The sequence below is a fragment of the Ammospiza caudacuta genome, chromosome 6 (assembly GCF_027887145.1).
Source record: "Ammospiza caudacuta isolate bAmmCau1 chromosome 6, bAmmCau1.pri, whole genome shotgun sequence".
NCBI classification, from domain to species: domain Eukaryota; kingdom Metazoa; phylum Chordata; class Aves; order Passeriformes; family Passerellidae; genus Ammospiza; species Ammospiza caudacuta.
The window spans coordinates 26,880,046-27,165,553 of record NC_080598.1 but is presented as its reverse complement, the minus strand read 5'-3'; the positions used below and the strand labels follow the sequence as shown (position 1 = coordinate 27,165,553).

At 41.0% G+C, this 285,508-nt stretch overlaps 8 protein-coding genes across 19 annotated transcripts in view; 3 read left to right on the top strand and 5 right to left on the bottom strand.

Moving 5' to 3' along the window:
* Nucleotides 1-7,147, bottom strand: part of ARFGAP2 (ADP ribosylation factor GTPase activating protein 2) — a 9,533-nt gene extending 2,386 nt beyond the window's left edge. Inside the window, exons 1-11 of one of the 2 annotated variants that reach the window (XM_058806763.1) lie at nucleotides 7,001-7,147; nucleotides 6,638-6,756; nucleotides 5,670-5,742; nucleotides 5,031-5,162; nucleotides 4,861-4,941; nucleotides 3,957-4,059; nucleotides 3,318-3,374; nucleotides 2,723-2,767; nucleotides 1,582-1,634; nucleotides 1,106-1,242; nucleotides 424-555 (exon numbers count right to left, since the gene is read on the bottom strand). In XM_058806763.1, coding sequence (XP_058662746.1) covers nucleotides 424-555; nucleotides 1,106-1,242; nucleotides 1,582-1,634; nucleotides 2,723-2,767; nucleotides 3,318-3,374; nucleotides 3,957-4,059; nucleotides 4,861-4,941; nucleotides 5,031-5,162; nucleotides 5,670-5,742; nucleotides 6,638-6,756; nucleotides 7,001-7,072 — 1,004 coding nt within the window. In that variant the 5' untranslated portion in view covers nucleotides 7,073-7,147. The remainder of the gene's footprint in view (nucleotides 1-423; nucleotides 556-1,105; nucleotides 1,243-1,581; nucleotides 1,635-2,722; nucleotides 2,768-3,317; nucleotides 3,375-3,956; nucleotides 4,060-4,860; nucleotides 4,942-5,030; nucleotides 5,163-5,669; nucleotides 5,743-6,637; nucleotides 6,757-7,000) is intronic. The other variant, XM_058806764.1, reaches the window with a different exon arrangement.
* A 7,665-nt stretch (nucleotides 7,148-14,812) lies between these two features.
* On the bottom strand, nucleotides 14,813-39,168 carry PACSIN3 (protein kinase C and casein kinase substrate in neurons 3). Of its 3 annotated transcripts, none has more exons than XM_058807967.1 (12): nucleotides 39,080-39,168; nucleotides 26,910-26,995; nucleotides 25,333-25,433; nucleotides 24,745-24,901; nucleotides 23,743-23,978; nucleotides 23,192-23,347; nucleotides 22,469-22,644; nucleotides 21,604-21,724; nucleotides 21,010-21,140; nucleotides 20,293-20,358; nucleotides 19,626-19,786; nucleotides 14,813-18,078 (listed from the first exon to the last, which is right to left on the bottom strand). In XM_058807967.1, the coding sequence occupies exons 3-12, from the start codon at nucleotides 25,384-25,386 to the stop codon at nucleotides 17,963-17,965; spliced, it is 1,374 nt and encodes a 457-aa protein (XP_058663950.1). In that variant the 5' UTR covers nucleotides 25,387-25,433; nucleotides 26,910-26,995; nucleotides 39,080-39,168; the 3' UTR covers nucleotides 14,813-17,962. The 3 variants fall into 3 exon arrangements, with proteins under 3 accessions (XP_058663950.1, XP_058663951.1, XP_058663952.1); XM_058807968.1 differs by lacking the exon at nucleotides 39,080-39,168 and adding an exon at nucleotides 38,788-38,839; XM_058807969.1 differs by lacking the exon at nucleotides 20,293-20,358.
* Nucleotides 39,169-43,063: 3,895 nt separating this feature from the next.
* DDB2 (damage specific DNA binding protein 2) lies at nucleotides 43,064-56,567 on the top strand. The gene is made up of 11 exons (XM_058807966.1): nucleotides 43,064-43,221; nucleotides 44,114-44,297; nucleotides 46,876-47,006; nucleotides 47,631-47,822; nucleotides 50,292-50,458; nucleotides 51,494-51,593; nucleotides 52,980-53,157; nucleotides 53,857-54,002; nucleotides 54,267-54,431; nucleotides 54,737-54,782; nucleotides 55,243-56,567. The coding sequence occupies exons 2-11, from the start codon at nucleotides 44,126-44,128 to the stop codon at nucleotides 55,335-55,337; spliced, it is 1,392 nt and encodes a 463-aa protein (XP_058663949.1). The 5' UTR covers nucleotides 43,064-43,221; nucleotides 44,114-44,125; the 3' UTR covers nucleotides 55,338-56,567.
* Nucleotides 56,568-56,743: 176 nt separating this feature from the next.
* On the bottom strand, nucleotides 56,744-65,999 carry ACP2 (acid phosphatase 2, lysosomal). 2 transcript variants are annotated; one of them, XM_058807846.1, is made up of 11 exons: nucleotides 65,904-65,999; nucleotides 65,717-65,812; nucleotides 65,554-65,640; nucleotides 63,029-63,181; nucleotides 62,592-62,690; nucleotides 62,347-62,436; nucleotides 59,972-60,104; nucleotides 59,808-59,896; nucleotides 59,090-59,196; nucleotides 58,698-58,873; nucleotides 56,744-58,615 (listed from the first exon to the last, which is right to left on the bottom strand). In XM_058807846.1, the coding sequence occupies exons 1-11, from the start codon at nucleotides 65,997-65,999 to the stop codon at nucleotides 58,479-58,481; spliced, it is 1,263 nt and encodes a 420-aa protein (XP_058663829.1). In that variant the 3' UTR covers nucleotides 56,744-58,478. The 2 variants fall into 2 exon arrangements, with proteins under 2 accessions (XP_058663829.1, XP_058663831.1); XM_058807848.1 differs by lacking the exons at nucleotides 65,554-65,640; nucleotides 65,717-65,812; nucleotides 65,904-65,999 and adding an exon at nucleotides 65,271-65,503.
* Nucleotides 66,000-66,053: 54 nt separating this feature from the next.
* On the top strand, nucleotides 66,054-96,946 carry NR1H3 (nuclear receptor subfamily 1 group H member 3). 7 transcript variants are annotated; one of them, XM_058807850.1, is made up of 10 exons: nucleotides 67,399-67,498; nucleotides 68,347-68,515; nucleotides 83,980-84,223; nucleotides 86,959-87,225; nucleotides 90,887-91,095; nucleotides 91,335-91,514; nucleotides 91,938-92,037; nucleotides 93,581-93,694; nucleotides 94,516-94,610; nucleotides 95,007-96,946. In XM_058807850.1, the coding sequence occupies exons 3-10, from the start codon at nucleotides 84,106-84,108 to the stop codon at nucleotides 95,151-95,153; spliced, it is 1,230 nt and encodes a 409-aa protein (XP_058663833.1). In that variant the 5' UTR covers nucleotides 67,399-67,498; nucleotides 68,347-68,515; nucleotides 83,980-84,105; the 3' UTR covers nucleotides 95,154-96,946. The 7 variants fall into 7 exon arrangements, with proteins under 7 accessions (XP_058663835.1, XP_058663832.1, XP_058663833.1 ...); XM_058807851.1 differs by lacking the exon at nucleotides 67,399-67,498 and adding an exon at nucleotides 67,743-68,162; XM_058807852.1 differs by lacking the exons at nucleotides 67,399-67,498; nucleotides 68,347-68,515 and adding an exon at nucleotides 66,054-66,239.
* On the top strand, nucleotides 68,114-167,681 carry MADD (MAP kinase activating death domain). The gene is made up of 36 exons (XM_058807845.1): nucleotides 68,114-68,162; nucleotides 113,039-113,230; nucleotides 115,728-116,342; nucleotides 118,947-119,250; nucleotides 119,610-119,741; nucleotides 120,982-121,095; nucleotides 121,774-121,854; nucleotides 123,821-123,999; nucleotides 124,575-124,810; nucleotides 125,072-125,228; nucleotides 126,188-126,291; nucleotides 127,148-127,341; nucleotides 127,978-128,258; nucleotides 128,899-129,038; nucleotides 130,251-130,352; nucleotides 132,253-132,312; nucleotides 132,769-132,871; nucleotides 133,905-134,091; nucleotides 134,257-134,407; nucleotides 136,798-137,004; nucleotides 141,806-141,859; nucleotides 144,898-144,995; nucleotides 145,336-145,419; nucleotides 145,851-146,009; nucleotides 147,464-147,572; nucleotides 148,118-148,180; nucleotides 148,564-148,684; nucleotides 149,812-149,917; nucleotides 150,964-151,074; nucleotides 151,964-152,071; nucleotides 152,162-152,326; nucleotides 153,440-153,512; nucleotides 154,436-154,542; nucleotides 159,833-159,902; nucleotides 164,724-164,770; nucleotides 166,213-167,681. The coding sequence occupies exons 2-36, from the start codon at nucleotides 113,169-113,171 to the stop codon at nucleotides 166,318-166,320; spliced, it is 4,992 nt and encodes a 1,663-aa protein (XP_058663828.1). The 5' UTR covers nucleotides 68,114-68,162; nucleotides 113,039-113,168; the 3' UTR covers nucleotides 166,321-167,681.
* Nucleotides 167,682-178,668: 10,987 nt separating this feature from the next.
* MYBPC3 (myosin binding protein C3) lies at nucleotides 178,669-237,993 on the bottom strand. Of its 2 annotated transcripts, XM_058806460.1 has the most exons (33): nucleotides 237,898-237,993; nucleotides 228,810-229,076; nucleotides 226,768-226,863; nucleotides 226,455-226,541; nucleotides 226,165-226,313; nucleotides 225,129-225,246; nucleotides 223,758-223,806; nucleotides 222,510-222,554; nucleotides 220,194-220,250; nucleotides 219,546-219,548; nucleotides 215,417-215,440; nucleotides 214,503-214,669; nucleotides 213,608-213,740; nucleotides 213,372-213,374; nucleotides 212,847-212,971; nucleotides 212,158-212,263; nucleotides 208,010-208,176; nucleotides 207,486-207,651; nucleotides 206,471-206,577; nucleotides 206,121-206,150; nucleotides 205,818-205,954; nucleotides 204,249-204,326; nucleotides 203,019-203,178; nucleotides 200,907-201,011; nucleotides 197,614-197,802; nucleotides 195,470-195,604; nucleotides 194,102-194,269; nucleotides 192,743-192,831; nucleotides 187,600-187,795; nucleotides 183,026-183,165; nucleotides 182,106-182,265; nucleotides 181,401-181,537; nucleotides 178,669-178,908 (listed from the first exon to the last, which is right to left on the bottom strand). In XM_058806460.1, the coding sequence occupies exons 1-33, from the start codon at nucleotides 237,920-237,922 to the stop codon at nucleotides 178,669-178,671; spliced, it is 3,858 nt and encodes a 1,285-aa protein (XP_058662443.1). In that variant the 5' UTR covers nucleotides 237,923-237,993. The 2 variants fall into 2 exon arrangements, with proteins under 2 accessions (XP_058662443.1, XP_058662442.1); XM_058806459.1 differs by lacking the exon at nucleotides 222,510-222,554.
* An 8,586-nt stretch (nucleotides 237,994-246,579) lies between these two features.
* Nucleotides 246,580-266,228, bottom strand: SPI1 (Spi-1 proto-oncogene). Its single transcript, XM_058807079.1, has 5 exons — nucleotides 265,920-266,228; nucleotides 259,390-259,483; nucleotides 252,062-252,249; nucleotides 248,129-248,276; nucleotides 246,580-247,456 (listed from the first exon to the last, which is right to left on the bottom strand). Exons 1-5 carry the CDS (start codon nucleotides 265,962-265,964, stop codon nucleotides 247,140-247,142), a joined length of 792 nt encoding a protein of 263 aa, XP_058663062.1. The 5' UTR covers nucleotides 265,965-266,228; the 3' UTR covers nucleotides 246,580-247,139.
* Nucleotides 266,229-285,508: the final 19,280 nt, after the last annotated feature.

Genomic DNA, 285,508 nt, shown 5'->3' with positions numbered 1-285,508 from the left:
GTCCCTACAACCAGTCTGCCTCAAAGCTGAATCTGGCCTTCACAGGCAGGGCAGGTAACATAAGTTTTGAGGGAGAATTGGGGGATGTCAGCCTCCTTCACCACTTATCTATGCTCCTTCAGAAGTCTTGAGCTACCTTCTTAAAGGAAGGATCCTGCAGGGGGACACCTGTCAAGCAGCAGGGCTCTAGTGCTAGACACTGACAGGCCACACATATCTGTGGAGAAGCCCAAAGAGAACTAGAACCTTTGAACTGAGTCCCTATTCCTTCTGGGGCCCAAAGCCTTTTCAGAGAACAGCATATGAGCACTTTAACTCATCTCCTTATCTATTACAAGAGCAAACTACTGACTTCAAGAAACTTTTCCAGAGCGGGGTACTTCCAAGACACCTATCTATACTATGCCATCTACAGCCAAGTACCTTCTGGATACCAATCCCATGCCCAGCCTCTCTGCTTGTTCACGTTTCTTCCCTTCGAGGTTCTGGAGTTTCTTCTCTTCCTTCTTCCGATCAAGCTGCAGTTCCTGATAAGCCAGTCGCATTGAGGTGACTCTAAGGGAAAGAGCCATGGTTGGTGCCAGCTCATTACCCTCCCTCGCAGCCCATGTTGTAGAAGAACAAGTGATTAAGTAACCCCAACCACCCTTCAAAACAGCCACTTTTCACAGCAGCTCAGCCAAAAATCCTTGCACAAAAGCTACTGCTCGTTTTGCCATCTCCCTCTGCTGGGGTTCAAGTCTTCTTTGGTGAACCATGATTTCCTTACTGTAAGCATCACAGTGTCTGTCTTCTCCCCACCCCTGCATCCAGAATGATCCATCCAGTTCAGCCTTTGGCATTTTCAGTTCCGTCCAAAGGTGAACGGAAACACACAATACAGAAGTACCTGCTCCCTGCGCTCGTCCAGGAATGCTAATTTGAATAAAATATAGCAGTATAACCTGTGCCCTGCTGCAAGGTCCATACTGGCATACAGCTACTGCTCTTCCTCTCATGCACTATGTTCTCTAGTCACATTTGGTGGTCCTGGGATGAACAGCATTAACGTCACACTACTTCTGCCTTAGGTATGGAAGGTACCCATCCCAAACAAGGCACTTACATGGACTCCTCGGCTTGTTTCCTGGACTCCACTGCCTGCTGCTCCCTCAGCTGTTCTGCCACCTGGGCTTGCCGCTCAATCTCACTGAAGCTCTGGCTGCTGACTTTCTGGGCTCCAAGACCTTTTTTTGCACCCAGCTTAAAAACAAGAACAAAATCCTGTGAATTCTTCATCCTAGATTGTTCATTGTAGAAGAAAACCTGAATCCTACTTCTTGCTGCACCAGTGAGGCTTTCAGTCTCCCTGTCATCCAAGAGTTAATCCATCAGTGGCCAGCACTTAGAAATCAACCACATATGCTTCAGACCACAACCAGTAACGATAATTTTTTTGCAGTAATATACAGGCTGCTTAAGGTCTCCTTTCCCCAAAGCAGATCTCTGCAGCTTTGTTAAGCAGAAAGCAAGAATCAGGGAAAGGACAGCAGAAATGCAAGACATGCTTGACCTCCCCTCCATAAAAGAGCTCAGACATACCCCTTTCTTGGCAGCTCCCGGCTTCTTCTTTCCAATGAGGGAGGATTTAAGTTCTGCAAAAGGAGGGAAGCAGCAAATAAGCAGATGGGAATTAATTTAAGAGGCCAAAATTAGACAGCAACCCACATGAACATCCACCACAGTTCAGCTGCAGTAGCGTCCAGGGCACACCATGCATCTTCACATCAAAAGCCTGGGTGATTTCACCCAGGCAAGAAAGATGCACGTAGAAGCTCCACCAGTTGCAGGCTGGTAGCCTAAAGAAGCATGTCCATTTCTGGAGCAACTTATAATTAAATTAAGAACTGTGAATATTTCCTCTGAGTGTCACACAGCAGATATCAGGGTAGTTAGAGAAAGAGTAGGTTTATCTCATACACAAATTCAAGAAAATGCAGCTTCAGAGGCATGTGAAGGTCAGAGTCTCACCAATGCCTTAGGGACAAAGCAGCAAGAACTCTCAAGTTGTGTTTACATGAACATACAAAAACAAATGGACCTAAAGTGCAGCAAGCTGTAAAAGCAACAGGTTCCCCAACACCTTGCACTTGTCACTCTTGAGGGCATGCCACACTTGTAAAACCAGACAAGGGCCAGCCAAGCAACAGATGTCTGGGGAAGTCTAAGAACAAAGCAGAGAGGGACTGCCCAAAGCATTTTCCAGCTTCCTAGAGGTAAGTTCAAAATCTTTTACTGTCCTTTTTAGGCTTTTATTTTGTGTGCGTGTATGTGTCTCCTGACTTTCTACAGCCACATGACTTTTGTTAGCCCATAAATTATTCTTGACACATTTTCTTTTATATTTTCTAGTCTTATTATAAGTCTTTTTAAAAAAGGGGATTCAAAACATTCACACTATCTGAAACTGTTTTCCACTTGCTGTTCCTAACACTTGAATCGAGGTTGTTTGGGTTTATGTTTGGAGATTTTTATATTTCAGGAAACATTTAACAGAAATGTTAATACAGTCTCTTTACAGATACAACATATCTGGTTTAGATCTCAATACAACAATATAAGCTTTGTCTTGTTCTCTCTCTGTAAGCACAGGAAGCTAAAGTTAGAATTGAAGGCAGAATCTCAGGAGGGGCAAGCAGAGCTGTCACAAGCAGCCAGCGCAGGCCAGCTGTTAGCCAGTTACCTCCAGCAGGAGCGGCCCCTTGTGCTGACAGATACATGGACATGTCTGAGGAAGAGACGTAAAACATGGGGAATGAACAGACACTTGAGGACACAGGCTTTCCACCCAGAATGAACCCACTGTGGGCTAGGAGCACACTCTCAATAAGGGAAGAAGCTCCAGCTAGATGTTCTGTGTGCAGTCAGGATAGTAATGGCAGGGGAGAATGAGATACAAATCCCTATTATTTTGAAAACTAAAAATTCATTTGCCTCCAAAGGTTCTGTGGGGAAACAAATAAAAAAAAAAACAGCCACGTGCCCCTGATCACCCAAGTCCTAGATATGCAAGTGGCAAGATTTGTCCAAAGCTCAAAACCAGGAAAACATGCTTTTGGGAAAGCAACAGCTTTGAACTCAATTATCCAAATGAGGAGGAAACCTCCAGAAAACTGTGACTTGGTTTTGGGCTTCAGGAACATCCTAAGTACTGGCTCAACAGGGAGATAAGCTTCTTTAGGCATTCTGGAAACTGGCTCGTTGTTTCCAACTTCACTGAGCTTACTACTGAGCAGTGGGTATAAGAGCAAGACTGATCTGAGAGTGAAGAGTCTTACCTAGAGGAGCCTTAGGAGATGTGCTCAACAAGTCAATAGATGGACCTTGGCTGGGATCTGCGGGCACAAAACCAGAAGAGAACATTCAGCAGATTGATTCTCAACCCTTTTCTTTCCAGTATGTTCACAGCTGCACTACATCTCTCCTAGCTCCTCTCCAGCCACATATAAATCCAGTTACAGCTTGAAATATGCAATTTCCCAAGCAAAACAACTTTGTCTCCACAGAGCAAATTATTCCTTCTGCAGTGCTCTTAATACAGTACAAGAAAGCAAACACTCTGCAGGGAAATATACAAAGCTGTTACAAATTACAGTTATGCCCCCCAGGCTCTTGGTTTCCTTGTCCTTCACCCTAGAAATTTTTCTGTCCTATGTCATTTTCAGACCCAGCAAATTCAAGGGGTAGAGAAGAATGTTTAGACAAGTAACGTCTGAAGGCGGGGAACTGAGCCCAAACGGAGCAGTGTTTTTAGAAGTCTCCACTAATTTAACTAAACATCATAAGAGTCGGCAGAACTTCCACTCCTTCAGGCCTGAACCAAAGGATAAGTTCAGCCCTTCCAACAGTGGTACAGACCTGTATTCTCCTGGAAATGAAGGCAGGTTCTTGGAAAAATTATTCAGTAAAGAACTCACTTGAAACTTCACTGCCTTCTGGTGACTTTGCTGCTTTTTCCATCTCTGGAGAAGACTGTGCAGGATTCTGGCTAGCATCTGCTACATCCCAGGTACTGGAAGACTGCAAGGAGATACTCATTCTAGTTACTTCCAGAAGATGAATGAACCAAACAATCCTGAATTTACTACAGGTTTAGTGACCTGTACTCAATTTTAGGCCAAAGGAAACTTATTCCAAACTTCAGACTATGCCTTCCTTGAACATAACATATGGACAAGTCCACATTCCCTTAGCAGGGACAAAAATGAAAACAACAAAAAGGAAGCTAAGCTGAATGTAAGGCCAGGAGGAATGACAGAATCATTTGACAAGCTGGCTAATGTGAGGATTTCCCAGGTGAAAGGAAACAAGTTTAAATCTGGGAGAAAGTATGAATGAGTTTTCCTGGAAAAAATTCACCTCCACTTCAACTGTCTCTATTTGCCATACAGCCAATTCTGGCATTACCTGAGAAAGTCTGCCTGGCATGATGCAGTTGCCCAAATCCAGTTTACCAGGGTCTATGCACTGAAAAGTTTCTTCTAAACCAGAAGTTCTAAGTAATAGCTTTGCTAGTCCTTGCTTTAACTGTACAAAGAAACTAAGCATTAACACAGCACACAGAGCATCTTCCAGGGCATAGGTGGTAGCTTTGAGTTCTTGAAACTAAAGATGGTCTCAAAAACAAAGGACATGGATATTACAGGGATTGTTCAGATCTGTGACTATGTCCCAGGCAGATGACTGAATCTGACTTCCTCCACATTACTACTGATTAATTATACAATTTAGAGTCTTCCAAGCTAAGTGGGACCGCTCCTGGCTGAACAGCTGGCTATTGGAGAGCTATTAAGGCTGCCTGGTTTAGCCAGCTCTTCTCACCTGTGTGTGCTCCATGAAGAAATCAGCATCACTCTTCTCAGGGGAGTGCCCAGGGGCTCCACTCAGTCCATCTATAAGCAACTAAAGAGAGGAGAGGGTAACAAGAAAGTATCCTCCAAGAGTCAGCATCTGGCACTACCCATGTAGCACTCCAGAGCTGTCAGACCTACCTCAGTGCCGTACTTGGCCATGGCAGCACTTGCCAGCTGCCGGATCTTCTCCCTGTACATCTGGGCAGCTCGACTGTTATATTTAGCATTGGCATCTGTGGTGGTACAGCCGTGCTGACGGAAGAAAGCAGTCTGAAAAGAGAGGAATATTCAGTCTCCTGACTGCTAGATCATACTCAAGCAAGCACTAGACAAACTCAACAGAAAAAGAAAACTTCCCAGACACAGAGAATGAAAATCTGAGAACACAGCATAAACTAACCATTCATTGATCAGCTTTCTACAAGAAATCTCACTCCAGGGGCATATGAAAATCATCCTCCTTCTCTACAGAGAGATGATTCTGAGTCACAAAGCTGAGCATGAGCTTTCAAACTGATCAGTGTTGTTAACTTCTATCATTTAAGAAGGCTATGCCTCTCATTTAAATGAGGTGCAAAAAAATGAGACATCTGAAAACAACGCATGCAAAGGTCACAGTCTGATGTCCAAGCACACTTGACAAATTCCCCCCTTCATTACACATTTCAGGTCAGACTAGTACCAAGAAAGCCACACAAAGGAAAAAAAAACCCAAGAAACAGAGGATGTGGATTAGCAAGAGGGAAAGCAAGCAAAATGCCTACAGAGGCTCCTCACCGCGTTGGCATTACTGCCCACTTGCATACACCTCAGCTGGAACCAGTTCCAGTTAGAATCCAACTCTGTGGACCTGTGTGAGAACCAATTATTTCTATTAATAAAGACCAGGCAAACCAAATGCAAAACTGTGCTCTGGCCTAAAATGGTGAGATATCTCACTACTATTCCAAAGTGCAGGAGGCAAAAGTGGAAAGAACATCTCAGGAATTTCTTTGCTCCTCCAAAAAATTAATTTCAACTTTTAAAGTGAGGAAAAAGATCAGCTTTTATCCAAATTTTGAGGATCTCTCCCTTGTACTGCTTGTTTAGAGGGCAGAGCTTGAGCTAGGAAAGCACAGCCAAGAACTTTCGTTCTACATGTGATCTCACCACAACATGAAAGACTCATATTCAGCCCGTCCGTCAGGTTAGGCCAAAACACGTGACAAAGCAACCGAGACTACGTCCAAGTAAAGCTAAGGGACACAGAGTATCTCATACCAGATACTCAACTTCTCTCCTAACAAGTAAAGGTCACAGTTCTCTTAACTTAAAACACTAATTTTTGCAAGTACTGAAAATAAGAAGTAGGCTGAAAAGCCAACACCATCTTCCCCATTAGGCTGATACCAAAAAGATTAAACAATATTCCTCCTTTTGCCTTACTCAGCATAACGAAAAATTATGTACACCACTCTGCTGCCTTACTGGCGAGATTCAAGCACCACACTCGCGTCTCTCTTCCTAAAATGCCAGTCCAAATAGCGTTTCTGCAAGGGTAGCGAAAGCAACATGTCGACGTTCCACTTGAGGTGCTTTGGAAACTCCATTTTGGAAGTGCTGAGTGACCCAGAACCTCCCGCACGCAAGCCTCGTAACCCCCGAGGAGATGGCTCGGGATAAGGCTTCCCTCCCGATCCCGGCGTGCCCCCACGCGGGGCGGGGTGGCTGCTCCAGGCGAGCCGGCGGCAGCGCTCCCCACGCACCTGATGAAGCTGAGGTGTACGCCCAGGGACCTGTGGACGCCGGAGCAGTCGATGCACAGGAAGACCCCGTAGGTGATACTGGCCCAGCTCGGGTTCTTGGCGCCGCAGTCGAAGCACGACTAAAGCGAAGGCAGAGGGACAGCCAGGTTGAAGCGACGGCTCTGCCGCTCCGCCACCCCCTGCCACAGCTCGGCGGCCGCGGCCGCTCTGCCCGGGCGCTCCCCAAGGGCCCCTGCCCGGCCGCCCCAACAGCCGCCGCAGCGCGGCCCAGAGCCCAACGCGGCCCAGTCGGAGCGCAGGTCGCGGCCCCAGAGCAACAGCCCGGCACAGACGGTCCGGCAGATCCCGGCCACTCCCCGCTACCTTGTTGGCCGGCGCTGCCCGAAGCCGCTTGAAGAGGGTCTGGATCTCCGTCTTGCTCGGCTCCGCCGCCATGATCTCTCCTTCCCAGACACCCCCGCGGCGACGGCAGCCGGCCGGGCCCAATCGGCGCCGCGGCCGCGGTAGAGCCGTGCCAGGCCGGCCCCCCCGGCGCGTCCGTGGGTGTGAAGGGCGAGAGGAGAGCGAGGTCCCTCCTTCCCTCCGCTCCCGGGGTGTGGGGCAGCGCCAGCTCCGGGTCCCCCCAGCCGCTGCGCCAGCTGGCGGCTGCACGCCTCGTGGCGATCATGGCATCGCTCTGCGCACATATTGGGCTTTGCCCGCCCCGAGAGCCCCGTGAGCTCGGAGCGCTTTCGGCAGTCCCAGCGCTGCCGGGGAGCCCTGCTGGCTGTGCCCCAGGACTGTGCTTTGGGGGCCGCTGCGGGCCCGGACCGAGACAGGGGAGCTTTAGAATAGCAACGGGGCCGTGCCTGCCGTGGGTCATCTCCGAGCGTCCGCAGCATCACCTGCTCCGGCAGCCAGCCTCAGGGCACCGAGCACAACGAACGGGGATTTGGAAATGATTTACAGAACCGCAGAATGTCCTGAGTTGGAAGGCACCCACATAGATCACCGAGTCCAACTCCTGGCCCTGCACAGGATATCCCTAAGAGTCATGCCATGTGCCTGAGAACATTGTAATAACACTTCTTGAGCTCTGCCAAGCTTGTGCTGTGACCACTTCCCTGGGCAGCCTGTTCCAGTGTCCAAACACCCTCTGGGTGAGGAACTCTTTTCTCATATCAAACCTAAGTCTCCACTGACAACTCTAGGCCTGATAGTGGTCATTAAAGAGAAGGGATCAGTACCTGCCCCTATGCTTCCCCTTGTGAGGATATTGAAGACCATGATGAGGGATGAGGTCCCTTCAGTTTCCTCCAGGCTGAAAGACCAAGTGACTTCATCCACACCTGGTATGGCTTCCCCTTCAGGCTCTTCTCCATCTTCATAGCCCTGATTTAATCAGGGGAGACTTCTCGAGAAGCTCTTACTTGGCTATGCAGTAATCAAGGAATCATGAGCCAGTAATCAAGGTAGGGGAGTTGTTACTTCAGAGCAAAAATTATGTCAGGGCCCTTAATACTGCTGTGTTACCTGCCTAGAAACAGTAGAGTATTGGCTAGAAAGTCATTCAGTTATAATGTAAGAAAAATAGAAAAAATATGGTTGTGCTGTGAGCTAGAAGTGCATATAGTCCACTTCATGTTTTAGCAAAAAAAGAAAAAAAAAAACAACAAGTGACTGCAGAGCAATGAGAGGTTCAGGAGGATGAGAACAACAACAAAAGTTAATCAGTAGCATGGTACTACAGAGATGGAATGCATTGGGATTTCTTTACCTCTGAAAAGAGGTTGCTCTGCAGCACCATCTTGACACGAAAAGAAACTCCTAAATGTACTAATATCTGGACAAGACAACTTTTAGTTTAAACTTAAAGGCTTTCTTCACTCATTTCCACAGACGTTAAGGTAGACAATAGAATTCCTGGCAATGGGAACCTAGGACCCATGATCTTAGGAAGATACATAAAGTATTGGGACATAGAGATGCAATCAGGAGCAACAGAGTTTTTAAGGGGGAAAAAAAAAGCCCTGCAGAAAAACCCTTGCAGGTTTAGCAGGGTCTTGTGTTCTGGGAATCAGCAAAGCTTCAACTGTATGGTCACAGTGAGACCTGATATGGTAGGCACATGCAGTAAGATGAGAGGCTTGTGGCTGACACATCTGATTGAAGCTGCTCTGAGATGAGTTTCTGAGCTGGATAGTGAAGCCTGATCTAGCCTGACAGAGCTCATTCTTGGCAGCTGTCTTCAGTACTCCCTGGTTTCTGTTGCTTTTATTCTGCTACCTTAATGGTGCCTGTATGCCATTTCTGGGATTACACACACATGTGCTGGGGAAGCAATGCAGGTAAAAGTAACTGATAGCATTTTCCTCACAGCTATTTTTAAACAAGCTGAGTTCCCTGATGCCATTCATGGTGCAGCTGTCCTGGCAGTCATACCAGGAGAGCTGATGTAAGGGCTGGCTGCACACCAGGACAAGGAAAACTGTGAGGGGCTGTTCCTGAGGCCAGCAGCCAGGGCCCATTCCCACAGTACCTGACCACAGAGAGCTGGGCGGGCCTGGCATAGCCTGGATTTCACCAAGAATTGAGATAGCTGGCCAAGCTCATGGTGATGAGGTAGCTTGCAGTCAAACTTCAGGATCAGGCCCAGTGATTGCCAGGTGTGTCTGTGGTGATAAGGCAAGGCAAGCCTGAGGTCAGGCTGATGAACCAGCCTACAGGTTAAGATCACCAAAGCACAGCTAGAGACTGCTACTGCTCTAACGTAGCTCAGACAGGGCCTGGGAACTCTGGGCTGAGCTTAAATGCAAACACACCCTCCCCAAACCCCATGGGCAGGGGCTTTGGGCAGAGCTGCAGGGGAGGCTGCTCGGGACAGTGAAGGTCTGTCAGTGCATTCAGGGCCCTGACCAGTGAAGCTATGCAAGGGCAGGAGAGGGAGTCTCTGGTGCCAGGTTGTGTAAGCTGCAGCTTGTGTAAAGGAGGAAGTTCACATGAGGGAGTGCATTGGGAGTGTTTGTGTTCATGTTGGCTGGAGCTGCCTCAACCTGAGTTGCTTGCTCCTGCCCTGTCATCATCAGTTATGTGGCGCTGCTCCCCTCCTCTGCTTGTTTCTTTCTTGTGTTTGGGAATGGGATGGGATCAGTCAGCAGGCGATGAGCAATTGTATTGTGCATCACTTGTTTTTCTTGGGTTTAATTCCTTTTTTCCTGTTATTATTATATTTTACTTTATTTCATTCAATAAACTGTTCTTATCTCCACCCACCAATTTTATCTTTTTCCAATTCTCACCATCCCAGTGGGTGGTGTGGGGTGGGTGGAATGAGCTGTGTGATGCTTGGATGCAGGGTTAAATCATGACAGAGAGAAATGGCACATGCTCAGGAGGAGCTAAGCAGCCTCAGAGGCCAGTAGGTCAGTGTCACACTTTGTCTCCTGGTCTGTGCCAGGAGACCTGGGGAGATACAGTGCCAGCTCCTCTCCTCCATGGAGGAAGCGCAGTTTCTGTTCACTGCATTGTGCCCTCAGAATGCTTGCTACAGCAGGGTTGCTTCAGCTTCTCTACCTCAGCAGGGTCTCTTGCAGGCCTTCAAATCCATGCTGGTTGCTCCAGATTCTGGCAAGGCTGCTGATCCTGTCCATCAGTTTTGCATAAAAGCAGCAGGGAGAGCATGCTGCTGGTCTGAGAAATAATCAGTATTTTGTTGCCTTTGTCAGTACAGGAAAGACCTCCTGCTGCTGACTGTTCCCTGTGAATGAGTGCTGTCACTGCACTGTTCTTGCTATTTCCTGCATCTGTTTTTTTTTTGCATCTGATGTGCCTTAGTGCTGAATTTCTGAGCTCCAAGCTGGCAGCCTGTTCTTTGGCTCTCAGCTTCCCTATCCATCTACATCCCAACTGACATCTACCTCTTTCCTCCTGACTTCTGTGACACCAGACCCTGATGTAGCCTTCTAATCAGAGATCCCCTTCTGTTATCCACCTCTGCCAATAAAAGATAGTTCCCAGCATTATCCAAGGCAGCAAAAGAAAGCAAAGGATGATGACCAGGCATGATCTTGGGAGTCTGCCATACCACCAGGGACACATTTTCATACAGAAGTCTGGTAATCTGAGGGCACGAGGTTACTGTGAAAGAGCTGGAGAGATTCAGGAGGGAAGTGCTGTGACAGGGATAGAACATGCCCTGAACTTTCAGGCCTGACCCAAAGGTAAGAAGTGCTTCTCTGTGAGTCTGTCCAAAAGCAGGGTGGTAGAGGGAAAAAGGGACCCTGCTCTTTTCTCACTGCCCAGCAAAGAACCTGGGTGATAGAACTGTGCAGGAGAGACATGAGGTGGCTGAGTCCTCCTCTCCTATTCAGACCCATTGGCCTCTCACACTTTTGTTGAATGAGAAGTTTTGGGAAAGGAGCTGGCAAATTCAGTAAACAACTACCCAAAAAATAACAGGGAGATGTAGTTTCCTGTAGTTCACATTGTTGGGTGGTGGGGTACCGGAAATCTACAATGATGCCTTGGGCAAAGAAGCAATTCCTTACACATATATTTTTTTCAATTTTTTTTCAATTTTTTTTCCTCCTCTTTTACTAAGCAGTTCACAGACACTAACTAATCCATGTGATTTCCCTTGGGGATAGCCAGTAACTCTGGGAGAAATCTCTGCTCAGTGTTTCAGGGCAGCCTGGCTATTTTCAGTAGTGGAAGGATCAAACACAGCCACAAATGGAGGAGAGGAAAATTGAGTAGAAAGCATTCTCCTCACTACAACAAGGGACAGGTTCTCAGCAGGTATGCTCCTTCCCAGCTGAAAGGGACAATGTGTAAGAGGATGCTCCTAATTATCTGTGGTTTCAGGGATCATATGGAAAACTTCTCCTTGGGTTAGGTTAGATTTCTGTCAAGTCAGCTGAGTGCCCTGCCATGTATTCACTTGGATTGATGCAAGGGAAGCAGCTGGCTGAGGGTTGTGGCTGACCAGGCTGTCAGTGTGCTGGACTGGGTGTAATTAGTAGCTGCCTCCCTAGGAAAAAGTATAGCACCAAGGCAGGCAGTCATGTCACTCACTGGCTCCATGCAATGCTACTAGCAAGATCTAGGATAAGGAGCTAATACAGTATGTGTACAGTGAATAAAGTTCACAACTTACACAATTTTACTGCAGTCTTGCAAATGTTGAGGTTTGGAGAAAAGCCAGCAAAGGTTGAAGGAACGCATAATTTAAGGAACACAACAGATGGGTAATAGTGAGAAGTGTAGTCATGGATGGCTTGCTATGATTTGGGGTTGTGTTGCAGCCAAAAGGCTGGTCCTGCTGCACGTGCTGTCCCTTGCACCCACTCTGGGAAGGGGCAGCTGTGGGTTGAGTTGTGTACCGAGCCCTGCTCAAACAGTGATTGTCATTGCACTGCCGAGCTCCTCTTGGGCTTGTGCAAGTGCTGAATAAGTAAGGCAAGGGCTAGGAAGTCTTGAAAAGGAGAAGAGAGGACTGTCCCTTTCTGCTGTGCCAGACAGCCTTGCTGGGCTGCCAGAAAGGCTGCTGCAGTTTGATGGAAAGGGTGATGGGAGTGTAGGGCCAGGGCAGGAGTGTGCTGCTCCTGAGTAGTTGTTAAGTGAATGTCTGTGTGTATATACATGAGTATCTTCAGGCTTTTGTTACTCCATTTCCAATATTACAATTAAATGTTGATTTGCAAATGTTTGGTAATATTACCTCTGGCCTGGCAGGTGCTTTTGACCTGGGAAGCTTTAGATATGCCCCAAAGTAGGGGTATGCTAGCTGATGTGGCCTGGGGTTTCCTGGATCTGAGGACTAGTTTTAGATCTTGCTGTGGTGGTCTGTTTGGAGATGTTACAGGTGTCCCTGCTGGAAGCAGGATGTTTGGCAGGGGACAATCACTCAAGTGATGGAAGAACACACACATCACACCACATGGAAGTAAGGTGAAAAACTGAGAAATGAGTAGACCCTGAGCTCTCTTCTTTCAAGGGCAGTTGACAGCACAGGCACTAACTTGCCTGAGGTCAGAACCAGCAGGGCTGTCCACCCGTCAGACATGACTCTTCCAAATTTTCCAGTAGGTGTGTAATCTCTCTTCCCTGCAGATCAGCCCACTCAGGAATTTTCTAAATAAACTGAATCCCTTTAGTACAGGGACTAGCTGCCTGCAGCCCCTACAAGCATTGGGAGTGTGCCTTAGGCACAAGACTGACCCATGAAAGAAAGGCAAGCAGAGCTGACCAGAAGACAAGGTAATAAGCAAGGCAAAATGAGAAAGCTCTTTTGAAAACAAAGGATTTTCAGAGTGGAATCACCACTGTCTAACAGGTCACCAGGACTGAAGGATTTGGGTGCAGGGGGAGTAGGTAGCAGTACTTCAGCTCCATAGGTGGCTGCAAGGTGTAGAGGGGATGCAGAGCCACTGGTGAAACAAACATCCATAGAATTATGGATGCAGCATTCCTTAGGAACTGTCTGGCACTGTCTGTGGTGAAGCCCTGAAGAGAGTCTGAGAGAAAGGACTACTGTGGTTACAGCTGGGGGCAGTGACTGTTTCAGTGTCAGCCTTCTGCTGGATGCAGGAACAATAGATTCAGGAAGGAGGTAAAGTCAAAGGGGGAGAGTGGAGGACCTGGAAGAAGACTTCCAGCTCCTTGGACAGAAGGGAAATGCAGGAAGGAAGGGACCACAGGATGTGTAATTAGTACCCAGTGAAAGTGCTGAAGCTGAAGAGGAGAGCTTATGGATCCCCACACTAAGGGGGAAGAAGTGTTGAGCACCACTACACTGCCTGTTGAGCTGTCTCAAGCTGCAGCTCTAATTGCCTTAAGCTGACAAACCAGAAACCTCTGCAAGGGTTCAGGGTTACTGAATGATGGAAAGCAGGACATGGCCACAAAATAGATGTGCTGGAAGCAGCTGAGGTGATTTGGCCTGAAATTTAGTTTGGAAAAGTTCCCTGGAGCCATGTTGCTTAGTCAAGATGTTCTAAAGATAACTAACCAGTTTCTTCCAGTTACAGAACCTACTTCACCCCCCCTTCCCCTCCCTTTCAGTAAGGATTTGTTGATCATCTCATATTAATCCTCTTTGATCTGCTAAGAACCTAGGTAGCTTGGTAAAGTGTCACTCCCTTGCAGCTCTGAGTTTTTCAGCTCCTTGTAGCCTGGACCTGGGCAGGGCTTTATCACATGGTTACAAGTTTTTTTTGTTTTGGGCTTTTTTTTTTGTTTGTTTGTTTGTTTGGTTTGGTTTGTTTGTTTTGTTGCACGGTCCCTTTGAAGACACTTTGCCTTGTATCATGCCATCTTATTATTCTTGTTTATTTTGCACAACCTTTGCTGCCAGCCTGCAGTGGGTATTTTCCAACCACATTTCCATGGGTGAGGATGGGGTTTGTGGCACTGGCTTTGTCTCACGTTCAGCCCCATGATCTGTCAGCAGCTGGTCTCACTGCAGTTACCCTAGAAATAGTTACCTATGGGTCTGAGTGGAGTGTTCAAGCCCATTTAAACTGCAACACCAGCTTCCTTGGCAAGCAGAAGGGATTTCAGCAGCCTGCTGTCCCTAAGCATAATGCCAGCAGCTCACAAATGCAGCCAAGGCAGCTCCAGTTCACGCAGAGCCTGCACTGCAGTCGGGGGAGCCTGCAGGAGACAACAGAGCTGGGCTGCACAGCCTCACAGCTGTGGCCTTGGGCTGGACCTGCAAACAGAGCAGAGCAGAGGCAGTGCAGGACATTTTAACAGCACTGACGGGTCTCTGTGCAGGATTGCCACATACTTGCACCTGCCTCGGTGCTTAGTGCCAAGCAAAACAGCCACAAGGACACAGGGGATGGGAAGTGGGATGGAAAGTAAACTAAAGCAGAAATGGCCCCAAGCTCCAGGCAGGGCTGTGGGAGTGCCACCCAGAGCTGGAGGCTAACCATAACTCAGCTGCCATCCCACTGCACAGCTGGCCTGTGGGCTCTGTGACCCAGATTTTGCCTACAGGGCAAAACCTTTACTGGGTTAGGTGAGCTCAGCTGCCACTTTGGGGAAATGGGTGTGATCTGTCATAGATAATCTTTAACTTCCTCTTCCTAAACATTCATCAACAGGAAATTCAAGCTTTGCATGATAGTTCCAAAATTCTTTTCCAGGAAGATGCCAGAACCAAATGAATTATCTGCTAACCACAGGTGTATGTGCTTTCCACAAGGAATGGCTTTATTAAAAAATAAGATATGACTAGATAATTATTCACTGTGTTGCCCATCAGGCACAGAGGTGCATTTGTATTTTTTTTTTACAAAAACCATGGGGGAAGAACAGGCTTCACTGGCCTTCTGGAATTCAGGCACAGCAATTAGTTTCTGTGTACATGTCTCTGTTCACACACAAAACTTTTGGCATGGCATGGAAGTTTCAACTAGAACCTTTGTGGCTAACAAAACCTCATTTGCTTCTGTGGAAAACCAAGTATCCAGGTAGAGCTATTACTTTAATAAAAGATCATTAGATGTGGGTTGGTTTGGGGTTGTTTTTTAATCCTTCCCTCCAGCTAGATCTTTACTTCACAGGCTCTCTTTTACTAATCCAGATGGTTTTGGGTAGCCAGGACTAAGTGTCATGCCTGTTTCTGAGCTATAGTCCAACCAAGCAATTTTTCATTCTCAATGTATTGTCTGCTGTCCATTACTTCAGCTCTTGGCAGGAATTTCTGATGTGCAAACAGTCCTTAGAGAACTTGTTCACATAAGATACAATATGTCACAATTTCTGGAAACCTTCAAGCAGTCCACTATAATCAGGTGGCCATGTTTTCCTAGGACAAACAAGTCTGTTCAGACTTTGTCCTGTGGAATTTCAGGTTGTTTGTACTGTAATCAGAGGTTCTGTTCACTGGATATTTCTGTCCTTTAGCATGTTATGGCCACACCTACCTCCATCCCTAATTACAGCCTGACTAGAACTCAAATAGAGTTAGAAGTAAATTTTCAATGTCATCCTCTGTAGCTCCCTTCTACCATTTTTTGACCTTACATGAAAGTCTAGCATTAGTGTTTGAAATATGCAGGTTAATCAGGGAAACTTCAGTATTGTTTACAGGACATCTCAGGTCACTTTATTGCTGTTTTAATCTCAGCTCTCTTAGAAGCCTGGCAGGCTCTCTTCACATTCACGTGTGCTAAGACAAAGGAGCAAAAAATCATTCCAGTGTGGGTCAGCAAGTGGAACACTTGCAATTACTGCACAACACTAATTATTTTTTTACCCGGGACACAGAACTGAGAGCAGACTGGATCTTTAAATAAATCCAAGTGCTTATACACCAACATGTCCAATTACATGGCATAAGCTTAGAGGCATCTTCAGATACTGAACCTAGGCTAACTAAATTCATAGCTAAATCCAGGCATTTTTAATGTGTTGTTTAGCTATTTAATTGCCTTTTGGAAATACTTTCTCTTTTATTGAAAAATGACATAATAGACTCTGAGCAAAATGCTTTAGCCTTTTTCTTTTAGGTTGCCTCTTCCCCATCCATGAAGTACATTGCTAGGGATATTTCAAGCAAAACTTTCCAACTGTAAGTTTCTGTGGTCTCCCATTTCTTTGTCCATGGCAAACTACATTCAAGGCATGCAGTATGCTGTAAAAGGGTTATTTCTGTTGTCAGCCAGGCAATGAGATATTTGTGATACTTTAATCTTCATAAATTAAGTGTTTGAATGCCCATCCTCTCCTCTGTTTCAGTCTACATTTTGGTTTACTAGCTGCTGTTAACACAATACTGGCCATTTAATCTTGATGTTCACCCATGACTTAAGCCTTTCTTATGTGTAGCACCCTTTTTCCAAACAGCTCTGAAGCAGTTCACTCCAAGTGGTTGGTGGAGGCTCATCTGAGTTCTGTGAGTCTGACTGAGCCAGGTCACTCACACATGCTAGGCCAGAATAAGAATGTCACTACAGAAGGTTACTACAAACTCAAAATGCATTTCAGCAGCAGTTTCAGGCAGATGTACTAAGTAAGCCATTTTTAAGCAACTGCTTGTTTGCCTTTGTTTCTCTGGCAATGGGAGATTTTCCAGTTTTTTGTTCCCTCAAGCTCTTGGGTTAATCAGTCCCTATGTTGGAATATACAGAGCACTAGGATCAGGTCTTCCCAGCAGCCTCACAGGCTTTCAAAGGCATGAGGACAGGTGAGATAAAGATGTTGGATACATCCTCCCTGCTGAATGGCACTTAACTGGGCATAAGTGCACTTGCAGCAATTCAGGACAAAAAGGGGAGTTCCCCCTCTATAGGTAATTTGTGCTAGCCAGCAGGCAACTTCCACAGTGCAACCCTCATCACAGTGCAGGGGTCTTTGGCAAAGCAGGGAGTGCACTTCTAGCCCTGTGTAAGCCAAGAAGATATTGGAAAGGAAAAAAAGAGGGTCTCTGCTGTGCACTAAGTGCTCTTGAAGAGACGCATAGCCAAAATAATCTAGATGCATTAGAAACCCCAACATACACAAGTCAATTTAGGAATCCTAAGCAGAACAGCATTGGAACGTGGCTGTCATTTTAAAACCAGCCTTCATGTGTCAAAGACCATTCTAGTTCAGGGAGCATTCAGTCAGCTCCAACTTGCTGCACAACAGGTCTGTTCAGAACTCATTAGCCTGAACAGCCACACCATGCAAGACAGAAGCTTCTTTCTCGTGTACCTCAGCTATACTATCATTCCTTCCTGGGGTTATCCCAATAAAAATGAGCGCAGTGAAAAGGGATGTTCAGGTTGTAGCTGTGCAATTTTAACAGCTGTCTTGTCAGGGAAGCCAACAAGCTTGCAAGTGGGGGATACTGAAAACTTATAAAATATATGGGAGAATAGAGACCTTTCTGCCAGTCAGCTTGATGGAGCTAAAAAGGGGAAACAATAGAAGAAGTTCCTTATTACACTGCATATCAAAAATTCATTGAACGGGAAGCCTGGAGGCAGGGCAGACCTCAACACCCAATGCACTATGGATGCATGTGCACTGAAGTCAAGGAAGTATGCTTTCTCTCTTTTATAGAGCTCCATGAAAACACCTCCTTTCACTCAGTGCAAGTCAAAAGGGTCTGTTTCTTTCTGCACTCCTACACTACTGTAGTGCTCAGAAAAGTCTTTATTCATCCTTGTTTATTTTTTAGAAAATCCCTACAGATCTAGATGTTTAAATGAAGCATTAGTTACATGGAATATGTGCCTTTAAAGTCCAGAAGCTGCTGGATATACTGCAAAGGTGGGTTGGGGCCAGGAGTGACCCAGTGACCTCTGCAGGAGATGCTGGTATGGCTGTGAGGCACTGGTGGGGCAGCAGCAATCATGATCCAACCTTCTCAACATAATTGGCAGGATAGAGTCCAACTTGACCAGTGAGAAGTCGGCCTTTGCACCAGCCCTGCTCATCTTCCTCACTAATCTTCATTAGTTCTTCACCTAAAAGTAAGAACAGTCATTAGGAGGCAGCCTTGAGAAAGGTAGCATGGCATTTACCCACCTAAGATGACTTTATAAAAAACAAGACTATTGGTCTCAATCATCACACTCTTCTCCCCTTATCATAATGCAGTTTAATCAAAGCCAGAATCACTGATCTCTTCAGTATTTATACTCAGTACTATTACCTTGGCCAAGGAACTTAAACAGACCTTCACTTCTATTCAGCATCAGAAATCTTTTGGCCCTATAGTTCTGCCTGCTTTTCTCTCCCTAAGGAACATGCTTATAAACCAGAGTTATCAGACAGATCTGAGACATTTTTTTTTCTTAGTGGCTCCTCTGATAGGCAAGTGGGGAGGAAATTCAAGAAGCTGCTAAGCTCTGGCTGGTAGGACCCAAAATGTCTATTCCATGATGGAGTATTTGGTTTGGCCAGTAAGGCATGAGATCAACGGATTTCTCAGACTAGGAAAGACCTTTAACATTCCCACATCAACTTTGGGAGGGGCAGAAAGATCCCCTCCTCAACCAATAGAAGGTCATACTTCTGCCAGAGAGGGAGGTCAGACTGCATCAATGGGCACATCCCACATTGGCAGAGTCTCAGAAAGTCACTGCTGTTCCTTAATGGTATGTGTTGCTCAGAGCTGACTCAAAAAGGAGATGACTACAGCTAACAAGTCATACCCCATTTCATCTGCTGAGTGGAAAGAAAGAACAAAGTCAAGTTCTAGAGCACCCATATTGCAGGATATTTTAAAGCAACAAATTAATGTTAGAAAGTTTACTAGTATGGTAACACTGCAGCACAGATTTGCCTCAGGCACAAGGCTCTGCTATGGAAGGACTTCAGTGACTTCCAGTGGGTGTGTTTTGGAGAGCTACAGCACAGAGATACCATGTAAAACTCAAAACAAGCAAGATCACAGACACTCCCAAGATCATAATGTCCACTTGAAGATGAGAGGAGGGCACATGAAAACTTAAATTTAACTAAAGGAAGAAAAGGGGACAGGTCTGTTTGCTCCAGCGCTCAATCCTCTGCTGCAGGCCAGGATCTCCATTCATGATACCCATTTTGAGCAACAGTTGGCATAGCTGTTTTTTGCCAGCTGACCTCTGCCTTCAGTAGTACATGTCAGTCATGTGAGCTTCTCCCAAAATATCTATCTTCTCATTATTTAAAAAGACAATCCAGAACAGCCAGGTAATTTTTATATCAATGGTGCAAGGGAGAAACATTTAATAAAGGTTCAAGACACAATTCAGAATAAATGCCCTAAGAAGACGCAGGGGTCTGTTCTCCCTGCACTCTGACCAAGGCCTAGGCAGTCTCTTGCCATGTGGCCTCACTACCTTGTGGTCTAGAAAAAGCTGGATTTCCCACTGTATCATGCACCTCGAAGGACCTGGCAGTGGTCAGACCAAGGGAAGAATAAAGGTCAGTTTTCAAGTGGACATCCAATTCTTACAGAGTGTTGCAATCATTCATTGAGCCCAAGTGAGGACAGGGGAAGGTTAGTAAGAGATTGGTGCTTCTGTACCTGCTTTAAAGCTCAGCTCATCAGCCTCCTGTCCCGTGTAATCATAGAGTGCTCGTACCCGTACACCTGGTACCTTCAGGTCTTCCTCATGCCCGTTGGCATCCAGGCACTTCTTGGGAGTGTCCTCATCTGACCACTCTGAAATGTCTTCCTTCCCTCCGCTGTGTGTGGAAGGTGAGAGGGGACAAGATGGTTGTTAGTGGATTGATCTTTCACCAACCTCCTCCTGAATCATGCACCACCCTGACTCCCCCTGAGACTGCTACAGGACAGGGTGCAAGAGGCCCAAAAGTCAAGCAAGGGCAAACAGGGAAGAGAGATCCCAGGACATAATAGATTTTGTTGAGAGCACCCTAGCATTAGAACCCTGAGGGCCAGGAGGATAACTCACTGTCAAAGTATTTTTACACACACACACTGTTCATGACCTCCTCCTAGTCTAGCAGACCTTCTTATACAAGGAAGGCCAGTCCTAACTGGACAGCGCAGCTGCATCCAGAATTGTTCCAGCCAAGAATAAGACAGAGAGGAAAAGCTGTGTTTTGCATCCTCACGAGATGTCTGGAATTATGTTTTCCAAGTCAGGGACAAGAGCAGAGAGGAAGAGCAGGAGAGGACAGACACCTGGAACCCAAAAAACCCTGCAGAGGCTATGTTCCATACTAACTTCACATGGGTTGGTGCCTTCAGGGTGTCATAGAAGAGACTGTTCTGCTCCTCTTGATAGGAAAACCTGTAGATTGGCAAATAGGGCCCTTGAATCCAGTTAACTGTGAAATACAGCAGTGGCCTTGAAAAATCTCTATATCCCCATTCTTCTCTGCTCAGTTCACTTCTCTGCTCAGCCAGAGTCTACCTTTTAAATCAGGACAGCTACTGTAACAGTAGTTTGAGTCTGTTTTGCTTCTCCCTATTCTCCAGGCTTGCCTCCTGGCAAGGGAAGCAGCTATACTCAAACTTGTCAGGTACTGCTCAGCACCATACCAGGGAAAAACAATAAGAATTTGTTACCTTCATTTAGGAAACCACACAACCCCCAACTTTTCTCACCCTGTCTGGGAGGAAGAACTGGGGAAATGCATGCCAGAATCAGACAGCACTAGCCAGACTGGGCTAAATCTTTTCACTAGAAGGATCTTTACCAGGAAAGCATTTTGTGCGGCAGAATGTGCTAGACCAAAAATCCCAACAAAACAAACCCAAAACCAAACAGCTGCCCTAAACAGCATTTTCTACATGGCCTTTTCCAGAGTGCCACAGGTAAGGCCATGGGCAAGAGACAGGAAATTAAAGAAGAGATTACTCTTATCAACCCAACTCATTCACGACCCTAGGCAGGACTGTACTTTTCCTAACATGATGTATCCCAGAATTCAGCCTTTACCTTGTCTGCAGAGGGGTCTGTGAGACAACACCATCTCGTGCAGGCAAAATGCTGGTCAGTGTGACATCATCAGCCATCTTGCCACTCTTCTCCTTCTTGGTGATTTGCCTCTGTGTTTCAAGGGACCATTCCTGTCCAGGGAAAACCAGTAATACCATCAAAGCCACTCAGATAGAAACACTCTGCATCTTTTCTACCCAATACAGAACAACAGAAGACCAGGTTGTACTTCAGTAGCAGCTGAAGTGGTCAGCTCAACAGCCTTGCTGGTATAGCAGGCTCATTTCTGTTGAATCCCAAGGTGCAACATGAGAGGCTGTGAGAAAATCATCCCAGAGAGCTGTCCCACGGTCCTGAGCACCACCTCCTGTTCTCTGACCCTGCAGTTGGATGGCTGGAGTATAGCTTGGCAGCCTGTGTGTGCCCCTTTGGGCAGCAGACAGCTTGCAACACAACAATTTCAGAAGAGCCCAACATCCTGAGCCTACTGAGCAAAGACATGGTCTTTCCAACACAAGACTAGCAATGGCCAGTTTCAGCTGAGCAGCTAATTGTTTGGAAATAGCATTACCAGAGTCTAGAATGCCACCCCACCTCAAACTGAGGCCAATTCATCGCCATGCCCGGTCCATGAGTGTTGCGCCACCACTTCAGGTCCTCCTGGTTGTCTGCAGCCATGATGACTTGGTGGAGATCCCGATACAATGCATGAAAGCTGCAACCAGAACAGACAGAACCACCAGTAATCATGCACAATTACATAGCATCCTCAATCCCACAGGACTGAGCACCACCTATTCAGCCCTAGGAAAACACAGCCTCCCTTTCTGGAGAGTCAGCCTGGCAAACGGGACGGGCTTGTTTGGTGTGGCAGTGCCTAACAAGTGCCAGCAGAGCTCATTAAGTGAGCACTGAAATAACTTGGCACACTCTCACACATGGACAGGGAGGTGGCTCAGATTTGTTGTCTATACCATAGAAGGGGCAGAGAAAATTTTTGGCAGCGCCTGTTACCCCTGTGTAATGTCTGCTTAGGGCAACTCGTGGGCATTACTTCACAAAAGGTCTCTCTACTAAGGGCAAAATAGGAATGGAATAACCCTCAACACCAGACGGCAACAGAGTTACTACATTCCTTAGCCTGGGATTACATACATAGCTACATGAAGCTTTTCATAGGATAGAAGTACACACACAGGACAGTACTGGAGACTAGTGAAAAAAGGAAGGGTTCAAAGGCAGAAAATCCTCTCTGGGGAGCATGGTGCTGCCTACAATCACAGACCCCAGCACTGGTCACCCTACAGAGACCAAATGCCAATTCTAATATACACTTCAAAGGGGAAGAAGTGAGATCTGCCTGATGCAAGCAGCTTCTAGACACCCCAGAACTGGCACCCCTCACCAGAGCCTAAGCACTCCAGGCTGGCAGGATTCCCCTCTGCATGGGGGCCAGTACCTTTCACTGGTGGAGAGGTTGAGATGCTGGTGCAGATTCAGAAGCATCTCCTTGAAGAAGCACAATCGCTTGCGCTCTGCCTCCTGACAGCCCTCAAACACTTGCTCCATGTCCTCCATGTAGCGGGGATTGTAGCGATTCAATTCTTCCAGCATCTTCTCATACTGATCCTTGCACTGTAGCAGGAACACAGCAATGGTGAGATGTGTTGCCCCCATGGCAAAGAAGTAACAACCCTCTCTACTCTGGCTTGGGAATGGTAAGATTTTTCTCCCCTGCACTGTGGAAAAAATACACCAAAGAATTAAGAAATCCCACAGCTGATGTGCCAGTCCATTGCTCTCCTAATCTTCTTGGAAGTTCTCTGTTTTTCCTTACTACTCTCTTTCATACAGGACCTTCCACACATTCCCTCTTGTGGAGAGACAACTCAGGTATTTTTGGTAGCCACGTCTTCAGCTCTACAGGTTCCACTCCCTGCACCAAATCCCCTACACTTTTTTCCTTTTTTATTTAAATTCATGTATAAATTAGGATCTTGCATAACTCCAAAGACCAAGATCTTAGTTACTGAAGTCTCAGTCTAGCTCACTAAAACCTCAGATGATGGGATTTCACATCTTAGAGGCTTCAGCTGAGTAATTTCATGGAGGGACATTGCCGCCAATGCTTTTCCTTGAAAGGAGTGTCCTTGTGAGCCCCATCCATAGAACACACACACACCTTCTCAGCCTCCTGAGTGCACTTCTCTACACGCTCCTGCAACTTGCGCATCTGCTCCTGTGAGACAGACGAGTCTGCCTTGGCATGGTTCTCCCTTGTATGGGCCGTTTTCTCCTCCTTCCGGGCTGCATGATAGTTTTTCTTAGAAGTCTCCACCTGCAGGAGAAGGGATGCAGAAAAAGCTGTGATCCTGCACACAGTGATCCTCCAATACTCAGAGGAGGCATGTTAACATTTGTTAGAGTCTGCAGCAACCTAACAGGAATGCCAGTTCAACATTTAGTAAACAATGCTTCAGTGGGAAGTGGTACCTTCAAATGATCTCTTTTTCAGTGCTCACCTGCTGTGCAGGAATACAGAACCTGTTAAGTTCTTCCCATATGGTAAGGAAGTTATAAAACCACAAGAACAGAAGATCCTTGAGATATCCATTCTTCTCTGGGAATTGTCTGCTACTCTGACTAACCTAGTTTGTTTGCCCAGTGGCTCTTGAAATCAGGCAGCCAGCTCAACTACCCTTATCTCTTTTTCCACATTCACACTTTGCTTACATCTTTCATCTTCTTCACCCAGGGCTTCTGGGCTTTGCGGAACCCATCCTCTGCATCCTTTGTTTCCTTGAAGCCTCCAATTATCTGCTTGTGGTAGGCCTCCTTCTGCCAGGCCTTGATCTTATCGGAATCTTCACCAGCCAGGTGGTTCCGGACAGCCAAGTGAATTTCACTCAGTTTGTCTGCAGCTGTCAGGAAGGCATGCCAGGCCTTTTCCAGAGTACCATACTGCGGACCTGCAGGAACAAGCACCAGAGAGACTCTTATACCTACTGCCCCCAGAACGGAATGCAAAATCTCTTCCTCTTACATCTACCAGTATGGAGTCACTTCCCCATCCAACAAGTCAGCACTGACTGGTCTCCACATTTCCACCAGGCAGCATCTGGACTGGCTGTTAGAGCTGGATGAGGTGGGCATTTCTTTGGGCAGCTTCAACTGTCCCAGACAGTGCCTGCTAGGAGAAGGGCTCTGTAGAAAAAAATCTCTTCCCAAATCTGGCTTAGGCTTCAGAGCAGAGAGCAGCATTAATTAATGACTGAGGCTACGCTTCTGCTCCACAGACCAGCAGGTCCTTTGGGACAGCTGTCCCATTGTCTCCTGTTACTTTGTGAGACACTATCAGTTTGAACACACTGCCACTAAATCACAGCATTAGTAGTTATTCTAAGACTGGAAGAGAAGACAGCTAAGACATCCTTAATGGGGGTATCTCCAAATTGATTTAAGACATGGACTGCCCAAGGACTTGCCAAACTAAGCACAAAGTTTTTTTATTTTTAATAACCATGCACATGGCAAGAGAACACATCTCCAAGTGAACCAGAGGACTGACTCAAAAATAGGCAAATATACAAAAAAGACACCCAACAAAGTTACCCCCCTTCCGGAGGAAAGCAAGCCGGTCCCTCAAGGAAGCAATGTCACCTCAGTAAAAGATAGCACTCAAAGAGGGGAATGCAATGACTGCTTCCTGTTCCCAGTCTGATATGCCAACTTTACCTCTCTCCACATTGGTCCTCCACTTACGGGACCATTCTGTGAGCTGCTGGGCATAGTTCTTCTCTATCTTGGCTCGCTCCTGGAAGCAGGAGATAAGGTCATTGCAGAGCCGGTAGCCATCATCCACACGTTTCACTGTCCGCTTGTAGTTCCCAGCCTGCAATGTCACACAGCATTATCCTTTAGACCACACTGACTTTCACATTGCTACAGTACATACAAGAGCAGGTCCATCATTGCACAGGGAGGGAACATGGGTCCTTCTGAAGCATCTGGGCTCAGACCCTCCTCTGGCTGTCTCAGGCAGACACAGCACTGGAGGGAAGAAGCTGAGATGCTTTGCTTGCTTCTCTCACAGCTCAGATCAATGTCAGCTGAACAAGGAACTCTCATTCCACAGTATCTATGGAAGAAAGACTCACTACTCCCTGCAGTAACACACAGCATGGCACTGAACCTTCCCACAGCTCCTCCCTTCCACTCCTCAAGGGCAACATGTCACCACAGACCTGGAACTCAACCCAATTCCACCAGTGGGTGGTAAGATGACACTCCTACCTCCCTCACATTCCAATTATCCTTCCTTACCTCCCAGAAACTGCCCCCAGGAGCTTCCCCGCCAGCATCATCTTCTGATGACATCACCCTTTTTTTCTTGCAGCAGAGAATGTTTGCAGATTTCAGTTAACCTGAGAAGAGAGAAAAGTGATTTCCATCATAGCACTGGCTGAGCCTTTGCAGACAGCATAGTTCTCCATGGCTCTTGGAGCTGGAGGAGCCCAACTTGCTGCCCTTCAGTCAAGTAGTGTCATCAGTGCCACTCTAGCTGCAGATGGCAAGGTCCAGCAAAGATGCCCAGGGCTGAACTGGCCTCCTCCCTCCCTGCAGACAAGAGGCCTCCTTGGCAGGCCTGTAACACATTGGGAAAGTTGTGGAAGACAATCTTGCCAGCCTTGGCTGTGCAGATATCAGACATGCTCATGAATCCAACACTCTTCAGCAGCACCAAATACTTCGGCAGAGATTCTGTTCTTAACCGAAGCCCTGGAGAGGGTAACAGAAGCTGAGGTAGCTAAAGCTATTTAAAATCTGCCTTGAAAAACTTTTAAATAAAGTCTTGTGTCAATGGAGATGACTCCAGCTTCCCAGTATGACTCAGGATTACAGGATTACAACTGACTGGGGAAAACAAGGTTAAGCAGTCAGCAGCCAGGCATGTCTTGAATGGGGAGGAGCCCTATAAGCTGCCCACCAGCTGAACTGGGCTTGAGCAGAAGTACAGAAATGTGCTGGGGCATACCCAGCCAAACGGCAGCACAGCACAGTTACCCATCAGCACTGCTTCCCTAGAAACATCCCTGCACAGCTGCTCTCTTCATAGAAACATCCCTGCACAGCTGCTCTCTTCACTACACTCACTGCATTAGGCTCAACATCTAGATTGGAAGGTAAAAGGTTCCTGTCATTCTCTGCTGTGTTAAAACTTCTGCCCATTCCCCTGTGCTAGCCTGCACTGCCAGTTTGTTCCTGATGTGGTATGGAGCCATGAATTCCTTGGGGAGAGGTTCAGGGTTGTTCTTGTGCAAGAGTGAGAGAAGGAGTAACAGGACCCAAGCGCAGTCACTTGCTGACAAACCCAGTTCTTTTCAGATGAGCCCAGGTTAATGCAGCATGCATGGCCTTTGCTGCCACTTCTCCTCTTGCACATTCCTAGTTATAAAAAGCTTCCCTCACACCCCAGAGAGGTATCTGCTCATTCTGCCAGCCCACAGAGCACACAGCAGAGAAGAAGATCAGGTCAAGAGTCCACATCTCCCACCTCACGCAAATCCTTCTTGGTGGCGTGAGCTGCACAGTGAAGCACCCCAACCCAGACTTCAGGAATTTCCCACATTTGCCCAGTGTCATCCCATGGAGTGTGCCAGAAGTGTATTAGTGCTGTTCCATTAGCCTTCTTCAGAAAGCTGGAAATGCTGAATTCCAGTCACTGAAACAAGTTGTTAAATGGGATATGACATCCAGGTACACAAACCTTGAAAAATTAATTCCTCCACCATGCCATCAGCTGTCCCTGTCCTCCCTCCCCACATTTGTCATCTGACTGCAAAGCCATCTTACAACCTCCAGGGCATGGAACTCTACTCCTGGCCTCAGTAACTACATACCTGAAAGCTGAAAGCGAGACGCTGCCGCAGAGGAGCAGTGGGAAGCTGGCAAGTGTGCCTCAAGCTCTTCAGACTCTGAAAAAAGACTGGAGGAGACAGAGATGGACACAGTCAGACACTCCTTTGCAGGGATAATGCCTGTTCTGATGCACACAAAGGGGTGTCCCTTTTCTACCAGCTACTTAGGAGGGGCACCCTCTGATATAGCAGCTGCACCCACTGTGCCTCCCGAGATGCCATGTTCCAGCACGTAGCAGAGATGCCAAATCCTTGTGTCACAAGATCTAGCCCCAGAGAGAGTTAAAATAGAAACACTGGGGTGGCTGACAGCACTGTGCAGGAAAGGTAGCATCACAACAGCTGAGCACAGGGAATGGCTTGGGCCAGAAAGACCTAAAATAAGCACCCAGGCACCCCACATGGGGCCTTGCTCCCCCTCACTGGACAGTGTCCAGTTTAGCAAACCCCACTGCCTGCATGCCCTTGCTGCATACACTTTTACACAAAGCTGCCTTTGGAACAAAGAGAGAAGGACACACATACCTTCTCCAGTCTCTTCTACTAAAGATGAAGATTTATACACAAGTCAAAGAACTTGATAACTCTACATAAAGAAAAAAAGAAAAAGCCACCAAAAGCCACCAAAATGCATATTCTGATCTACAGTTCCTTTAGTACAAGAGCATCTAGCACTGCACTGGTAGAATGTGGCCCTCTAGCAGGAGGGCTCTTTTGTCCCTTGCTTCTGTAAGCTGTTCCCATCTCATTCTCAGAAATACTTTATTTTGCTATATGGTACAGGTAATAGTCATCAGCCTTCCACAGAGCAAAGAGAAGTACAAGGTCTGCAGAAGCTAAGAAAAGCCAGGGCAGAACAAGATATTTTTGTTTATCTCACATTTACATCCCTGGAGATTTACCTCAATCTAAAAAGTTTACTTATTTAAAAAAAAAAAAAAAAAAAAAAACAGACAAAAATAACAAAAAACCTCAACTACAGACAAACAAAAAAAAATCCCTTCTCAGTCATCAGCATGCACTCAGCTGAGGCTAGAAGGTTAGGGCAGCTGAGAGTAGAAACTGCAAAACATGGAAGTGGGATCTTTAGCCAGATGGTAAGACCATTATTGAGAGGAAATGAAAGAAGGTAGGGAAACAGAAGGAAAGAAAGAAAAGCAAATTGGGTTTTTGCAAACTATTGACTTTTGGTGAGGAAGGGGAAGGCAAGAGGTTGAGGGGGAATACGGTTATGGCTTCCCTGTAGTCCCTGAAAAAAAACAGACTAAACATTCCTAAAATTGCTATGATTAAAAAAAAACTTTGTGAAGGTATGTAAAAGTGTATTTAAAACCAATCCTTTCTTTCTTTCTCTTGATGAAGACAGATCAATGATACATGACACATGAACACTGTATCACTTTTTCCACGCTACTCCCCTATCCCCACTTTATCAGGAAGCAATGAATGATAAACATGCCTTCCATCTCTTCTTTCCTATTCAGGCTGACTACATGGCACCGTAATTTGGGGAGTAAATGTGGAAAGCTGTTGTATGGCAGTATGTTTGTTCATTTGAGGGACAGTCAGGCTAAGCAAACATCCCAAACTCTGAATCCATTCTTTCTGCAGTTTCCCTGTTAGAATTTGAGTCACATCTGCTTGCTTTCTCAGGAGACACAAACTCAAAATAAGCATATTCACTATCACTAACAGGCTCTGAAATATAATAGTAGCTGTGCTGGATCAGACTAAGGTTTATCATGGCCTCATAGCCTTTTTAGACAGCAGCCAAAAGGAGATACCTTCCCTCACTTTGACAACAGAGCAAGCATACATGATGCCTCCCTGCATGCTCTCCAAGCCTCTAACCACTTGCTGACAGGAACTTCCCTGAGCTGGATGTGCCACCTATGAATGAGCATTTAACAGATTTCTCTTCCATTAATTTCTTCAACCTACTTTTGAATTCATATGATTTTGCAGCATCTGTAATATCATGTGCCAAAGCATGCCACAGCTTAAGGCTTTACTGTAGTCATCAGCACAGTAGCTGGGGGGAAAATACAATGAAGTGATATTTCTACAGACTAATCTCCATGACTGAGTAAGCAGTCAGTTGAGTACATATTTCCATAGCAGTTGTAAAGCCTTTATAAAAATCCAGAAAAATCCAGCTTGGTAGAAGCAAAAAGGTCAAAGAACAAGAAGGACCCTTTCCTGCTGGCTTTTTCTGGACTTTACATATTTCATGAGCCCATGTCAGTCAGCAGATCAAATTGGATCTGCATGCAGATATAGGGAAGGTACTTAGTACTGCACAGAGGGGCTGAAAAGAACAGCTGCTGCTGTCACCCTGAGTGAGCCCTGGATGAGCAAGTAGATTGCCAGTCCACCCCTTCATGCCAATCTATTCCTGAAACACCACATGGTGTGAGCCACTAAGTGTTTGAGACCAGGGAAAACCCAAGTTTGATGGGAAAAGTAAATATATGTGCCAAAGCCTAGACATTGTTTTACAGCAAAGATGACAGGGATATCTCATGGACAGCGTGATTTAGCAAGAGCCACCAAATGATTCAGGAGGGCTGGCAGGGCCTGTACAGTATGAGCAACGTAGCTGGAGTTATATTGGATCGACTACAGTTTTGGAGTCTTGTTTGTGGGCCAGTACCACACACACGACTCCTCCTGATGCCACTGCCACCTATGCTAAGAGGAGGCTATCTAGCAAATCATATTTGCAGGGCAAAGGAATGTTTATGCCTACCTTCCCACCTTTGTTTATCAGCTCTCAGAGTTAAGAGCTACTTAAGACCTCACAGCAGCTCCTGCAAGATAAGGTCTCTGAAGAAGAGGGAAAGAGTGACTACATTGTCATTAATTTCACACCTCCAGAGGATTAATGGATAAAGGCATCACAGACACCACTACAACCAGCAACATCAGGCAAATCGAACCATGCAAATGACAGCTACAACTATTTCTGCTTGCTGTGTTAGAAAAGATACCTCCCTTCTTCTCCCACATACCTGCTCTCACTTAGGAGCCAACATAATTATTAGGCCACACCTGCTTTCAACCCCCCATTAAGTTATCAAAAAAATGCTTCTTGTTCTTTAGCTGCAGAAAGATGGAATGGCTCATGACTGTCTCACTGGTACTGAGCTCCACTCCAGAAAATACCTGAGGGCTCATTGTGATAGAGCTGTTTCTACCTTTAAACCATGTTGTTATTCTCACTCGTGATCTAGTCAGGGACACGTCTCAGACCACAGATCCCTGCCCTCAGACCAAGGTCTCAGGCTAAAACATTCCCTTTCAAAAACATGTGAAATCCATTATGCATTGTAGGGTGTACCCTGTTGCTTCATGCTTTCACAGCATCTGTGCAACAGGGTCCTGATCCACAAAGAAAACTTGTAGATCCAAAAGTAATAATAGCTGTTGTCCATTGAAAGCTTTCCCTCAGGCAGGTAAACCACAGAAATTCTCTTCCATCTATACCACATTCCAGTACTTCCAGCCTCCAAATGCCCAAGGCACCACTTCTATGCATTGCTTGACTGCCTCCTGAGAGTCCTTATGAGCAGCTGTTTTCCTGAGTTCCCCAAGATCAAACCTCTGAACTCTCCAAGGGATCAAAGGGCTGCAGTCCTGCAGGAATTCATCCACACAAACAAAGCTTGTATATTGCACCAGACAAGGCCTTCTGCTCAACTCCCCTTTCCCAACTACAACAGCAAATGCTGGATACAGACACATGTAGGAACAAACTGAGTAACATTTATCTAGTAAGTGAGGCTTTGGTGAAGACACGTTTTTATTGTGGATCAATTTCTATATAGGTGCTAATGCCAAGCTAAGCAAAAGTTGTAATCAGTAATAGGTTGCTACTAACCAATTTCCACCTCAAGACAACAACCACCAGAAAGCAGGAATTTGATATTTTCTGCAACCAATTTGTTTGATTCCCTGGTCATTCTTCTGTACAGCACCACAAGGCATTATTTTCCCTCCAAAAACACTGGCACTCTAGTATAGGTTGCAGATGAACGTTTCAATCTGAACAATCCAACTACACAAAATGGCAGCCCCTCCTTCCCTTACAGCATGAAATCCCTTTTTTTTTTTCCCTTCCAACTTGTCAGAATGAAACTAGAGAGCTGAAGCCAGGAGGTTCCACGTCACTCCAGCAGCGTAACAAACGCGATTGCTGTTGGTACAGCAGAGCTAGGAAGGTCCCCAACAGAGAGAATGAAATGGGGCATGGGACAGGATGTCCTTTCCAGACTCCCCAGCTCTGGAACTGCACATCCAGTAGCTCTGCACCAGTAACTGGGATGGTGTCCAGTAATGTCCTCTCCACTGCCATTATGTAGACAGTCTGGCATTTATAGGCATACACTCACCTTTCTGAAGAGGGGACAGTTCTTGTCCACGGCTAGAAAGAATGCCAAGTAACACAAAGATCCCCCAAAAATTCCCTTAGAGGTATTTATCTTATTGCAGTGTCACGCCCTCAGCAGTCACCTGACTGGGAAAGGGACTAAGCCAGTGTTTCCCAGCCTCTCCCTAAGGACTGAAGCCTGCCAGAGCTGTCTAATACAGTTTCAAGCAAGATTTCAGCTCATTTCTCCAGCCAGGGAAAGGTCAGAGAGACAGCAGTCAGAACAGTAACTACACACAGAGGTCACTTACAGAAGCCCATCTCCCAGCCCATGATTCTCTGGAGATCATGTGGCTGTCCACTAGCAAAATTCTCAATGATTATACCAAAATACTAAAACACAGCCAAGATTGAAGAGCTGACCCCCTGAGTCCAGACCACAGCTTCTTTAGCTTAGTCTTCACATTCAGATCAAGTTAATGTACTGATGACAGGCATTCCCCATGTGCCACCCCAAGCTGTTTTCAAAGTGCTCATGCAGAACTCAATCCTTTCTACTGTTAGCTATTCCCTGTCAGCAGCCAAGGCTACAGGACAGGCTTCTACTAATACACTGCTGCTGATCTAGGGGTTAAGATTCCTGGCTGACATAGCTTTACCAGACAGAAACTGTTTTACCAAGAAAAAATTTAAAATCTGCTTTTATTTCCAATATGATGTAGAAGATCTTTAATATTACAGGAACACAGATCTATTCTGGTTAACATGACAGTATGAGACAATGTTAATGAAGGAATGTAGTGGGCTATCAAGGTAAATGTCACATTTTTTTCCCCAGTTGTTCTTTTTATTAAAAAAAATATCAATCTCAAATACAGAGCTGAAGGAGGGAAAAAGCCAGCAGCGAACCATTGTGTACCATACTCAAACAGGGCAATAGGCTATGTTAATTTTTATTCCAAATGGTTGCTGGTATAACTTAAACATGTATGTTGTGTCTATATATTTAGCAGCTGCAGGTGACAGCTTAGTAAGAAGCCACACATACAAGTTACCAGGAACAGCACTACCCTAGCTGCTTTCTTAGACCTGTTAACAGCATCATTCCTGTTCACTCCTTAGTCACAGCATGCCCACTTTCCAGCTCTCACACTCCCTCTCTTATCACTCTCTCAGGGCAATGGTTTAACCCAGGCAGATATGGAGAACCTGTAATTGCTGCTGTCCCACTCCCTGGCCTCTTCACTTGTTTGATTCTACGCTGGATATTTCCCACCCTGCTGCATCAGTCTCTGCAAGCAAACACCAAACACATGCACCTCCCTTTTCTTCAGATAGGACCCCAAACTACTGGAAGTTCTTTCTTCCTAAATCACTGATAAACAGGTGTTTAAAGCTCTAGTAAGAGCTAGTATATCCCTCCTCAGCAGTCTCAATCCACACTGAATGCAAACATTTTCCAGGATTTAATCTACATCTTATCTGCTAATATTCTTTTCTGCATTTATTAACTGGCAAGATCAATAGCCCATTCTGTAACACAGTTGCCTGGAACTTTAAGTAAAGATAAGTTATTGCAGTAGCAGGTTGGACCAGTCTATCCTCTCCAACTAGGCTTGGAATAAGAAGTTTGGTTTGTTTGGATCTTTACATGAACAACACTTATCCAAACAGAATAAAATGCCCTGAACTCATCTAACCCTGAGTAAAGAAGGCAGAAGCAATAGGAAGTGGTGAGCAAGGGTGTTTCCTGTGGTTGTGGATGGGGAGTGGGTAGGGGGACGAACTCCAGTAAGTTCCTGCCACTGGAATATTCTCCTGTGATTGAATCACCTTGCAATGCCAAGAGCAGGGATCAAGTTTACATGAATGCATTAGAAGTCCTAAGGAAGCAGATTGCACTCAATGCAATCAAACTTTGTGGGAGCCACAAGCCAGTTGGCTCCATTCTAACAATGAGCTTCTGGTGGTTTCTTGCCTCACTAGACTGCACAGCAGTCAGAAATCTCCAGCCTTCTCTCCTACCTTCTCCCACTTGGAAGCCACAGTGAGTTTTTAACTCATTTGTAGTTCTGGAGCCTTCTGGGTTTCCTTTACCAACAGTTGTATTTTCCACTGGCTGCTTTTTGAAAAAGGGGAATGGGAAATAAGAGTTGGAAGAAATTTGTCCTTCAGACCAAATGTGTGACAATCATGGTAAATTATTTCAAAGTACTGCATTTCTTTATCTATGGCTGCATCAAATAGGTTTCTGGTTTTACATGGTAAAAGCTGATTTACTAGAACTGCTTATTATGTGAATACTTTCCTTCCAAATATTCATATAATGGAGAAAAAAACATTGAAGATCATCCTCAAGGCATTTCTGAAGTTCATCCAGTTCCCTGAAGAGTTTTGGGTTCCAAAGTGTCAGTAGAAGGGAGTGCAACCAACTCCTTGATTTGAGAGCTGAGTAAGATAAAACTGAGTGCCAGGGCATCTCTCATGGTAAAGAAGAATGAGGTTAAAGCATCCTACCCATTGCTTCTGTTCCAGGTGTCACCAGTTCCTCCACTTTGACAGCAAGGCTCTTTTTTCACCAGAGCTAGGTTTATTCTGCAGGAAAATCTAAACTGCATAAAAACAACTGCAACTTAAGGCAGATTTCAATACCATAAGAACTGGAAGGACTGCAGAATAGCTTTTACACAGAGTCATTTTGCATTTTTTATGGGACCAGATGTGAAAAGAATGCATCTTTTGCTCTGTGGACTGAGGAGAACTTATATTCCCTTTGTAGCATCTCCTGGTTCAAGAAGAGTTTGGCAGATCAGCCACTTGGGAGGCACTCCACTTCCAAACATATTCATACACCTTTCTGACAGATTTCCCAGAGATACAGGTAACAAGGTTGAAGTAGGAAAGCCATAAGGAACTGGCCTGCTCTGTGGAGATTCATACTTCATTGACTATTAGAATGGTTTGGCTTGGAATGGACCACAAAGATCATCTAGTTCCATGCCCATCTTCATGGGCTTGGATGCCACCCATTAGACCAGGTTGTTCAAAACTCCATCCAACCTGGCCTTGAACACTACCAGGGATGGGGCATCCACAACTTCTCTGGGCAACCTGTTCTAGCAACACTTTAAGAATTTCTTCATAACATCTAATCTAAATCTCTCCTCTAGTTTAAAAGCATTCCCCCTTGTCTGATCACCATCTGCCCATGGAAAAAGTTGGTCTCCCTCCTTATATAAGCTCCTTTTAAGTACTGAAAGGCTGAAATTCTTCTACTGAAAGGCCACAAATACTTCACACATTCTTCTTGAAGTTCATTGCCCTGCATGTCATGGAGCAGCTTTTATCTACTTTCATAGTATCTGCACAGAATCTGCTCCTTAGTATCAGTAGTGCCTCTTAAAATAAGTTTTTGGATCTCAGGCTGAAAAACAGAACTGTTAACACTTCAGAAGAGAACTATTAACACTTCATATCCTAAATTTTATTCAGAATACTTTAGGAGAACACGGGCAAACAGGGCAGGCAGCCCAAAGTACACACGTGACAGGATAGATTTTAATGTTCAGCATCACTGGAATGTTAGTTGCTTTCTCAGTCCACTGCCCAAAGGAATGATTTCAGTTTCTGGTCCTCAAGATTCACCCTGACATGTGAGGAAAGAACACTGGAAGGCTTTTTAAAAAAACCACAAGCACAACAAAGCAATCCAGTGGGCTTTATTCCCCTGCAAGGCTTCCTGAAGCAGCTCAAAACCCTAGCTGTTTGCTTGCATTGGAGTAGAAGCCTGCTGGAGTCAACAGCAAGGTTTCCCATGGGTTACCATAGCTCACCAGTCCTTGTCCAAGGCAGAGCTGACTGAAAACATCAAGAAGCAGAAGTAAATACTTTCAATCATTCAAGGGGTCAAATGTGCTACATCTTCTCTCAATCATCCATGAAAGCTTCTTGCCCTTGTCAGAAAAAGCAAGGCCACTTCAGAGCTCTGCACAGCAGTACTGCAGCTGGTGCAGCTCAGCACCCTCAGGAGTGGGAGAGGTTTGGCTCAGCAGCAGGGGTACTGTACTGAGGGATGGCAGGAAGTTACTACCAACAGCAAATCACCTGTAGGTGACTGAAAGGACTATGTCCCTGAGAGCCCAGGAGGCAAGTACTGTGTCTTCCTGCAAACAGGAGAGACAGTTTGGGCGAGCTCACAGTAGGGACAGGACTGAGGAGGCTGAAGACTTGCCAGCACTGTTACTTATGGCTTGCCTGCAGCAATTCTAACTCCTCTAGCCTGGAAAAACTTAGTTGCAATAAAGAGAGTCCTACCACAGTCACCTATTAAGAGAGCATAAAATCCCATACAAACCTAATGCCTCTGGATCCAGGCCCCCGGTACCATGGAGATCTCTCACATGCCTTTTCAACAAACTACAGCGCCCAGTGACAATCACTAGATTTAACACACAAATTCCAACTATCCCAAGTCTGAAAGGCTCATTCCCATCATCCCATTCACAGCAAGGAGAAACCAGTGAAGGCCCAAATGTGATTAGGATGCCAGTCACATTTACTGCCTTACAGCAGTGCCCAGCTACTGGAGACTAATGTACCATTATTGAAACAAAGCTGGATGATTACAGCAGAGGATGCACCAGGTTCTTTGTACAACATTTTCCTTTGTGCTGCTGGAAAAACTTGTGCCCAAACAGTCAAGAATGCATTTTGATGTTAACTTACAGCCATCACCATGCTGCAGGGTAGTGGCAAAAAGCAACCACTTGAACAGCTTCTTAACTGCTTCAAGGATGCCAAGCTCTTTTTTAATTCTTCAAAGAGCAAAATGCTAAATTCTTTGTGAAAACTTCCAGATACAGCAGTCACTGTTTTCTGACCCATCCACTGAAGTCTTAGACTAAATATTAAGGGTTTTTTAAAATCTATCTGTCACAGTTGCCTCTCACAGAGTACCCTCTACACCCATTGCACTGAGTAACTAGTGATAAAACAGCTTGTCTGATCACAAAGTCTGTTTTAAAAAGATAAGAGCTCCTTAAAGGGCTTAAACAGCTCTTGTATTGTTCAGGCATTTCCCCATGAACTCTCAAGAGCAGCCCAAATTTACAGATCACTGATCAGCTGATGGCAAAAATAGAGGCAGTTATTAATGCTCTCTGATCAAGAGTATAGCTTTTTCCACTCAGGCTATAAGCAGATACTTTTAGCTTTTGTTCAATCCCTGGATGCTAGCCATGACACAGACCAAACAGTTCAAACAACAACTGAATAATCACCGGCCCTTAAGATGGCCAGAATAAAGAATATACAGTGTTTGCCCTGCTTGCTGATATCATGAGTTCTGACAGAAGCTCACATCACCCCGTTGTGGTGGTAAAGGCATTCTTACATCTTTGCATCTCCTAAGAAGTCCCATTATTGTATTACTGTATATATATTTTTGTATTACATATTCATATTATGTATGTATATATACATTACCTAATATATATGTATATATAATTGTATTATTGATATATATATGCATGCGTGTAAATATACATTGATTCTCCGATACATATTTTTCTTTTTCTTGTAAATTTATGAGCATCCAGGGAAAGCCCAGAAGATTCAGGCTAGGTCTTGTAAAATCCACAAAAACCTAAAATGACTAAAACCACCAATCATTATCCTGTGAAGAAATTAATTTGGGTCCATAAAATTTTCAGGCTTTTATGACTTGGTTACACACATGGTCTGCCAGTGACCTGCAGCATTTTGGTGCAGTCCAGCCACACACAAGCCTATTCACTTGTTGACATTTGATAATAGAGTTTCAGGTGGGCAGTTGTTCTCGCCCAAACACATAGGTGATACACTCAGGTTACTGTTTTTTTTTCAGCTTGAGAAGACAGTCTTCACCTGAACAAGTGCAGGCAAGCCAGAGAAGCTCAAACACACAGATCAGAAGAAAAAAATTAAAAAGCCAGTAAAGCAATACAATGGACCAGGCACAAAACAGGGAAGACAGCAGGCAGCTGATCAAGCTCACACATTCATTCTGTTCCAAGCTGTAACTCAAAGGACAATCTAGTAAATATTTTAGGGAACTTCTAGAGAAATACCATTAATTACACAAAACACTATCAAAGCAGACTCCATCTCACACAAAGCACGTTGTGGACTTCAGGGAAAGGTGAATCCTTACATGAAAGAATGTGCCCAGTTACACAACTCATGGGCAGAAGCTCCACTTTGACTCCACCCAAAGACCAGCTCACACCTGGAGCATGGAGTATCGGGACCCTGTCATTTTAGCCCACACACTGCAGTTGTGCATTCTGCTCTCATTCCTTCCCGAGAATGACTTGAGTCACCCACTGTAAGGCTTAGTGACACTTCAACGTCAGGGTGGAGTGGGAGGCTCTGCTTGGGTTCTGTACTGCAATCAATTACCCTCGTATCAGAAATTCCTTTGTGCGAATTAGACCGGCAGCTGATTTGAAGGAGAGAGAAGTTCACTTCCAGTTTCAGGAAACAGGGAGCACCAGTTCTATAAGGTGGGTCAAAGAGTGAACAAAAAGGCCAGACTACTTCCTAGGGCCAGGAACAAGTGTCTGGCGGTGGTCAGCTAACCTCACCCGCCCCACCAAGCCTGAGCCTTCTTGCATACCTGAAGAACTGAAGCAAGGAAAGAACACATAGTTGGCACAGGAAGTGGTGGAACAGGTTAATGCGTTTGGGCTACGCTAGCTTCACTTATCGATAGCTTTGCAGAGACCGTGGAACCCTCCTCCCATGCCCAGCGACAAATCAGACTGTCTTCTCAAGCGCTGGATATTCAGGCCCACTAATACCCTCCCTGTTTATCAGCTTTCTCCTGCCCTAGGCTGGAGAGGACACGGTAACCCCAGCAACCTGCCAGGGGTCCGGTGACACAGCCACAGGCAGCACCCCTGGTGCCTGTCCCTCGCCCTCCCCTCCCTGCTGTCGGCAGCCAGGAGAGAGGAAGAGGACGAACAAGGACAGAACTGTCCCGTCTGCCGAACTTCTCCATTCAGCTGCCCCGAGTGCGGCTCACAGATCGCCAACAGGGACACCGGAGACAAGGGACTGCAGCCCCGCTAGCATGGGCCCCGGCACGGCCCCTTTCCCAGGGGGTCCTGGGAAGCCGCTTTATCCCCACTCTGCACAGCGCTGCCAGCGCCCGCGGCTCCGGTTTCAGAGTGGGAAGCGGCTCTGCGCGGATCCGGCACAAAGAGGCCCCTGTCCCCGCGGCGGAGCGGAGGCGCGGGCTCCAGAGGGAGGGGGAGCCTCGGCAGCCCCCAGTGACGGGGCGGCGACAGCGGGCCGGCCCCGGGAGGCCGGCGGCGGGGCACCCGGCGAAGATTAGGAAAGCAAAGGGAGCGAAACTCTGGCAAGAGCTTCTCCAGCCCCTCGCGAACAACCCGCCGGGACTGCAGCCCTGCCGCACTTCCCAGCCCCGCGCGCCGCCGCTCCCGCACCTACCGGGGGTCTCCGCTGCACCTCCAGACGAACCGCACCGAGCCGCCTCCCAGTCCCCTCCTGCCCACAGCCAGCGCCCAGCCGGGTACCGCCTCCCCCACCCGCCCCCTTTCCATGAGGAAACTTTTCCCTCACAGTTGCCAGCGCGTCCCGAGACGCGCTGCCCACCGCGGGAAGGCGGCGCCGGGACCAGGACGGGCTCCGCCGCCAGGACCCCCGGCACCCCACGGGGCACAGGACCGAAAGGCGCCGGGCCCGGGAGAGCGGAGCCCACAGCCGTGACCCAGCCGCTTACCTCGCAGGCGGCGTGGCACGGCGGCACGCTCAGCAGGCAGCGGCCACTTGGGGGAGGGAGCGGTTGAGCCCTCCCCCTATTTCAACCGCGGGACTTGGGGGTCCCGCCCCGCCTCCAGTAGCGCCCGCGGGGCGGGCCCAGGCTCCGGGTGCTCCGATGGCAGCGGCGGGGCAGCTTCGGCGCAGCTCCCGCCTCCCCGCCCCCGCCCCCGCCGCCCGGCCCTTGATCCAATTAACGGGAGTGGGCTCTGCCCAGGCAGGTGGGGTCGGAGGAGGGTGCCGAGAGGGCAGCGCCGGTTCTTGTCGTCGTTCCACCCTGCCTCCACACTGGGAAGGGCCTGCAGCCGTGGGGTGAGGAGGGGACTGAGGGAAGTCTCCCTGGCCGGGATCCCCCTCGTGGCGGGGGCGGGAGGGAAGCAGCTCTGGGAGCTGCCCTGAGTTCGGCTCCTGTCCGTGAGTTCGTTCATCTATGTGCTGTACCGGCCAGCTGACCTGCAGGGCCCGGAGCCGCCCTGGTGTTGGGGGAGGAGGGTCCCCAAGGCTGGCTTCCACCCAAGTGAAGTGCTGTGGTCTCGCTTGTGAGAGTGCCGTGGGTCACTCTCCCTGGACTTAGAGGGTGGCATCACCTCAGTTCGCCTTGGCATCCGTCTTTCTCTTTTAGCTCGATATTGCTAACTGTTTTCAGTCGTTCTCCCATTCCTCTGATAACCTCTATCTGAATAATCCGGACCTCATCTTTAAGTCCCCGAGTGCAATTTCTCCTGAGGCCGGGCTTGTACAAGGAGCACTATGTGAGACCTTGCTGGCCCGCCTCCTCTTGACTGCTTCCAAGTGCCTTGGGACACAGTTCCAAGGCCCAACTGTGGGTTTGTAGTGATGTTTATTCAATTGGTCGAAAAAGGAAATACTGAAGAGACTTACAGAAGGAAGAAAGACCATGCCATTAATCTTCCACTTCTCTGGAGTACTTGGGCATTTTTACAAGTGCCCTAGATTTCATAAGAGCCAGAAAATAACTGTGCTGATGCCCTTCACATACAGTGAAATTCTGTGTTAGAAAGTGGATATTAGAAACCATTCCACTTGATTTCTTTCTTCTAAGACCAATCCTCTGTTCACTTTTACCAGCATAGGGTCCCTGGAAGGTGGACACCTGACAGGTCATTGCTTATCATGGGTGTCACTATGAGTATCCTTTTAAAAACTGAAGAAAGATGCTTGTCTTGTCCTCGAAGTTAATAACAGTTGAGAGTATAAACAACAACATTGTCTTTTACTAAAACAAAGCTGAACCCTATTCTTTGGCATAGATACTCCCTAATTCAATTAAGATCTGTTTTTTATTTCCATTATCAAATTAATGTACATTAATGAAGGTCAAAAAAGGTAAACTCCTGTCATCCATTAATAGTCTATATTCAGTGTTTGCCCTGTGTTATGTTTGCATACCGATTTCTATATCGATATCCCATGTCCATCTAAGATAAGTGTGTCTAAGACAGATGCTGTCCATGTGGGACTTGGCCACCACCAATACTGATTGCAAGGTGAGAGTATTAAATAGCATAGCTGTTGCAATCCTGTCTTCCAAGGCTGGAATGGCTTTGAGAAGATAGGGTACTTGGGTAAATGAGGCCATAATGATAGTGATCTTTTTGTTCATTTTCCTCTTATGGGCAGCTTAGTAATGGTCATGAAAGAGAAAGAGGTCAAACAGCATATTTACTCCTTCATCTCTAGGATTTTATATTTTGTTTTACTTTGTCATGGAATATAGACTTGTTTTCATATGCATGGCAAATTCTGGTTGCTCTAATGATATATACATCAGTAAATATAATTTATATATTTGTATATGATTATACATTTGTATATAATTGTATATTTAGTTAAAGTAGCCAAAATTATTCATGCTTTAGACAAAGATCCTGGAAACCGGGAGGCAGAACACCTAATGGTATTACTAATACCACTAAGCTGATCTTAATTACAGTATAGCTTTACCAGACCCAGTGACAAGACAACTTAATTCTGTGAGAGAGAACCATGTCCCATAACTGAGGTAGAGCCTCAACATAATTGTACATCTGAGAAAAGACATAATAAAAATAAGCCTAATATCCTGCCCTTGCAGAATTCTACTCCTCTGACTTTGTTGCATACTGCAGTTCTAAGAGACTGTAAACACATGAAAGAATATTTTTTTCATATTAGTCTTTCTCTTGCTTGCTCAGACTACCATCCAGACACTGAGCTGTGGGACATAGGGCAGTGGCATTTTTTCTGTGCATGAATTGTGTACTGTCGGCTGTTCTTGCCCTTAGCGGATAGTAATTACAAAAATATCCCATAATTCTCTAGAGAGAAATCAGACTTGCTGTTAGTCATTGACACAAACACTCTGTTTAGCAAGTGACCTCATCGTGAGTACTGTGTGCAGTTCTGGGACTCAAAATTTGAGAATGGTGTTGAAGTCCTCAACTGTATCCAGAGTTTGGCTTTCCTAGGTTGGGAGAAAGTAGGCTGAGGGGTGACCTTATGGCTCCCCACAGCTTCCTGAGAAGGGTAAGTGGAGTGGGAGATACTGATCTTTTCTCCTGGGATCCAGTGATAGGATGCATGCGAGTGGTTTAAAGCTGCACTAGGGGAGGCTTAGACTCTACATTAGGAAGCATTTCTTTACAGAGAGGGTAGTCAAACACCAGAGCAGTCTTCCTAGAAAGGTGGCTAATGCCCCAAGCTGTCAGTTTTTAAGAGGCATTTCGGCAATGCCCTTAATACCAGGCTTTGACTAGGTCAGCCCTGAACCTGTCAGGCAGTTGGACTAGATAGTCACTGTAGGTCCCTTCCATAGGCAATAGACTTTTCAACTCTTTTCTATTCCATTCCATTTCTAAAAAATGCTAACTGTGATAGCTCCAGGATGGAGATCTGTAGGTTACACTTTTTTTTGCCAATGGGTACAGTTCTAAAACAAATGCTGTGTATTACAAAAGTGCCTGATGAGACTTTAAGATGTGCTAATTGGTTTGATGTATATGTCCAAAACCAGATTGTATTAGTGATTATCATTTTTGTGTATGGCATTCTGATACAGCAACTAATACAACTTTGTTACTGTTCAGGGAAAGAGCATAGAGACTATTTGTTCTTTTTCTGGAGAGTTTTTCTGTGCATTTTCTATTATGTGAGAAAATCCATAGGTAACTGTTGTTATAGCTCAAAAAATAGTAGCATTTGAAATCAAACCCTACAGAACGCATGACTATGTACAGCTGCTTTAGAAGCTGTGTTCATAGCCTCCTGTGTGGATGACTGTACCTTAATTACTCAGCACAGTTACTGGCAGGCCTGAAGCCAGGGACCTTACTGCTCCAGAGGTGAGGAATAAGGTTCCCTATGGTACATGGCCCGCAGTCAGTAGCTCCTTTGCGGGTGCGGGGAGAAGTGCTGGTACCTCCCTCTGTGTTGGTAGAGCTCTTCCTTTCCTGTTCTTGTCAGCTTCGTCATGTAGCATCTGGTACTCTACGAGCTACTCTCGACAAGACTGTTACCAGCTTTTGAAACGCCTTTTCTTGTTCGTGGTGCTGATACTATTGTTGGTGTTGTGTTCCAACACCAGGTGAATTTTCTTGTGGAAATGCTATTTTGAAATTTTTTTTGATTGCTGTGTTTGGGGTCCTTACCAAACAGCTTTAATAGGACAATTTGATCCTCTACAAACCAATGAGGGGCATATGATTTTACGTGCTGCACCAAATAAACAAGAGGCAGACAAAGACGGATCGCGCGTTTCAGGCTGGCTTGGCCCTCGCAGCCGGAGGAGCTCTCGCTGGTCTCTCGCTCCCGGGAGCCGGAGGTGCTGCTCATGCTGAGGGCCGGGGAGGCCGGCAGGGGCGGTGGAGGCAGGCAGGGACTAGGCAAGCACACCGAGTCCTCCCCGAGCTACCCCGTCGAAGGCGCTGCCCCTCTGCGGCGAAGGGTGGCGGGGGCCGCCAAGGCCGGCGAACTCGGTGCCGCTCCGGGGGCAGGGCTGAAGCCGCTGCCCCCCGTTCCCGCCCCGGTTATGAAACCGCGGGGGAGGGGCCAGTGCCGGCCGCCGGCCGCGGCGGCGCCGGGCGAGCGGAGGCCGCGGGAGCGCAGGTGAGAGCGGGGTGGGCTTTCCGCCCAGGCCGCGGGGCACCGGACCGCGCCTGGGGCTGCGGGGCGGCTCCGCGCCAGGCCCGGAGCTGCCGGAAGGGCAAGAGCCTGCGCCGTGCCCGCCGAGCTATATTTAACACGGGCCGATATCCGTGACGGCCATTCAGGAATTCTAAATAAGCTCAGCGAGAGCACAGGCTCAGCCTAGGGATGCTCTGCGGGAAGGCGCTGCCGCTGCGGAGGGCGTTCGGCGCACGGCGCGCTGGCTGCAGAGCAGGCCGTGGAAGGCCCGTGCTTTTCCTCAGGGGCCTGCTGGTGTTTTGGCCGGCATAACCCGGAACGCGAGCGGCTGAATCCCACCGCCGTCAGAAGAGCAGTTCCGGTGTGGTTGCCAGGCCGTGCAGGAGCCCAATCTAAATACCAGATGGTGGTTGTGAGGAAAAGTGGCCATTATGCAGGAAGTACCTTCTGAGCCCGCTTGTTGCAAGGCCAGTCAGCCCTGGCCATCGTCACAAAAATTCTGACCTTTTGCTTAGCTGAATCTAAAGAGCTCAGTGTGAGTTACCAGAGAAACAGGGTATTATGTGGTTTCACAGATGTACTTTATGCACATCTTTGGGTTTTGGGCTTAAAAGTCTGGTAGAGACACATCTGTCAAAACATAACCTAGTGCTTTAGGATACGTTAATTTTCATATGTGAGCAAAGAAGATTTTATTGAACATTTTTCTCTTCAGTAGAGAACAACAAAAAGCTAGTGTCATCCCAATGAAAGAGGATACAGGTCTAATCACTACCTTCAGACTAACTGGGATATGTTCCATTCCAGTTTTTCTCTCTGTCCTCTGGTTAGAAGTGTATGACAGTCTTACCTTGCATGCTTTGTTTGCCTTCAGTGGTGAGACAGAATGGCTCCAGTGAACCAGCCAAAGGACAAGAAGCGTGAGAGGGCATGTCAGCATTGGCCAGAGGAGGCAAAATCAGCTGGGAAGAAGAAACGGGACTATGGAGAACGAGGGAATGAGAAACAAGAAAAGAAGTTGTTTGTGAGAAAAACATCTAAACCCTCAGGGAAAATCGGTAACATTTCTTCAGGTTCTTATTCTTTCTCCCTACCAGTTTAACAGCAAATAACAGGCATTGACTAGTTGAAGAGGAAGAATGCCAAGAAGCATGTTCAGACATGAGTGTTCAGATGGGGTTAGATGTTGAAGTAATAGGCAGACTTGTGTTGGGGTAGTACATCCTCCAAGTTTTTGTCTAGTGAGTGTGTGTGCATGCATGGATGTTTAAGTTTTGGGACTCTATACCCCTTGATAAAGGCCCAAAGCACTGAAGATGCTGTTACAGCTCATTTGAGGGTGGTCAAGTTTTATGGAATTCCTGTATTACAAGATCTCTGCTTTAGTGTTGGACAGACCAGTCTTGGTAATACATTCTTACTGTCATGCAATTCTGAATGCAGTTGTTAGTTTTAAGGCTGGTGTCCCACAGCATGCAGTCTGAACTGGTATTTGAACCCCATTCTTTTCCTGTTCTAAGTTTTGCTACAGTAAGTAAGGAATACTTTCTACCTCTGTTCAGATTATAAAGGACAGAATTTCCTCTAATTACTTCTGCTCATGTGCATTTTTTTCCTTTAGTGACTAACTTACAAAAAAGACCAAATCTTAATGATTTTTGATGTCATGTGGAGTTGTGATTAATTTCTAATATACTGGAAAGTTTAATGCTTTGCATTTATTGAGGAAGTTGTCTAGACTTTATCTACAGCAACTTCATAAAATCATTTAGGTTCAAAAAGACCTTTAAGATCATAGAATCCAACTGTTAACACAGCACTGCCAAATCCACCACTAAACCATGTCCTTAAATGCCACATCTGCACATTTTTAAAAATATCATTAGGAATGGGGACTCATCCACTTCCCTGGGAAGCCTGTTCCAATCGTTGACAACTTTCAGTGAAGAAATGTTTCATGATAGCCAATCTAAACCTCTTCTGGTGTAACTAAAGACCCTTTTCTCCTTTCTATCACTTGTTACTTGGGAGAAGAATCCAAGTCCCCTCTTGCTACAGCCTCTTTGCAGGTGGTTGTAGAGAGCAATATGGTCTCCCCTCAGCCTCCTTTTCTCAGATAAAATCTTTAATTCCATCAGTGATTTAGGAGATCACTAGGGTTACTGCCATGTGGAGATACTATGTGTTTTCTGTACAATTTTGGCTTAAGGATCCAGAAATTACTGAAGTGTTTTTCCAAAGTCAGAGATTCAGGGATTTTATGACTTTGCACATTTCCATTGTGTGGTCTGTAAGTCCAAACTTGGAGAAGTTAGCAGGGTGAACAGTGACTGTGGAGGCAAAATGCTCTGTTTGAAAGGAGTTTTGTCTATAATTGTAAATAGTTAAAGCATCTTCTGTAGTTAATTTAGCTATGTGATTTTACTGTAACTTCATGACCTGATTTTTGTATTTGGTAAGCATCTGCCATTCCTGTAAGATACTTCAGAAAAATGAGGCTAATAATATTTTTCCCTTAACCCTTTCTTAAAATGATTAAGACCTTTGTATTTGAGCTTTCCCGTTCTTCTGTCACCCCTGAAGAAGGAACTGTGGATACCAATTCTTCAGTGCAAAAAAAGCAATTAGAATAGAAATACTTATGTAACTATTTCAATAAGTGTGACAAGTGTTCTCACTATGTGAACAAAGAAGTGTGCTTTTCTCCATTATTGCATTGAAGAAAGATTTAATTAGGTTCTAATCATACAGGATGATCCACGTGTTTTCTGTCTTCTGTGTTTATTTTTTTTAAGTGTCCTTAAATGAAAATAGCATTTGTGTTTCTTAAGAAATGCATTTGACATTTAGTTTGCCTGGGACAGCCCATTGTTGTGGGGATGATTAGATCACAGACATGGAACGGAATAGATCTAATTTTTACGTAAAGGCCCCTCAAGACAAAGATTTGGAACACGAACAAAATCTAGAAACAAGCTGTGCTCTCAGCAAAAATCACTCACAACAGAAAGGTTTTCAGGCAGTGAGGCATCAGCAAGTCTATTATCAAAAATAAAACTGGCAGCACTGTAAGCAGACTGTATGGGCTACAGTGTGAGCAGACAGAAAGTTCTGATTCACAGCAGGCTTTTCAGGAACTGTGTGGGAGCTCATGTTGCCGTACTTGGGAAATTTTCAGGCGTTCCTGCTGATCACACATGTGACTTTTCTTTTGCTGTATGCAGGTTCTTACCACCTCCCGTGGCATATTTCCAAGTAGCTGGGTCTTTGGATAGCAGCATTGCATTTTGGATATGGAGCATTGAAATTGTATGTTGTCCAAGAGGTGCACCACCCACCTGTGGCATTGCTTTAGTCCTTTCCTGTTATCTTGGATAAATCTATGGGAAAGGGAAGGAAGGTTTAACAAGAGGAAGTACACAGAAATCTCTGGTGGCCTGTGGGATGCACTGGACTCCATAATTGCAGAAGCTGCTACACCCTAGATGTGTAAGAATTATTTAGAAGCTTTTATCTTGTGGCTGAAGCTTTTCATGGATGTAGCAGAAAATGCAGATGTCTTCCTATATTGTTTATATTGAATGAGCATGACAGGTGTTGCTAATCAGTAGGTTTTACTCTTTTCCTCACTGGCAGGTTGCAGTGGAGGTGGGATTGTGATGAGAAACAAGAGAGTCCTTTCCTCTCAGCTGGAGCGGCGATGCAGCATTGTTCATTATGTCTACCAGAAAATGCTGGGAGGCTCCATTCAGGCACAGCTCAGGCAGGTGAGGAGTGTATCCTTCAGGACCTGTTGGACATCTCAGCTCCCTACATCAAAAGATCTTCAGCACAAGCAGAGGAACTTTAAGGAGCCTAAAAAGTTCCCCACATACACAGTTTGTGGCTCCAAGTCTGGTGCACCCTTATGTTTCTTAATCCTGTAAAATGGAAGAGCTGAAATGGCTTTCCCTTTTGGTTGACTCAGCCCTGCCAGTTTTTATCCTCTGTTAATTCTGTGCTTCCTTGAATCATATTTAAACTTGTCCACTCTCCCTGTTGACTTATTGCACAGTGATACTTTTGCATGCTGATCTGACTCTTGCCATATCGTTCTTGTATCCACTCTACTTTGCCAGTCTTGTCAGGTTAAGTGTTGATTTTTTCCCTCTTCACAGGCATAGTTTTCAAGTCCATAATGTTTTACTGTTTTGTAGAGCCAAATACCTTTCATTTGAAAATTAATTCTTCCTGTAACATCTGTAGGTGGGAAGCACTTGGGCGAGCTTTGTTGGTAAGATTATGTGTGAACATATTAACATTAATGACAATTAGAAATTGTTAGCATTCCTCATTCAGAGAATCTCAGGGATGCTTTAAAAAGTCATAATTCTCTTTATCTTTTGTAACAGAGATTGGAGCTGGCTTTTCTGCGTTCTCTTTCCTCATACTGCCTCTTTCGAAGAGCAAGTCCCTTTGACAGGAGAGTGACATGTCTGGAATGGCACCCAACACACCCCAGTACGCTAGCTGTTGGTTCCAAAGGTGGAGACATCATCCTTTGGGATTGTGAAGTACTTGCTAAAACCTGCTTCATAAAGGGGGTAAGCCTCTGGATGTGAGGAATGGGTGGGAGAGAAAACTGGAGTACTATGAAATACTGCAGATAAAAACTGAGGTTTGTTGTGAGAAGCACATAAGGGTCTTGGGTTTCAGAGTACCTAGTTATGGGTGGGACTGAGATAAAACAGCATGTCTGTTCCCAAGTCCCAGACTGTTTTAGCACTGGGGAGAACTGAGGTGTGGTGATTAAGTTCGTAATGAAGCAGCACTTGGTCTGTGCTCAGTGGAAAATACAGCAACTGGCAAAACCAAGGGATGCCAGAAACAAGTAGGCAGAGAGGGTCTGTCTGGTTTAGGTCTCGATCTTTCTCTGCTCACCTTTTATTGTGGCAGATGAAGAAACATCTTTGGGGAGAAACAAGGTGCCTTCATCTCAACAGGAAAACTAAGATAGAATGAATGGTGTGTGCATCTGGCATACCCCCTCACTGCTGTATTCAGCCATTTCCATTCCAACAGGGGATCAAAGACTTTGTACCTTTTATCACCCTTCTAAGTTAAGATAGATACACATTGAGAGGTCTGTCCTCCAGAATTTCCAGAGTCACCTTTCTCTTTTTGTAAATAGTGTGGTGCCAGACAGCAAGGGAGTACCTTGCCTGGGGACTGAAGGAATTGCAGATTTGTCCTCCAGGAGGGCAGCTCCTGGTTTAGACAACCATCATGTTAGAGGCATGGTTGTCTTTCCTGCTTAGAGGACTGTGGTGTGTTTCACTGTTAAAGACATAGCAGTGCCTGCAGACTTACAGAACACACTTTTCTCCTTCCCCATCACTCAGTGGATTTTTCTTTTGTTCATCCCCTTCCTTGTAGATGGGAGCTGGAGGGGCCATCACAGCAATGAAGTTTAACCCTTTTAACCCTAGTCAGCTGTACACTGCGTCAGTTGCCGGCACTACCACTCTGCAGGATTTTAATGGCCATACTGTCCGGGTCTTCACCAGCACCGAGGACTGGGAGTAAGAATACAGTAATGCTTTGGGCCTCTGTGTCCTGCTGGCAGAAAGCACTACAGAGAGCAAGAGAAACAGACAGAGATGTGTTTGTCTCTAATATGTGAGAACTGGGCTTCCTCTTCCCCATATACATGTCTTTTATCCTCTGAATTTCAGGGAGGCTCATTCTTTTTATTTTTCCTTGAAATGGGGTAGTGGGGAGGAAAGAGCTTTTCACTAATGGGGAGGGACTCTTTGATGCTGCTTACTTCCTGTTGTACATGAGTGAGTGGGGATCCAGTGGATTTCCTTACTTGTGTGTTCTTAACATATCAGAAAGCTCTGTGCCCTGGGACTGTCTAACCTCTTCATCTGCTAGCAGTGCTGCTTGATGTCAGGTGGTTTTTACAGGACAATTCATAGTTCTCTCCATGCTTCTCCACAAATACCACTGACTTCAAGCAGTGCCTGCCATTAGGGTCACGCCTGTTCATCCACAAAGCTTCTGGTGCTTGTCTAAAGTACCAAAATTAATAGTCTGGGTTCCTTCAGTAGTGAGTGAAAAGAGCAGATGAATTGCTAAAAGCAGCTGTCAGAATTATTTTCTCAAGACTGTTGTTTTTTCTGTGGACTCATGAGGAAGCCTGAGATCTTCAATTAGTTACTTGAGTTCTGTGCTTGAAGGTAAGTGAGAGAATTTGAGTTAGCTTTCACTTTACTTTCCCCCACCTAATTCTTTCTGAGTGCAGCTTTCATGGTTACTTTTTAATTTGTCTGTTCACCTGCAAGTTTGCAATAGGGCAGAAGGTGAACCCAAGTCATGCTGGGATGACTGGTGGGGTGAGCAAGGAGAGATAAACTGCTTCCTGAGACCTAAGTAGTTGTTCTGTGAGCAGCAGAGGAGTGCACTTGAGTAGCAAAGAGTTTGGGGACTCCCAGGTAGCGCTCTTTTCTTCTGTCTTTGTGTAGGGTTTCCACTTTTCCTCAGTAGACCAGCTAGAAGAAAACAACAACAATAACAATACAATATAACAGAACACAACATTCCTGCCATGGGGTTAGCATAAGTAAGATTGGCACTTGGCTTTTGCTGCTTGTTGGTACCTTGAGAAAGACCAGATACAGCACTAGAAGCAGCCTAGGGAGCTCATCAGTGTAGTCTCTGTAAGAAAATCTTGGTGCTGGGCTATGAGATTTTACATGGTTTATGCATGGAATGGTGCTGGTGTTGCTTGTGATCTCTTAAGCATGGTCTGAGCGGGGTAGTTCACTGCAGGTTAGTCCTGCCTCCATAACAGAAGCAGCAGTCCTTGCTGCTAATGAGGTTTACAGCCCAAACTTTGAAGGCTCGGATTTGAAACAGGTTAGAAAAAAAGAGTTATTGTGTATGTGCTCTGCCAGAAGGCAGTGCTTGTACCTAGAGAAACTGACAGTGTGTACAAGGATGTGACTGTTGAATTAAGATTTTCATTTTCACTCTAACTTTGATGTCTCTTGGCTTTGTGTGTATTTCAGAAAGGGCCAGGAGATTCTCTCGGAGACATCAAGTTCAGTCCTTATGAGGCAGAGAAGCTTTATGTGGCATCAGGTGATGGCACCCTAAGTCTGCAGGATCTTGAGGGCAGAGCGGTGCAGGTGATCTCTCGTGCCCTGGACTGTGGCCATGAGCATCATAATGTTTGGTGAGAAGAGGGCACTGCAAGGTTAATTCTCTGTTCCTTGGGGTTAATGCTGTGTTGCTTCTTCATCTCTGCCAGTGTTAGGAGACTCTTGGTGTGAATTGGTCCCATGGGGGAGCTTGGAGACAGGGGGTTGCTAGGCAGCCACAGGGCACGTAGGCTTTTATATTAGCTGAGTGTGCTGCCCACATCTTTGCATGTTACTTTCTGGTGATGCCATCTCCTATCTTGCAGATACTGATGGCTTTTCACTTGATGAAGTGTGAGGTGAGAAGAGCAGGGTAACTTCCTTCTCTTCATTGTTGTCAGTAGTCTGTTTTGTCAGTGGCAGCTCAGGTACCGTAAGGAAAGCCACGCCACATTCCTGCACAATCTGAGTTTCAGTTCATTGAGTTTACTCTGTGGCCTTTTTGCAGACTCCAGGCTCATCATGTTAATTTCCATGGTCTTGAATTCTTAGAATAATGTATCTTGCAAGTGAAGCTTTTGCAACCCGTTCCCAAAGGACCCCAGTTCTATTCTCACTGCCCTTCTCCTGGGAGAGCTGGCATTAAGACGTATGTCTTGATCAGATAAGTTTGTATTTAGTTTTGTTTCCTGGAGCATGAAGTTGATGTGCAACTCTTCAGTCCAAAGCTTCTGTCTTTACTGCTGCTTCAGTGTTTTGTGGAAAATGTAATTTTAAAGCTGTTTCTCCACATTTGTCAAAGTCCCAAGGATGTTCTGATCTTTCCCAAGGTATTTTCATGTGCAGGCACCAAGTGGTTCTTCAGCCTCAATTATGTTCCACTGTTGGAGTGTGTTACACTACAGCTAATAAGCACTTCACAAGGACTTTGAAGTTGTTTCACATTCAGTCACAGACAAAACACTGCTGATAAGCTGTCCTTCTTCCCGATACTCAGACTCATACCACCAGGCGGGAGATTACAGTTACAATCTGTTGCAGTCTCCCTTGTCAGGGAGGAGATGTGAACCAGAACTCCACTGCCTTCAGTTTCTTGTAGGAACAGCACTGATTTGTGTCTTTCCCTCTAGTTGCTGGTACTGCAGTGTGGACGTTTCTGCAAGCTGGAATACCGTGGTGACAGGTGATAATGTGGGCAATGTGGTCCTGCTCAGCACTTCTGGTGAAGAGGTTTGTATGGCTCCATGCAGCATCTCCTTACAGGAATCTTCATGCTCATGTGCTTTTCTACTCTACAGGGACTCTGCAAAGAGGAGCAAACTGACTTGCAGCTCAGGAGATGAGTTCACTTATTGTCTGGGTGGTGAGAAATCCTCCACTTCTGCCACCCAGTAGATATTTTACCTTGTTTAGTATAATGGTAATAATTTCTAAACAAGGAATTATTACCTGTCATGTGCTGCCCCTTCCTTAAGAGTATTTGCTACTAGCCAGAGTAATTATAGGGTAACCTGAAGATGTGAGCACCCTCTGCCAACAACCTTAACACTTCCAGAAACTTAGTGCCCTGATGGGAGTAATTTAGGAGGCACTGCTTTGCTGTGCACCCTTCCATGACCTGAGGGTAGGCACGGAGCAGTAATGCAGTGAATGTTGGGATGGAAATTGCACTCCTGCCGTTGGACACGAGAGGGCAGGCAGAGGCGCAGACTGTGAGTCTGGAATGTGGTGAAAGAGGGGAGAGTACTTGGAGTGGGCCCTGCTTCGAGTCCCTGCTGTAGTGTCACACTGGCACTGCCCTCTCTGCTGCATGTAAGGGTAATGTCTGTAAAGGTTTGCCACCCAATGATCTGTGGCCAGAGGCAGCTGTGCAAAGCAGTGGGCAGAGTCAGGAGTGCTCCAAGTGACTTGTCCATATTCAGTGTCAGTTGCTGACTTACTTTTTTCTCCCCTTGAAAGAACGTGACAGTCTTCTCTGCAGTAGGGAGATATCCATTATTCTAGAGAGGATAGGCCAGCTTCAGCCCTTAGATGAAAGATAACCTTTTGGCTTTGTATAGAAATTTATTCATGGCCACTTTGTGTTTTGTTGTTGTTGTTAATTGAAATATTTGTCCTACCTTCATGTTTCTTTGGTGACATGTTTCTAGAAGCCAGTTATATCTTCTCTCACTTTTTTTACTTAAATGAAGGTTTTTTTGCTTTTCCACACAAAGCAGTTCCTTCCATCTTGTTATCTTGGCAGCAGATTTTCTCTACATGTTCCAGTTTGTTTAAATCTTTCTGCAAGTGAAAGTCTGGCACTGCTTAAGGCCTTCCAGATGTGATCTTGCTTTGTACAGTGGCACTAATATTTCCCTCCATGAAGGCCTGGGCTTGTGTTTTCTCTTGGCTGTAATAAATTGTCAGATCAAAGTTTTTCTAGAATGAAATAGTTACTTCCCAAGGTCATTCTTTTCCTTTCTTGTTTCCAGTGAATACACTCTTGGTGAATTGTAGAAGATTTGTTACTCTGTAAATGTGAGACCTCTTTACTTGGCACTAGTAGATTATAATTTCATTTCTTTACTCCAGATCTTGGTTATTTTGTTCTACATGATTTTCTGTTTGCTGCAGATCTGGAAGCTGAAATTGCACAAGAAGAAAGTGACTCATGTAGAGTTTAACTCCCGATGTGAGTGGATGTTTGCCACAGCATCTGTGGATCAGACAGTCAAAATCTGGGACCTCAGAAACATCAAAAACAAAACAAACTTTCTTCATCTGCTTCCACATGAGAAACCTGTCAATGCAGGTGAGTTAAGGATTTCATTTCATGTTCCATTGCACTGGATTTCTGCAGAGCTGAGCCACTCGGCTCAGCTTTTATTGTGGTGGCAGTATTAGGTTTTACTCAGATTCCAGGTTGCATGGTAATTAAAGCAAGGAAGCTGTTGGGAATGTGTGGCCAGAGGCAGGGAGGTGGCTGGGGCAGCTGCAGCACCTTGTTAAGACTTGCCATACAAACTGTCACACTGTACCTTAGAAGTGAGTTTGAAAGGAGCAGTGGATGAGATTAGAAAACTGAATTTATTGGGGCAATCCCTTTAACAAGAGAAGAGAATGGAACTCAAACCTCTTTTTCTTGGGTGCAACTTTACCAGTTGATGGAAGTCCAGACTGCACGTATCCATCTCATTATTCCACTGTCTTTCCATTTTGAATGAGCAAGTTCCTTTCTTTGCAATGTTTCCTCCTGTGGTTCTGAAATGAGAAAAAATTTTCTTCTTAGGTAACCCAGCATGGTAGGTTTCAGCTTTCTTTTTGTCAGAGTTTTGAGTTTGTTTGAGACAGGTAGTATGTCTTGTCAGAGTCTTACCTATTGGGACACACAGCCATATTCACATCTCAGTTAAAGAAGTAGTGATGGATTTTCAGTCAGTGAAATGTGACACATTTCTTGTCAGTCACAGCATTCTGATCTTTAGTTTGCCTTATTGTCCCACTTTCCTAGCTTACTTCAGCCCAACACATGGTGCCAAGCTTCTGAGCACAGACCAGCACAATGAAATCAGGGTTTACTCATCTTCAGACTGGACCAAGCCACAGCATCTGATTCCACATCCACATAGGCAGTTTCAGCACCTCACACCTATTAAGGTGAGTTAAGTCTAAGAGGAGCACCATGCTTGATGCTAGCAGCCATCTGCAAATCAAAAATGGTCTGATTTCTGGTCAAGATACTACACTGGTGGGTGGATATTTACACTGCTGCAGCTCCCAGTGGAGCAGTGTTCCTCAAGCTGTGGGTGGGGTATAATAAGAGTTGCTGCCAGTGTCAGTTGTCTGGATTGTGTCAGTGCTGAGCTCTGTCCCTTTCCCTAAGCTCTCCATGACTCCTGACTCTCCATGTTTCCTGACCAGGCGACGTGGCATCCTCGCTATGAGCTCATAGTGGTAGGTCGCTACCCAGACCCCAAGTTCCCCGGGTACACGCTGAACGAGCTGCGCACCGTGGATGTGTTCGATGGAAACACCGGCGACATGGTGTGTCAGCTCTACGATCCAAACGCTTCGGGGATCATCTCGGTGAGCTGAGCGCTGCAGCTGAAAGGGCTGTCAGTGACACTGCTGTCTCTGGGAAGGAGGCATGGCTTAGGGACTAGGACAGTATCCAGGTTACTTGTGACAGACTCAGGCTGCCATGGGATATGGCTGCCAGCTAAAACTGCTGACTCAAGCAGGGCTAGCCCATGGTCCTTTGTGGGGTTTTTGTGATACTCTTAGGGAACACTTTTTTCCAGATGGTTTGTTGCGGTTATATAAGCTGCCGTGCTCTTACGACTGTTACATAAGCAGTGATGCTCTTACAGACTCTGTGTTTTCATTTTCAGCTCAATAAATTTAACCCTATGGGAGACACACTGGCTTCTGGCATGGGTAAGTGAAGAGAACCTGGGGCACTAAATGTGTGGGTTGTAGTCCCAGGAAAGGGCTGGCTTGTTTTTCCATGCCATTCATGAAGCAGTAGAAGAAAACAATGGAGGGGGAAAAGCCTTTTCCTGCTAGGCTGTACCATTTCCCTTTGTTTAATTTATCTTATTTCCTAGGCTGCAGAGCCAAGTTTAGTCAGCTTTTCACAGGCTGGGATTAAGTTAGCTGGCTATAGATTTAGGTCTTAGACCTGTGACAGATGACACTAGAAATTATGTATATTTCTTAGATCAGATTTCCATGGCTATGTGGATACAGCATCTGCAGTAACTATTTTTGCATCCTCTGTACTTTGGAAATACCTTAGAAAAAGTCTTTTTGAATTTCTGGCATTTAAGTGACATAGCCTAAGATATTATGATTGATGCAGAGTTTCTGATATACAGTATTTAATTTTTCTTCTCAGGCTTTAATATTCTGATCTGGAACCAGGAGGAGATGGCAGCCAAGAAGCATGAACTTCTCTTGAAAGCCATGACAAACGAGGAGATTGAACCATGAGAGAATAGGGGATTGAAAGCTGGAGTTCATCCAGACATGGAGGGCAGAGGCAGGCAAACCCTGACACTAGCAAACCCAAAAGCTAAGTTAATGTCTGGGGAGCTGCAGGAGATGAAAACAAAAAGCAGTGATTCTAAACCACAGGGAAGGAAGTAAAAATAGATGGATCTAGAGAACTGCTTTAGTATTTTGATCCTTTCTGAATCCCAGCATACAAATTGTTGGCAATGGGAGTATTAAGCTGTGGAATTAGACTTTGTCCTTCCTCCTCGGATCTGATGTTGCTTCCCTGATCCTCTTGGCCTCCCTTTCTAGAAAGTTATGTCAGTACTTGGTTCCTCCAAGTGGAGTTACTACTCATTTTCTGAGGCACTAGGAGAACTTCAAAGATGTTCCCAGATCTTGCTCAAGTTACTGCTTTCAGCCTACCATATCTGTTTGTCATCACTTGTCACAGGTTCCCATTTCCTGTAGTCTGCAGTGGAGCAGCTTATGACAGGGTCCCCAGCTTGTTCTAGTCCAACCAAGCTGAGAAACCATTTGCTAATAGGATTGACATCCTGAAAAGATAGAATGTTCACAGGGGTGAATTCATGGATAGCTTGGGTATCCTAGGAAACACCAAGCTTTCCCATATGCAAGCTTGGAAAATGTGTTGGTCAAAACATCAGGCTTAGCCTGTTCTTTGCTTGCAGCTGAACCACAAAGAATGGGATGCCAGAGGTCTCTATCATTGATTGCAAGGACAGTATGGAGCTGGGCACCTACTGATTCTGTAGTTTCTATTTTCAGAGTTCTAAGCTGTTTCCTGCCAATGATTAGGCATTTTTTTAACCTATGCCTATGTGCTTCAGAATGTTTGGTAAGAGTGTTATAAAACAAATGAGGGATTTCTTCCAAATACCCCTGCTCAGAGCCAAATCTCAAGACTGTTGTTAAAGGGTTAAGTTTTGCTTTTTCTACTTTGTTTACAAGGCTGCTGCTGTCTCAGAGGTTGATGGGATGGGCTCCAGGCCTGTGCAGGCTCTTCACATTCACGTTTATAGTTTTGCAATATTAATAAAATTTTATACTAAACTAAAATTCTTTGATAGAGTGGCTGCTTTGAGGATACTGCTGAACTGCTCTTGTAGGGGAGAAGTTTGAAACCTTTCTACAGGAGGGCTAGGAGACATAGTACTGGGTCTGCAGCAGACCCCTCCAAGTTAGACAGGATGCATCATAAGCTGTATCCCTGAATAGCTGCTGCAATCAAAACCAGTTTATGTCAAATCTCCCTGTGCGATGTGTGGGATTGTGAAACAGGGAATTCCTTTAGGGGGGTATGCTGCAGTAAATTCTGTCTGCTTTCCAACACTGAGCACAGTGGTGCTAACCCTGTGAACTCCTAGAGAAGAGGAGAAGAGTTCAGTGAGAAATTGATTTTAATAATGAAATGTATTGGAACAAGTACAGAAAGTCATTCACAGTCAAAATGTCTAAATCATCATAAAAATCTTTTCTGTGTATGTGCAAAATTTGGTGCCTTTAAAAATAACAGGTCTGGTCCTTCTAAATGTACTTTCTATTACCTCTTTCTTGTGCCTGTTCTCACAGGCAGTAGCTTTTTCCTTCTGACTGTCTTGCTGTGCAGGAGACCTAGTCTGTATCTTCCGAGGACAAAAAGGTGAGGAAGATGCTGAGAACAGCAAGCTGCTTCTGCTGATTTAGGGTTCCCATGCTGGCAGACGCTGATTACGGTGTGGAGAAAAGTCCCCACGGTACTCCTTAGGGGGAACAAAAGGAAATGTTTGTAACCTAAGAACTGGCTTCTGCATCCAAGAGGGGAAGGGAACTGCACCAGAAAGGGAAGTAAAAGTAGGAAGTGAATGTGCAGTTTCACCACGTGAAGAGCCTGTGTTTCTGGTGCCTGCTGCAGTCTCTTATTTTCTGCCAAAAACTACAAGGCAGGTAGTGAGCACTTGGTGTGAAGGTCTCTGCAGCAGCTGCAGTGTGCAGAGAGGCCAGGCTGGAGAAAGAATCACACTTTGGACAAAATGCCCAAGTGTGTCAAAGGAATCCATACTGGCCTGCCAATTCTGATCCTTAATGTTTGTTGTCCATCTAGTAGAGAAGATAGGAAGAAAAACTACAGAACTTGGCATTTAATCTAGTCTTACAGCTCTGCTACATCTCTTAATTACAGCATAAAAACATTCTGCTAGTAAAGCATATTCCTTGGGCTGAAATCTGGACTGCCTGAAGTACTGGGTGCTCCCTTTAATAGGTCCTTGAAGTTCACATGTGGGAAGTAAAATTTAAACTTGGGATCTTTAGACAGAAACCAAGTTTCTTATCTAGAGGGACTTTCCTTTCTAGAGCAACATTGCACAAGAAATTGAGTGTGGGTTTGCTTCAGTCACAGGAATTGCTCTCTCTCATGAGAGAGCCTTTTTGGGTTTACTCTTGATTCTACTCTGAGCCAAATCCCAGGACTGACTGAAAACTGCTAGGTTTTCAGGCTTGTCCTGATTTCAGTACAGTCCTCTCTTGACCCACAATGTGAAGAGGGGAAAAAAACCCCCAGTTGCCAGCAGCAACTACTTGACAGCAACCTCAAGAAACACTTTACATTTCTCCCATCATCTGCAGAAGTTCCCTCTGCAAGGACAGTAGATGAGTCTTGGTGCATTGTTGGTGAGCTGTACCCTCAGCTCAAGTTCAGCCTTTCTACCATCAGCAGCTCTATGATGTGAGGGAAAAGCACTCAAAGTGGGTTGACCCTGAAGAGAAATGCAACTGGATGTGGCAGCTGCTGCACGCCCAAGCTTCTCTGCGACAGTCATGGTGAGTGGTAACGTTTACAGTCACTTGAAAGGAGGAAAACTTGAAACTGGCCATGTTGGGAACTCCAGACTGGGTAAGCTGTATGAGGACCAGAGCACCACAAAGTTAAGGTGTCATTTCCTTAGAGTAGCTCAGTTCTTTTTCTCAGTTATTTCTAAAGGATGTCACCTTTAGAAAGTATCTAGAAATCAAGTCCAGTTCTGTTCTGGGAAGTAAAGGCCAAAATAGAAGAATGCTGAGTAACTGAAGGTGCCCAATCATCCTTAGGGGCAACACAGCTCCTTCCTACTGCCTGGGAAGGAGTTGAAGCAACTGTCAGGCCTGCTCTTCTCCTTCATTGGAGACGTGCCGGTAGCCAGGGGGCTGAGACTGTATGCGAAAGAGTACAGTCAAGAGGAGAATAATAAGGAGAAGGAGAATGGATCCACACACAGCCAAACCCACAAAGAGTTCTGTAAGGGAGAAAATAAGTGGTCAGCATGGTATCATCCAGACTTTCCCCTTCTGCCACACTCTGGTCAAGCCTGGGCTCACCTGTGTCATGCATGCTGCTTGATACCTTGCATTCCTGCTCCCAGTCCTGGGGCACAACAGGATCTGTGAGTTCCAAGAATCTTTGCAATGGGCATTTATGCTGACAGCCAGGGATTGTCAGTGGGAAGGGTTCCTTCCCACTCTCATTCCGGTAAAACATCTCCACGGAGAAGTTACTGAAAATGAAACAGAGCAAGGTTTTTTTTTTTCTCTAGTTGAAGTCATCCCTTCCCAAAAACTAAGTGTGTACACCCTTTCCTTTATTCTGGTGCTAAGTTTTCCTCATGAGTCTTCCACTAGGAGCAAGATTGCATGCCCCAGGAGTGGAGTCTAGCCTAAGTGTCTAACCCTCAAGGTGAAATCACAGCAGATGTCTTTACTGCAGCCCTCACCCATCATCCTCTTGGTACAGTTCAAATAAATGACATGAGGCGTATGGTGCTTGGATCTTGTTGTAGACATCTAGAGCCGTCTGCAGTGCCACAAGTGTGGTGTCATGCTGAGAAAGAGGGAAAAAAACCAAATCAGTCACCCTTAGGGATGTGTCAGGGCAGCTCAGACCATACTAGTAATGGAGAAGGCAGTGCAGAGGGGACGTCACCTTTGTAACTTCCATCTGGAAATGGGAGAAGAACTGTACTGCTAGAACAGTAGTGTGTGATGGTGCCAGAGAAGGGGAGGAAGTGAAACAGCCATATATATACTGCACTGTTTTTCTGAGAATTAATCTCTAGAGAGCAATTTGGAAGAAATGCTTGGCCTTTCAGGCAGTACGCTGCTGGAAAGGAGACAACTGTATGCACACTTCTGAAACATCATATTTGAGTAGCATCAACCCATCTAGCAAATAAAGAGTGTCTCCTTAAAGTTTGCCAGTCTTGTTCATGAGCCTGAGCTAACAGGAATAAGGACACATCGGGAATTTTCCTCAGGGATCCCAGAAGAATGATGCCAAATACTGCATCTCTCACCCAGTCAGTGGCAAAGATGCATGTCCTGATCACTGCACGGGGGCTGTAGGGATGCTAGAAAGGGTTAAAACTATCACCAAACCCCAATCCCCTGTAGGCAGGAGGAGATGGCTAAAAGCCAGCCCCAGCTTCAACTTACTGCTGAATAGACAAGTAGTTTTAGGTTCTGATGGGCAGAAGCATTTGCTGCTTTGGTTAGATTTTTCCTTATGTGATCCAGCAGGACTCCTGAGGAATGAGAACAGCTGGTAAGAGGCAAAAGCCAGACAGAGCAGCACAAGGCTCCCTCCCTGGTGCACTCACCGCCTTGCAGACGAGCTTTTTCTACCCGATTGTGGATCCCAAACAGAAATTCAAAACCAAAGTCTTTTAGTTCCTTCAAGTGAGTCATGACTTCTGGAGTCACCCATCCAGGCAAATCCATTTTATGTGCTTGCTAGAAAGAGAAACAATATTCATATGCAGGTAGCACAGGTCACAGATTAAACAGAGAAGGGGAGGGTGTCTAGAGACCTGCCCATACTGCTGCTACTTTCCTACACTATTTTAAATATGCAATATAATATGCCCCTTTCCTATTTGTGCTTCTGACCTCACACTGCTATGCTGGATACAAAGAATATATGTGGGTTTTGGTGTTATTCCAGAAAATAGTAATGAGAAGAATAAAGATTGCAACCTAAAAGCTACATTTCTGTGAAAGCACAGCTGGAATGCAAGGTTATGTTGTAATTGATACAATAATCTTAGGGCATTAACTTTATATGTGGCTAATTCTGCCCTACAGATGGCATGCAGTCAAAGAAAAAAAAAACAGATAAGTGAGTGAACACAAACTCAGGGTTTCTGATGTAGCTGCACCTGTTTCCCTGGAGGCTCTGAGGACCACTGAAAGACACTAGACAAAGTTAGCAAGTGCTCTGTGGACAGAACAGTGGGATGCACCACTGAAAAAGCCGTGTACTCAAACCCAGGAGCCCGAGAACTGGGAACCAAGAGAAGAACTTGCTTTGCAGCCAACCTATTACATGAAAGGATCAGCTGTAATGGCAGAGAAACAGCAGTTGTGGTTTCCCAGCATTAATGAGAACAATTTTCTTTGCCGCATCCCATTGGATTTCCGGAAGTTGAGGCTGAATATCCTTAAGGGCACATTCTGTCTGAGTGGTTCAGAGAAATTTCATCAGCAGCTTGGATATTTAGTTAGTTCTTCATTAATTTACAAAGAGAATCACCGGTAAGTTCAGCTATTTCTTGGACTTTTTTATTGTCTCCATCCAGATAGCAGAATGACTCTACTGGCAGAGGTGAGAAAAACAATCCTCTTCAGGGCACATTTTGCATGACTTACTAAAAAGGAGGAAGACCAAAGAAGCTGAAAAAACCAATCAGCCTGAGGGTACAGTTCTGAGTGAGAAACACTCTTTCCTTAACAACATTCTGGTTTTGCTTTGGGACTGTGGGCTGTTCTCAAAGTTCTTGGGGATTATAGTGGCTGTCACCTGGCCTTCCAGGCCCAATCTGGAAGTGACTCTTGAAAATGAAGATCTGAAATTCCTGATTTCTCTGATCAAAGGATATTTTTTTACCAATACATGTTGATTCACTGTGATTGTTACAAGATAGGAGATGAGATTTGTGATACAAAGGGCAGATTCACATAGGACAATGCAGCTTTGGATTGGAATATTCTCAGCTTGTAGCAACCCAAGCTGCTACTTTACATAGAAAAGTGCAATTCCCTGCTGATTTATTTTTTTACACCCCCAAAATAGTGCACATCACTGTATACCACTGCCAGCAAGCGAAGCAGTCTTGCACACTCATAGAATTAGTGTGACACAGTGTCAAAATGCTTTGGTTTACTGTGTCCATAATTCAATAATTCACTAGTTTGACATGAAAGATCATGCTGTACAGTTATACACTGAGAAACTTGTGTGTAACAACTTTAAGTATCCTGGATATGTGACCTTTAGTTTAGCGTTACCACAGCACAGCTAACCTAATTTCTGATTCTGTTCAAGTCTTCATGAGATGTGTTTTCAACAGAAATCGACTCAAATACTGAGTTTGGTGCCCGCATCCCAAATGGTAAAGGGTAACATCTGTCTCTAGAGTCTTTCTCTGACAAAGGAAAATATGTCAAAAACAGATGTTAGTGAACCCCGCTTAACTTAGGATAGCATTATTTTCTTTTAGATATGGCATTAAAATAAGCACAGAAAGAAAAGTGATTGATTTAAAAAACCAGAGAGGTAGAGGTATCACCAGCAATAGTCCTAATTAAGGTCTCAACTTAAAAAATACATTTAATGTTTCTTCAGTTTGCAGAGATCTCACTTCTACTGTATTTGACTTGGGCTTGTCAACAGACAATCTAAAGATTTCAGACTGCAGTCATTTTCTAGCGACTTTCAAGAAAGGTAGGGCTTTTTCTGACTCTGGCATGATACATATCTGAGCTACAGAGTGGGAGGTTTTATAGGGTGCAAAAACACATAATTCTTGGCACATGCCTCTAGTGAGTGGGAGCTGTTATTATTCTGAAATTAGAACATTACTTCTAATTGCAGGGTGAAAAGTTGTTTCATGGGATTTTGTAAAATAATTTCCACCAAATCCAGTGAATCCTAAAGACCAGATTCCAGTGGGTGTAAGATGATGGCCAGACTTACTTCACAGAACAGTGTGTCATACACACTCCATATACTCTCGAGAGAGATATCCCGGATCCCAGTCTCCTTTGCCACCATCTCCAGGAATTGCTGTACGTTGGACAAAAGAGAAAAGGTCTTCAATTTTCTAATATCATACTGTATTATATGCACTGGTATCCCTTCCCTTTTCTCAGAGCTCTGATTATACGGAGGTGATAGCTACAAGCCTAGAACCACCTTATCTCACATAAACAATCACTTACCCAATTCTCTTTGGTCTTATTTATGTATTCTGCTGAGTGCCGTGTTTCAGTCTGTAGCTGTTCATACCGTGGACAAGGGGTCAAAGGGAACTTCAGTAGCTGGGCAGAGACAAGAGCAGCCAGGTCACCAAGAATGCTGGAGTACAGAATTTGCAGTAAACATGCACAGCTGTAATGAAACCCTGACTGCATCTATAAAAAGCCTCAAGTACTGTCTGCTGACATACTCCCGATCATGTGTGGTCTGCTTAGGTGTTGCACCTGACATGTTGAGTGAACCCAGCCCCTGAATTCTCTCATCTTCTTCTGAAAATACGAAAACCTCTGCAAGGTAGGTCCCAGGAGAAGTTCAAGACAATCTGAATCAAGACTATAGCAAATATTTTTGGACGCTACACTACTTGAGTAATCAATACATGTCTTTGAGACGAACTTACCCTTTCGTCAGACTCAGGGACTGTGTGCACAGGGATAGGCTGCCAGGAGATGTTAGGGTTGAACATCTCTTGTCCTCCTGGAGGATAGAGGCCTGCCAGATTGGCCTCTGCACTCATCAGTGTCCGATCACAGTCTGTGCTGCGGATGAAGATCTGCCAGGACAGGGACAGTGCACCATTACTAATGCTCCTGCAAGTGGTGATGCTCAGGCACAGCATGATGCACTCGCCCAGGAACACTGCCAAGTGCCCTGCAGCTGCTCACGGACAACAGGGGAACAGGAGTCAAAGGGACTGAGCCTGCTGATGTTGGCCTGGACAAAACTGTAAGGACACACACAAAGACAATCTGCTAATACTGGAGCTGTCTGGTCTGGATCAATGGGATACCCAGGTGCAGTGTGCAGAGGTTAGAGACAGAAAGGAGTCTTGAGTCTGAGGAAGGTTCGGAGGAAGACAAAGATGCAGAAAACTATGGGTACAGATAGGAAATGTGCTATATTTGCAGAGCAGGACTGAGGCAAACTCCTGCATTCTGCTGTCAGTTCTAGGAATGACTGACTGTGCTCAGGAAAAGAAACGGCTTCTTCAACCCCCAGTTTTTCCATCTGAGAAAAAAAGACAAAAGTCATCTGACTAAGAGGAGAGTAAACAAAAACAGGGAGGGCTGGGATTTTATCTGATCATTGTGGGCTCCTGGGATTAATGGGCCAAGACTTGACCATTCTAGAGCTCAGAAGAGAGAGTTCTGAGCCAGAAAAAAGGAGAAATGAGAAAAATACAGCAATGTTCAGAAGGTCAACATGGCAAAACTTTAGTATTCTGGAATCTATGTACTGAAAACAGTTAAGGGGAAATAGAGAAACCAGTGATAAAATAAGAGGACCAACAGGAAATCATAAACGAACATCCCAGGAAACAGCATGTTTGATCCGAAACAAGAACAAAAAGCCTGAAGAATGAAATATAATGTAAAGATAGCGATTTTTTAAAGTGTTAGGACAGAATCATAAAATATATACATACTCTTCACACTCTCATGTGAAGTGTGATCTCAGAAACTTTACAGTCACAAGAAAAAAACCCAACTGGTCTTTTCTCTGACATCACTGTCTTTGTTTTACCTCTTAACAGTGGCTTGAAAAAACTGACCCTGTACTCATTAGAAAGGTTTGCTTTTATCCTTAGTAAGATATGAGATATTTTAAAAGATAAGGACTTAATTCTAGAAGTATCATAAAAACCCCAAGCAATTAAGCCCTGAGTGTACATGCTTTCTTCAGCACCTTTTGCCAGGCTCCAGCTTGTCGCTGAGTCAGGTGACAGACAGTCATATGGTGTCACCCAGAGGCAACACTTCTTAAAAGGGAGGTTGCTCAACTTGAGTAAGGGTTCAGGCTTGGTTAGCAGAACAGCTTTTGTTTGCACATCTTGGTTTGTTTTTCTTTCTCAAGCAAGAGAAGGAAAAGAGTTCCAACTTGCAGAAGGTGTATAAGAGTGAAGTATGTTTGGAAAGGAAATACTGAGGATAGTTAAAGGATCTCTGTTTGAGACAATGCTGGAAGTTTTGTTGATGAAGTAAATGTCAAAGAAGGGCTGTAATCTTAACTGTGACAAGCTGGGTTCTTACTGGGAAGCCCTAGAAGGGGGAAAACAAGGAAAAGTGTATGGGGATTCTTAGTTTGCCCCCTCTGTACTATCAGCTAATTGAGCTCAGATAAAATAACTGAAGTGGTGCAGAGCCTGTAGTGGGACAAGAGGTCTTGGCTGCCTGCTGTCCATCTGAACCAGCCTCTCATCTGGACATCTGTTCATGTTTCGATTGACTTAGTACCAGTTGATTATTGGTAGAGGTACTTGGGAGGATTTTTTATTTCCTTACTTTTTTTAATCTTTTATAATTTTGTCTGCGCTTAGTACATGGTTCCACAAGGGCTCTGTGACTTTTTCCAAAAGAAACCTACCAGTTTCTTAAGAACTATTATTAAGTGTGAGGACATCCTAATGAGAGAGAGGGGAATGAATAGCTCTGGGCAACTGTCAATACTTTACAGCTGAAAGGAAATGAGAAGGTCATTGCTGGCCAGTAACTACTACTAACATCTACAGGCTCTGGTAAGATTGTACCTCAAGTGAACTGGGGAGGGCAGGGCCAACACGGGCTGCATTCTTGTGAGCTGTTGTAACAGTTAAAGAAAATCTCATAAGCTCGAGTAAGAAACAAATACCAGCTACAACAAACATTGCTGTTTAGTTCCCTGAATTTCAGAGTGAGCGGCTCGAACAGTCCCACAACTCTGGTTGGATTTGCCTTCGTACCCCGCGGCCAGACTCAGCACAGAGCCTGGGCCCTTCTTCCTCTTGCAGTGGGAACGGGCTAAGGAACGAAAGTACTTGGAGACGAGTCCCGGCGCCGGCGTTTCCTTTCCCAAAGGAGCCACCCGCAGCCCCAGCCCGCGCGGCGCCCCGGGTCCACCGTGGGGCGGCCGAGAGCGCCGCTCCCCGAGCCGGGGACTGGCACTGACCTCCTGCCGCCGGTACGTGTCGCTGAGGAAGTCGCGGTAGCGCCGGCGCAGGGCCTGGCCCAGCTCCCACTGCTGCCGCATCCCCACCTGCAACGACACCGGGCGTCACCGGCGGTCCGGACCCCGGCCCGGCCCCCGCCGCCCGCTCCGCCTCGCACCGCACCTGCGTGAGCTGCCCGAATCCCTGGGGCCAGGCGCTCTCCTGGTACGGGTCCCGCGGGAAGGCCTTGATGGGCGAGCGGTCTCCGTGCCGGTACACCTGCGGGCGGCACCGCGTCACCTCGGCCCGGCCCGGCCATCCCGGCCCGGCTCGGCACCCCCGTGTCCCCGTGTCCCCCCGTCCCCCTCACCAGCGTCACGAAGCGGAGGCTGCGGGCCCGGGCGGGCGGCGGCTGCAGGCACAGCGCCAGGAGCAGCAGGACGGCGCCGCCCCACCCGCCCGCCATGGCGCTCGCACACCGCCCGGAACCGAGCGCCGCCGGCCGCCGGCCCGCGCGGACGGCGTTTCGCAGCGCACAGCCCCGGCCGCGCTCTCGGTGCTGCGCCCGCCCCCGAGGAGGAGGATCCCAGCGGCGGGACAGCCCCGCTCAGCCCCCTGAGCATCGGGCTCGCCGGGCCGGCGGCGCTGAGTTCTGCTGTCAGCCCTGCGGGGGCTTCGTCCTGGGCTGCAGCCGCGGAGGCGCTCGGTAGGAGCGGCGGGAATGAAGGCGGTGTCACCCCCGCCGCAGCTTCGCTCTAGGACGCGAGTTTTCGCAGTGCTCTGACGCCGTGCGTGTGCTCCTGGGTAAACTCGTGGGCAGAAGTAGGGAAGGCGGCCTGGCGCGCACTGCCCGGCAGCCGCGGCTCGCTAATCGTCGCATCCCTCCGGTCAGCCTGAGGATGCCCGTGTGAAATGGAAAGCTGCTGCTGCTCCTTGGCAAAGAGGCTGGCCAGCGTTGGCAGCTTTTGCCCAGTTTTGGTTTTTGTTCTTTACGAGACTTGGTCGAATTAGACGTGTGTGAGATGAAACCCGGCTTCTGCTGCCGCCTGTGCAACCACTGGATCGTTGGTCGAGGATCTCGTAGGTGCCGTGTAGAGGGAAAAATCATAGGCAGTTAAACGAATTTACTGCTACTTAGTGCTTGCCTGCACGCAGAAGTGTATAGAGGGCGGTGAATGAAGTTCTCAGCTTTCTTTTCTAAGGAAAAAAGGAAACATGGCTCTCGCTTTTGCAAAGAAGTCTTGGAGTCATGAAGCACAGCGGCTCATAACGCAGTTCTTTGGTACCTGTTTATTTGCTTAAAACTTTCCGTAGTTCGCAGCGTTAGAAAGTTGTGTGTAAGGTCTCAGTGAGGGTGCCAATTGTTTGTGAAGCAGGGGGGTTATTTCAGGGCAGGGTTGGTGCAATACACGAGGCTCAGCTGGACGGAATAACGTGTTTAATTTGCTCATGCTCGAATGCTTAGTGAATTTAAACTGAATTCTATTTCCTATCGCTAGGACAGCACGAAGCCGCGTTCTTTTTTTTTATTCTGTTTGCCCATACGGCACCACTGAGGAAGTTCTTGGTGAATGCTGGAAGGAAAAGGTTCTCTGCGGAGGTGGAACGCGCGCTGTTCCTGCGGCACCTGCTTTGGGATAGTTCTGTTGTTGCAGCTGGTTTTGCTCCGCTGCTGAGGGCGGGCGGGCGCGGCGCGGGAGGGGCTCCGGGCCCCCGTGCGGTCCCACGGCCCGGGAATCACCCGCGTCCGGAGCCTTCGCGTCCCGCGGGAGCCGCGGGGGCGGAGCGGGGCGGGCGGCGCCTGCACGTGACCCGGGCCCGCGTGACATCACGGCAGCTCCGCCGCGGCGCCGGGAAGAGCGCCGGGAGCAGCGCCGGGCCGGGCCGCCCCTCCCGCCCGCGGCTCGGGCACCTGCGCCACGGGGGGCGGCGGCCGCGCATCGCCGGGAGCCGCGGCCCGCGCCGGTAACTTTTCGCGCTGGCTCTGGGGGCGGTGGCGTCTCCTTCTCGCCGCCCGCGGGGCCGTGACTCACGGCGGGGGACGTGGACGCACTGTCCCGCCCCGCGGCCTGCGCCGGCCCGAGCGCCGCAGCGTTCCCTGCGACCCAGAGCCGGCGGCGCAGCGCCGCCCGCCCGCGTCCTGCTGCCGGCCGGGCCGGGCCCGGTGGCGCTGGAAGGTGCTGGAAGGAAGGGGGACGGCGGCGGCCCATCCCGCTGAAGCACCCGTGGTCTGGCGGGGTGCGGGCCCGGCGGACGGGAGGGAAGCGGTCGCTCTCTCGGCCTGGGTCCGGAGCGCCGGCCATAATGCGCGGTGTCTGCCGGCGGGGACTGAGCGGTCGCGCTGTCAGAGAGAGCCCCTTTGCTGAGGGGGTCGGAGGCGTCTGGGGAGCGGTGTCAGTTTCTCGTGGCTGCTGTCGTGCGTCTGAAGAGCCCGGGTTTCTGTCTGCTGTCTCCGGACGTGCTGTCAGGAGATGTTTACTTGCTTTGTGGTAACTTGTTAGCTTTCCACTCTGCTCAGCTTGAAGTTCTCTGTGTCATTCACCTGTTGCATCCTGTCAACCCAGGTCTTGAGTTTTCTAGGACAGAAACTTGTCTGTACGGCTGTTAGTTTGCATGGTGCTGTTGAAAGGTAACTTTGCTTACATTAGTGGTTACTCTTCATTGTGCTGTTTCCCTGACGCTTATGCTGCTGAAGTCCACAGATCTGTCAAGACGGGATTTCATTATGGGCTGGAAGCAAACTTTGGATCACTGGTGAAAGAGAAATGCTCTGTCTTCTGAAAATTCTTTCCCTTCTTTTCTTTTTCCTAAAGGGGCAGCTGGGCTCTTCCCTGCAAGGCTTTTTTTGAGGGAGTCTCCAACACTGAGTCACGTTTCTGACTAACAGTTTGGATCACTGCGTGTCAGACAGTTTCTGGCTATGACTGCAGGTTATGTTTGTCTGTAGGGAAGAGTCCTCTTGGATCTGCTTCGTGTTCCAAGGTACATGGAGTTGATCTGCTGTTCGTGACTGTCAGAGAGAGGGCTATACCTGAGCACAGACAAAAGAAAACAGAAAGCCTGTTTTTTATTTCCTTTACTGAGTGATGGGGCTTGATTTTTTAATTGAGTCTGAATCAAGACATAACCCCCTTGCTGAAGTAGAAAAACATTCCTTATATTTTAACTATAGAAACAAAAACTGCTTGAAAAGTTCAGCCAGTTGTTGCTGAGCTCTACCCTTCTATCATTTGGGTTGTGGAAGGAAGGCATTGGATGTGGTACACATTGTGCAAGGACCAGGTGGAGATTGGCCTTGGTACACTTCTTTGTCACTGCACCTGTGGCATTTTGACCCGAAGATACCGCTGCTGCAAGGCTTGTAAGCGCTGACAGGCTGTGTGGCTTCCTGCTGTGACCCCTTCTCGGAATCTAGCACTTGCAGTGATACTTTCTCATACATGAATATGCCCATGCATTCTTTTTCATACAGGAAGGCCAGCATTTGCAGGAGAAAAACCAGGGTGAAAATACTTAACAACTTTCTCCCAGACCCCCAAAATAAAAGGGGGAGGGAATAAACCTAAACCAGCCTGAGGGAGGATAGAAAATGGGTCATTTTGGAGCTGCATGGGAGTTCCGTAGCTTCCAGAGGAAAGTTGCAACTATTCGTGTTGTGAAGGGATGCAGGGAGAAGTACCACAGCAGGATCTATGTCTATATAAATTGCCTAATCTAAAAAAATATGGACAGGAAACTTTATCACAGAATTAGTGTGTCCTGGCTGCGTGCCTGGGGTTGCTCTCGCTTGCTGTTTCCAGTTACTGCTGCTGCAGCTCCCTGTGCCTTGTCAGCATGTTTTCCTTACCAGCTGGCTGTGCAGGGAGGCAGGGGGAGGCTATGCAGGACTGGCGTGCAGCCCTACAAATACAGAGCAGGAGTTTGCTGCCTTGTCCCTGTCTTACACCTGCAGGAAGAGTCGTGTTTCCACTGTGGTAAAGTGCATTTGATTGCTATGACTCTCTTTTCCTTTCTCTTGGGTTGCTTCTCGCAACTCGGCAGGCTTGTTCTGAGGCAAACAGAAGGAATGTTGCTGTTTGAATGTTAGCTCAAGTGGTGATGGTCTCACATCTTGGAAGTATGTCTCTTGTAATTAGATCTGGCCTGTGATTGTATGGCTGTCAAGACTGACAGTTTTCAAAATTTCAAGTTTTGAATTTAAAAATCTTTAACTCTTGCTGTTTTTCAGAAGTTGTGATTCTATCTGTCTAAGGAAGAGTATAGAATATAATGTGCTTTGTCTTGGGTGCATTGGAGGATGATCCTGCTTTCTGCTCGGGAAGCAGCTGCTGTGAAAGTCTCATTGTTGCAGATGTGTGGGCCTTTGCATGTTGAATAGGAAAGCTTATCAGATTGTTTGTCATTCTCCCTCTTTTCCCTCCCCCACCAAGTAATGAGATTCACACACCTGACAGCCTTGGAGAAAAGTCAGTCTTCCAGAACTGTCATAGGTGTTCCTGCCCATTGCTGTGGGGCTTGAACCTGCCTGATTTTTTAGGTCCATTCGAAACCATTTCATGATTCTGTACAAAGATACCTTGTTTCATTGGGGGAGAATATTCTGCTGATCTTCTGTAGGATGTGTTGACTCGTTTTTCTTACAGCATAATAACTCAGGAAAGCAGAGTCACATTCTCTTGGCTGTGGAAACTCTCGGTGTGAAGGAACTTAATCTTAGGAGGGAATTCAGGGGAGTGCTTCCTTCTGATAGGTACAGGTCTGCATTAAGGCTTATGAACAGCTTGAACTTGGTCATTAGATCATACTTCTGCCAATATACAAGTACTGTTTGACTTAACATTTTCGTTGTAGTTATTTCAGGTTTGAGAGATGTGTTTAATATTGTTAAATGAAAAGAGGCTGTCCATGTTCAGTCAGACCTTAAAAGTATATCAGTTAAAAATGGAACAATGGCTTCCTTTAGCATTCCTGTGTCAATTTTGTTCTGTGACTTCCTGTGACCAAATACTTTTTTTCCCATATTTGGAACATAGACAATTTTTTTTCTTGTGTTCCTGCTGAAAGGGAGACACCCCTAAAGCTAGTGTAACTTGTACTTTTATATTTAGAGATCTCAAAACTAGATTTCCTGTAAAGCAAAATTACTTGCTTAATGAAGTGTCAAAAAGAAAATTTTACAGTGATTTACATAATTTTGGTGTAATATTATAAACCACTTTGAAGTATGCACTGTCAAACTCTTAACAATCTTATTTGGGGAGGACAAAGGTTAACTAAGGTAGTGCACAGAGGAGAGCAGAGCGTTGCAGATCTTCCCAGTAGGTTTAAGGAGGGAAAAAAATGAATGTTTATTTAGTGGGAAGTTGGTGAAGAAATGAAGAGAAAATGCTAGAGAATGAGAAATCTAACGCTTGTTTTGAGCAGACCAAAACTAGTGCCTATAAGGATTAAGTAGGAGAACTATCTTGTGGGATGTGAGAATTGAAGCAATTTAAAAGCCATGTTGCAGAGTCAGGTTATATTGTGTACTCATAGAAACCTCTCTGAGATGTAAATAAGGTGTTAGGTGAGTATCAGACTGATTGCTAAAGCACATGACTGACAAGAGAGTAGGTGTCTCCTGGCATATAAGACTTTCTGGTTTGTTTTAAGATTTAAAAAATATTGGCAAATATGCTCACAAAATTTCTTGAAACCAATAGTGCATGGAAGCCTATCCTCTCCCTCTCCCCCTCCAGGGATCGGGGCAGTGTTGGCCCACTGGTCCTCCTGCAGCTGTGAGGCAAACAAAGTCGATTGGTTCAAATCAAGGCTTCCCACTTGCTGATAGAAATCATGATTAAAGTTCGTGATTTAAATAATTCATTTAAAGTTTGTTTTGCATTTGGTAATTTCTTAAAAGGCAGCTTTAGTCTAATCAGTTAGGCTCATCTAGTACTGCTTCTTGCCAAACAGGACGATACAGTGTATCTGCATACATCTGTTTATGCTATTATATCACAGAAAATGTTTACATTACAAAATGGCCAGTTGTAATTACTGTGTGAATTTCTTTCCTCATGAATTGTACAAAACTGCATTTGAATAAAAAGGTCAAATCAAATAGGCACTTTTTTATGCTTATGCTATAATCACACAAATAATGTGCTGGATACATAAGAGAAAATATCCTTGCTGGAATGTGCTATTAAATAATAGGAATTCTGTCAGGGTAGTGTTATCTGTACTTAACAGAATTAACTGGTTAGTTTTGTTAATTGTCTCTTTCCAGATCTTAGAATGAGCATTACTCATCTTTCCTTGTCTTGTTTTCACTTGGAGATTGTTAGAGAGAAGTACCTTCCACCCATTTTATACTGCCTGCACCACCTTTGAGTGAACTGAACTAATTTAATAAGTGGATTGAAGAAACTAATCTCTCTGCCTTTTTAAGAAAGAATTGTTGTGTACTGACTCTGCATGACTTTCTGGAGTTTAGAGTTAGACTTTTAAAACATTCTCCAGTAGCCATGTCCTGCTTGAATAGGGCCTGCGTGTGTTTAAATGGTTGTTTTAGATTTCGTCATAATTTGCCATTGACTTAGAAAATAAATTAACAAGTGTAATCTTGAAAACTGTGTGTAAAACCAACTCAAAGGAAAATGTTTAGAATTTAAGTATTCTCATCTAGAGCTCTTATGAAATGAGGGTGAACAGGTAGGCTTCTGTAACAGCTCTGTAGTATGTCTTGGTTGCTACAGACATACCTGCAGAAATGTGCCAGCCCCCAAAGGACTCCTCATGCCTTGCCAGAGATTTTTGCTGGAGACCTCACAGCCAGAGAGGTCCATGTAGTGGCACTTTGCACGTCTGCCAGCAGAAGCTCACATGCAGCTTTGTGTGGGCACATGAGCTTGCACTGAACAGCCTTTGGGACTTGCTGCTGTGGTGCATGCCGTGACATGCAGGCACACATGCACACTCAGAGTCCTGTGGGCAGCCCTCAGCAGTGTGCATTGGCTTGCATGAGAAGTGCCACCGAGGCAGGGCAGCTCAGCTCAGCCAGCTGCAAGCTTCAAGAGTACAGGAGAGGCTGTTACCTGGCCCTCAAAAACAACTTTGTAATTCCAGTCTTCTGATTGACTGCTTCCCACCTTTGGCCGTTGTGTGCAGGAAAGAAATAATATGTTGATTTCTGTGAAAGGGTTAGGAAGAAGTTCAAAAGGTGGCTTTTGTGTTTGCAGCTGGTGAGATGGACATTCTCAGGCATCTGCATTTCTGGACAGGAACCCAGGTAAGGATATGATAAGTAAGGATGTGATTTAAGGTCCATATAGCATGAGGACAGGCAAGGTTGCACTATTGCGCCTTCAAGGAAGGTGTCAGAACCCCTTCCTTAGCAAAAGAAGAGGGAACTTCTGTTGTGAGGAGTGTTTTAAAATGAGAAATAAAAATTTAAAATGTAAGATACAGAATAACTATAGATCATACAAGGTAGCCTCTGTTATCAGTATGTGTCTGAAAAGCAAGGACATAACTTCCTGGCCTGTATGAGACTAAAGAAAAATTTTTCCTTGGTCTGCAGAAAGCTCCCAAGCTGCTGTTTGTTCCTGTAGAAATTGAACAGGATTGGAGAAAGGAGAAGCCTTTGCCTGAAGAAAACGTTAATTTTCTCCCTATCGGTTGTACTTGGAGGGCATTTTCTAAAGAGCTGCTTTTAAGCTGCTGACTAGGGGGTGAGGGTTGAAGAAAAAAAACAAGAAGAGACTGCAGATTTCTTTCTCCCTTGTTTCAGTATCATCTTCCACTGCTACTCCCTGATACTTGCTCTGGGTGGTGCCTTTAGCAGTGTCCCCAAATCAGTGGACCATCCACACCCTTCTTCCTTGACACAAGGATCAAAATAAGAAATGGAGCCACTTGTTGACTTAGTCCCATTGCCTACTCCCACACACTTGTACACATGCTGCAATTTGCAGCCTTGATCATGGATTTACACTTATTTCTGAGAAGTCAGGGTTATAGGAGTGCTCTGATAGGATAACACATGCTGGCTTCCTGCAGACTCTGCAGGGGCATAGTCTTTGCAGGATTGCTGGCTTCTTAGTTGTCCTTGGGTCACAGAGCTCCCTTCTTGTGGCAGGGTTGTGCCAAAGTTGGGAATAGACTGCAGTCCTTGCAGCAGGATGGTTGTGACAAACTCAGATGGTCTGATGGTTCCCTTCTTTTGCATTTTTCTGTTCAAACCTTTGTGCAGACTTTCAGTCTGTTCTGAGCTGTTATTGGGGCAATAGGAAAACATTGGTCTGTTAGCACCTCTGGTTCTGTGTACCTTGGTAGGGCACTTTGTGCATGGATGAGGGTGAGGCCTCCTGAGCACTTGGAGACAACCTGTGAGCAGAGTGGGTGGCTCTGCTTTCCCATCTGGTGGGTGTGCCGGCAGCGCAGCCATTTCACTGGCTGGGATTTCAGCTGTGGATTCTGTCCGGCTCTGGACTGGTTTTGAGCTGAGTATTTGTGGTGATGTCAGGCAGTGTGAGAAGGGAACATGACTTGGCAGGACAAAGTCTGCAGAAAGTTCAGCTCCACATTTGGCCAAAAGCCTCGAAGGCAATGAGATTGACACACACATTCTGCTACACAGCCTGTCACACGCCCTCTCACATGCTCCCTTCCTGTCACACAGATCTCTTTATCTCACTTTCAGACCTTTAACCCTTTCCTCCTAGCTTCTCCTTGGTGGGTTTATAAAACTCAGAGAAGTCCTCCTTCTTTTGTTGATACTGTACCTTGTAAGGGTTCAGTTGCAATGACCCCCAAAGCAGAAATAGCCTATACAGGCCAGAATCCAGAAGAGTAGTCAAAAGCAGGGCAAGTTTACTTCGCAGCAAAGCTCTTAATAGTCCTTTATTCTGACCTGCCCCCCCTCTGCCAGTCTTCACTGTGTTTCTTGGCAGCTCTTCTGATCTCCTTCATTGCCGTGCTGCAGTTTTCTGGCTGATCTATGTTTGGATATGTACATCTGCAACCCTGCCTCTCTCCTCCTGCTCTTCTAAGAGCAGTATTACCAAAACCCAACAAAATAAATCCCTGATGATGCTTGAGTTGGGAATAGACTACCAGTCAAGCTTACTCTGAAGCAGTTTAAAACTCTGTTACAGTATCCCTCTGATGTGTTCTTTGTATGGGTATTTCAGCAGTACTGTAATTTCTTTCTGACCTCTGTGCTACATCTAGGGATGATCCTTCTATGAATGGGAATTGGTGCTTTTCCCCTACTGCCCTGAAGGGAATCTTAATGAGTTTCCTGCCTGTTTTGCAATCCAGTACTGTATTTCTGGTTTGCCTGTGAGCATTAGTATTTGTTTTGATTGGTGCTTTTGGATGGAATGGTGTTTGGATACAAAGTGTTATATAGAGACTTTATTAAGAGGTTCTTTCCCAGAAGCAATCTTGTATCAGTTATGGTGATGTGCAGTATGCTGATGGAAGTACTCCTGGGGTGGGAGGAAAGGAGGAAGTCAGTAAAATGAGCAAACAGTTGTACTCTAAGCAGCCTTCCCCTTCTGTTCTTTCCTCTTTTGCTTCTCTTCTTCATGTCCTCTCATTTCATAGCTGGTAGAGGATGGAGAGGACCAGTTTGAAAGAGAATGTAGTCTGGACAAGGGATAGGAGTTGAGAGCTTTTAAGTTCTGTTTTTGTTTATCTTTTTGGCTTTGCCATGATGTATGCTATGGCTTTAGGTGTCTTTTGTCATCTTGTTATCCTGATAAAGTGGTGCAGCTGCTTATTTTTTGCTTTTGTCTGTCTTAGTAACTCAGTGCAGTTAGTGGACTGTGCCATGTTCCTGCTCAGAGGAGTCAACAGCAGTTTGAGTTTCTGTGTTGAAGAGATGCACTGAGACAGCCTGGGGAGCTGAGGAGATTTCCCTTGATAAAAAGTGCTTGGCTAGAATAGGCATGGATCATGAAATACTGTTCTCTTACTGCATAGTTGAGATGAAATAATTTTTTAAGGAAACAGATCAAAAACCCCAGTATGTTGTGGTATTATTTATCACTACCATTTTCTATCTGCAGAAAAAAGGCCTGCAGTACTCTTTTCTAGACATAATCTTATTGGTCCTCTTATTCCTTATGGACTAGGTTTAGCCTTTTCCCCTGGCATTTCCACTACCAGGATGTTATTTTGGGTATTCTTTTTTTTTGTTCTTTTTTTTTGTTTGTTTGTTTGTTTGTTTTAAGTTCTGATCTCTTGCTTCAGATTGGAAAGAGCATTGGGCTGATTTCTCAGATCTGCTGTGAATCAGACTCATGTTTCCCTGAAGCTGGGCTATAACGTCTGCGGGACTGAGGGTCATAAAGGAGGATGCATGGTAGAGTTTTTGTTCTGTAATATGGTGCTCCCAGAAAAGTCCACAATTATTAAAGAGAGAGGCTTCTCTAATTTTTCCCACTCCCTTCCAACTTCTAGTCAAACCCCATTTAAAAAACCCCAGCTTTTTGGACCTAGTTGGTTGTTTTCATTGCTTCTGATCTCGGTGACACTGTTACTTCTTGCCTCTTTTAAACTCTGTTCTCTGGGAGGACAAAGGAAGCCCTGGGTTATAAAACTGCTGCTTCAAAGAATGCCTGAGTGTTATGTTTTGCATAGCTATGTATAATTGTGCAGAGCAGGATATTGATGGCTGAATAAATATAGAGACGGCATCCAGAAAGATACTGAGTCTGTGGTCCTGTTTTCCATGATGTCATGCAGTGACATTTATAAAGAAACAGAGGTGGTGGGGTCAGATTGCATTTTTGGCCTTCAAGTAGGATGTGATGAGCTATTGCTGCATGAAGGGTGTGTAAGAACTGGTCAGCAGCAGGATTAATGAGCTACAGACACCTCAACTTTAATTTTCCAAACTGAAGGGGGATTTTGTTAGCAGATCATTTTATAGTAAGAAGTTTTATTGGTTTATTGGTTGCTTGAACACTTTTTACGTTTGGGTTTTTTTTGTTGTTTTGGTGGTGTGTTTGGTTGTTGTTGTGTTTTTTGTTTTGTGGGGGTTTTTTTGTTTGTTTGTTTTTTTTTGTTGTTGTTGTTGTTGATGTGTGTATCTGGTGTTGTGGTTAGAAATGTGAAGGAATGACACTATTAGCATTACAGGGACCCTAGAAAGAAAAACAGGCATGTAAACCAAAACCACTTTTGCATAGGTACATGTGCAAGGGGAAAGAAGACTTACTGCTAGAATAGGTACATTTGCTTGGAGAAATTGAGTGCTACTGGCAAAAGAATGTTGTTTCCAATTTAGAGTGAGTTTCCATAGGAAAATTGCTATTACAGTTGATGCTGACACATTCTGTGGACAAGGACCCAGGCTGGATTTCCTCCCTTCTGCTTCCCCAGAAGCAGCACAGAGCTGCCCTTTGCTGGCAGGAGGGGGCAGCTGGTCTGAGTGTTTCATCCTCCTGGGAGGAGCACAGATGGAATTTTTCCTGTAGGAAGCCCCTATCAGAGACTCAGTCATGCTTCCTGCCATCTGAAGGTCGGTGCTGATAGTGGTGTTGAGCTGTCAGTGAGCCGGACTCGTGGCCAGGCCCAGGGGATTATTGCAGTTCAGCTACAAACAGCAAGTTCTGCTCATGTTCATCCCTGTGAGTGCTGCAGAAGTTGGTGTCCCTCTAAAGCGACTCTGCTTTGTCCCCTCTCCCTGTTGAGAAACTGGCTACACAGCTCATCTGGCCAGACAGAACTGAGGAGGGATGGCTTGTCGTTTTACTGGATGCATGGAGGGGAGGATGGAGGGATGCTGCTGCTGTCACATCTTCCTTGCTGTAAGCCTGTGCATGCCCTGGTTTTGGCCATTCCTGAGGTGGTTATACTCTAGGTTAGCCAGAAGCTTGAAAGCTGAGGTGACAGTAGAAAGCCTAGAAGGCGTTAGAGATTTTTTTTTAGTCCAGATCAGGGTTGTGTTGTTTTCCAGAGTTCAAAGGAACTTGTGTCAATGGCCTTTTAAAGGAATTTCATGGCAGCAAGGTGGCTACATCACTCCTGATATGACTTGTTATTCATCTCCAGTTCATTAACCAGGGAAAAGTCTTATCTTCTTACCATAATCCCTTCCTCCCTCTCCTTGTTTCCCTCCCCTCTCTCTCTTCCCTTACTTCTTCTTCTCACTCTTCCCCTATCCACTTGCCTGCCTCTTTCTGTCTCGCGTTGTCAGAGGGAGTGATATTTCCTTGCAAACAGGAAGAGAGGCAGGAGCAGCACTGTGTGCAGTGTGAATGAACTCCAATAACCTCGTCCCCTTTCTCCTCCACTCAGTTGCAGAACCAAGGACATCTGGCAACTGGGAGAGAGGGAGGGAGGAAAAATAAAGGCACAGTCCATTTCAGGATCTTACCCACCCTGAAAGTAGTCACATGTATGCTCTCTTTTCCTCTTGCTCCTTGTGTTGACATGGCTCTTTTTAATCAGACAGAAACCAAGAGTTGAAGGGAAGGGCAAACCCAAAACCTCAGCCTTTGCCAGGCAAGGTATAATGAGAGGCAGGTGAGAGAGCAGGGAGCACCTGCTTCTGGCTGAGGCTTGTGAGCAGGAGAGCTGACTTGCAAAACAATTGCTGTTGGGGGTGAGCTTTGCAGGGCCTGTAGTTCCCTGGGAACTGGAGTCAGCGCATTCCGTCATCATCTGATTTAAAATTTGGGAAGCTATATTTCTAAAATGAGGGAGTCCACAGGTTCTTCAGGAAAGAAACAAATACTGTACTCTGCAGATTGTGGACAAAGGAGCAGGTTTGGTTTTTTGGACTTTTTATGTGGAGCAAAGCAGAAATACTTTGGGCTTATTCTGCCCTTTTTTATTGCATTGTGTTTGGTCATACAGTTGTGCCTTAAGATTCTAATTCACTTTGTTAACCCATTTATTCACTTATTTCAGTCCTACATTCCTTCTTGCCTTATGTAGGGTGAAACTGGCTTGGAACTCCTGTTGCTACCATTGTTTATTTATAATAGACACTTCATCCACAGAATAGCTAAGTCATATTAAGTTCAGATTCATAAATGTCCATAGAACGCTTTGTATTTTGGTTGTAGTTATAAGGTCTAATCCTAGAAGGAAAGTTATGGAGACTTCCAGTCTCTCAGAACTCAGCTTTAGGGTGTTTTTCTGTAATAGCCAGACTTTTCCCTTCTCAGTGTTCTTTTAGACATATTGTCTTTCAGAGTAACACCTTTCTTCTCTTCCCAGTGCTCTTTCAACCAAGCGACATACATTTGTTTATTTTAGTCTTTTCAGTTGTTAGTCACTTCTGCTGTTGTTCTCTGAACTTTGTGGTGGTTTCTATGCCTGACCTGGGTAGGAGACAGCGTGCCTTTTGTTGAGACCAAACGAAACCCAGTGAGAGCTGGATGCTGCAGTGAGCCCACTTCAAAGGGAGAGACAAATGCCTGGGCAGAGACCATGCCAGGAATCAGCAAAATGATGGGTAACAAAGGAGTTGGTCAGCAGCAGGAGTAAAACCCAAAGTAAGGTGGGGGACAGGGGGAGGGAGGCAGGCTTTGGAAGTGAGCTAGGGAGGGAGAGGTGGCAATTAAGACCCTTAATTTGAGGGCAAGAGACCGGAATGCAGCTGCGCAGCTGGGAGTGACTTGTAGGCTCTTCTGCATAATTGTCAATGGCGGCAACAACTTAAAAGGCTTACAAAGCAGTGCTGCAGTCTTGGACAGCTGCTCATGGTCAGCTGAAGCTTAGCTGGACAGCAAATGAAAGCAATCAGGAGGCTGTAGCTTTTCTTTATCAGCTTCGGAAGCTCACAAACTCTGATGGTGGCTCGCAAACTCTTTCCTGCTTGTGGTTGCCTTTATGCTTCTGGGAGATCAAAATGGATAATGTGATTCCAAACTCTGTCCCTGTAGTTCTCTGAGAGAGGGATTTACAGCAGGGCCACTGAGCTAGTCTGTTCCCTGAGAGTTGCAGAACTTTTTTCCATTCTTTGTAGACATACTGTTCATAGTCATACTGTCAAAGTCATTCTTTACAGTGTCCTGTTGCACTGCTTTTCACATTTTGCATTTCTGTGATTTCTCTCCCACTGTCAATCTGAAGTTACTATTTTTTCACGTGAGTTTTGACAGTTTTCACATGTAGTATTACTTCATTTTCAAAGCGACAGATTCATTTTCTGTCTTGAAAGGTACAAGGTGTCTTTTTCAACTTTTTCCTAATTGAAACGTGTCATATGTATACTTTTGCCTCACTCATAGACCTCCTATCTGTTTCAGCATTTTTTGAGAAATGTGACGATGTAGAGGGAAGGAAGAAGAATGGGCCAACATGAGCTGGGAATAATCTTTGTTTCTCTGAAGCAGCTACAAGGTAGTACCAAGATCCAGTGGAAGATTTGTGAAAATACTCTGGCTGCTACACCAGGCCCAGTATAGGAAAAGCATTAGGTCACAAGATATGGTTACTTGTAAGAAAGGATTGGAACAGTGGTGTCTCTCAAGGGGCTTAGTTCTCTGCTGGTGCTGTAGTGTCCTGTGAAATCTCAGTCTAACTGGTGTTTTCTTGGCCATTTAGATCTGCAGCCAGCATTTGATAGCCAGTGTAGCATTATCACTGTGTGAGTTGTGCATTTAGGTTTCAGCAGAGGTCATTATGCACTGCCGTGGGCCAGCTTTCAGAGATAAATGCTAGCAGCCAAAGTGAATCTATACTGCATGTCAGAGCACACCTAGAAGCCAAAATGCCAAATTATATCCCTGCTTTAGTTACCTCTGAAAGATAGCCCTTCCTGTCAGTTCTGTTTGTTCACCAACAGCCTATTAAGGCCTGTGCAGAGAGGTGCTGTCCTGTTGACACACAGTGAGCACAGTCATGTTAGCATATGTGTACAAACATGAGGTCTCTTCCTCATGATGCTGATATGCTGCAGAGTGCTTGTGATTCATTACAGAACTGAAACATAGCTATATATGTTTGCCTTGGCAGAAACTGTAATTGTAATTTACAGGGCCAGGACTGCAATGAGTAAATCCTGTTTTGAAACATCGCAGAGACTTGAACAAACTTTCTAAAAAGCTACTCTTTCATGTGTTACATATGAACAGTGAGCTTCTTCAGAGATGTGCTTGCATCTGGTCTGGTTCCTGATCCTTAAACTTGTCACAGAAAGTGCCAAACTAAGAATACCAGGGAGAGGACAGCATTCTTTAGCAGAAGGCTCACACTGACTGCATTTGGCTCATTTGGTTTCTATATATTCTGTGCTGCTCAGTGATATCTCCTTTACTGTCCTCAGTGATCTGTAGCTTAGTCTGTTGATGATGGGTCAGATCAAAGTCTTCCAGAAGAATGCGTAAGTGCTTCAGCTGGCTTAGAAGAAGACTCAGCTGAGGGAATGGGATGAGATTGTTGCTGGAGGAAGTGATGAATGTTTCTGACATTTAGCATGAAGTACAAGAGCCAGGGATGCCATCTTTAGTCTCTGAAAAAGCAGTACTTTGTTGTAGGAATGCTGACCTGGAGACCATCAGTATCTGAGTTGTTCTGTTTTCTCAGAAAAGAAGGGGAGATGGAAGAAATGGAGTAGGGTGAAGCTGATGGCAACACATTTCAGAAGTGTTTAGTGTTATATTTGAGACATGGGTGGCAAGGGCTAGCAGAAATTTGTTTCCCTCAGCCTTTCATCTCCACATGTTTCTTCACTGGAGTATGTCTGCTCATCATGTTACTCTCTTCAAGATGCTGCATTTGAGAGAAGCAATTGCTTCATCATTTGTCACATGGCCGGTCCTGGTTTCTGTAACTGAAGGAGTTGAGACAGACAGTGGGAGGCAGCACAGCTGACTGTGTCAAGAAGACAGTGTTCTCTCTTGCAGTTAGGGCTTGCATCACCTTTCTGCATTTTTGGTTGAAGTGGCGGTGCAGATTGGAAGGTGTGAATCTCTAATAACATCATTATTAGTACAAAACTTAGCAAGATTTTTAGTCATATAAAAACAATCCTCATGCATTTCTGTGAAAACTAAGCCTCAGACCTTGTCACATAGCTTCTCACTTGTGTGCATGTGAGGAAGATGCTCAGTAGGCTTCTTTACCTAGCACCAGCGTCCTGTTATTCACTGTTAGGTCAGTTTTTCAGCCTGCAAGTGTTATTATTGCACCTACAAAAGGATAAATGCTCTGTCTTAGGAGCAGAGAAGACAAGTAACCTTTTCTATCTGGTCCATTCTGTTTTGGGGAGGTTGGAGGCTAGTGCATGAAGCAGAAACACATTGGGTAGTTCTACAGTGCAGAAAGTGGCTTCTCTGTTGCTGTGTCCTGAATGTGCGCATGGATTTATATTCCCCTCTTGGTAGCTTTCAGTCTCTCAGACACTCCTCTTTGGTCTCCAGATGTCTTGCTGACAGCAAGTTTCAATCTTGCAATGTCAGTCATTGTGTAGATCACACAGTTCTGAAATCCCATTAGACTGTACCCTTCTGTTGTTTTCTGGAATAAGTTTCAGTTGAGGCAGGGCTGCACTAAGAATGGGTCACTGTACTGGAGGCCTGGGCCTGAGCACTGTTACTCAGTCCCTTGGATGGGTGACCAAACCCTTCCTTTGAAAAATTGCTGCAGTAGTGCTGCTGGTGATTCATTCTGCACAATAATTAATCTTTGAGTGAGTCTTTTGCGTGGTTTAAAGGAATGTGGAGATGCAGAGGCTTACTCTTAGCTTTCTTGTTTCATGCCCAAACATGTCCAGAGATATGTGTCAGCATTGGTGAGGAGCTTACATAGGACTAGGAATACAAATTGGGTTTGGATTTATTGCTGTAAAGTTCCCATCTCCATCTGGTGCTCTATGCTGCTTCCACAAGGTTTTCAGATTCTGCAAGATTTACTGGGGAGACTTTTTTTAAGAAGTTGATTGTGGTAGCCACAGGGTTCCTTTGAGGACCATGAGTTTCTTCAAATTGCTTGCAAATCACATCGGTTAGGTTGTACTATCCCATAGTAGGACTTCCTTCTGTCTGTAGGTTTAAGTTTCATATTTGCTGTCACTGCTTTTATCCTAGATAGTCTGTTTCTCCAGCTGCCTTAGGAAAGGGAGCTCTGAGTTCCTGATGCAGTCTGAGGCTATGTTTGCAGATGTCACATGAATGAATGTGCCCTGTGGGTTTTAACACCTGCATCCACAGTGTAATTGGAGATAACAGGATCTCAGCAGGCATGACAATGTGACTTGCTTTTATACTTGATGCCTGTTTCGGAGTTCTGGGAGGTGTTTCATTTTTAGAAACATTGCTTTCATCTTTGTTTTTGACATTCTGAGAAAAGTTGTGTGGTCTGGTCCAAATACCCAGGAGGAAAGAAGGGACCTGGGACAGTGGTTTTCTGCCTCTTTGTGGTGAGCACTTGAGTGTGTGAGGCATGCCCCTGCTTGCCTGATGCTCTTGTATCTAAACTGCTTCAGAGCTTTCTGTCACCTCCTGTCTTTCAGGGACTGATAGGCTTCCAGTCCTGAACTCAATCATTCAAACAGGCCTTTCACGTAGTTGCTTTTTAAATCAGTTAATCTCTTTAGCTTGCATTTGTAAATCACTAAGTTAAGATCAAGTGACGTTCAATCAGCTTAGGGGTGTTTACATTAGCAATTTACACGAGTTTCACTGAATCTTTGCAATCTACTGAGTAGGCTCCTTTCTGTGCAGGTGGGGCTTTTTGGAGAAAGTGGTTGGATTTGCTTTCCAGTTTCAGGTTCTGTAGTGGAGTTAGGGCTCTACTAACTGTAATGAAGATGCTTTTCAGTATGGTTTCTAGGTTCCACAAAAGGGTGTCCTCAGAAGGCTCGTGGTGAATCCATTTCCTGAGGACGGCATCATGGCCGTTTCCCATAGGGGGATGCTGACTTTCAGTTTCTTACTGTAGGTGAAGGGAGGATTTGTTATCCTTATCTTTGATGTATCATTGACCTTTGTCAGTCTTCAGCTACGGATACTAAGAGGGAAATTCAATGTTTTGTAGTCTGCTAAATAGTTGTATGAAAAATCTCTTTTCCAATTTTCTATATGCTCTGCAATGCATGCACCAAAATTCAGGGCAGCTGGCAGCACTGAGCTATTTGTTACTGGAAACTTTAACAAAGGCCACTGGTTATAATGTCAGGAATTTCCTTCTTACACACTTGGAGAGATCAGGGATGAAGTGCACTCATAGTGTTGGCAGTAATGAAGACTTGCCTTGCTTTGATAAATCTGTTGGCAATGAAATAATAGCTTTGCACCTGGATATGCTAGTCTTGTACCTTTTCCCACAGTTTGTTTAAATATTGTGTTTTAAGAGTGGAAACATTGATAAAACAAAGCTAATTACAGAAATGAAATCTTGAAGCTTGCTTGTGATACAACTTGTAATAGGTTTTGGAAGTTAATAGTCTCAAATAGTTGAACTCTTGCCTCTTTTGCATCTATTTGTTTTTTCCACAGGTACTTCCTGACTTTCAGCAGTAGAGAGAAACTAAGGACTTTGAAGATAGATGCCTGTGGCCCCTTGCTTGGCAGAAACAATGCTGCAGCGATGAGATTATAGTGAGCCCTTCATGTGTGGCTTCCATGGGTCCCACTCAACTCAGCACACAGGATCATGGGAAGAGGGTGGCAAGTGTATTTGAAATGGAGGAGGAAGGGCTTGCACTCTTCCCGGGCTCAGAGAACCCCCCTGAGCATGCAGGTATGCAAAGATTCTCACTAAATCTATGCATGATAAAGACTATCCATTCTTTCAGCTGTAAGCAGAATTGCTACTTAGCAAAATTTTAGGACAATTTCTACTGTGCTTGAGGCACTCAGAGATGATGTCTAAGAATAGAGTCAGTTATTGATAGCTGAAGACTGGGTTTATCTAAGTGATAAACGTGTTGAATATTTTGCTTATTTGACCTTCTAGAGACTAGGTCCATGGCAGTAAGATAAAGATTTTTTGGGCTTACCAAAAGCTGCTGAACAATAAAGCTTTACTACAGGTGACAATCCAACAAGGGTAGGTGGTGCAAAGAAGTGATAGGGTTTTACAAGTTGGTGCAATGGGAAGACAGTAGGAGTTTCTCCATGTATTTCTTAGGTTAACTGAGGATGAAGAGTATCAGACATAGAACTGATGTAGTTAAAGCTGCTGCTGATAGCCACAATCCTACACTTTCAAACTGTAAGAAGACTGTATTATATATCTGGGCAGGTAACACGAAAAAAAGGAAAGCATAAGTGCATAGGATCATCTTCTTAATGAAAATATGACAAATTAATGTGTTTACTCAGCAGTGAGGCAATGGGCAATCTTGATATAAAACAAAGAGAGAATCTGAACATTGAATGAGGATTCCTCAGTGGAGTAGAAACAAAGAGAGTAGTTAAAAGTTGATATGAGATTGTCCAATAAAAGTCCTTAAAATGGGTCTGAGGACTTGAAAAGAAAGCAATTGATAGATTAATTCCTTATGAAAATGTAAGGAAAAAAGACACAAAATGTGGAAAATATTTATTAAATAGGGAATCCACAGAGGAAGGAGGGCCCTAATGAGCGTTAAAAGTTCAGAAGTGGCATTCATGCTTTCTGTATACATCTTACATTATTTCTGTGTTATCTTTGACTACAGAAAATAACAATCATCTATGTAACTAAAATAATTCATGCTCAGAGATGGAAAATAATTTGCATAGATCAAAGAATAAACCTATCTGTCTCAATAAAGCAGTCATAGAAAAGGTAATAAGAAATTTATGTAATGTTTTTAGAGAAAGCTAAGAAATCCAAAAGAGGGACAGATTTATCTGTGGAAGTCATTGGAGTACTCTGCTGTTCCTCAGAAGCATATGAATGTCACTTGAGGCTTCAGCAAAGTTGTTACACTAGTTAGTCTGCCATTACATGTGTTTATACTAAGTAATCTGAAATAACTGTAGGCATTGCATAATTTTTACTTGGTAGTGTGTGAAGAGAAATATAGTTGAACAAGAGAGGAGAATATCAGAAATTTAACCTTTCTGATGACATTTTCTTGCTGTCTAATCTACAATGAGAAGTGCAGGCCAAATTGAGTGACCTCCAGGCCTCTGTAAAGTCAGTGGTATTGAAAATCAACACCAAGATACTTATGGCTGGAAACTTGTATTGAGGAACACAAATAATAATGCCTGAGAGTGACCTAAAACTGGTTACCATTTCAGGAACTTGAGCAGAATAGTAAATATAAACACAAGTAAGGAAGTATTGGAAGAGTAAGTACAAAAATAAGACGTACAATTATAACCGTGATGCTGGTCAAGAAATGCAGTAGCCTTTTTCTTCAAACTAAGTAGTAACTCCAGTGTAAAGGCTTTCCAGGCATATCTAAACATCATCTGGAGATTTATCAAGACATGCTGGTTGCAATCTTTATAACAGCTGCCATGATTCAATAATATCTGACACTCAGAAAAATACCTGCACTATGAGCTGTGTAGAATATCAGATGTCAGCATAGCTAGAATTAAATGGAAGGAAAAGAGAGAGGGCTAATAGAGGGGGAATGCACATGTAATATTGGCAAGCATTCGACTGGAGTGCTTAAGGTAAGATGTGTTGGAGCAGACCAAAGATGTTTTCAAAATGCAGAGCCACTAAGATTAAAATCTCTCAGAATGATATAGGAAGAGTTGGGAGCTGCTGCACAAAACCAGCTGAAATGTGAAGCAGTAGTGAAGGTCCCATGTTTGAGATAGAACAACAAGTTTTAGTAAAGGAACTGTCACTATGAGAGTATTTCAGCTTTAGGAGTGGGGAGTGCCCTTCTTGAAGAAGAGATGCTGGCTTCAGGATTCCAAAGGCTCACAGAGCTTGTGAAGTGCACTGCTTGTGTGCTTATTGCAGCTAACTCCGCAAGCTGCTGTGTTCTGTTTCAACAGTTTCCCCAAGTGTTCAGTTACAGGGATTGGCTGCTCAGTCTGTTTTTTGTAGGGTCACAGTTTCAGTACTGGCTTTCTGTCACTACTGAGTTGAGGAGACATTTTTCCTTATTCTTGTCCCTATGTATGGCAGAAAATAGAAGCAAGAGAACTTGAGGTGAGTTCTGAAGAAATTTACTTTTTGCACAGTTTTGGATTTCACCTCAACTTTTTTATAGGTCTTTCTCACATTAGTAACGTAACTGTAATTGGAAAGTGCAGAACACTTGGCCTCAGCGTGTTTTGGCTCTTTCACTCTGTTTTGGAGAGGAACAAGCGTGAAGCGATATATTTGTTTATATAGTTGAGGTGAAACCTTGTGGATTATGTCAGTAAATTTGCCGCAGAAGACTTGTTTGCCCAGAAGGAGTGTGTGTGGCTGGTAGATAATGGGTTTGAGTGAGGATGTTGGGGCACGCTTCCTTCATGTCTGTGAGTTTACTTGTTTTTTTTTTTTTTTCCCCTCGCTACCGTTCATTTTGATAGAAAATCCCCCCTTGAAGCGGAAGAAGGGCCCAGCCCCTAAGATGCTGGGAAACGAAGTGTGCAGCGTGTGTGGGGACAAGGCCTCCGGCTTCCACTACAACGTGCTGAGCTGCGAAGGCTGCAAGGGCTTCTTCCGCCGCAGCGTCATCAAGGGCGCGCAGTACGCCTGCAAGAACGGCGGCAAGTGCGAGATGGACATGTACATGCGCCGCAAGTGCCAGGAGTGCCGGCTGCGCAAGTGCCAGGAGGCCGGCATGCGGGAGCAGTGTGAGCACTGGGGCTGGGGATGGCACAGCCGGGCTCTGGGGACCGGGGCTGTAAGGCAGGGGGCAGTGCCAGTGCTTGGGGAGGGGGGACGTGGAAGCTGTGCAGGCTGAACGTTGGAATGTGTGTGGGAAGTCACTGAGAGTTCAATAAGGATCACTTGGGGAGGCGAGGCTGTTAGTGGAACTCTAACACCCGGCCCTGCTTTGTTCCTTGTAAGAACTTGTGGAATATACCAGCAGAGGAAAGACTCACACGTTCATCAGGGTGCTGTAAAGTGTGTCAGGCACGTCAGGCTTGTGACCAGGACTGTTAAGATTGGTCACCATGCTCCTTGAACAACAGGCACTTTTCTTTGCTTCCTGCTGTGAGCCTGCAAAAGAGGTCAAGGGCAGCACCACAGTACTGCAGCTGTGTTTGTGCATGAGCTAATCTCATTGCTCCCTTTGGTGATCTCTGCTATTTTTCTCACGCTAGCCATAAGGATGCTGTTTCTAAATACTCACCAACATTTCTGCTTGCATATCAGGAACAGCCCTCTTTGGCCAAGGTATCCAGGTTTCATCCCTTTGCTGGTCAAGACTGACTGAATGAATGCTCAATTAAAGTTAGATCTGTGTGAAGTCTTCTTTTTTGACAGTCAGCACCCAGAACAGCTAGGAATAGTGGATGTTTCAGAAGCAAAAAATAATTTTGCAAAAATTAAGTCCCAATGAGCTAGGAGACTTGCTGTTCAGTTTTTCAGCATGAAACACAGCACATCATATACCTTTGTCTCACTGGTTTGTATCAGCATTATGTATGTTGTCTTTACCCCATTTCCCCATTCCCAAGAGATACGAAACAGATGTGTTTGAAAAGCAATGCAATCAGACCACTTGTTCACTTTGCTTCTCTTTTGTTGCAGGTAGATACAAAGAGCCTCAGTATGTTTCTGCATTTAGTAATTGTTTTGTGTTGAAGACTGCTCAGGAAAATTAGGTCAAATGGAATCTTGGTGTTATTATCAAGAACTTAGCAATTCTTGTTGATGCTGTAATCCCCACTGCAAATTTGCCTTATTAGTTTTGACAGAAACGAAGGGCTTTTCCCTCCAGCTGTTTCACTTACAAGGTCATTCCAGAACTTCCCCCCTAGTAATTGCTGGAAACATTCTTCTAATTCCCAGACTGAAGTTATTCATGGCCAGTTTATTGTTCTTAAGCCAGTGTGAACCATGAGGTTAAATAATTCCTTCCTGACAAGCTGAGTAAGTTAGATTGCTTTGAATTTAGCATGGTGTAGGAGCTTGCACATAGGCAGTTTTTAAGATTAATTAATAGCCAAGTAACACGTTACCAGATAAAATTCTTTTATGCATTGGAGTCCCAAGATGAGGGACTGTCATCACTTGGATCAATTACTTCCCTTCTTAAACTGATGCTGTAAGTAGCATTCTCTAATCCTATAGATCATCCTTATTTTGGTAATTGTATTAAATGCCTTTGCTGTTAGAATTGTAAATTTTGTGCATGGTGCATGTACTTGTGCACACATCCTCCCTATTTGAAGTCAGGGATAAAGGTTGCTGTTCTTTGTCAATCTTTCCAATCCCAAGAATGCTGTCTTACAGCAGCTCTCCAGTTCTTGTCTTTGTTTAATGTGATTCTGTTAAGAAGTGCAGTTATATACCTGTTCAATTTTAGGGCCTCCTGCTTTTCTGTGTAGCAGATATAGAATCATCAAGGTTGGAAGAGGTCTTTTAAGATCACTAAGTCCAAATGTCTACCCAGCACTACCACTGTAACCCTTAAACCACTAAACCATATCACTGAGCACAGATTCAGGTACCCTTTAAACACCTCCAGGGATGGTGACTCCATCACCTCCCAGGGCAACTTGCTCTAATGCATGCCCTAACAAGGAAAATTTTTTTAATACCTAATCTAAATCTCCTCTGTCTCAATTTAAGGCCATTTCTTCTTGTCCTCTCACTGTGGGCATGGCAGGGGGAGCTAACCCCCCCACCTCATTACAACCTCTTTTTTTTTCTGTGTTATCTGTGCATAAAAAAAAATGGCCAGAGAATATTTCGGCACTTTTAAAGTCTTATTTGTAAAGTCAAACTTCATTTATCTTTGTTCTTAAAGATATAGAGGGAGTTTTTTTTTTTTCCCAATCAGTTCCTTTTCTGGTTTCCTTCCCTCCAGAGTGTCAGTCACAGCACGGAGCCTGGCGCTGTCAGAGCCTTGCTGGGGCTGTGCTCGGTCCCACTGTCCATGTCACCGACAGAGGTGTTAAACAGCACCAACCCCTGGGGAACAGCACTCCTCACTGGTCTCCACCTGGACGTTGAGCCATGGGCCACAGCTCTTCGAATGTGACCATCCAACCAATCTTTTATCCTCCAAGTTATCTATCTGTCAAATCTGTGCTATTCCAGTTTAGAGACAGGGATGCATCACTCCAGACCTTGGAGGAGGCGATCCTTGAATATTAACCAGCTTTCCTGGGCCCCTCTTCCCTCCAGCACTTTATCTAATACTACTCTACTGAGCAGATTCCTGAAGAGTCCAGAGTCTGCTCTCCTGAAATTCAGGCCAGCCAACTTGCTGTGCACCCTCTCTCTGTGATGCCAATATGATCACAGCTGTGCAGGTGTGTGCATGTTTTTAACTCCTCTTATTTGTTCCCTGTGCTGTGTGCGTTTGCATAGAGGCATTTGAGTTTGGCTTCTGATGAACCTGACTGAATGGATGGAGTGGCAGGAATTCCATTGTGCTGCCCTTCAGGTGCTCTCCTGCTGACATGCATACCCTCTCCAGGCTCTGGGCATCTCTTGCTGGCCCTGGCATCAAACTGGTTTGGGAGAGGAAAGGGATGGGTTGAGGTTCCTGTCCCTAGGCAGATTTAGTTTAAATCCCTCTTTGCTGTTTGACAAGCCTAGGAGAAAAAATGTGATTCTCTTTCTCTGACAGAGGGACCCCATCAGCCCTCAGTAGAGCAGATGCCTTTGAGTTCTGTTCCTTACCATGTTACATCCAACTAACATCTGCCCTTTGACTTAACAACTGAAGGAGACTTGTAACACTTTTCCTGAAGGACCTGGGGTTGGTCCTCAGTACATTTATGCCAAGTTACTCTTCCATTATTCATCTTGAGGTATCTTACTGCTCTAGTTTGCTGCAGATGGCCTGTATAGCAAATGACCCTTTCACTGTCAAACTCTACCCAGGACTGAGTCTGACCTTTGAAGAGAGTGAAATGATACAAGCTGTTAAATTAACAATATTGAAAAAAGACATAACAGTAGGATAATATAAAATAGGGTGGACACACTGCCATATGAAGGGAGCATCTGTTGTAACATGACACTTTAGGGAATTGCTTTATGGGGAAAGTCACTGTTGTTTTTCTGAGATCTGCAGGGCATCATGAGGGGAGCTTATGCCTTTTGTGAACACTTTATATAGCAGTATGATTAGAAGAAAGGCAATGAAACAACTTTAAGGAGGGAATAGAGAGAAAAACAAATAAGTATCACTGTTGGCTCTGTTGTGTACACTCTACTATGCCCAGTACAGACAGCTCTGATCTCTGCCTCTACATCCACAGCACGTTACCTTGTGTTTAGTGTGGTTTCCACTGTGTTCCTATGATTGATCATGAGCTATTCCTGCTTCAGATGTTCTGTCTGAAGAACAGATCCGACTGAAGAAACTGAAGAAGCAGGAAGATGACCAGGCTCGGACAGTTGTGGTGCGTCCAAACCCTCCAAATCCACCAAGCCCTTCCCACAAACTGACGCCAGAACAGCTGAGCATGATAAAAAAGCTCGTGGCCGCTCAGCAGCAGTGCAACCAGCGCTCCTTCACAGACAGGCTCAAAGTGACGGTAAGAACTCTACCAGTGTACCCAAAATAAGGAAAAGTGAAGTTTGGGGAGTTGCATTTTAGGTAAAAAATTTGGCAGAACAGAGTTGCTTTAGACACGGCATCTGTGGGCTAAAGCTCTGTAAAGAATAGGAAAAGATATTCTGAAGTTGTTGTTTTCTTTCCTTGTTCTCTTCACCTTATCTTTCATCTTTGGCTCCATCTTTCACAAATATATGCTGTCTCTTCCCATTCCTGCAGCCATGGCCCCAGATTCCTGATCCAAATAACCGTGAAGCAAGGCAGCAGCGTTTTGCTCACTTCACAGAACTTGCAATTATCTCTGTGCAAGAGATCGTGGACTTTGCCAAGCAATTACCTGGCTTCCTGGAACTCACCAGGGAAGATCAGATTGCTTTACTGAAGACATCTACCATAGAGGTGAGGGTTTGACTCCACCCCAGATCATAGCAGCAGAGATGAAAGTATTTGGAGTTATCCACCCAGAGAACTAGTTCTATCCCTTTTTTGAGGATGGCATACTGAGGGATCTGAGCTGTGGGACCAGCAGTGTGATGTTATACTGGCAAGAGGCCTGGTTATGTACTGCAGTGCCTGGTTATACAGGAAGGGAATGAGGCAAGTGCCTTGGTAGTGGTAAGCAGGAATTTCCCGTTTCCCAGAAGCAAGGCACCACAGACTTTGTCTTGGAATTTTTAAGCACTCTGACAAACTGGAGTGGTTTTGTTTGGTGTTTGTTTTGTTTTGTTTTTCTTTCAAAGATACTTCAACAGTCAGCAATGTATTGATGTTGTAGCATTTCTTCCTGCTTTCAAAGCAAGTATATCTTATTCCTGTCCACAGGTGATGTTGTTGGAGACATCTCGGCGCTACAATCCGGAGATTGAGAGCATCACCTTTCTTAAAGACCTGAGCTATAATCGGGATGACTTCGCCAAAGCAGGTGGTGCATTAGACAGGTGTTTCTTCCTCCCTGCTGTCTTGTCTTGTGTTCTTACATGTTTTCCTTTTTAATGTGGGCAGCTGGAAGTAGTTTGTGGTGAGAGGTTTAGAACAGGACCAAACCAATAGCCTCACAAACGATATTTTTTTTTTGCTTTTAATGTACCAGTTCATGTTATGTATTTTTCTACATGTCAGTTTGCTTGGGAAAATCTGGACTCTTAAAGCATTAAAATATTGCCACCTAGGACTGGCAGTTGGTGTGAAATTCCTTGCTTGTAGAAATGTGACATGGTGGTGGATCTGTATCAGATCATACCAATCTAAACCACAGTCTTTTCTCCTTTGCAAGTGTGTCACTTGCTAATCTGGATGGATGCTTGGAGTGCTGACATTACTGTGATTACATTTCAGTTCATACAATGTTTGTGCACTGAGGATCCCCAGAGACTGCTCTAGACACTTCATCATCCTATTATATGGTAGCTTGTGATGCTGTGATCTCTGAAGTGTATTTTTCCAGGAGCTATGAGTGTTTGTAATTTCAGATGCAGTAACAAGAAGTGTGTATCTTCAGCATTTCTGAAAACAAGACTTTAGCCTGTGCTTCAGCTGATTTTTTAAAATTTTATTCCTTGACTAGCTATTTAACCATTTGAGATGGCCTGTATATACAACTAGCCATTTAACCACTTGAGATGGCCTGTATATACAACTTTTCTTTATGACACACTTCCTGGTAGCCTTTTCTTCGGGTTATTAGAAGGGCAAAAAGCAGGAATCCAGAATTATTCCCTCCACTTTGTTCTTCCTTGTCTGATGCATTTGTAATGCAGGAAATTAGAAACTTGGATGCTGTTTTGGAGGAAAGGCCTGAAGTTTTCAGTATGATTACATAGCACAAAGAGACCTGATTTGTCAGTGGTCTCTATTACGGCAATAAATATCAGTGCATTTCTGTCTGCATTTATCAAATGAGGTGATCGGAAGCCTAGGTCAGACTCTGCCTCAGGTCTCCCAGTTCTTTGAGCTGAAGGAAATGGCATAGTTCAGAGTTCTTGGAACCGCATATTTTCAGCTCATATATGCTTTAGATGAGCCTGAAGAGCGGAATTAAAGGTTTATTTGAAAGCATGAAGGCTACTGGTGTGAAGGAGGTGATGCTGTGAGAGTGGACTGTACAAATGTTGTGCTTGTGACCTTCTGATGTTTTGATGGACTTGTCTGATAGCTGATGTTGTGTTCCTTTAGCTGTTGCCCAGTAATGTGCTGTGGGGCATTTAAGGCTTTAGGAAAGCCCAGAAATAGTTTCATTTGACAGATATATTTTGACTCCTCAGCCACTGTTGTTGGTGCTCACCAGTAGTGGATGTAAAGCGAGGATTCATTAAAGCATAATGTAAGGTTTTTTCCCTGCCTGTCTCTCCTTCCCACTCTCTGGTGTAGAGCAGTGGATTTCTGGCAGCCTTTTCCATGAAAGGGAGGGGGAGAGAGAGGGGAGACAATTGTTACTGCCTCACCTTGTTCTCTTCTGTTTGTTGCAGGTCTGCAGTTTGAGTTCATTAACCCCATCTTTGAGTTCTCAAAGGGAATGAATGAGCTACAGCTTAATGATGCTGAATATGCACTTTTAATTGCCATCAATATTTTCTCTGCAGGTAAAAAGCCAGGAACATCTGAAAAGCTACAGTAGTGAGTCAGAGAGCAAAGGAAGTAGAGTGAAGGGATGTTACATGCAGAAAAGGAGTAATTGAGCATGTATAGAGTCTAGTGATAAAGGGAGAATATTATTCATTATATTCTGAATTGTCTAGTGCCACTTGCAGAGGAAATTTAATTCCTCACTACTGGAAAAGTGTGCAGAAAAGCCAGCCAGTATTTATCTTCCTCATTTAGAAATTGCTATTTTACTGCCCCCTTCATGTCCTTGACACCTCTCTGGTGTGATGCAGGTCCCACAGCATGAGTGACATCTAGTGGGCAAGCAAACATACTCTGGAAAAGAGGCAGTATCACTCCCGGCCAGGACTGGGATTTGCCAAGAAGCCACCTCTACTCTTCTGTCTTGTGACCTGATTAATGACTGTTTTTCTTTGTTCCTGTTTCCTAACTGGCTCAACTCTTGGAGAGACTTTCCCATTTGCTTTTGAATAGGTGGCTTCACATATTTTCTGGGACAAGAACCTGAGACCAACCAGTACTGTGTAAATGTGTTTGGTCTCTCCACCTCTATAGGAGTTGGATTGGACTCCCCATGTGCAGTGGACATCACTGAGAACAAGAACGGTTACAGGCAACTGCCACAGCTACCACAGTTTCATGGATATATCTCCCAGCTGTGCTGGGTGAATGTGAGATGAAGTTTTGGGAAGACACCATAGGAGGAAGTGGGGTTAGACAGAGATGTTAAATCCAGTGAAGCTGCCAGTGGCAATCTGCTTATGTCTACTCTGCTTACTTCTAACCTGCTTTTTGGCAGACCGACCGAATGTGCAGGACCAGTCCCTGGTGGAGAGGCTGCAGCACACCTATGTGGAAGCACTTCATTCTTACATTTGCATCAACAGACCAAATGTAAGTGCCTGACCAGAACATCTCCAGGGATGATGCAAGCAGATGTATTTATGCAGGCAGAGTTCCGGCAGTATTGGCTCTAATAGGTCTCTTGCTGCCTGTACTGTCAGACTTGACTCTTCTGGGCTCTTTGATAGCACCTGTAAATGCAGGGTTTGTGAGCTGTCACAATCTGCTGTCCGGTATCATGTTTTATAGTTTAGGCAGCATGGAAAGTCTGGAGTTTTTGGGACATGATGTACTTCTTGTCTTCTTTCATACTGCATCCTCCTGAAGAATGCTGGGTCTAGAGGAAGTAGGGATTGTGATTACAGTGTAATGTAATCGGTAGTGGTAATTTTTTGTTTTTAACAAAGTTTAGGTGAATTTACTAACAGCTGTCATTTGGCCCTGCAGGACCGTTTGATGTTTCCACGGATGTTAATGAAGCTGGTCAGTCTTCGGACGCTGAGCAGTGTCCACTCTGAACAGGTGTTTGCCCTTCGGCTGCAGGATAAGAAACTCCCACCCCTGCTCTCAGAAATCTGGGATGTGCATGAGTGACTGCATGCTCCCAGGGCGCTGACATGCTGACATAATGCCATCTCCCAGCCTTTGCTAACGAGAAGCCAGCCTCCCCTCTCCAAAGCACTGAACCCTGGGCTGGGCATGCAGGGAGTGATGAGCCTGGGGTTTCAGTGTTGTCATGAGACTATGCAGGAGGCAGCTGGGCTAGATCAGATGGAGGGGTTGGTTTCGATGTAGTGCCCGTACCCCAAAGTAATAACATGAAACATTCGAAAACGGTAGAAATGAAGACCTTTCCCCCTGTCCCTCAACTCCTTTTTCTTCAGTCTTTCTCTTCTCTAAGCATATGCTGAGGGTTTGCCCCATTAATCCTCTTCTTGCTGATTATGAAAATGAATTTGCAGAAACTTGCCAAAAGCTCTCTGTTGAGAGTAACCCAGCTCAAAAGGCTTCTGCAGGGTCCCCAGTGTACCTGGATCTGAGGAGCTCAGGGAAGTCAGTGTGGATGTTCTAGGGGTTTCACTGGGTTTCCTATAAATAAAATCTCTTGAATGTGCTGCCCTTTACAATGATTCCAAGAGAAGTAGCTTTTATTTCTTTATTATGAGACTACATCTCTAGAGCTGCCCTTTATTCTGGCCCTCCTTTGGAAAAAGGATTCCTGTAATGTGTAGTGCCCTTTGTCTAACAAGGAGGTCCTCTGGGTAGGGAACATTGTGTATCAAAAAGATGTCAGGCATAAAGTAGTGGATTTTTTTTAATGTAATGCATCATGGTTTTATCTCATGGCGGTTCTCAGCTCAATTTACCTTTGATTTGCTAACAGCTGGACAACTTTAGTTCAAAACAAATCAGGGCATAGATTTTATCTTTAGGGGTGGAATAGAAGGAAGATAAGTGGGTAGGCCTCATACCTAGGTAAGGTGGGTGTGGTGGAAGGATCTCAAAAACTTCCAAGAATCTGGAGCATGTGGTATGTGTTCCAAGGTGGGTGTGAAGATGTATTGACCAAGGAGAGAGGACACACTGCATTTAGTGAAATATGTGGGCATTGCACAAGCTGTGGGCTGCACAACTCTCAGATCACAGGCTGCAGGAATATTGGGTGTAATCAGATCCACTTGCATCGTCTTCCTTTTGCCAAAGTCTTTCCAAAGTACTTGCTCAAGGTTTCAGTGGTGATCACGGGATATGGAGGTTCCTCCTGTATGAGGAGTGCCAGCTCCTTCAGAAGGACACTTGGGTCTTGTATCCTTTCTTCACTTTGGGCATTGTGAGATCCACACTGGATTTATGGCCCAAGTTTTAAGTATCCACATCCATAAGTATTCTAGGATTTACAGCAATATTTTGTCTGGCAGAATAGAAATATACTGTTTTAAACATGTTCCTTATTTTCCAAGAAAAAACATCTTATGGCTGATCTCAGAGATGTAACCTTAAATATCCTGGTAGCTTGGTCTCATGACTCTTCTCTGTCATAGGGGTCTATGTTTGCTTGCCCGGTGAGCATCCCAAGAGCATAGTTTCACATGGCTCGGGGTTTTTTTGTCTGTCTGTTTTTTGGTTTGTTTGTTGTTTTTTTTGGCTGTGTATCTGAGCGCTATGCCCGTGGTGAGGGTATCGTGTCCATTTTGCACTTGAGGTTGGTCCCCTGCCACTGGCCTTCACTCTGCACCTTTGTAAAGCACTTGTAACAATCTGTAAAATAATCTGTTGTTTTTTATAACTCATTGCAATTGCAAAAATTCTTGTTTAAATCTGTATTTTTAACTAATCTGTTTGAGAAATGTTAATGTTTATATAAAAGAATAAAGCCTAATACAGGATTTTGACATTCTCTGATGTGTTGTCATGAGACTGGAAGAGGGTGGAATAAGTTCTTGTTGTAACAAGCTCAAAGCTGATAAGAAATTATGAGTATATGTGTTGGGGGAGAAACAAGAAGTGGTGAGAAAGAAATGGCAGTGCAACCCCAGGCAGTTTGTTTTGGCCTTCAGTTATGAGATTTGTAGCTCAGTATGTGCCTTGCTGTATGTCAGAGCTGGCAAATAGGTGAAGTGGATTAAGTGTGTGTCATAAAGACCATGCATTATGCATACACACCTCACCTTGATTTGTACAGCTGCATTCAGAATTAACCCTTTCATTGTGTGTGCTCCTCTCCATTTCATGCATTTTGTGGCTCACCGAAATTGCAAGAGGAGTCCAGTGTGCCCTGGCTCTGATGTGGATTTCAGTGGGGCCTTACCTGACCCCAGTATGCTGCTCATTTCTGATGTGTCCATAGGCGAAACACCAGGAGGAGTTGAACATGTGCATTGCCTCAAAGACAGCGGCAGCATGGGGGAAAGCAGAGAGCTGTCCAGCATTAGCTGCTTCTGAAACGCTTGATGGTCCGCTGCCCCGATGGGAAAGGAAAGCAATGGTCAGTTCAGCAAGGTTCCACACCTCAGGCTGTTTTGCTGAAGCCTCTAGAGTATCAAACTCAAATTGGAATCTACTGGACCAGAGGAAGAAGGAATAGCAGTAGGCTTACAGGAGACTGGAGCAGGGTAGGAGAGGGAGAGTAATGAGCAGAGCTCAAGAGCTTATCAGTGCTGGGCGGATTAGAGGGTGGCTGGGCCCTGCTGTCAACACAAGAGCTGCAGCTTAACTTCCAGCTTTGTATTCTTTGGGCTGCATCTCCTTAATTTGAAGAGAAAAACTGCATGGGAATGTAAGGGATTCTCAAGGTGTACAACGTATAACATTGCTGTGGACGGCAGTGGTGAAAACAGTGATTTCTCTTGCCTCTGTAGTGGCTTAACCCAGACAGCCACCAAGCCCCACACAATCATTCACTCACTCCCCGGCAGCAGCACTGGGGAGAGAATCAGAAAGGTGAAAGCCAGAAAGGTCTTGGGTTGAGATAAAGACAGTTTAATAGGGAGAGCAAAAGCCACACACACAAGCAAAGCAAGGACTTCATTCACCGTTTCCTGTGGACAATGCATTAATTCACTGTGAATTAACTAATTCACTGTGGACTGGCAGGTGTTCAGCCATCTCCAGAAGAGTGGGGCCCTATCACCTGTAATTGTTATTTGGGGAGACAAACACCATCACTCAAACATCCCCCTCTTCCTCCTCCTTCCCCCCTTTACATACTCAGCCATATGGTCTGGAATATCCCTTTGGTCAGCTGGGGTCACCTGTCCTGTGTCTCCTCCCAACCTCCCATTCACCCCCAGTTCCCTCTCCACCGTGGCAGCATGGAAAGCAGAAAAGGCCTTGGTCTGTGTGAGCCCTGCTCAGCAATAACAAAAAACATCTCTGTAATATCAACCCTGTGCTCAGCACAAATCCAAAACACAGTCACTGTGAAGAAAATTAACTCTTCCAGCCCAAACCAGCACACTTTTCATTATCATGTAGTCAAATACAATCTTCTTCTTTACATCTTAACATTATCACTTTTTTTGAAGGTGCAAATCAGTACAGAACCTTTTTTTTTTTTTGTCTTTTAGAAGCTTCGCAAATTAGCCTGTCGGGCTCAAGTAAGCAGGTGTGGGGGAAGAACCATCTGTGAGATTGGTGACCCTTTGTACTTTTATGTTTACAAAATGCTATCTCGGCCTGAGATTCAATCCTGCTGCTCTAAGTCTCTATGCCTGATCTATTTCATATCAATTTTGCTGATTTGGCTGCTGGAGAAAACTTGGGGTGTTTGAATTATAATCCTGGGAAGTGTTCCTGGCTGGCTGTACCCTTATTCAACATCTGTATCTGCTCATGATGAATTCAGATCAATGGGGCGGGAGGAAAGTTATTTCTGAAAACCCAAGTCCTCTACAGTGGGCAAAGTATAGATGACAAATATCAAACAGTGTTTCTCCATTTTGCACTCTCGATGTATAAAAATTGTAGGTTACTTGTGGTGCTTTTGGTTGCATTTTGGGTTTATTTTAGTAGTTTTGGTTTTGTTAATAAATGGATTTGTTTGAGCAGCATACTGGTTTTTAGGAGCTTGGAAGGAGTTAAAAAAAGCTTTGTCTCAAGCTTTTAATAACCAAATAATCTTGTAATCTTATGAAGCTACTAGCAAATCAGCAAGTATGTAGCTCAATACAGAGGGTGAAAGTACACGGCATTGTGAGCCGGGCTCTGCTGCGAGGCTTCAGCTGCTGCTTGCCAGGACGAGGTCTGAAAGCACCAATTCGACGCTTCAAGCGCCTGAAGCGTTCCCGGTTCTCTCGACGCAGCCTGCGCAGGAGAGCTGCGTCGCTCCACGCTTCCTGACACCCCGCCTCCAATCCCGCCTCCATCTCCCCTCCAATCCCGCCTCCATCTCCCCTCCAATCCCGCCTCCAATCCCGCCTCCAATCCCGCCTCCATCCCGTTTGCCCTTGCGCGGCTGCAGCGCCCCCTGCGGGCAGCTGTCGGGACGGCTCCCCCCGCCCCCGCCGCGAGTGGTTCGCTCCGCCCGCCCCCGCTGCCCCCCTGCTCCGGCTGTGGCGCGCGCCGCCGCCGGCGCTCGATGCGGAACTGGGCGGGCGGCGCAGAGCGGCGGTGGCGGCGGCGCAGGTGAGCGGAGCGAGCCGGTCGGGCGGGGCCCGGTGCCGGTGCCGCAGGCGGCCGGGTGCGTGCACATGTCACTAAGCGGAGCCTACCCCACTAACCCTAGGTGTGGGGTAGGGAGCGCGGAGCGCGGCCGGCAGCTCTGCCTGCGGTGACCCGCACCCGGACAGCTGGCGGCGGGGCCGCCCCGCTCGCCCCGAGCGCTGCCGCTGCCGCTGCCGCAGCCGCCCGGCCGGGCGCGATGGTGATGCTCGAGAGCGGCGAGCCCTTCCGCAAGGTCACGGCCGGCGGCGGACAGGGATCGTGTCCCGCCGCTGCCCGGAGAGGGGCCGGCCGGGTTCGGCTCCATCGTCCCGGGCGCCGGTGGCGGGCGGGGCCGCGGTGTCCCGCTGTGGCCGCGGGCTCAGCCGGCCGCTGTCGGCAGCAGCCCCTGCGGGCTCGCCGCGGGTTTCCAGGCGGGACCGGGCCGCTGTGGGAGTAGCGGCGTGGCCGGCGGGCAGGGGGCTCTGCCGCCGGCGGGGCTGTGGGCGCGGGGCCGGCGCCCTCGGTCCCGGCCACCCGGAGGCTTTACCTCGCTCCCTGCCGGGGGGAAGCGGACGGGGTGCTGAGGGAAGGGAGCAGGCGGCTCAGGGTGGACAGAACCCCTTAGAAAGGGTGAGGCGTGCAGCCGTGTGAGGGGGCTGCTGCGGTAATGTGACTGGAAAGGTGCTTTTACTCCTTGGTTTGTAAACAGCAGATCCTGTTACTCTGCAAGACAATAGAATAGGAAATCCACTTTGTACTGGGCAATTTTATGTAAAGTCGACTATAAATCAAAAACATTTTCCCCTCAGAAATGTGTGTCACCACCTTGTTGTGTTGCTCGCTTTTATTGTCAGGTGGAGGAGGGGAGGAAAGCTTGGTCTGTGTCACTGTTTGTGTGGAGTCACGATAAAGAGGTGTTTCAAGAAATGATAAGCTTTGAAGGAAACTGATTTGTTTCTCGTCTTTCTTCTCTGTCATTCCCCCCTGAACTCCTCCATATACCACGCTGTTTTCAGTCATATGCAAAATAACATACATTATAAATTTGCAGCCCCATGGAGATGGGGCAGAACTGTCATCTGGCAATGTGTGGTGCTCTCCGTAGACAAGCCAGCCATTTTCTGTGTGTCCAGTGTGACTCTGGGCCAGCATTTCTGTTGGTGTGCTCTCAAGTGTCCTTGCTGTGCTCCTTGCACCATTGCTTATCTGCAAAAAGGATGCTACTTGTAGACACAAGCAAGAGGAGGGAAGATTTATTGTAGTGTCTTGAGGGTCACATAATCAAACCAAAGTCATCCAAATATAGGTTGTTTGGGAAGTGTCTCTATTTTTGGACTTTATACTGCTTGGACTTAAGCAGCTGTTTTGGATTGGGCACAAGATGCACTTGCTGTGTTCAGCACTAATGAAAAGCTGCAATCCTGACACATCCAAGAGAGCACTTCACATCCAACACAGCTAAAAATGCAGTTTTTACAGGATCTAATCTGGCCATTCCCTCACAGCATGTTATGTAACACTGAACTGATAGATCATTCCATCTATAAAATACTATTTTTGCCTTATTGTTGTATTGTTAGAAAATGCACAGCTTTTGAACACAGTTTAATAGACACTGTAATTAAATGCACACTTAAGTATCTTACTGTGTGTTTAACAAAATGCAAAATCATCAGCAAGTCTCTAGAATGCTTTTGTTTGGACAGTAATATAGCCTTGTCCTCACTAAAAGATCTTGTAGCTCCCTGTCCAGTGGTGCTGCAGTTGTATCATAAGTCTGGACTCCTGTGTTCTTACCAAATTAACAGATTTCAAGCTGTAAGCTTCAGAGTCCTACTGCATGGCTTTCCAGGTTACTGCTTTTAAAACAATTCTAAGCTTACTTGATGGGCAAAAAAGGAAAACAGTATCCTCCCTGAAAGTGCGTTGTCTACACAAAATGCATAAAATGGCCAAGACATAGTTCTAGGATGTGTGTTATGTGCCAAAGCTATGAAAGGTGGTGAACCAAATGCTGTGTGGAAATTAGCAAAAAAAAAAAAAGAAAAAAAAAAGAAAAAAAAGGCCTCTAGTTTAAAGTTTTCATGGAAAAACATAAATATATACCAGAGGGCAAACCTCTTCTTCAACTATGGTACCATTCTGTAACTCTTGAAAGCAAGCAGGGCATGTATGTAATGAATCACAGGATGTGCTGAGCTGGAAGGGACCCACAAGGATTACTGAATCCAGCTCCTGAGCCTTCACAGGAACATCCCCAAGAGCCACATCATGTGCCTGAGAGTATTGAGTCCAACTTCTGTCTGTTTTAGAAGGATTTGGGGGTCAGGGGAGTAAAAGTTTGGAGGATTTTTTACAGTAATCCTTGCCTACCTAGCCAAAGTAGCTTTTTAGGTTTTAGAGCATCAGGACTGATGGTTCAGTAGAAATGGTAGAAGCATCAGTGCATTTCAGGCCTTACTAGAACACTTGTTCATATTATCTTCCTGAATTAAATTAGTGTTGGCTTTGATTTTATCTGCCTTGGGCTCAGGGGCATAGAGGCTCATAATTTATAGCTTTTCCCCTCTCAAGCCATATCAAATACTCAGGTTCTGTATAGACAGGATATACTAGACATACTTCTGTCAAGATGTTCAGTCTGGTCTATTTAATATCTTTTGTGGTGAGTCAGTTGCAAAACCAAATATTTATAAAAACTTTGAGTATTAAATTAGAAAGTCTCAAATACTGCTAAATTCTAAGAGAATACATTTCTTCAAGGTTTCTAATTTCCAGCATTCCAGCTAGTAGATTTTCTCTGATATTCCTTTCCAGATACATTTGTTAGAAGAATGGCTTTCTTTTTTTTTGGGGGGGGGGGGGGGCGGGGATTGGTAGAGATTTAGTATAACAAATAAATTTAGTACAACATTTGTTATTTAGATAACAAATGGAGTAAAATACTGTGTCTTCCCTGTCATTTCACACTGTCATTTTTAAACTGGATTTGTCATCATACTCACAAGATGGTAATTGATACTTTTATGTTAAAACTTAGTACAGAGGCGAATGGTTCACTTACTTTCCATTAGGAAGGAATTGGAGACAGGCAATGCATATGTTACAACCCAGATGAATTCCTGCCATGTCCTTTGGCCCTGTTGTGCCTGCATTTAAGATATACTGCATTAAATTTCAGGCAGTTATTTAGTGCACTGGTAAAAAGTAGAGATGCAGCTTCTGATTAGAGATTTGTGACAATGAGGAAAGGATTTACTGAAAAGGAATGAAAGAGCTTGATATGCAAGATTAATGTCATGTCCCCAGTTTAAAGAGCTTTCATCTACCTCAAACTATGAGTTTTTGTGAAGTGAAAGGATTGCCAGTGACCTAATAAGAAACAAAGTGAAATAAAAATGAACATCATGAAGCATCACTTAGAAAGGAATGTATTTTAGTGGGATAATCTGTTAATCTGTGGAATAATTGTGATATTTCTTTTGAAGACAGAATGCTTTGCTGCTTTTCTTTCTCTGCTGTGAGAGCTGTGAAGAACTTCAGTCAATCTACTGCTCACTCTTGGTGGCTGAACCTGTATAATTTGGCTGGTCTTTGCTCTGTTGTTGGAGCTGGAAAATAATTCTAGAGGAGCTAGATTCTCTGTCACTGGATCTCCTTAAACCTGTCAAAACAACATGGAAGTTACTGTTGAATATTGACAAACATGCTCCTGATTTCTGTCGTGGAATAATGATAATGAGCTGAAACCCCAAACCAAGCAAACTGGATAGCTGACCCATGTACTGCCAGGAGCTCCCAGATGGGGAGGTTGTGCCCAGAAACCACTGAATTGTGAGAGGTTGTGTTCACTTTAGATCACTGCTGCTAGCAGGACCCTTGCAGGGATTTAGAAATAAGAAGTGCTGCTTACATATGCCTAAATTACCTAAGCTGAGGCGGTTCTCATGCTGTGATCCCAGCCAATGCAGTTAAATGAGAGCCTTGTGCTTCTGGGTTGCTGTGAGAAATAATGCATCAGAGTAGCAGCAAGGAACGAGGTTTTATGGTTTTCTGTTTCTTCTGCTGTCTTCATTATTTCAAAATAGCAGCATTCCTCAAAACAGAGCTGGTCATCATGTTGCCTTTGATTTACCTGGTAATATTTGTCAGATATGGCCTTTTTGTTTTGTTTGTAACTAATCTCTAAACAGTTGTGACAATCAGGGAATTAACATTTGCTTCTTTGCGCAAGGGACAAAGATACGTTACTGTTAAATTTGTTATCTGATGACCTCCAGGAACTGTGTGTTATCTTTTGAGCAGAGCAGCCTTTTATTTCATATCCTGTTACTTTGTCACATCTGCAAGATCAGTGCCCTGGTTGTGTCCCGCTTCCCATTATATTCTGACTGAACTTGCCAATGTCAGTGTAAAACTTTTGATTGCCTTCTTGCCTGTAGCTTTGACACCAGCTTTCCTGGTCTCTTCTTGCCTGGGTATCTCGTCCTTGCTCTGGAAAGCCCTGGTGACAGGAGATGAGGAGTTGTGCCTCTGCCTGTTTCCCTGTCATCAGCTAGCAGGAGGAGAGGAGTGCTTTTTGTGACACAGATAATTAGGAATCAAAACCAGTACCCACCGAAATTTGCTGCAGCCGCGAACGCGGAGCAGCTCTGCTGGCGTGTCTGTTTCCTCTCGGTCAGCAGTTAAACTGCTCTGCTGGAGCCACGAGCTGGGCACGCTGCTTCTGTCCTCCAGGCCACCTGCTTTCTCCCCTCTCTCTTATTAAGTAGTCTTAGGACATGGCCAGCAGGGTGGTGTTTTCCCTCCCTCCTTTGCTGTGGTGGCTGCCCCTGCAGTGTCTGGAGGGAGCTCTGGGGAGCCCTTGCTGTGTCGTTTGCAGCTCCAACAGCCGCTTGAGGCGGTTCCTGTCTCTTCTTCGCTCTGAGCTTGCTTCCCCCAGTGTTTACGTGTGGGTGAGTCTGCCAAACGCACGCTTCTCACACCCCAGAGCTCTTGTAGAGAGAAAATGGGCTTGTCTCTTTTATTTCCTTTCAGTTTTGACCAGCTGGTACGATGATTTATCACCAAAATTAATAGTAGGATTGGTTTGAGAGCAGGAATTTCTGGTCTCCCACAGTGTTGATGAAGAGTAGGGGAAGGTGTGTAGAGGGAAGGAATAACAAGCAGGTGGCACACGTGGGGACACAGGCTGAGTGCTTCTAATACACAAGGCAAAACAAATGTGGGGCTCTGGGTTCTGAGGTGCTAACAACAGCCAAATGACTGGATTATTTAAAGTACTTTATTTTCTGGTTCACATTATCCTGAGCAATGTTTCAGTGTTTCCACACTGCTTGTGATCATTCCCCCTCCTCTGTCTTACAAATGGCTGTAATTTATTATTGGGATCCTGTTTGTCTGTATGACCGATTTCCAGGAAAGAGTTGAATGTGCCTGTATCTGTATCTGGTGGTGGTGATGCCATGAGTGATGTCTCCTGGCCCAGAGCTGCTCACTGTGGCTGGGGGAGGTGCCGTGGCAAGGGAAAGCACTGAATAATTTAGCAGTTGCAGCTGCATCCAGCAGTTCTCTCAAATGTCACATGCTTTGTTGTTTTCTTGTTAATTTTTTTATGGCTGTACATTTACACTATTTGGTTTTTGGAAAAACCCCTCTGGTGCCTGCATTATGGGAACTGTGGTGTACTGCTCAAATTCCCAGCAGAGGGCTGGGAATGGAAGCATCCTGTGGTTGCTGGGGTCTGGGCTGCGCCAGAAGCAGCACCAGCGTTTCTCAGCTCAAAGCTCACACCAAAAGCACTTCTGGTTTGGTAAAGAATGTAATGCTGTAGTGGTTGCAGGTGGTGTGAAGCTAATTGGGCTCAGGGGCATTGTGTGGGCTTTGGTTTGCCCTTCCTTCCTCCCACTCCTTCTCCTTGCAAAATATTTAAGTGCAGATTTGAGGATCAGCGAAAAGCTGATGATGTAGAGAAAACGAGAAGGCTCTTGTATTTGGTGATGGTGATGTTTCACAAGGGGGGCAAGAAAGGACAGACTCCAAAAGAGTTGGCCTTGTGTTACTGTTCTCTCATGCAAATCTCCGGAGATGATTTTTTAATAAGAGATGAATTTAAATTCAAACAGTGTAGAGCAGGAGAACTGGCCAGATTGGGAGAGGGTTTTTATGCCAGAATTTGTTCTATGATTCTATAGAGAGTGGTGCCCTGCACAATGATCCTGCCCAGGAAGGATCATGAGAGAGATGTTTCATACAGTAAAGGAGGGGAGGAGAATAAGGTCTTTAACCTAAATTGAAGAGTGTGAAATGTCCTGTGGCTGAGGCTTAAATCTGTCATCTCCTTCCTTTTAGGAAGCAGAGTGCTGTAAAAGAGTGTGCTTTTCCTGCATTAGGTTACTGTTGATGGTTTTCCCCAAGAGTGTAATGGAATAAAATGGATAGCAGTATTTGCATACCGTTCTTCCTCACATGCTTATCTCTTGTTGCTCATTCAAGCCCTGGTCACGATTTTTTTTCATGGCTTTCAGGTACTACCGGTGGGTGCAGCTGTGGCTCTGTGGGGCAGGTGCTGCTGGAACCTCTCCTTTGCCTTTGCTGCTGCCTGCAAGTTCCTGTTAGGATTGTGTGTTTGTGTTAGCACACTGTGCATGTTCTTTCTGTGCCTGCACTGCGTGTTTGTGGAAGCATCCTGTGGGTGCCTGGGTAAGCGGATTTTGTCGGCTGTGGTTGGTAACTCAGCTTTCTGTGGGCAAGAACGCCTCCTGATACTTGTAGTACTCGTGGCTATGGCATGCTCACGGACTGGGGGGTGTTTAGCATGCTGCAGATACTGTGCTATCTCCTGGCCTGGGGCCTGCAGGTGCCAGGAGGGCTCTGTTTCAGCGCTGACCCCAGGCAGTCCTTGTGTCTGGGTGAAGCTTGCTGGTAGTGTGGGCAGTGCTGGGAGCTTTGCTGCTGGAGCAGAGGGGGTGGAGCGCTCTAGCTGCTCTATAAATATACCCGACAGGCTGAAATCTGGGGACTAAAAGATTGGGTTGCTATGGTGATTGATCTGAATCAGATTACCTGTGGGGCTGTTCTCACAGCGTGTGCATGTGTGGTGACTGCATGGTTTTGCATGTACAGCAGGCTGCTTTAGCCAAGCTTTTGGCTGAAGCAGGGAGGAGAGAGGAAGCAACACTGAAGGGCTGACATATGGCAAGGACGGGGAAATCTGTCACTATAGCAACCAGGAACCTGAATCAGTCCAGCTTCACTCCGTGATACTGTGGAAAGGTTCCCATCTGTGTGCCGTGATACTTCTGTTTGTGGAGCAATTCTGGTCATTTTCAGTCTATCTGTCAGCACCCCTGCCCATGCTACTTCCATTTTGCTCTTGACAACTAATGTGGAAGCTAAAGATGCTTGACTGTGTCAGTTCTGTTTTCAGAAGGCAAAGAGATAATATTGCTTTTAGAATTTGCCTGCAGTCCTGTTCTCTACTGGGTGATTTCTTATGCTTGGAGCTATCCCCATGGCATTTTGCAGAATCACACCTATGTTATAGGTTAGCCATGCTAGATAAATATGTCACTGTCTGTTTAGGTATGCTTGCAATTCTTTGAAAATGCTTTTTTTTTTTTTTTTTTTTTTTTTTCTCCAGAGTGCAAGTATCTTCTTAGGAGTCACAGTTTTGGCATGCACTGCTGCCTTGCCAAGGTGCATGGTAACAACACACAAAGCAGCTGCACCAGTATAGCAAGTCCATCAGGTCAGATTTTAGAAATTGTTCCATGTTCTGCCAGATTCTGGAGAAAGGGAAGTGTTCTCATCTCTGCTGTTGTCTGTTTCTTGTATTAGCAGAAACACTGTAGTATGAATACTGCCTGTCTGCTTTTTTAAAAGTTTAGTACAAGCAAAAATAGCATGTGCTATACCAGAGATAATGTCTGGCATCATTTGAAACACACTTGGAAGAAGAAGTAACTAAAATTTCAGTGGTAAAGATTCCATAAAGATTATTAAAATGTCTAAAGACATAGCTACCATGAACAGTTCATACTGGGCTTCAAACCATGTTGTTTCCAGTTCAGCAGTGAGTGGAGTTGCTGCTCACACAGGTGAGGTTGGCTGGTCCTGAGGTACTCACACCTATTTCTCATAGCTTAGCAGATAGGTCAAGGTGTGTGATGTGAGAAAAAGAAACATAAATCAGTCCAAAGGTGGGCATTGAAACTCCTGGCCCTATCTGTGTTTGTTTCAGTGCTTAGTTTAGTTCAATTGGTGAGCCTGCAGTTCACAGAAAACAATGCACTAAGGTCAGCATAGTGGCTATTAGAGCTGAACTCAGTACAGACTGTCTTGGCTGAGAGTAAATAGAAATTCAGGATGTTCCAAGGAAACGAAAAATTTAGTTCTTTTTGAACGTGACTAGAAATCTGGTTTTTCACAAGGTGAAATGTCAGCGAACCGTAATTTATGTGGATTCTGTCCTATAATTTATTCTGTCTCCTTCACAGTTTCCTCTTTTTTCTCTTACAAATTAATGTCCCGTGTATGCTCATCATTCAGTCAGTGTGCAAATTGAATTGTATGATTCTGATTTTTATTCTAAAGGTATCCATGCACTGGTGAACTGTGCAGTATGATCTTTTACCAGGTAAAAACTGGAGGTAATGAAAGAAGAAGCCTTTCTGGTCCCATCTTAAAGCATGGAAGAATTGTAAGGAAAGCAGGGCTTAGCACCTTCCTGTTGGAAGTTAATCTGTTGTCTTCATACCATTTTTGCAAGCAGTGATGTAAATACCTGCCAGGCATCATGCAGGTCAGTGTAAGCCTGGCCCATCAAAGCTGGGAGCCTCTGTGTGAGGAAAACAGCTGCAGGTGAGTGTGGTGAGTTGTCCTTGGCTGGATGCCACTTGTCCACCAAGCCACTCTATCACACCCCTCCTCAGCAGAACAGGGGGAAGAAAATAAGATGGAAAAAACCTTGTGGGAAAAAGTAAAGGCAGTTTAATAAAGCAAAGATTGCATTCATGGAAGCAAAGAAGGCCGAGAAATTTTATTATCCACTTTTCAGAAGCAAGTGCTGTCCAGCCATTTCTGGGAAGCAGAGCTTCAGTAGGCTTAGTGGTTGCTCCAGATAATAAATGTTTTAAATAATGGATTCTCTGCCCTTCTCCTCTCTCTTAGGTTTTTCCTGAGCAGATGTGATATGGGATATCCTTCTGGTCAGTTGGGGTCAGCAGTCCTGGCTATGTCCCCTCCCAAGACTTTGCATACTCCCCAGCACTGCTGGGGGGAAGATGTTGGAGAGGCAGCCTTGATGCTGTGCCAGCACTGCTCAGCCATAGCCAAAACACAGATGTGTTGTCAGCATCCTTCCAGTTACCAGTGCACAGCACATCACTGGGAGGGCTGCTGAGGGGAAAATGACCTCCATCTCAGCCAGACCTCATACAGTGACACTGGTTAACAGTTTGTTATATCAAAGTTATTCTTAGGCTAAATTGCTTTGTTCCTCTATATAAGAAGACTCCTAACAAAGATTGAGGGCTCCAAGGGATAGATGAAATAGGATAACTGCACAACTCATTAGTCCCAACTCAACTTGGGACTAATGCAGGGCATGGCTCTGACACAGCCAGGGTATGGCTCTGACACAGTTTAGATGACTCTAAATTGGTAGAAAGTCTGCTGTGGTTCTTTCATGCTGCCCTATCCATTGTGTGCTGTGGTGCTTTTCATGAGTGTGTGTGTTTGTTTATATAGGCTTTTATTTCTGGGAGGACTTTAAATTGCAGAATACCATGCAGATTGTCCTCTAAGAAGTTGTGCTGCAACCTAAAATGTGGGTGTTTGGGGAATTTTTAAATGCAGAGTAATGCCAATAATAGAAGTGTTTGTTTTTTTGCACACTTTTTTCATGTCATGGTAACTGGTAAGCCGTGGTTTTGTGCTGGTTCTTGCTTTTTGTCCTTGTGCCTAGGCTACAGTGCCAGCTTTTACTGGTGAGTATTGCTGACAGCTGCTACAGTGGGTAGGTAGTGTTAGTTCTCACCAACCCGTTCACTGTCCATATAAGTGCTTATTTCAGTTTTGGTGTTGTCTGAGACATGATCTGTTGGTGCAGTATTTTTCTGTGGTGGGCCTTCCCTTCTCTATTTTTCTTCTTTTCTAGAGATGAAATAATGGGAAGTCTCTTCTCAAGTGCTGCTTAAGGATTCAGCCTTCAAAAGGCTGGTTCCAATATGTTTGCAAAGAGAAAAGACACTGCACAAGACTTTTAAGAGAAAGCAATGTAAAGTTAAAGCAGTTTGAGAGAGAGAAGAGGTTTTGACATATCAACCATCTTAGAGTCAAGATAATTTCTTGGTTCAGGTCCAAATTCCGACATGAAAGAGGAAAAATGAAGTATCTCTTGGTTGTTTGATCTATTTCTGTCCTAATGTACTTAGTCTCTAAAATCTAGGAGGATGATTGGAAGGATGATAGGAAATCTCTTAGAAAGAAACTACTTTACCTCTGTATTGCCTGTAGAGGTGCTGTCTGTGGTTCTGTGATCACCTGTGTTCAGTCAAGTCTTCCAGATTCCCTCAACTGCTTTCTCCTACCTTTTCTTTGTGCCTGCACAAGCATTTGTGGGGTCACTTGGTGAACGAAGTAAAAAAAAATAACCTTGTGAAAACAAAAGCAGGGAGGGAGAAGAAGGGGGGGCTGTTAGGTTTAGTCTGTATCAGTTCCACAGTCTGTTTTGCCCTGTAGCTGCACACACTCTTCTGCCAGCACAGGGAACAGAACGATACTGGCCTGAAAGGAAGCTTTTGCCAGATAGGGAGGGGAAGGCAGGGCTGGGATGCCTGTTTGTGTTGCCTTATACAGATCATCATCTGTGGTGTCTGATTCCAAGCAGGAGTAGGAAGACGAGTTCCAACAAATTCTGGTGCAATACTCTTCTAAGTGCTGTCATCAGCCATTGCTAGATCTCTGAAGAAGCCAGAGATTGAATAGAGGAAGGCAAAAACCTACACTTGGTTCTAATTCTTCTACCTCTTGCTCCAATCCAACAATAAATTATCTTCCCAAAAAAGCCTTTGTCTTCTTATGTCTGACTGTAACTGTTGTGTTGTTATGTATAGTAAATCAATAAAGGTGACTCTGGAAGCCCTGGCACATCTGCATCAGTCTGGTCTCCCTGGTACTTGTGTTTAAATAGAAAGTGGAAAATGGAAAGTGCTCAGATATTTTTTTAAAAAATGGACAGAAACTTCAGTGTTTGATGTCAGTGGGTGGTAGCTTCAGCCATTCCAGGGATATTATAAGCCCTGCATATATTCCTTGTACTTGTCTGCTCAGATATTCTTGAAATTTCATGATTTCTAAGACCTTCATAATGCATACCTTGCTAACTTCTTTGCAGGGCTGTGGGACATGTGTAGGGAATTGCAGTCATAAGACAAATGCAGTGTATTTTCTCCACCTTCACTGAGGGGTTAGGTAGCCTCTGTTTTTGAGGAAAAACATCTTTGATTACCACTAAGTAGCAGAATTTCCTCAAAGTCGTACTTCTAGGTATGCCCCTGTCTGTGACTGAGCAGTTTGTTCTTTAAAGAGTTCTGGGGAAAGCCATTTGGAAAGAAAACAGATAGAGTCGTTCTTCAAAATGGAGACAAAAAGGACCACTTGATATTCCAACTTCATATTGTTCCTCTTAAGTTTTTCTGTGCCAAGATATTTGCAGAATATCAAGGATCCAGAGCCTTTCCAGGACAGATTCTACAGTGTTTTCAATAATATCATTAAAATGTAGAAACAGAAACTTTGCTTCCTGTGTCTGTATTTTCTCTGTTGTTCAGAGAAGATAATTTACAACAATATTGCTGCTCAGAGAAGATAATTCATACTGCTGTTACTTAGGACTCTACAGTAACTGTAGTTGAGGATCTATTAAAAACGTGCCACAGTTTCACAAAATGTGGGATTTTTTATGTGTGAGGCTTTAAGTTTCTTTCAGTTTATTACTCCTTTAATAGTAGCTACTGACTAGTATGATTTTCCTTTTTTATAAATTGCATATGTGCTTTTTTGTTCGTACTGTTGTAATGTTTTTGTATTCTTACCGCTGTTTGGAGGGCTAATGAATAAAATTTCCCTACTGTGTATGTGATATGTTTACATCCTGCCTTAGGATGTAAACATGAACTGAAATGGAAACCTTATTCTGAATATGTCCCAGAAAGCAATCAATTAAGTTTTTAATGTAAAATAGCTCTTGTTAAAAAATCCATTGGAATACTTAGTAAACTTCTAGAATACTCTGAGCATCTCTGATTTTTTGAGTTTCTGAGACCTTTCAATTTCATGAAGTGTCTGTTTTCAGGTTGGTTTCAAACACTGTAGGGAACACTGTAATGTGGAACTGTACTCCTTTTTAAAAAACTTTTTTTTTTCTCCCTGTTCTTTCCTGAATTCTGTGAACTAGGAATGGTGGGATTGGAAAGAATTATTTTCTGGATATCTATTGAGCATAATTATTGACAAGTAGTAATGCTGCAGTGTAATCTCAGTTTTACCAAGAAGATGTTTCTATCATAAAGTACTCAGAGAAATTTGCTGCAGGAGGCATGGGTATCAGGAGTAAGGAGTGAAGTTAAACAAGATAAATGGAACTGAATGAAATAAGTGAAAAACCCAGTATGCTTTACAAGATGCACTTTTGCTATTGTAAACTGCAATTCTGTAGAACTGCAGTTCTGTATCTGTACAGAAAAGGTGTTAGAGATCACAGTCTTTGGGAATTGTGGAGATCATTCCTGCTGACAGCCATTTGCAGGTTTGGGATGGTGAGATGCATTTTATCAAATTGGTTTTCTGGTGTTATGCCTTCTTTAGTTGTTCTGTTTATCCCACAGCTAAAGCTCAGGTTGTGGTTTTTTTTTTTCCTTCAGTCTTGCCAGTTGAAGCTCCTTTCCCAAGCACTCTTAAGATCTTATGGATTTGCCCAAGCAACACACAAACCATGTAATGAGTAGCTCCTTGACAGTGGTAGGCAGCTTTGTTGGTCTGTGTTCTCCCTTAGAACAGAATCATAGCATCATTCACCTTGGAAAAGACCTCTAAGATGATTGACTCCAACCATTAATTCTTGAGATACTCTTGTACTTTTTTGTGTGTTTTTCATCTCTGCTTTTGTGGGCATATGGCTGTGTTTTTATACTCATGAAGACAGAGGTTGTGGATGACCATGACTTCACCGAACGTAGAGGCTTTTTGGGAATATAATTAAGGTCATGAAGTTGCTTGTATGTCTTGGGTATTCCTGGCTGTGCTTTTGACACTCTTGCTTTTCTTGGTTCTAGATTGGACTTGGCAGACTGTTCCAAGCAGATTCTGTTCCCCAAGGCAGCGATCACAGCTGATGGGATAGCTGACCACTGGATCAATGAACAGGAATTCCTTGAGATGACATAGGGAGGGGCATCGAGCACAATGGTGCAGAAAAAGAAAATCTGCTCTCGGCTGCTTGACTATCTTGTGATCATTGGAGCCAGGTAATGTGAAACAGCCTCAGCAGAGCTTTTGCTTGGGCAGTAGAGTGGGGATAAATAGCCTTGCATCCACTGATGAAACCTTCCTGATGCTCAGGAATTGCTGTCTGAAATGTGTGCAGAATGCTCCCCTAAGGGGAGCACCTACTTGAGCCAGGGCACTTCTTGAAAGACACTAGTGAAGTCAGAATTGAATTTTTTAACTTGTGGTCTTTAGACTTCTTTTCAAGGGTCTGCAGAGGGTGACTAAGAAAAGCTAATTTAACTATCACTCTCTGGTAGTCTTTGTGTCTGAACTTTGCTTCTACTGGCATCAGGACAGAGGGATTCACAAATTGAAAACACTGAAAGCTAAAGACAAGTAAAATACAGGTTTTCTACTACTTTTATTACTATTAATGTGCTAGTAGTAGAATAATACTACTTTTCTAGCTTTTGAAATGTAGTCTATAAACTCAGTTTAAAAAAAAATCTGAAACTTGCTTTACTTGGCTGTTTTTCCCTGTAATACTTATTTATCCTCACAGGAATGACATGAATGCTTTCTTGTTTTAAAGTCTTATTAATAGATAAAATGTTATGCATATTTACTTAAAGCACATATGAAATGCAGGGTCGATGTGTTCTGTTTGTCAAACATAGAGATGCTCAATAAATGTTATTTTTTCCTTATTCAAAGTTTATGCAGCAGCCTTCTGCAAATTCTATGTAATGGATGTATCCTAAAGTCTGTTTTGCTTTCATTTCTAAATATCAGTGGTTCATGTGCATCAGCCTGTTGCTGTACCTCTTGCTTTCTTTTCAGAATACTTTGAATGTAATGTTTTAATAGGCTGAGTGGAGGAAATGACGTAATCCTGACTAATAGTTATTTTATTTTTGCATTTTACAGACTGAATACTATAATGGTTAAATACTTCTGTCTGTAGAAAAACAACCAAATTTTCTATATGTCACCAACTAGGAAGAGGAGGGAGAAATGTTAGCTGCCTCCTCCAGTGAAGCTTATAGTGTCTGATGTTCTCACTTAGAAATTTGCTACTATCACTTCTGGACTCTTACAGTTCTCTTGCTTTTTGCCAGCCCATGCTGTTAGGCTGCCCCTGCTGTCTTGTTTGGCACTTTGGCAAATGCTTGTGATGAAAGATGGAGCTGACTGAAACAGCCTCTCCTACAAAGCCCTTAGGAGCTCCTGTGGCCTTTACTGTTACATCTTGTTATCCACTGTGCACAAACAACAATACTTTTTGGAATTGTTGGGTTCAAACTTTCCCAATGTCTGAGAAAACTCTGTCCTTGTAGCTACAATATTACATCAGAGGCACAAAGTGGTGATACATGCACTCGTACTTTGTTGATGTCATTTTTTGGACCATTTGCTGCCAAATAGACTCTCTAAATAGTAGCAGCATTATTTGACATTTCTTTTTCAGCAGATGATGCATTAATTGTGTCCATTAGCATATAAAAACATTTTAGTGTTTCTCTTTTTTTCATACAGTATTTCAGTATCTAAGTTTACAGGCAGTATAAATCTTGTTACCAGTTTTGTTATGAGAGCATATTTACTTGTTTTAAATAAAACATTAGTTTGGAAGAGTTAGTCAGCAGAGCTATTTACACCAGTGATTTTCTTTTGTAAATTGTGAGCATTCTATTACTACTTGTTTGAATTTTTTCACATCTCTTATATGAGAAAAGCAAGTGTCATTTGTATTTTGAAATAGGCAAAGGCATAATATCTTGAAAGAATCTAGTGGAAAATTAGGAAACAGCAGTTTAGCCTTTCTGTCTTCATGTTTCTGTGGTGATTTGTAGTACAAAGATTAGTGAGTCACAGTGGTAAATAGCTGTGCATATTACCATGCAGTTTTTATATAAATTACACTTTAAATCCCAATCTGACAATCAAACACATATGTTTGTGTGGTTGCTAGAACTTTTAATGAAAGTGGTTTTAGGATGAGGTCCCTGTCCCTCTACTGTTGATCTGAGTTCTTTCCTTGTAAATTCTTGCTTTCCCAGTTAGGAACTGATACTGGATTTCTCATTTAATTTGTCATCTTGTTCATAATGGTTGAAATCTAGGAGCTTTTCCTCTGACTGTGTATTTGTGAAGGGACAATGTGTTTCCTACTGAAATGTTGCCCAGAGACCTGTGCAGTTCAATTAATTTTGAAAATCAAAGTCAGAGCAACATGACAATGCAGTGTTCTCCTGGGAACAACATATTCCTGGAAGGCCTTTTCCTAATCAGATTTGAACTGGCTCCTTGCGAATGACTGTATGGACTTAAACTTCTTTACTGAACCTTTCTGCCTTGCGCTAGTGAGGAGCTTTGCGGCTCATGACTGAGAAGCTACTTTCCATGGACAGTAGGGAAGAGAGGGAACAAAGATGAAGCTGAGTCCACAGGCTCTTGGCACATTAGTAGGAAGTTTGCAAAAATATTTGTTGCTGGTCAGCTATGTATGTGGTTTTTTGTTTGCCTCTTTTGTAGGCACCCGAGCAGTGACAGCGTCGCTCAGACTCCTGAGCTGCTGCGGCGTTACCCTCTGGAGGACCACGCAGACTTTCCCCTCCCACCCGACGTCGTGTTCTTCTGCCAGCCTGAAGGATGCCTGAGCGTGCGGCAGAGGCGCATGAGCTTCCGCGATGACACGTCCTTCGTGTTCACCCTCACGGACAAGGACACGGGCGTCACCCGCTATGGCATCTGCGTCAACTTCTACCGCTCCTTCCAGAAGCGAGTCCCCAAGGAGAAGGGAGAGGGTGCGGGGGGACATCGAGCTCGAGAGGGACAGAAGGTCCCTAAAGCTGCGGATGCATCAGCGCCCCAGGAGGAAGCGGGCACCGAGAGTTCAGAGAGCGGCTCTTCGCTGCAGGCCCCCAGCGCGGAGTCTACCCCTGACGTGAACCGATCCCCGCGCAGCAAGCGCCTGGCCAAAGGCAGCCATCGCTCTCGGAACAGCACTCTGACTTCTCTGTGCATCCTTAGCCATCATCCCTTCTTTTCCACCTTCCGGGAGTGTCTGTACACCCTCAAGAGACTCGTGGACTGCTGTAGTGAGAGACTGTTGGGCAAGAAGTTGGGGATTCCGCGTGGGGTGCAGAGGTATGTTGAGAGGGAAGAACTTTTTCCTCCTACTGTTTGTGTTCAGTGCTGCAATTTATTTGCACAGTAAATTGTGGCTCCAGATGTGGTTGCAGAAGCCGCCAAACACCAAGGGTTGGCCTTTTTCACTGTTTTAACCCAGGTTCACAGTAGGAAAAGAAAAGTTTTATAACAATTTTTTTAAAACTTCTCTCTCTGATTCTGTAATCTGGTATGATTTTAATTTTTGATGCACCTAAAGAGGCACTACCCTTCTGATGACTGAAGCTGAGTGCTTATGCTGCTACTGTTGCTTTGGCATTTAAGCTCTGTGGTAGTGTATGTCAGGACTGATTCTCTGGGAAATTAGAAACAGCCAAGAAATAACAGAGAGAATTTCTACTTGGGGCAGGAGGGAAATTATGAAAATGTGCTTAACAAGCTTATGAAACAGTCTGAACTTCAGCGTGGGAGAGAAAAGACTAGAGAAGCAGGATCAGCTGAAATAGGTCAAAGTACAATATTTGAAGGAGAGTGGGAGGAGAGGTAGAAAACAAAGTAGTTGTCTAGGAAACATGGGAATGGTTGTTGGTAACAGCAAATTGACAGGAACGTGGTGTATGTTTAATGTCATGTAGGAATTGTAACGTATTTGCTGTTGTAGTGTTGAATATGTAACAGAAGGTGTTGCACTGTAGGGTATGGAAGGGACAATTCTTTATGTATTTCAGCCAAGGATGTGCATCTGTGCTAGTGTGCCTGACACCTTAGTTCCAGGATGGTGTTTTCCTCTCCAATGTGCTAACTAAATAGAAAAAGTATGAAATTAATCTCTGGAGAAGCAGGGGATTATCTTCAACAGTTTGAGAGACAGGACTGTGAGATAGTACATAATGTGAGTTAAGTAGCTTGGTACACTCAAAATTAAACTTGTCAAAAGCAAAAAATGACAGGATTATTATTATTATAATTTTTATCTTTATAAGCTCTTTACATTTTGCATGAAATGGTGAATGTGTCCCATTTATAGAGCAGTGGCCTACTTCTTGGGCTACTGCCCTGGAATAGTTCTAGGGGACTGTTCTGGGCTAGTATGACTGCATTAGCAGATTTAGCACTTGAATCCACTGATGGAGAATAAATTACTTTGTCAGAGCAAAACTTCCCCCCAATGGAAGTAAGTGTTAAGGAATGCTGTTTTGTCACTTGGTTTAGCCTGATAATTATTGAGGAAAAAACACCCCACTGAATTTCATGATTTTCCTCAATTTGGTGTTTGAATGACGTGTGGTATTTGAAAAATTTGCTCTTATTTGGCATAATATTTAAAGAGAATAATTAAGTGATAGATGAGGATAGCAAGAGACAGACTACTGAGCATACATCTCTGGGAAAAGTAAAGCAGCAGGTTTGAATTACCATGTGATTTTCTAGTGGTGACCTGGAAAAGTAGAATAGTTTTGAAGTGGTGGCAGAATAAAGGTGAAACTGAACCCTTACAGCTGGCAAAAGTGGAGCACACCTCTTAGCAGCCTAATGTCTTATGCATGACAAGTAGATGGAGGATGAGTGGAGGATGAGAAGCATCACAGTTCCTGAGAGGTGTATCATGTACTCAGTGTAATCTCAAATTGCCCTTATTTTGAGCCATCCAAATTTCTCTAATTATTCTGTCTTTGTGAAGCCTCCAGTGTTATAATATTTTTTCCTTTTATTTTATTTTTTTTTTAAAGTTGTGAACTGTAAGATAGAACCTCCAATTTGAACCCATAGCTTTCTAGGGGATCTGTTCCAATAACTTAAGATATTTATCAGGCTGCAGTTATTTGGAGAATGAGTACATTCTCACTGTGCTACAGGGTAAAGGGCTGAAGGGGACAAGGCTCTGTGCTTCCCTTGTCAGACCCAGTTTTGAGTTGTGAAGCTCTGAAGGCCATGAGCAGTGCTGTACATGCTTTTTGGCCAGCCTGTCTGTGAGCTGCAGGCTTGCAGATTGCCAGCTTTGGGTGTAGAGAACTTGCTGCTTGTTTTGCTAAGGTACCTAAATGTTTTCTACGCAGCTTTCAGAGATTTAGCTGAAATAAATCAATTTTTTCCATGGGTTATTCAGCTCTTAAGAATGATACATTGCAATTTAGAACAGAATGATAAAGGGTATTCTATTATGCTAAAACATCTGGAAGATCTTGGATGTGGCATATTTTTATTATCTCAGGTTTAATTCCTACTCTTGCCAAGGTTTGTAGACTGCTAGAAGCAGAGTCCTGCAGTCAGTGTGCTACAGTTCTGGATGAGATAGGAGAGTGTCCTGTGTGCCTGCTGAATTTCAAGCGTGAGGGTGATGAGAGTTCTTCAGAGATCTGGACCTGACTGAATCCTTTAAACGCGTGAATGAAGTCTGAAGTGACATCCTTGTGTTGATTCCTGCCACAGAAAGATTTATTCTTCTTCACATTGTGGGTTGTGTCAGTATGAATGCCTATCTTCCATTCCTTTGTGTGATCAAAGGTTTGTTAGTTGCCTCTTTTAATCCTTGGTGGATCTCCCCTTTCTCTGGAAGAATCTTGCAGAATGGCTGTCAAGTGAAGTTCTTGGAGTGTTAACCTTGGCGTTCTCCCTGTGCAGGGACACGACGTGGCGGATTTTCACAGGCTCCCTGCTGGTGGAGGAGAAGTCCAGCGCCTTGCTTCACGACCTGCGGGAGATTGAGGCTTGGATATACCGCCTGCTGCGCTCCCCCATGCCCGTTGCTGGCCAGAAGCGGGTGGACGTGGAAGTCTTGCCACACGAGCTGCAGCCAGCTTTGACCTTTGCTCTTCCTGATCCATCCCGCTTCACTTTGGTGGATTTTCCATTGCATCTGCCTTTGGAGTTATTGGGAGTGGATGCCTGCCTGCAGGTGCTGACATGCATCCTTCTGGAGCACAAGGTAAGAAGGGAAGATCATTGATCTTTGATAAGTATGTAGGAAGTTCTGCCCTCTTCAAAAGCAGGGTAGGCTGGATGTGTAGAACAGCTGTCTCTCTGCACTGTCTGGAGTGAATTTTGTCTGTGGAGGATGAGGGGAATAAATAGCTCCTTCTGAGGTTCCTGTTTTGAAAAGTTCTGTTCCCACTCATAAAAACACCCAAAGCTTGTTTTCAGACAGATTAGTGGAGGGTTACCAGTTCACAGCCATTGAATTTCAGTCTGTGGAGATCCCAAAATCTGTAATCTTTGTATACACCTGAGGGGAGTATTAGAAGTGAATGGTTGCTGCAGTGCTAAGGGGAGTTTCTTTGGTTGCAGGTTGTACTGCAGTCCCGAGATTATAATGCACTTTCAATGTCTGTGATGGCCTTTGTGGCCATGATCTACCCGCTGGAGTACATGTTCCCAGTGATCCCTCTGCTTCCCACCTGCATGGCCTCTGCAGAACAGGTACATATTTTTCCTTTATTGGTCTTTCACAAAAGACGTTTCTGTGATGTCTAAAATTCATATGGTTGTAGTCCTTTTTTCATTCACCATCTTTTCAGAGATTGTATCCAAGTCTGCCTTGCAAGGAACATTGCTTGAGTGTAACTATTTAAATCATAGGTAACACCATTTTTGTAGGATATCTTCAGAGCACACTCAGTGAATAAAATGATTTAAAGCAGTAATTCACAAACAATGAACTGAACAACCATAGATCAACAATATTATTATGATATTTACCCCCTTCCCCCTCTAAACTGAGTATTAAAATTTGTTGAGGAGGGTCCAGGGTAATACTTAAGGATGCTTGAGGGCTCTTTAATTCAGAGTTCAGAAACTATTGCCTGCAATCTCAGAAATATGAAGTGTTGTTTAGCTTCAGCTGGGAGCCTGGGTTTTGCCAATAGTCAGTTCTTTGCCGGAGCTCATTATTCTACTTGGAAAGATAGAATTCAAGCCATCTTACTACTTCAGTGCTATCATGAAATTGATGCTTAGATTTGTTCTTGTGCCACTCCTTGGAGGGGACCAACAGTTCTAGATTAAAAGAATAAATTAGCCTCCCAAGCCACTGGTCTCAAACTGCTATGTGCCTAGTTGATTTAAACCTTTTTCCTCTGTTTATTGCCTTGCCAGAAGCAACCTGAATTTGCCCATAAGTTTTCCACATACATTTGAAAAAATGTGTCTATCTTGTACTTCTTAGAGATGTTATTATTTTGAAACCAAACTACCACTACGAGCATAAGGGTAAAGTCCTTGTATGTGCCTATTTACAGTGGCACAGACTCAGTTTGAGCTGAGGATGTATTCATCCATGACTTCCTGCTTTTCAACTTAGGCTCTTACTCTGAACATATTTCTTTTTTGGACCATGATAGACACAGCAAGCTGTTTGCAAAGAGCTGTGTAGCCATATACATTATGTCCTGGGTGGCAGTGAGACATGAAACATGGGAGATGGAAATGTATTTTCTCCTAGATGAAAATTGAGCCTTGCTGAGTAGAAGCTTTTATTATTTTTTTTCTTTTTCTTTCTTTTTTTAATGCTTCCATTGTATGGTATTAATTACTTATTTATCAATGCATTTTCTGTTGTCTACTCTGCTATAAACATACTGTAGTCAGTAAATAAATATTTGGGAAGAACATGGTGATATCAAATGCAGATCTTGTCCTTAGTAAAGTCTGTCTTTCTCAGTTGCTTCTAGCCCCTACACCTTATATCATCGGTGTTCCAGCAAGTTTCTTCCTTTACAAACTGGATTTTAAAATGCCTGATGATGTATGGCTTATTGACCTGGATACCAATAGGGTAAGTGGCACACATAAGAAGTTATGGCTTTGTTTCCAGGAGCTGTGTACTGTCACCAGTGTACTCACTGAGAATGCAGTAATGCCTGGCCTCAGTCTGCCTTTGGCACTCCCATCTTAAACTTTAGGATTCCATTCCTTTTCCTGTGTCTCAAGGTCCCCATCCATGTCTTTTGCATTAGGCATCCTTTTTCAGTAATTGACCTGGCTATATCATTAGTAGGTGAATCCTCAAGCAAATGATAGAACTTTCTTCTTGGCTAATTGTCAGACTGGCTTATAGCCCTACTTAAGAAACCCAGTCTGTTAAGAACCTTCCCACAGGCTGTCATGGTTCAAGTGGGGATATGTATCTCACTTTCTACAAGGGTCTGAGCAAGGCTAATTTAAGGAAAATGTGAATAACATCATCAAATTGATGGAAAGTGTGGGTTGATTCAAATTTCTTGTTTTTGTGGTAAATGATAAAGTAACTTCATTGTTTATTATATTGTAAACATTAACAACCTTAAAGAAGTGAAGAGCAGGTGTCTGTCTGAGTCTGTGAAGTTTTTTATTTCTTATTTTACTTTTGTGTCTTTTATTCCTTGGTGTCTGGAGTGCTGGAGATTCTGGGGATTCTGTTTTGCAAATGACTACAGCTGGGAAATTTTTAGTCTGTTGTTGTGCTTAATTCCAGGTGATTGTTCCCACAAATGCAGAATCTTTGCCAGCACTGCCAGAACCTGAAGCTTCAGAGCTGAAAAAGCATCTGAAACAGGTAATATGCACTTTGGGGAAAGGACTCAGATGCAGCAGAATGTAGCATATGTAGTGTTGCCCAGTCTTCTGCTAGAGTGAATAAGAATGCAAGGCAGTGAATGTAAAGCTGAAATGTCCCTGTACACAACAGGTTGTTTCTTATTTGTTGTTTAAGGCCAACTTGTTTCCAGTCGATGCAGAAAGTTCCAGATCCCTCCTTTATGTTTGCCATGTGGGCTTTAAACTCTGACTTGATCCATCAAGCTATGATCATCTTTGTTTCCCCTCCATTCACAGATCTGTGTGTGAAGTGTCAGTCTCTCCTCTCAGGTCCTGCTAAGCCATTAATCAGCTTGGGTCATCCTGGCTGATCGTGTCAAGCAGGTTTTATCTCTTTATTTCTGTTTTCCTTATGCACGCTGCATGCAGTATCTGAAGGTAAAGTGTGCTACTAATGTGATGAGGTTTGCTCTTTCTCTTTCCTCATAGACCAGGAGAGCAAAGTGTCTAACCTCTCTGATATCCCTGTACCTGCTGTCAGCACAGATGGAAGTGATGTATTGCCTGGAGTTTTGTTAGATCAACCTCCCCCCACTGCTGCCTCACCCCCTTGCAATTTCAGGCACTATTTAGTAAAATTTCCTCACTAGTGCAAAGGTAAACTCAAGTATCAGAAGAACAGATTGCAATTTTTTTTAAGATATATTTAAAATTCTCAGTGTTCACCCAGATTCAGCTTACATTCCCTGCGTATTGCTATGGACATTGTTATTAAGGTTTTGTCATTGGCAAAGGAGTGCTGCTGGTACAAAGCAGACAAATTGTGGCCCACATTGTTAAGGTTAACACTTCTGTGTGCCTTTGGTTCTTAGAGTCAATAAATGAATTCCAGGATATCTGCTTTTAAACTGCTGTAGAAAGTTCTTAGCTGCATCATTAAGGACAACAGGCTTGCCTGTTTCAAAGTGACCAGATATGAATGTTTGGGGGTGGGGCAGTTATACCTCTTTCCCAAGATGTGTCTATTTTGTGGTCCGTTTCGTTTTCCTCTCATTTGTGATATTTGGTAGTAATAGATATTTTTTTTTCCTTCCATCTGTTTCTCTATGGTCATGTGTTCGTCTTGGCTCTGATGGGCTGCTGTGGTGTTATCATATGATCTTCCATCTTGCCTCCAGTGTCTGGTTAGCATGACTGCAATCACTCAGAAACAGCTGCTCACTCCTGACAACAAGGTTCTTTATTTTATTCTTTTCCCCACAATTTTCCATTTTACCCTTTTCTTTTGGAGTTTTTTTTTTAATTTGTTTGTTTATTTTGGTTTTATATATATATATTTTTTTTTTTAAGTGAAAAGATGAAGCCTCAGTGGCAAATGGGAAGAATGAGGAAGATTTAGGGTAGGTCTGGGTGTCCAGGACTGATTCTCCACTGTGCTGCTCCTTGAAGATTTTCTGAGGGTTGAAGTGGTATCTTTATGGACAGATAAAGGCTTCATTCCAATGGAAAGTGGAAGTTTTCAGGGATAAAGCAGGTGTTTGTGTAGAGGTGTCTCCACATTTTCCTGGAATATCAAATTACTGGTTGAATAGTCACCTTTAAGGGCAAGTTTCAAGGCCTCTAATTCCCAAGATGTATTCAAATTACACATGGAAATAACTCTACAAGCAGTAGAGTTAAGCAGTGCCATGCTACTAGTAGTCCAGTTAGAACTATCTGTTTTCATGTCATGAATGATCTAGCAAAGTTGAATTCTGTGCTACTCCTTGACTGGCTCCAGGACTGTTCCAGCATTGAGGAGATCATTTTGACAATCAGCACAAAGGAGGGGCTGGAGATGCTTGTTGACTCAGCGTGGAGGTGGTTTAAGAAGAATTAATGGAGCATGCATAATTGTTGCAATTGCCTAGAGGGCAGGGTAGCTCTGATCATTTGTTCCTTAAATAACTGTTCTTGCTGAATGTGTGCATAATGTCCTTCAATAGGCCCTGGCCAGCATGAGCCTGAATACTCAGCCAATTCTTAATCTAGAGAAGTTTCATGAGGGGCAGGAGGTGCCTCTGCTGCTGGGAAGACCACAGAATGATTTGCAGTCTACTCCCTCCACAGAATTCAACCCTTTGATCTATGGAAATGATGTGGACTCTGTTGATGTGGCTACCAGGTGAGGCTTAACAGGAAGGTGGCATTGAGTCTTCATAAAAGTTGGCACTTGAGGGCAGCACAAACATTTCCATGGATGAAACAGTATTGCAGATTCTCCTTGACATGCTGTGGGGAAAAAGAGCAGTAATTACAGTCTTCATCTCACACAGTTATGTTCATGCAGGTAATAGTTATATCTTGAGGTGAGGGTGTTTTGCTTCTTGCATTTTCCTGTAGATCATCCACTTTACCTGGATTTGTCACTCTGATATTGTATCCTCAGCTTAAATCACAAACCTTAACTACAGGAAAAAAAAATCTGCGGACTTAGTTGTAACCTCAGCTAGTAGAAACAAGAATGATATCCTTCACTGAGTGTTTGTGTTAAGATGGTGAATTAGAACAAAGTGGTTTTGGTTTGTATGGATTTTTCTTTTATTTTTTGCAAGACAGCTGTCTTCTAAGAAGAGGTAGGTTATCATTCTTCAAAGGTTTGAAACATTGTCCATGGCATACCTTTTAAGGGCTCTCTTTATTCTTTTTTCGTTCTGCTCTGTGTTTTTATCTAATGTATTGTTCTGTGTTTCTTTTTAGGGTTGCTATGGTGAGATTCTTCAACTCACCAAATGTTTTGCAAGGTTTCCAAATGCATACTCGCACTCTTCGCCTCTTCCCACGACCAGTGGTAGCCTTCCAGGCAAATTCTTTTCTTGCCTCTAGGCCCAAGCAAACACCTTTTGCAGATAAGCTTTCCAGAACACAGGCAGTAGAATATTTTGGAGAATGGTCGCTCAACCCTACTAATTATGCTTTCCAAAGAATTCATAACAGTAAGTGTTGGTCTTGCCTTTCCTGCACTTGGATGTAATGCAGGAGCTTAAAAACCCATGTGTTTCTCCCAGGTTAGCCCTGCTATTGGTGAGCTGCTCCTCCAATTAATTTTACCTCTTGTTTGATTATGGAAAAGTCTTGTAGGCTTCTTAAAGACTTCCCCTTTGTGCAAGACTTAGTAAAGGGTAGTGTCACTGTGAATGAAGCCTTTGACATGAGTAAATGAGTTTGGTTAATGCTCTCCTTGGTTTTTTGTGCAGACATGTTTGACCCAGCCCTAATTGGTGACAAACCCAAGTGGTATGCTCACCAGCTGCAGCCCATCCACTATCGAGTCTATGACAGCAATTCACAGCTGGCTGAAGCCCTGAATGTCCCAGCAGAGAAGGAAACAGATTCTGATGCCACTGATGACAGGTTAGTGGGGAACATGCCCATAGTCACATGAGAGTTATTTCAGATTGCTGGACCTGTCCTACTTCTCATTTGCAGCCTTTTCCTGTAGTCTGCCAGGCTGTTGTTTCATTTCTTGTCTGGGCAGAGTACTGACACTGCCCAGTAAATTTTCTCACTGCTCTGTTATCACAGCAAACCTCTTAATGCTTTGCTTGTGTATTCATTTAATGTGATTCTCCATACTTATTTTCCTGTTTTCTTTTGCTACCTGTATGCAACTTGACATTTGTCATTTCCTCACACCCTAATTGTCTTTTCTTCCATGCTGTTCTTTCTCAGGTTATTTTTGTTGCAGTATTGCAAATACTCCCACTCATCCTACAACTCTTTTAAATCTCTGTTCCCGATCCATAATTATGCAAAGCTTGTTAGTACTACCCACTGCCTGTGACCACATTGTGTGTTTAATAAAGTGAAAGGAAAGTTTATGTAGTAGTTTTAGGCCATATTTCATGGAGTTTTTGTCTAGTTTTATTCCCTTTCATTCCTTCCTGGTTTGTGAGATCTTTCAGCCTTGGACTTGCACGTATTTTGCATTCTGCACAGCACCAATGGTCCTAACAGAATGGAATTTATCACTAGTGTAAAAAGGAAATGCTTTTACTTGTGATTCCTAGTTCCCCTGAATTTGTCCTACATAAACACACATGTTTTGTGAATTAATATACTGTTCTCTACTCACTTATGTTTAGCTTCGTAACTTTACTAAGAGATTTTAAATGTCTTCCCATAACTCTTCACATACCTAAAAGTTATGGGTTTTGCTCTTACCTTTCATGAAGTTGGCCTGTGAAATTTGTTGGTAGCTACTATAATATGAGATTTTTGGGAGGTCCATGAAAACAGTGCTGATTCAGATCTTTAAGGCATCAGAGCCTGCTGTTGCTTTGATGCTGCCACTCATCTCTCTCTCGTGGCAGTGGCAGTGACAGCGTTGATTACGACGATTCAAGTTCCTCCTACTCCTCCCTTGGTGACTTTGTCAGTGAGATGATGAAATGTGACATTAATGGTGATACCCCAAGTGAGTAACTTTTGCTTTTACTTTTACAAGGTCCATATAGGTTCCCTTTCCTAATTAATCTGAAGCACTTTGGGAAAATGGCCTCCCCTAAATCCCTGAATCAGAATGAAGTATTGTCCCATTGTGGTCTTGCTCTGAGGTAAAAGTGTGTGGGTGGACTGAGAAAGGACATTTCTCCTGCTTACAACCAGCTTCCTCCAAACAACACTGTGAAGAGGAAGAACAGAAATTTTGTGCTGCTGAACAAAACTGGTTCACTGGATCTGGAAACAACCTGCTGCAGCCAGTAAATACTGTGCAATATGGACAGCAGAGTCTCTGAGACAGTGAGCTCTCTCCTGTCCCTGCATTTTGGTTCTCAGTGCTAGCTTTAAAGTATTGCTCTGTCCTAGTGGGGACAGAAAAATGCATTCTCTGTGGCTTATATGGAAGCTGCATAAACACTTACTTTGTTCAATATACTAAATCTAGAAGTCCCAAAACATTTCCTGTGTCCCAAGGACAAGAGGTAATAATCATAAGCTGCAACAAAGAAACTCTACTTGGATGTAAAGAAAAGAATTTAATGGTTATTGTAGTTGAATAGGTTCCCAGGATCACAAGGCTTGTAGAATGTCAAGCCTTGAAAACTTTGAAAACTCAGTGGGACAAAGCCCTGAGCAACCTGCTTTAATTTTGAAAGTGCTCCTGCTTTGAGGAGAGAATTGGATTGGATGACCTCCAAAAGTCCTTTACAACCTAAATTTTTATGCAAGTTGATTCTGTTGAGCAGTCCTCATCTTCTAGGAATATTTAGTTATATGGGCAAAAGGCTGAAGAAGGCAGTTTTGTTTAATGAATGATGATGTGTTTGCAGATGTTGACCCCCTGACTCATGCAGCCCTTGGTGATGCTAGTGAAGTGGAATTTGATGATTTTCAAGAATATTCAGGGGATCCTGATGAACAGACCATGGACAGTGAGAACTCCCAAGAGAATAACCAGCCTCGTTCAAGTTCCAGTACTACAGCCAGTAGCAGCCCCAGCACTGTCATCCATGGAGTGAATCATGTGTGTACTGAGATGAGTTCAGCCTCAAGATCAGCATATTAGGATATAAAGAATGGGAGAATGCACATGGTTCTTTCTGAGAAGGGCAAAAGCTATTAGAACTATGACACCATGCACAGATTTAATTGCATGCACACCCTGGATTTTCTGAGCAAGGTGGAGTTTGCTGGTATCCTCTTATGCTGGGATAGACCATTCCTGTACAAAAAGTTCCAGTGCATTGAAAAATGCATTAGCAGAGAGAAATGGTCCAGGTTGGGACTGCAGGAATTGCTTTTACAGAGTCTGGAAAGACCTGATATCTTTAAGGGAACAGGTAGTGGGGTGGGAAAACTCAAGAATTTGTGGTCTTTTAAGAAGAATGGGAACATGGTAATGGAAAGCCATTATCCTGAGCTATCACTTACTAGTCACAGCTGTTTTAAAGGGAAGTAAGTCCCTAGAACAATGCACAAATACTGCAGTGTGTATGAAATCCTAGTTTAGAGACACAGATAGTGAGGATGTGGTGGGGGCCCCGTAGCAAGCAGCAAGGACTGTGCAGATATCCCACTTTGAAATAATTGTTCTTGTCCTGCCCTTCAGTTGTATGTAACGCAAATTAGCGAACAGATCAATGATTTGACTGGTCCACAGGAGGCAGCAGACTCAGCAGAAATAGAAGAGAAGTTGGCTGCTGGATTTTCAAACCATCTCTCTTCCTTGCCACTGCAACCAAGCTTTCCCAAGATAAGCTTGGATCGTCGTGAGAGTGACATAGCAGCTGGCAGCATGAGCTCCTCAGAAGGGGTGGTGAGGAAGCGAGAGTATGACAATCCATACTTTGAACCACAGTATGGTTTTCCTACGGAGGATGAAGATGATGAGCAGGAAGAGAGCTATACCCCGAGATTTAACCAAAACCTCAATGGAAGCAGGCGAGTCCTCGTTGTCTCCTGCCCTCCTGTACAGTACTTCTGGGGTTTCTGTCTGCTTCATGTAGTTTAACATTCATGCACTGAAATGTCTTTGGCTATTGAGATTTATTGTTGCTCACTTTCATTTAATATTGAAATGCTGTCAACCCTTCTGGTTTGAATAAAAGCATTTTCTTAGTCCTCAGTTCCTTACTTTTATGTAAGCAGTAGAAGCTGTGAGAATTAACAGTTCTTTCTAGAACATTCTAATATATCATGTACTGATTTCTGGAAACTGTTTCAGTAAGTCTTTGTCTTTTGGGGGAAAGATACTGCAGTGATTGGTGGCAATAGGTTTTCTTGTTACTCCTTTCAAACCAGAATGCTTTTACCTACAAGTCTGCCAATGCACTTTTGTAGACAAGTTTTCAGCATGCCCTGAAAGGCTATAAAGGCCTGAATGTAAAGATGTTTCAGTTCTCTTTTTTTTTCTTTTCCTTGTTTGTTTGGGTGGTTTTTTTTTTTTTTTCCAGAGGGTGCAGGTAGTATGGTGAAAACTGGTGGGAGTGAGACCAACATCAGTCTCCCACAACCATATGATGTATTGATTTGGGGTGGGAAGGGGGAATGCTAATAACAGTTGTACTTAATTTCTTTAAAGGTCTCAGAAGTTACTTCGGCCAAACAGTTTAAAACTCGCCAGTGATTCTGATGCAGATTCAGATTCCAGGGCCAGCTCCCCAAACTCTACTGTCTCCAACACCAGCAGTGAAGGTTTTGGGGGCATCATGTCTTTTGCAAGTATGTACCATGCATTAATTAAGCTGATATTTATTATATCAGAGTGTACAGAGAGATGGAATAGAGAGATGGCTAGTCAAGAAAATGAGTTGGTTGTCAAATTGTTACCAGCTCTTCAGTAGTCATGGTGGCTTATTGACAACTGCTGACAACTACTGCTTTATATATTCTTCAGTAAGAAGGACTTTGGTTATGTGGTAAGCCCCTTGAGCTGTATGACATTTTTGACCACAGATCAGAAATTTCTTCAGTTTCATTTAAACCAAGCATTGTGTAATTTTATGAAATTGATAAAAAATCTTACAGTAATATGCCTTCCATACTGCCATGTTTTGTACAGAGGTACAAAATTCAATTCCTTTATTGCCTACTTTCAATTTTATTTTAATAAAAAAACCCACAAGTGTGGAACATGAATCTAGAATCTCTTAATCAGTGACATAAGGCATGGCCACTTGAGTCTTGCACTACAATAAAAAGCAGTGAAAGAAGTTTTTGGCACTGGGGAAAATATGTTAAATGTTTCTGGTAAGATGACTGTTACTAAAATAAGGCTACAAAAAAACAAAGAACAAAAGAAAATTGAAATAATATGTTGACACTTTAATAACTTGAAGTGTTAATCAGCTCCTTTATGTAAATGTGATGCTTTCAGGCTGTCTGTGGGCTATGATGATGATGCATAATTGTGTCCTTAAGATCTGCCTGTACCAGGAAGAATGTATGTTTTTTCCTAATAAATGAAAAGCTTCTATTTCAAAGCATGGTTCCATGGCAGATTTACAGTGTTTCACAAGACACAGTGCACAGTCCTCAATTCAGTTACATGTTTTACAGATCTTCTGTCATCCTGTTTTCTCATGTGGCCCAGCCATTCATTTGCTCCCAAAAACAGGATCAAACTAGAAGATAGATCTAAAGTGATGTGATCTAAGTGCAGCACAGGAGGATTTTGCTGTTAAATTTCAGCCTCGAAGATCCAACATCAATTATTGTAACACAAATGCCTGGACTTATTTTTTTTGTACTGTTTAGAATAATCTGATTATAGATGTGGTTGCAATGTAAATGAGGTCATATTATGGTAGTGAGACTTTTGGGTAATAAAGAAGAACTTAATCATTAAGGATCTGAAAGAAGATGGCGAATTAAAGGATCTTTGGGTATGTGCAGTGAGGAGTAGACCTTAATTGTTTTTGTCTTCTGTCATAGGCAGCCTGTACAGAAACCACAGCACAAGTTTCAGTCTGTCCAACTTAGCCCTACCAACCAAAGTTGGGAGAGATAAGAATACTCCCTTTCCCAGCCTGAAAGGTAATAATGTTTCCCTTTATCTTCTGCAGCCTTTTCAGTTCTTGTGACTTGGGAGTCTGAGGTCCTACCCCTAACAGGAATCCTGAGAGTGATGCCTTTTGGTTGTTTGGGTAGTGGCTGTATTAAGGAGCAAGACAGTGAATTGTTATGATATTTATCAGTCTTTTTCCCAACACCTGCTGGGATGGGAGAGTGTCCGGTCTAGGCTGAGTTAACAGATAAAAAACCAAACCACCATTCATAGTGTATTTTGTTCAGTTTTATTTTGAAGTACTTAATATAAAGAATGGGAACCAAGAGGTAGGTCCTGCTTTTGTACTGCCACTATCTTCATGCTTAGCAGTCTGTAGTTTGTAAGAGTGATGATGCTGCATTTGTAAATGGGGGTAATGCCAACCTCCCATGGAGAGTGCAGATTATGTGAGTTTCAAAAGTCTTTATCATCTTTTCAGATTGCTAAATAGAAAATCAGATTACAACCGTGCTTTCAGTTCTGTGAGAGTGAAGATCAATCCCTAGCATATGTGCACAATCTTTTCATTAGAACATCTGGTTGTCTGCAGTGTCATTAGATAACATGTGTGAATGGGCACTAGAGAAATGCCCCTCACACCATGGGTGTTAGACAGCCTGGTCATCCTTGTGCCAAATGTAATATTACAGGGGTGACTGAGCTTGCACTGGTGTTGTAGTGTTGAGACCTTTTCAGATGCTACAGAGGAGAGGTTTTGTTTTGCCTTTTGAGTTATTCTGATTAGAACTTACTGCTTTTGTTTTAATGTGTTGATTTTTTTTTCATTTATTTTTTTCCTCCTCATCACTTTTATCGGTAAAGATTACTTTAATCTGGAATTGGGAAGGGATGTGGATGAAGGTTGGTATGATGTTTTGCTGACCTTTGACCTTGTAGAAACAAAGACCAAAAGGTGGATTTTGTGTTTCTGCTTTGGACTTTGTTTTTGAGACAAGTAATCATTCCCTGTGTGTAAAATAAGGAGTAACAGGACTGGTAGGGTGAAAACACTAGCAGAGACTCTGCACAGCTGTTTTTGACAACCTTTTACCAGTTGGTTATGTTTTTATGTCCAGTTGTACTGGATAAGAAACATGCTTCGTGTTAGGGTTGTTTCCATGGGTAAACTTAATGACTGATTCCATGCATTGGAAGAAAACAGTGATGGGGTTTGCCATTCCTCATTCATGCTTTGTGCCTCATCTTCTGCACTTTGGTGTTCTTTTCTGGACTGTTTTAATCCTGTAGGGCCTTTAATGTTACTGTGCAGATATGAGGATGGGATTTCATGGAGTAGCTCAGTCTGTTTTATGCATGTGCAAGTGTGTGTGAGAGTGGGTGTGTGTGTGTGTGTTCTTTTACATGTGCATGCTGGCTCACTGGGATGCCCACTGGGCACTTCAGTGGTTTTTAGATGTTTTTGTCTCTGTTGTAGAGATACAAAGTTGCTGCATTAACTTGTTCTTGCCAAGCGTGTGTTTCTAACTGTAATGGGAAATGATGCTGGGACTCCATTTCATTGCTGCTGTTTGACCACTTTCCATATTCCTTTTTAATTTTTATTTCATGTGCATCCATTGATATTTTTTCCTTGGTGATGCAGATGGTTTTTGTAGTGCCTTTCAAATACAATATGTGCAATAATGTCCTTGAAGATGCATTACACTGGTTCCACGATGCCAAATTTCAAGTCAAGCACTATCTCTTAAGATAAGTTATTCTGGCCCTTGTGGTCTTGGGCTTTCAAACATCCTTCCTGCTCTAGTGTCATTTGGGTTTTATTTTGAGGGAGGGCTGGGAAGAAGCTGGTAGTTGGATTCTTTTGATGCTGACAGTGGGGAGTGTAGATATTTCAGTACACTACTAATTGTATATTTTGTGTCCCAGTATTTGGGTTAAATACTATAATGGAGATTATTACTGAAGCTGGCCCAGTAAGCAATGAAGGTGGGTTCCCTACAGCATGAGCTGTGCATGATGTAACAATTTCCAGCATTCCCTGTGCCTGACTTCGGGCTACCTTTCTCACTGGGTAACCAGTACCACATGATCTATACTAGTCACCCTCAATGCATTATGCTTTTACATATAGTGACTAACTTGAAGATGATTCTTGTTGTGGAACTGCATGCAGAGCAGCCAAACTTTTCCTGCCTCTCACCTCCTGCTCCCATTACCATCTCTTTTTCTCTCTGCATTACTCCCATTACTGTTTTCTGCCGATGTGTGATGCTAGAATACTATATATGCTGCTGCTTTTTTGGAGTTTCCATTTTGTTTGAAGTCTGTTACCTGTAATTCAAATAGGTGTGTTAGCCAACTTTAGTGTTGCTTGTTACTGTCCTGGGATCAATTTGTTTTCTTCCTGCCCTTTCCTCTCATTCTGTTTCCTCTCCTCTTTAGGAAACAGACGTGCCCTTGTTGATCAGAAGTCTTCAGTCATAAAGCACAGCCCAACAGTGAAAAGAGAATCTCCATCGCCTCAGGGACGATCTAGCAATTCCAGGTAATATTTTTTCCTGCTTTTCAAGTATACAGTGTAGTTAGAGTGGCCTCATACCTGTCCAATATTTACTCAGAAGTCTAGCTGTTGAAAATTAAATAGTACTTTTCTGTTGCCCTAGACCTGGATATGTTATCGTCTAAGAAGGTACGGTATGGATGTCTTACAGTTAATAATGCACATGCTTATTTTTCTGTGCTCCAAAATGTATCCTCCTTCTGTCTGAGAGCCAAAATGTTCTAGGTTTCTACTTTAACTCGGTAGTTATTCTTTGTAATTGAGTGTTCTGAACAAGGTGATCTAGCCCATTGGAGTTTTAATGCACCATGCAGGGGGATCAATTGAGTCCAATGAAGAAGTTTGATTCTATGAATTCATGTGAATTGCTTTTCTCAGCCTTGGGAAGGGACTCAGAATGGTGCAAGTAAACATTACTTGACCTGTGCTTGTGCTTTCTTCTCCCTTTCTTATGTAGCAGTCATGGGTAGAGTGAATTTATTTTGACCTACTGGGTTTGGGGGACAAGTAAGAACAATAACTGCAGTTCAGACTGGGGAATGCAGTAGGTTGCACAGGAGTTTCCTTCTTCTTACCTTTCCCTCTGTGGCAAAAGAAGCTGAGCAAACATGTGCCAAGGCTGCTGCAGTAATGCATTAGTAGTGCTGCACTTCCTCTTTTAAAGAAAGCTTACAGCTCACATGTGGGAGCTGTAGGAGAAGGTTGAGGCATAAAGATTCCTATGGATTCTGAGGGATGCTGTGAAAGTGAAAGATAGAGTGGTACCTAGAGGAGCTAGAAGAATGCCTGATTATGGCTTTTTATAAGAAATTAAGGACAAAATAAAGTAGTTGCTACTACACCTATGGAACAAAGCTTGAGCTGTGTGCAGTTACGTTAGCAGCAGACAGTGCTACATGTCAGATATGTTGATAGGGAAGGTACTTCTGTGTGTGCCCTGGCCATAGCTCTCTTCCCATGCAAGGCAAGGTAAGCAGAGGTTAGCTAACTTTTGCCTGCTTTCTCTTAAATGTATCAGTGAGAACCAGCAGTTCCTGAAGGAGGTGGTACACAATGTTCTTGATGGGCAAGGCGTTGGTTGGCTGAACATGAAGAGAGTCCGACGTCTGCTGGAGAGTGAGCAGCTGCGTGTCTTTGTGCTGAGCAAGCTGAACCGCACGATTCAGTCGGAGGAGGACGCTCGACAGGATGTCATACAGGACGTGGTCAGTGCTGAGCTCAGCAGGGTCCTCACTCTGCCTGTCTGCTGAGGCTCAGTTCACAGGAAGTTTTTGTCAGTTGTGAAAAGCTTGTGTTACAGCAGTTTGATATTTTATGTTTTTGACTTTCTCACGTGAGAAATAGCAGCACTAATGGGGCTTTCATTGCAGGAGATCAGCCGCAAGGTTTATAAAGGCATGCTGGACCTGCTGAAGTGCACTGTGTTGAGCCTGGAGCAGTCATATGCTAATGCTGGCCTGGGAGGCATGGCCAGTGTTTTTGGCCTGCTAGAGATAGCACATACTCACTACTATAATAAAGGTAAGAAAAGTGTTCGTAAGAGTATAGTGTTCAGGAACCAAACAAGATTGGGAAAGTAGCTGGTTTTGTGCCTTTTGATATATTTCAGGGCTTTTCAAACACTTCCAAAATGGTGAGAATTGTACCATTGTTACTGAAGCCTTATAAAGCTTGAAGCCTGTTTCTTACACACATGTTACTGGACCAAAGCAAAATAATGGTCATACTGATATGTAATTGAAAATGGAAACTCTGCAGTGAGATACAAAACCTGGCACTTCTACAGCTGAAGTGGAAAGTCTGGGAATGGGGACCTTCAACTAAAACTTCCCAGCCACAGTCTTGGAAAGTTGTTGCAGGCAACCTCAGCAGGGAGGGAGATACTTGTGATGTGCAACCATATGTGACTTAGGTCTCACCAACCACATTGCACTACACAATTATTCTCATACAACTAAATATCTTAGAGAAGAAAGTTTGGAAGTATCTCTTTATTTTTCATCTGTTTCTTAAGAATCTGATTCTTAATGCTAAATAAGAAAATGCATGCTAAGGAAGAAAGCAAAAGATGACAAAAAGATAAATCTCTGCTTAGTATCTGACTTTTCTGTAATCTCAAATGATGAAAAGTTACTTATTTCATTGTTGCAGAGAAGTAGCATCTACTAAACCTTTATAGTCTGTGTTCCGGGTCTTGTATCAGGGATTTTTTAATGAGTTAGATGCACCCCATGTTCCTTTCCAGTCATTGTTGGAATGCTGAGGAAAGTAAGGAAGGCTGTGCTACTGGAACAGTCTTGAATGTAGAGAATGGGCTGATCTTGGTAATTACAAGCTTTTAGTCTGACACTGTTTTTTAAGGAAAATTGGAGTGGCTGATGTAAAACTCAGTAGTTTTAGAGTGAAGACCAAATAGCATAATTTGATGGTAAGTAGAGTTTTCCCAGTAAACTAATTGTGGTCATGACAGACAAAATTTGGTGCAAACTTTTAAAGATTCTTTTCAACTTTTAAAGACTCTTCTCATTATTGCATAACATCTTCATTTGTAGTCATATTTTAGTTGTTTAGTATGTTTTACTTGTTTTCAATTAGTTGAAATTAGTATTTATTTCTAGAAATGTTTTACAGAGATTAGTCCTTATGTTGATATTATTTAACATATAATAATAGACTAGTAATCCTACAGGACATGATGGATATAGCTTATTTGTCTAGAGTAAGCTAAGTCTTAATAAAGCATGGTTGTGATTAAGTTATTATGTTGTGGTCAAACTAAGGACTTGTTTTTATTACAAGGATAGTTGGCAGTAGTAGTAGGATTGGGAGGTATATACTAGGAAGCAGTCTCCTGCTACTGTATGTGAACTTCCCACTATTTACTGTGTCTGTAAAACCTGGGAAGGGGGGCACTGTGTATCTGTGAATACACATTTGGAATGCAGCTACTGTATAGGATCTTGATGTATCAGTAACCAGACCCACAAATGAAGTAGTGCTCCCACTTCTGGTATTCACATCTTACAAAGTTGAGTAGGTTTCTGAAAGATCTGCAAGGAATTGGGGAAACACTTCAGCTCTGAAGGAAGGAAGTGTTCAGTCTGTTGAATGTTAGGTGTTGATTCTTTTCAATTACTCTAATTGAAAGGTTTTACTAATAGCAGAATCTTAAATCCACTGAACAAAGGTATCACAAAATCTAGTGATATGACAGATTTAGATAATAGGAAATGAAGTTTTGACTATTAGATTCATCAGGTATTGAAATAGTTTGTGCATGAAGCTCTTTATGGAAAACCTGGTTTTAATTATTCTTTTCTGAAGGTTTTGCTGTAGTTCAAACTGTGAGGTTTGCTACAGAGAAATAATCCAAGCTGCCTTTAGGGACATGTGGTTATAGGAAGTCTCAGAGATTGATGGAAGAGCTATAGCTGATTGGTATTTTTGGGATTTTTTTTCCCTAACTGAAGTTTCATTTAGTGCTACCCATGAAATTGATTGCATTTGTCATTTTTGCACTGTGAGTGGAACTTACTTATCTTCTACAAATTGTATTCTTGGTAGTTTATGCAGAGTTGTTTAATTTGTCACAGTTCAGCAGAGGAGATGCTCCAGTTACTGTGTCAGAGAACATTCCTAGGTTTCAGATATACAGAAATGAGATACTTGAGTATCCCTAAAACAGTACTCTGGCTTTCTCCTCTACTGTTTCCACCAGTGTGTCAGACTATCAACAAGCCAGGTTGGCCTATGGGAACAAATGTGGCACTGAGCTGTTTCAGTGCCAGGCTTAATGATTTAGGTGAGACCATCTGTCTCATCTTTCTTCTCCTGCTCTCATTTTCTTTTTCCTTAGGTCTTTTTCTATTTATTTATTTATTTTCTCTCAACACTGTTCTTTTAATTTAAAGAACCAGAAAAGAGAAAACGAAGTCCTACAGATGGATCTGTCACTCCAGTTGGCAAGGATCCTGCATCATCCCCAAGAGTGGAGCCAAAACCTGCGATGCAGCTGCCGGTACCTCAGCTAATGCCAAAGCCACCGAGCCCTGCAGGCAAAGGGCCAAGGGAGTTTGACACAAGGAGTCTAAAGGAAGAAAATTTTATTGCTTCCATTGGTGTGTATTGAGGTGCATGTGGAGTGCAGGGGGGACTTCTGGTTTGGCTTTAGGTTCTATTTGCATTCTCTCCATTTTAACGCACTACATTGCTACTGTAACATGCTTCATTTACACCTTGGATCACAAGGAAAAATCATATGTGTTTTCACCCTACTCTTGGATAAACTATCCACTGCAATTTTCTCCCAATAAGCTGTCTAATCTTAATTGTTTCTATATTTCATTACACCTTAAACAGCCTTATTTTTTGTTCTGTGATTGCTGTTTTCAAGCAATGGGAAATGGCAAAAGAGGAACAGGGACAGCAGGACTTTTAGAAAGGGCAGCTGTGGAAGGGAAACATGAAACTAAGGTTTTCTGTCATTGCTGGCTACCTATGAATTATGTAGATTGTATCCTGATGTAGTGGGATCCAAAATCTGCTGTTTGTTAACAACAAAATTTCCAAAAAGATTCTAGTTACAGTTTTACAGTTTCAGTGAGCAGGACTGATGGATTTTCCTTCTATGCAATAGCAAATAGAATGTGTTTTCTTGTAAACAGCATCTGCTAGGCTGGTCCCTGGAGATTTTCCTGTCTTGCTCTTAGATGACCTAGCTTTTCCCTATGTCATGGGAAAAAGTTTGAAATAGGGCTTTCAGAACTGTTTTATTTAAAAAGGGCTTTACAGACTTTTTTGGTGGAGGAGAAAGAAAAAAAATTACTTTGGTTGGATCCTCTGGGCTATGGGTTGTAAACATGAGAAGTATCATCAGCATATGAGGAATTTTTTCTCAACTGCAAAAATAGGTAATGTTAAATTATAGACGTTGCTTCTTGCAGCCTGTTTAAAATAACATTTTAGTGGAATCACTGTGTGAAAGATTAATTTTCTGAAAGTGTGGTGCTGTGAGGATTTGTATGTAGTTTGTTACATAAGGCAAGGGATTGTGTGTGTTCAGCAGCTAGGTGACAGGAGTACAGACATGCATTTTTATACACACGTAGTAACTGCAGGCTGGGTGCTGTTGAGTCCTGAAGTGATACTGTACCCCTCTGACTTGATTGGCTTTCTGTTTAAAGAGGCAATCTATGGAAGCAGTTGCTCAGAAACTAGTCTTGCACTCCATTTGAAAAGCTGTCAGGAAGCTGAGAGAGTTGCAAATTCAGATGTCCAGCATTTCAGTTAGTTGTTTGGTTTGCTCTGGGTACTTCATTACTTTTCTGTAGAAGAGAAAAAGGAAAGTATGCTTCTGGCACAACTAAGAATAAACCAGGCTCTAGCACAGTGTTCTTTTAAAGAATGAAGAGAGATCTTTTGATGAGATTGCTAAGACTGCTTTTTTTCCTTTGATGAAGTTAAAGCCTCATAGAAATGGAAATCATAGACATCAGATAGTTCCTGTTTGTGAAGCATCATAAGAAGTGCTTTTCAAAAGAAGTGCTATGCAATATGCCATGTTAGCTACTGTTGCCAGAATATAAGCCTTAAACAATTCACTGTCATCAAGGACAGACAAAGGTACATTCTCGTTGATGGTTCTGATGGTTTCCACTTTTCTCTTATGGAGCTAAGTTACAAGAAGAATATGGTTGTACCTAGACTGACCAAAGTTCAAAAGACTTGAATGTTTTTCCTGAAGCCTTTTTTCCTATCTGCTTTTGTCTTTGACCACAAAACATGAACTGGTATGCAAGTCACTTCTTAGGAAATTGCTGTAAAAATAGTGTAGTCTCCATAGTGTGCTCATCTGACTTGTGTGATCTAGAAGTAAAGGGTGTTTCTCTTGTGTTGCAGAGAGATAATTTAAAGCTGCTTGCCTATTATACTTCCTTTATATTCTGTCATAGAAACTTCAGAACAAGACAGCTTCAGATATACAGGACTGGTGTTAGTTGTGGCTTAGCTGTGAAATGCAGGTGTTCTCATTCAAACTAAATTATTTAGGGAAGAGCATATGGTAAACATTTACATCTTGCTGAAATAACAACGTATTTGTAAGTAGTTCCATTTAAACATGGGAAAAAAATGTTTTTATGTGAAGATGATCCAGCACTAGAACAGGTTGCCTGGAAAGGTGTTGGATTCCCCATCTGTGGAGAAAGTGAATACCTGAATGGACATGGTCCTGTGGCAGGCAGCTTCAGTTGATCCTGCTTTAAGCAGGGAGGTTGGACTAGGTGGTGTTCTCAGGTCCCTTTGAACTTCAGCAGTTATGTGATTCTCTGAAGTTTGGAAGGTACTTACAGCCTCAAGTTGCAAAAATGTAAATACAACTTTGAATTAATCTCTTGGTATTGTATAGATGAAATGCAAATTGGGCTGCTACCCTTTTTACCTAGATACAGGAAGAAATACTAGAATGAGAAGTCTTCAGAAGGATGGAGCAAAATAATGTACAGCTCTGTTTGCAGTAGTCATATATAGAGTGTATGTTAGTGTGGTGATTAAACTACATCTCAAATCTAGAGCTGAATCTATGGTAGCTGAATCTGTGGAGTTTTCTGGTACTACAGGAACAATGGCCATAAAGTTCACAGGGTTTCCTATTTCTGAGGTGAAGTAGGATCTGAGTTACCACCTGAGGTTTGATCTTGACTGTGCTTGATACCTAATTCCTACCTAGAAAATTCAGTATGAAGATGATGCTTCTGATACTCACCAGTTGCTTACTTCTAGAGTTCTTGTCTTCCAGGGTTTATCACCTGTAGTGTAGGTCTTTTTGTTAGGACACTGGTGGCTTTTAAGTTGATAGTTAATTAATTTGCCCCTTCGTGTTAGTGATAAGTTTGGTTTATTGCATACTTTCCGTAACTGTTAATGAAAATGTCAGTACTTACTGAAATTGCCATTACTAATTTTTAAATAATTGTTTAGTCTGGTCAGATCACTTTATTTTGGCTGGGTTTTTTAAGCAGAAAAGATTGTGCTACATACTTCATCCACATGAGGCCCTTTCTGGACCTGCTGTCCTGTTTAGTTCAGGGTCACGTAACAAAGCCATAGGTGTAGTATTTATATCCTGTGAGTTTATTTGAAGTTTTGTTTTTCTTCTGCGACTAAGTAATTAAGAGTAAAATCTAGTCTGTTTTTATTGTGCTAGGATATGCTCTACACTAAATTACCAGACAAGTCAGCTAAAAGTAAGTTAATGGCAGGTGTTGTACCTTTCAGACTGGTGATTTTTAAAGTAAAGCCATATAGACTGAGAATGGAAGAGGCCAGATGTTTTCAAAGCCCTTTAACAAACAAATTCAGTCCATCTTAGAGATTGTTATCTCTGTCAGTGTATGCTCAGCTTGATAAGCCTGTAGGATGCTGTTTGGATCCCTCAGCAATTTTATCTTATCCATCTGTCTGTTTATGAAAGTTGAAGGAACATCCATCAATCATGAAGCAGATCTAGAAATTAGCAGGCTAGAATCCATCTTTCTAGCTTTTTCTACCTTGTTTTTCATAATACTTTGGAGCCTTCCTTCACAGTTGTAATCTATCCTTTTAAATTTTTTTTGGTGGACATTTTGCTCAGTAGAACTTATTTAGAGCCTGTCTTGCCCTTATTTCTGCTATTTACAGGGTGGAATGGGTTTCTAACACACTTAAGTGACCTTTCAGTTGCTCAGAAAGTTTTCTTAAAGAGCAATAAAAGAACTTTTTACTTCTTTTTCCTTCCATTTACCACTTTTCGAAGAGGATATTCCTCTATAGCGTCCTCAACTTTAGTGGTGCTAGTGAGAGAGGACAGTGCCTGACACTTGGAGTCAGCTCACCATGGCAGCTTGTAATGTTTCCTTTGGCCAAAGGGCCACTGCCTGGAATGATCTGATGTTTCTGAGCAGAAAAGGTGACTGCATTTCAGAGAGTTGAACAGAGTGATAGAAAAGTGCAAGTGTCTCAGGACCAGTTTGTCCCAGGGCTGAGTTTCAAATTCAGTTTGAAGAAAACTTCAGACTGTCTTGCTGGTCTGCACATTGTATATTCTCTTATGGAATTCACTGACTTGATTAGAGTGCTGTGACTTCTGTGACTTTGAGTTTTGGTAGTTGGAGTGAAGCATGTCTGATATCTTGCTTATTTTAGTTCTTCATCATTTTCTATTCTCTATACCCTGATGGGAGCAAGTGGATGCAGAGGAGTTCAGCTCTTTGCATATAGGAGAGGTTCACAGGCAGAGCCAGGAATTTATTGAGAATGTTGTCAGGTCAAAAATAACTTGTAAACTTTGTGATAATATGTAGAAAATAATATTCATTAAATATTGTGTTAACCTACATTTTAATACTTTTTGAATTGCTGCTGCTGTTTTTTGTGTCTTTCTCCTTTCAGTGATATAAACTAGACATTAAAATGTTTCTGTTAGTTAGAGCTTCTGTGATGCCTACGTTTTAGAGGAGTAAATATCTGACAGTCCTAAATCCCTTTCTTGGTAAAGGTGATTTATTGTTTGTTCCTAAGAGCTGTTTTTCCTTAGTTGAGTAACTGCTGTCAAAGTGTGGCCTGTGGAGGGGAGGGGGGATGCACCACCACCACTGTGTGAAGTCATCTCTAATGTTTGAATACTGTTACTGAGAGATGATGCAGTGCTCAATACCTAACATTGATTTCTTTTAAACTGGTGTTAATTAACCCTTCACTCAGTAGTTGTCATAAAATTCTTCCTTTTTTTTTCCCCTTTTTTTCTTGGTTTTTTGTTGTTTTTTTTTTTTTTAAGGTGAAGGGGTGGGGTTTTTGTTTGAAATTTTTTTTCCCCATTTTCACCTGTCTGACCAGCTGCTGACTCTTTCTCTTTCTCTCCTGCTTTCAATGCATCTTGGGTAGAATTGTGGAACAAGCACCAGGAAGTGAAAAAGCAAAAATCTTTGGAAAAAACGAGTAAGGAAATTTAAAAAAATGTAGAAACTGACTCCTCCAGCCTCCCCATAACTGCCAACTCCGCAGGTGCAGGGTGAGCTTGCATCTCTGGCACACAGGTTTTATACTCACAAGAACAAAATCTATCCAGAAAGTCTCCACTGAAGTACCAAACAGATCTGTTTGTCCTGAGGAAATTATGTTCAAGTATATCTTCTTTTTTTTTTTTTTCCTTTCTTTTTTCCTCCCCCAATTGTTGCCTTCAAAGAAGAGGAAGTAGGTATTCTGCATCCTCACAAATCAGATAAATATTTTTTAAGATACTCCATCTCCTTTCTTAAAAGTTAAAACTTATTTAACAAGTTGTTGACATGGATATATTGATTGATTGATTAAATGTTACTGGAATGAAGAATTCCTGTTTGTTCAAGCTGTGGGATGGTGAATTTTGTTAACTGGCATCAACCATGAACAGTCAGTCTCCAACAAGAAATACTTCTGAGGGGGAGAGAGAAGGTGTATGTGAATAATTGTATTTAGTGATGGCTTCTAGAAAATAGCCTCATAATAAGGAATCAACCTGATTTTGTTTTTCATATCCCTTGGTAAAGAAGGAGTGAAATAGTTTTAGGCTGTTACAGAGTCTAAATAATAGTCTAAATCTACACAAATCTGAACATCTATTGAAGTATGATAATGAATAAAATATTGAATATGTATACTCTGCAGGTGCAATACCAGGTTTTGCTCTTTTGGTTTTGTCACTGTTGTAAATAGGGACATATGACTTAAAGGCAACAGCCAATTTATAACAACCATATTGTGGTAGGTGTTTCCTAACCATAAGCTTAGTTTGTACTTTGCAGAGCTGATGCTACCTATTTTAGAGACTGAAAATTGGGAAGGATTAATAGCTGAGATGAATGAGTGAAGATTCCTAACATTCTGACTAGGCCTGGATTTGCTTCCATTAGTTTTAGGCACCTCAGTTAAATATTTCTGTTAAGTACAAATTAGCAACTTCTGTCAAGTACAAATTAGCACGTGGAGTTAGTTCAGAGAGGATGGGGTGACTGGGGCAGCTCTGCAGTACAGCTCACTGTACTTCAGCTGTGAATTGCTTCCTGCTAGGGTAGGAGTGTGTGAGACAGACACACAGCACCATGCACAAACTGAGCCTTTCAGGTAGATGCCTACTCTGGGAGGGATAAATTGAAGCTTAGGTGTTCCATGTGTATTAGACATGTCTCCATAAAGAAAGGAAAGGGAGGATTTTAAGTGCTTGTAAATTGACAGTGATAACAATGGAGTTGTGGCTATTGTGCTCCTTAAACTCAGATACAGGCCTCAAATATCCGAACTGCTTCAGTCAATTTCAATTCCTTTAAAAGTCAAACTGCCAGAAACATATCTGAATTATGTGTTGGGACAGGAAACTCCTAATTTGTGTAAAACACACAGCAGAAATTTTGTTATTGCTGTAGTAACAAGATAGAAAACTTTTGGCTGTATCAGAACTAGAAATGATGACCACTTGAATGAGTGGATATAGACTTCTAGAAGTGAGCTGTGTATTTCAGTGGAAAATAACATTCCAAATTCTGAGAAAAGATATTTTTAGTTATTTTTCTTCATAAGTTCTGTTTATGCTTTCTCTTTCTTAGAATCTTTGAGGAGTTGATTTTACAGTAACTAAGGCATTTGGGTCTAGAGGCAAAATACTATAGCAGCTGAAGAATGCTTCCTGTAAACTCTTCACAGGAAGAATTGGTGGTTGAGTAGTAAGCTAGTATGGTCTGCCCAGCCCACTTATGGCTTTGCAATTCATGAGTTTACATGTCATCTCAAACTCACTGCCACAAATCTTTGTATATTATCCTTCTCTCTCTCTCTCTCTCCTCCCGTCCCTTTTTCTTTCCTTTTCACTATCTTATCCTCTCTAATATTACATATAATATAAACATGTTCATAATTCCCAGGTTGTTGTGATCAGTGGTTACATAGGTAGTGGCATTGTTTGTTTAGAGATACTGGCTATAGACATGGGTATATAATACAAATATTCCAGCAGCTGATCATGTCTTGCTGTTACTGAATAGTTGGCAGATATGGCTATGGCAGCAGTATTGCATTCAGTCTCTTCCCCTTTCTGAGAGTATTAACATTTTGTGTGCAGCCTATAACACACTCTTTTCTTGCATTGTTATTTACTTCATTCAGTGCTTATCCAAATTTCTTTTCAGGCTCTACCTCTCCATCATTCTCTTTTCCTTCTGCCATCCCATCTGAGGACAATAGATGATACAATTCTAGAAGTGCATGGGAAATTGAACATAAAGTTCTTTATCCTTTCTTTCCCTTCTTTGTATAGTTGGGTTAATGAATGCATGACTTAAAAGCTTGCTGATTCCTCTCTCTTTCCTACCTGTGTGATTGCCAACTCTGGAGAGCCATTTGTTAATGTAATTGGGGAATGTTGTGAAGTACAGCATCATACAAGTTGAATCTTTGAAAATCTTACTGGGTAACACCAATTGTCACTGTTTATTTTCTTGTCATGTGTTGCCTGTTTTTTGCCTAGATAGTTGCAGTGGGCAACCAAAAAACTCAGTCCAGGGCTTTGAGCAGTTTAGCTGTTCAAAAAAAGGATTCTTACTTATAAGTAAATAGATATTCTTTTTTATTACCAAGAATCAAAGGAAGTGGCTTCCTAGAGTTGAATGTCAACTGCTCTGCATGTGTTATTGTAACTGGAAGCTACTTGACTGTTGTCTGTCCTCTAATCTCTCTTGAATGGCTAAGAAAGGTACTGTTTAGTTATAGTCACTCCTGGACTTTGGAATATTTGAAATTCAAATTAATGTTGGAAGACTAGCAGATATGTTCTGCTGGCCTTGTTGTTTTCAGTACCAAGGAATAATAAAAAATGCATTAAAAATCAAAGAAATCAGAAAGCAAATCTGTTTTCTTGGTACTGTTCCTGCTTCCAGTCTGTCATCTGCTTTCTCCTATGCTGTTTTTTCTTGATACAGTAATTATTTACTCTTTCCTTTGTTCAGGACCAGAAGGTGTGAAACAGTTTGATTTGGGAGAAACGGATGAGAAGAAATCCCAAATCAGTGCAGACAGTGGCCTCAGTTTGGCCTCAGGTTCTCAGGTCAGTGGCTCCTATGTTTGCATTATTTATGTGGTAAGAGACAGGATTCTTCTATTCACTGCTTAATTATGGGAAGACTTCTAGGGTTTGAGTATTCTTGAGAGGCTCATTTGGTAAAATTTCTTTTCCCCTTTCTCTAGGGCATTGATCTTTGTAAACTAAATTACAGGACACCATGGTCTTTTTTACACTCAGACAGCAGTTTCTATTTGATTGACTAAATAGACTAAGGAAGTGTAAGGCATGAGATTCAAAAACCCAGAAGAATGGGAAGTGATGTTCTCTCCTTATGGTAAAAACTAATGTGACTCTTCTTGTCCTTTCTATGTTTTGACTGCAGAAGAGTGATTTTGACTCTATTCCCAGTGGAGGACCAACAGTTATGGTCCGAAGTACAAGCCAGGATTCTGAAGTCAGCACTGTGGTAGGACATGCCCAGAGTGAAATCTGGATGTGATTGACTGCTTGTTAAAGTGAGGAAGGGCATTTTGTGCCTACATTTTGTGTGGTATGGCAGTGTAGTGTCACACATGCATCATGTACTCTGTGAGTGCTCTCTCCAGAGCCTCTGAGTGGGTAGGAAGCATGTGTGTGTGCCAGGACATAAATGGTGCTTGCTTTATGGGCACATTACAGCATTCATATATGCTGCTACATATTGGTGTATTTATGGAACTGGTAGATTGCAATAATTCTATAAATATGTCTTAGTTTTGTATAAACTATCTATAAAAAATAGAAGTTTTTAAAGGTAACCTGAGAGCAAAAAAGGCAGATTGTTTGATGCATTAAAAATACGAGCAAATTCTCTGCTGTATTATCTCTTGAAGGTAATTGCTTTATTTTTCTCCACAGGTTAGTAACAGTTCTGGAGAGACATTGGGAGCAGACAGTGACTTGAGTAGCAACGCTGGTGATGGCCCGAGTGTGGAAAATGGTGGCAATTTAGCAGGATCCAGAGGCACTGTGTCAGACAGTGAAATTGAGACAAACTCTGCTACTAGCTCTATCTTTGTAAGGGCATTGTAAATTTCATTTTTTTTAAATAGATCTCGTACAGTAATATTTCAATGTGTGTGCATGGATGCAATAGGATCTCTGATTCCGTTCTAAGGCTTAATCAGCAATGACTTACAATACTACAATGTCAAAGATGTAGTTTTGTCTGGGTCCACATACCTTTCTTCATTTCCTGTGCAATAAATGGCTTTTTGAAAGTCGTAGATTCAATCTTGCACCACTTTAGAGACTCTAGTAATGTTTAATATTAATTCAATATTTCTCTCAACCAAATGGACATTTGGTGGGCATTGTTCGTCCTTAACTAAAAGGAAAATTCCCTGTTTCCTAGGGGAAGCTGCTTGATAGAGTAAAGGAGTGATCCATTTTAGTTTTAGCAGCTGTTCTGTTTCTTTGAAGTATTACTTTAGTCCTATTTGAAGAGTAGGCATAACTTTCAAATATATTTGCCTAGTTGGAAGATCTGTATACAGTAAAACCCAAATAATTTGTGAGTGCTTCCTTTTGGAAAGTCCTTGATTATTGTGTATAACCTCTGATATACATCTTACCAAGAAAATAATGATACATTTGATTTGGCTAAATCAAGCTCTCAGCAAAATAAGAAAACTTGCAGTGCCTTAAGATTGGTCTCAGTGTGTTCACTATTTTGTAATCTTGATAAGTAGAAGCCTTTACAGGGCTTCTACTTCTAATGTTAAAAGCAAACAAAACCATTGTGTTTTATGGCAGATTTCTACAAAAAGCATGAAAATGATTTAACCATGTCTGCTTCCTTAGTTGCAAGTGGGTGTCCTCTCAGTTACTGAAGAGTCAGACATTTTTTCTAACATTTACTTTTCTGTGTTTTTGTACTAAACTAAATAGAATAGAATTAAATAGAAATGAAATAGAATTTTAAGAAACCTTGCAAGAGATTTAGAAGAAAGATGATGGGTGTATATGATGTGCAATGAATTCAAATATTGCACCATAATTTACCTGGTGTAGCAAAATAAATGGACCACCTTTGGTTGTCACTGTTGTCATGGTTCCTGCTGGCTGGTCTTCCCAACTCTCACTCTTCAGGCCAGATGAGATGGAATTATTTGCTTAATGTCACACCTTTATGAATGCATAAGTGTGAAATATGGGGGATGACAGAAGAGGTTCTTCCCTTCAGTCTGGGGCTTGCATTTTTGTTTTGCCTCAGTTTTCCTTCAGGGAAGCACTGTGCCTCCTCTGTGTTTTGATTTCTGTGTTTGTCTCTCTTTGATTTTTCTTTGGCTGACTCTGGATGTTTAAATGTGTAACGTTGCTCTGAACAAAACAATTGTTTTGTGCATGTTTGCAGGAGAAGCTTTTTTGAAGTATAGCTTGCAAACTTGTGTCTGTTAAACCCAACAGCACAAGAGAGAGCCCTGCAGGGTGCAGAGTTAAATTGCCAATACCTCTTTTATTATTTTCAGGCCAAGTCTCACAATCTGAAGCAGAGTGTGAAGGATAGCAAAGGGAGCACTCCGGGGAGAGGTCCAGAGGATGGGAACCAGCGTGTCTATCTATATGAAGGACTTTTGGGTAAGCTATTTTTTTTTTGTGGGGAGGGAATCTTTCAGGTTGAAGTTCAGATGAAATCATGTCTAGGACAGACTGGAGTTTTCACTTTCCCTGACACTGTTTTTAACCTCTAACTGTTGTCCATGCTGGTAGAATAGGAAGGCACATCAGACCATTCAGAGTAAAGCCAAAGTTTTGCTGGGGAAATTGAGTAAGTGTAAGAGGAGATTGGTGTGAGTGGTGTAGTTTGCATAAAATTAAATCTATCCAAGTCTCTTGCTCTTCTTGAATACAAATTCTTTAAACAATATGAAGAAGGGGAGAAGGAAGTTAGCTATGTGTGGAAAGCTAAAATATTTCACTGATCTTGAAAAAAGATCATTCAGCTTAAGTCACTGAACAGAGGGCTAAACTCAGAATATGAAAGGGCTTCAAGTAGCTCCCTTGAATTAGGAGTACATTGGCTATTTTGTATTTTGTCTGGACTTGTTGTTAATCAAAAGCTCTCTCTTCCTGTGTTTTTCATCCTTCCCATTTATCGTTCCTACCTGCTTGGAATGGTGCAGGTAGGGATAAAGGATCTGTCTGGGACCAGTTAGAGGATGCTGCAATGGAAACCTTCTCTCTGAGTAATAATCTTATCTTTCCACTTCTCTGTGTGTTTGCTGTGGTCTGTGTCTGTGTGAGATATTCCTGTCTCTTTTGGGCAGTGTTAACAGTTATGGAAGAAGTTATACTCCTTAAAGAATAGAGATGAGAGGTATTTGACTGTCAGGGATTAAAAATATTGTGCCATTAATTAGAATGAGAGATTTGTCTTGTCTTTTCTTTTACACTTTTTTTCAGTTGTGATATTGTTTGTGGTTTCAAGTAACCTTATTTTTTTTAAATATAGTTTAATTGTGTGTTGGCTTATGGTATTTTCAAGGAGTGGGATTGAACAGGAATTAATCATAAAGTATCTGACTGGAATAAACAGAATAAATGCTCAATTTTTTTATACATTGCATAGGCAAAGAGCGTTCAACTTTGTGGGACCAGATGCAGTTCTGGGAAGATGCTTTCTTGGATGCTGTGATGTTAGAGAGAGAAGGAATGGGGATGGACCAGGGACCTCAGGAGATGATTGACAGGTAAATTCTTTAGTAGACATTTTTCCTCCTCATTGTTTCACCTGGGGCTGAAATAGTAAAAATAGTAAGGAAAAATTATTTTAATTCTGCTTAACATGCTATTGTCACTTTGTAAACCTTGCTACTATACCTGACTATTCCAAAGGGACCCTTTCTTGTTTCTGCTGTTCAGTAGGTCCTGATACTGAAATACTTGTCTTTAGTTATGACATACTTTTTTACTCTTGTGGTGAGATATTTCCTGAGAAATCGGTTATGTAAGCATAAGAACAATATGAACGGATGGAATAGACTAGATCATTAGTAAAGTAAGAGATTTCTGTGGCTATATTCTGGAATAATAGTGTGTTGACATACAGTGGAAGAATTAAATAGTTCCAGAAATGGCATTTTGAGCCTTCTCAAAATGCAAAGTAACTTAAAGGTGTTTTCACAGCTTGTAGTTAAAACAAAACAAAAAAGCTCATGAGGAAACCACTCTCTAGAAATATCTACGTGGTTGCCTAAGGCTTGACTGTTTCTAAGATGTCAGTCTTGACTCATTTCCTCTTCCTCCCCCCAGCTCTATTAACAGCTGATCATTCTGTGCTCTTTTCTACCACCTGCAGCTCTCCTGCCTCCATCCATGTTATCAAGGATCATGAAATCTGGTAGCCAAAATAAGAACTAGTTTGGGGTGATAATTTCAAAACTATTATTCCAGAAACTGCCTACCTTACTGGAAAAAGAGAGTGCCTGGTGCACTTCCTTCATCAGCTTTCTTCTGCCTTGCAGTTGTATTTAAGCTCTAATGTGGGATAGCTCCTGTGCTGAGTTATGTGTTCTTCTGACAGTTGTAATTGTCACGGAGCTGCCACTGCAGAGAACAGGAAATGGATGATAAGCCCAGCAGACCACTAACAAATTTCCCACTGAGCAGATGTTATTTGCTTCAACTAGTTAATAATTAAGGGAAATGTTTCATTACTGATGACAGTGTTTTACTGGAAAATGCCCATTTGACTTAGTGTTTTCAGAGGTTTTATTTGCTGTACGCTTTGCAAACAGTGCTGTGTCCTCTGCCAGAGCTTTTGGGAAGTGGATGAAGAATGCCTGTGAGTCTGCCTCAGATGTAGCTCTTCTTGCAGGTATCTTTCCCTGGGAGAACACGATCGAAAGCGTTTGGAGGATGATGAGGATCGCTTGTTGGCTACACTGCTGCATAATATGATTGCTTATATGCTTATGATTAAGGTGACTTCTTGTTCTTTTTAATAGATTGCTACTCAGATTTAAGCAGTATATTTTGTTTGTGTTGTTTTTAAACCATACATCGCTGTTTATGAAACTCAGAACTGTGGATAATAAAGGCAGTTTCTAGTAGAAACTGCAAAGTTGGAAGGCTTTCTGTTACTAGAGAGATGAATTTATTTGAGCTGTTAAGGGAAGCATAATCCTGCTAACCAAACACTTAGGTACTTTATTTTCTTGTTTTGCATAACAGAGCCTAGTAGGCTTTAATTGTAAAATATATTGAGAAATACAGTGCTTCTTTCAAGCACAAAGAATTCTTGTCAAAGGAAGGAAACAGATTGAGTTTGTTTTATATACTCCACAACATTAAGGTCATAAAACAAATGTGTTAAAAAACAGTGTTTGATCCAGCTTGAAATCAGCACTCAAACATGGGTGTAAGGTCTTTGAAGCCTTTAGTATCAGTGGCTGGCATTCGTAGTAGCCTTTTGAAATGGCAAGTGAGGCAGAAATATTTTGCTTCTGAGCTTGCCTGCTGCTCATCTTCAGGAAGAACCTTTTGCTGTTTGAAGGCTCTCTGGGCGTGTTTGTTAGAGCCACAGCCTAGTGACCAGGAAACACACGGTGAAAGAACAAGAACTCTGAAAGATATTGTGTTGTGTTGAGGGCTCCACAGCTTCATAACTTGAGTCTGTGCAGAGAAAGAGGTGGAGGAGCTGGTATGGCCAATGAGACTCAGAAGTGGTAACATGGAGAACCGAGGCTTTTGATGTCAGTAGTTGGAAGTGGTGGGTAGTGCAACTGCAGCTTGTGCACATGGGCAGGCCGGAAATCTGTTGCACACAGCATCACTTGCACAGTAGCTGGAGAAAGTGGGATATGTGCAATGTGGTCCTGTACTGCTGATTAAAGAGGCCCTAGCATGGGTGAATTGGATATAAGTTGTTCTGCTTCTTAGCAATGGAAACCAAGATATATTTGGGAGATTGGAGTTGCCTCCTGTGAATAGAGAAGAGTATGCAACTGTCTGTATATCTGCTTTCTAGGTGAACAAGAATGATATTAGGAAAAAGGTGCGACGTCTAATGGGAAAATCACATATTGGATTGGTGCACAGCCAGCAAATAAATGATATTCTAGACAAACTTGCCAATCTGGTAAGTAAAACAGTGATGAGTGGGATATACCTCTGGGAACTACAGTGGAGGAAATAAATTGCCTGAAAAATCTTATGTATATTCTCTGCAACACTAATTTAAAAGTATTAAAAATAATTAATTGAAGTTTTAAATGCTGCTCTTCACAGATATAGAATAAAGACTGTGACTATATGACCCTGTTTATAATGTTTTAATGTTACACAGTTATCAGTAAGAGCTGCAATACAAATATGTATAAACATGACACTTATATACAACAGTTCTGTGCAACATTAATGTTTTCTTAATAACGTTTGTTGGCAGGAACCTTTATGATGACTATGACTGTAAGAAGAGTTTAGTTGTCTATCAACTTCCAGGCCACTATAAGACTTAGAGCAATCAGTTTCTGCACAAAACTGTTCCCAGTATTCATAGCGAATAAACCTGATGTCCTCTAATGATCAATAAGAATATAGGCTAAAGCTTCAGTTAGTAAATCTAGCCACTTTTTAACACAACCATCACCCAGATGGACACAACTTAGGCTCTTTTAAAGGTAATTTCTACCTTTGGAACTTACTTTTCTGCTCAGAAAAGGCACAAAATGATCTTATAATTAATTGGGAAAAATCAGACCAGTTTACTGCAATGATACCAGAACTCAGACACCTCACTTTCCCATACTGAGTATGGTACCACATGAATATTTTGTGCTGTCTTAACTCTCCCAGTCACACTTGTTGAAACTAAACTTACTAGAGTATCTTGCTTACAGCTTTGTCCAAAATTGTCTCCAATGAGCTCATTAAATACTGTTAAAATTCTTTTTTCTTTCATTTGTGACAGCTAATGTTTTGGGATTTTCCCAATGTTCATTCATGACTGCATGTGGTTTTTTTTCTAGAATGGACGGGAACTCCCTGTGAGACCCAGTGGCAGCCGCCACATCAAGAAGCAGACTTTTGTAGTACATGCTGGGACAGACACAACAGGAGACATATTTTTCATGGAGGTAGAGACAAGAATAATTCTAATGCAACCAGTAGCAGAAGATATAAGAGAAACAGCATTAAAAATCTTACATAATATTTTGTGCTCCCAGGTATGTGATGATTGTATTGTGCTGAGGAGCAACATTGGAACTGTGTATGAACGTTGGTGGTATGAGAAGCTCATCAACATGACTTACTGTCCCAAAACAAAAGTGCTTTGCCTCTGGCGCAGGAATGGTCAGGAGACACAATTGAACAAGTTCTACACAAAGAAGGTTTGCATCTTGTTTAATATACACAATACTGCAGGGAAAACTGCGCAGAAAAAAATAAATCCTTTGTGTGTCATATTCCATGTTTAATCAAAAAACAGCACTCTCTTGCCAGCACTGGTTACTGAACTGCAATGGCTGTTTAGCAGCACTGACATCTGAAGCTGGCCTTGTGCCCTGTCATTTACTTGAAGGCAGTTGTCCACCAGAAAGTTTTTAAGAAATGACACGAAACTTTTTTGTTGGAAGAAGGAAAGCATCAGTATTACTAAATATTGTGTGAGCTTGCAGGCTTGTGAAGATAGTAAAAATACTACAGAGGATTCATGGGCAAAACCTAAATAAAACTATGCCCTAGGAGTTAATTGTATAATTTTTGATCTTAGAATTCTGGAATGGCTTGGGTTGAAGGGGACCTTTAAGATCACCTACTTTAAACACTCCACTGCCATGGGTCACCTTCCATTAGTCCTTCTGTCCATGTCACTGACAAAGGTGTTAAACAGCATCGGACCCAGTACTGACACCCAAGGAACAGCACTTGTCACTGGTTTCCACTTGGATGCCGAGCCATTATCTCAACTATTTTGAGTTTGTCCATCCATCAGATTTGTTCCTTTCTAGCTCAGCTCTGTGTCCTGTATCTTGGGCTATTGACAGAAAATGTTCTTAAATTTATCTCTGAGATTATGGCTTAATCTCAGAGTTGCAGGAAGAGGAAGAGAAGAATATGCCATAAGGAAATTGATAAAAATAACAAAAGATAGGTATGAGGTGCATGACTAACAATATTGATTGCTGCAAGCTGAAAGAAAAGAGGGATTATTTTGATGCCTGTTCTACAGTAAGAAACTGCATAGACTTGGTTAGAATGTGCCAGTGCATGAACTCTTCACTAATTTATGTGGTTAAATGTTATGAAATAGTTTCTCTATCATCTTGTAAAACAAATATAAATACTAACTAGTAATAAGGTGTGCTTGAATTTGTATGGGCTTTTGGTCATTGGGCACCACATGGGGTTTGTTCTTTCTGTAGAACCTTAGAATCTTGCTGTTCTTTTCCCTCCCTTGGTAATTTGGAGGAATAACATTGTATTACTCTTATATCTGTTAGTGTCGGGAACTGTACTACTGTGTAAAAGACAGCATGGAACGAGCAGCAGCAAGGCAGCAAAGCATTAAACCAGGTACAAGATTTTAAATGTTGGGAACTTTTATTGTTTAGTCTGCAATCAGCAATTTTTTTTTATTAATAACTCCTTTGAACATAATCTCCTTTTACTTGGAAATCTTGGGATAACTTTGTGCATCTATATGCAAGTAGCAGATTGTTGTCTTTAGCAAGAGTGTATTTGAAAGGTAGGTTAAGAATTGGACAATAATATAGTATTAAAAATATGGTTTGAAAAGTGTTTGCATTATGTTAAAAGCCATTCCCCAGAGCTGAGTGGTTCTGCAAAAAATGATGATTTTTCAAAAATAATTTTAAGAACGCACTTTTTAGCTGAACTGAATAATGCATAAGAAACTAGATGAAAATGTCTAGATTATTTACCTATTAATAACCTCTATTATTATTTAAATAATATTTTGACATTTTAATTACTTAAAGTAATACCATGCCATGCAGCTCACAAATACAAGTCTCCTTTGTGCTGCTTATGTATCTGTACTTAAGATTATGCTCTCTATGGTATTATGTGAGTGCAGGATGTTGCTATTCAGAAATGAAATGTGGCATTTGAAGCAAACAAACAATACCCCAATATGACATGCAATAAATACAGGATGAACTGACATTGATGTTGCTTCATGTTACCAGAATGAAACTTATTACAATTCAAAAAATTCTAGTGGTTCTTAGAAAGCTGTCATTAGTGAGTGGACTCACTGAAATGGTCTCTACTATTCTTAGTAGTGTCCTTTTGCTATGCAGCTCAGTAGGAATTATGTTTTTACTATTTAATAATTTAATATTCCCCTTCAGCATACCATGACTTGGCTGACTGCTTTCTCCTCTCTCTCTCTCTCTCTCTCTCTCTCTCTCTGAATTTTTCTTTTGGTTTGTTGTTTTTGTTTTGGATTTTTTTTTTCTTTATTAACATCACAGGCCCTGAGTTGGGTGGTGAGTTCCCTGTGCAGGATATGAAAACTGGTGAAGGAGGTCTTCTTCAGGTCACACTGGAAGGAATTAACCTGAAATTTATGCACAGTCAGGTATGAGGGAAATCTATGAGAAGACTGAGCATGAAGCTTTCTGCAGCACGCCTGTACAGGTGTTTCCTCTTCCCAGAGTATCAGTGAGGAGAGGGAATGGTTTGATGTGGGTAAAAAAACTTAAGATATGTTTACACTCAAACCCACAATCATGTATCTGTCTATCTATCTATATATATGTGTGTGTAAAAACACACTGAAATTAAATGTCCTCAGGAAAACTATAGTCTGGTAAAGAAAAATGTTGATAGTTCTTTCAGCTTCTTGTTTGTTGTGGTCTTAATTGTCTAAGCAGAAAACAAATGTTAGCCTGTATTAAGGGACAGAAAAAGTGATCAATAATAATCTAAGCTGCTATAATGCATCACACTGTGAACAAATCCTCATTGCATAAGCAGTCAGCCTTAAAGATACAGTGTTTGAGTATTACAGGTACAGAAGGCAACCTTCTGCATTGTATCTCATCTATTGTATTTTAAAATTTTAGAAATTATCTGTAGAAATTTGTAAAAAAATAAAATAGGACACTGGCTCTTGATATAATTCACAAAAATAAGAAAAAAGTACTGGTTTCTTTTTCCTTCCAAAAAGCAGATATTGTGGGCATAGAGGAAACACAAGTAGAATTGTCATTTCTTCCTTTCTCTGGATGTTGTTTCTGTTGCTTCCTTTGATCCTTGTTTTTTATTTTGCTTTATGTTTTTTGTTTTGCATATATGAAATGCATGCTATGCTAGACAGTAGAATCAATTTTTAGGGGAGAAGGGAGAGTGTGTGTATGTGTGAGTGAGAGAGAGAAAGAAAGAAAAGCTTCTGTCAGTTCTCTGTGAAGTGTTTTTTCCTTTCCTCCTGACTAGACTTTTCTCCCCACACAAGCTTTGCTTTTCTTTGAGGATACATCAGTGTAGATCCCACTGGAAGTGCACATGCATCTCAAACACACATGCTCAGAATCTTTAATACTTCTCCCAAGGTCACAGCCGCACCATGTGCCACTTTGAGTTCATATGTGCCAGTCTAAGGAGTGGAGAGTTGTGAACCTCCCTCTTAAAAATCCCTTAAAACCTCTCTTAAAAATCCCACCTGCAATGTCCAACCTGCTGTAGAGTTTCAGACCTACTCTGTGATGGAACACTCTACTCGACTAAGTTACAGATTTTATCTTTTCATTGGGTGTGCTGAAATACAAAGAACTGTAGGAGGAAGTTATTGGTTGCACAGAATGAATTTTCATAGTTCTTGAAAATGATAGGTCTAAAACCTTTGAAAATTAAACCCTGGTCTCAAAGCAACAGTATGATATCCTTATAGATGGATATAATAGAAATTAATTTGTTCTAAGGTAAGGACAAAAAATAGGAATGTTCTGTTTGCTACTTTGCCCAGAAGTCAAAAAAGTTCTGGTATAACTGCTCGTCTCTATGGAGATGAGTCCATTTCATAAATGAAAAGGCAGGCAAATTCACATTTGCAGTGAGAAAGGACATAGGAAAAGATAGCCACATCAGCAGCAGCATGGTTTCTTAAGCATTGCAGGCATCTTCACAAGACCAAGACCCTCAGTGTGTGCACGTAGTGAGCACACATGTATTTGTGCAAAAGAAAAATTCCAGATGCAAGCCTTATTTTTTTTTCCTGAAAGGCTGGAATGACATTCAGAAATAACTAGGGAAACCTTGTGCTGATTTTTAGTATGGGACTGTCTGGAGCATTACTTTAATTTTGTACAAACAGGTACTGAGACCTGTGCTACTACCAGAACTCATAGAATACCAGCTTTATCATATCCTTTCTTAGAGAGAATGGTGTTCTAATTTGCTGTCTGTCATGAAGATTCCTATCTTTTTTCTGGAAAAGAGTCTGTACAGGCCAGACCCATGACATATGCCAGCAATCTCCCTTACCTGAAGGATTATTCCTACTCTTCATCACCTTTCCAGTGAAGCTATTGCCATTGCTTAAGATGGATATTGAAACAAGTGCAGTTCTGGAAAATACACTGCATTTATTCAATATGTTTAATTCTTGGTCTGTTAGATTATGTGACCAGGGCATTCAGTACCATTTAGGGGATCCAAGATATGTAACCTTGTTTTCCTTTTCAAAGCAGAGTGTCTAGACAGATAACAAACATGTATCATTTGAGGGTATCTGTAGAATGGACAACTGTAGCAATTACATAAAGGATTCCTACTAGTTGCATCATGCAAAAAAAAAAAAAAACCTCCAGTTTCATAATCTTTGGAGCTAAAGGATGTTGGCATTCTTATTCTGACACTGATCAACGAGTCTGTTTTCTTAATGAAAGGTCTGCTATTCTGGATGATTTTTTTTCAATTCTTGTATACATTGTGTGAATTGCTTCCTAAGGCAGTTGATTTCAGAATATTTATATAAGCATCATTGAAACCAGGATCCCACAGCTGTTTTTCGGTGTTGAAAATGGCATTTTTTATTTCTGTTGAGTTTGAATGGGAATACTGACCAACAAAAGCCTACAGGATCTCATCAGGCCCAACTTTCTCTTCATCTTCCTCTCCTTACTTAATATGACGGCCCTGTTCTTGGCTATCTTTCCAAGTACTCTTTTCAGTATTGTGGCTTACTAGTATAAGAGATTTATGTTGCTCTGCTTGATTGGACATCATAGAACTCATTTAGAACATAGGAAGAGGGCTTTCCACTTTTTAAAAGAAAAATATACATGGAGTCTATGTGAGAAGACTGAACATGCTGCTTCAGTGTAAAGCTTGCTGTTATGAAGGTGTTTTTGAAGGCTCTTGATTTGTGGTGTGTGTACTTTCTTACCATCTTGTGAATTCCTTAGGCAATGTCTCAGATGCATGGTGGGACAATCTGTTATTGACATGTGAGAGTTGTCTTTAGTGTTCACAGATTGTCTCACCATGCTGCAGCACATGTAAGTTCAAGAATAAAAATGTTGAAGTCTGTCTGCACCTAGCAGGTTAGAGTATGTTCTTTAGAACAGTGAGGAATCATGTACCTGTGGCATTGGCAGATAATTCTGAGTTCACATCTACAAACTCTGTTGATATTGGGACTCAGTAGCCTGTGCCCGAATACATCTGTGTCAAGAATAGATGGAAGCTTAATAAAAGATGCATAAGGCACATGCCCATCTACAGTAGGATCCACACTGAATGCTCTGTCTTGAGGAGCCACAGTTTCCCTAGGGTAAGTAACTGCTATTTCCTTTATGTGTGTTTTCTGATGGAGTGAGAGGAGAGCATCTCTGTCCCTTAAACAATATAGCAAGAAATTGCCCTTTAACTCATATCTTCTGAAAATGGATGGTAATTGTGACAAACTTGATAAATTTTCGTCTTGCTCATAGGTCTTGTGGAAATGCAGCGCTCTGTAACATTAACTCAGATCGTGAGCACCTGGGCAGTCACGTCTCTTAGGCAGTTTTACTCTTCCCAGATAAAATGGCCAGTGTTCTGCCTGAGCCTTTCTACTGAGTTTCTGAATTTTTGTGCTTCAGACTATTAGCAAAAACTTTCCATAGCAAAGATTACAGAATAAACAGAACTAAGTGCAGCGAAGAAAGTATTATGTTATTGATTTGTTTATTCTGTAACTGTACCTCAAAAATTAAAATGTTTTTGACCAAGTAAAGTAATATAGAATATGAATGAAAGCAGGCAAATAAAAAAAAAAGATGGGATTAAGTCTCCTTTCCCTTGAGTGCTTGAACATAAACGGAAATAAAGATTTCTTGTTAAGTAAGTGGAAGTTTTGAGGTTTTATGTTGAACAAAAAATATCTCAGGTCTGTTGGTTAGTTCTCTGTCAATAAAAATAATAGTAAAATTCCTTTGACTTGAAAATCAGCATGTCTTATCTCAGATTTACTGATCTTCTTGACAATAAGTCTCTTCAAAAAACTCCACAACAATTTCTAGTGTTGACATCCTTTGTCTTTCATGCATAGCATATAATGCATGACTACATTGGTGTTGCTAATATGGGATTCAAGAGGGTTGCAGAGTTTTCCTTTCCCGTCTTTCTAAGACAATGAAGTTTCTCTAGTACCATTTAAAAAAAAAGGTCCTGAGATCATGGTGTCCTAAAAGTGTAGGCACTTCAAGTATCCAACCACACTATTGTAATACAGTTTTTAAAGGACTTCTCTAAGGTGTTTGACATACACACTCCAAATATTAGGCAATGTTACTCTTAGTGTTTCTCTTGCCTTGAAAAGCAAGTCTATTAGAAAGTGGGATATGGATTAACCTCTTTATAGCACTTGCTACAGCTTCTTATGTCTGTGTACTGACTTTGACCCTTCTAGACATGTGCACAAGAAGGGTCTGTTTTGCATCTTCAAATAGATTGGATGTTAAACAAACTCATTATGCAAAGAGAACTTGTTTATTCATGCAGTCTTGGTATCTGCGTTCTGGACTGAGAAACCTCGTTGTGTAGTTCAACAGCTTTTTGGGGTTCGTGTATGTAAAACATGACTTTAAGGCAGGTTTGTTTTCTAAATGACTTGCTCAGCTGGCAGAGCCATATGTGAAGTGAGCAAAACCAGAACAGGTTCCAAACTCTCCCATCCTGCTTCAAGCAGAAAACTGGTACTGACTGTGAAAAGGAGATTGTTCCAAGAGTAACTCTGAAGATTGTGTGTCATAAACTCCAGTAAAATCTTACATGGCAGAAATGTCAGAGAAAAGAAAGGTTGGTGGTTCCTCATTGGATTCAATTTGACTACTTGGTAGGTTAGGAGTATCAGGGTGGGAAGTATAGTGCCCCTTACCTGCCCTCTGTGCTGGAGGAGGATGCATGGAGGGGCAGAAACTACCTGGGATGGATCAGAGGCTACAAACAGTGCCAAATTTGGGAGCCAGCTTTATTCTCGTCCCCCTCTTTTGCTGTATTTCAGGTGTGTTGGTATTCTTTTTGCAATAACTCATTTGAGTGCCTGAAGGGGTAGCAATGTTGGATATGTCAGAGTTACTAACTCCTTCGTTTCTCTTCCATGCTTTCTCCTCCTGCAAGGAGCGGAAGGTACTTCATCTTCTGCTGTCTTCGCTTCTTAGCACTTTTAAGTTTTTTGTTGATTTCTAGCATTGTGGCAAGTTTGTCTTCTGAATATTTATTTCACCCTTTATTTATGTATTAAACTGTAAATGAACTGGTAGTGTATGCTATCAAACTTCAGGTTGTACCTGTTGTGATGATGTTTTTGTTTAATTTTGATTTTTGGCTTAAAAAAACCTCCAAACCCAACTAATTTTATGTTACTTTTCCTCCTGTTTTTGTAGGTTTTCATAGAGCTGAATCACATTAAAAAGTGCAATACTGTGCGAGGAGTCTTTGTCCTGGAGGAATTTGGTAATTACATTATTTTGATATTAGGTCTGTACTCACATGGCAGTAACTCAAATTTCCAGTCTTCAGATTCAGAGTTGCATTGCAGTTTCAAAGATGGGAGAGAATGTAGATTGCCTGTAAGGAGTTGCCTGAGACATGGGTGACTTTACATAAAAGTTTCCTCATTAATTTTTATCATATTAAGATTTCTGATCTAGGTGCTTTTTATTATTAGACAGAGAATGAGTCTTTTGAAACAAACAGAAACCAGATGTGGGTGTGTGTGAGAATTGTCTTGGTCTGTTCCTTTTTCATCTGAGAAACCACATTTTTAAAGCAGGATTTAAAGTTGATCTTTCTCAACACACCACGCTTTCATTACAAAGAATTATTGTTAATTGCAAAGCTTTCTTTTTGCTCTAATGTAGTTTAATTTTTGTTAAATGGAGCAGAAGCTGTTTTGTCTAGTTGTACTTTATTTATCCTGTGATTGTTATTTTAGAGAATGAGTGGAAAAGTAAAGGTTAAGGAGAGCACAGAGTTTGTGCTGTTTTGGTCAGTTATTGCTGTTGCATATATGCCTACACTGGAGTCTGGGCAATATTTCAGGTTACTCTTCAATGTTAGTGTCAGTCACAGTATTCTTAATTAGGGTCTGAAAAGCACAAGTGACTTCAGATGCAGCTCTCTGGAAGGGTGATCCATGTACTTCTCCTGAAGCCCAAATTGGTTTATTCTTCCAGCCATCTTTGAGATATTTGTTCAGGCCTTAGGAGCTGAAATTTAATTCTGTAGTAGATCAGCATACTTTGGCCATTAAACAGAATCTGCATCAGCAGCTCCCATTGCCAGGACTGTCATGTTCTTTAGTACTGTGAACAGAATGTTCTGGCTGAGGGCTTCTCTCTTTAATTATAGAAGACTATTAACATGAGATTTCTGAAATTAATGCCTTTGTCCATGAGAGTTTATTGTCTCCTTTGGGTGAGACAAAGTTCTAAGTGATAAAACCCTTCTGGATGTTGCAGTTTGCTTCTTGTTTACCATAAATCTCTTAGGTGTTTCAGATTTGAATTGGTGAACAATTTTTTTCCAGTTTTTGAAAATGTTATTCATGGTTCATATGATCAGATCTGTATATTTAAACCCTGAACATGTTCTGATAGCTTAGATGTTTATAAGTTCTGTTCAATTTCTGTTCCTTTGATAGCATGTTTTCATGCTGATGGGCACGATTCATTTTATTACTTACAGAAATTTCTGGAGTCAGTAAAAGATTATTGATTGGTTTTACGAAGATGAGAATTCAGAAGCCATAAAATTAGCTTAAAGAGTGGCTTCAGCTTCTGAAATCTTTACTTGAAAGAAATTACTTCGATCCAAAATTATTTTGGATCATTTTTTGATGTTTTATGCCAAGAATTCTTTTAGTAGTTTGTTTATATTGCACAAGAAGAAGGACAGTGTTTGGCTTGGTTATTTCTAGTTAATTTGTATTGGTGACTCTGTAACAGAGCATTTAGCCCCTAAATAATATCTGTAAGAAATGTAAGAAAAAGGACTTCTTATTTTTTTACAAAAGATTTGGTAAACAAAGGCCTATTCCAAAAGCTAAAATTGTGATATGGAACTTAAAAAGGGTAATTTTAAGAAGTAACTAAAAATAAACTGGGAGTTGAAATTTACAAGCAAAAACTGAGAAATTAAACCACTTGAGTTAAAAATGTCCTCTTTCACAAAATGGAGGTCACAGACAAGAGCCAATTTACATGTGCCAAAGATTGACAATTTGCCCATCCAGCTAATACAGAGAAAAAAAAAAAAGAAGGAGGGTGTTGCAGGGGAGTTAGCTTTTCTTCTTATGCAGAGGTTAGAGGCTACCTCACAGCTGTTTTTTGGATTGTTGTAAAGTTGACAGAATATTACAATCTGTCGTGTTCAAGATAAATGAACATGTTTGGTAGTAGTAGACTAAAAGCATTCATCAAAAACTTGCTTTAGAAGAATGAAGTTTTTAGTGTTAAACATTGTAAACCTTGCCATCAGATTTATTATAGTACGAGCATATTGAAGTAGTAGATGCTCTTTAAAGGTAGAGTCTGGTAAGTGTGCATACTCCAATCTGATGGGAAGTACTTAAATGAGAGATTTTGATTTTACCAAGCATGAGTGCTCCAAATTAGTGGTGGCACAGGAGGAAATTAAAGGTCCATTTGTGTTAATGCTGGGTTTAGATGGCAGCATCACAGCTGGACTTGTGGTTTCAGAGCAGGATGCCAGCAGAAGTTCAGGAATTGTGTCCCACAAATGAAAGTGTAAACTTAAGTAAGTGAGGAAATGAAAGGTTCTTCCCTCTGGAATTTGAGTTACTGCTGTGTACTTGTGCTTTACTTTCTTGTGGCCCCTTCACCGCCGCTGCTATGAAAACCTTCATTCTCCAGCAGGTAAAGTGATCTCCCCTAAACTCATTTTGTGGTAGCACCATATTTTCATTTACAGGACCAAAGGCTGCAGGATGGTGCCTAATTTACTCCCTTCATCCACTCAGTTCAAGAGCATCAGGAATAACTTCTAATGTTAGAAGAAAATGCTAATCTCTCAGTTTGAGGCTTGAATCTTTGAAAGCTTGGGTCTTTTCTTTGGGGTTTTTTCTTGTTGTGGTGGAGGGGTCTTTTTTGTTGTGGGAGGGCAGTTTCTTTTTCCTTTCTTCCTTTTTTCTTTGTATTCTGCAGTAGTAGTGGTTTGACTTCTGTGTTTGTAAATGCAAACCCACTCTTCTTAATCTTCCTAACTCAGTCCTCTCAGGAGAATTTTCTGCATTGGAAGGACTGTGAAGGAGTACTTTAAATAAAGACAAGGCAACTTACTGTGGAGAGACAATACCTTGCCTAGCTGCTCTCCTCTTCCCTCTCTTCCTATTCTCAATTATGATACAGGACTTTACAGCTTCCCTTCTCTCCTTCCCTTGTGGCACAAGGTCCTTACAGCTTTCCCTTCCTGCTTTTTGAAGAGTATATGAACAGTTGTATGTTATCCAGTGGGCAGTGAGACTTAAACAGCTGTAAAAGTCCTACCCTATTTGGCTGTGCACCAGCCTCACTCCCACCTTTATTCCCTGGTGACATGGAGTTAATTTGGAACATCTGGTGCCAACGGGTAAGGTAGCTTGGATGTGCACCTCCTTATCTCCCCAGCTTTAGTCTCTGGTATCACTGGGGCAGTGCAGCCTGGGTGTGCACTTCCCTTGTTTCTCAGCCCTTCATGCAGCTGCCAACTCCAAGGAGAGTGAGAGTTGAAAAATAAACCAAAAATATTACTTTTTACCATCATTTTCTGTACTTTTCAATAGATTATTTTCAAGAATGACAATACCATGACATATGAGAATTAGTAGGTACTGTTTATATTTTGAGAACTTTCTCAAACCCAGTCTGCACTGCCTACTCTTGGCCCCTTAGAGTGTGATCCGTCTCCCTCTCCAGCGTTTAGCTGTGTCATACCATAGTTGAAGAGATGACATCTGCATGGATAGGTTTTGTTGTGGACTTTTCCTGGTTCTTCATACTGAACTCATCTGCCTCTGTTTCTTTTCTTGTCACTAGTACTATGTGTAATAAAACATTTATCCTTCCTCTATGAACCTGGAATGATTTGGTTTTGCATTATTTCTGTACTGCTTCTTCTAAATTTTTTTGTTGTGAAACAGAAATTTCATGGCAAATTCCAGCTATTCTGGAAGGGAAGTACTCAGAGCTGGCCTTGGTATTCCCCTGATATTGACTTTTTAAATTTGCCAGTTGAATGTTCTAGTGTGGTCTTTGTTCTCTTCTGGTGATTTCCCATGGTATTTGTTCACAACATTTGCAGACCGAGTGCGGGCCAAAGGCACAGTTCAGATGCACTGCACCCAAATGAGCTGGTTACAGTTTGCTTTTTTGTGCATTCTCCAGTGAGAAAAAAAACAAATTTCCTTTACCTATATTATGCCAGTTTTCTTTCTATCAGTTTGAGGCAGTGCAACGGAACAAGGGCAGATTTTCTGGATAATAGATTTTTTTATCAATGCCTTAATCTTCCTTTTATATAAAGATTTCTATAAGCCAACCAGCTTGGTATTTTAGGAATATGTGTCACTGAACTCAGCATTTTATTTTAAGGCAACTCATTCAAAAACTTTGAATGTTTTCAGTGAGTATGTCAAGTAAATACCATCACACACATCCTATACAGGAGAAAGAATATCTTGAGGAACTTAAAATAGAGCTGGAAAAGAGTCTTCAAGTTAAGAAAAAAATTCTCCCTCAGCTCCTTTTTTTCCCCCTGGATTTCACTAGCTTACTATACAGTATACAGTGTCCAACAGTTCTTTTAAAATTTCTTGCTCAGAAGAGAAGATCTCAAGGGTGAAATCTCTGGGGTTCATATAGTGACAAATTCCTATGGAATTTTTGGGTTATGTTTTATTGTAGGAGGCATTAGACATAGTTTATTATTAAGCATATTTTTTCATTATTTTTACTGTCTAGCAGGAATAAGTAATATGAGAAAAGCCAGAGTCTCTTAAGAACCATCAAATATCTGCTGTGCCAAACACAGGCAGTGAAAATTTTTACCAGCTTGAGTAATTTATTATGACATTACCAGTGTCTTCCAAGGATATATGTAATGTAAATGAAAAGAAGTAGAAATATGTAGAAGTGAGGGATAGTGAAGTGCCCTGTACCTGCACCTGCTGTCTGTCTGCCTCCCTTCCCTTTCCCATGGGAACATTGTGCTATTTCTTCCCCATTTGCCTCTCGTTTTTTGAACTTTTTGTTTTGTCTCTTGCCCGTCCGGTTTTAGTTCCTGAAACTAAAGAAGTGGTGAGCCACAAGTACAAGACGCCAATGGTGAGTCTACTGTGATGCCTCTGGTGGTTCTCTAGAGGATGTATCTTTACATTTTCATGTGGAGAAAAGAATTACATTGAGACTCCAGGATTTACAGTGAAACACCAGCTGCTCTTTATGATGTTTTCAGTTGGGGGAGACAGCAAAACTCAGTGATTGTTGGATCTATGAAATTAGAGGAACTCACCAGTAGTGCAGAAAGCACTGTTTCCTTTTTTAAGACAGATAAAGATGAAAGGTTGCCAATTTGGCATTGAACTTCAGCACAATAGGACCTGGTGGAACTGCTAAATTTTAAGACAGTGCAGAACACAACTCTTACTCCATAGAAGTGTTGGAAAGGGAGGCTACTTCCTAAGAATAAAATTATTGTTAACAATTTACAAAAATTCCCATCTCCTTATGAGCAATAACTTGTGAGAAAACAGTAAAAGTATTGATTCCTGCGGTATAGATGAGTTCGTGTTCTGGAATAATATTCAATTTTTATAACAATTTTTGTGAGCACCAACAGTTGATAATGATGCTTAGCACTTTTATACATGATCAGGCTTATATGCATTCATGAGGAAGAAATAGGAGCCAATGATTATCATCAGAAGGGAAATTTCAGTTTATGTCTGATGTGCACTGTGCACATTTGGTGATTTCATGGAGACAGTCTTTCAAGAGGAGAGAGAGCAAAATTGTTTGAAGAAGCTGGAAATGTTTTAGAACAAAATGCTTAGAATATATGTAGTTTAAGAAGCAAATAGCTGTATCTGCTAGTAAGAAAGGCCAGTTCAATGGAAAAAAAAGTATTTTATGGAAGTGTTTTAGCTTATACTGTAATACAACAAAACATATTGTTATGCTTATTACCTTTACAAAGATTTTAAGTGTCAGTTCAAAGGACAAGAATTTTTAAGATCATCAGAACAGGTGGCATTAGAACTGGTATATAAATTAAGTCTAAGTCTTACCTTCACTGAACTGTGCTGCCAGTCATGTGGTAAAAGAGGATTTTTGGTTAAATAATAGCACAGTTAATCAGTTAAATAATTGTAAAACTGAGTGCTATGTGAAACCCTCTCTTTAGTTAGCTCTTTCAACTCCTCCCAGAAAATATCTTGTAATTTCATGAAAAAGACCAAAAGCAAATATACGGAATGTTTTTTCCAAAGCCAGTTAGCCAACTTTCTAGCTTAGCATGCTGTTCTTAAAAATTATTAAATCACACTGTTAAGCAGCTAATGTTTTTATCCCAAAGGAAGTTTTTCGTTTGTTATATGGCTCTTCTCTCTCTGTCTCAGTTAGAAGATGGTAGGGGACACGTTCTCCTGATTTTGTCTGTAGCCAGAGTACTTGTCCCATGAAGGAAGACATGCAGGAAAATACAAATGTACAATGGATTTTGTAAAACACTTAATCTGAATTTCAGTATCTCTTCTAAATTCTTGTAGGCTCATGAGATCTGCTACTCCGTGCTGTGTCTCTTCTCTTATGTGGCTGCAATTCGTGGAAAAGAGGCAGAAAACAAAAGCAAACCACCTCGACCAGTTTCCAGTTGATCAGGATACTTGGAAATATCTACCCTTTGGCACACTGATATGCAGTACTCCCAGTTTTACTGCAGTTACTGGAGCTCACTTTCTGTCTTTTCTGAGAACTTGGATTATCTATGTATGACCCTGGAAGTCTTTCCCCATAGAAAAACCTAAGCCTTCCATGTTCAGTCTCCTTCTGAATTCATCCTTAATGGAGTTTTTAAATGAGCTTTTAATCAGACAGTTTTGAGCATCTGCATCCAGCTGTGAGTGACTTACTGTGGACATTCCTTTGAAATACCTTTTTTGTTAAGATGAGTAACAGCTTGAGTTTGGTTGTTTTTTGTTCTAGTGGTACTTGTTACAATTTGATCACTTTTCAACTAACTGCAGGCTTCTGCTTTCAGATTCTCTGGTATGTGCACAGTGGAAGCAGCCTGGTCCTGTATGTTGTTTCAATGTTGTGTTTTTGTTGTTTTCCTTCTGTGTTGTTCATTTTAAATTACCAACACGGCATTCCTGTCACATAGTTCTACAATCCCTTTTGGTAGAGGTGAACAATTTAGCTGTCATAGTGTTAAAATATCATGTGACAGTTGAAGTTTGATTATTTAATTGGTCCATCTGTGGAGATGGCTCTTCTCAAGCGGAGAGAGAAACGTTGAATGTAGTGTAGTGTAAAAAACCTCAACACTTCCTGGGTTCTGTGGATTTTCAAATGGGATTTTAGGTAACATTTGTAGCTACCCCAACAGTAGAGTTCACAGATGCAAATAAGCACTCCTTAAAGCAGTGAATCACAGGGATTAGAAAATTAATAAGGCAGTGTAAAACTTGAAAACATTATTGGCAGAAGTACAGTACAGAAATCTGCAGAACATGTTCAGCAGCCCAGAGGATTTTGCTGTTTCCAAATCTTTTAAACTATTGCTTTTTATTTTGTTTTCAATCTGTACCTGTATATGAAGGGATCTTGAAAATATTGTGTTTATGTATAATGAAACTCACATAGTTAAAACTATCCATCACATTCCTTATTTTAAATAGGCTGGATATGAATTTTTTTTTGCATCTTGTTTTTGTTCTTGAACTGTACTGCACTTGTCTGGAAAGCTCTTAGGATGCTGGAAGGTGAGACTGTCTAGAGAAAATAATGTTACATGTAAAATACCAGGAGAAATTGCTCTGACACAAACTGATGTATTGTATGTTTTGACATAGAATCCTGACTAAATGCACCCAGAAATAACCCTGTTTTGGCTTGGTCAGGGTATCTACCATTTAAAATGGAATATACTAGTATGGGTGAGGATGATGTAAATATTACAGTATCACATCTATTTATAGAAACTGTACAGCTCTCTGAATGTGAAAATAAAATGTCATTCAACCAGCAACTAGTTTTCATCCTCCTGTGCTTTTCTATCATTTGTTATTCTGAAACAAATGTAATTATATACAAAATACATCACACACTTAGATGAAATAGTGGAAAAGAGAAGACTCTAAATGGACAATCTAAATTTCTTTCCATATAAGCAGCTTTAAATAATGAGGGTTTTTGTTCTTCTAAAACAACATCTGTGTGTCATTTGTCTTTAAAACAAAACATTAATTTTTGTAAAACATGAATAGGGAAAACAGACACATCTGAAATATGGAAATTTCTTTTGCAAGCTTGCAAGTGGAAGTGGTACGTAAATGATCTTTCATCCTTTCCTAGCACAAAAGCAAAGCTGAAATTGGCAAATAATGAAATTAACTTGGTTTGAATTTATTTTCTTTCTTTTGCCTTCTGAGACTATAAATTTTCTTAGAGAAACATCTGAATTTTTAGCATTTGTAGTTTTGTGCATACTACTGTATTTCAAGTACAGGTAAGACTGAAAGCACTTTGGTCTACAGTAGAGGTTCCATTTATGCAATGCTGGGTCCCACTGAGGTAGACCATTTCAATTTTTAGGTTGTAATTATGTTAGTAGGCCTATTAAAATAATCAACTTAAAATTATAGGGGGAAGATTATTAAATGCACAACATCATTTACTATATACAGCTACTTTTAAAATTACATAAGCTGCTGTGTGCTTTAGGCTGATGAGAAACATCAGTGCAGAATAAGACTTTTAAAGGACTTGATAATAAAAATGGCCCTCTGTCCCTTTTGACAGAATTTGTTTTGACAGACAAGTGTGGCTAAATATAGAGCTTGCTGTTCCATGGCTGGGATGAATCAGTTACAAGCTCAGCATCTGCTCTGAACGGGGCTTCTGCTCTTTAGGTGAGACTTGGCTTCAAAACTGAGGACATTTTTTAAATGGATGAAATATTTCCCATATTTGATTTTTTGGGTGTAGCACTTTCATCTGACGTGCTGTGCAGTGTTTCCACCCCCAAATGCCCAGTGCTGCTCTCTGGATACCAAATGCAAATGCAAGTTGGATTTTAAATTGTTACAAAAATGTAAATCTTTTGGAATATAGTCTTCCATCCTTTCCACTCCATCACTCTGAAGCACTAAGGGATAGATGAACTTTGTTTTGGAGGAAAGAAATTGTTACAGTGATTTGCAAGTGTTTTTGGTTATATCCCACTCATTTTGATATTTAGGTAGCAATACCTTGGTAGCAGATAAGAACTTTAAGGCCTCTAAACCTTCCAGAACCAAATGAAAGGCTAACAGACTAATTAGGCTAACAGACTAGCTATAAATCGTTCTAGAAATTTCCTAACACAAAAAGAATAATTCTTACGTTTTTACCACTAGGAGGAGCCTGTGTCTTAGTTTTTAAGAATTTCAAAATTGCAACCTTTTTATTTTAACGTTTGTGTTATTTCCAAGGCTCCTACACAAATGTTACAAAGAACATGAACTTGCCTTAAAACTTCCTTATGGCTGAACAGGTTTCTTTTTCTACTACAATTTCTTTTTTGTGGAAGTTGGTTTTCAAAGTGAGGGTTGTAAAGTGTTCTCTGCAAATGCTGGAATTTGTGAGTAGTCTTCCTGGCAGTTTTTAAAGTGGAACCTAAGTTACTAATTTATCTGTATTCTGGCTATCAGATCTCCATTGTGATGTTCCAAAAATGCTTTTTTTTTTATTTGTGAATGCAGTGTCCACTTCTAATACAAATGGGTCCACATTTTAAAGGTTAAAGATTAAACATCAGTGAGTGTCACAATGCTGCTACTTATTAAGTGATATTTGTTAAGGATATGTCTGGGAAAAGCATTTTCAGGGTCTCTTGAGGGAAAGAGCTCATTACTTTAAGAAACCTGTTGTGAAAATTTCTTCACCTGGGTTCCTAACTTTGGATAATCCCTACCATCCTACTTTAACACTTTCAGGATAGCAGAATAAGATGAAATGTTTATTAGCATATTAAAAAGCTTCATTGCAACTAAATATAAATCATTAAGAATTGCAATTCCAACTAAAGTTCTAGCTTAGTAATCAAAGTGGATGGGAAAATTGGCTGTGATTGTAAGCCTTATGAAGCTTTACGTTGCAAAAATATTGAAAATATTTCTAAAATGACGCTACTTATGCCAAAAGAGGGCTTTTGGCTCACAGAGTGTGTTTCTAATAGCGACACATTTGCCTGCAATGGTAACAAATCAGCTCTTGCCCCAGTGTCAGGCAGAGGCTCTTGTTATCACTGAATTCAGAACTAGGCAGGAAATAGAAGCTAAGCTTCTCACAAAGCGCAGTATTTACATCCCAGTTCCCCTTGACTGCCAAAGGAATGAAAGTCAGATGGTGTTGCCTCTGAGGCAAGATCTTCCTTCTGGGAAAAAAAATGGCTTCTGCTTAACTCTGACTCCAGTGGTACTTACAAACTCCAAGTCTCTGCTCTTAGACAAGCCAGGTGTTGAAACAAAACATCTCAGAGCTCCAGAAGAAGTGGAAATTGGGACCAAGAAGCAGGAGCTTGGTGCAAAAGACCTTGTCATATAAAAGGCAGTGCCTAACAGTTTCTTGCTGTTCTAGAAGTCACAATTCAGCCAGAGGCATCTGCTTGTCACAAGGCAGGACACTCCCAGGCAGCAGAGTGGTGACTTTGTCTGTGCTGGTGGTAAAGGCTTCACACAGAGCCCTACCCTGTGACACCCTTGGAAGGTGTTAAGTGTGAACAACAGCTTTGAGATTCTACAGCCATTCCCAGTGTGGCTGTTTCACTAAAATAGAGGAAATGTGATGAAGCTTTAAATAGTAGGTATGTGATCCCTCTTTCCAGCGCTGTGTCTGGAGGTTTAAAAGCTTGATGTTGGTGACAAGGGAGGTTTGAGTGGAATTGAGTACATGGCAGGCTTAGGCAGGACCTCTTTCAGGCAGGTACTGTACTCAGATATGACAAAAATGATCTTGTTTATACGAAGGTTAGTAAAATAGTAAGTTAACTTACTGTTTACAGGTGTACAATGTTTTGAAACTTCTGCAGCATAGTAGTTCTAGCAATGATTGATTTTGTTTTAAAGCATCAGTCCAACAAAGAAGCATATATATGTCAGCCAAGGGCAAACAGTCCTGCTTCTATTTGCACCAGTTACTATAGTGATTTAGGAACCTACATAGAAATAGAAATCCCCATCTCCCAGAATAGCTTTATATAAAAAGGAACAAACGGTGTCAGGAAAAACACCAGTACAACTCTAAATAGTTGCTTCCTTCAAGTATGTGAAAACTCTGGTTCTGTATTCTCATTCTTTGCTCTCATTTTTGCCTTTTCAGTTTCTCTTACTAAGTCCAAGTCTATCCATAGTGCTCTGGGTATCAAAGAACTCTCCTTCTTTTTACACGCCACCCTGCTTGGATTCCTCGCTGTTTCCTCACACACCTTTGGCCTACACTCTTTTCAGCCAGTCAGGCTCAACTCTGCACCTCAATTTCCCATCAGATGATCTCCATCTGTTTCACTTTGTAGTTTTTCTATACATTCTTCTTGCCTCTGTGGCCATCATCACCTCCCAGCCTCTTTGCCCAGGCACTTCAGCCTTATGCTCTTCCCAGTCACCTGCTCGACCAGTCCTTGCCCCTTTCCAGCCCCCTGTCACAGTCTGTCCCTCTCTCCTGTCCTTACCAAGTGCTCTGTCATCTTCTTTCATTCTCAGCCTTATTCCATGCTTACTCCTCTTGCATTTAAATCAAGTTATTTTTGGTGGAGTGCTGAAGAGTGCTATAGAGGGAAAGGAAAGGTTTCCAGTCTTAGTGCTGCTGTTCTGTGATAGCTTCCAGCAGCAGCTCTTCTATACACTGCTTGTTAGAAATGACTCAACCATTTAATTTGATATTAAAAATAAATAAATTGGTGCAATCCAGATTAATAAATAAATAATAAATTGGTGTAATGCAGTAGCCTAAAAAATGTCATAAATTGTTAATGTTTTTCAGTACTGTAGGAAACAAAAATTATAACAGCAAATACTATGCTTTGTAGATACACAGTCCAGTAATCCCCCCTCATACCAGTGAGGAAGAACAAGTCCTGTTTTCAGGCAGAAATTTTTGAGGACTTTCCTATGATCAAAATCTACTGTACTTGGGGTTTTCTTTTCAGGCACCACATACAATGAGCTCACCTACAAACAAGAAGAGAAGCTTGGATTTTTTGGCCATTTTTTCCCTGGGTACATGAAACATGAAACAAAAGTGTATTTGAGAGTTATATTGATACTTAGTCTTTTTGTGATCATAATTTCCTGGAATATATCTGGATTTCTGGGGCAATTGTTAGCATATGACGGGTACCAAGGGAATGCAACCTTATTGAAGGTGAAAGTGTATCCATCCACACTTTGGGTTCGTGTATTTGGGTCCCACAATTTATACTTCCTAGCAAAAGAGTGGAAACTATGTATATTGTTTATGTTTGCTAAATACATTGTATAGAACACAAAATCACATTCAAACTATTATCTGGGATAAGAAGAAAAAGGGAGCACACTTAACACTTAATTTTGTTTTACATTCGCTTGTCCACTGATGTTTTAAATATTTTAGATTAGTCACTTTTTTAGATTATTTGTCTTTGGTACAGCTGTGCTAATACACAATTATTGACTGAAATGTGTTCATAACTATGACACTTATCTGTGCTTTCAGGGCTGGTTATTGACAATGTTTCTGTCTGGCACACAAAGCAGATGCTTGACTATTTTTTCCATATCTGGACCTAATAAGTGAGGCTGTTCTTATCTATTTCTTTTAAACTTTCACCAGTTCATGCTGTTTAGGATGTGTTGCTTATGCAGACTGCTGTGGGGACCCTGCCCAATGACAAGTAAAGGATATCTCTATGACAGCTTTTGTTTCCCTAAAATAGAGTTCTCTTCTTGCTAAGCACTTGAAAGGTATCAGTGGGGCTATTTTTAATCTCAGCAGACTGTTCTTATAAAATTCTTTTGTAAGGAGACAGGAACAGCTTGTAGTTCTAAACCTACTCTGAGATGACATGTTAGTGACAAACTTCTCTCCTAAATACATACAAGGATTTTGTTTCAAAGGAATTCTGTGATCAAAGCAACATAAATGATTTTTCTGACTTCCAGAAAAATCTTTTCTCTTGCTACTGTCCTTTGACTGGCCATTAGATGATTCCATTAAGGAAAAAGCTCAACCAAATAATATTTTCTTATGTTTTGATTCATTCTACTAGATTGTAGATCTCTCTTGAAGTAATTAGAACAATAATCCTTTCTCATAGGGAATGAAACCTGCAGGTGAGATGTACCGAGGCTATCTTTAAATGTTTGGCATGTCCTGCACTGACAAATTTGTTAAAATAATATATAGGAATGCCTTGATCTCTCACAGTAATTTTCAATAAGTAGAACTGAATTTTTATATATAATTTGATATAGTAAGCCTAGAAAAATCTGAAAGAGTTGGTAAAGATAAGTGTTCCATCTTACAGAGAGGAAGAGGAAGATAATCTCAAGACAGGTGAGGTGTTTTTCATAAACATTCTGTTGGGACAATTCAACTCAATCAATTTAATTTGCATTATACTCCACTATATCATGTAAGTATTGTAGCTTAGGCAGCAAAGCTGCTTGAGAATAATAGAGCATTTTGGGTTGAAAGGGACCTTTGAAGGTCATCTAGATCACCTAGGTCATGGAAACATTGGTGACAACATCACTGATGGAAACATGGCTTCTTATTACACAGGTTACCTTTCCTTGGACACACAAGTATTCACCTGCATTGTGGATGGTATAAAAATATATTAGAAGTTGGCACCCTTTCTGCAAAAATAGCTTTAGTACTAGAGCATATACTTAGATTTACAGTGACTTGGGAATGAAATACTCTTGAGATTTTTATTAACCAGTCAGAAAACTAAGGCTCAGGAAAGAAACAGCAATCGCTTTTATTCTGCAGGTGTCACCACAGATAAGCCTGCTAGTTTTACAGTAATAGTTGTGGATCTATGATAGCAGAATACAGAACAGGCTGCAACCTGAGAAGCTCTGCCAAACAGTCACTGCCATGACTGCTGTGTGGACATAACTGTAATTTCCTTCTTTAGCTTCAACTGATCCACTTGTTATTTGTTAATAGGAAAAAAGAATTATCTCCATGGGGGACCATCCATTAACTCCCACACAGCCTTTGACAGCTTCTGTATAAGCTTGCTGAAGAGGAAAAGGAGGAAACCCAGCAGCTTTACCTTAATCTGCTATGCTCACACCACAATTTGAAGAGATTTTCTTCATGCCTTGCAGCCCTGAGCAATAATCTCTCAGAGCAAGAGCTGGCAAGTGGATGGGGGGAGCTCCTGGCACTGAAGGGGAGAGGTGGTGCTGCATGAGAGAGCTCTTTAGCCATTTTCTTTGTTATTTTAGAAGTAATGGTCAATCATTAACTCATTTTGCTATTATCATTTGCTCACAGAATAATGGTCAGGATTTGAGGACTAAGGCAATCTCAAGGAAACAAGGTGCTCAGATAAGGTTTGTTTTCATTTGACAGTTCAGTTCCAGCTGGTGGCTTTTATGAAGCTTCCCATTGCCAGGAGTAAATAAATATTGTTTACTTAGAGTATTTACACAACAGTGCTGAAAACATGAATGAAACAAGAGAATTGATACTGTGGTGTGAATATGCGTTGTCTCAGGCTGAAGTGTCAGCAGAGGGTTTGTTTGGCAGGTAAGCCACCCTGAGAGAACTGGGCTGGTAGGAATACTGGAGGTGCTTTTTCTTTGTCATGATATTTTAGAAGTGATGTTTCTTACCTGAAGTGAAGCACTGGGCTTTAGTAATGCTCTGCAGCACCCCTGTGCTTCAAATGAGTCTTACATATGTTAATTCAAAGCATCCAAGTATCTCCATCAGGTGTATAGTTCATAGTCTGAAGGAAAGGCATGTACACTGAACAGGCAGCCAGCAGCCTCAATTGATAGGATTTAAATGGAAATTGTGGAAGCATCAAAACTTACAGTCAGTTTCACATCCAACTGGATAGAAATAATCAGCCTGAAGAGCTTATGTTTGTCTAATTTACATATATTTCTCACATGGAAGGGTCTTTTTACTGGAGCAATAAAGATTGTTTTGTCTTGATGGAGAAAACTACTGGAAGAACTTCAGCAGGACTGCTGGTTTTGCAAGTAACTGCTACCAGCTGTGAAAGGCACTTATGTTCCAAAAGAGACTGCTGCTAGGTAGGAATTTTTAAACTTTATGACCTATTTTGATTTTTTCTTTTACTGTTGAACAAACCTTACACACTTCTAACAGTACTAAAAACCTACAAGGTAAGAATATTTGCCATGACATTTGGAGATAAGGCTGATTTTACATCAGAGGAGATCTCACCCAGGAAAGGATAGTCTAAACTGTCATTCATCAAGTAGTCTTTTCAGGTGCGATGGGGGGAAAATTGGGAGATACTTTGTTGTTCTTAACCAGATAGGTTGGGAGAAGCTTCTCAGTGTATATGGTTTTAATCAGATTGGGATGAAGATTATTTACTTAATAATTTATTTATTACCAGCATGGAATTAATGGGCAATTAGTGACTCTACTTTTAGGATCTGTGTCAGCCACTGAACAGATAAATAACAATAGTATATGCTGGCAAAACATCAATAAACACCTACCATTTTCTGAAGACCTTTCTTGAGGCTTTGCAGGTGCACCTTCCCTCTTTTCCTCTTTTCAGGAAATTGAGGAGTGGTTAGTGTTTGGAACTCAGAATTCTTATTTTTATGAAGACTTTTAAAAAATCTAGTTAGTGCTTCTCTTTTGTAATGCTTTGGATTTGCATTTGACTAATTGTCATTGGAAATTTTGGAAATCAAAACTGATTTGTGTTTTTCAAGTGGAGCATTCTTAGAAGGCCCTATGGAATTAGGCTCCAACTTTTGCAATTCAGTCACTGCTTTGCAATATGCATTGTCCCACAAATGCTGCGATGGTCCTCTTGGTCCACTGCCTTCTGGTCACAGGTTCTTTAGAATATGGATCATCTCTGTCTTTTAGTTGTGGTATGTGCCTTTTTAAAAAAAATAATAGCATTGCTCAGAAAGTGTAAGCCCAAAACAATGTAAACCTGGCTGCATATTTTCCTTTTAAAATTTTATTTATTTGTTGAATAACAACAATGTGCAATAGAGAAGTGTTAACCTGGAATAAGTTTGCTTTGGTTTTAGAGGGTATCCTTTTTTGTTCTTATATCATAATGAAATTATTAAAATACACATCTTATGACCATCAGTGCTTTTATTATGAAGATGCATTTGCTTGGCTAATACAACTAACACTCTGTGTCAGATATGCTTTGCCATCCCAAGTGGCATGGTGGAGGCAGAGGAGGAGTGTTACTTCAGTTCCTTTGTGTAGATTCTTCCAAAAGGCAATGCTGCCTGGATTAAAATCATCTTCTTTCCTTCTCCTGTGATCATTAAAATGTACTTCCCAGCCAGAAACTATCAACTACTGCAGGAAAAACCCTACCCCAGATACTCTTCAAACTTGTAGGTGAGAAGCTAGAAATGCTATCATGTCATTTGCTTAAACAAAATAATCTGCAAAAGTGCTTACATATCACTTATGGCCTTTCACAAACCTTCAGGAAGAGTTATTACAGTGAGTTTATTTCATTCATTCCAAGCTTCTCTTTAAAGTTTTTTATTTACATGCAAATAGTCTCCCTTGCTAGAATTTTCACTCTTTCATCTGACATGCAAAATTATCAATGTAGATTCGTGTGATGTCTCTGATTGGTAGAAAAAAACCATCTAATAACTGGACTTCTATGCTGGTGTCTTTTTAAAAGCTAGAAAATAAGTAGTGAGTAATTATCAAAGGAATTATTTTCTATAAAAAGCAGAACAGTAGCTATAGCCAGTGGTTCCCAAATGGTGTGGTTGGACATAGTTCTGCTCGAGAGCACAGCAGTGGATAGTTCAAGCACTCACTGACAGTAAAAACAGCAGGAATGAAAGTTACATTCTGTTGCACAGAGACTAATATAATGATTATATACTGTAAATAGTATCTTACTGCTTCATTGTTCTGAGCTACTTGTTTCTTATGAAGAGTGTCAGAGTTCTGCAAAGAGAAAATGGAGTGAACTGTAGAATTGGGGGATTTATGCTTGTTTCAGACATTAGGAAATGACTAGGGTTTTTTCAGTTTTACATAATTTTACTATTTTTAAAAAAACATATTTTATGTATGTAATGGGGAAAAGTTTATCTTGATTTATTACAATTACTTCATGTGGAGACAAGGGCAATCTAACTATGACAGATATATGAAAAGAGGAAATATTGTCTGAAAACACACTGAGTAAGCAGGACATTACAAGACACTGCTGCCTCCTTGTACATGTGTATTAAGTGATTGCTCAGACGAGCAGGACTCCTAAATGAGCAGAATTTGTGTTTCATTAATATCTTCACTTTTCTTCTTTTCAAGTTCCACTCTAATGCTGAGACAGAAAATGGAGATAAGGATTAATTGTCAAAATACATTATCTGACTGATGTTATACCACTTCATTCTTTTTAAGTCTAAAATGTACATTACACATCTAGATGCATTTAAATGTTAACTATAATTTCTTTGTTGAAGCAATGTTACTGATATTAGTTAGTCCTATTTTAATAAATAACTGTTTCTTAGAGGGAGTGCTTGTAGTGAATTAAGAAAAAATGACAACCAAGTATTCTGTTAATCTTACAGATTTTTACACTGGCACAATGTATTAAAGGTAGACCATGGAATACTGACTACTGAAAAACAAACAGAAATAAAAACATATGCACATATAAACATTATTGTTTGTATTATACATATAAACAATAATGTTTATATGTTCATTTGCTTATAATAATATAAACATTACAAACATTCTCAAAAGTCTCTACCATGAATATTTAATAATTGTTTATTCACAGATCTGACCAAACAGCCATTGCTCCTTTTTCCAGTTGAATTATTTTTATTCTTACCTTGACTTTCAGATCAACTGAGATTCAGAGTTTTATTGAGGAGCTGGAGAATGAAAAAAAGTTTAAGATATTATCAGACATTAAAGAATGGTAATTTTAAATTGAGACTTGGTACTGAAAGTGAAATATGGACATTCTCTAGTAGTTGCTTTTATCTGATGATTCTAAGAAGATTTAATGTTCCTAAAGCAAGCTTCAGATGATGATAAAATTAATCTGTGAGCCCTGAGGATATTGGCACCCAGCACTGCAAGGTGTACTGTATGCACATTCCTGATTTAGCACTGAGTCAAATATTCAACTTGGTGATGTGCGGAAATACCTTCAGGCTTGCTGTGCTGAAAATGGATTTCTATCAATTACTGTTATGTAGGTCACTTTTGCAGCTTTTACTGGGTTTGAACACTTAAAGTAATGCTACTTACATTTCTATTGATAGATACTTTGCTGGCAGCTTTACAAAAAATATTTAATATTTCATATTTTTTTATTCTGTTATAAACATGTGACTTTTGTTCCTGGTCCTTTTGAAGAAAAAAAAAATTGTTATAATTCCAAAATTGTTTGTGATGTAGCATGCACTACCTTATACATAGGTCTAATAGCCAATGACTTGATTTAAAACCTTCAGTTACAGAATAAGCACAAAGTCTAATGAAGTTATCCTCGATGCAGTGGTTGTAGATAGACCTCCCTTCCACTGCTAAGTATCTGCTCTAGAAATAGCAAGTCAGAAGTGCAACAATTGTACACCATCAGACCTCTATTACCTAGCAAGTAACCTAATTCTATCATAACGCTTCAAAATGAAAAAAAAAAATCTTACTGATGCGTGTAATTAACAAACTTTTTGTATACCGCCCAAAAAATCAGATAAAGGGGAACTATGGTTTTATTTCCTTTTAACTACCCATTAGTCTCTCTTCCTTGCAGTGTTAGGGTTATGCATAAGGTTCATCTGATTACCTCTGACATCCAGCCTGCACTCTATTTCAGCTTCACCACACTCATTGACAGCTTTGCAGGTGTAAATTCCTCCGTCAAAGGGAGTGGGCTTGCGGATCTCCAGGGTCAGCACCCCCTGCTTACTGAACATGCGGTACTTGGCATCCCCAGAGAGATCCATTTTGTTTTTGAACCAGAATATCTTTGGCTGAAGAACAAAAAAGAAGACTTTTAAAATAGAAGTTAGAGAATGGAAGACATACACCTGATCTTGCAGCCTCAATGTAGCCATCAAAGGCTAAGTAGTATTATGAGGAGTATTGAAGAAGAACTGTTAATACTTTTTCAAGGAACATCTCATTCAGTACAAATTCATGAAACCAATAATTCAAAAGTTCAGTATTTTTGTTAACTCAAAATAGCATATAGAAAATGTAGGGTTTTGCCCTGTTTTTTGCAATTAAATAAAACCCCAAACCCAACCCCTATTAACTGACTACAAATTCATTCATTTAGGAGTTATTTAGTTGTGCTTATTAAAATGTATTTGAATGCTACAATTATCTTACAGAAGGGGAATTAAATGTCACAGATTATTAGAACAGAAGTGTCATGAAATTCCACAGATGCTGGGTGGCCAATTTAGGATGCCAAGGTTTGGTCCAGGAAAGAATTTTCCAAACTCTCTAGCATATCTTTAGCAACTTCAGGAATTTAAACATGAAGTTCCTGTTGGCTTCTGCTATGGAATGAAGTGGTTGCTTCTATAACAGCTCAAGCTTTTATGTTTGTTTCCAGTTCCTGAAAAAGTGCCTTTAATTTTTATAAAGGAAATTTTGAAAATGAAAAATCTGAAACAAACTGCTTTTGTTTATTTCAGGCTCATTAGTACATACAGTGAAGAAACAGTGTTTAACAGTGTTTAAAGAATATAAAACCAAGCTTTACATTTTTCTATTTTTCTTTCAGACATTATTGTCTTCTGTTTCTTCATCCATTAAACCCAGAACTACTGCACTGTTTTTACAGAGTGCTTTCAAATCTACTGAGTCACTTTTGTGTTTGACCTGTGGTTTATCAATCCAGTGCATCCCACCTGCCACTTGCTCAATTTTCTTGTCAGATCTCTGCTGGATTTTTTCCTGCCTTAACATTTTTTCCTTGTTTCTCTATAGCCTCTTTATCTTTCTGGGTATATGTCTCTTGTTATACTTCATTACTGGCAGGGCATGAGTACTGTCTCTGCTTGCAGTGTAAACTTTTCCATGCCATACAGATCATTCTGAGGTGTGCTTGAGAATCTACAATTATTAAGAACTGGGAACTTCTCATCCACATAAGGTAATGAGAGCTTTTGCAGAGCACTGCTGCAGGTACTGAAACATTTTATCAAGGGTAATTTGGGCAATAGAAGTACCAAAACATATCTGGAAAAGCTGCTTTAAGAGCATTAGGTGTACTGAAGGTTGAGGACTACTTGGATCCTTCAGGCTAATGTGAAGGAGGAGCTGGCATGCCTGAATTGCAAAGTCTTCCATTACTGCACAAGAACAGCTGTAAAATTGAGAAGGTTTTTAAAGAATCTTCTTAAAACCATGGAAACAGAATGAAGTGGATGCAGATGCACAAAAATGTCAGTTAACCAAGAGGGAATATTGTCAATAACACTGTCATTTCTAAGCTGAGGCAGCTACTGGAAGATGGATTTTGCCTACAGTTGCTGGTGTTTATTCTGTAATGTTCTTGCTTTTTGGAAGCTGTTTACATGGATATGCTTCCTTTTTACTTTTGAGTTTTGTCTGGAGCTCCATCCAATGAAAGCAGTAAATTATTTTTTTAATTTGGACTGAGTGATTGTTACATGTTTTGTTCTGTAGCAATCAGATCCCTTCAGAGGTATGAGGTAGTGAAAGAAGCTGAAAATAAGCAACCAGACATGAAGCGATTGTGCTAATTTAAATTTAGGACAAGATTATGTCATAATATGGTAAATTCCTTCACTGCAGGCAAAAATCTTATTTCCCTTTTCTGAGAAGTCTAAATTTAGCTCCTAGCTGATACAGTTTTTACTGCTTGTTCCCGATTAACAAAATAGTACATCTTTATGTAATCTTTGATGGGACTTTCATAAATATATTTAGAATGAGAAAATATTACTGCAAGATTAAAAACCCAAACCAACAAAACCCCCGCAAAAAAAGCTTCACATGAGACCAGGCCTTATTCTAGTTAGTTTTGCAAAATAGCTCAGCCTGTCAAAAATTTCTGTGGATGCATTGGTGTTACAGAAAAACTGCTGTTCCTCTGTGTCATTTGGTTAGTGGAACAGTAGATGACATTTAGCTGCTGTTTTCTTCCAAGTCTGGAGAGAGCAGAGTATAGATTGTGAGCAGACCGTTTTGTTGTTGTTTGCCTTCTGCAGTGAGTGGGTTTTGTGCAGAGGGGGTACATTTCCAGTGGTGTGGTGCCACCAGGAGCAGTGAGTGCCCTTCCCTTAGTCTCCATCACTGTGCTGCCCCCCAGCTGTGCACAGACCCACGCAACCACTCACCCCCTCTCTGCAGGCTCAGGTGTGAGCGAGGTGGGCATGACCAGGTGCCCTCTGCTGCTCCTCTGCACAGCCATGCCACACTTAGCCACCCTGAGCTGGCAGGAATTCCTGCCTTGGCGCAGCACTCTCAGTGAGAGTGGTGACTGTACCTTGGGGATGCCTCTGACAGCACAGCTGAGAGTGGTGTTGTAGCCCGCGATCACAGAGCGGTTCACCAAAGGGTGGGTGAACTTAGGGGCTTCCGAGAAGTCGTGTTCTTTGTAACAAGGGGGTTTGTAAGTGGTGCCTGCAGTTCAAAGAGACAAAATAGTAAGAACCGTGTTGGTAGTTCCACTGACTTCTGCACAATCTATCCATCATTTATTTTGTCTGTGTGATTTTAAGAAGCTTCAAAACTTTTGGCATTTGTGATATAAAAAGTCTTTAAATACATTTCATTCTAAAACATGTCTCATGTTTAATGTGTCAGTTAAGGTAAAAGGTCCTGGCAATCATGAGTTTTCAGCTTCTGTTAAAAATATGAGAGCCATATGTGTGCAGGGAAAGTCTTCACCACAGACATCTTCAACTTTTAACCCCAAAATAGAAATAAAATACCCCAGCTGTATTATTTACTTCAGATAATATAGTTTAGGAAGACTCTATGATTAAATATTTTTGACTAACTTTTGTATTAGTACAGGAGATCTTCCTAAATAAAGGCTCTTTATGCTAAAATTCTTTTTAAGTGCTAGTTAGTAAATAATGAAAATATCTTTAGGGATGCAGCTAGTAAAACTGTATTTTTCATTTGCCAGTGTATTACTTCTGGTACTTAGTGGCTTTTGTGATCTTTGGTTTGAAGAATATGTTACCTGTTTTTTGGATATGGGCAGGATTTTTGGTGGTTGCAGCAGTTTCACTCAGTCCACACAAATTTTCACTGAAGATTCGAAAAAAATAGTCATTTCCCATAATGAGGTCTGACACGATACAGTTTGTGCGACGATAGTGATCAAAAACCGTGTACCATTCCTGTAACAAGACTGTACTGTTTAGAAAGATGTTGTGAGAGGTCAGACATGGGCTACTTTTGGTATGGAGAGAAATTTTTTGCTACAAGGAAAAGACAGGCAGACAGGTATTTAGCACTAACCTGTGAAATTGATATTATGTTGCTCCCTATGAAGATCAGCTGATCTATTTTCTTACTTTTATATTCTGGTGGTGTGATAGGTGTATTAATGCTTCCATTTTGAGAAAAAAATTCCCTCAATTCTCTACCATATTTTAGCCATACTCATATCTGGGGAATCTGGTACAAAATGTGTACTCAGAATACAACTGGTTAATGGGTTCTTCCGTAAGAAGATATTTTCCAGTTTGACAGGCATACATACCTCTCCCAAGACATACCCTGCTATACCTAGCATCTCACTTCAACTCTAACTCCTCCTCCCTCCCCTTCATTTTTTTGCTGCATTTATGAAAAATATAATTGCAAATAAAAAGTATAATTTCACCTTCTAAGGAGAGCTGTCTGTGCAGTTGCCACCTGATACTGCACAGGCTTGGTCTCCCTTCCATTTTCTACTGAGTATTTAAATTAATCTTTCACCTTTTCAAGGTTTTTTAGATTCTATTTTTCAATGTTTAATTGCCTCTGAGGTGCCACAGGACACCTTGGACGTACAAATGAGTGTCATGAACTCAGTCATTTTCTCAAGTCTCTGTGTTCCCAGAGCAGGTGCTGGTTTAACTCCCTTCAGAGCCACAGACCTAACCAAGTTCTTACCATTGTTTTTTTGTCAGCTTTCTGAACTGTGTAACCCAAGATCTGAGCATTGCCATCGTCCTGGGGAGGTGACCACTCCAGGGCTGCATTAAATCCCCAAACATCTACAAGCTTTATATTCTGAGGAGGACCAGGCTTGTCTGCAGAGGAGATATAAGAAAACACCTTAGCTTCTTGTTCAAGATTCAGGAGCCTTGTCATTTCCCCATGCAGGGGAAATAAAATAGAACCTGATAGCAATCTGTAACATTCCATAGCAACACACTTCATTAATGTGAAGTTAAAACTGTAAACAAGAACATTGGGAAATTTTCAAATAACCTTTGAATATTCTTTAGAGAGGCCTGAATCTTAACGGAGAAATAGAAAACACACGAGAATTAGTAACACCTTCAAAATAGAATAAGAAGTTTGTGTTGTTTGGATGGATGTGATTAACTCTTTAACTGCAGTTTTATTACTTACTTTGTAACCTCAGTGCAATTTCTTGACCATTTATCTACACTGCTATAACTACCAGGGCAATGGGGTGTGTGCCTTCCAGCTGAGGCAGGCCAGCCATTTGGGAATGCACCTTTTCCCTCTTGGCTCAGTGCTTGTTAGCTTGCACACTAAGTGATTTCACTGAAATAGCTAGAAAAAGAACAAACTCTCAAAGAGATAGAGAAATCTGCGTCCTTTTTAAGATACATGGAAATATAGAGAAAAACAACATAGTATGAAATGATAATAATTTTATTTTTTTCTTTTTATACCATGATGTTTAGTCAAATGCTGTAAGATTTAGATTAGATTTATTAAATAATATTTCTGTCTTTTTTAACTTAGGACACCAGTCCACCTTTTTGATGTTAGATTGCGGTACCCAGTTGTGGGGCCTGCTGGGGACAGCTGGATAGTTCATCTTGTTATTGAGTGAAAAACAGTTCAGGATCATTCTAGACAGCTGAAGGGAAACTGTCTCCCCATTGTGTAGCTAAGCTGGAAAAATTAAGAAAATTGTAAGAATCTGATGGATGTAGGTTTGAGATGAGCAAAGCACAGAGGAATGTAATTATAGGTGGCTTGTAATTTAATTCCTAAAGAAAGATATTCAAACCAGTAATAAATTAGCCTTTGTTACTGGGGGAACTGTGACTTTCTACATCAAAGCATAATGTTCTAATTCTCTTTTCACTGACAAACTTTGGAATTGAAAAACTGCTTTATAATTAGGTTTGACCCCTACTGTCCTTCTTCAAAGTGGTGCCTACTAGAACACTGCAGGATGTCTGATAAGGGATATGGAATGCATGGCTCTCATTCCACTTATCATCCTCTTTCTGCCTATTTTAACTAACATTTCAGAGAAAAACCTGCCATCCTCTGTGTTTCTCAGCAGCCATCAACCAGGTAAAGCCTTCTTAAATTTTCTTCTCTGTTTCTGAAGTAGGGAATGGCAATATGTTGTCAAATGAACAACATTGCTTATGGAGAGGTGGAAATGCATTTGTTGTTAACTTGAATCACAACTTAGAAGAAACAAAATCCTAGTTGTTTTGTTAGATATGTATTTCATTTCACAGAAATCAATCAATCTATTCTGGTTTAAGAGAAGAATTTTTCATACTACATACCTGTCTGCATATATGTGAAGAACAACCTTAGAAAAGGCAGAGATGGATAAATTTGCTACATGGATTTTTATGTTCTTGATATTTGTGGTTCAGTGGGATAATGCAATCTGCAAGAAGATATATCCAAAATTCCTTCGTAGAATGGTAGAATATTTCTTTCTCAGTAATAACCAGTACAACTCTAGCTTGTGGACAGAGGATGGGAAAAGTTAAACTTTCTGATGCTTCTGACTCAAATTATTTTCCTCTGTAGGGCACTGTGTCAGAGTGGGGAATTATATTTTGAGGAAGTACTCTGTCTTGCCCTCATCACAAGCTCAGCTGAGGAGTTTTGCAAACTAATGAAATTTATACAGTGGGAAAAAGAGATAGTGTGAATTATCTTTCAAAGATAAATTCTAATTTTTATTTTCAAATAATACATAATGAGAAAAAGAATTAATTCCAGTTAAAAAAATAAAGTATAGGACTGAGGTTTGCTTTGGTCAATAGAAGTCATGATGAAAGACATAATTTACTGATTCATGTAGAGGGTGAAAGAAGTTGAGGGAACCATATTCTCCAGAGATTGGAGATATTTTCATTATCTTTGCACTTTCTAAAAGTCTTCAGTAAATACTCTATTCCCATAGAAAAAGTGCACATTCTTTTGATCTCTAGAGTAAAGGGCAACAACTGTTTTGGCAACGAGGGAAGGTGATGGCAGTAACAGAGTTGTTTCCTCTTGTTTGGAGCTGACCCGACTCATCACCACAGCAGAGCTTTTGGCCACCTGCACTCTTGCCCTACTTCAAAAAGGGATAGGTGCTGAAGCCACAAGCATTTCTTCTTCATCAAGGAGACTTTTGCCAAGGGAAGTTAGCTGATGAAAAGACACCTCAAAAGATCACTGATTGACTTGTTGTGTCTCTGAAAGCCAGGGTGGCTTTTCAGCCTGCTGTTCTACAGCACCTAAAGCACCACTAGGAGTGCAAAAAGAGTGCCTGAAACACCCGTATTTCTGTCGTTACAAGAGAAATAAAACCTGGGGAACAAAAAGTGCAGTTGACAGAATTGAGAAGAGGTAGTTCCTCTAGAATAACACAATCAAGAATCAGAGTAGATGCCCTGATTGCAGAAGTATCTGCATATGTTATAAGCCATTTCTCTTCTTGGTCATGAATCAATGAATTATATGTATTCCCATTCATTTGAGCAAGCTACTCAAGAAGTACAAAATTAATGTCCTCCATCTCTTACCTGTGTGATAAGATTAGTTCTTTTTTTCAACTTTCATTTTCTGTATCGTATAACTCTCTGGCAATGGCAGATGGATATGTTTTTGTGACTTTCTACACAAACAATTGGCAGAAGATACTTGGTGCTACAGCCTAAGAGCAATGGCCAGAATCTAGAGTCACTAACCAGTTTTAGAAAGATAAATTAGAATGTAGGGTGCACTGCTACTCCCCATTACCTGAATCATAGGGTCAGAGAATGGCTTAGGTTGGAAGGGACCTCAAAGATCTTTCAGTTCCAACCCCATGCCATGGGCAGGGACACCTTCCAGCAGAGCAGATTGCTCAGACCCCCATTCAGCCTGGCCCTGAGCACCACCAGGCATGGGGCATCCACACCTTCGCTGGGCACCCTTGGGATTATTTTGGTTTAGCTGCCAGTTACTTATTTTGCTCTTGCAGAACTGCAGTCATCCTTTCAGCAGAAGCTGCTGCTGGTATTAAGACATATTTGTTCCAATTTTTTATGTCGTCCTTGTTTGCTATTGGCACCGTTGCATACACATTCTGCCAACATAATTAATAAAACTTTAAGTAGAGCAAAGTCAGCGTTTTTAATTCCAAAGCATTAGGAGGTGAGCCAAAACATGGATTCTAAAAATGTATTGAGACACTGGAAGAGATTGGGGATAAAAGTGTGAAAGTGGGGAAAGAGAAATAAAAACAGTTATCAAGAATGTTAAAAAGAGTGCCAATGAGGAGAAACAGAAAAGCTCTGGCTAAACATTAATGATATCTGAATAAGCAAGATCTCAGAATATCTCTCACATAATCCCAACAGAAGTTATGGAAACTTTGGCAATGACATTAGAAAAGAGACTGGAAATTGTATAATAGAGAATAAGCCCCAGACTAACTAGACACTCTTAACAGAGTAAAGCATTAAATGTGAATTTTTCAAATTCACAAGACTGTGCCTTCTAATTTTTGGAACTGTAGACATATATTATGGCAATGATTTTATCTTGCTATCCTTGTCTAATAATAAAAAACCCTGTATAAGTATGTCCATTCCAAGAGTCATATTTCCTTCCTTGAGTACAATATGGCTATGCCTAAGAACACCAGAACTCTGAAATTCTATCTCTCTCAAAGTGATAGAAAGGAGATTGATAAGGATGATCAAAGATATGGAATGGCATCTGTTTGAAAATAGTCAAAATGAAGAGAGTAAAACTTGAGAAAGTTAACTGAGGCAAGTGGGACTGAAGGTTATAAAATCATGAGTAACATGGAAAAGCTGAATGATTATTCATGTTTTTTTCTGATACAAAACTGTATGGATGTCAAATGAGATTGTCAGGAGACAGACTTAAATCAAGACAAATAGGTATATGTCATTAAAATGAGATTCCTTATAAAAGGATGTTTGGATTCTCAAACTAGACCTGGATTAAAATACAGACTGGATAAAATTAGGCAAGAAAAAGATCACTAAAGATCACAAAATAGCTATGGAACACAAAGAATATCCCTCATCCTCTGAAGGTCTCTAGGACACAGATAATTTCAAGGTGGGAAAGTAGTAGGAAAATAAGGTCACATGCTCTTTGTCCTACCATCTGCAACCAACCATTGAAGGAGAAGGGATTCTGAGGGAGGTGGACCTTTGGGTTGCCTCAGTCTGGCCATTGTTTTGTTTTGCTTGATCTGCTTAATTCTGATGTTGTCAGGGTCTTACCTATGATTTGTATTGTTATTGCAACTTTATCAGACATGTTTTCTATCTGAAGAGTGACTTCATATGCTCCTGAGTGATGAAGCTCTGCTTTTCTGATGAAAAGGATTGTGTCCGTGCTGCTGTTCCGAATTCCCACATCTTTGGAGTCTAGAGTTTGACCATCTTTCAGCCAAGTGATTTTGGGTCTTGGTTTACCCTAAATAGAGAAAAAAAAAATTTTGAGGCTTTAGTATTTCCATTTTTCTCTTAGCAATAAATCTAAAGACTTAATATAATACACAGAGTTGAGATAGTAAACTCTATAAATACTTTACAATTTCTGTTTTCCTCCAGACAAATATTTGCTACCATCTGTGTGGTTTAGTGGCACCAGGCTCTGAGGATGCCATTTAGTTAGAGACTGAAATGATACTGAGAACAAATCCAGAAATACTATACATGTGCCGGGCTGGTACCCTTTCCCAGGCATCAGTGAAGCCAACAGGTGATCTGACTTGTTCTGATTGTTATTAGCAGAATCTTTACACACCTGAGGACTTTATTAGCTTTGCTCCCCTTCTCTTTCCTTTCTTAAAATATTTTGATGCTCTGTCCCCAGGCATTTTAAAGATTTTTTTGAAAAATTATTGTAATCTTGCAATCTTGGGAAGTGAAATTTACTGTATAATTCTTTCTGCACTGCAAAATTATTTTGGTGACTGTCAGCCTAAGCAGTCAGCGTTGCTGCACCCATGGGAGATGGCATTGTGGAATCAGTGAGCTATCAGTGGTGTGCACCGCTCTCATCCAGCCATTTCCAGGAAAAATGGTAAGTACTATTTAGTTCTTCAAAAGTTATTGGGGTGCTACTTCCACAGTACAGCTCCAAACAAGGGATCCCAAGAAAACAGAAAATGGCCATAACATATTTATTAAATGTATTAATACTTAATCCAACAGAAAATAACTCAGTGGGGGGGTTTTAAGTTTCCGCCAGATTACCAAGGTGAAACAGAGCAGCCCAGGCCTGGAGTAGTTCAGAGGAGTGGGGAGGGAAAGTGGGACCTCGCAGGGTCAGCAGTCAGCTCTGCCAGGCTGCCCTGAACTGGAGCCCAAGGCACTGGAATGGGGACACTGCCTCAGGTAAACAGCAGAGAAAGCAGCTCTGGAAGGTTCCTCAATCCACTGGAAAGACTCTCTCTCACTCTGAAACACTGTATCTCTTCCCTTAGCCTACAGAGGGAGATTAAGATACTCAGACTCTTGGTTTTGGTGCCTAAAGGTAGACAGAATAATAATGAATCTTTTTGCATTGCTACACCTTTATTTCAGATTTGTCTGGTATTTTCTCAGAAGGTCTGTGTACCATCACTCTTTTTTCCAGTGGTATTAGGAAAAAAACTTCACCTTTTATAAGAGTCAGGCCAAGATCTGTCCAAAATTATACTTAAACGTTGTCTAAAAGACCTAGAAATTGCCATTTGTTCATTGATGCTCTTTTCTCTAACTCATCAGATATATTGTAGTTTATTTTACATCAGGGCTGATAAACACCTTGAATGAGCTATGGTTTTGGATCTTGCATTCTCTCTCTCTGATAAATTATTTTCCTACAGCTTTCTGCCAAGGAGCATAGTTAAGAGCACCTCAGGGCTGAAATAATAGATACAAGAGAGCTTTTTCCTGTTCTAGTGTACCTGTACCCTAGTCTTATTTCAGAGAACCCTCACAAAAACCTGTTAGAGCAAGAAATGGCTTCGTCTCTTCAGCTAGAATGTATAGTAGAAATTCTGGAATAAGTGAAAGGGTTTGGGTTGGGTTTTGTGTTTTATTTTTCATATCTGATTATTGGTGAAGAGGCCAAGAACTGACTCTATTTTACTTCCCACATATGCCTGTATTTTAAAATGATATGGAGATCCTCCTTGAAAAATTTGGCTAGGGAATGCTTTCAAAATAAACATAATCTGCCTAAATAGTATAGTTCTATGGGCATTCATTTAAATTTCTACTTTGCCAAGACAAATACTTGGCAGGTTTTCAGGCTGATTACAAGGTTGTTGCTGCTGGTATTCTAGTGTGGTTGATCAGATATGTTCACTCACAGCTCCTCCTTTTCTGAGGTGCTGTGAGAGCCAGTGAAAGATTGCAAGTGTTCAAAGTGTTGGTTTTCATATACTCTTATATTTATAGACTGTGAAAAGCATAATCAGATAGAAAGCATGTTCCTAATACATATGTCAGAGGATAGGATTTCTGCAACGTGTAATAGATAATCTGAGAGAGAACAGTGAGTGACAGAATAGCTAAATAGCACCAGAGAAACTCGGGGAGTTCACAGCCAGAGAAGAATGAATTTAAATGCTCTTAGATATTTATATTCACACATTTATGATGGACAAAAAGACTGCTCAGTACTACTGTGAATTTTATCCATTAATAGCACATAATACCCCTCCAATGACGTGGCACATAGTTAATTTTGAGGCAAGAATGTGTTGATTCTCTTCCTTTCACCAGAATGTTCCACCTGCTTAGAGCACTCAACCTAAAAAAGGTTAGTAGCAATGTTTTACTTTCTTTTCAGGCCATTTTGATCTAAAGGTTTAAATAGGTCTGCCAGTAGCATTAAACCTAGAATACCTTGACAATGTATTTCACAGAATTTTACTGTAGTGACCACAGAGGTCGCTGGAAAGGTTGCACAGAGACTGTAAATAGTAAAAGACACTGACTTTCACTTTCACTAGATACCAGATTCTGTATTTATTTAGGATCTTCTTCTGCAATAGAAATGTCCAGTGACTTAAAATTTTTCAAAATGTGAAGGGAAAAGTTCTTTTTGATTTGCTTTTTTTGAACGGTCATCTGCATTACATATTCCAAATAGCTATAGCCACAATTCTGAATACTGTGAGAGCTGCAATTCAACACTCTGACAAATTTAATTCACTCAAAAAAATACTTCTTGAATTAAAGTCTTCTGGCTTGGTTCTCAGAGTAAAATCTGGTGTTGCTGGATAGATTTTAGCTTTTTTTGTTACCCTTACCCTTTAGGAGACAAGAGCTTATACCAACACATGATTTGTCAGTCGGGTACTCAAATCACGTTTTGATCAGTTGGTTCAATTTGGCCAAATTTGCCAGAGCACCTGAAATCACTAAGATTAGCTTAGTACAGTTCTGCAAAAGATTGATGACTGGGGGGAATGCCAAAACCTCAGTTAGCGTCCCCACTAAGAAAAGTCAGGGAAAGCTCAGTCTTTTAACTATTTTGTTTGGCAACAGCTGTATGATGAGGCAGGATTAAGTGAAGCTCTGGATTAGTTTCCACATGCACTTTGCCTGGCCAGGGAACTGAGGATGTGCCAGTGAGGGGAGGAGGGCACAGAACTGGCAAATCCCTGGGAATATTGCAGTGAGGCTGCTCTCAGCACAGGAGGTGCTGCATGTGCTGGGACAGTGGTGATATGGGGCTGTCATGGTTTATTTAACACCTCCCTCCCTGGCAGAATCTTGTGGGGAGCACAGAAGGCCTTGACTCTGTGTATGCACTGCTCTCAGCAATGGCTAAAATACCCCAAAATTATCAATACTCTTTCCAGCACTAATTCAAACATCACCCCATAGTAACTTCCATGAAGAAAATTAACTGCCCAGCCAAAACCAGCACAAGGGGACACAAGACACCAATCTCTAAAATGCTAAACTTTATTCCCCTGCTTATGGGACAGCTTGTCAAATTTGTGCAATTTTTCTTCAACTTGGATATCAAAGCAGGAAAAATATCTGTTTATTTTAGATTTTTAAAAAATAATTACATAACTCAGATATAGCAGATGTACAAATCTTGAATTTTGTGTGTGGCTACACATCAGTAAAAAAGTCATTTTAACAATTTTGGAGATAAGAAATGTGAAAGAAAAAAATGCCTTATGATTATGCTGAAATAATTCAAGCATGCAAGTCAAGAAAGTTATCCATTCATGAGCGTGCAGTTGTGAACTAATCAGATATATCTCTGTGAAAAAGCAACTTTTCATGTGACCCAGTAACCATAGTGCTAAAAGACATGTACCTTTAAGTTTACATAAATTTTGCTCTAATAACTTTTTTCCTGCTGATGCTGCTCAAACAAAATAATACAGATGATGTGTGGTTATTTGTCTCCCTTGTGGAAAAAATGTTTTGCATATCTCCAGCATCTTTTATATGGGGATTTCAAAGCTCTTCACTAATAACAGGATTACATTTCTATAGATGTCAATCCTGGACTGTAGAGAAATTTCAGTGTATTGAAGTTTTTACTGAGGACTTGATTAAGTGATATAGCTGTTATTACTGAGGAAATCTGTGTCAGAGCCAGAGTCTGTAATTTACAATTTCTTTTGCTATTTCTCCCTTAGGAAACCATTTCCTTACACACATTAATTCTTGCACTCTATTGATATTATAGTCATGCATCTGAAAAAAGGCATGTGGGGTTTTAGAAACAGTCAGATAGTTGTCTGTACAGCTCTAGAAAATGCCAAGATGAGGTAACTGGTCAGGTCAGACTTTGTGTATATTTTAGCAATTTTGTGCGTGCCTTAGTGAAGTGTAGTTACATACATGCACCCTTGATAATCCTCAGCAAGCTCTGGTTTTTATACCTTCATGCACAGTAATGCCCCAGCAGGTCTTTATACACACACTCAGGTTCTGCATCCCAGGGCCAACTGGGGTCTTCTGTTTATGTGCAAACTCTACTTTTTGCAGTCAGCCTTTCAGAAGTTAACACACACAATTTTGCCAAAGAAGTTGCCCAGTGACATCATATGCCTTGGTTCCAGAAGAACAATTAGCTGGATTCTTACATTTTTGTCTACTTCTCTCTAAGGTGCCTCCCATGCTCAGTAAACAGGAATGGGCTTGCACTTACTTAGACCACTTTTTTCTTCTTCCCCAAAAGGTGGGATTAAGGAAGAAACTCTGACTGTAAAAAAAATTACTGAAAAAAAGAATTATTCCCTCCCTTTCTCAATTTTTTGAGAAGGTTTCATGAATCATAAGCCATATTTATGTAATTCTGCTTAAGCAGTGAAGTTATGGGAACTTACATTAAGGAAATTATTTTAGGTAAGTAATCATAAATAACCATGACAAAATAGAAGCTGATACATACCTGAAAAGGGATCACAATATTGATTGTTTCACCCACTTTCTTCACCAGAGTCTGTCTGAGGTGGCGTGGCAGCCAGAATTTGGGACGCTCTGCAGTTAAGCATTAGCACACTAAATACAAAACTTTTGATAATATGCAACATTATGTATAGCAAAAATAAGGCAATGGATAACTTTAAGCATAAGAAAATTGTGGAAGCACTGTTTATACTTTTAGGGACTAGCTCAGTAGTTTCAGTAGTTTCAAAAGTATTTGTCTACTGGATAAAAAGTTAATATTAAGTCTCAGTTATATGTTTACCTCTGAGCATGTTTTCAGTGACAGTAACATTATGAAAATGCGTCACGTCTGAAATGTGAATTTGGGTGGCTTCTGTTGGATGTGAGTCTTCTATATGGACTTTGTTTCTTTAGAAAAATTGTTCAGTTCAGTAGAAAGGATGGGACAAGGGATGTATTGGAGTAAAAGAGTGATGATAGATTATGATTATCTATTGCTATATTGCAGCAGCTTGTAAATTGCCACTGGGAGGTATTTATGGACACACTCTGAAAGCACAGCAACTGATGGATTCCTTTATCTTGTTACAGTCATTCAGTTACAGTTCTTTCTTTGAGATGGATGTAGTGGAATCTATGTAGCACCTTACTTTCACTAACGAATAAGGATCTTACTGCATGTTTTTTTCATTGGTCTCTGCTTTCTTCTACTTCACTGGAAAGCTTTCTAGGCTCTCCTTTTATCCTTAGTCTTTCCCCTATTATTTATAGAAGGAATTTCTTAACATACAGTTGGAGTATCTGTCTTCATGACCATTTGGTATTGAGATGCATTAAACTTTGTTTTATTTACATTGGCTCAGTTTACTGCCAGTGAGACTCTGGCAGACACTTCATGTGAGCCAAGGTTGAGGAATTCACTATTAGCAGCTCTTGATGTCTTTTGGACTCCAGTCAAATGAATTTTAATCTGCTGCTGTTGGGTGATACACAGGGTGGTAATTAATAATCTGCGACAATGAAGTAAATAGATCTCTTGCCATAGCCAACCACAGTCATTTTGCAGTAATACAGCAGCTTTTCAAGCAGAGAGGTAAATATTAAATAAATGTTTCTTAAATTCTGACAGTGCCATTGCAAGAGGTGAAATGTCCATATTTTGAAAGTAAGAAGTAGAATTTTATTTTAAGAGTTATGCTTTACAAATATAAGACCTGGGTGCTGTAGATCTGTTCTCAGAGTCAGAAGACACTGGGCACCTAATCAAAGTGGAAGAGCAGTTTGTGTGTTATTCCTAGCTAAAGGCAGAATTTTGGCCAGAGGAAATGAAGAGTAAGATTTATTCAGTATAGATACTCACGCAGGATCTCTTGAACGGTAACTGGCTCTTTTATTGTTGCTGCTGCACTCTCACCAGCCAGGTTTACAGCCTTGATACGGAAATAAAGTTTGTCCCCTGTGACCAGATCTTTAACCAGTGCAGATGTGCGCTCGGTTAGGCCAGGAAGGGCAGGAATCCATTCTGTAGCTACAAGTACAGTATGTGCATATTGCAATAATACATTATTTTTCCAAACTGAGGCCTTGTTTGCAATTGAAAGGGAATTTCTATTGGGATAAAATGAACTCAAGTTACAGCACCATAATTAAAAGAGAACAAAAATAAGTAGGAAGGAGAACTCTGGATCAAGGAGATTTGTTTACACGTGGAATTAAGCAATCTCTAGACTTCGTTACTCAAAATAGCTGGAGATAAGGGAATCATCTTTGGGTAGTTCCTTTGGCATTTTGTTTTATAGAGCTTTGAGCAGTGGGACTTCTTGACATTTATTTTACTACATGGGAATGGGGAGAACTTTGGAAGTAGCTTTAGCAAGAAAGTGAAGCCTTAATTGAAATTTTTTTCTTGGAGTAAATATACCTTCTGTGACTGTCCAAACAGATCAGTGAGAGCCACATACGCTGAAAACAATAATAGAGCACATAACTGTTGGAATTTATTGTTTCATTCTCAAATGACACAGTAGAACAGAATTCTTAGTGCTTCCTTATTATAAAGTACAGAAATATGACTGATAAAATAATTCTGCTCTGACAGTGACATAGAGATTCTGGTAATTCTATAGTGATGTCTCATTAAAGACTCTAAATTATTTCTGCATAAATTATGCCCTATAAACCCCCTAGTTTGGATTATTTGGCAATCAAGCCTAGTGTCAGGGAAAATGTCAATATTGAAGTGACTATAAATTTGTTCTCAGACTGATGACATAAGCATTATGTTGTAGCATCACAGAACACTGAATTTTGTAGATATGGTGCTGTTGCACTCTTTATTACCAGTAATGGTATTAAATGAGGTAAGGTAATGGTTAATTTAAAGTTTGACTGATGTTGTCACAATCACGTTATTTTATGTGTTTTAAGGAATATGCAATTCATGAATGATACAGAAGTATAGGAGGGACTATAGAACAGTAATGATATTTTGTATTACTAGTGTTTATTAAAGCTTATGATGATTGTGAAGATGACATTATGGATGTGATTTCCATGGTTTTACGGTCACATCGTAGTGAGTATGGTGATGATTGGCAAGGATGGTAGACATAGATTAGAGTTAAAATTTGGTGATGCTGGACATGGTTAGGTTGTTGGTAGTGTATTGAGGTGAAGTTATTGCAACTGTAGCATTTTTAAATGCTCTATTGCTGTCATGCTTACTTACATCCATCTTTGCAGTATTCCACCATGTAACCATCTAATCCCCCTGCTCCAATCCGCTCAGGGGGCCTCCACTTCAAGGAAACAGTGCTGTCAGAAACATCCTCCACTGTGAAGTGGGTTGGTTCACTTGGAGGAGCTGTTAGGAAATACAGACAAGTAGATTCTGAGAAATAGCAATACAACTATGAGAATTCAAAGGCTATACAAAGAATGATTACCCACTGATTTATGTACCACTGTCTATAGTAATAAAATAAATCTGAAGCTCAGTTGGAAAGTGTAACACCTATTGCATCATTTAATAAAGACACAGCATAAGACTCCTATAATAGGAAGGGGAACAAGAGGTTAAGATAGTAGCTCCTATTCACAGATGCTCCCTTCTGAGAAAAGCCACTGGAAAAACAAAGACTTGTAGAAGGGAGTCAAATTGTCGTCATAAGTCTGCAGAGAAGTTTAAAAATGAAAATATATACCTTTTATATTCTGTACTTACACCCTGACTGTAACTGGACAAAATTTGCATGGTCAAAGAAGCAAACTGACAGTGGCTGAATTTCACTTCACTCATACAGTGAAGAAAATGACCAAAAGTTATGACTGCACGTTTAGAGAAACACTACTTCTGATTTGTGCATTTGTAACAGAGACATACTTGAGAAAAATATTTTAAGGATAAAAATTTTTGGATTAGATACAGCTTTTTAATATTTCTTCAGAACAGGTGTGTCATGGCTTTTTATAAACCCACAGTTCAGAAAGACTACTAGCTAAATTCAGTCCTCTGCTGCATGACTGTTTTCTACTAATTTAAAATAATCAAGAAAAGCCCTTACTAGAGGATCCAAAATACACATAAATGTTACTGTGAATTAATTTATATCAAAAAGCAAACAGAAAACAACTTTTTCAAAATAACATTTAGGGTGCAGGACCATAAAATTTAGTATACATACCATAAGAGCAATCGTATTAATGATTCTGTTTGGCATAATCTGTGTATTTGTGTATTATAAACTGAACATCAACTGAATATACATAATAGATTTTACAAGGTAAGTTAAATACAGGTTCACATACTGTGGAACTAACTGAAATCAGTCTTAGTTCCCAAAGTTATTGTTAAAAAAAAAAAAAAAAAAACCACCAAAAAATATCACCTAATTTCATTTTTGTAACTGTCAAAAATTTTTGTATTCATGTGGTAGCAAGGACAGCACACAGGAGGAAACGCAATTGGGAGCATTCACAGCCACACAGTACACGATCAAAACCCCAAACCTCTTCTCTGAAGAAGTAAGTGTGAACTTTATCCTTAATCAAGTAAAACTCTGCCTATCCCATGAAAACTTTGGACCTTTTTTCTCAGTAGCTCCACTTGATGGTTCTTGTTTGACCTCTTTTGTTGCAGACCAGCCGTTGTGAGTTTGAAATCCAGAATTAAGAGACCCTTCTTGCAGTTCAGCCTTCCCTTCTGATTCCTTCACTGCATCATCTGCTTTTACATGATCTCCATCAGCAGACTGTCCCCCTTCGCTGTTATTTGTAGATTTAGAAACTCTAGTCATTTTAATCTCCAGCTATTTGTACTTTTGTGGGTCTTCTCCCTAAAAGTCTTAGCAGGCTTCCTGAGGACTCCTTTAGTTTGCTCCTTGCTCAGGGACTGCAGGAGACACTGCACTGCTGTGTTGGGAAGGATTATTTATAGAAAATCATTCCTCAAATATTTTCTTAATCATCTATCCTTTTAGCTGTGGAGAGGGCTGGGATTAAGGGAGCACTGGACGGGATACTGTGATATTTGCACCCATAAGGGAATGGGAGAAGCTGAGAGGGACAGGGAAATCTCTGTCAATTAGTTCTCCTCCTTTTTTCAGATCCAGCTTGACTCTCACACTTCTAATTATAACAACTAAAATTTCATCAGCAATTTCATGAAACTGGAACCTCTGTGCTCTTCAGGAAGAGGAATGAGAGACAGAGGAACATTACAAAGGAGAAGGTTGATTAAATATAGAATATAGAGATGGCTGATAGCCTCTTTCCTGACACATTCTTTTAGCTGTAAGAGCAGTTGAAGAGAAAAGATCAGAATTGTCCTGTCTTGGTTTTATCCTAGAAATACCATGGAGTATCAAAACTCACCAATTGGCATGAAGGGTTGTGAGGCAGGGCTGGGCCGGGACATGCCAATGGAATTCACAGCATAAATCCGCATCTCGTAAACCACTCCTTCAATCATCCTCTTGGCCTCATAGGTCAGCTCCTTTAAAAGGTCAAAGTTCAGCCTCATCCATCGATAGCTCTTCTTCTTCTTTCTCTCTAAAATATAGCCTGGAAAGGACAGCTGTTATGTGGTAAAAGAACTGGAAATTGTTATCTCACATGCAGGAAAAAAGAAAATCCTTTTATGTGAAGGAGAAATTTCCTTGAAATGTCTAAGATGTGGCATGGAGTTAAAAAATTAATTTATTTCTTTTATTCTGCTTCAATTCACTAACCTTGACTAATAGCCTAAATCCCCCACAAAGAATTAATTGGATGAACAGTTTGAAAATTCCTTTTATTTTAAATTAATATTTTATGAAAGAACTGATGCTAGATCTTGTGTTCTTTGCAAAGTGATGGAAATGCAGAATGCTTCCCAGACAGTGCAGATCTCAGGTTGCTTCAGCCCTACAGTGAGTGAGATATGGCCACTCACCATTTTTCTGGCTCTGACTTCCTTGGGAAGGAAAGAGAGCCTGTATGGTAGTGGAGAACAAAGAGAGCCGGGTGCACTGCAGACCAAATCTGCTTTACAGCTTAAGGTGTCATCTCTGTGCCTGGAATCCATGTCTTAGCACTTCTCCAGAACATCCATAGTCTTTCCAACACTACCATGCTGTTTCCCATAATGACTAAGTGAGGCTGGATTATCAGTATAAAAGATAAACTTCTCATTTCCCCAAACTGGGAATGGAATCTGTGATTCCTGATGCTTAATATGGAGGATGGTTGTACATCACATTGGAAACATAGATGTCAGATATTTTCCAGTTGACCTGCTACAAGGACTACTGAACTGTTTCTTTCCATTTGGCTATATTAATTTCTGCTGCTTCTCTGCGTTGCAGATAAGAGCGACTGGATGGGATCCACATAAGCTTCTTTCAAACAAACTTTGCTGTGAAATCTTTTAACTACAGAATGAATATCAGAGAATAGTGATGTACACATGCCATGTATCTCAGTGTATTTTGTGGATGTGCTCCTACCCATGGACTGCAGAAGTCTGTACAGATGTCTATAACAGGGGGCAGCTACAATAGTGTGACTCCACAGCAAGGACTTATAATTGAGCCATGCAGGAGAGTGATTCTGTCCCTGCAGCTCACCAAGGTCAAACTTGGAGAAGTTCCTTTGGTATACCTGGGAAGTATGATTCACACTTCAGGTGTCTCCAGGGATAAGGAGAATGACAGGCACATTTGATTTGCTGGCATGCTGTAGGCACAGATACCCCAGCAGCCTTTCCTGTCAATGCTGAAATGCAAGAAGAGCATGGCAGTCTACAGAATGTTCTGGGAAAAGAACAGTGGAAGTATCTTTAAGCTGACAGGTTGTATCATCACTTTAAATGCATGAAGATGTACTCCTGGCATACTTGTTTTTGGTAGCTTTCAGAGTTAAATGCTGTAAGCGATGAACCTATGGTTCCTTTGGTACATTCCTGTTTTTTTCTCTCTTCAGCAGGGTCTATGAGACTGAGAGAAGTTTCATTAACTCAGTTTCTGGTTTTTTTTTTGCTTTTATAGATAACCAGTGTTAAGCACATAAGTGTCAAAATGGAGAGGTTTGCAATTAAAAGAAAAAACAGGCAGAAAGGAGGTAAAATGATAATACTGGTTGTATTGGTGACATTTGGTAAAGCAGATTATTTTCCCAAATGTGTGAGAGTTAAAGATACTGTTTTAGTAATACAAAAAGCACACAAAATCCCAGGAAAGGTGAAGATGGGGTGTGAATTTCTATTTTATATCTGTTGGATATAGCTAATAAAGACTGTATCTGACTGCCTACAAAGCCATCTGTAACAATATGAAGACAGATGAGAATGAATATGCCTTTCTCCCTTGCCTTCCTAACTTGTTTAAAGCTCTGTGTGAAAGGTTAGTGCTGCATCTCAGTTTTCCTCTCCCCCTGCTGCCAGTGTTTTATTGGAGCTCTAGCAGTAGTGCAGCTCTGTGATACGTGAAGGAACCTCCTCAGGTAGTGTGAAGGGTTGTTACTGGAACATCAACAAAATCCTTCCTTTTACAGTGAAAACAAAGCAAAGAACTTTTCAAAATATGTGCCCTGAAAACCTTACAAAACAAAATCATAGCCTTTGTTTAGTCAGTGAGGTGGGGGTTGCCTGTGGTAATGGCACAACTACCGCTAAATGTCTTTGCATGTAATATTTTGACTTCTTGCTTGCTTCCTGTCAGAATAGATGAAACCAGAAAGCACTGGCCCAGCAGTTCCTTGTTTATTCCTGCACAGGTAAATTATTTGATTTAAATGAGACAGACCTTGTGGAAATGAATGAAGTCCAGACATCCAAATGCAAATAGAAACTCCCCTCTTCCAGATACTATTCAGGGGATTAAAAGAATTTTAGACATTTCTAGCTCTGCCATCCCCATGGGAGTCCATATAACTTTCAATGTATATTTTATTCAAAGAAACTCAAGCTCCAGAGATCTTTATTAAACAAATTGCTAGATAGGGACTCCAGAGGAGTTTTTCCCCTTAAAATTGGTCAAGACCCTGCATTATTTTCTTTTTCTTCTGAGGATCACAGAGATTTCTGTCTAAAACTTAGCATGCTCGGTGCAAAACTCAAAATGGCGTCAGTGATAATCTTGATTGTGCCCGCTGATTTCCTGCATCACACGATAACTTTGCATTCTAGTTTTTAGTGCAGGTTGTAAGGTCACTAAAATGACTGAAACTGTTTTATGACCCATTGTTTTATATGAAGTAGATTTATGAAGCAGTTTTCCACTATAAAACAGGTATTACATAAGTGCCTGGGATTGCAGATGCCCTGAGTTGATGACTGAGGCGGCCACAGATCTGTTTGGATATTCCTAGGTAAGCACAAAGGCCTGTACACTGACTTAAAATTTCAGTCTTGAATGAGGATTGTTAGCTTTAGCTATTTTTCATCTCACCTTTTTGTGCTTTGGTAACTTCTTGCTTCTCTGCCTCAAATCGCACAGGCAGGGGGCACTCTCTGCTCAAAATTGCAGGCCAGGCCCCGGGCTGGTTTCAAGGTTCAGTGCCTCAGAGCAGCTCCTGCCTGAGTGTCAGCCTTCCTAATCTCTAAACAGAGAATCCCTCCGGGCCATTTCAAAGGAGCAGCAAAAAATATGTGCCAAGCTGCAGGGGACTTCATGTGTTTGCACTCTTACCGAGTACTGGTTGCCCACCATCGTATTTAGGGGGTTGCCACTGCACAGTGCAGTAATCTTCTCCAATGTTGCTGATTGTGGGAGCTTCTGGAGGGTCAGGAACATCTGAAGAAAGGGTGAGAATGAACAAGAGTTTTTATTGTTTCAATTTCTTTATGCAAGTAAATTTAATATTTTTACCAATTTTTTTTTTCCTGCGTGATATTGATGTAATGGTGTCTCCCAGGAATCAGTGTTGGGCACAATCCCTGTTCAATATCTTGAGTGATGATCTGGATGAGGGTATTGAATCTATCATTAGCAAATTCATGGATGACACCAAGTTGGGTCCGAGTGTTGATTTGTGGGAGAGCAGGAGGGCTCTGCAGAGGGTCCAGGACAGGCTGGATCATGGGCCAAGGCCAATGGCGTAAGGTTCAACAACATCAAGTGCTGGGTGCTGCACTTTGGCCACAATAACCTCCTCCAGCACTATGGGCTGCAGGAAGAGTGGCTGGAAAGTGGTCCAGTGGAAAAGGACCTGGGGGTGCCGGTGAACAGTGGCTGAACACGAGCCAGCAGTGCCCAGGCGGCCAAGAAGGCCAATGGCATCCTGGCCTGGATCAGCAACAGTGTGGCCAGCAGGAGCAGGACAGTGATTGCCCCTCTGTACTCAGCCCTGGTGAGGCCACACCTGAAGTGCTGTGCCCAGTTTTAGGCCCCTCACTGCAGGAAGGACACGGAGGGGCTGGAGCACATCCAGAGAAGGACAGTGGAGCTGGAGAAGGGTCTGGAGCACAATCCTATGAGGAGCAGCTGAGGGAGCTGGGGGTGTTTAGCCTAGAGAAAAAGAGGCTCAGAGAGACCTTATTACTCTCTACACCTCCCTGAAAGGAAGGTGTAGCCAGGTGGGTTTTGGCCTCTTCTCCCAGGCAACCAGAGACAGGATGAGAGGACATGGCCTTAAGCGGCACCAGGGCAGGTTTAGGTTAGACAATAGGGAGAAATTCTTCGCAGAAAGGGTGGTTAGATGTCAGAATGGGCCACCCAGGGAGTAACCACTCCTGGAGGTGTTTATGTAAGGACTAGATGTGGTAGTCAGTGCCTGATCTAGTTGACATGGTGGGGTTGGACTTGATGAGATCAGAAATCTTTTTCTCATCCAAATTTATTATCTGATTCTGTGATACAGCTTTGTCAGATAGCAACAGTAGGTACAACCACAATGTGTTAACTTAGTCTAAAGGGAATCCTGCTTTTTGATGCTTCTTTTTTTAAGTTGATTTCCTTTAAATAGCATTGATTATTCAGCTCCCTTTTTCATCCCAGACATAATAAATTTTTTGCAAAAATGTAAGGTAATTCTGTTCTGTAAGATGAGACTTGCTCCAGGGTTTCCTATTTTCTCTAGAATAAATTTTATAAAATACAACTGCATGTCTCACATATTGTGTCACTTTGGAGATATTAATAGTAAATATCCTGATTTAATATTTATAAAAGATGGAAGAATAGTTAGTGTTTATCAAGCAATTCTAAATTTTAATACTGTGGGTGAAAGTAATTTTCTTTTATAATTTCTGATTTGCTTATAACTAGTTCTTTTGTTATGTGTGCCAGGGTATCAGCAAATTAAATATTATGAAAAATTTACAAAACTTACTGACTCAAAATCATATCCCTCCCAGGTCTTTTGTGACTCATTGAAGAGTCTGTCAATCTGTTCAGCTTCAATCAGATACATTATGTTTCTTTATTCCATTAACCATTTACTGCTTATAGAATGAAGTAATCTCTGCTTAAAAACAACCCACGACAAAATGACTAAAAGTTTTCTTATTTCTGACAAGCATGAAGCATGTAGTTCTGAATGGAATGTCATCCATAAAATGATAGAATCACCTGGAACAGGGAATACATGGATTACTACTGAGAGTTCTTCTCTTTTCACCTCTGAAAAAACACTTCTGCTGCATTTATGGTTGATAATGTTCCTCTCTTTATGATCTTTTCCCATTTTGTTAAAGCTAAAGTCAGAACTTGTATCAGAGAGATTTTAGACTTTTTGAGAAGGGTGAGCTTTAGCAGACTCAAGATTCTTTCATGTTTTGGCTGTTTCTTTCCTTCACTTACCAATAACTTTGACTGTGATATCAGCCTTATCTTCTCCAACTGGATTCTTAAGTATAACTCTGTAAACTCCCTCATCCTCTTTTTCTGCCCCTTCAATGATGAAGACACAATGGTCTTCATGCATTTCCACACGGACTCTGCCTTCAGATTCAAACAGGAGCTGTGGGCAGTGAAAGGGACAGATAAAATCATTGCAAGTTGTGCCAGGGACAGCCTGATGAGTCTGTAAAGTGGTGAAAAACTAGAAATCATTCAATATTACAATAATTATTGAAAAGCTGTAAAATGTTTCAAGTTCTTTTTGTATGTGGAAGAGAGAAAATATAGACTGGTTGGGTCACATAAACATCATTTGGGAAAATTGGTTCTGGAAGTCTGCAGGTTGTTGGGATTCACCATTAGTAACACAAACCCAGTTATGTTTCAAAGAAGTTACTGAGTACTTCCAAAAATTCCTACTTGGGACAGCTGCTAACATCACTGTGAAGAGTTTCATGGATAACAGTTGGTTACTGTATAAATTAAACCAAGGTTCTTGTAACTGTTAATGGCATCAGTGTGATTTCTGCCACTCAATGGCCACAATTGAGCTGTACATGTGTAATGCTCTCCTTTTTTTCCTTATGTGCCTATGTATCTTTAGATTTAGAGCAGGAACCACTAGAAAGAATCCATGTCCAAATACTGATTAGTGCAGCAGGATCCTAACCCTGAGAATGGTTTATTGCTGTATAATAAATGTAAAATATTTTTTACTCTATCAAGAGAGAAATAATTTATGTGAAAAATGAAAGTTGCTGCAAAGTGAGTCCGGTTTCACTTCTTTACAGTCCATCCACTCTCTTGACCCATTGTCATCTTCCCATGTGTCCTGTAAGATTTTGTTCTAGTTATTATTGGAGCTTACAGGTTACAGAGGGGAAAGAATCACCACAAATAAATCTAAACGAGTTTTCAAATAACTGCTTTGATTCCCCGTAACCCAGTCTTCATGTGATGGTGATTAGAAAGACTTTCTCAATCAGCTTCTTACTCTTAAATTATTCACCAGATCTCTTGTGCCCAGCAGGGGTCTGGTAATTAATTACCACTGTGAGGCAGGATAGTGGGCCCCATGTACTGTTGCACTTTTAATATCTACTGACTTAAATGTTATTTCCTTTTGAGTATGACCTTTTACCTGGAAAACTAAGAACATTTGTGTGGTTGCATAAATAATAAGGAACTTACCTTATTATCGGTATTTAAATCACTGCTATTTTCTGAGGGAGTCATGGAATCATCACTGTTTCGAAGCAGGTCATTTCTCTAGATAAGCAAAGAAACCACAGAAAGTCAGCTAAGGCTGAGCAGCGCAGTGAAGCTGTTTCTGCAACACAGAGAAGAGTCTGTTGGGGGGGGGGGTGAATATGGAGGTGGGAGAAAAGCAAAATTAGGCAGCAAGCAGACCAGGGGAGGAAATCTTCCAAAACCAAAGTAAAAAGCAGAAATGGAAAAAAAGGTATCAGGATGCAGTGAATTAAGGGAAGGATAAGTCACCTAACTCAGATTTGCTGCTTAGCAAAGGAAGAAGAACGACATTCCTGCAGTATTATTGTAACTGGTTGTGAACCTGGCTGTGTCCTCTTGTACTAGTTACTCTATATGTGTAAGTACAAAAATAAGGATTACTTCTTTCTGTAACAGTGGGATAGTAAATTGATGTAAATATTTTAACACTCAGAAATAATCAGGTCTGTAACACTCATTGAACAACATCTTTTGAGGCTGTGCTACTCTTTGTTTGGAATTTCATTAGTAAATATATTTTACACAACCTTCAATCAGGACTGGCTGCTTTTCCTCATATATTGAGACCTGCCACCTCATAAGTAATGCTGTACAAAGATTGTCTGATACCCAGTCATCATTTTATCACAGAAACTCCTGTGTAGAAGAGTCAATTTCTTGGCTTTTTAAAAATATGTTTCCATACTAATTCTGCACTGAAGGAAAAAGTTCTGATTGCTATTAGATATGCTAACCTGTGCAAGAATGCAGCATAATAATGAAGAAATAGGAGATTAGGGGAATTAACATAATTGGCAATATTGTTTTTTCTGTATCTACACATATGGATGTGTAATGATGCTGTAGAATGTTATGCAAAATATTTCTGTTTTGTGCTAGTTATAGCTCAAGAGCCCACAGATGGTGAGGGGTGGGGATATTTTGAGATACCCAGAAAGGAAGCTCACTTAACATTTTAAGTCTAGCTTCTAAATTCTTTCTCTGATGTTTTGTAATCACTTTGATAAGATAAATAGCAAAGTTCCTCTATTTTTATTATATGAAATTCAGTTTTTTGCCACTAGTCTGCTAAGATGACATTTACTTCACAAATGGTAGAATCCTTGATAAAGACTAAAACAAGAAGCTGCCACCTCCAGAAAATGTTCGTTCTATCAGGTGAAGGTGATGGGGATGACTCATAATTAATTTATTTTTCTCTGAGGTAGGAAGAGAATAAATATGTCTGGTATCCTTCTATCTACATATGTCTCCTCATATATAGTCAGCCTCTTCTTTTGGACTGAAAAAACAGGGAACAGTTCATAAAAAGGTGAATCACAAAGCCAGCTATGTCCCAAGCAGCTGCAGTTCAGGTATTTAGGTTTTTTTCCTTGAGGTTTACAAACATAAAATTGAAAGGAATATGGAAATACTTGTAAGTAACCATAAACCAAAGTAATATTTGAGAAGGAAAAATAAATTTGTAGCTGTGACTTGCCTCAGACGCTGTGTCAGGTTGCACATTACCTTGTTCACTTTCTGCCAGATGACAGTGGGTGTTGGATCTCCTGATACAGGAACATCCAACCTCAGTTTGTTCCCAGCCACCACGACAATAGTGTCAGGGGATTGGCCCAGACAGTCAAGGTGGATTTTAGGGGGTTCTAGTGAAGATAGAAAAGATAAGTTTTAAATATAGTTTGAGTAATCTGAATGGAAAATGAAAAAAAAAAAAAAAGAATATTCATGCATTAAATTAAAAAAAGATTCTGCTTACTTTGCTATTGAAAACATTCTTTCTTGCATATAAATAATGACTGCTGTTCTTACCTTCTCTTGGTACAAAATCTATCTTGACCTCTGAGGGGGAAAGAAAGGAGGAGACAGGGAAGAAGAAATAGATCAGAAAACATAATTTACATAGCATTTGCACAAGCAAAGTAATTTAAAAACTGATTGAAACTTCAAAATGCATATTAATCAGCAGATTTATACAATAAATTAAAAAACAGGTTCTGTAAACCCCTGTGATAATGGTAATGCAAAATAATAGGGAAAAGCAATGTGTCTACGTTGAGGTATCAGAAAGGAGATTGGCATTCTCTTGCCTGGTATAACCATGATTAATGTCACCATTTTATCCCTGTGAAATTCCCATTACATGTTCTAAAATAACTTACCCAAAAACTGAAGCTTGGCAGAAAGGTTATAAGCAAATCCTTGAGGAATGAAGGAATAATCAGCCTCGTCCTCTGGTGTTACATCCTCAATAGTTAGCTTATGGATTCTGGAAACATGAACAAATACATTGCACTCCCTTCCCTTGCCTCCCCAGGAGAAACAGGGCTATCTCGAGAGACAAGGTGCAGGCCATCGGATACTAACAGAAATTATTATTTCTTCTTCCCATGCCATGACACAAGGCAACAACCACCAGGGCTGTAGTCTGCTCTGCTTTCAGTATTAAATCCAATCCTATTAAAGCCAGTACATTGTCTATGAATGGATTTTTTTTTGTCAAGGTAGATTGTTTGAAGAGAGGTAGCATTTACCTTGCTCTAGTCCAGTCCTTTGCCATTACAAGGGCAGTTGTAACGCTGCTGACTGGTTTCATTTGATCCAACTGTGAAACAGTAACTCTGACTGAACAAACTGAAAAGTGATTCTCCATCCCTGTATTATTTTAAGTTCAAAACAGAATACAGAAAAGAGTACCAGGAAAGACTTCACCTGATATTTAATGCTGAATCTTCTTGGTCTCCATTTCCATTAGTAGCTAGACTGCTAGGAAACTTAAGTGCAGAATTACAAACTGTATATGTTTATATAAATGCTAATTTTTCTGTAGGTTTTACTCACATGTACTATCTTAACACTACTGTTAGTTTTAAAGTTCTCAACAATGTGTTTTGCATACCAAAACACCATGTAATCCAATTGAAAACTAAGATTTACTTTTGCTGATGCACTGCTGAAGTCATATATAGAAAATGCACCAACTCGGAAAGACTGCAGACATGCCAAAACAAGTCTGTCACTAAATGTTGGTTGCATATGAAAAGCTTCTAAACTTTTTACCTGTTAGCTGGAGCCAGGACAAAATCTCTCTTTATATTCTTAACCCCTGAGATAACAATTCTTATGGATGGCACTGCAAATCCCAAGCCTGTACCTGCTTTCTGGAACAAGACTGACCTGCCAATATGGGAGATCTTTATCCTTTCATCTGGGATCACCTCCTTTCCGTTTTTCAGCCAGATCCCTTTCACATTTTCATCTGAAACTTCACACTTGAAGACTGCCTGGTCACGTGCCTTCACTGTCAGGTCTGCAATGCTCTGATAAACTTCCAGCTTTTTCTCTGATATCGTGAGAATAATCGATACACACATCAAAAATCAGAATAGCTCTGTAAGTAGATGATGTGGATTTACTGAGTAGAAAAGGCAAGGGCTGAGCAAGCAATATGAAGGGAAACAGCCTGCGGAGCTTTAACAGGACTGATAGCTAAGCACCTGTTATCAGAGTATCTGCTATATCCGGCACACAGGTCTGAGTTCTCCTCAAAGCCTTTATTATCAAACCCTATGCCCCTTATTGCATCTCCTTTTTCCCTGTCAGGGGGATTATGCTACCACTGTGCAGTATCTGGAGAAGGTTACCTTCAGCCTATTCTCATTTTTCAACTTCTCTGGTTCTGGGACATTCCCTGTGCCTACCTTGCACAATCAGTTCAGCGACTGATACCCCACCATTGGTCTTCACAGTGTAGTGTCCACTGTCCTCCTTGGTTGACTCATTAATAATGAGATACTGCTTTTTTCCATCTTTCTTGAATCGGTATTTAAATGTTTCTTCTCGTGTCAGTTCAATTCCATCCTTTTCCCTGAAATACCAAATAGTGCTGAGTCATTTTTGCTATGGTTGAAAGAGGAGAGTAAGGAGCAGCTTGACGTTACTAGGGATTGGAAGACACAAGGTGAATCCAATCTTTGTAGCATTACAAGCTGGCAAAAAAGAGGATTGTTGCACAAATGTCAGTGCAACCAGAATGCCTCTATCTTGACCATTAATTTTCCCATAGGTATTTGACTTTTGGTTCAAAAGAATTCACCACAAGTAGTTACTTGATTTTTTCTATTTATATGCTATAGATAAATATGAAAATATGTTAAATGCTGTAGGAGATAAAAGGTTGAAAACACACTTCACCAGCAGGAAATTTACTGTCTTTAAAATGGCCATAAATTAAATGGGACTTGATGGGATATTACTTAAAAGTCTTATCTTTCCTGATGTGAAATATAATTGTTATAAATCCATGATTTGTGGGCATCAGCAAAAGTAGAAAATTTTAGGATGGATTAAAATGAATGTGTATTTTGGATTTTGTAGCTCTTTCCATTCAAGGATGCCACAGTATACTTAAGACTTTACTAAATTAAGCTTCACCATCTAGCCCAGGAGGAAATTTAATTATTGCAATTTCCAGTCATCATGAAGGGAAATGCACAGGGGGGACTCACGCTGTTTAATCAAGGTCATACCGAAATACATAAGGTGTTTCAAGGGTTTCCTGTTCCTAATCCTAAATAACATAAACAGCAAATACTTGTAATTTGTTAAATTTACTAATTTTGCAGCATTACATTTTTTGTTATTACTTGAATATATTTCTATTTTGTTACTTGAGTACTGCTCCAGTTTGTAAATGAAAAAGGCTTTCTCTTTGATAGCTAGTCACATGGAAAAACAAATAGAAAATATGTGTGATTTTAATAGAGTAAAAATATTCTTTCTACTTTTTTGTTATTTCCCTTATTTGTGACCTATTTGTGACCAGTGACTCAGTGACTATTCAGCTTACAGAATAGCAAATTGAAATGCTACTTGGGACTCATTAAAATACTATAGCTCTAATTTCTAAGTAGATATATGCACGAAAACCTTTTACCTCTATCAGAGTCTGCTAATGTAAATCACAAGATCAAAACTTTAAACAGAAATAAAGATCCTACAACTTATGACTTAGATGTTCCTGATGCAACTGCATTTCAGAATACCTACAGGTACTCTGTACATGACTGCTAGAGCAGAGCTCCCTGGAACTCAGAGCTGGTTCAGAGAAGGACTGGCCTCCCTTCCAGGTCACACAGCGGTGCTAGTAAGGGAGGAAGCAGAGGATGCCTTTAACAGCTACTTGAAACACAGCACTTGGTATTATTGTCAGGATAATGTTTCTTTTTCTTTCCTCTTCATTACTCTTCAGACAAGAGTCTGAGACAACGTGTAAGATGATCTCTTAGGGCTGTTGTGATTCATGCAAATTAGTTCTGGAACAAGTGCTACAATGCTTTACAGAAACCTTTGCTGAATTGCTGAGAATGGACTTTAATCCCAAAGCTGAGCATGCTGCTGTCACTAAATGCAAAGCCAAGTACACACACTGTGCCTAGACTTTTGGAGCTGAACTTTTAATTTTGTTTTTCCATGGTCTATTTTGATACAGCACTCATGAAAAATATCTAAATATTCTATTCACCCCATTGGTAAAAAACAGTTCTCTTGAAATCTTGACTAAATAATGAAAATAGTCTTTTTGTAATGATTAGTGTCTTAAATCCCTAGGAGGAGAATACTGTCTTTAACTTGTGTTTGTTTTACTGACTGGCACATTGCTGATCCTGTGGATGAGTAGAGAGTTTGCAGAGGGGTATAGTGACAAATAGAGACTGTAAACCTTGAAAAAGAACTCGAGAGCATTTAGCTTAAAATAATACTCTGCTGCTGTGAAAAGCAGAAAACCTCTTTAAGATAATATTACAGGCCTTCCTTTGGCAATTGGAACTATAAAATAGAAGAATCTGCTGATATTAAAGTGTAAGTGAAGCATTATATAGAGTCATAGAAATGCTGGTTTACAGAACACCACAGGTCAGTGGCCCAGCCTCACATTTGAAGCAGAACTAGTGCAATAATAGGTAGGTCAGCTGTGGTTTTGTCTTTCCAAGTCCAGAACATCTGCAAGATCAAATATCTGTTCTCAACTTCACCGCTCAATTCCTCTTTATCTGGAAATGCATTCCTATTTCCTGTTTACATTCTGAGGATTGATTGCTTAATGTTTTCTGAGATATCACTGATGTAGGTGATAATTGGGACACACAGATTTATTGCTATAAATATATATTACCATGGTTTCTTTTGATTTGGAGCTGATAAGATGGTACATCCAGCATTCAGAGATGGAAAAATTAGATCAAAACTATGTATTTTATTATATTTTTTTCTTCAAGTATTATCTTATTTCCAAGACATCTGAAGTTTAGAAAAAACCTGTTCCATGGTAATGCATGAGATGTAATAATGTGAAAGCTTCCTTGGTGATCAAGAAAACATTCTTTTCTGATTGCTCTGAAGACACCTACATGATTAATTCTCCAAGCCCTAGTCTGATGGCTGTGCCTCAGCCTTATTTCTGTCTTGTGCAAGTCACATAATTGCCTTTGTTCATGTGCTTGTGGTTTTATATCCTGGATTTGAAGATTTAAGAACTATAACAGGTGCTCTGAGTTAGTGCCTGTTACTTGGCTTAAACTGTTCATCATTTCCCTAATGAGCCATAAAACTGGAACTCTTTCTCCACACTGTCTTTTCTTTCTCCACACCAGGTTTTCCCTGGACATTTCTCTCTGTGGTCCAAAATGTTCCCTTTTGTTGCCAAAGAGTTTTTTGTTGATAGAGTCTCACATAACAAAACCAGTAAGATACAGTGTGAATGTCTAACTGCTCAGTTTTCCATTGCAATGATTTGATGAGTTTCTCTGACCACTTGCTGCATTTCAGACTGAGACAGCTGCTGTTTTGCCCTTGTCACATCAAATGCCCATCCCACAGATAACAGCTCTGTGAGATGCATGGGAGTTGTTCAAAGGCACAGGATCAAAGTGTGGCAGCTGCACTGTGTTCTGGGAGGGACAGATCTGGTTGTCCCCATCTCTTGTGACCAGGCATCTGCAGTCAGTTCCTGAATAATAGAATCTGTGTCCCTGTGCTTGTGTCTTTAATAGCGTAATGCACACCCTATGCTAGCTCTTGGACTCCATTTAAATTCTCAGTTCCTTCCTTTGGGACGGCAGATCATTAGTTGGCACTTTCCAGGAATGTAATGGGCATTGTGGGAATGCTTGATAACCATGTGTCTGAAGCTGTTAACAAGCACAAGGGAATTTCAGCTGGTAGAGAAATGAAGTGAGAATATGAGCCCTGCTTGTCATGCCTGCCCAAGCAGCATGCGCCTTCCAGATTCTGCTGAGCTGAAGTGTCCAAGAAAACAGGATCCATGGTCTAAGTGTTTGTCATCTTAATCTGTCTCGCTGCAGAAGCATAACAACCAGCTTTGCAGGATCGCCACAGCAGATGTGTTCCCTCTGTGTCTCAAGAGACACTTCTTTTTTACCTCAGAAAAAATAGTTTAGAAACCCAGAAGCCTCACTGCAGTTGAGAAGATTTCAAAAAGGACCTCAAAGTCACCACAGTATGGATCTGATTAGTCTGGGCAATACTTAGGCATTACTGAAGTGTAAACACTGAGCAAGAAATTCTAGAGACACTATAAAATATTACTGTATAATAATATAATATTAAGTATTATAAGATACTTAATCTGGGGTTTTGTGTCATATTTTTGCTTCTCAGTCCCTCCTCGATATTTGACATATAGGAGGATGGACAATCTTTTGATGAAAACAATTATGTAGGATGTGTTCTCCCTTCTTATTCCACACCTCCTGGTATGTTCCATGGAGGAAGGTGTTTCATGTTGGTTTGCTTTGCTTTGCTTTGTTTTTTTCTTCTTTTCCCTTACCATTTCACAGTAGCTCCTTCCTCAGACACTTCACACTCGAATTCCACTCTCTCTCCAACCATCACCATCTGGTCCTCCAGTGGGTGAGTGATCAGGATTGGAGGTTCTGAAAATAAAGAGAATTTTATTAAAACAGTATTCTGAAACAGTGGAGACCAGAGGTAGATTTCACCATTCTCTACTCCTCAGGAAGAATCCGTGCACAAATAAATGGTGATGATCTCTGTCTTAGAACTTAACATTTGCTATGCCAGATCACCTTATCTGACTTTCCAAATGACATTTTTCTTGAATTGGAATAAAAATATAGAATTAAACAGTTTTCATCTATATTGTAAATTTCTAAACAGGAGGCATTACTTTTCTGTACTATTTGGTCCACTTGTAGAGCTTGGGGCAGATGTTTATTTTCAGCAGAATCAAATTTTTAAAGTAAGTTTCTAGCCCCATTGTTGAGAGGTAAATGAGAATTAATGATAACTATCACTATTCTGCTTTCCTGGTTGCTCTTAGGCAAAATTTTCCTCAATTTAACTGTAAGAAAAATACCTACTTCAATAGATCTCGGAATTTGTTAATATGTTTGAGAATTTCCTTTCCTGTAAGATAAATTTGTGAGTAGAGAAGATGACAGTAATTCAATGCTAAATGTATGAGGAGATCTCTTTCCTTTTGCTACCATTGCTCACCTTTTACAAATAATTCTGTGAAGCTCTTCTCATCCCCTACCACACATTCATATGCTGCATCGTCAGCCAGGGAGCAGTGGTTTATGGTCAGTATTCTCTTATTTCCAACAGCCTCAAAAATATATCTGAAAAGAGAATCTAAGTGTAATTATCAGAGAAAAGCCCTTCTAGACCCAGACACTGTTTTTCCTGCCTGGAAGAAAAGGATTCCTCCTCTTTTTCTGATATCAGTGGCAAGATTTGTAAGGACTCAAGCCCAACAGGCCTGTCCTGGTGCAGTGAACAGCAGCAGTGTTTGAAAAACTAGCATAGGAAATTGTGGTGAATCTTCCTTCAAGTGTGAGATGTGATCCTATGAATGGTGTTGGATGCTGTCCTAAGATCTAGCATGACTACCATTAAAAATGGCTTCAGCACAAAATCACTGGAAATTTGTTTTACATACAAGTTACACTGAGGTATATTCCAGATCAGGAGAAAGTGCATTTGTACCCAACAAGAGCAGAATATAATCTCAGGACTTACTTGCTAAGTTGGTAGATGAGGGCATCCAGTCCCACATGTAGATATATAGAGCAGAGGGAAGAAAAAAGAAAAAGTTATGACAACAGCACACTGCGCTGGAGCCATAGCACTACATAGATTCTTTCTCAGCCCCTATTTTTCCCTGTTTATTCCTTTCTTTCTAAGAAAAGCTAGATTTTTCACTTTGTCCAAGCTGTAGCTCATTCCATTTTGGATTTCTCATATTTCTAATTTACCTGCCACTCACTTGGATCTCCTGTCCATTCTTCAGCCATTTCACATCAGCATCTGGATTGGCAACTTCAACCATTAATTTAATCTTTTGCCCCTTGTCTACTTGGTAAGCTGGATCCAGTTTCTTGAGGAATGCTATGATAAAGAATGATAAAAAAAAAAAAACCTTATCATTTTTGTGCTTGGGTTTTTTTTATTTTGAGTCATGAAACAAATCTTTATTCCCTTTCATGTTGTGTCCCCAGTTTCTACATCCCTGTTTGAATTTTTACCCTTTCTGTCTGTTCTTCATCCTGTACTGTTTTTCCTTAATGTAGGATGACAGGCATGTGTTATAAACCAAAATAAGCAAAGTAGAATATTCTAAATAAGATGTGAATATGTACTTCAACATATCCTAGAGTTACATCTGTTCATATGGGAAAATTATACTTGGTCTTCTCCGTACTGATGAATGAAGGCTGTTTGCCTTCTCTGTTTCAGACTTTTTAAGAAGTCAGTTACAATAAGGCAATTAATAATTGACAGGACTAGGAAAGGTGCAAGAATTTCAAAGGTATCATACCTATGAAAATGAAATTGTTCAAATATATCACTGTTGCCTGACATACTGACTAACTGGGGTGGAGAGCAAGTAGGGGATGTTGTTTTATGTTCAGGGACATATTAGGGGCCAATCTTTTGGAAGTGGTGAAGTGAGGGTGTTTAGTATGTCCAGAGTTTCAGAGCAAGGTAGCTCAGCGTGTTGGACATAGCTGCAATCTTTGGTAATCAGTATTTCATATGTAAACACTGGGTAATAACTGGGACAGGAAATTACTGTTTCTCATGGTCTTGTATCTCGCTGCTGTAAAGAAGATATGAACACTATATTTGCAAGAATAGCATCTCACCAACCTGTGCTTTTTTTCTCTTCCTTCTTTATGCGTTTGAGGCGTTTCAGCATCCCACGCAAATCTGTGATACCATACTGGAAAGCAATTTTCTCATATTCCGTAGGAGGAGCTTTCCTCAGGATATCCCAGACATCAACATCAGATTGTGATTCAGATTTTCCTTCACCTCTGCAGAAAGGGATTAGAGTTTCTGAGTGCTACTATTAAGAGTATTTAAAGAAAGCTGTAGGGTTGGCAGCTACATATTGTCTTGATGAAGCCATTTCTTAAAAAAATAATTAACAGTCTAACTTTTTACTATATTATTATGTAAAATAATGAAATAAAACTGGTGCCTCATTTTAATTTTATTTTTATATATAGTGATTAAAATTGAATTCTATCCTGAAGGGTTTATTTCTAACAACCAAAATTAATACATTTTAACTTCCTTTAATGATTGGTAATGGAAACATAAGGAAACTTATTTTCTTGTCATGGTCAATGGAGAAAACATGGAATGTGGCAAAGCAAGGAATTGAATGATATGCTGGTAACATCTTAGAAAAAAGGCACTTGGTTTATGTTTATAAGAGGCATATCCTTTTCTACTCCAGACAATTTTTATCTTCACTAAAAAGAATCACAGGTTATTAAGATGATTATCATCTGTTGTGAAGAAAATTGTTGTCTGTAGTAATGTATAAAACATAAAGAGGCTGGTGAGTAGTGGCAAACAAGTGAACTGCTTTACAGTGAACTGCTTATTTTATATTTTAGCCAAAGAACTAGTGATTATGAAAGAATGAATGCTTGGTTTAGTAAAACTAGGGGAAAATTTGGCTGTCTGGCTTTGGGAGAGGTGTTGTTTTTTTATCTGCCATCATATCTTTGTTTGAAGATCATAAACAGAAAAAGAGGTTGGCATGACCTTACCGGTTGGAAGGGCGCAGGAAGCTGCTGTGCTCCAGAAGGACGCCGAGAACCGGGTGGGAAAACACGCAGCATCCCAGTGGGCAAGAAAAGGGCATCATGTGTTAGTACAAAAGAGCCATGAACCTCATCTTCACCCTTAGCAGAGCATGCCTGTGCTTCAGTAGCAGGGAGATGGAGGAATTCATGCAAATGCTCTGAAATGGGCTTGAGGAAAATGTTGATCCATACTGAAATCAAACTTGCTCCCACAGTTTGTACGTACAGGTCCACTGTGGGATTTATCTGCGAAGTGCAAGCACTTCTGTTTATTCCTACTTGTGGCTGATCACCTTCCAGGGAAACAAACAACTCTGCTTCGCCCTGCCATCATGGCATTTTTGCCTGTCATAGTTTGCATTTTGTTAAATAGAGAAATTATAGAAGAAGTAACATTAAAAAAAAAAAGTTAAAATTAAAAAATTCTTAGAAGAAAGAATTTCCTGTAACTTGTTTCTAACTATCACCTGCACCAAGCAGATTCTGGTGCAGCAGAACACACCCTTATAATAAAGTCATGTTCAGAGGTAAACACCATCAAGAAGACAAGTAAGGCAACAGATGATGCATAAGAGAGAAAAATGGAACGTTATTGGATGTATTTCTATTTTTTGCAGGAAAATAGCAGTCCAGTTAGTCTGTGAGAAATGTTGCTACTTAACAAATATTGCTGTAGTCAGTTCAGACAGGAGATATAACCAAACATTTCTGGTACTGCTTTTATTGCCAAAAAAATGCCTGCTTGCAATAGGAACACTGTGTTTATTAAAGTGCTGCAGTCCAACCGTGGAATTTCCAACACCTTGTAGCTCTTGAACAGAAACTCAGCAAGAGAAGGGGATTTCAGCTCAGTGAGACTGAGCTGAAATATGGCAGGCAGTATCTCATATCTTCAAAGTGGTTTAGCACTTGCTAAGCCCGAAGCCCTCACCAGCACTCACTGAACTGATAGGAGGAGATGAAGTTTGGAGTGCCTGTGATAAGAGCAGCACACTGGATATTTGCTTTGCTATAACACTGCAGTGAGGTCACCAATAAATTTTACCAAATTTTACTCTTCTGTATACCTAGCATTTAGTTTGAAGTTGCTACAAATAGTTTTTAGTTTTGCTTAGCAGGAGATAGGAAAACTGAACTGATTTGCCACGTAGATCAAGATTTTTTTCCATCGGCAGTTCTTGGTCTTGTTGCCCTGATCATGTCAAGGAGTGGTTTTCAAGTATGTGTAAATACATGTAAATATATATATATATATATATATATATATATATATACTAAATACTGAGTACTATATAAAACTAAGGGCATATAATATTTCTAATATGTATTTAATTTTTGTACCAATACAGTAAAGTTCTGTGGAGAAATTGTATCTTAAAAAATAAAAAATCATAGGAAATAAGAAAGACTTAAGATATCAAATATTTTAATCTTCCTTAAGATATTATATAAACATTGGTAGTTTCTCTATCTCCCTACTTTTAGGCTTGTCTGTATATACACACTCTATATCTGAAAATTTGCAGGTAGGACTATTCATGGAGATTTCAAAAATGCTTTCTGAGAGTTATTTTTAAGTACATAATGAGACAAATCTTCCAATTTCAAAGGAGTTCCAAAGTAGTCTAATATCTCACTATTGAGAAGAGTTCCCTAGTTTTTGCTTTAGCTTTTCCATTACTGAGGGTCATCCCATTGTTTTATCTTGCAATACGGTTCTGGCGTATGCAATATAAGAAGTTGAACATAAGAAATAATATAGTCTCTCACTAGCAAATACTTTTTTTTTTTTTAATTAAAAGAAAAGGCTTTTGTGTTTCATGCAAAATGGGACTAAAAGCTAGAGTGTGTAATTCCTGTTTAAATGAGTTCTGAAAATGAAAAGAAAAAAATGTTTGCCTTTGAGCAAAGTTTTCCCCATTGCAGCACTCCTTTTCACTATTTTGCATTTGTTAAAATATTCTCTTTGATCCCAGAAAGACACCGAGTTTGCCCAGAGAAGCTGTACTCCTCCACTACCAGCAGGAACTAAGCAGTGTATGAAAAGTAAGAGAGCACTTGGACTCGTGAGGTTTCTCCCCCTCCTCTGCTCTCCTCCCTGGTGCTGGGGATCCTTATTCACAGGGATCACCTCATAGGTTAGTTATGCACTTGGGGGCATCAAGATGCAGCTCAGTGAACCTGCTGTAAATGGAATATGCAGCTGATATGTTTTAAACATATGTGGAGGGGTTAAAAATAGTTTTGTACATCCCAGAAATGGTTCCTTCCTATCCAGTTACTGTCAACTGATTGGACCCTGTCAGCTGTCACCTCCTTCAAGGTCTCTGCTCACTATCCCATTTAATAGTCCTGTGACAGCTGTTCCCTTCCTCTTCCCAATGACCTCTCCTTGGCCCATGACATCTGTATGTCAACACCGGTTAATTAAATTACAGTGATAGGAGATACAGTGTTAAATGAAGCTCTTCATTATAGTGAAGCTATTTATTATAGAATGATCATTACCTGTGGATTGAGGGACACTGGTAAAATGGTGTAAGAAAGCAGAAATGGTAGAAGAATAATTCTCGATTCTGTTTGAATCTGCAAAGCTCCTGAGAGTTCCCCAGCATGAGATCCCTTTTCCCGTTCTATTTCAATGAGGAATTATTTCATTCCATTATGAGATTTTATGCCTATCTGTTCTCATTAATATAAATGGTCTTCAGCCTGAGGTGTGCAAAGACTGAAGAATCCACAAATTACTTCTGAAGTGGCTGTGAAAAACAACTAGGAGCAGTGAAATGATGTTCTTAAATTCACTAGGCAGAGATTTTTTAAGTCAAGAAATGGCAGAAACACTGCTAAAATGCAGAGAAATTTATTAGCTTCTTTTAATAAATTACATTTCTAGCCTTACAAATAATGCATAGTTAAATCAATAAATTTAACATTTCTGTAAATACTGAGGATAGTTACTGCTGTTTTGAGTTTGACTGTTGCTCAAAACTAATTATGAGAGCAAAAGGGAAAGGCATGAGGAGAGGGGCTTTTACTACCCAGCACCTCATTCCAGCTGGAGATCCTGTGTGAAATTATGCAAATATTTTCATGCTGGTTTTCATTTATTTAAAATTTTATAAAGAAGATAAGCAATTGCTTTATGCCTTACATCTTCTGTGGAAACCAGAGTGTGTTTACAACAATTTGTGTTCATGCTGGAACAAGAAACTTAGTTATCAATGTCAGCTGTAGAAAGTTTTATAGGTGTCTTTTCTGTCTGATCTGTCTGATCCCCTGAAGTGTTCTGCTTTTGGTGTTACTGCAAAGCCAAGATTCATCTGAAGACAGATGCCCTGCATGGGGTGTAACACGGGTTTGTGCAGCATGTGGCCTTGTTGGCCCACTGAAGTTTGGGTGAGTTAGCCTGTGCCTATTGTGGCTTTATTGCCTTCTGTAGGAAGTTACTTCATGTGTCAGCACAATCCTGTGCCCTTTGTGAGGATAAAACACTTTTTATAAATAGTGAAACCACTGCCTGAGCAGAGACTGAACACAGATTCACAACAACACGCATCCAAGGAGCTGATTGTGAAAACTCAGAGTAAGAAAGTTTAGACTTGCAAAACATGAATCTAAGTGACAGTTTTTATAGTAGTTTCAGGTGCTGGAAAGACAGAGTGAGTGGTCAGTGAACAGAAAGAGGCAAGCAAAACTTCATCACCTATTTGATAGGCAACAATATTATGTGAATGATTTTTCTGATTCTAAATACTGTGAAAACAGGAATACAAAGCAGCAGGTTATTGAGAAAATTTGGAAATTCAAGGAAATTTTAGAACCGGTTGCATGAAAGAAAGTGATGGTAAAAGCCAAATGACATTCAGAGAAATATGTTGATTGTATGAAATTGTCTTAATTTTAACCTTAAAACTGTTAAAAATAATTTCTGTCTCAGAAATTAGCAGTCAATAATTTTCTTTCATGCTATAGAATTTTTATCAAATTCTACACATAAAGAAGACAAAGATGCATGCATTATTTCAAACCAAATGGTTCTTATATTCAGTCTGACCCATGCATTTAGAATACAATTAAATAGAAATCTTACTCTCTGTTGGCAACAGTGGAATCCAAAACATTCAGATTAAGAGTTTGGTAAAAGAGAAGAGCATAAGTAAACAGGTAATGAAAACAGAGACATCAAGGAAAGATGGGAATTAGAGAAGAAATTACAGCAAAAAAAAAAAAAAAAAGTGAAAGTAAAACTAACAGAAAGAAATACAAATTACAACTGGAAGAGTAAAACATATTTGTCATATTTATGCAACAAAGAATATCTATATAATAGATAATAATAGTTGAACAGTGTAATAGTTACATTTAGCTATCTAATAAAAAATCTTGGTTCTTAATAAGGCAGCATTATAAATTGGTATTTTTAATCCCCCCATTCCCCCATGAAAAGAGCTGCTGGAAACATGTAATTACCTGAGTCCAGGCCTTTTCTATCTTGGGAAAGATTTTTTTTCCTCTTTTTTTTTTTTTCTCTCCTGTATAAACCTAGCAGAAATGCAGCAAATGCTGTGTATTTCAGGAAGTAGCCATAATTACCTGTCATGCTTTTTCCATTTAGAGCTGCTTTAGGAAAATGACAAGGATTCTGAATTTGTGAAACTTTCACTTATTCCAGTTCTGGTGTTTCAGAGTTGTTCTACAGAAGCCTTATTTCTCTAAGTCTATGGATTTTTTTACTCACCTTTTTTTCAGTAGGGAGCTGAAATTAAACTCTGCCCCATCATCATGTCCTTCAGTACTGTACAGTAATAGAAAGCCATAATTAGTTTCAGAAGGAAATGAGAATAGCTTGTGAGACTATAACATAATGTAGATGGCATATTTTTGTAGAGGAGTAGTAGATGGGTTTATAATTAATTAGAATGTGCATTGACATGGAAAGTGACTTAAGTAGGCTCTGTGTTCATATTAATTTGCATTTAGGTTTAAAAATAAATGTAATGAAATTGTATTTTTTCTATGCCGATTGTGCATGAAGTTGTACAGGGTATTAATTTGGTCATCATATTGATTTGGAATGTATTCATTATCACAGAGGTGTTGCAGAAGTTTCCCTCTTTCCTCTGTCTTTCAGGAGTGTGGATGTTGTTTACAGTTGGGGCAGTATTTAATCAAGCTTTGTGTGGAATGCCTCACAACCTAAAATCATTGGTTTTATCCTTAGCATTATCCCAGCTGTAATTTTTTCTTGAGGCTGTTTGTGTTACCAGAATTCATTACACTGAAAAAAGTGTCACATCATTGGTGCCTGGGAGAGTTGAAGGAGGAATTCTGTGCTCTGCCTTTCAGTTCAATATGCCTTTGCTCAACAAGTATCATGACAAGCAATGTTGTGGGGAGTTGGTCTGTGAAAACAAGGAGCACCTGGCAGGAGCTTTTTGATGTGTGACTCTGCCCATTGCACACAGTGAACTCAGATGGAATGCACAATGTTATTTTTGGTGTTCTGAATCCAGTGGGTTTTAGCTGTGCTTCTGAACAGTTGTAATACTGACCTACTCTGGAAACAGCATAAAGTCACTACAATCACTTCTTTAGATTTAATTCCTAAAAAAGGTCTTCTTTGCATTCAGACAGGATTTAGAAAGCCCAAATGTATTTTCTTCATCTCAGCCAGTCTACTATCATCAATGACCAGCTGCTCTTTAACATCTCTGTTGTCTTGAGTGAAAGAATCTGGTGACTCCACCTCACAGCATTAATATTCTTCCAGAAGCAACACCTTGCATTTAATTATTGTTTCATAAGAAGAATATTTTCTTTCCAGTTGTACTGGTGGTAGGTGTAGGCCATAATGTCCACACACAGTCCTAGTTGCTTCAGAAAAAAACAGTCCATCTGTAGAATGTAAATCGAAGTGTTGGGAAAACTCAGCATTGCATGAACAAGAAGTTTTAGAAATGAGAAAACAGTCTCAACAGAAAAATTATGGGCATTTTAACAGTACTATAAAAAATGAAACAGAAACAAGTACAAAGTTCTTGTGCTGCTGGACAATATAAGGTTAAAGAACAATTGAGAGTCAGTGTAATTTGAAATATGCTGTGACAAGAGATCTTTTCTTTAAGAAAATACTGGCTTTACATCTTGGGTTACTTTCAGAATAATACATTACTGGAAATTATAATTTCCTGGGTATAAGGCTCAAACAGAGAAGTGTGGTTTTGGCCCTACTTTCACAAGAATTTATGTGTTTGCAGGCATAAAATGTACATAAAAATAACTATGGTAATCCCAAATTTGGAAAGGATTTCCTGTGATCAAATATTCAGTAAAACAGGTCTACAGCTAGCAGAATAACTATTCACCTTATTGTTTCACAAATGGTAGTTAAAGTTTCAGGAAAGACCAGCAATCAAGGTTTAGCTTTTTTGAAGAAAAGACCCTAATAATTGCTTTAACATGCATATAGTTAAATCTAATCTCAGAACTCCAGTTCTTGCTATAGTAGAAAACATTAGGAGCAAAAGGCATGGAGTGAAAAATTTAATGATGATATGATAAGGAGTGTGCCAGGAAACAAGAGATTTTCAGTTGTGTTGATACATTTCTGTGAGCAACAGCAATTTTAGTCAAAATGTGCTCAGTAGAGAGGAAAACGTGTAAAACAGAGAGGGCAGACATGCATATAATTTAAAGTTACTTTTTTTCTTCTGACAAGGGTGAGAAGATGTCACTGGCCAAACACATGCATGTTTTCTCTAGATGAATCTGCCTCTCACTGAACTACCAAGCTACTCTTTTCTTTATTTATCTGTTTTTATCTATCCTTTTATGTTCTTATGTTTTATCTTTTTAATTTTTCTTTTTTTGTCTTACATTATTTCATATTTATATGTATTAATCTCATATAAATACTACACATTATAAACAGTGATTTATTTGAAATTTAAGCTGCATCTTAATTCTTTGGGCTTGTTTTTTTTTTTCTTCCTAAGCAGAGAGAGACAGTTCATTGTAAGACTTAACTTTGTCTGCTGACACAGTCAGTGACTACCTGAGAAAGGCTGAAGTCATCCGTCTCCCCCCTCCTGCTAGGCTCCTGAGCAAGGGTATCAAAGACAAAGCTTCAGATTTAAACAGTTCAGTTCAAAATCTGGCTTCATTCTTACAGGAGAAACTGACAATCTGAACTGCCTGAAGCTGCTCACACTGCACTCCCTTCAAACTGATTTGGAATTCTTTTAATTGTGCTAACAAGAAGAGAAACTCTCTTTTCACTGCAGTGAAATAACACAATGCACTTAGTACTGAGTGGCCACCTTTTTACGGTGAGGCTGGTGAGCTACCTATAGATGCACTTAACTGCAGACAAATTCTGCTAGCCTTGTTTAATTCTTTGTGAAAGATTTTCTAAGATTTTCTAAATCTTAGAAAAATTCTCATATAAAAATAGGACTTATAGAGAAATACTCAAATAATTGCCACAGATTATTTGTGTCCTATAGAGAAATAGATGTCAAAATATTATTGGTCTAGTAACTTTTCAGAAATACATATAAAAACTAAAATAGAAACTTATTATTGCATGAAGGAAAAAGGGAGCACGTATTAATGTCTAACACTAGAAAAAAATCCAACCAATTTTGTGAATCTTACTAATAGAAGGGAACATTATTCCATTAAGAGAGACATCAGAAAGTATTAAAGATGGGGGGAGATTGGCCTTTTCAACACCAGTCTTTAATATCTAAGACTACATATACCTGAGTTTTCACCACTCACAATGTGATTTTCTTCATTCAGCTAATATAGGTATAGAACATGAAAACAGATACAATCAAAATGCTTGCAGGAATGTTATCAGTCATATGCTGCTTACAGAGCTCACACCAAACTCCACTCTCCTTGTTTGGCAAATGCAAATATTTGTACTAAGATACATGTAAGCCAGACAAAATCAAGACCAACATCACGCAGTATCTTTTCCGTCTCTATTGGTCTATATCTGGAATGCTCTTTACAGGCCTGGAAAAAAGGTGCTGAAGTTCTTATTACAATTATACACATTATGGATTGCCTAATTGAAGGCAAGCATGATTATTACAGTAGTACAAAGTCCAAACTCTCTTAGGTGATTTCCAGGAGTCGTATAGTATTTTAATAGTAGAAATATTTTCTTAGTAGACATCTCTGTGTTTGTTTGTCTAACAGCTTTGCTTTTAGCTAGTTTTTTCTGGGAAAGTGATGAATTGCACAAGGATGTGTAGCCTGACCTAGACAGGTTTCTGCTGTGCGTACTCACGTGCGGCGGAAGGCAGCTCGGATGTCCAAGTCTCCGCTTACAGGTGCTTCTGATGTGACAAAAAGTAATGAGGAAAAATGGGAAAGCAAGTCAACAAAATGTAAAAACACGCTGCTATTTTTAAAGTTTTCCTTTGCTGGCATTTTTAGAAAGAAATTCTTATATTGTAAATTGTGATTAATTGCATATTGAAAGATTAACACATCATCTTTAAGCACGTAACCTTCACTAATTTTAGCTTTCAACATCCAGTGGTTTTAACTTATTTCTGTCTCATGTTTCATAATAACCTGGAGCCTGATGGACTATCTTATCTCTTGCTTGTCAGTTCTCCTGCTGCAAAATTTTAATTTCAATAGTGTCTTCACAGAGTATTTAAACCCTAATGAGAATATGACTGGACATCAACTGAATACTATTATTAATAATAAATTATAATTTATCTTCTGACAGCAGAGATAATTTCTGGAACTATGTAGAGAGGTACAGAAACCTAATTGAGGTTGTTGTATAGAGAGAATTCCATTACATTATTGGTATAAATTGGTGTGCTGCTACTGCTGGGAGAAAAACTGTTCTCAGTCGCTGCTCCTAAGTCTTATGAGTCCTATCTAGTGAAACTACTAAATTTAACACTGCTGATCAAATAACTTAATAAACCTTTGTTGTTAGGTTCAGTGGTAGCTGGACAGAAGTTAATGTTGCAGCCCCTTCAACAGAATTGCTGAAGCCAGAAATGGTCCAAACACTCAGTTCTTTCAGTCAGTCCGTGCTTATACTCTTACTTAAACTTTTCCAGTCAAGGCCAAATTGATGTTGAAATGTACTTCCTTTTTAAGTTTTATAAACTTTTCAGCATAGCACTTGTGAGGGTGGCACCATGCATTAAGTAAAATGAGTCATCTGCTCTTAAAGCAATTTTATCTCACAAGGTGCTTCTGTGCGAGTTGAATTTATTTATATAGGAAGGAAAAAGGAATTGACAATAGTGTCACATATCTAAATCTATCTTTTTCAAATATCCATTTTTAGTACTTAACTTTTGCCAAAATAAGAATGAACTTCTATTCTAGTGGAATTGAACTTAATGAAAGAATGAATCTGAAATCAGAATAAAGCCAGAGAAAATGTGGGCAGTTTTGCATCTTTGCATGTGCTTTCTTTAACAGCATCGCAGTGCTCTGATCAGAGTGACAACCAAGTGGTATTTCTAATAATCTCAATCCCATTCTCCTCTCTAGATCTTCAGGTCTATACTTCAGATTTGTGCTTGTCTAGTAACCATTATGTACCAGAAAGAATTGTTGGTGGACAGGGAAAAAAAGTACAGGGGCAGGAAGGAAAAAGAGAGATGGAAGGAATTCACCTTACCATTGACTGTCAGGCTGAAATTAGAGCTATCAAACTTGTCCTTGGTAGACACCTCACATCTGTACCCTCCTGCAAAAGTCATGTTTGCTTCTATGATTTCCATTTCAAAGGTGTACACCTAGAAGAGAACACCAATGATACAATAATTAAGTTAGAAAATAAAATGGTGAAACCTGAGAGAGGGAATACATGGAGAGAAACAGACAAAAGATGAACTATGTCTTTGTTCACCCTTTGAACTAAGAACCTCATGAGTGTCCAACTCATTACTGTGACAAAAAATTATCTATAATCCCCAATTCAGTAGAAACAGCTGAAGAGTGCTGTCAGTACAGGTATTCTTGAGGATAAAACAGTGTATTATCAAACTGTGCTGGGGCATACACTAATTCCACGTGCACTGGAAACAGGAATAATGCTTTCACTAAGCAGTTTTAGCCTCTTCCCAGAACGTGTGCAGAAGAGGCCAAAATTCAGGGAAAGGAGTGGCTCATGTGAGCCAGTCTGTCCCGTTCCCTCCAGGAGAGGGTGGTAGTGGTTCATGTACCACAGTGGAAGCAAAGTCGTGGTACAGACTCGTGTTCCTGCTCAGGTACGTTTGGACAAATTTCTGGTAAAAAATGGGTCTTATTCAGCTACTTAAAGCAGTCTAGACAATGCAAGAGAGCAATGAATTCCAGCACTAATAGCAGAATGATTGACCTATTAAGACCAAGATAGACTATGCTTAAATAGCTGATTGTTTTCTCTTAAATATACCAAGTTTCTTGAAGGAAGATGAAGGGAATCCTGCAGTGGAAAGTGCAAAACTACTCCCCCAGTCCTCTAGAGGTTTTCTCATTTCACCACAGATAAGGCTTGCAGGAGTATGTAGAGTTTGTCTCTTGTCTGTGTGGTCAAAACACAGACTTCTGTGAATAAGTATGGCCTTGTGTGTTGCTTTGGGTACCTTAACATCAAACTATTTTAGTTTCTATTTTCCTCAGATTAAAGATTAGTACCTAGAAGACTGAGAACCCTGTTCTGCCAATTGTACCTTGGTATTTCGATCATAACTGTCATGTAGCTGGAGATGTTTCCCCACTTTGCTTCCCAGGTCCATCCACTTTCCTTTGAACCATTTCACTGATGGCTTCTTCAGCAGGCTCTCACCGGCTACTTTGGCAGTGAATGTGATGTTTCCACCTTGTAGGAGAAGTAGATTAAAGTAAGATTATGAATTATGTTTATCTGTTGTGTCACTGCTGTCACTCTGTACTTAGAGAGCTAGGGATAGTCAAGCAACAGGTACAGTTTACAAACTTCACTTGACCAACATGCACTCACCAACAGTAACTTCTCCATCCTGTGGTCGTGCCACAAAGAGCCCAATGGGGTCCAGAGGTTCTTCTGGGTGTGTCTCAGCTGATGAAACTGATATACATCATAATTACTATTTAGACTTTTTTGCATCAAACTGTATAGTGAACTAGTTAATTAATTTAAAAACTTCTCAGTAGATTTCTTCTGCCTCTGAGATTCTTTATTCTTTGTGATCTGCTTTCACTTACTGTCTCTGTTTCACATTAAGGAGTCCCTGTGGATATTCTTCCCTTCTGCTAATAAACCAGACTTGATGTCAATGTTAATTCTCTATTACCTTCTGTGTTTTGGCTGCTTTCTGCTGGTGGAGCAGGTGACTCTGGGGCAGCTGGGGCTGGAGCAGCTTCTGCAGGAGTGACTGTCTCACTCTTTTCTGGAAATGAATGTAAGCCAAGATTAGAGAAAGTCTATTTCCTCTTTCTTTTTGAAGAAATTTTGCAAAAGAACAGCCTCTAATATATTTTAGGAAATGCAGAGAAATTAGTGTTGTTTCCTGGAGCCTAGAGGATGTGCTGGAAGCAGAAGGGGCTCCCTGAAGCAGGATGATGAAGCTTTTTCTTTTGATGAGCACAGATAGAACTGATGCCTGGTTTTTGAAATTCTATAGACTTAATGTGTAGAAACTTGTCAGGTGATGAATAATGCTATTATTTGTTGCAAATGTCAGTAAACTAAAGTAACTACTGTCAGTTTCTAAACAGAAAAGGTAATGAAAAATGATGTAATCATTACATTTGTAAACAGTTTGCTTATTAATGAGATTTTGTTTAACGATGCTGTTGGAATGTAACGTTACAAAACCTATTGTTGTGGGCAGCTTGGAAAAAGCTCTAAACACTGCTAGTAAGCAATATGGAGAAAGCATTTTAAAAATCCATCTGTAATGTCTTCCCCTGGCTTATGGAAGTTTGTATCCTCTCAATTAAACCATGACCTCAGAGACAAATTTAGGCAAATGCATTTGGCACAATGGAGAAGACAGAATTGTCTGAAAATGGAGTAGGAGTGAGCAACTGGAGCAGATGGAGGGAGGTAGAATTTCTTGAAATAGATCAGTTGCAGAAAGATATTTTTTCTCTGTAGGTAGTGGGGCTGCTTCCAAATAATAATGGACAATCCAGTTACTCTGTGACATTACACACTCCACTGTGCTCCATAGCATTATTTGCAAGTTTTCTGCCTATAGCAGCCTCTGCATGGAACTAACCTGAAAGACAATGAGGAAAATATGATGAGTACTATATGTCCCAGTTTCCTTTCAGGATGAGATAGCAGGACCATATTTCTGCATGCTCTGACAGCTGGCAAGTTGTCCTAATCCCTACCAGGATTTTCCCTCACACATAATCTGTCATGCCCTGTCTTTGCATATGGAACAGGACATCTTGAAGCATGTTAAATATTCCTCTATTTATTTTCAGCTGACCATAAGGTCTCACAAGGTCCCATCATGTTGCTAAAACAAACAGTGATAGCAAAGAAAAGGAAGTGATATAAACAATCTGAGTTTGAGGCTTTTCACCAAGTTGAAAATCAAAAAGTCAAATACCAGAAGTGGTAAATGGATACAATTTTGGAGGGGGAAAAGTGATTTGGAAGGTCAAAATGTTTCAAAAAATGAGTGATTTCATCTATCCTGTCTTCAGATATTTTTTCATGAGAAAATTCCAGGGAGTTTGACTCTTTAAATTTATTCCCAGGAAAAGCCTGGGAAAGTTTTTGAAAATTCCATGTAACTGGTCTTTTAATGCGTACAAAGGTAGTAATAATGGGAGGTACATAATAATACAAAGGCTACTCTTCATATTCAAGCCCCTCTTGAAAGACACATTTTTGGTAGCAGGAGATTTTTGAGACAATTTTGGGGAATGTATGAGCTTCTAGAAACATTACAGTATAACTTGTGTTTTGTCAATTGTTACAATTTTGTATTTAAATTAAATAGTTATAAGAAAATTTCAGTCCTAAGATCAGGCATTTCAGTTTAGTTCAGGGTGAGGATTAGATTAGCTTTGCTTTGCTTTTCAGTAGTTAAGTGTAAAAGCTTGGCAGAATTCTGAAGATGTACATTGACATTTCCCCTATGATCTCTTCTCTGTGGACTTGGGACACCTGGAAAGAGGTGTCTTAGCCACTGGAAATGTATTCCTCAGCTTAATATGAATTAGCAGCTTCAAATAATTGGGCAAAACAGATATATTGCTGGTAGAGACATTTTATAGTGTTTATATAGGCTAATTTCCATGGCCTTTATTTGTGAAGGTTGCATGTGGGACTAGAAATACTGATCAAACCAGAATTGCATAGGAAATGATGTACCTGGTTCCTTGACCTTGAGTTCAAATTTGACCTTGGAACTTCCAGCTATTACAGCATATGTCACATCATCTTCTTTTCCTACGTTATTGATTGTCAGTGAATGCTTGTTGCCTTCTGTCTTGATGACATATTTTTCACTTTCAGTAATTTCTGTGCCAGCTCGCTGCCATTTCACCTTGATGCCGGATTTTTCTGTCTCTGCTTCAAACACAGCTGTGTTTCCGGCTGTCACCTCTGTTGTCTTTGGCTTCTTGGTAAATGCAGAAACTAAAAAAAGAGAGAGGGCTCACTGAAATCTGTTTTGCAGTTGTGGCATATCTGGTGTAGTCAGCTGTTGTGGCTACAGCAGCTGCCTCCTTTCTCTCCCATCTGCCCATGCAAGTTATAAATTACAACACTTTCCCCAGAGAAGTTGTGGAATTGTCTTTGAGTTTATCAGGTTCTGTGTCTCACTGGGATGTCTTATCTCCTCCACATTGTCATGAAATAAAGTGAAATGGAGAGCAAAATCACCTCACTTTCTGTCTTCCTCTTTCTTTTTCCCCATATTGAGCTCTGGTTTTTCATAAGTGAATGTTTTGGTCGACGACAAGATGGCATGGAATATATTCTTACATATCTAGCTGTCTACATTAATTTGTCTACATTAATTTGCCATGCACTTTCATCTAGAACTATTAATTTTGTCCTGACAGCTGCTTAATACAGTTGTTACAGAGGATCAGGATCTGTTCTTCAACCACACTGCACTTTGTGCAGTAACCTGTGCCCTAATAGACCATAAGGAATTAATGGTTCATCTTTAGTCCTTCTGTTTTGACTGATGAAGGCTTTAGTGGAAAGGAATTCACATTCCTATGATGGCCCTTTCATTCCAGCTATAAGGATATAAATTATTGTTTGTATTCAGAAGTTTACTTCAGCATTAAAAGTTGAAGTACTTGCCTACATGACACTCTACAACAATTACTTTCAAGGTGTAGATTAAAATATTTCTGCAATGTGTCAAGAAACGCTTGGGAAGCTTATGAGGAGAATTAATGACATTATTAATATATAGGGTGAACAAGTGTAAACTAAATGATGTTTTACTTCATATGCAATCAAAGTAGCACAGCAGATAGGGAACTGTAAACAAACAATGTATCATGATTTTCATCCATGGGTATCCTAATCTCTCTCAAGACTTGGTTTTAGTAAAGTAACTTGCTTTATTAATTTCTTTAACCTGATTTATTTATTTATTTATATTTCTTCATCTTTATTTGGAATCAAGTTTTTCATTTCATGTTCGTGTTTTTTGTCTTAATGAAATCTGTTATCATTTGCAAATTGCCATGAGCTATGTTGATGTGTAAAAATACCAGCAATTAACATTCTGATTCATACACTGCATGTTTTTTTGCACATCATTCTGTCATCTTTCTATTGACTCACCCCTGTATAACTACATTTTATAAAATACTAGTCATTTCATCACATCTAATTTTATCAGTCACCTCTGTGGCAAATTGTCTATGGCTCTACTCCTCTGGCAGCCACAGGAACTCCTCCATACAACACAACAATGGTTATAATTAGCTTTGAACTTTTAGTTCTGCTTTATAAAAATGAAAGAAATATGGCATGAAAAGGTTTTAAAAGAGAAAGCTTATATTCATGTTCAAACAGGTGCTTAAGTTCATGTAAATGGTATATTATTAAAAATACCACCTATTATTTTTATAAAATCTCTGCTCCTGTAGCATGTCTTCAGACTGCATAATTTAGTTGACCTTAGTGGAGTTACCTCTGCAAAGATTTCATCTGATGGCCTTTGGTCTTTAGCCACAACACAATTCATGCTTCTTGCATTATTTTGCAAAGGATTTGAACCTTCTTAAGCATCAGTTAAAATATGAACTACAAACACTTTTAGAATTTAATAAAGATTGAATTTTGCTTTTCTTCATTATATAAAAACCAAAATTACATATTTTCAATTTCTTTTTCTTCCCCCCCCCCCCCATTTTGTATTTCTGATGAAAACATGAATTTTAGTTTTCAATGAGCCTAGAAAAGCCTTGAAAAACCTCCTGTTTTATTCTTCTGCATGGTTTCCTTCCCTGTTAAGAGTGTGGAAAATTTCCCCTGGGAGTGGAATGTTCCTGCATGTTTATAATTGAGGGGTTTTTTTTAAATCTGGTGCAATAGTTCCTTAAAAATGTAGTGCTTTGTAGAATACAGGACTTTGTACTGCAGTGTCCTACAGCGTGCTGCCTGTTACCAGCTGCACACCTTTAGGTACCGTCCTGCACTTCTGTAAATGACACAGCAGGGTGTGCATTGGTGCAGTGTAACCTGAATAACTGCAGGAGAGTTACTGTACACAGCAGGCAGGACATGCAGGATTCCAAAGACCTGTGAAGGTGTCAGGCTGCTGCACAGTGGGAGACAGGTCAGTTCTGGGAGCCACTCTCTACTGGCTGGCTGGCTCCTATGAGTCTACAGACAAAGCAGCAAAGAGGCATGTTTTCAGTCTTTGAGTGCTATTATCATCACTTCTATTTAAGCACAAAAGAACCTAAAAATGTATTAATTACCTAACAGCAAAGTGATTTGTAAAGGTTCCAGCCTACAGTGTCAGGGTTTCATGACATGCATACTTGCAAGTAACTCTGTGATCTGCTGCACACCCTGTGAAGTGATTAGGTTTCTTACATTTGTTTTGTAGATGACTCAACAAGAACAAAATTGTTGGTGAGAACGCAGTGAGAAATCTCTACCACTACACAACATTTCTGGCTTTAGGAAATCTAAACACATGTGCAAAAGTTTATATGTAAGACTCCTTTTATTCCCTCCCATCTTTCCTGCCAAAAGGCACTTTAGTTCCAACTTAAAATGATTGTGAATATTTCTGGTAAGTACAGAATTGGAAAAGCCCAAAATCTCCCATGAGGACAGAGGCCCTCAACAGCAGCTGCTGTGCACCCACTTTTTCACTGGTAAAGGAGACTCAGGTTTTAAATGAGTATTTTTCCTGTGGTTCCGATGCAGTCAGGGACAGTGTCCAGAGTGGATTCTCTCTACCCAGCTTTTCTTTCATCTTTCACTGCTCTTTTTGCAAAGGAAAACTAAAGATGTAGGCCTGGAGATTTTACAGGAAATTACTTTGCTGCAGAAGAGAGATTGCTGAAGAAGCAACTGAAGAGAATACTGTATTTTTTCCTTTTGGGGAAGAAAAGGGGCTGCTTCAGAGGTTAAAGAGTTCAGTTATTCCCCACCCTTTCATTGTGGCTGCTACTTTAAGTAACATGTAAATAAACCCAAGTTGACCAGAGGTTTTTTCTCATGCAGTTACACCAATGTAATTCAGGTATTTCCCCATTAGGAATACTCCTAAACACCACTATCCAAAACTTCTGGTCTGTCCTGAGAACCACACTTCTGCCTGCTTTTATCAGAAACACATTCCCCATCTGACAATCTCTCTCACTACAATGTTTGGCTTCTACCCAGATACATCCCTCTGAGTTCTATATATCCATCCCATACTTTAAACACTCTTGAATGTGACCACCACCATGAGGCAGTGGAAAACCCAATGACTGTGACACGTCCTGTGTGATGTTGTGGAATGTGTCTGTCAGCCACTGACAGATCTCAGCCGCTGTCCTGTGTTTATCCAGACTGCAGGTGCCCATGAGTTAGGAGCCATAGGGCTGGGGCACCTGATATCCTCTGCTGCTCACTGTGTTACCTCTCTGATTCCTGGTATTATGTAACCCAGCCACACAGGGGGAGAGAAAAGGGACATTAGCACTAGCACACCATGGCACTTCTGGGGAGAGCAGAGAGCCATGTGAGTTACCAGGGCTGATGAAGAGAGAAAGTGTTGAAGGTGCTCTGTGTGTTTATTTGGGATGGAGTTGGTGTTGCTGTGGGGATTTAATGAAGGGAGAGAAGAGGGACATGAAGCTAATAAAAGAAAATGAGCCTAGGGCCACTTTGCACTAACCCATTTTTCAACACTTCACCTCTCATAACCCAGGCCTTCCTAATCACTTCTAGCTTCCATAATGCAAACACACTCACATAATTTCTGAGTAACATAAACCAGCAGATTTTACCCCAGGCAGAAGAGGAAGCAGCTGTATGTGGTCTGCAGTTATCTTGCAGAAACTTTTTGGTGGTTAAGGCTGCAGCTACCAGAACTTGTGTCGTCCAAAACTCTTGAAACACCTGAAGAGGTAACATCAGCCATACACTGTATATGTTACACAAGTTTCAGCTTAACTGGTCAGTAATAAAAACCTCTGTTTGAAGATCTATGATCAGATTGCATTTTTAAAATTTACTGGTAGGTCTTTCAATCAGGAGGATGAAGAAAAAAAAATACATTTGCTTTGCACCAAATTAAACTAGAATAAAATAATTTGAGTTCCAAAACTAATTTTCCATAATAGTCACCTAAATAAAATAGCAAATTTAGTATTCTGCCTTCATTCTGCTGCCATTTATTAAATCTTCTAGCACCTTCATGTTTTCTCCTTTGCTTTCTGACCTGCTTTGAAGCAATGTCTTTCTAACATCCATCATCAAACAAGTTTACTATTATGATTCAAGTCTTTTTCATACTCTCCTATGCAAACCCCAAGAAATGGATAAGCTACTACCAGGGTCTCTATCTATTGCACTAAAAATTATTTCCTTTGCTCTCTTGTTGAGCTGTCAATCTATTTACTGGGCTTTTATTTTATGAGTGTTTTCAGGCAGAGACTGTTTTTCTGTTGTCTTTGTACAGCATTAAATTGTTAGTAGGTAGCTGCCAAGTACTGTTGTATCTCTAATAACAAGAAAAATTATTATTAGAAGCTAGAAGAGCAATTCTTAATTCATTATTGTCAGAAAAAATGGAGGTAAGGTGTACAGTAAAATAATGTTCAAATTACCAAAAGAATTTCATTTGCCAGCAACATCCTCTAAATAATCTGGTTTAGAGTCACAAGCATCAGCTGAAAAACTATTCCTGAAATACTAGAATTTCAAAGTATGTGTGAACTATGTGAAATGAAAGTGAGCAAGAAATGTGTTTTCTACACAGAGTGGTAGAGGAGAATATGTGTTAGATGACATTTTCAGATGATATTTCTTCCTTTCTGAAATAAAACCTGTTAAAGGTATAAATTCCTGAGGAGAATCTAATGTATCTGGTTGGATGCAGCTGCTAGAAACTACAACAGAAATTTGTGATGAGTGAAATTAGACAAAATAATCACAGGTTTCTCCCACAAAGCTGAGTTATCTTATTGCACATTCTCTGTACTTCAGAGAATGTTAAAATATGTATTGGTCAATATATTTAAATAATATTACAAAAGCAGTAATAGCTTTTGGAATTCTTTAATTTGTTAGGACTTCATGTTGAAAATTGACTTTTGCTTGCACTTGGCATCTAGTTTTGCTTCTATATCATTTGCTCTTCCATTGAGTTAAAAGCCCAACTGAGGATAAGCAGAGTTCAGTAATGGAGCTTGTAAATTCCTTTCTGAGGAACTATATAAAGATGCTGCACATTCCTCAGTCAGGACCTAAGTGGCTTCTTGCAATTACAAGCTTAATCATTCCATGATCCAGAAGCTATTGAAAGACTCAATCTTATCATTCCTTGCCTACTTCAGCAGCTGAGATTGCAAATTCCTGCAGCATGAGCAACAGGCGAGGAATAGTTTCACTAATCAGTCACCTCTCTCTCCATGCATCCATCACACTTGCTGTAAAAGGGGAATAATAATGTTCAGCTTGGTTTGAATCTTAACTTGCACAAGAGGAAACTATGTCTGTATGAATTTAGGGTTTTTTCTGCATTCCTGTGGTGCATAGAAGTTTGTTGCAGTACTTTGTTCTGCTAGGTGCTTGCAAACGTGAAACAATGATCTCATATTCAAACTAAAATTATGTGGTTAACTCTTCATTATGCAATTATTATTATTAAGATAATTGTTATTTTTAGTAGTAGTAGTAGTATTGAAACCTCTGTTTACTTACAAGTTATTTGTAAATTTTGGATGAAATTTCCTAATCAGAACTGCAAAATCTTGACTCCTCAGTCTATAAAATATGTGAGTAAAAGCTGACTGATCTTCAGAGAAGGTGAGTAATATAGACTTCTCCTTTCCCAGCTATAATAAGCACATACTTCCCATTAAGTCCCATTTATCTACTAAATTTGGTGTTTAAAAGTCAACTATTTCCTCCTAATGTCATAAAATATTTTTAGGGAAATGGTTGGGGTTTTTTTAACGTTTCTGAATTTTCAGAACAAAAAAATGATCAAAATTTTCAAAATAGTGAGCTTTTGAACATAGATACACTATGAAATGTTTAAATCAAAGGGATAAAAACATAAAGTTTCTGCAACAAACCTGCAAAGAGTGCTGCTTTTCAAAGTTTGATTGTTTGCTGTCATACAAAACTCTTACAGGTCTTATAAATTCTGTTTCTCTTGTGGATTTTCTAGAAGGTTAGGACAGTTCTTTTGTCATTCTTGAAATAAGTAGGGAAGTGCTTTATCCTGAAGTATTTTAGTTGGGCATTTGAAAGTGAAAGAATGTCTGTTGGAAAATCTAATTCACCACACCATTTAAAGTTTAATGGTTTATACAATGATTTTGGTTTTTAGGTGGGATTTTCCGGGGGGGGTTGGTGGATGGGGTTTTTTTGTTTATTTGGGCGGGTTTTGGGTGTTTTTTGGTTGTTGTTGTTCATTTCTTTTTACGTAGTAAAAGCCCTGTTAAAACAGCAGATATAAGCAGAGTATCTCTGATCATTCTTTGACATGAAGAATTTTCTTGTGCATATACACCAGATGCACAAATTTCAGTAGTACAGACTAGGGACTTCTTTGGGCTCTTCAGTAATCTGGCTACATGGTGTGTGAAAGGCAGGAATTGTGATTTATCCAAGTATGAATTGCCCAATGGCTATTTGGCCCTCCCAAGATGGTGCTCAGCATTATCCCATCTTGAAATGGCTTGAACTGTATAAACAACATGAAATAGAAAACCAAAGGGATTAGTGTCTCCTGGGAGACTGAGAAGATCCTCTCTAAAAGTTGTGGGGCATGTGACTGGTTCTGTCTCGGTCAGAGTGTGTAACAAGAGCTTTTCCTCCCCCTGCTGTGATAATCCCAGTGTTTGGTCTGGTTTGTTCATAAGAACTGTGTAGGACTAGTGATGTTAGACACCTGTTAGATTTCTCTGGAGAAATAAGTTGGGATAGAATTTCTCTTCACCATTAGCCAGCAAAAGTGGGCATCTTCACAAACAGAGACATTGCCTCTCCCCCACAGAGAATGGAAATGTTAATTTAAAGGCAGTTAAAGAATTAGAAATCAAAAGTCATAATGCCAAGGTGTCACTGTCAAATTTTGCCTACTCTGTTGTATTTCTTTTTGTCTGCATTCACAACAATTGAACATTTCAATAAAACTTAAAAATCATGTGACTTTAAAACCAGAATATAAGTATGATTTTCTCATTTTTGAGGAAACTTTCCAGCTTATATTTTCAAGTTTTTATCTACAATTACAGGATCTAATATACATTTCTTTTTTATATACAAATCTACACTCATTAGAAAAGGCAGCCTTATGAATATGAAATGATGTTATATTCGTAATACAATGTAAGGATTGCTGACACCACTGTTGCTTTAGGGTTATCACACAGAGGGAACACAAAGAATCTTGTTGGAGTTAACCATGCTTTGATGCTTGGCAGGTTGTAATGGGGGAATCTCTGGGTGTGTAATGGGTCTGCCTCTGGTAGTGGCTGATTTAAAGTATTTTGGTCAAATGAAGGTTCTTAGCAAGTTCTCCTTTTGTTATTGTGACAATAGGAGATTGTCTCAGTGGCCAAACTAAGAGCAGACCAATCCTGCTCAGGCCTTTGCAAAGCACAAAGGCCATTATTAATAAGTCTCCACAGCTGGCACTGGCTAACTCTGGAAACTGTACATTTCTAAAAACACGTGCACCTCGTACTGTACATTCAGGTAGTGGTGGTTCTGGATGTGCACTGGCACCAATGAAGTGACAGCTCTAAAGTGGAGAATCCCAGATTTAGTACAAATTTCTCCAGACCTGACTATTGAGCATGTTCACACTTGACAAACAATCAGAAATTCAGCTTTTGTCAGCTTTTTTTTCCAAACTTGTAGATGCAAAGTGCTCCTGAGGCATCTTCCTCTGCAGGTATCCTGAAGTTAGCTGCCTCTTCCTTTTCTTCCCAGGCTCTCTTCCTCCTACAAACACCAAATTCATTGCACCTTGCACCCCATTCTAGGCCTCCTCTGTGTGGGCAGCATCTGAGTGATTCCTTATTTGAAGATTTTTAATTAAAACATTCATAAATTTGAAGTAGTTTCCTGGCATTTTTCTCTGTGGCTCTGTGACCTTGGCTTCCTGAAAAAGGCTAGTTATCTTCTGGCTCAAGGGGAAAGGATGAAGGAGGGCAAGGTAAAGAAATTGCCATGTATTCTTCACAGTACAATTTGCCTTTTTTTCCTAGAATTCTATTGTCAGTGGTTAAAAGAAACAGAAAGAATAAACTCTGACCGGGTTCTGTTTGTTTTCATTTTCACAGAGATTTCATTCACAATAAATACCATCAAATTTTGCCAATAATACTTCTAGAAATTGTCAGGCGGAAAAAACCCCAAACCCAAAATAAAAGCAGGAGATATTTATACTATTTAGCTGTCCAAGAGAGAGACTACAAGCCTTTATTTGTTTTTTTTTCAGAGACCTAAAGGTGACTAGGAAAGGAAATGAGAAATTAGGCGCAACTGAGAATCAAATGAGTTTCACCTCTATTTTTGCCTCATCCAAAGTCTCTTGAGAAAATTCTGTGGCTGAGGGTTATCAAAGCAGTTAGTAATTTCTCTTCAAGATCACTCAGTATCTCTTACATCTATAACTTTATAAATTTTTTCCCTGTCTATTTATTTTTTCCTTTGAGGCATCTAATTTCTCTATCATACATAATCTACTCACATTTTTCCTGTCAGGCTGTTCTTAGTTTTGTCTGTCAGTTATGATCCTTACCTGTTTTCTTTACGGGCTCTGGCATCTTCCCTTTGTTTCTGGTGGAGCTCCCAGCTGTACCTAGAAAGCAGGGTATGAGTCACACAGGAATGGGACTGCAGGGCTTTTGAGACCCCCTAAATCCCCAGGGGTGGAAGCCCCCATCCTGCTCCTCCCCCTTGATCCCCCCCTGTTGTCGGCTACGGCACCTTATCAGCAGCAGGGCACTTGACAGGCTACATCAGCTGGGATAAATATAGCCAAGTTCCAGGAGCCAGGGAGCTCAGGCCACCCAAGGCTGGCTACCACTGATCTGGTGCTATAAACCAGAGCACAGTGTGATGCTGCACATGCCTGCAGAGCGTTTTCTGGCTCCAGGCATGTATTGCATGGAGAATTCCAGCACTGCCATGTTTACAGCACATGCGGCAAACTAGATCTGATTGTTACATCTCCTGTGTGCTGGTTCCTGCTTACTCTAAGTGTGCATTTGCTTATATTCTTACCACTTATTTCAGTTTTTGTTTTTGTCATAATTGGGTCAGAGCTGAACAGCCCCTCACAAACTGGTTTTCTTGTTTCTTTTTGTAGCTCTTCAACCAAAGACTGTATTTGTAGAACTAACTGTGAACTTTAAGGAAAGAACTTTCTTTTGCAGAGACACTTACACAATACTGACATTTGCAGTCACAAGTAGAAAGCATGACACTACTTAAATAGTTTTAGTCCTCCCTCCCCATCCACCCACTAGATCCACAGCATACGTTTCTTGATAACTAGCAAGTTTTTTTTCTTCTTCTTTTAAATATAATTTTTAAAATAGTTACAAGGTTCTGTTTTATGCCAATAGAAGTTTCAATTTTGCTTAATCATATAGAAAAGATCTGGGGGAAAATCTCACTAGAAAATTATTCTTGTATGGCCATTTCATGCTCCAATCATTGCTTCTTATTTATTCCTATATTTAGCAAAATTCATATATATATATATATATATATATATATATAAAGATTTTGCATATTAATATGCATATTATTTAGCATATTCATATATGGCTAAATAGTAACTGTGGACAATCATTCTTTTGTTATCATGATGGTTTATCAATTTTGAGTTTTAAGCTTTACCAAAAAACTCTGGAGGCCAAACATTGAGCATATTTTAGCCACCACTTGTATTGACAAAATAATTAAAAAAAAAAAAGAAAAAAGGTGTGGTTTTCATTTTTTTCCCCCCAGCTTTACTCTCCTGTAGAAAAACTAATTTTTAAATGATTTAACATTTTGGCATGGAGTTCAGAATAGACCAGTGTGCAAGCAGCTCATCAGTCACTGAACTCCGTGTCTGTCTTTCACATCTAACTCTCTCAGTAGGCTGATGCAACAGTCACAGCTGATACTTCTCCTGATTTAGGGCCAAACACCTCCTCCCCTTCCCTTGAAGCAATTTTTAATGGATGAGTGAGGGAGATGGGCAGGATGTCACCTGTGTTTAATTTCCATTGCCTGGTTTCTAGTGGAGCGCAGTTACCATGATTTGTATTTGGCTACTATCCTGTGCCTGAGATATTTCACTGGGAGTCAGGAAATTTCATTTGGCTGTTTGCTTTGCCTTGAAACCTTTCAAAGGGCTTGGGTCTCACTTCTTCCCCACAATGAAACACAGCTATGAGGACTTAATCTGATGCAGGGAAATGATTCTAACCCAATAAAAACTTTGCAGATTTTGTGACTTTTAATGTTATTTAAAGTAATATTTCAAATATATTGCTTTGTTCAGTACTGGGAAAAATGAATGTTTTGTCTGCTATTACACATTAGGTTACCAGGTGGCAGCATTGTTGTAATAGTAAACTTTTTCTAGCATTTTCTATATTATATTACATTACATTACATTATATTATTTGACTACTTTTAATAACAAAACTGCTATGCAAATGAAATGTATAATTTCAAGGGCTACCCTGACCCAAAACTACACAGTTGATTGTGATAACTACTTTGTAGTGCACTGCAACACTAGATAATTGTTTAGCAAGTGTGTGAAGTTTCTCCTGTGTTCAAATGAAACTAATGTACAAGAACAGTGAAGCAACTGTTGAAATAAATGTCTCAGGGCCTGTGCTTAAAAAGTGAGTGAGAGGGAAAATTCTTCCTTGTCAGAGGAATTACTCTGAAATTATTTCTCTGTGCTTCAGACAGTGTCTTTCACCATGTCATTCAAAATCAAGTTCAAAAATGACAGAAATTGGTGCCCTGCCATGACATGCTGTGCAATTTTGGATAGCTGCACCATGGCTTACACAGAGAAAACCAAGAATTTATTATTTATAGCCAAAGTTAACAGCACCTCCTTCTAAAAAGACTACACACCTTCTTATTAAAAAGCTATGTATTTAGGTGCTTGTGACTCTGCCCAAATTTAGCTATCCAGGCAGAAAGTCTATATATTACTTCTCTATTTTGGACTTCTTTTCCTGGTTGTTTCTGTCATGCCATTTAATTTCTTGTCTCTATTTCTGTTTATTTGTTTCTCTGACTTTTGTTTTGTGTCATCAAATTACCACCTCCTCAGTGGCTCTGCAGTTTCTGAGGACAAGGCAGTAAAATTGCCTCAGTGGCTGCAGATTTGCTGGTGGGAATGGTGGGACAGCTGAAGTGGCTCAGTGCAGAGCAGGACCCATCCACTGAAGTGCTCATAGAATCATGGAATATCCTGAGCTGGAAGGGATCCACAAGGTTCATCAAATCCAGCTCCTGACTTTGCACAGGACAGCCCCTGTACCCACACCAGGTCCCTGAGGGCATTGTCCAAACATTCCTTGAACTGTGGCAGGTTCCTGCTGTGGCTTTCCTAGAAGTTCTGTTCTAGTGCCCACCCACCCTCTGGGTGAAGAATCTATTCCCAATATCCAATCTAATCCTCACTGTTTCCTTTGAGTTTTTGAATCACAGAGTGCTGGTGTGTACAGTGCAAAACCGCTTGACCTTTATGACAGAACTTGAGTTTACAGGGATCTAGGAGATTTGGGTAATTTGAGCTTATTTGAGCTTTCCTCTGCACAACCATTTTATATCCCTACCCTTTGCACTCCATACTTGAGATCTTTCTGTATATTTGACAGCAGCTTGCTTTCATTTCAGGGATGTTCTTTTAACTGGCTTCATGCTAAACAACCTGAGTTACTGCATATTCTAGACTATGTGGAAAAAATGCAGTCTCCATATGCTCAGTGAGAACTTTCTACATTTCACCCTCTGAAGAAGTTTTTTTGGGTCATTTAGGTCCAGTGCAGGGCTCAGCAGAGTTTTCTATGCATTTATGTCAGGGCTAATGTGGGACTTGGACTTAATCCAGACACCTAAAGTAAAAGCAAACAGCCTTTGTGTCCTGTGCTCCAAACATTATCTCCCTCATATCAAAATAAAGGGGAGAACCAGCAGGGTTGGGGGGCAAATAGTTGGAACTTCTGAGAGGGAAGGGATCACACCAATTTGAGTGGGAGGAGGAAATAAAAATATGTGATTGAAGGGCGTGGATGGGGGGAGAAAATTGGTTTTTCTAGGTAATATGGGAGGGATTTAAAACAGATTATTGAAGGACAAGAATATTAGACGGGGAGCTGGAATAGAAATGGGGCAAAGGGAAGAGAACTGGTGATAAGACTGAAACTGTAAGAGGATGTGGGATGGAAAAACTATAAATGGCTGAACAAATAATTTGGAACTGAGAACCACTCACATAAAGAGAAGCTGACTGGAGGCATTTGTGAGAAAAGTTGGCCTGAGAGGAAGCAATGAACTAGCTGGTCAAAAGTTGAAAAGGGATATTGAGAATAAAGCAGTTGGAATCTACTAATTATGGAGGCATCTACTGGCTGAATCTAGCTATGGAGAAAAGCTGACCGAAGAGCTGGGAATTGATAGCTCAGGTTAGCAGAGAAAGGAAAGCACAGTGTGGGTGAGTGGGAAAAAAGGGAAGAGGGAATATCTAGAGAAGAAATCTAAAATTATGTTTCTGAAAGCAGACACTGAAAACTCAGAAATGTCAGTAAATCTAAAAGAACCCAAACTGATTTGTATACGCAAATGCCCAGCTCAGCACCCAAACATTCTTCACTTTGCATAAGGCAGAGGAATCGAAGCATTCTGCACAGAGGCACCAGTGGTCAAAGGGCTTCTTATACCCAAAGCACTGCGGCTCTGCTGCTGGGGAGTTAAAACAGAAGCTCAGAGGGAGCCCTTAAGGCACAGAAACTGCATTCCTTCCTACCACAAAGCCGCTTCCCCAATCCTTTGCATAACCTTGGTCTCCCCAATACCTCCTCCCACCCTTCTCTCTCCTCCTCTACCTCCTGCTAACCCTTATCTGCTCTACCACATCCTCATTCCCCTGCTGTCCATAGACTGCGCTGCTCATTCTCACGTACTGCTTTGACTCCCCAGTAGCAAAAAGTAACACTGTGGGGAACCAAAGGCATGAAGGAGGATGTGGCTGGATGAGTGGAGAGAATGGAAAGAAACACAGAATGGAAAGAAAGTTGCCCTGAAAAACCTGATCTAATAGGCCTGCTTTGAGTAGGGGGTTGGATGGGGTGACCTCCAAACGTCCCTTCCAACCCAGGTTCCTCTGTGTGCTGATGTGAGGTGTTCAGCTAAGGCAGACACGGGTGAGTTATGAGTGAGGAAATGAGAAAGAATATCTCAGCCTACTGCTGTTTCCATGCTCTCTGGGGGACATTCACATTCCTCAGCTCTTGGAATAGGACTGATTATTTGGTTTATATACAGACCTCTCTAATAGCACAGACTCAGCTGAGCCAACTGAATTGTAATGTGCAAGTTTTTTTAGAGAAGAAAGGTGAAATTTGGCGAAGTTTTGGCTACTGTCACAGTTTCTTTAAAGAGCAAGCTCTTCATCTACTTAATTGTAATATATAAGTGGCTTCACTACAGTAGCATTTTTATTACAGGCACTACATGTTTAGTGTTTTAAGTATATGGGTATGCAAAACTATGTAAATCTCATTTGAGTGTTTCTTAGAAGAAGAAAAGGTGGCGAGATAGCAAGATAACCCACAAAATAAATTAGAAATAAATGCAAAATCTTGGAATTGGTACCACAATCTGTGTCATACCATAGTCTTTTCTATCCGTAATCCATACATTTTAAATACACAAGTGTGGGATTTCCATTGAGAACATACTGTTCATGGCATTCTCAAAGGAAAAATGCTCATTGTGTTGTCATCAGCAATAAAGTCTTTGCTATGAATTTACAATGTGCAGCTATGGTACAGGGAAAATTTTGAATAACAGTAAAAATACACTGAATTGAATTGTCATGTGATATATGTGATAGTTATGAAGCTGTCAATATAGTTTGAATTAAGCTCGATGATAATGAAGGGAATTTTGTTGTGTGGAGGTCTAAATGAGGGAGGAAAAAAGTAGAAAGAAATAGAAGGAAGTCAAAGAGATTATGTGATACAAATAAACTAAGGCAAAAGGCTTACTGAGGAAAAGAAACCTGGCAATGTACAGAGCCTAAGCCCTGTTGTAGTCATAAGTGAAGACAAACATGGATTGTAAGACTCTGTCAGTGTGTGAATCTTGAAATGAGGATATAGAGATAAAATTTCATGAAGGAGGAGACCAAAAATCTCCATCAGATATATTGGGATGTATGCATTTTTTGGGATGTTCGGAGGACTCAATAAATGTGGGGTTTCAGGCAGAAAATAAATAATAACACCTTTATCTGCAGTTCTGTCTGGTTCAGGTGAGTAGTAGCTTACATCTAGAAATGTCTAAAACTCTCTTTGACTGAGTAGAATTTAAAAATACATGCTACCACTGTAAATTATTATAAGCATATTATCTGTATAGCCAGTGCAGTTTTTCTAACTTTGATGCCTCTGATGTACAGCTAGAGGGAGTCTCCTATTGTAAGCGCAGTTCAGTATTTTGAATTTTGCTCACTGATAGTTTCCTGAATAATCTTTCCACAAGAATTGATTAAGAACCACTCAGTGGCTAATAAAGCTGATTTTTAAAGCAGGCTGCAAAGGGCCAAATATAAGTTGAATATCCAGTTGAAGTATGAACATTTGCTTTGAAAGAGGATTGATGATCTCTAAGAGCAGTGGGCTGCAAAATGTACTGATGAACTTGTCCAAATCATGGGTCATCTCTCCAAATAATAACACCCCCCTGACCTTTTTTGATCACATCTGTCTGTCTAGTACTTGGCCACCTTCACAGAAAGCAGCTCTTCTGTAATTTTGCAGAACCTGTGATTTAGTCATATTCATTTTGGTATTTTTGTCTAAAACAGCCAAAGAGCTTCTGTGTTGCATGTGCAGCTGAATGGCAATAATTCAGCTTGCCTAGACTGCCTAGTGTCCCGAGCAGCTGGATTGTGTGGCAGACAAACAGTACTCTGGCAGAGAAGCACCATCATTTGGTCTCTTTCACAGCTGCAACACATGATTATTCACTCTTTATGCCACAGATGAAAAACCTAACCAGAAACAGATGGGGAGCGAATATTTTTAGAAACAGAATTTCAAAGCAGTAACAAGAGGAAGAGAAAAACTTTTCAGCTTTGGAGATAAAATTTTAAGCCTTCTTGTTAAACTATATTCAATATTACTTTTAAAAATATTTTTTTGCTAATCCTCCTATTCCCTCAGGATAACTTTCTCAGAATCTTCAATTTCCATGTTTCTTGTGGTCAAAACCAGTGTAAAATGCAAATTCTTTAATTCAAGTATAAGTAGTTGCTCTAAATTAGCATTTTAAAGTAATGCACACACTCAAATAGCTCATTTAAATGTTCTTGTTGTTTGTTTGAAGGCTTACTTTAATTTTGTATTATTTCTCCAGCATCTAATAAGGTTTTATGCAAGACTTGCTAGGGAAATGGAAAAATAGGTCTCATAGATATTAGAAAGCTTTTTGGTAAGCTTGAAATGGCTTTTGTGATATCCTAAGTATCTCCACAATTAACTCATCAGTTGGCTCTTTTCAGTTATCACAGTTTTCCTGCAAGAGGAAATGATCCTTCTCCTTCAAATTACAGTGTCAGAGAAGGATCAGTTCTGCTTTTGAAGCTGTGTTTGTGATAAAGATATTTTTATGAAGAGAGGAATTATTACTCTAGTTTTCTTGAATATCAAGTCTGCAAGTCTGATGAGCAAAAATGTCTTTAATCTCTTTTTAATTCCAGGCCAGCAGTGCCAAACATCATCAGTACCAAGCAGAGAAGTCCTGAGTATGTAGCTCAGCAAGAAGGAACCTTAATTGTGTCAGTGTTGGGTGCTCTAGTCTTCTGAGAGCTGCCTTCAACAGCTTCCATCCTGAAACTTCAAAATGGATGCAGATGGAATTATCCAAGTCTAATTCGGTGAGTATTACAGTACTTCCTATAGGAAGTAAATCCTTCCAGTACAATTTTAGAAATAAAATGTCTTCTTAATTTGACTCATCCTAACTCTAAGTGAATGAAAAATGATCCTCAAAGCACAGTAACTAAAAGTTGGATTACAAGATTTTTAGAGGCATGAAAGATAACTCTCAGCTAATTTTTGGCACTGACTGATGTATTTATCAAGTTCATAAACAGGGAATAAAAATTGGGAAGTAGTACTTCGGGATGTTTTTTAACCAGGAGCTTCTTTCTTGTTTGGCTCCAAAGAGACACTGTAGGCCATGATGCCACCAGATTTTCATTTTCACTTCCACAGTGAGATTGTTAGTGCAGATAACAATGACTGTTTTTAGATATAGTTTTGAGAACTCAGGTCTGTAAGAAGCTCATCACTTCAACTATTTCTGATTTCAGTGAGGAGCAAACTCTGAAAAATTTCAGATTATTTAGTGATATTTGGCATGTTGTACTGCATTTCAATATTGCTAAAAAAATTCCTTCTCTTCATTCTCTATCTGCCTCATTTCACCTCATCTATTTTGGGAAAGTCCTGATTTTTGAGTGATTGAAACAGTTGAGATATGTTAAATAATGTTAAAACTTGAAGTGCTAATTTTCTTACTGTTGCTTGAATTTAGATTTAATTTCTGTGCTTAGATGTACTGGGTAAATTTACCATGATGTTTCAGGTATTGAATTATCATTTATTTTGCATTTTGAGTGTTCTCTTTACAGTTGTTATTAGTTACTATTAATTGTTTTACAGTAGGGCTTAAAATCCACAGTTAAAATCTTGAAACTCTTTTGTACTGGAATTCCGCAAAAACATGATTAAACACAACTTACTTCCAAGAAAGATTCATGAGCGAGAATCAAGGTATCACTGTGGGGGAAAGGAAGACAAAAGAACAGGAGCAGGAAAATAAGTAAAACTGCAAAAGAACATGGTAAATTGATACATTCTAAATGGTATGGGGATAAAAATGCAATTCTTGGCATATGTGACCAGAAAATGTTCAACAGGGTTTTTGCACAGGAAAAAATAGTGAGAAATATATACAAATATGTATTTTTAAATTTCCTTCAATACTGCAGTCTCTTTCATAATAATGTATTTCACCTTGTAACATTTGTTACCGAGTTTGACGCCACTGATGATGTTTCCAGGTAAATTAAAAAGTTGCTACAGATGGATAAGGGCCTACAGCCCAGTGCACCTTTTGTTCAGACACCACACAGGAGCTGTATCTGCATAACTGAATGCGTGACATGTGTTTGTGAAGTAATCATTTATTATGCAAACATCAAAACTTCATTATACCTAATTTTATTAAATATGTACATGTTATTACTATTTAAAAGAACAAGTCTCATTCCAAGATCTGCAAACTTCTCTCTAGCTCTGAGAGCTGCGGCAGAGCCTGTATTAATGCTAGTTTAAAAGCTGGAAGCTAACGCGGTGTCACTGTGGGTGACACAGCACCACCTCTGGAGGCAAAACTTCATTGGCTGTATTCTTTAGTTACAATACAATCAAAACAACAAAAAAAAAGGAGGAAAAATGAAGAAAAAAAATCTTTCCTGACAATATATTTGTACATTGTTTGAATTTCCCAACTCTGTCCAGCTTGGAGGATGGAAGCAAAGAATTCTGTCATGATTGGGATTCTCAGATGCTGAAGAAGGGGATTCGTACCAGAAACATCTGATGATAAAGGCTGTTTAAGGGCAGAGAAGGGGGCACAGGAAGCAAAGAGAAAGATGTGTCCATCTCCTCTGCTGGAATCCAGCCAGGAGCTCTCAATATTTTTCTTGCTTAGGGTCCCATGGCCTCAGTGAGGATAATGCTTCCTATCAGCGGCCCCCCTTCCCATCACCTCTCCACTAAACTGGTAGGTCAACTTCTTCTTAACTTTCTTGACCTCCCCTGTCTTGCCATAGTTTCTCAAAGCCCGTGCCATCTTCTGGTAGGTCATTTTCTTGCGGTTGCCTTTCTGGATGCCCCAGCGATGCGCCAATGCTTCTTTGTGTTTGGAGGAGAACTGGAAAGTACCTTTCTCCTTGTCCACCCACCAAATGCTGTCCTTCATGTCCCCACTGCGAAGAAGGTCCAGAAGGAACTGATACAGACGTATCTTTTTCTTGCTGCCTGTGTGAGAGTCAAAGAAGAAAGTCAGTGGAGCATTAGTATTTGTGTGTAGTTCCTGGAGAAACAGCAGAAAGTACCTAAGTATTCCAGCTAGCTTGGGAGACATAACTTCAGTTTGCAGCATTTATAACAGTAGACAATATAACTGTGTGAGGAAAAAATGTGGGTTTATATACCAAGAAGGAAAAGCAAGAATAATTCCAATGGCTAAACTTCTGAAATTCATTTGCTAATTTGAAGCTAATTGAAAAACATTGCTAATTCAAAATTAACTTAGACCTAATTTTGGTAGGTTATACAGAATGTGACTCTCAGATACTGAGCAAAGAGAGCTAAATTTTTTTTTTTAATTGGTTCTTCTTTGACTTTCTTGTCTTGGTTTTCCTGGCTGTTTTTAGAAATTGGAGTAGAAATGGCAAAAGCCATTTCCATTTAGGAAGCCTGAATAGACAAAGCCAAAGGAGGCAAGGGAGTACATTAAGAAATGAGGTTTGAGATAGTTATGGTTGTGAGATTCAGAGGACAGGAGAGTGCAATGAGTCAGGGAAAGAAAAGCTTTGGAAATGGCATAAAATACTAGCACAGCAGTTCTACAGTTTCATTCATTATCCTCATGGTAATAAAACACCTGCTCAGTTCATAGCTTGACAAAATCCTTCTGTTTTCACTGACCTGTTTCTCCATGCATAATTCCAGGCCCAGGCTCCACACCATCATTCTCCCCATCTGAAACCTCCAAGGGGGGGCTCTGCCTTTCTATGTCCTCCTCATCAGAGCTGGGCTGAGGTGGAGAGAAGTACATCCGGGGCAAATAGGACACCTTTGGAGAACAGAGCAGCAGAGGGAGAAAGCAGTGACACAGAGTAGGACATCACGATTAAAAAAGGAAATGTAATGAAGAGAGGCACAGAGAAAGCAGGAAGAAAGTTAGAGGTATGGGAAAATGTTTAGTGTAATACTGAGTGACTTAGTTGTTGACATTTATAATAAATACCATCCTATTAAGAAACTCTTTCAGATAACAGACAACACACATGTACAATGATGCACCTTTACCAGAGGGAAGAATGAGTAACGTAAATGCCAAACTTTCTCATACCTTATATCCTATGCAAGTAGCACTGTCCCTCTTTCCCATATCTCCCCAAAGCTTGCTTTCTTCCTAATGAGCTTCTGATCCTGGTTGTCTATCCCCAGAATGAAACTGCTTTTCAGAACAACTTTTTTCCTAATGCAGACCATCTGGAGCTGAATTTGAAAGGGATGAACAGTTCTGCCCTATCATGGCTGGCCTTGGCTCTGTTGTCCTGTTCCTTTCTCAGGCACAGTACCTCCTGATGGCACCAAAACCCTATGGGACTGCATCCAAATTTGGAGATGGGATTGTACTGATCCGTCAGCTTTCTCTCATAAACTTCCCCCATGAGGAGAGGAGTAGCCTTAACACTAAGATAAGGATATATCATATCAGCCCATACTCTCTTTTCCCAAATGGCTATCTGAAAATTCCCCATTAGGGGGGAATTTCTCATCTGCAAAGCTAGCAAGCCAGTTTTTGTGTTAAATTCTCTTGCCCTTATATAGAGGTGTTGTCAGAAGCAGTGTGGAATATACCTCAGCTCTGTAAATTCTCACTTGTGGTCTGGTTTGCTAGGAAACATGACCAGTTGGCACAGATTATTGCATCTTCTTATTTAATAATGTCAAACAGGTCAGTCTGAGGGCCAGGGAATAAGAACCCAGTCCCTACATTAAAAAAACCCAACCAACATTCCCCAAACCCAGCAGCATATCTTATGCAGCTTTCATGAAATGGGACAGATGATAGTCCTTGAAAGTGAACTCCTTTTGCACTGCTCTTCTCCTTCACCAGAGAGGGATGTTTTGAGCCTGATGCCCTCCCCAGGGGACCTCAGGTGCTGGGTGGGCAGTGGGTGTTCATGAGTCACTCGCCCTGTGCTGGCTTTGGTCGAGCGGGGCTTTTTGGGAGTTTTGCACCACCTGGAAGTGTCCCAATAAGGCGTGTGCCAAGGCTGCGTGGGCACTGCAGCTGGCAGTTAATGAGCTGGCACATTGGCTGCAGCCGATCTGGCAGGAAGGGCAGGATTGGGCAAGAGCCCCTGTAAGCTTCCTGTCAGATCCCCAGGACTGAAACTTCAGCCCTCACCACAGCCACCTTCAGCTTCTTACAGTTAAAAGCTGCAGCTCTGGGGTGGAAAGGAAGGGAGAGAATGTGCCATGGGGGAAGGGGAATGAGGAGGTGGGACAGGGTCCTACAGGGGAGAGCAACAGAGATTGGTGCCCTTGAGAAAAGGGCTGTGGAAACCTGGAGTGCTTTGGGAGGTCATACGGGAGTAAGGAACTGCTTCTCTGGAGCTCAGTGGGACAGTGGGGGGGACACGGTGTCTTGCAGAGGCCAGCCTGGGGAGTTGAGTGAGCTTTCCCCACCCTGTCCCCACTGTCCCTGACTGCTGTACCTTTGCTTACACTTCCTCTGCACCTGAAATTCAACAAGGGCAGTCAATACAGTGTCACACAGTTTTGGGACAGAGTCACAGAGGACCGACCTATGTGCTTTAAAGAGCCAGGTTACTAATGCAGCTCTGGAGAGAGAAAACTTAAGGAACTACTAGCTACTTTCCATATTCTGATGTTTTCCCAGGGTCTGTGGCCCCTACATGTGATTTTCCTCTTTCTAAAAGTTCTTCTCAGGGCTTTCCAACCTTCTCTTTCATTCTTCCTTCAGAATGAATTTTTTTTTCTCATTTTAGTATTTCTGAGGTCCCTGTTGGCAGGCTAACAAAATTTCAAACAAATCTTGTTCATGAATATGTTAAACTTCAAATTTAATTTCACAAAGCAATGTGATATCCACAGAAAATTGAAGAAATATCTTTGCACCTTCCTACTTTACTGCAAACAGTAACCCTGATATTGCAGGAAAAGCATACTAGTTAAAAACTAGCAAATTAGAGGAGGATTAAAACTTGCTTCTTGCTTGTTTCTTTGCCTGGGACTGTGACTGAGATGCACCAGAAGCTGAACGTCAGAGCATGCCAAGTACTATTTGTATGAGCTATTCTAGCTCAATATTCCTTTTATTCTAGGAATAAAAGTAAAATAAAGTAAAAAGCCAAAGATCCCCTGCTGGTAAGGAAAAGAAGGGTAGTGGTGAATTCTGCGCACTAACATCTACAGCTTGGTAGGGTGTGGGGCAGGGAGATCACCGTGCTCTTTATCAAAAGTTGCAACAAAATTACTTCCCTGCCTTTCATCCTGAAATGAAAGACCATAGCTGAGAAGAATGAATGTGGGTAAGCAGAAGTGGCCTCTCTTGCCTTTTGGTTGTGCTTCCAAAGACACCCCTAAAGGGGCTTATTTTCCTCCTTTGCCCTTGGCCAGAGGTCATGGTTGGTCATTAGGTATTAGCAGTTGCAATGAGCAACTGAAACAACTTGAAGCTTCCCACAGGCTGCTGTTCCACGATGCATTTTTTATATTTCTAACTTTCTGTTCCTAATTCTTTGTTTGTATCTACATCTTAAATTCTATTCCTGATTTTTTTGATGGCTTGCAGTTTCCTGTTGTCAGTGTTAACTTACTCATTCTATTTTTTCTCTTCTTTCTTTTTGATTAATACAGTATTAACATCCAATTTTGGTTTGCTTTGAGCAGAGAAACCCAAAATGCCAAGCCCATGCATGCATTTTTTTCTCACAAAGTTTCAGCAAGGGTACTGTTACATGCAGCACTGTAATCAGCAAACACTCTTTTCTCTGACTTCAGTTCTACTCTGTCTAGCATTTAGGACATTTCATGTACATTGGGGAACACTTTAGCACAAGATCTTCCAGCTTTTTTACCGCCCCCAGTAATAACTTTGGGCATACTCTTGTAGGATCAAGAGTGATTTCCACATCTGCTGTGCTTACTATCTTTGCAGTATGATGGAACACCTTGTAATTTCAGGTTCAGCGAGAATTCCCTCGTGCTTTGGTGACTACTGCATAGTAGAGTATATTTTTTTTTTTACAGGGAAATGCCTGGCTTAATCTAAAATCTGAGCAAAGACAAGACAGTGTGTTTTGGCTTGTGACTTATTTACTCAGATAGAAGGACAAGTAGGGTCTCCTCAGCCTGTGGTGGAATTGTCAGAGACTCGTCTTTGTTGGCATTTCTCATACAAGTCATATAAAATTTTCAGGGTTCCTTGGAAATATTTAAAACTTTACTACTACTTCAAAGCTCAGAATTACTTCTTAATAGCCCTGGGTACCCTTGCTATGATGATACAAAGTTTCTCACCTCCAGTTCATCTGCAGAATTGCAAACCAGTTGATCTTCATTCCAAATGAAACAAAAATTGAAATTCCAAACACCTCCACAAAATGCAGTTCTTATTTTAGACAGTGTGAGGAGCATAATTTCTCATTGGCAAAAAGAATGTTTAAAATACATTAGTCCTGAGAATGAAGACATTACATCCCCTAAGAAGCTGAGTAACTTATTCCAGAAATTTCTTTCACTTCATAGTATGCATTCCCAATGTATTCTTTTCTTTACCATTAATTAATCTGAAGTTCTGAGCACGGTTGGTGCCCATACCTGATGGTTGAGTCCGATGTGTGTGGTTGGGATTGCAGAATCCAGGACGTGCATTTGCTCGATCTCCATGTGCCTGTAGAGCTGCTGCAGCTGGGGAGGCTGCACACTCTGCAGCTCTGTGAAATGGTTGTCTCCAAAGGTCTCAAATTCACTGTGCATGTGGTGTGGATGATATTCCCAATAATGATCTAAAGAAAGTAAAAATAGATTGTCCATCACAGCAAGATGAAAAAACATGGCATTTACCTGGCTTTCATGGATTCTCACTCCTGTCACAGCCCTTTCTGCCCTCTCCAAACCACTCCTGTTGACCTGTTTGTCTCTGGTGACAATTTCTATAGATCCCTGCAAAGTTTCTTTTCCTAATCTCCTAAATTCCTGTGACTGGGAAGTATTACTTAGGCCACTTTTAGTAGGAAAATACTCTCAGATAGTGAGATGGATTTAAATGATAATTTAACACAAGATGCAGAAGATGTTAATGTTGGCACCTGTCTCAAGAAGGGACCATAACAAGTTTCAAAACATTGTCATTCTTAAGACAACAAATTCTACTGATTTACACACTGTCATATTCTTATTACACTCTTCCTCATGGCATGGAAATGAGGAGGTGGAAAAAATGTAAAGATTATTCTGCAGCTATCTTTAGACTTTATTTTACTATGCTAGCAAAATTTCAGGAATGCTGCCGAAAAGTCACTTCCTGCTGTTTTGCTATATCACACATTTTTAAGTACCAAGACTAGAGAATAAAAGGATAAACACTTGGAAATCTGGTGTACACTGTATACAGGAAGGCTGAATTCTAATGCAGATTCTTTCTCTACCTTTTTTATCTCTTTAGTACAATTGAAATTTCTGTGATAATTTGGAGTTTAAAAAAAATATAAAGAAGTACTTAAATAACCACTATAATGTTTCCTGATCATTTATCTTTGAAATGAAATTCCATATTATTCTCAGTTCTAGATTTCTGGATTTTTTAGTTCAACATAAACCTTCAACTTTTTAGAATGTCATATTTGCTGCTCAAAATTTTAAATTTTCTGCAAGAAATGGGAAGTAATTCTGATTTCTCATATACAATAGCTGCATACATAATTCTGCACATATCTATGTGCAACCTGTTTTTAAAATCAGTGTCAGTACTGCATCCTCTGCTGTGACTGAGCTTGGAACTAATTTTCCAGGATTCATCTTTTTGTGTATCACTTTATGTATGGCTGAAATTTCTTTATGATATTCTGTGTAACAGTTCTAATTTATATCTTACTATTCCACATTCTCTTCCCTTATTAAATTATTTTTAAAATTTCTGTCCTCTCCTTTACATGTTTTCACATTACTGTCATGTAGTCTTACAATCTACTTTTCTTCATCCCTTAAGCTAGCATCAGCTCTGGGTCTTTCAGTGTAAATCAGCATATTCATCCCCCTACTCACACTTGTACACTTCTCCAAGCTCCCTCCCAGCTGTTGACATCCTTCCAATAACACAATGAACAGAATTGAACTTGTTCCTCTAAATGTAGTTAAATTTATAGAGGAACAATTGTTCTGCAATATATGTTATTGTGCATGACATCTGGATATTAATGTGCTACGAATATTTATCTTAAATATCAAGTTAGTTCTTTTTCTCAATCCAAGGGAGGGACTTTGAATGTGGCTGCCTTTGGAGTGAACCCAGTGATAAGTTTACACCAAGCACACTCGTACCTGAGAAGCTGTAAGCTCTTTCAGCTGCCTTTGTGCTCAGGCCAGTAGAATTTTTGTTGGAGGCTCTATGAGATCATTTATGACACCAGCACTTACTTTTTTGTTCTTTCTGCTTTTCTGATTCATGAATAAACCTCTTCACTGCATGAGAAAGGGGTGGAAATGTGCTTATAAAAGTATCCAGGGAGCTGCTGCATTACTTTGTCATTTCTTCACTTTGTTGTATGGCACTTTCTATGGGCTCTGTATGGATTTTATAGCCCTAAGATAATTACAGTGCACAGTAGCACTTCTTCATGTTGCACTTCAAGACAAAAATTTCAGTTTCTAGTGTAAAGAAGTGGGGTTCATGGATGCAAAGCACTCAGGTGTTTTTATATCCACATCTACTGCAAAACCTACTGCAAGGAAACAGCAGTGTGTGAGTTGAAATGCATCATTTACCTAAGGCTGTGTCCTAGTAGGAAGCTTTGAGGACTTTCAGTGTGAAACCTTTCCATTTAGTTGGGAGACTGAGCCACACTAACTCATGTTTTCTCTAGGTTAAAATAGTGCAGATTTCTCTAAGTAGAGGCAGCTCTTGAGGTCCCATATACCATGGGCAGCCCTGCATATAAAATTGTTGAGAATACATCCCAGGAATAATCTAAACTCCTGTTCCTTAGAGTGATGTGGCTCTGCCTGTTGTGTGGAAGGTGCTCTGTCAGAGGGCAATGTATATTCCCAAAGATCCCTTGTCACTGATAATCCACAACAGCAATTGAGATCAGTGCATAACTGGGAGGATGACAAAGCCCAGGAAAAAGTCTCTGAGGCTGTCCATGGCAGGTGGAATGTCTTACTAGCAGCAAAGTCATGAGTATCTGTGTACCCTCAAGGTGGTCTACTTCTGATAATTTAAAAATATTTTTTATCAGTAATGTCTTTATACTTTGAGATACCTCTTAGTTCTTTGGAACCTATGACAAGGTTACTGTGGCTTCTGAAATGTTTTAACTTTTCCCTTGGCAAATTAATTAGCCTATGGAACACTATTTATGCATATTCATGCTAATAACTAATTAGTAATTATCATATTAGTTTCTAAATTTCTTTTTTATGGAATTAGATGCTGTTGTAAAAATAAAGTAATGAAATAGTGCTATTAACACAGCATATAGGATTTAAAGTAGTGACGTCATAGTATTACACTACCAAAAAATCTATGTCAGAAATTACTTCAGCACAAACTTATGTCCAAATGTTCAAGTTGTGATAGGGAGCAAAGTCCTTATTCTTTCCAAAATATCTATAGTTTCCCAGTAATCCTTAGGAAAAACAATATTGGTTTAGTAACATTAGAAGAGAAATTTCAAATTTGTCCCCACAAGTCCTTCTGCAGTTAACCATCCTGGCTAAATTATTGCATATGAAAATTAAAAGAGAAAAATTTAAATATCTGCAGATATTTGAGTTACCAGTAACTCTTTACTTGCTCTTTGTTAGCATTATGTCAGTTACACATACCAATTTGTTCTTTTCTCTAAAACATGATGGCGGAAGGAAGAAAAAAGATAGGAGATAAAAATTCTAGAAATAGAAAGTGCCTGTTCTTTGGGTAAAGGAAAATATCATTAAAAGCCAAGCTATACCTACACAATGGAGTCATTATGAGAAATTTCATGTGAAGTGAAAGAGGATGTGAAAAAAATTCTCTCTTACAGAGGCATGGAGATTATGTTTGTTTTGGTCTTGTATGTAGTGAAAGGTTAGAGGAAGGACAATAATGAATTCTAAACTCCCTCTCATGACAGAGGATGTTAACCTGTTGGGAAGCAATAGCTGACCTAAAGGCATTGTGTCAGTATTCACCATGGAGGTAGATCCTCACTCCACAAGTGAGAAAACCTGACTGAACGTTCCCATGCACCTTCTCATCCCTGTAAGTTGCTTTGCTCCTGTTTTAATAGATGAATAATGGTACAACCAGTGGTCAGAATATGAAACAGGTTCTAGGAAGGTATTTGTAATAAGTGTGGAGCAAGAGGTGGCTGTGCATGATGCAGTGCCAAAGGGTGCAGCAGCGCTGAGGCAGCCGTGGAGTGTGTGAGCTCTGTGAGCGCCGTGCTCTGCCCGGCCGGGCACCGCGGTGCCAGGGCTGTGCTGCCAGCCCGGCCCCGCACCTCGGGGCACTGCTCCTGCTGGGCTCGCCTGCCAGCACAGGGAGACCCAGGACAGGGCTTCTGCACAGCCCCACACTGCACAGCTCACAAGCTCCCACTGTGATTTGCACATCTGAAAAAGCAAGTCAAGGAAAAAAGCCATAGAGGAAATGAGAAAAATATTGAAGGGCACTGGAAACTCAGTGTCTTGATCAGACACTACAGAGTCACCCTTGAGAAGAGTGCGGTGGTCCTGGGCCGAGCGCCAGTCTTACCTAAAACAATGTAAGAATCTCATTAGCTCTCACTTTACAAACTTCATGACTTCAATTATGCCAAATGTTCAAAAGCCTATGGGTCAGGCCCCATTGAATCATGAGAATAGCTTTGGAGGGAGGTGATTTTTTAATGAAGTTTGGAATTGTTTCCCTTTTTCCTGTAGCATTTAAGCCTAAGGTTCACATGTTTGGACTTTCCTCCACTTCTATGTGGGCTAACAAAATCAAAGCTGAGATTCCTAAATGGTCACGTTACTCCAGGATGTGGGACAAAAATAAAATCCCAGATCATGAAACCTGGAAAGTTCCATGAGGCTAGCAACGAAGTGAACAAGGGTCAGCACTCAACTTCATACAAAAAGTGATTTTTACTAAACCTTTGGTGACAACATAGAGACAAAGCTGCAGTGAAATTTTGTAATTACAAAGATTGCATTAGTGTTACAAAATATGCTGTTGCACTTACAGACTTACAAGCTCAGGGTAGGGTGATGGGTTAATACATGATCACTCAAAGCAGTTTCTGTCCAGCATGAATGTGTCTCTGTGTTTATTACAGTATTTAAAACAGGGTTACACTGCAGAAAATAATCACACACAATGCTTGTGCTGATGAACATATCATGCTGTGGTTTTGCTTGTTAATTTCAATGTTCACTTAATGGAAATAATTTCCTAAATATTACTCACTAATGGAACAGATCTACAAATTTTTTGTAGACTTTACTACTTATTTGTGTAAATAAGTAAGTAAGGGATAGTAAATAAGGTGTAAGGGTTTCCTTCACTACTATATTTGAGGAAAAGGGACGATAATGCATGTAGCACCAATCTACAGATTAAGATATTGCCATCTCCCTTTCACAAAGTAATTTTTCTAGCAGTGAGAAAGAGGTAGTCTGACACCTCAGGAAATTTTCCTATTTCTTTAACAGTCCCTTGTCAGCAAGATCAAAAGTATTATACTGTCTAGTGGCATCTATTTGCATTAACTGGTAGTATTGAGGTGCACAGTGGTACTAAATAGACCTGCAAAATTATTTTTATGTATTGCCAGTGATCTCACTGTACCCCAAGCTGAACTCTCTTGCAATTCTGTTCTTGTTTCTTCTTTTTATACTCCTATCTAATCAGATTCTTGTCCCTTTCACTGCTGTTACTGCAGAACCTTTTTATTCCTTTCCCCCTCAATTTTTCAATCATTTTGCCTTTATCCACTTTGTTCTGAACACTTAGTACATATTTATAAATGTACTTTGTGGCATCCTTTTCCCGCTCTTCTGTATGGCTATTGTCAAGACTTTATACTTCTGTCATGTAAACAAAATTAAAGCCAAAGTTGGGTTTTTCAGTGTTTATCAGAAAGATGGAAACTACAATAATTTGTGGGTTTTAGTCTCCATCTGTATTTTTTGGTTGTTGATTGCTGTTTTGGACTGTGAGCAATTCAAGACAGCACAAAGCACAGATATTTATACACAACCAACTATATTACAGGTGCTTTCATAAATTAAAATTTGATTGAAATGTGCAGGCTGGGTTTAGGTTGCATCTTCCATAAGCACTTACTGTAGGAGTTAAAATGTTTTCGGGGGTTTTAGGACAAGTGCAGCACAACTTTAGGAACAGACAAATTTCTGTTTAAAGTGCATGTTTAGGTACTGCTTAGGTTATAACCCATACAGGTCACTATCCAGGATTTGTTGTGTTCATCATGATGAGTAAAATCATGCTAGTGAGCTCAGAAATGTAGCTTAGAAGCAGCCTTTCAGTAGAAAAATGAGCAGTGAACCAGATGGGGTGATAAAATTATGAAAGATAAAGGGAAGTTTTTGCTTGAGGTAGCCTAGACTTAATGACAGAAAAGTTATTTCCCAGTGCTTTTTCCTACATGGCATATTTTATATTTATTGTTTAATTGTCACAATTGCCTTCTGAGATAATCAATGTTATCCTGTTTTATGAGTGTGCAAACAGGTATGGGGTATAATGTAAAAACCCTAAATTTCCATGTGGAGTTTGCTGGGTTTGATTAATGAGACTCGACAGATGCCATGAGATAACTTATAAAAACTGAATTAATTCTTTGTCTTCAGGTGTTAAGAATATCATAGGTGCTTCCTGGATGAAGTGTAGAGAACAAATTTAGGTAGGAATCTCTTTCAGCTAAACGCTCAGAGCCATCTTACTCAGTAACTCACTGCTCTTTTGTTGCCACAAAACAGTGCTGTGCTATGATTAGTTCATGTCTTAAGTTGTAACAGCAATGGGCCTGGTTGCTATATCAGTGGGATTCTTTCAGGGAAACTCCAGAACCTGCAGGGACTGCCACCACTAATGGAGTAGAACGGTGCTTTTCCTTCCTGAGTCAATATTGACTCTGGTATTTCCAGGGTGCTCTTGCTGGACCATTGTATTGCACGGGAGATAAAATCCACAAAGCAAGACTCTCGCCTCTGCATTGATTTAGAGTCCAGTGCCCAGACAACACTAAAACATAGACACCAAGGCTTTGAAATCACATACATAAATTGAAGTAATAAATAATCATACAGCATTTTTACCTTGAGTTATGTTTATGTACAAACAGCTACAAGGAAGTTTTACATAGATTTAGAGACAGGAAGTACTTGGGTGTACTGGGGGAAGAGTGAAAGTTAAAGTTAGGTGTGGCAGCATGCAATAGAGATCAAAAGAAAGAGGAAAATATATGGAGTTGAAAAAGGCTATATACCAAAGAAACCTAAGCACAAATAGATTATCTAGGACCTAAGTGAAATGGGAGTTGGACATGGGAACACAAGAAGAGGAATACAGTGTTGCAAATCCATGCTTTAAAAAGTTGAGAAGCAAGCTGACTGCTTTTGATCTGCAGAGGAATGTAAAACCACAGTAAAGATAATGAAGGATAGAGATAGTGAGATCCCACTTTCCTGGGAACTCCTTGCATCATAGAGTTCTTTTTAAAATGCTCTTTCAGAGAAACCATGTTGCAGTTGCTGGACTGGAACAAATAATATAATACTATTATATTATCAATAAAATAATTTTTGTTCCTGATTGGAAAATATGTTCCTATATATTATAGATCACAGCAATAAATTTGTTATTTTCTTGTATGTCCTAAATCCATTTCCTGTGATAACCCATGAGATTTTATGCTCCAAGGAGATATTTTTTGACTTACCACCATGACTCTCTCCATCACTGTTGAGATACTGGTAATAGTCATGCGGCTGTCGGTAGAGGTCTGACTCATAGGGTACCATATCTTCAGAGGGCTGTAAAAAGAAGAGGAATTTTTAGAACAGTAAGTTTATACAAATCCTTTTCAAATTATTCATATAGTTAGTGAAGGGCTGATGCCAACCCATTTTATATTGCTTAGGGAAAGAAAGGGGAGATTTCAAGTTATTATTGAATCAGCAGAAATAAAATGTGTGATGCCAAACACTGGTTTTGGGGAAAAAGGAAAGAGTTATCCCAGTAGAAAAGAGACCCAGCCTGTGTAGCAGAACTTGTCCAGTTGTAATACAGAAATCCCTTGTATCCCACACTCCAGCCTTCTGAGGATACTGCTTTAGAGTTGTTTTAGATATTATGCAGAAGTGCAAATATTTTCTTTGGTAGTAACAGACATTTTCTTTTATTGATGATAATGATGATTATTATTATTATTCCTATTCACAAAAAAGAAAGCAGAAACTTGTCTTGCCTAAATATATTGTTTCTACAAGGTCTGAGTAAATGGTGGGAATCTGTCAGAGGGTAGTGACACTGACAGAGGGCATAAACACATTTTCTTTCTCAGTTACTGTCCAAGGGGACCTCTAAATGTTTGCTGCCTCAAATCAACTGCACAGGGCTTCTAGATACACACAGTGAAAACTTTAAAAGTCCAAATGTGGGACAAATAGTGAGTCGTGACCTGTTGGATGCTTAGCTGTAGAATTGAAGTCTTCTCTAGCTTCTCAAAACAGGTGACATAGGCTAACTTGCCCACTTCTCCTCCTCCTCAGGCCTAGTATTCCAATTGAAACACGGAGTAAGATCTTATTTTGTCACAATAAAGGTTGTTTACTATTAGTTGTGCACAATTTTGTTGCTTAATCTAATGTTTCTTCTTGTTTATTTCCAGAATAAGAGTTAGAGAAAAACAGTGTCTGTTTTGTTAAACCTTAATTCAATTAAGTTTGTTACAGTATTTCTTTCCAATCCAAACAAATTCTTGCACTGTCAACAGCAAAGAACTCAACCACCTTCTTGCCTTATTTTGGGAAGGAAATTACTTTTAGTATTTCTAGGTGTTAATAGAAACATTTAATTCTATCAATGACTCCATCATAACTAACTTTGAAGGACAAATATTTCGAATAACATGATAACTATATGATCAGTGTATTTCTTGTGTTTATATTTCGTATGCCTATCTGTATGTCCCAAATCCTTTCCCTCCATGAGCCTGTCACATTTTTGGAACATTTGCATTTTTTAAGCTTAAGCTGTGGTAACAGCATGACAGAAATACAGGACAGCTTCTCTTTTTCTTACTCCCCTAGACTGCTTGAGAAATGGAACCTAAGGTAGCAGCTGCCACTAAAATCCAGATGGAGGTGGTAGATAAGCAGCTAGCAAAAGGAAAGAACTTTTTTTTTCAGGTTTCTTTAATTCTTCTGGTTAACTCTTTCGGTTCATTCTGTTGGAATGTGGGGATTTAAAGATTGTCCCTTTCTGAGGATTAAGATGCTAGAACACATACCAAAAACACCCCAACAAAACATTTTCAGAAATTACTTTGGAAACTTGTTAAATCCTTAGCAGCTGCCATGTGTTCTATGAGTGCATCATCAAAAGGCACTGGTAAGATTGTCTAATACTTTGTGACCTTCAGCACACACATTAACTGGGAGTCAGACCCATGGAATATTTAAAGCCTCAGGAGAAAATCCATCACCTGGCTACAAGCTCCAAATAGAATCAGTGGTGGTGGATAATTGCTTTGGGGAAATCTTGACAAGATGATAACCCACAGTAAAGGTTTTCTAGGGGAAAGACTAAGGAAAAGGGACAAGTCATCCTTTAACTGCATCCACACAGGAATAGCAGTGATGGGACTCTTCTCTGGTCTCCAGAGCTCTACTGTAGGTACAGTCTCCCTTTCCACATCTATGTGATTACAGTAGAATTGCCCTTTATTCACACAGACATACAATAGGAAGTATAACATGTTTTCCAGATTTCAGGGAGGTGGTGAAAAAGTCATTACAGCATGTATCTCCTCAACATTTCTGCTTTTTCTCCATGTATTTTCTTGGTGTTCTCTCTGGTTATATGTATTTACTCATCTTCATTCCTTCCACCTTTGGTGTACTCTGATCTCTGACAAGATAAAGTAATGAGACTGTGTTTTTCTTTCTTTAGGATAAAGTTCTGAATAGAATTTCTCCTTCTCATTATCTTTGCAAATTAGTTCATCCCATTCCCTCATTTCCTTTCCCTAAATATATGCTTCCTGGTAAATATATAAACTTATGCCTTCATATTCAAAATTTTAAATATTTATATTATAAATTAAAAACTAAATTTTAATTAATATTGTAAATTACTATAATTCAAAGGAAAGCATTGATATTCTGTGAAAGGGGAAATGTCAACATCTAAATGGAAAATGCATATCAAACTAGTTAGGAAAAACAGACATTAAAAAGTCATATAAATGTACATTGTTTGAAAGAAAAATCTCTGTTTCTTCTCAACTGAGATACTAGAAACTGGTACAAATTATTAAGATGTTAATACCCAAATGCATTGAAGTTTTAAATGCTGATAACAGTTTAGCCAAAAGTAAACTAATTTAGAAAGAAATCACTATCCTGTCAATATAGGCTTAATTTGCTAAAATTTCCAGTGGTACAGCAAGGCATCTATCACTCATATCTTTACAGAAGTATAGCTTGGCAGGAAGGCCATGCATCAGTCCAAAAGTAGATAAAAAATACATATTTTAGGCAAGGAAAAGAATGTTTGGCTTTTCCTAATTGTGCTTTCCTTTGTTGTCCTCTCTCAGTTTCCAAACTCCCCCCACTTCAATAGTGTCTCACAGTCTGACAACTGAGAATGAAGTATTTTACCATTCAAAAGCTACTTTTACAGTTCAGATGCATATTCCATGAGCAGAGCTCAAGGGAGGTGTGTTAAATAGACTCTTAAAACAATGACTCCTGTAATATTTACAGATATGACTGATTACAGAGTGAATTGCAGATACCCAACATCTAAAAATTATTTTACATAGGGCATTGGGGTACTATAAACTTTGGTTTGAAAGTCTGGAGCTTAAAATTTATTTATCGTGGATCCTTGGAATTTTTGTCCTTGGATTTGTTTCCTGTCCAGTGATCCTTTTCATAAAATACATGTGTGAATATCCTTGTTAGCTCATGCAACTGGATCCATCCGTCCCACACAGGACTTGTAATGCCACTGCCTTCTATCTTGGTGTCTGATCTTCAAGGGCACAGTAACTAACATGGCAAGATGTATTAAATATTTAAGAGTCTACTTATCATCAGCTTAAGCAGATGGTGGTTAAAGGACATAGAACAGCATGTATTCTCTCTGATTATCCTATGGGAAAGTGGGAGACTTCCCTCTATTTATTAGAAAGGCTATTTTCAATAACATGTTTTTAATTGCTTTCTGGTTTTTTGGGGAGTGGTTTGTTGTTTTGGGTTTTTTTAAGAAAAATTTCTTTAGAAATGTTTTCTCTAATTAGAGAGGTTTCACCATGTCTTGCTGTTGCCTCTTGTGTCAGTCTTTACCCACTTGCCCTGTCCTTCTCTGGAACCTCCCCACCCACACCCATTTCATCATCTTACTGACAGCTCTTCCATGACACTGAACTGTTTTGTTACTCCTGACAAAAAGCAAAGAATAGCTTATGTTTAATATTTAACTGATGTCAATGGCCATTTGTTCTATTGGTTATTTCCATGTAAAAGAATGACTGAAAGCTTTGTTACGATCCCATAGTTGTGGTCTAAAGTTGGTATCTCCTTGCATGCATGCCATGAGGTGCAGTGCACTATCTAGACAGTATTCTACCCTTAGGTAAGAGGTCAACAAACAATACTTTCTGCCACAGACATCTATAAATGAAGAGTGGCCTCAGTCTTCAATCTTTGCCCTGAAACTCAAGGGAAAAGCCACAAAACCAGCCAGAGAAAGTTCAGTTGGCATTGGTTAAGAGAGACACATTGGACTCAACTGAATAGCAGTCTGAAAATCTTGTTACTCCCCAAGACTTTGTCAGATGATTCCAGGGAATTGTAAAATCACTAAATGCTGATCTGTTTTTTATCTTGATATAACTATTCACTGGCATGTGATTCAAAAATACTTCAGACAATTTCCAGTGATGTGTTGCTGAGACAAGCTTTAAGGCCAAGATTAACTTTATTTCCTTGGAAAAAAAATTACAGTATAACTATTTTAGAAAAGATGAGTAAAAATATTAGCATGATTACTCATTGGGCCGGCCTCACTGGACCATGTTGATAATGCAGTTATGTGGAACACAGTACTTCTGTGGGGCATTTTTGCTCTCATGCAAAAATACTTCATTCAAAGCTGTGATTTCTACAGGTGGCTACTTAAGGATTCATATAAAACTGGAACCCTTTTCAGGCAAAGGTGTTTGACTTAATAATGCTTTGACCCATAACACAACTGAATTCTATCACGCACTGTAAGACACAGACCAAGTCTGCAGAACTTTTCCTCGCAAAATTTCTAATCTTCAGAGGAAGATGCAGTGCTCCCAGACAATTTAAACAGTGTTTTCCAGCTGAGGGATAAGAATTTCCTAGCCCAGGCAAGAGAAAGCAGTTACTGACCCACCCTCAACTGATCGGGGAAGGGTGGAGGAGGGAAGTGTTGCTGCAACCCCTGCCTACAAACAGGCTTGTGTCTCCCCACTGAAAAAGTCCCAGGAGACAGACTTGTAGGATGCTAGCTGGCAGTGCTCAAAGTGCACTTAAAGACATTTTGAAAGTACAAACCACAAAATTATTAATTTTTTGGCAGTTTAATCACAAAACAAAACAAAAAAAACCCCCCAAATTGCTCTATCAAGAGCTTCCGTAAGATGCAATTGGGTTTTCACTGCCTGTTGTATCACTCATCTGAACACAGTTCAGACATTAACTGCAACACAAATTAGAATATGGGCCAAACTGTGTTAGATTTTCACTCAAGTTATTCAACATATGTCCTGGAATTCAAAACTGGGGAAAAAAAGGCAGAAAACTTGACTATGAGTTAATAAATAGACAGAAAATTAACAATTGGGTTTTTTTTTTTTTTTGAATGGAGATGCAGTTTTCTGAGGTAGCTAAAGACAAGGTTTGTGTTTCTTTATAATTTTTTTTTTGTTAAGCCCAACAAGTAACCTACTGAGAAATCTCTAGACGTGTTTTTTAAGCTCGTTTCTATTCAAATTTCTATTCTGTTGCACTTACAGGAGACCCATTGGGAAATCTTGTGTATTTAAGAAAAAGAAGAATTATTTTTAGAGTCTCCTCACCCTTTGGGTAGATAGGTGATTTCAGGAGAATTGATGATAAACTGAGAAAATAAGGGTTCTCCCCCAAATAAGATAAATACTTTCAGTTATCATGAATTCTGAATATGACAGGGATTCAAAGGCAATCTTTCTGGATGAAAGATTAGAAATGTCTTTAGTCTTCATTAAATGGGACAAGACAAAACCAAAACTTGATATAAGTTTTTGTTGAAAACCCTTTGGATCTGCATTGTCTCTCTCTGTTATCTGACACATGTATAGCAATTACTGTAAGCCATCTACCACATAAAAAGCCAAGTCAACCACCTTATCTGACACCTCTTCAGCTTCTACAAACTTAATGAAATCTAATTAAGGGCTCTTGTACCCAGTCTCTTTAGAGATTTCCCATTAAGCCTGGCTTCTGAACAACAGGTTAGTGACATTATTTTTTTTCATAAATAATAATTTTTTAACTCACCGCACGATGAATTACAGCAGTGCGACGATGCTTAGATTTAAGGAAAGGACAGACATGCCCCATAGGCACACAGAAAAATTTATATGTTAGGGAAAACATTGAAAGACTTAAATAAGGACTGTAGGTTTTTTTCCCCATTAGTCAGTTGCTTTTTCACAGTCAGTGAATTCAAGAAAATTCAAGAAAAGATTAGGTTAAAAACTGAAATGCCATCATTGAAAAGAACACACAGAGTTCTAAAATCTGCAATATGTAAATCAACATTCAACAACTCTTCTTTCACAGATTAGTAGGCAGTTAAATACATAAACTATGTCAGAGACTTCAGATGATTAAGAATTACAATCTGAAGAAAGACGGCCTTTATATCACATAGGTGGCACTGAAGAAGAGAGATTTACTGACTTGTTATAAACACCCTGTACAAGCATACCATACATTTAATCTGTGAAAACAAATGGAGATCAAAATCAGATACAAGTTTAGGGAGGAAATGTTAATTTCCCTTTCATTGCAGTGTTGTCACTATTTTTATATATTGACCCAAGCCAAACTTCCTGGCATTGCAAATACAGACGAAACCAGAGATATTCTCAAATAACAAAACCTGGTTTACTCTGCCTTTTGCTACTGAACCTAATGATCCATATTACAAATAAATCCATATACTCACAGGGGGAATAAGGGGAAATCCTTCCATCTTGCAAGCTTGCAACATTCAGCCAACTTCTGAGTGAATTTTTCTTAATTCAGTTTTCAAACATCCAGAATAACTGACTTGCAAAAAATCATATTTAAAAAATGATGGAAAAAAAAGGAAAACTAATGAGAAAAGAAAAAAAAAACAAGAAAAAAGTGAGATCCTCGGACTCCGTGAAGTCCCTTAGCAGTGGTGGATCTCGGGACAGGAGGACCCTAACAAGTTTTCATAGTTTGCCCTAATAGGTTCGGAGGTGCACTTCTTCCCGAGTTGTATGCGAAGTTCCTGATTTTATCAAATGTCTGTAGAAGGCAGATAGGCCCTGGGTCTATCAGTGCGCTGTGACATCACACTTGAGTTTTGCATACATCTCATTTCAGGGAGCTGCGGCACTGCAGCAGGAAGTCTGCCCCAGCCATGGACAGGTGCTTGGCTGTATAATCAGCAGCCCAGAGCCTGCCTTCAGCAAGAGAGAGGATGAGTGCAGCACCGGGAGAAGGCTCTGTGCTTCCCACTGCACACGAACCAGAACCATGGTGCTGCTGCTCTCAGGTTTAATGAGACATCATAGACACAGCCCTGACAATTTCTGAGAGGCCAGAGCAATGGCGTAGACTTGCATTAATAATAGTCCTGTGTTGAAATGATGTGGCAATACTTAGCAGGTAGGAAAAAAAAGAGTATGCTGTTTCAAATACACAGCCTTGGGTTTTTACAAAACACTGAAGTTATGCCCATGAGACTTTTGTCATCAGCTTTGCACGAGAGTAAATTCAGTAAAAGATACTTTGTCCTCCTATTTGTTTCTTGTGAACTCTTTTGTTTTATAATAACTGCAAGGAGAAAGTGAATGGGGAAAAGGAGAAAGTGTTACATGTCTCTCACAATTACTTCCCTCAGGTCCTGAGTGCCTTCAACAGTGAATAGAGAATAAGATTTATAGACTCCTACTCAAAGCGTCACGTGCAGAAATACCTTGTAGACATTTTGTGTTAGCTCTGCTCAGTTGATTTTCTCCCCTCTCTTTATCCCAGTGCTCTGCTGGCATTTGGCTGTGCTGAACAAATGCCCTTCATATGCAGGTTCTGGCAGTGCCAGAGGTGAGTGGGGCTTGGGGCAGGATGTAGGGGTTGAGGCCTGGCTACAAGGGGAGAGAGCTCTCATTCTGCAACATGCCTTCTTGCTTTGCAGTTAGTTACTAATGTCTTGGAAAAGTGAAGTTTCTTTGTCTAGTTTGTTCCCCTTCAGTGTATGCCCATGTGCCACAGGTTCTGCTTTTAAAAGCAGCCTGCTTACCACTCACCTGGATCTGTGTGCAAGGGGAATTTCAGCCACTCCAGACTTCCTCCCTTGTACACTGGTAAAACCAGAGGCCACTCACAAGTTCCTCTCATTCCCCACCCTCAGGAACTCCACAAGAAAACCATATTAGCAATGGGATAATATCAAGACCATAATGGGATATTAACTCTTTAAGCCTCAGACTGGATTTCGTTAGCATTAGTTGATGCATAAGCATTTAATTCTTCCTTAATTCATACCATGAACTCTTGACTTTAGCCTGGGAATAAGCAAGCTGCTTAACAGTCCACTTCTGTTTCTGAGGTGCTTCTCAAGTCTCCCCCTGGATACCAGCCTGGAAGTGATCAAACCACCTGGGGGAAAAGGAGAGAAGCCAAGTAACACCCTGATGATAAAATTCAGTGCAAACAGAGGAGAAGGGAGTGAACACACAAATCTTACAGTGGGTAATTGAATAATAGGTGATAAAAGCAATTGTGGAAATTGTGTGTCTATTAACAAGGCTATTCAGAGCAAGGAAGATATGCTATCTGATTCACTGCACACTGAAAGATAGCTTAAGTAGCTTCTGCAAATATTAAACATGTGTTTTATACAGAGAGGCTTCTACTAAAGTGGCATGAAACTATATTCCATAGGCTGGAGGACATTTCTGTACTGACTTCTAGCACAGGAAATTGCCTAATAAGGACAGATATTTTGCACCAGCCTCACTGCGCTTGGGGAATGCTGGGTTGCCAACATTATCAACCAGGTTCAATACAGTGATTGTAAGTGCACCAAGGCACTCTATATAAATAATTAAATTGATTCTCTGTATGCTGAATCAAAACTAAATGATATGCGATAAGGATTCAGGACGAGCAGGAAGTCCAGCAATTGAATAACCTTCCCAGAAAAGAGGGCATCTCCGTGGATGGAAATGCTCAAAGTGAGATAAAACACTTGTTTATCCCACTTGTATAGGAACATCACTAGTAACAACCCTGCTAAAGTTCAACAGACTGATTTTTCACAATTGCATATAACTGGTATTTTATCCTCTGTTTGTAAGCACAGAATCTTCTCACCTCTAAAGCAAGGCCTACTAGAGGTGATACTTTTGCCCCAGATCCTTGCAGTTGCCTTATCAGATGACTTACATGAAGAAAATAGATGAAGTTACAAAATGGTTGTGTAGAAGCAAACTGATTTCCAGAGGTATGTGATGTTAAGTGCTACTCACAGAATGTATTTTGACCTTTAAAAATGCTTTTGAATTAGGGTGGAGATCCTTCTCCATAATGAATTTTGAGAACTAGAGAAAAAACTGATGAGTTGAAGGATTAAGTTTTTGAAAGATTATTTCTGATAACATTAAACATTCATATGAATCCTTTCACTCTAAGCATCACCTCACTCTGTGCAGTTTTTGGAAGCATTTCTTGCCCTACCTCTAGCCATTTGTTCTTTAAGCTATTTATAACCACAAACTACCAAAGCAAAAGGGTTTCTTCTGGTAGCCACATCACAGAGACGTCTCGTCACCTCAAACCTTGTTTGGTGCTTGGAAGGTAATTTTCCCCCCTGCTAAAACCACAAAACATCACTGTTTCTGTAGTCCTTTAATCAGAAACAGGTGCTTACACAGATTCTGCCACTGAGTTTTCTTGCAACAGAAAGACAACATCTCTAAGCAAGGAATTCTGCTGTGTGTTCCATACTCTTCACAGTACTATGTTTTAGCATGGAACTGGTTTTTATCTAGGCCTAATATGGGTTGTAGGTCTTGTATATCATCCTTTAACATTTATTATCCATTGAGATGACATGAGTCTCTGACTGTGGAACCTGTGGGGTCTGGAGGATAGTCCTCTCTTGATAACTACTTGTTGCATGCACTCCTACTGAGTTGAAGATGTGAATTGAAATATCTTTGTTGCATATGTTGATATGAGAGAGTAGGAGGCAGAAAATGGCTGCTGCAAATTCTGGCTAAAAAGAATTTGTTACGGCTTTTTCTCACGTGGACCTGCACCTTAGGACCTTTAACAGTCTGACTCTAGACTCTCCTGAAATATGTGCTCCCATTTCTACTGTGGTAGTGTCACTCACCCTTGTGGTACCCACAGGTTTATTGGCATGACAACATCTGAATAAAGGCTTTTCCACTCTATGTGGGTATCCCTTCCCAGAGCTGATGCAGTTCGTACTTTCAAAAAAGGGCTTTGGACAGTTCAGCTTTCATGAGTTCCTGAGTTTTATGAACAAGCATCTGTACAAAGACTTTTCCTAGTGGGAAACATCATAAAAATGTAATTAAAACATCAGTTTTAACTAGCTTCAATATATTGGCAAAGATTTTCAAGCATAGACTAGACTCCATCCATGTCAGAATGGAGAAAACCACCTCCATTTGGAGGAAGAGAAAATTTCATGGGTATTTTAAGAACTATTATGATATGCAAGCACTTACAGAAATGAAAAGCATTTATTTTTTCATTTGATTAGTAATTTTTAAACTCTCCATAAAACAGAATTCAGCAAAGAAAAAAATCTCTCTTTGGAAATTTATATGGCTTTAAGATCTGTTTACATGCCAGCTGCATTTTATTACTTACTGTATTTGGGAAAACTTGTTTGAGTTTTAAGGCATTTTGGAATAACTATAAGATTTTATATGGTTTTTAATGATTTTCTGCATTCTGTGAGCAACAGATTTTTAATTTACACATTTCTGCTTGCTTATTGTCATCCAATTTCTCAAAACCTTAGTATCATTTCAAGCGATTAACATGGAAGACTGTTTTAACACCATCTACTTTTGAGGTCTATATCCAGTGTACATCCTACCTACAGTCAGCAGCACCAGTAAGGTGAAGGTAGAATTGTCTATCATCCCTTCATAAAGAGCCTACTGTCCAATAGAGGTTACCTTCCCTCTCACCTCCATCCTCCTCCCCCCCCCAAAAAAACCCTCAGAGACTTTAATAGTAAAATTAAGTTATAAGGTTAAGGTGAATCTGTGATTCAGCTTGAGAAGAATATATTTGTAGAGTAAAATACTTGCTGCTGATGGAGGCTCAATACACCCGGTATTTCTTTTAATAAGGCATCACTTCAGACTGATTCTATTCTCATGCCATGGAATTCCCATTTGCAGCTGGAGAACTGAGCTACGTCTTCAGTTTATTCTGAAAAGAGTCCAGTTTATGCATCCTAATACTGCTATGTGGTGCAAAGTGTAGTAAGTGGGATCAGGATACTGATTTTAGAAGTGGTTTTATGATCTCAACTATTTTGTCCATCTACATTCACCATTGGAGAGGATTCTTACCCTGAATCTGTAGTGACCTCTGACAAGTTGTGTCAGAGATATTTTTGCTGTGTGGAGCTTGATTTGGATATTTAGGCAGCAGTTCTTTCCTGAGAGCTCAGCTGTACCTAGTCTTGCTCTCCTAATGTAAATAACTTGCATCTTATTAGGACTATACCCCTTAGCAATCTCTCAGAATTCTAAAGAGATCAACACTTTTCACAAATAAATGTTCTTAGGCAGCTGGTGGGTTTGTAGCTGTGCTTCTGGCTCTCTGCCACCACTTTGACAAGGACTTGCCTGGAATGTTGCACAGACAGAGGAACTGAAGTACTGGGAGCCTGTGCTGTCTTCTATCCTCCCCATGGAGGTTTGGCTGCATAGGAGGTGAAGCATGTATGCAAGCCCAAAGGTCACAGCCTTTTGTATGTGACTAGGCAGGTGTGTATGACACACCCAGGAGTATGTTATCTGTAGAAACTTTTTACCAATTAGAAAAATTGTGTTTTAATTAATTACAATTCATTCTTTTGTAACCTCAGACCTTCTTTACTAAATAAGTCACATGCAGTTAGACTATTCAGTCTTCATTTTTACTTTTTTGCCTGTGATTTTTTTCAGCTGTCTTGAAATCTGCAGGCTTTGGTAAAAAGCTGAAATCCTTACCTAATCTGGTAGAAAAAATTAACAGCCTAGAGATAAGTAGCTCCATCTTAAGCTCTACCTTTCTTTAGGAGCAAAGTTAGCTTACTGTTTTGACAAATGCTACATCAGCCAGGTAAAGACTACAGGCCTATTGAAGGTGTTGATGGATTTTTGTTTGATTGTAGTTGTTTTGCTCTATTTTTTTAGTACTATGTTTTTTGCAAAGTTGTTCTGCTAACAATATGTGGGCTGATACTTTATTTCCTCCCTCCTCTTGCTTGCATGACTGTGGCTATTGGTTCTCTAATGTTGCAATCTTTTTATTTTAATGCAAGCAATTTGCTGTATCTATAGTACAGTAGGTACTGTACTGAACTTTTTTTTTTTTGTGGTGCCAGCAGTATTACATCAAACATTGTACAATTACATAACATATTGCACATTAAAGAAACAAATATTAGGGGGGAATAGCTGTGTGAAGGGTCTTAAAGGACATCACAATTTGGTTTTGATGTGATGGTTTAAAGGAAAATAGTGGAGAAATGCAACAGAAAGTTTTTGAATAGTGATTTGATCTCCCCCTTAGAATGAAGAAAGGAGAGAAAGCAAAAAGAGTCTGAAGCCAGGAACACCAGACAGAAGGAGACTGTTGTTTCTCAGGTCATTGGTAGGCAAGAGTTTAAGCAATGAAAGTGAAAAATAGGTGTTCTACAAGAGGAAGCTGCACATCCTTGCTAAAGCCTGGTTGTGTAGATTGGCATAATGTCAGAGACAACCCAGCAAGCTTTACAATAGCTATGCTAATAAAAAGAGGGAGAAGGAAAACTGAGAGGTTTTGTTGTGACCATATATTAGTGGTTGTATTTTAAAGGATGTTACAGAAGAGTAAACTAAGAGGAATGTATCTTGGAAAATGAGAAAAATGAAATTATCTTCCTGTTTTAGGAGATGAAACATTCACAAACCTGAACAAATTAACCATGTGGAGAGCCTAAGGCGTTATGACAAGGATTTCAGTGCCATGGCAGTGGGGTGCAGGGGAGCAGAATGCTTTGGATGCAAGGTGCTGGTATATGGCTGAGGAGGAAAAAGGGAAAGAGGAACTTGGGGTATCTTCATTTGTAGGACTGGATCAATTCACAATAATTACCAGAAGGAGTTAAACATTTTCTGGGGTTAAAGTGAATCAGAATCTGCACACCATGTGCTGGAAATTCCCTAAATGATTTCAGTGGTCATTAAGAAAAGGGAAATGGTTCTTTTCTGAGTAGGAGATGATAGGAGACAGAGGAGCAGACACCAAAACACAGCAATGGCTGAGTATTTATAACTCAGATTACAGACCCCTGCCAGCTGAGAAGGGGACAGTCTTTCTAATGGCTTTTTCTGTTGAGTGGGGGTCTTGCTGGTAACCACTGTGACCCTCTGTAACTGGTAACACGAGAGGCTGAGATACTTACAGTTCTACTAGAAATACTGCATGTAGTTATGTACAGCTTGGGCAAATACAGGTAAAGCTGCTGATAAAATATGCTCTGCTGATGAATGAAGCTTCCACTCTTCTGCAGTGACCTTATTCCCACTCCCATGCTCCTGGACTTACTCAAGTTTCCTTTCTCTTCAGTCACAGACCTCACCCATATAGCCTTTAAAATTAAATTAAAGTACTGGATTGTGTATTTTAAACAGTGACAAAAGTTAGCATAGTTTACAGTTGCAGCATGCTGTTACTAAAGCTGTTGTTTTCCTTTAATTCAGTACTACAGAATAAACTTAGTTTAACCAGCAAAAGTATTGTGTTTAGACCTATATTTTCCAGTCAATATTTAGGGATTTTTCAGCTCATGATCTGTAGGCCTTTGCAAGTCAATGAAGCATTTCTGAGGAATCTGAGAGAAATATAAAATTAACACTCTTTTCAGTGGGCTTAAGCTGGCCATGTAAAATGCATGCATGCTCGCACCTACATAGATGAATTTTGGAGTTCTGCAAGTAAGAATATTTTTTAACTCTGAGATCTAGAGGTGCCTCTTTATTTGACTTGATTTGATTTGATTTGATTTGATTTGATTTGATTTGATTTTCACACCTTTTCTTCTGAGTACCATTTGTCTCTAGCCAAGATGTTGCCATCATCCCCCAGTCCATAATGAGCTGTAGGATTTCTGCTGTGGTGAGAAAAACTAGAACATGTCTGTCCCAACAGCTTCTCCAATAAACCAATGGCAGAGTTGTCACTGGAGTAGCAGGCAGAGTACAAGGACTTGAGGAGTGCTGGTGCTGTTTATCTCACTACCCCAATCTGTGGTGTTTCCTCAGTCCTGCTCCTGCTCCTTCCCCTTGCTTCTGCCTGCTTTGCTAGGAATCTCTCCTTGATGCCATGACTAAAGAAAGCTTTCTCACTGTTTCATTCCTGATAACTCCTGTAATCATAAACTTTCTGAACACCATTCTACTCACTTATCCACCCTGCCTCTGGTGGAGACTGAGGTCTGCTGTCTGAGGAATTTTAAAGAATTCTCAAAAAGGAAAATCTTAATATTGCTTTTTTGTTCTACAGCTATTGTTCTGGTCATGACATCACTTAGCATGCACAGTGCAGATTCCTGTCAACCTAGAATCACCCAGTACTACTGCCCACCCTGCCTGCCTCAATTTAACCTTCCAGAGGCTGTCACTTTGTGCAGAAGTTTTTTACTATGTATTTAGGAGATTGCATTTCTACTTTTAGCTTATGCTACATAACTATGTATATTCAGTGGAAAATTCTGCTTCGAACTGATTTTTTTTCAATATACAGAGCATCTTGGGTGTTTTGGAATCAAAACTATGGTGGTGGGTACAGAATTTGGAGCAAATCCGGCCTGCAATGAAACACAAACCCACAGCAGTAGCTGCAGGACTGAGCTCACCATGTCGTTTCCAAACAAGCTGACAGCAGTAGGAATCGTGGTTTATAAAAAGCTGCCAGCAGTGCTGAGCTGGTGAAGAGAAAGAGGAAGCTACAACGGGAAAGAGAAAAACATCACAACCAAAGGCAACTTCACTTCTCTGCCTTTACTGTTTTTAAATAGATTTGGCTCTAAGTTGCTGTTGAGGGTGCTGTGAAATCTTACAAACTGATCCTCACAATATTTATCCCTTTCTGAATACCACCTGCAAATCTCACCCAAGTTCAAGGGGTCTCCTCTGTGGTTTTTGTGCATACGTGTGAGAATCTAAGTTTGTGAGTAGGAATACACACCATGTTACTGAGGCTATTGCTCAACAGCATGCCAGTAACTAGAAGTTTACTAGAACAGCTTTTGCCATTTCACTCTCCTTCACACGATATGCTGAGCTGTTCTCCTGCGATTGTTTCCTGATGTTTACATCCACTTCATTCTATAGATTAACTTAATTATTCTCCTTGTCCTATGAAGCATTAAAAACTGCTTCTCACCCTCAAACCACCAGTACCAGAAAATCATCCAAGGCACTATTGACAGGATTGTCTTGCATTGGGCATGAGGACTGTGGGAAGGTGATCTTGAAGAGCTCATCAGGGTAATGGGACACAGGCTTACTGCTTCCACTTTGGTTGCTACAACTGCTAAGCTAGGTGGTGGAAGATATGCTGCATCAAAGTGGGAGTTAAAGGTAAACTCAGAAAGATGAGAAATAATGTGAGAAAGGCTGATGCTTAAAATTAGTTGCATTAGCAACTCCTTTATTTTGTGTTATTCTGGGTTCATATCTTTGATTCTGTGTATTTTAGTTGAGATGTGATTGACTTTTTGTAGAGCTAGTCAAAAGAAAACATTGCAGAGGGAAGGACATTAGGGGCTTTGCAGGTGAACTGCATTTTGTGTTACACCATATAGTTCTTGAAAGAAGGACCTGGGAGAGTCTCCCTGCACGTTTACTGCTCTGAATCTGAATACAAAGAATCAAAACAAAAGCCATACAAAGATGTGCTAATCCTAGGGAGGGGGCTGCTGTTGGCATGCCCTGGAAGAATTGAGCATGATCTGTGAGGATAAACTGAGCATAATCAATCTGCAATCAGACTGTCAGTGGGAGGCAAAAGGCAGCAACAGAGCACATGACTCCTGTGATTTTTCAGCAGCTAAAATGCTGAGCGTAGTTGCAAAGGGTTAAGTGCACAAAAATTATAATAATTATTTCTTTTCCTCCATCATTGCTTTTTGGCTGCAAATGGATGAGTACATTTTCTTGCAGGGCCTGAGGTATCAGGATATACCAAGGTGTTTTTAGCTCTGGTTCCAGAGCCCTTTATATTTAGCAAGCAGCTATGAGTGGGTACTGGGATCTGCAGTGGTTTTTTTCTTATTCTTGCTGAAATATTAACATCAAATCTTCAAGAGAGTCAACACTAAAATTACTTCTTTTCACAAGCTACTTATAGGTGATGTAAGAATGGCCTAGTAAAAAATTATCTTCCTCCAAATCTCCTTCAGAGAACAGTTCCCATTTTTTCCATTCCCATTTTGTAGGAAGTCAGAAGAGACCAGGCTTTTCTTCATGGCCAGTTTGTGTAGGCTTGGAGAGAGACACCCCTTCCATCCAACAAATACACTTCACTCTTCTACAATGTGCACAGGCCTGGGATCACTCCCAGCTGCCTTTCTCCTATCATGTAAAGAAAGTTTTATAAATATTTTTCTGTTTATTCTTGTGATCCTAACTGTTCTTAGAAAGATCAAAACTGAATGCAGTTGTTGTACTTATACTACTGTCGTAGTTGAGACAGAGACAATACAAAGCAACACACTCCATTTTCAGAAGGCTTCAAGCCTGTTTTTATTCCAGCGTGCATGCTTTTTATACATTCTTACAAAATTCATAAGTTTACACTTTATTCGTTGGTCACAAAAGACAAACAAAGTGCTTATTGGAATAGGCAGTCACAGGTTTCTCCTATTTATCCTTCTCTTTTTCTTGGTTTCTATGTCAACGACCTTGCTAGAAAATTCTTTCAGGGGTAAACATGGATCCTCTTATCAAACTTCTCTCTGGCTTAGAGAAGTTGCTGTAAAACCTCTTCCACATAACACTATTATTCCTGAGACAAGGATATTTTACAGATCTTTCAGGGTCAATCGTCATCAAAGTCCTAGACAGACTTTCAAAGAAGTAAGGGCAAATTTTTCACCTTGACTACCTTAGCATCTTAATCCATCCCAAATTATTTTCAAAGTCTTTATTCTTTAGTCCTTAAACAATCAAGACTTAACTTTTGAAACTAAATATCTTAGCCCGTAGTTCTAAGTTTAAAAGGCATTACATTTTTATTAAACCTGATTGGTGTTTATTTTCCTATAGAGAACCACTTCCAATTTGGAAATATGATAAGTAGAATTTGTCAAATCTGTGATAGTCTATTTATTTACTACTTTTTCATCAAAAATTGGTCTTGTTGCTGTCACTCTAGAAAAGGCAAGTTGTCCAAACATAATTTCTCTTAAGAGATCCTCCTTATAGTGTCATTTTGTGACAATAGGGCCTCATAAAAAAGTAACTAAAATAACGGATAATTTAAATGTCAGGGAGTTTTTACAGGGATTTTCCCCAAAACTTAATTCCTAAGTGCTAGGCTACTAAACACTCACCTTACATAATAAGGGCCTTCTATTCTCAGAACAGACCACATAGTTTAGAGGGCCCACAGTCAGACCCCAGAGTGCAGCAGCATCTTCAAGATCCTCCAGACAAACAGGTACAGCTGGGCACTAAGGCACTAAAGAGAAACTTCAGCTCAGCCACGGACCTGGCCATGCCACTGTATGTCACAGACCTCCCCTAGGCATCATTTGAAGATTTCTGCACAGTAATATTGTATTCAGGGAAGACATGCTTTGTGACAGTCTCAATCCTTGAACATTTTCTCACAAATCCTGTCAGCCAGCAGGACCTTCCTCTTCTTTTAGCATTTTAGCACACTCCACTGAGGCTAAAACTGTTTTCTCAGCCTGTCTTAGATGAATTACATTTACAGTACATTACTTGGAGCTTTGACTGACAGATTAAATGCTAGATTTTGCAGGAGATATCTTCTAGAATCTGTAGTGGAGTGCTCATCATCCTAGCAGTCAGACCTTGCTAATTTGTCATTAGGGAATCCACTTGGCAACAGTATGAACAAAACATCTGAAATAGTTTTAAGTGATTACGCACTTGTGTGGTTTCTGGTTTTGTGTGCGTGGCTCCCCAAGCCTCTTTCTTCCTTCATATTTGTTATGTGCCTTGTACCAATGAGATGTTGGAACATATGGCTATAAAGACAAGGTACTGGTTTCCTTTATTTTTCTTCCAGCTATATAAGGACAAAGGACACATAGTTCAGTTCCAATTGTTCAGTACCAATTATAGGACAAAAAACTAAGGCCTTTCACACATGCAAGTTTACTACAAGTGTATTCTATGCTCACTAGCCTTGCACAGATGAGGAATATTGTTTCTTACAACAGAAGTTCTCTGGATAGTGATAAATCAGTAGATTAATTATCTCTAGATTTTCTGCATATATTTCAGGGGACCATGTTTATTTTAGTTGACTGGATTGGAAATGCAAAGTATTTTTTTAGTAATTTTCCCCATAGGTCTAGTTCCTTCAAATCACATAAAAATATTCAGAAAAAAAAATCAGAAAACACACCAGTAACAGTTTTTTGCTAAGCTTTGCTGCTCCTTTCATAGTTTGAATTGGCTTTGGTTGTATCTGTCTCCAAGACTTGCTTAGGTTCCTATATAGAAGGGAGTTGAAGAAGTTTGATCCAGGCCAAGAAGATTTTTTTTTTAATAGCTTCTTATTTTAATGATGAGAGAATATTACAGGTTTTCCCAGTTTGATGAGGAAAGGAACCCAAAAAGCAGGAGTGAAAACAAGATGAAGAACTTTTCTTTTTGAAGTAGTAGTATTTTTATGGGCCTCTTACACAAGAACAGAAGATCTTGTTCTTCATATTCCAAACTATTTTATCCAAATTTAAAATCTTGTAGATTTGATATACACACATAGCCTTAGTCCTGAGCAGACATGAGAGGCTACTGGGAAAATGAGTATTGGGCCCTCCATTCCTAATTACTTATTTTTGAGTTATCATCTAGCCCAGCCCTGCAACTTCTCATAAATATGTTCTTTTATGCAATGAAACAAATCTTTTAAATTCTGGAAAATGCTGTCACCACAATTTTCCCTCTTTAACAAACTTAAGACTTATCTAGCTGATAGCTTTAAGTTCAAGCTTGCATTTGTGCTTGTGCCTGCTGAACCCCTAAAGTGTTCTGTGAAAGGACAGGACTGCAGAGTGGCAGTGCCTCTGCTCTGCTGATGATTACCTCGATAGGAAAGAGTTTGATTCTGGAGTGTCCAGCACTGCATTATTGCCCTAGAATTCCCACATTCCAAACTTTGCTGCTGCTGTTTCAGTTGGTGTTGATCAGTCTGTGTTTATCAAGCCTTGAAAGGAGAGTGGGATTGTTTTTAGTTAACCTACTCAAGGGTTTCTGTGGAGCACAAACCATGAGCAAGTGCACTGCCTGTTACCATAATGCAATTTAGAGGCTCTTTCTGTAAAAGCCTGCTGTTATTTCATGTATGTCCTTGCTGCTGATAATCAGTGGATAAACAACTTTCATAATCTGACTGCAATGCCCCCACCCCCACGCAGCAGCCCGACAGTTGACTTGCTGGTTAGCCACGGACTCGCAGCAGCCCTGGGCAGGCACTTCGCAGATTGCAGCCCGCCTTTCAGCACACCATGGGCCCTGCCACTCACTGCAGGGGCTTGCAAAGGGCTGGGCACGTTCAGCACACAGCTCTCTGAAGATATCAGACACGTTTTGGAGCTACTGTAGGACATTAGTAATTGCAAAGGGATGGGATTTGATCCTCTGTATTAGTGCAGTTCCAGAAAATAGTGCAGGACATTTTTGGAAAGTTAGTATTACTAATCATGTCATCCAAACTGATGGACTCTGATATATCCACAGATGACATAACTCTAGTTTCTCTTTTTTTACCACCATCCACATTTGGTTTTTTTACACCATCCATGTCTTTTAGCATTACATTTCCTCTCATGTTCCAAGACCTGTCTGCACCTCTCTACGCTGCTTCTCCAGCTTGCAGACTCCTCAGCTGAGGTTATAAATAATTACAATAACCATGCTAGCCCCACATTGCTGCAGACTGAGCTGCATGTCAGACTGTCAGAGCTCTGTGCGATTGATGACTGCAGTCATTCTGCTTTTAGAGCCAGGAAGGAAAAATAAATAAATAATCTTGTAGTGCACCATAGACTGATTCTCAGAAATATTTTGCTCAGTCATATGGTACGGAAACTGGGAAGTGCTCTTTCTTATTCTAGAGTTTTATATGCAAAACCCTGTGTAGATACCACTAAGCAACCTTGATGAGATTTTCAGGAAAAAAAATGTAATTAAAGGAAGGAATGCTTGAAGGTAGAACCACTGGCACAGATCAGGAAGATATCTAATGGGGTGTCCTCATTGCTTACATACCCCAGCAGCACCAAGGTCTTCAGCCTATGAACCAGCAACTCAGAAATCCTACACTTGAACTCAGAGAAAGATTCAGATGAAATCAGTGAGTGAAAAGAGGAGAAAGTGAAACAAATGCAGTGTGAGGAGAGGAACTCAAGCTCTTTCATATTCACTTCTCCGTGAAAACTCAGGGCAGGCCCATGACAAGAATTCAGAAAGCAAAGGGATATTCACCCATATAAAATATTTATGTAAAGCACCATCTAAGATTGGAAGGGACCAGGCAAGAACAGGAGAGTATGAGGGTCCAGGAAGTGGAAAATTATATGCAAATATTTTCAAGCACTTTAGACAAAGTAGCATGAGGTTCAAATAGATGGTCAAAACCAGAGGTATGAGCATACAGGTAATGGAATATAAAAGCATTCTTGAGTATGTTAAATGCATCTAGAGCAAAGTAAATATTTGACAGTCAGTTGGGTCAAATATACTTACAGTGAGATCAAGGAGAAATAACAGAGCCACTTTGTTTAAATAGTAGTCTCTGTTCCTTTCTGGGCTGGCTCCAAATATCAAGAGTGACCACACATATCTCACCATGAGGGTTCTCCCCAGTCCCTCCTTTTATCATCACTCCCTTCAGCCTTAAGAGAGATCTTTTATGCTCTTATTTTCTCACTGTCTTCTTCTTTCCATTTTGCATAGGTCTTGTTTCCAAAATGTAGACCCAGGCTGCTTTTGGGCATGGAACTGATGACAAGAGCAATGTATTAAGCCTTTAATCATTAAACAGTCTGGAGAATTCTGGGGAGCTTGGATATAAACTGAAACAGATTAAGAAAAAATCAGTTTGCCAGAAAGATCTTAGTGCTATGATGGATAACAAAGCATAGAGGAAAGCCTATATTAAAATATGTAAACTTAGTGCATGATGAAATGCGTGCTGCCTTGTCTATACAAGATTTCTCAAGCATATTTATTAGCATATATTAGCCAACAGATGTTAGCCTCAAAATTTCTAGACAATCTAGGGGGTGATATGAGTCTGAAGCTCTAAGTACAGTATTAATTTGACTGCCTTTTTGGTTGTTGGTTTTTGGGGGTTTTTTTGGGTGGTGGTGTTTGCTCTTGCAAGCAGGTTCTTCAAATATTCATTTCAATTTTGAGAATGTGTCCTACTCAGGGAAGCATCTTCTTCAATCCTGGTTATATTATAGTTATTTGTAAACAGTTTTGGGGGATCTCATGTTGATACTAAGGTTTTGATAATAATAACCAGGTAAAATTGCACCAGGATACATTTATTCTGCATCTTTTATCTTACAGAATAAGATTTTTTTTTGTCAATTTAGTTTTCCTTTCTTTCCTGTCTTTTACCAAAGATTTCTCTTCTTTTACTAATAAACTGAATTAATGTACCCTTGAACCCTTCAATGGTTTGAATATTCATTTTGTTTGAATGTTTATGAAGGCCTGCATAAAAGCACTTCTGTGTTTGAGTAATCTTTTTGTCCATCTGTGGCTACTGACTTGAGGTGTTATTAAAAGTCTCATGATACTTCATGTTTTTATATTTAAAAAGAAAATTTTTCTTGCTTTTATTGCAGAGAATAGGGTGTAGCTTAGAAATGGGAATTCAGTGGACAGAGAAAATATATTCCAAAAGTTATATGATTTTTAAACTAATCTCATTATCTATTGTGGTTAGGCTCTTGATTTTTGACTCTTTGGTATTCTGGGCATTTCCCACCCTCTTCTCAATGAAAGAGCAGGTAGCCCAAAGCCACAGTGTTAGAGTTCCAACTGTGGAAAGATTCGGGATTTTTCTATAAAACGGGACGATGATTCATTCTGTGCTCTCACAAGACAATCATGCATCTGCCCCTGTTTCAAAATCAGCAGCCCCGCCAGCTCGTCTCCATCGGCTTGAGAAAACAGGAAGCAGAACACCACAGGAAGCGGTGCACTCTTACACCCACCCCAAAACTTAGCTGCTGAACCTATTGCAAAATGCTAACAGAACGCTGCAGGGTACACTGAGAAAGAGATGAGAAATCTGCTGACCTTCGGGTGCCTGTGCAACTCCCAGCTCCAGGTTCTCAGGCCCACAGCCCAACTCAGTCACCAACATGTCCTGTGTCTCTCAGTTTAGATCCCCTATTGTATGTTGTTCTCACGCAGAACGCAAAGGCCTTTTCCTAATTATTTTGTTTCATCCCCCAAATTTGTACAAAAATGCAGTAAGAAGCTTCTTGTCTGGAGGACTGACAGACTGAAAGACTGAAATAGAGAAGGTGGAGAGGACTGTGTGTTGCTGGTCGTGATTAACTGTGTACTCATTTCCTTGGCAACATGGAAGAAACGGGTGTTTTTAGAGGAGAGATTTATCAGTATATCTTGTGATTTGGATGTTTTTCATACTAAAAAAGTAAGATTATTTCTCACACTCATGGTTGCAGAGAACAGAGTGTGCCATAAGTTTTCAGAGAATGGAGGTGCTTTCTGCTTATTAAAGGAGCTGCAGGAAAGAGTGCTCTCAAGTAGGAAACAATTTCTTGGATGTGCTGTGGGGTATGGAGTAGAACTAGGAAAGGCTGAAAGAGAGGAATAGGACACTCTACAACAAACAAAAGAGACAAAAGATATACAACATGCAAAAATATTTTAAGTTTGAGAGCTTTTTTTGTTATTTTTGAGCACTAAAATAATCTTGAAAATTTATTCTGCAAAGCCAAAAGGGAAAAATGCAAGTTTATATGTTGGATGATGGGCAAGTAAAATTTTAGTACAGAATCAGACATTAAAAAAGCAGAATTTCTTAATTATAGAAGTTGCTTCAAAAGAAGTCCAATAATAGGAAGGCAGGAAGGGGTCAAGAGTGGAATTTGATGTTAGCTATTTAGACTAGATCCAGGCATTTTATTTCTGTTAGATGTTTCAGTTGTCCAATAAATGCAGATTTGAGAATCTGGTCACGGAATCCAAACTATTTCTAAATTCTTGTTAAATTCTGTGAATTGTTTTGGTCAATATTTAGAGTGAAATAGAATTTTGAGTTACCTAGCTTTTCTTTCCTTTTTTGTTTTGTTTTTGGTTTTTTCATTGTTGCTGCATGGGGGGTTTGTTTGTTTTTATTTGTTGTTTATTTTTTTTTTTAATTCAGCCATTGAAAGCCAATTATTCCTTTAACTTCAACCACATTCAGAAAAACAGTCAGATTCTTGAATCTAGTCTTCATCATTATTGGGAGTTGAAGAACATTAAGAGCTGTATTGAAAGAGAGATGAAAGTCGTATACAGACACTAAATGTAGAATTGAAGAGAATGTCTTCAGAACATTAAACAAATATCCCCAGGAAGAGGGCTTGGTTTCAATAAAGCAGCAAAAGTTCTATGTAGAATCTTCAAGTGAGCTTGCCTAGATGTGGATGTTCAAAAAGTATCTTATTGAGAATGGGTGAATGCTCTCTCTCTTCATCACTAGCTCCTAAGTATCTTCTTTCTCTGTCACAGTCCAATTGAACTTAATCTAGAACAAATGGAAATGCAGCTCTACTGAAATTAAATTGAATATTTTACCTCCTGCTTTACTATGGAGAGGCTTCATCCAGATTTCTTTTCTCCAGATTGCTTTGGAATGGAATTTGTAACACTTCCAGCACAGGTTAATTTTGAAAACACCCAATCTGAGGCAAAAACTTCATTATACTTCCTTCTGAAGGAACTCATTCTATACAGATTGCTTCTGTTTTGCACAGTCATTCAGCAGGCAACGTCAGTTTGTCTTGTAAGTCCCCTCATTGCATTAACTCTCTTAACAACACACACTTTGGAATTTTTCTAAAGATCACAACCATGGGTTTTTTCTTGCCATGAAATAAATTTTCATTTCAAATGTGCTCAGAGATTAGTAACATGAATATTTCCAAAATTAGCATATCCATACTCTTTTCATTTTGATCTAAATCTCTCTCTTCCTGATAGTTATTCTGTCTGTTGGCTGTTTCAAACTTCTAAAGATGTTATTAAAATCTTGAAGGTTACTGGACAGAATTCTGCCATGCTGGTTGTGTATTTTCTCCTGAGACTCATGATAGCTACCATTTCTTTTGGTATCAAACTAAGCAAAATGTAAGATTGATCCTGTTTGTTTCTATTAGAATATCCTGGTTCAAACACTTGTGGATTTTGCATGGAGAGCGTTGCAATTTTTGGGGGGGAAATCAGCATATACTTAAACTTCAAGATATGTCTTATCAATGTGTATTCATACTAAAAAAAAAAAAACAAAACAACAACAACAAAAAAAAAACAAAACAAAAAAACCCTCACTGGCTCACTAAAATTTGAGGTCAGCATTGAATTGTATACCTTTGGGAATATTATGCATGTCCTTATGTTGGAATTCTGGAATTCCTAGCCAAATAAAGATGAAAATTAGCCTATTCTGAGCAAGGAAGAGATTCTTAAAATGTCTTTTACTATGAAAATACATACTGGATTTCCACATGGAAACCAAACATTTAGAAAAAAACTATTCCACCAGTTCCTCCTCATTTATTTTATTCAACTTTCACTACAACTCACTATTGGGTTTCAGCTTCTTTCTGAAGTTCTGATGATTTGTCCAAGACTGTTTTGTGCTTAGCATTTATTGAGATTTATTTTTTCCTTCTGAGCTGTCCAAACTTCTGCAGGTAGAAATTTTAGTCTGGGTGGAAAAATCACACATTATTATTAATTGTCATTGCACTAAAACATAAAGCTAATGAAGATTATATGAGAAACCAGGGGGTTTCAGTCCCAAACTGTGTGTGCTTATTAGACTAGATCATGCTCTCTGAAATTTGTGCCTTATTAGTGGTCTAATATGCAGTATGAAAATAATCTGATATGTGAGGCAAAAAATAGAAGGAAAGTGGTGCATTTTATGCAAATAAACCCAGAAAGTGTTCAGGACTAGTGAGTTTTAAGTGCTTTGCAAACTGTCAGACTCCTGCTGTCAGACTTTTTCCATGTCTCTCATTTATAGGATTTGACATCGCCCTTTGCAAGTCAAAAGCCAGAAAAGACATCCTCTGTGAACAAAAATTTGCGTTATATATATTGTGTTAAACTGCATCATGTGGGTGCAGATTGGAATATGAAAAGCAGTCTTTAAAATATGGACATGATAAGTGATTTGGAGAACAAAATCTGTCCTACAGGAGGCTACACTAGTTACATTTGATGGGATTTCAATCAATTACTTTTTACTGTTTTTTCAGAGAGAACTTTTTCAAAGTTGCAAGATGCTTCTATCCCTCCTGCCTGTGGCTCTGCCTGGGCAGTCCCTGAGCTGGCTCCTCTGGTTTTCCTTTCAGCTGTTGCTATCCAGCTGTTGCCTTAAGTAAAGCCCATAAATGCTTTGATTTATGGACCTCACTGAGAGGAAGAGGAAGCACTGTTTCTCCAGTAGCTCTCTGCTAAACACACATTTCTTACTTCAAACCCTTCTGGGTTTTTATTTAAAAATCACCCTGCACACTTCATCCTATCCCTTCACTTGTTCTCTTAAATTCACTGGCAAGGTTTTTACTCTGCTTTTTTGGTATCTTTGCTGTATTTTCACCAGTCAGCAACTTCTTTTAGCTCCTCATTACCTAATTTTGCTAAGCTAGAACTCTTCAGATCTCCTTTTGTGAAATATGTTTCAGATTTATTTGGTCATTCCATTGTTTGCTTGTTTGTATTCATTGACAGAAGTGAAAGACGAAAAAAATAATTGGAACATGGAGAAAGAGAAAAACAAAAGGAAGGCTGAAAACTCAAA

What these genes read in the sequence shown, in the direction of transcription:
- PACSIN3 (XM_058807967.1), bottom strand. Translation starts at nt 25,386, where the DNA reads ATGTCATCAGAAGATGATGCTGGCGGGGAAGCTCCTGGGGGCAGTTTC. An exon ending in GAGGACCAATGTGGAGAGAG is followed by an intron (nt 23,979 to 24,744) that starts GTAAAGTTGGCA and finishes TTGTTCCTGCAG; the next exon opens with GTCCGCAGTATGGTACTCTG. An exon ending in TGAATTGGCCTCAGTTTGAG is followed by an intron (nt 21,141 to 21,603) that starts GTGGGGTGGCAT and finishes TTCCCTGGACAG; the next exon opens with GAATGGTCCCTTGAAACACA.
- DDB2 (XM_058807966.1), top strand. Translation starts at nt 44,126, where the DNA reads ATGGCTCCAGTGAACCAGCCAAAGGACAAGAAGCGTGAGAGGGCATGT. An exon ending in TTCAGGCACAGCTCAGGCAG is followed by an intron (nt 47,007 to 47,630) that starts GTGAGGAGTGTA and finishes CTTTTGTAACAG; the next exon opens with AGATTGGAGCTGGCTTTTCT. An exon ending in CATGAGCATCATAATGTTTG is followed by an intron (nt 50,459 to 51,493) that starts GTGAGAAGAGGG and finishes CTTTCCCTCTAG; the next exon opens with TTGCTGGTACTGCAGTGTGG.
- ACP2 (XM_058807846.1), bottom strand. Translation starts at nt 65,999, where the DNA reads ATGGCGGGCGGGTGGGGCGGCGCCGTCCTGCTGCTCCTGGCGCTGTGC. An exon ending in GATTCGGGCAGCTCACGCAG is followed by an intron (nt 65,641 to 65,716) that starts GTGCGGTGCGAG and finishes GTGTCGTTGCAG; the next exon opens with GTGGGGATGCGGCAGCAGTG. An exon ending in CTGTACCAAGAGGATGATGG is followed by an intron (nt 58,874 to 59,089) that starts GTGAGGGCTGCA and finishes TTTCATTTTCAG; the next exon opens with TAACTTCTCCGTGGAGATGT.
- NR1H3 (XM_058807852.1), top strand. Translation starts at nt 84,106, where the DNA reads ATGGGTCCCACTCAACTCAGCACACAGGATCATGGGAAGAGGGTGGCA. An exon ending in GGATGACTTCGCCAAAGCAG is followed by an intron (nt 92,038 to 93,580) that starts GTGGTGCATTAG and finishes TGTTTGTTGCAG; the next exon opens with GTCTGCAGTTTGAGTTCATT. An exon ending in CATCAATATTTTCTCTGCAG is followed by an intron (nt 93,695 to 94,515) that starts GTAAAAAGCCAG and finishes GCTTTTTGGCAG; the next exon opens with ACCGACCGAATGTGCAGGAC.
- MADD (XM_058807845.1), top strand. Translation starts at nt 113,169, where the DNA reads ATGGTGCAGAAAAAGAAAATCTGCTCTCGGCTGCTTGACTATCTTGTG. An exon ending in TGAAAAAGCATCTGAAACAG is followed by an intron (nt 121,855 to 123,820) that starts GTAATATGCACT and finishes GTCCTTCAATAG; the next exon opens with GCCCTGGCCAGCATGAGCCT. An exon ending in CTTATATGCTTATGATTAAG is followed by an intron (nt 149,918 to 150,963) that starts GTGACTTCTTGT and finishes TCTGCTTTCTAG; the next exon opens with GTGAACAAGAATGATATTAG.
- MYBPC3 (XM_058806460.1), bottom strand. Translation starts at nt 237,922, where the DNA reads ATGCCAGAGCCCGTAAAGAAAACAG. An exon ending in AAGATCTCCCATATTGGCAG is followed by an intron (nt 206,578 to 207,485) that starts GTCAGTCTTGTT and finishes TCATGTTTCCAG; the next exon opens with AATCCATAAGCTAACTATTG. An exon ending in ATATTGTGATCCCTTTTCAG is followed by an intron (nt 187,796 to 192,742) that starts GTATGTATCAGC and finishes TTCTCTATTTAG; the next exon opens with GGTAAACCAAGACCCAAAAT.
- SPI1 (XM_058807079.1), bottom strand. Translation starts at nt 265,964, where the DNA reads ATGTTGCAAGCTTGCAAGATGGAAGGATTTCCCCTTATTCCCCCT. An exon ending in GATTTCCCCTTATTCCCCCT is followed by an intron (nt 259,484 to 265,919) that starts GTGAGTATATGG and finishes TTCTTTTTACAG; the next exon opens with CCCTCTGAAGATATGGTACC. An exon ending in ACATCGGACTCAACCATCAG is followed by an intron (nt 248,277 to 252,061) that starts GTATGGGCACCA and finishes TGTTCTCCAAAG; the next exon opens with GTGTCCTATTTGCCCCGGAT.